The sequence below is a fragment of the Equus przewalskii genome, chromosome 15 (genome assembly GCF_037783145.1).
Source record: "Equus przewalskii isolate Varuska chromosome 15, EquPr2, whole genome shotgun sequence".
NCBI lineage: Eukaryota > Metazoa > Chordata > Mammalia > Perissodactyla > Equidae > Equus > Equus przewalskii.
The window spans coordinates 43,532,293-43,820,650 of NC_091845.1; the positions used below are offsets into that span (position 1 = coordinate 43,532,293).

The window sequence follows — 288,358 nt, forward strand, 5'->3', positions numbered from 1 at the left end:
AATCTTGCTAAAATTTTTCTTTTATTTTGAATTTGATGCCTTTTCTTATTGTCTCATAACTAGTTACAAGGGCTAGTAGGTATATATACTTTCCTTTTTTTTTTTTTTTTTTTTACTAGATTACTGGTTTATTATAAAAGGATATAACCCAGGAACAGCCAGATGGAAGAGATGCTCAGAGCGAGGTGTGGGGAAGGGTGAGGAGCTTCCGGGCTCTGTGCACGCGCACCGCTCTCCCCACACCTCCCCACGTTCACCAACCCGGAAGCGCCACAATATAAAGAAACATAGTTTAATAACGTTCCTTTCTTTGTCTTGTTTAGACAATTTTGGCTTTATCTGAACTAAATATTCCCAGAATATATGGATAACAATGCATTTTTTGATGAGTAGATCTTTCAAGTTTGCAAGAGAATCATTTTTCTCTGTAGGGAAAGAGGAGAAAGTTTCCATGCACACACACTAAAGAGAAAGCCATATATCTGGTTTTCACATACTTTGGGTCCTGGACAATTCTATCAAGCCATAAGATTTTTAAAGCCAGCACTGATTAATTCCTGATTTATGGAAAAGAAGGAAGTGATGGCTCCCGCATGAAAAAACAATGATCTCTTGAGATTTGTTTCATTTTTTGGTATCTAAAGTCTGAAAATATATGGCCAAATGTGACGGTTATGCAATGGTGTCAGCCAACATTTTTGTTTACCTGACATATCTATGATTTCTGACTTTGAGCCATTAACAAACTGTGGAGTGAGCTTTGGAACTGTCAACATCGGAAGCTAACCTAAACACTGTCTAAATGTGCCGATGAGGGAGAAGATCCTCATATCTTACGTTAGTTTTAGCTAGAGAATATTTTAGGGAGGGAATTTTTGAGTTTAAATTGAGTTTAAAATGCCTCTCATACCAATTAAAGAAAGCAGACAATTGGACAGTAAGAATTTTCCTTTGTTTTTGTTTTTCCTTTGAAGACACTTCTCAAATGAATAATTTTGTCCATATCAAAATTCCTCAAAAGCAGCCAGTATGATTCCTAATTATTCTTGGCGAAATTGAGCCAGGTAGAAAGACACGCACAGGCACTAGCGTTATAGTGCGAGGACATACAGCGAGCAGGTGTTTGGTGTGAAAGAGGCAGCGTTTAGATGGATAAGACCCCAGAAAGCTGAATGTGTCCGTACATTGGTGCTCAAGTAACTTTTCGTCTCAGAGCTTGTTAAAGGCCAGTCATCACCAATCAGAGTTTTCAGATGCCTGGAAGACAAAGCTCTCAGAGCACATTTTTCAAGAGCTGGATGCCGTGGTGGGAACGAGTGAAATCTTAAGCCTGATAACATTCCCAGCAAGCTGAGTTTCCAAGATCGGGTGGAAGAAGGCGATAGCATGAGTTCACATTTCCAGGGAATCTGCCCTCGTGTGGACAGAGATGGAGGTGCTGGGGAAAAAAGGGGGAGGCTCACTTGGGCCTGGGCAAGCAGCAGGAGGGGACGAACAGAGCAGGGAGAGAGGGACAGAGGGCTTTTCCCTCACCTCAGCAATGGCCTCGTGCCAGGGCCAGGCCCACAGCAGGCCCTGGGAAGATTCAAGGCCACAAATGCCAATGGAGGAGAGTTACCAGTGGCAGGCTGCAGGGTGGAGAACACCTAGGGGCGCAGAGGAGATTAGTTTATCACTTAGATTTGGCAGTGCTTATGGACTGCCCCACATCAGAGGGCAGTGGAGAAGAGGAGAAAAGCCCAGTTGGGTGACCTGGGGCCAGTCTAAGAGAATGGCCACTCCATCTCCTCTCAGCACGATGGGCCAGCGCCCTGTGACCCATGACAGCTGCTGAGTCCACAGAGTAGGGCAACCCCAGGTCAGGGGTGACCCCAGGTCAGAGGCAGCTGGGTGAGGGTTCAAGGTGGGCCTGGGTTGGGGTGGAATCTCAGCAGATAGTAACAAGGGGAACAGGTCTAATTCTCAGGGACATGAGGCCCTGAAGAGGGTGTGAGGCCTAGGGTGAGCCAAACTCAGCCTAGCAGGGAGTGGATCTGTGAGAAATTCCTAACCCAAGAGCCCCTGGCGTCCACTATGCTGAAAATGAACCACCCCTGCCAGAGGAAGACATGCCCCTTGTCTATAAGTTTATGTTCTAGAAAAAACAGGTGCTGCTTGTGGAGCTAAATGACGGGACTGGCAGAAGTTAGGAGCTACAGGAAGGGGGAAGGCAGAGGCGAGGGACCTCTGGGTTGTGGGTATCAGGCACAATGACAGAAGGGGCTGGAGGAGGGGCGAGGGGTGTGTGCAGCAGCGCTGGTGAGTCCGAGAGCACCAGGCGGAATCTGGGCTGGGATAGGGCGGGAAACCCTTTACACAATAAAGATCAGGTTGCTAGGAGCCCCCAGCCTTCTAATGCTCCTTCTCTTGGAAGCTCTCTCCACCCCAGCACCTTCTGACAGGTGAGCTTCCCACCCTTCACACCTTTCCACTCCCCCAGCTCCTGGCCAGCCCTACCTGTTCCACCCACCATGCCCTGCGGCCAGCCACCCTGATTCTGGGAATCCCTGCAGGGTGTGCTGACCTCCCCATGGCCTGTGCACCACCAGGGGATAGTGGGGAAACCCTTTCTGCCTGAGGGCAAATTGGAGCTTCACAGAGGATGCAGGTGTCAAGACCTTGAAAGTGGGTTGCCTTTCTAGGTGGTGCACGTTGACATTTCCCAGGGGTGACAGTCACTGTCCATTCTAAAGAGGTGGAGTAATTATCCGGCTTGACAGAAAGAAGGTAGGAAGAGTTCCCCCAGTCTGGCTAAGAGGCCCGCACCAAAGGTCAGGCCTCTTTAGAGGAGCTCCAGCTTTGCAGCCTCTCTCTTGCACCGGTTCTGAGAAGGCGTTCACATGGTGTATGAGTTTCCTGTTGCCGCCATAACAAATGACCACAAAGTTAGCGGCTTAGAACAAGAGCCATTTATGATCTCACAGAGCTGTACATCCTGAGGCTGGCAAGTGGGGCTTGCTGAGGGTCTCACAAGACCAGCCTCGAGGTTTTGTTCACCCTGAGCTCTTATCCAAAGGCTCTGGGGAAAATCCACTTCTAGGCTCAGTCCTTTTGTTGACAGAACTTATTTCCTTCTCACCGTTTCCACTTGGCCCCTGCCATCATCAAGCCAGCAATGGCAGGCGAGTCCTCTTCATGCTTTCAATCTCTCTCACTCTCCTGCTGCTGCATCTCTGACCCCAGCCAGAGAAAGCTCAAGTGATTAGATTGGGGCACCCAGATAACACAGGATAACATCCCTAGTTTAAGGTCTGTAATTTTAACTACATCTGCAAAGTCCCTTTTGCCATTTAACAAAACACATTCACACATTGTGAGGATTAGGGCACAGCCATCTTTGGGGGACCATTCTGCTGACCACACACGGTCATGTTTTTGTAAAATTTGCAAGAATGATTTTTTGTCTTCTTTCGTAGAAGATCCAGCATTCTCCATTCTCCTCTTAATCTAAGACAGTGTTTTTTAAGCCATGGTTCATTAATCATGGTTACTTCCTTTATAAAAAGAGTTTAAGGAGTGGCAGCCAGCATTTTCTTGAGGAACATAGTAGAATGGAATTGCATAGAAAACATCAGAGACTGTTGCCCATAATCATTTCCATCCTATGAAATTGTCAGTATCCGTACATACACACACGCACAGGCATTCACACGCATGGGCACAAATATGTCTGAACTAGGTCGAGATGTCAAGTAGACTTCTTAGTATACTTGGTTAAGATGAAAGAATTTGAAGAGAAAATTAAGAAAAAAAAGACCCTAGAATTCATCTGGAGCCTCTAGTTAGGCCTGCTCCTGGTCCTGGGACGATTCCTGGAGCGTCCAGGACGGCGTCTCCTTGACAGAGGGCCGGCACCGGCTGTGGACAGAAGGCAGGGCCTGGTGGCTCCGTTGACCCTGGTTGTGTAGGTGGACCACGGACGACTGAGAATGTACCTGTGTTGTCTCAATTTTCTCCCTTGTAGCTATGTCTAAGAGTCAGCCTGCACAGGGGAAGAAACCTCTAGATACGTTTTTCTGGGTAAACGAGATAACTGGCGAAATCACTTACCCCTCACCGAAGGCAGATGCTCCCGCAGCTTCCCCGGCTTCCCTTGAGAAGCCCGGGGCCAGGCCCGGATCTCAGCGCGGGAGCGTGCCGGGGGCTCCTCCCAGCGCCCGGGACCCGGCCAGCACGCCTGCGCAGACGTCCGCCCCTCCGCCCCCTCCTCAGGCTTCTCTGAAAGACATCGGCTCAAGAAACTGCCTCCCGTCTGCACGGACCCACGGCCTGGCCAAAGCTGGAGCAAGGAGCCCCGCGCCCTTCCTGGCGATCCCCGTCGCCGTCTCCCCACCAGAAGGCGCTCTGCCATCATTCGGCGCCCTTGGACCAGCCCCTCCGCCGCCAGCCTCCACCTTCCCTCCCAGCCCTCCTGCCCCCTGGGCCTTCACCTCCGAGCTGAAAAATGTCCTCACTGGGAATGAATAATCGTTTCTCCTTCGAAACTTGAGAGCGTTTGCCTGCACCTTTCTGGGTCATCCGTGGCCAGAGCGGCCTGCCACCTCCACGCCACCGTGCTCCGCGAGGACCGTCTGCCTCCCCTGGAAGCACACAGGACTCACCCGGAGTTCCTACAGGAACTTGCCGAATGCTTTCAGAACCAATATAAATTTAACTTAGATTTTGACACATAATGTTTTCCAGAACTTCCTTTACCTCCCAAGCCATCTTGGTCTTTTAACTCTTTGGGGTTCAATAATTCAGTTCTGATGTTGGTGTCAGAGCGATATGTTAGTTACCAGCCAGAGCCAGAAGGAGGCCTCCTTGGTTGGGATAGGAGCAAGCCAGGATGGGTGGGACCTGAAGGCCCAGTGTCCCTGGGCTCAGCCAGGGGCCACCTGGGCTTGGGGGCAGCGCTCAGGGCCTCCTTGGGCCCTGAGCAGAAGGGGCTGGGGCCTGCCTGGAGCTCTCTTAGAGGAGGCCTGCGGCTGAGGGAGCCCGGGCAGAGGGCTTGCCTCCAGCTGTGTCCTTCCCTGGTCGGAGGGGCTCTGGACGATGCTTTGATGGCACAGTGGCAGCCTCTGGGCTTTCCAGAAAGGGAGTGGCTTGTCCCTCCTGATCCAGTCATGCTGGGGCAGGAGGCAGTAAGTGAGGCTCTGAAACACTCTCACCCAGCCTGAGGACTCCAGGAAACGCCAGTCCTCTGGGCTGGGGAGGGAAGGCCTGGCGTCCAGCCTTGATTCTGTGGCCACTGTGCCCTGTGACACATGGCCTCCCCCTCTCTTGGCCTCAGCTTTCCTCCCTGCACAACGTAGGGATGAGCAGGCCTGTCAGACAGCCTGCTCAACTTCACCGTGTGACTGCCTTCCCAGGAACCAGGGCTCGCCGAGGCCAGGGGATGTAAGGTGGCCTGGAGGTCAGGCCTGGGGTGGGGTCAGCTGATCCCAAGGGCATGGCCGCTTCTGAGGGTGGCAGAGGGCAGGGCCTATTAGCTCCACGGGGCGGGTGGGAGGACCAGTGTGCACTCTCTCCAGGCTCCCTGCAGGATGGCCTTGACAAAGTCCTTGTGGTCACTGCTGGCTGGCAGCCAGGACATTTTTGTGTCATTGTTTGGTGTCTTTGTTCCAGGATGCCCCCCTCCTTCGTGGTCACTCAGCCAGCAAATGATGATGATAAGCAGATCAGGCTGAAGTCAGAGGAAGGGTCTGGGCCTTGAAGGTCATCCGGATCTCTGGGTCCTTGGTGGGAGAGGCTGCCAGGGCAGGGGCGCTGGCCTCTCAGACAGAGTTGTGGGACCTCACATGGCCTTTTAGCCTCACTCTCATCCAGCCCCCAAGAGTCCCCACGAGTGTCTCAGAGGTGCTCAGAGAGATAGAAGCTCAGGCTGCAGCAGGGATCTGGGTTCAGCCTGGGGCAGGGACCAGGGCTCAGTCCACACCAGCAGAGTCCCCAGGGTAACAGTGATTGTTATAAATTCCCTGGACAGAGCACCCAGAGCCCTTTTGGGACAGCAGGCTTGGTCTTCTGCCTCGTGACCTGTCAGGGCCACTCTGACTGTGTCCTGTGAATTTCCTGTAAGGCTGGCCTGATTGTCATTCTAAGATAGCCGTCAGTCTGAGCTCACAGGGTCTCTGATCTGTAAGGTCCGTCAGCAGTGGGTGTAACCCCCACCCCTCGCCCAGCAGGCTGGGCATCCTAAGGAAGACACATCAAAGGCCTGCAGTTAGCAGAACCACAGACTCCACCCGAGGCCGGGGCTGTAGGCCAGCGTGCGTGTGTGCGTGTGTGTGTGTGCGCGCGCGTGTGTGTGTTGGGGGAGGCGGGGGGAGGGATAAATAGGGATCTGGGATGGTGCTCATCCTCTACCGCCTCGAAGATGAGGCACTGAGAGTCAGAGCAGAGTGACCTGACAATCACACAGCTGTGAAGGGAAGAGCTGTTTGCTGACTTACTGTGGGAATTCACTTTCTGTTTCCCTGATGGCTGGAGGAGTGGGAGGCGGGGGATCCTGGGAGCTGAATGTCCCTGGGGATCACAGACTGTAGAGACAAAACCTGTTGGCCCTGGGCAGCGAGGGTGCCCATTCGGCCGTCTCACTCCTGGGGTCTGTTCTGTGATCCACTCAGGTGAGCCTAACTGGCTGGACCGTGACTCCGCCAGCGTGGTGTTTTGGGCAAAGCCCATATCACAGATTTTCCCGTGTCCCGAGCAGAATGCTCTTCAGGGTGTGGGTAGCCTGTGAGGGTAGAGATGAGGCAGTGTGGGAGGGGCTGGCTCCAGGTTGTCTGAGAGTCATGCTCTAAGGAGGTGATTCTTAGAGAAGAGCTGAGGGTCCTGGCGGGGGAGACACAGGTGTGTGTCAGGCTGTCCCACTGGGCCCATGAAACCAGCGTAGGGCTCAGTGGGGAGAACCAGGGGCAATTTCAGTTCCGTCTGTGCAGAGCTTCTGCTTGTTCAGAGCTACAACCTACCTTGAGGGGCTACCTGGTAGGATAATGAGCTCTCCATCACTAGAGGTGTGCAAGCAGAATATGGGCAAACGCTGCCAGGGAGGCTGGAAGTGGTAAACCTAAAACCTCCCAGCCTACAGGTGCCCACGGGGCCCCACCTACCCACGCACTCCTGTTGGGACTGGGGGGCTCCTGGGCCAAGAGCCCTCCCATCCAGAGGCAGGGTGCCCCTGACATACCAGTGCTGCAGCCCTTCCCCAGCAGCTGGATGGATATCTTCACATGTGGCCAAAGGGCCGGGCGTTCAGTGATAGACCCCGGCCCTCTGTCCCCCACACCTCGCCTACTCCCACTGGGCTCTAGTGCCTTTCTACTCAAGGGCTGCTCCCAGGCCAGCTCTTCCTGCCTCCAGGCCTCTGCTCATGCCGTCACCCAGGTACAGTGCGACCTCCCACTCTCCCTTCAGGTTCAGGGCCTAGGACAAGTCCTTCAGGTCAGAGTTCCACGCAGGCTGCTCAGACTTTGTGTGCCCTGAGCTGGAACCCTGAGGCCCCGGGTGGGCTCACAGGGGGAGGGAGGAAGGGCATCCTGGCGGAAAGGGACAGCCTGAGCAAACCTGTGGAGGCGGGAAGCTGAAATGGGCTGTCGAGCAGGTCAGGGTGCTGGCCCACCTGGCCCAGCTGCGGTCTTTGCGGGGAAGAGGAGAGGCCGGCACTGGAAAGGCTTTGAGGACCCATCGAGGAGCCTCAACAGCCCCCTAGTTCCTGGGGAGCTGCAGAGTGTCTTTAAGCAGGGCATGCAGGAGGTGGAGGGCAGGGGAGTGCCCTGGCTCAGGTGGGGCCTGGGGGCTGGCCAGTCTAAGGCTGAGATGGTGCAGATATTCCTGGGTTCAGGTGGCGTGAGTAGGCAGAGGGAGAGGGGGAGGGAAGCCGGGGAGGGTGGGGCATGGAGGCCTGGAGCTAGAGGTGGGGAGTTGGATGAGGGGACAGTCATCCCACTCTGTCACCATGCTCTTCTCTGACAGGACTTCCAGCAGCTCTTTTGATGAACACCTGGGACTCTGCTCAAGGAAAATAATGGGGTGGTTGGAACTGGCCTGGTCCCTGTCCCCCAGACACCTGTGCCCCTGATGAGGCAGCAAGGACAATGGGCCTGTCCTATCTCCTGGTGGACCTTAGCCTGCAGGCCTCGGAGTGGCCTGTGCACGTGGGTGGGGGCTTTGCTGGGGCAGCAGGTGCTCAGGGACCTGGTGGTGGCCGTGGGAGGGGATGAGGACGGGGGGCCAGGAGCCCCGAAGGACTCCCACATAGCCTCAGCTTGGAACGGCATCTTGCTCCCAGAGGAATGCACCTGGCAGAGCAGGACATCTGATTTCTCTCGTGCTCACCTCCTTCCACGAAGCCAATCAGCCCACTCTGGGAACACCATGACCCATTTACCAGTGATTTTCCAGAGTCTGGGGCCTGGCCCACAGAAAGCACTGGAAACGCTCCACAAAGGATTTCATGACCCCTGTAAAGTGCTGCTCCCCCCATAGGTGGGCCCCTTGGCGTCCTGAGCCTGCCCATGCCAGGAAGCAAGCTGGAGGCTGCCTTGACTGACAGCCTGACACTGAGCCCTGAGCCCCCGGCCTGTACATTCCCGATGGTGACCTGCATGGATAGGGAAAGGGGCCCGTGGACCCAGGTGGCTTGGTTACTTGCCATATGGATGTGGGCGAGTGGCCCTGGTGAGGCTGTCCCAGCCCCTGGGCACACTGACTCTGTGCCCGTCACACGTGTTTACTGGCACTGACTGTGTGCAGGAAATGGATGGTCAGGGCTGTCCCTGTGCCCCTAGCTGGCGGGTGTCAAGGCTCTGAGGTGCTCTGTGGTGGCCTGTTTGTTTTCCAAGTGATGGAATTACCACATCCTGACTCTGGTGAGGCCTCTGACAGTCAGGAAGTTCCTCCTTCTCTCTAACCACTGTCTGCCCTGCTTTGACTTAAGCCAGTCCAAGGGCAGCTGGTTCACTGTCCGGGATGATAGGCCAGAGGATGAGGAATGTGCTAACCTCGGCTGTTTGGGGAAGATGGCCCCATGGACAGCCAAGTTCTCTGCGGCCCCCCTGCAGAGCTCACTTGCCCCCAAGGAAGTGGTTCTGGTCAGAGAAGAGGGGTCTGGCCACCCCAGATAATGACCCAGGGACATAGGGGGAGCCCCAGGCCTGGATGGCTGGCCCTGCAGCTTGGGCAGTGGGGAGGGTCCTGGGCTGGGACAAGCAGGATGGCCTCGGCTGGCTCCTCTGTACAGTGATCCCAGGGCCCTGGGTTTGAGGGACACAGGAAGCACAAACAAGCCGGCTCGGCCCAGTCCGCCACTGCACTTGCAGTGTCCGTGTTGCCGGTCTGGTATGCAGGGTCCTCTGTGTGGTTTCATGAACATGTGGTCGTGGACGTTCCAGAGCCAGCTTCGCCCTCTGTCCTGTGGTGACTAGCGCGGAACCTGGTGACCTTCCTGCTCCAGGCTGTGGCCGGGTATGCCCACCATAGGTGGACAGAGCACAGGGGGCTTGTGCTCTGGAGCCAGTGGGCCTGGGTTTGAGGCTTGGCCTCTCCACTTCTGGGCAAGTTAAGCCTCACCTAGGAGATGGGGTGGGCCCTGCCCTGCCCCCACTCGAAAGGCTGCAGCAAAGACCGTGGGATGTGAGCCCCAGCCCTGGCTGAGGAGGGAGATAAGGACCAAGGACTCTCTAAACAGCCACCTCTGCTGAGAGCACGCGCCCAGAGGGCCTGCCTCCTGCCCTCCTCTGCTCAGAGGACCCCTAGTGGCATCAGGCTGGCAAGAGGCCCCCTGGAGGCTCCTTTGAGGCCCACCCTCCAGTCCCTGCCTGTCTTGCTGGCCCAGAGCTGTTTGGGTGGAGTCGGGGGCCTGCCCTGACCCCCGTAGACTGGGCTCTACCCTGTGTGCTCCCCCCACCACATCACCCAGGGAGACCCTGCAGCTCCCGCCTTAGCCCTGGTGCCCTTGCTAGCTTCTGGTCCAGGCCCACCCGGGGGGGCCAGCACAGCTTCCTGGAGTCACTTGGACTTGGCTGGGTGGGACACAGCCCTGGGATGGGACATGGACGCTGCTCCCCGGTCCCACAGGGTGGGGGAAGTGAAGGCTGGCCAAATAGACTGCACCTTGAGCCACGTGGAGCCGGCCATGGCCCCCTGTGGGCCCAAGATGGGAGTGGGGAACACAACCAGAGCATGGCAGCCCAGGGTACTCCCAGGTCCTAAAACGGTGCGGGCCACAGCGCGCATGCCCGCTCGGCGCCTCCCTTGGCTGCACAGCGCCCTCCCCTATGTGGCTGGGGGCCACAGGCCCTGAGTGTTCCTCCCCTGCCAGTCTGTACCAAGGCCGGTCCACACTGCAAGGCCCCACCATGCAGACAAAGGACGGCTGCAGCTCTTCCCTCCAGAACACATCCGAGCTACCCTGCGGGGAGCACTGTCAGTCAGAAAGCCCAGGTGCTGCACTTGGAGGAAGAGGCGAGCTGCTCTGGCCTGGCTCGAGATGAGCAAGGCTGCTGTCTCAGCACCAAGGATGTAGTTAATGATTTTAGTTTTTTAAAAAATAAATGAGCAGTATGTTAGCGGGACTAAGAAGGCTGGAGCATCTGCCGGGCACAGGGGCCACTAGCTGGGGGCAGCCAGGAGGAGCCAAGCCTGGCCTCATGCTCTGACTGGAGGCATTGCTGAATCAGTGTATTGGTCTGCATCCATCAGAAAAGACATACCACCCTGTCATTTAAACAGGAGAAGTTTAATAGAAAAATCGGTAAACTTGAAGAAAAGAATACGATGTAATAAAACTCTGCATGGTACCCTAAGGCTGACGGACAGCCCTCAAGGAAGGAAAGGCCAGGAAGGGTGCCCCCTCTTCAGGAAGAGGTATGGTTGTGCCCACTGGATGGCAGAGGCGTCGGCTGGGTGGCCTGAGCCACAGCTCTCCAGGCAGCGGGTAAGTGGGGAGCAACCCTCGGGGGCATGAATGGGGTGCACGCAGGTCAGCTGACGGCCAGGCCTGTGGACAAGCAGAGGAAGTGGGGGCACCAGTGTGGGCAGGTGCTCACAGTGTGTCGAGAGGGACACCAGGCCCAGCCAGGGCCATGTGTCTGGGTCCATGGCTGGGGTGGGTGTCCACTGGATGCCATCACACCTTCTGACCCACCAATCACGCAGCCTCCAGAGTCAGGAGGGCCCGTTCCTCCTGCAGTGTCCCTCTGGCGCCCTCTACTGAGAAAGCTTGTCCTCCTGTCCGTTCTAAAGGAGAGAAGCTTGGAGGAATTCTGGTCATTATTGCAGAGCATGTATCGGGGTGGGTTGGGAGCTGAGCGGCAATAAATGGGCGACTGGCACGGAAGGCCTGCAACATGCTCACCCTGGGAACCAGCCGCCCAAGGAGCGAAGAGAAGCACTGTGCCCGGAAAATGTCACTGCAGGTGAATTAGAAGTGAGAGGCTGGAAGCAACCGAATGCTCAAAGTGGGCAGGTTAAGTGGAGGCTGGAATCACAGGAAACTCAAACTTTGGGGGTGTGAGGGGATGTGAAATAATGCTCAGGTAGGAAGAGAAATTGTGCACCCTGCCAGGGTCTCCGGTGGACATGGATGATGCCCCTGGGGAGGGGGGAGTCATTCAAGGGCAGACTAAAACAGAGCAGATTTGTAATGGTGATCCCATCACCAATGCAGGGAGTTGAATGGTGGCCCCAAAGGATACATTCATGTCCTGATCCCTGGAACCTGCGAATATGACCTTCTATTGCAAGGTATGTAAGTTATGATCTTGAGAGGAGGAGCTCATCCTGGATCCCGGGGGCCCTACATGCAGTCACATGCCTCCTTCTAAGAGAGAGGCAGGGAGAGCTTCGAGACAGACACACAGAGGACCTGGAGAAGAGGAGGCGGCCCGGTGACTGTAGAGGCAGCAACTGGAGTGATGCGGCCACAAGCCAAGGAACACTGGCAGCCGCCAGAACCTGGAAGAGGCAAAGAAAGGAATGTCGCCTGAAGCCTCTGGAGGGAGTGTGGACTCACTGACACCTTGATTTTGGACTTCAGGTCTCCAGAACTGAGAGGGAATACATTTCTGTTGTTTGAAGCCATCCAATTTGTAACTTATGTCAGCCACAGGAAACTAACACACCAAGGGAAAGCTACATGACAGGGACTGCAATGTCAGCTCCTCCAAGGTAGCACCTTTCCTGCTTGGCTCCTGCTGTGTCCCCAGTGCCTATGACAAGACTTGCACACAGTTAGGTGCCTCCTGTTTGTTGAGTGACTAATAAGAAAGGAAGAGGACTCTCTCAGGAAAGATTTTACTCCAAAGTTTAAAAATTCTGTTTTGGGTGTGGATAAAAGTGAAGCACCAGGGCTGGTGTCTCCATAGCCTGTATTGTCCCTGCCTCTCGATCACACTGCTTTTCCCAGGCCTCTCTGTTCGTCCTGCTGACCTGGGCATCTCTGGCTCACGTGTGCCGACACCAGCCCAGGTCTAATGCCAGTACCTGTGGTAGTGACAGAGAAAATGAAAATGAAACACTGACCACCTGCCACGGATTCTGAAGAGGGTTAAATCTGCCCGTGTCCTCCAGAGCCCACCACGCCCTGTGCTGAGCCAGCCTCTCCCAAACGAGCTGCCGTGATCGTCTTTGGGGCAGATGTGTGCAAACCTCCTTCCAAGAATGACGCTAGTAGGCACCTGTGGCGTCCCAACATTCCGGCCTGGCTGGAATGGGGAGGAGGGCAGCCTCAGCAGTTTCGCTGGAGGGGGTCAGGGTTGAGGCCACTGCCAGGCGTCGCTCAGGAGGAGAAGACCCCCCTCGCCGCCCCCCCCCAATCTGCATAACAGTCCTACAGGGGCAAAGTCGGACCCATTCGCACCACCATGGCCAGGACTGACATGCCTGACCACCCAAGGTTGCTGTCTGTCCCTTCCATGTCCCCTGCCCCCGTGGGGCAGTGCTGCTCCAAGGGCCCATGTGATCTTGACTCGTAGTCCCGCCTACTCCTGGCGCTGACCTGGCCGTGCGCTCGCCCAGAGCTGAGGGTGCTCTTGTGTCCTCAGACCCTTCACAGCCCCCGGGACACCTGGGTTCTAATGTCTGCAGCAGGCAGAAGGGCCTTCGGAAAGTCTCCTTCTTATTTTGGGCCTCAGTTTCCCCATGTGCAACATTTGTCAGTGTAGGGGAAAAAAATCCCTGAGATACTCCATAACCGGAAAGTCCCCAGGAGGGAAGGGTTTTGAGTGGTCAGGAGAACGAGGGTGCAGGAGCAGGGGTGTCGGGGGAAGAGAGGGTCCCCCAGCACTGACCCAGGTCTGAGCTGTCTGGCCGCTGGCTGCTCCACCTCCTCCTCCCCCAACTGCTAAGGAGCGAGGGGCGCCTGTGCTGGTGGCAGAGGACCATCCAAGGGAGGACCCTGGCTTCCGGGACAGACTCACTCAGGCTGGGAAGAACCTCCAGAACTGGCCCTGGTGCCTCCTTTTACAGTTGGGGAGACTGAGGCCAAGTGAGGAGTAGGCCTTGCCCAGGGCCACCCAGCACAGGGAGCAACTGGGAGTCTTAGCAAGGTCCCCTGGGGCTTGTGCCAATTCTTGCCCATAGGACAGGCACCTGTGGGGACCCTGCCATGTCAGAGGCCCCAAGGTCGGGGTCTGCGGCGAGTAGCACAGGTCGGAGGCCGTCTTGGAACAGGGACACACTTTGGTCAGCCAGCTGCCAGGCCTCACCCAATGCATCTGTGGCTCCTCCACCCTGGGTCTGGGTGCTGGCCTCCGGGGAGCTGGAGTTCCCAGCTGTGGAGCCTGTGGTGGAAGGCTGCCAGGACCAGGGGCCCCTGCAGAAGAGCCCAAAAGCCTTGAGGCCCAATAGTCTCCACAGGACTCATTTGATCTGATTGGCTCGCTCCAGGAAAGCATGGACAGATCCCTCCAGGGCAGCCGGAGAGGCTGAGTTAGTACAGGGGATGTGGGGACACCAGGATGCTGGGATAGTGGCCTGAGCTGGAAGGGTTCACTTCAGAGGCCTCTGTCTGGGATGTGCACACAGTCCTTGGAGGTTCCCAAGGTGAGCTGGCCCCTGAGGCGGCCCTGAGCTCCCGTGCTCCACCTGGCCACTCCTCCAGGCTCACCACCCTCTCATTAGCTCAGGGCGGCTGCCTGGAGGTGGAGGCCTTTGAGAAAAGAGGGAGTAGGGCCTGCCGAGACCTGTCCTGTGGACAGACGTGTCTTTAGACAGAGGCCTCCCTGACCCGACAGCCTGGGCAGAGACGCGTAGCCCCCCAGCGAGCTCAGGGCCTGGTTCTCCCTCGGGAGAGCTCTGCCTGGGTCTGGAGCTCAGGTCCCTTTGGAGGCCGTTTCTGACCAAAGCTTTGTAGTTAGAGGGGCCTGATCCTGTGCCAGTTCTCAGTGGGGGGACACAATTTTCCCTGTAATGCCAGATTGGGAGAGGAAGTCACAATGCCTACAGGTCACCAATTTCTTGTAGTTTCCTATTACGTTGCAATAGTTGTAAAACTACTGATAACTGAATAAGAAGAAAAACAATGATCTGATTAATGTATTATTTATTCTGTAACAATTAGTTCTGAGACAAAGTCTAATTCAAAATATATTACTGAGGATTCTATGTTAGTTCATTTTAGAAACGGCATAATCCAAACCTATTTTTCCAATACATTTTCTTACATAACCTTTAAGGAATTTTTCACACCCATCATTTGGCTGGAAAATCTTTATAGGCAACAACATTACATTAGAAAGAAAAATTTAGGTCCAGCTGTTAGGCATAAGTTAAAAGGGATGATATGCAGAAACCATAATAATTACAATCAATATTTCTTTTAAACACACACTTGAATTTAAAGAGTTTGAATAACCAATGTTTGAGATGAATTTACAACATGCTTCCAGAATGGTTTTCAACATCTCATTCCTTTCCAGTGCACTGTGGAAAAATCCTTCTCATTTCTTTAGCAGTAAGAGCCACAAAAATGGAGTCCCAAACTAGGATTCACCTCATCTTCTTGAGAAACAAGCCAAAGAGGCTGTGGGTCTGGTTAAAAATATTATCCTAAAGGAAATGTCTGTGAGACAGAAGCCCTGTGTCTACAGGGCGGGCACACCGTGCCCCTTGGGGCCGGGCTGGGCTGCGGCTTCAGGGAGACCCCACACTATGGACGAGGGCGGCTCAGAGGGGCTGTAACCAGGGTTGCAAACACTGGCAGGGACACGAAGACCTGGGTTGAGAGCGGTGACAAATCCTGAATTGTCTGAACCATTTTACACTTGACCCCACTCGCGGGAGTTCTTTGGGACACAAGCAAGGATTTTCCTGGATAGTGTTTGTCCACAAAACCAAATGAGTTACCTTGTTAAATGATTAAAAAACACTGCCCATTGGTTTCATGCTACCAGCCAGTCGCAGTATTTTAATGGGTAGCAAAACTTATGGGTTGATTTAAAGATAAACTCCCTGGCACTGAAGACGTTTTGACAAGCTGGTGTCAGACGGCTATGACGGCATCAGTGCTGCGTACTCATTCCATTGCTTTTTTGCCTCCTATTCTCTCTCTGAGGCGAAATTTGGTTATCTAATTTTTGCTTCCCATCAATCATCTGCTTTGGACATCACCTGTTCATACTGGCTGCAAAATCTGTGTATTGATACACGAGATGTCACCATAGAGCTGCCTGTCGCACGGCGAGTTCCGTCCTTCAGAGCCACACTGAGCGCGCCCGTGCACGCTGAGCAACGCTCGCTCACACAGAGTAGCTCACTCTGCAGAAGCCCTCACTCACACACCGCCACAAAACGTCCTTTCATTCTGACATCTTTCCACCTAGTCTTGCCCATCAGATGAGAAACACCGTAAGACTGGGAGATAAAACCTTTTTAAAATAAGTTTCCTAGCAGAAATTAATGTTTTACAAAATGTGTACTTTTAAAGCAGCAGTTAGAAACTTTGTTCTTGTAATATATAAATAATACTGTTATATCAAATTGTGAATTTAAATAAGTTTAATTTAACAGTTCCTTTCTTATCTCTTTAAAAAAATACAGATTTCTGTTACTTGACGGCTTCTCCATTCTTCCAATTCCAAGGAATACAAAGGTCCCCATCTTGCATAACGGAGTAAAAATGTGACACGCAGAGGTGCAGCCCTTGTAGATAAGGCAGTGATTGCTCTAGAAGTCTCTTACAACAATCCACCATCTGTATACTAGAAACACTGGGCTCCTTATAAAACTTTTCCAGAGAAAATTTCTTCGTTGAAGCCTGTATCAATTCATTTTCAATAACCTTTAACCTGTTATATTGAAAATAAAAATAACATTGCCATAAACCATAACCAAACAAAGGAACATAATAAAATGTAACTATAATTTTATATGTTGGGGCTATAACTTTCTACTCACAACGATGGAAACAGTACGCACAGAGGCCAAAGTACACGCTTGGAAGCCACGCCAGCGGTTACAGGGCAGTACCTGTTACTTCCCGTGTCTCTAACAGTATCTGTTAAACCTTCTCAGCAGTGATGGAGCACAAACAATTAATGCAAAGTTTAAGATGCTCCTAGCCCGCCTCGCCAGCAGCCGCTGCTGACTGAAGGAGGCAGAAAGCCAAGGGTGTGAAGCCCCAGCTCGAGGAGCCACTGTGGGTGTGACCCGGGGGCAGTGACTTCTGGAGATCGGCAGGAGGGCAGGCCCTGAGGAGGAGGGTCGTCTTCGAGCTCCTCCCCGACGCCCAGCTGCCTCCCCTCGCTGAGGCTCCACCGTCTCTCAGGCCCATCAGGGGCTCGAGTAGAGGCTACAAGTCAGCAGCTCAGCGCAGAATCAGCGTCTACACTACTTCCACCCTCAGGTGGCAACGTCGTGGCTCTGAGGTTTCAGTAAACAGACTCTATCCCCCAAATTGTGGGTGGGAGGGAGGACTCGGCCTCCTGTCCTCACAGGCCTCCGACCTCACGGGGAGGCCACGTGAGCAGGGAGTGAAGCCACCCGCACGGTGAGGGTCCTGGAGCTAGTCTAACTGAAGTACAGCACTGGTTAGAAACACCCAAATACCTTCTCTTTCCTACCCACTCAAGCTCCCCATAGAGGAAAAGAGTAAGTACCACAAAATAGCCATAAGCTAGAAAAATACTTAAAAACAGAACTGTTCACTGTGCCGGTCGGCAGTGAGCAGCAGTGGCCTGGAAGTCCTGAGTCCCCCTGCTCATATATATACATATGTAGTCCGTTTTGTCTGTAAGGTCACTTCCTCTAGACAGCGTTGCCTAGAGATTCAAGCAGGCGGACGGCAGTGAGGACTGACAGGCTCTCAGCACCCTCCAGGTGGGCCTGCGTCTACTCTCCCCAGGATTGGACAGGAACTGATAGCAGGGGTTGACAAACGCTTTCTGTAAAGGGCTTTTTTCAGTTGCTCAAAAAAACCAAAACAAGATATTACCAATCCAGCTTAGAAATGAAAAGCCTTGCTGCGTGCCGAGTTGTAGCACTGTTCTCCACTGACACACGTTACACGAATCTCTGGAAAGGGCCATGCATTCCCATTCCTGCTCAGAGAAGCCTCCAGTCTCATTCCTGGGTTCCCATGTTCCCCGGGCCCACAACCTTTGCAATCATGAGAGCACAGCAGTCTTCTGGGTGCAGTCTTGGGGGAGCCTCGAGTCCCGAGGAGGCAGCCTCTGCTAAGGCTCAATCCAGGGCTGTCCCATCCAAAAGAAAGACGGCGTGGAACAGCCTTTCCCTCCTTGGATGCCTCTGTAGTCCACAGCAGACTAACTTAAAACATGTTTTCAGGGGCCAGCATTGTGGCATAGTGGTTAAGTTCAGTGCTCTCTGCTTTGGTGGCCCAGGTTTGTGGGTTTGGATTCTGGGCACAGAGTTGCACCACTTGTCAGCCATGCTGTGGCAGGGACCCACATACAAAGTGGAGGAAGACTGGTATGGATGTTAGCTCAGGGCTAATCTTCCTCAGCAAAAAAAAAAAAAAAAAAAAAAAAAAAGTGAAAAAATTGTTTTTTGCCTTTCTTTATAATTTCTTTGCTTTTTTATATTCATACCTCAAAAAAAAAAAAAAAAAGAAGAAAAAGGGAGGCACAGTACAAACAAGATACCATGAGATGGTGGGTGTGGCTATGGGAAGTTCTGTTCCTTTCCTTCAACTGCTAAGAAATAGGCCAGACATTTCCTAGGGGGAAATGACCCTTCTCTCCTTTGACAAAAATTATGTCTATATTTTTTTAACACAAAGTTGAACACTGTGTCTTTGACATCCGAGCGTGAGCTCCACAAGGGACTCTGTTTGCACTGTATCCTGCTAGTGACTTTTACAGGTCCTGCAAGGCACCTAAGGATTCAGTCAAGATTAGTCGAACATTCCTTTTGCTGAGGAAGACTGGCCCTGAGCTAACATGCATGCTCATCTTCCTCTACTTTATACGTGGGATGCCTACCACAGCATGGCTTGCCAAGCGGTGCTATGTCTGTACCCGGGATCCCAACCTGGGCCGCTGAAGCACAACGTGTGCACTTAACTGCTGTGCCAGGGGGCAGGCCCCTCGAACATGCTTTTAAATGTTTGTTTCCACTGTACGTAAGTATTGAAATTATTTAACCGTTCTGCTATTATTCTGCATTTCTGTCGTTTCCAATTCTAAGCGATTCTGAAACGCACAGCGCGGCGCGGGTGGGAGGGAAGGGCTGGGGCGTTCGCACACGTGGCGGAGCGAGGACAGCCTGTTTGCCCCTAGGCCCGGGTTACCCAGGCCACTCGCGGCCTCCTGAGAGCTGAGAGCAGGCTCTTGCTGCCTCCAGAGGAGGGGGCTCTGCAGGGGGCACACTTTCTACTGGCAGCCAGGCCACGTCAAGAGGCGGGGGTACGAGTCACGGCCTCTGGAAGGGCACCCGGGGTCCGGAGGGAGCTCAGACGGCACAGTGGCCCCGTGGCGTGGGTGGCCTCTCATTGCCTTCCTCTTCGACAGCACCTGTGAGCTTTCACCTTTTTTATAAGTTGAGTTTCCACCTAAGAATCCACTTTATAAAGAGATACGCAGATAAAAAGTGACTGAAAGCCACTGTCAGAAGGTGCTTCATCTAAGGAAAGAAGGTCACGTGAGCCACCCCGTGATCAGAATGAAGGTGACCGTGGCAGGGTAGGGAGGCCAGGGCAGAGGGAGGGGGACAGTGGAGGGGAGGACACTCTGGCCACAGAGGGTGGCGGGGGGCAGCGGCGCCCACTACGGGAAGACAGCCCGCAGGGCCCAGCGGCGAATGTCCTCCTCTCCCTGGGGACGAGCACAGGGATGAGGGCTCCGGGGACACGTGCAAGTCAGGGAGTATGTACTGAGGCTCCTGTGTGCCAGGCACCGAGCCTGGCAGTGGAGGGAACAAACCAGACAAAACACGAAGCCTACATTCCGTCTGGGGGCAGCCAGTGGACAGGAGGGGGCCTGTCGGCCAGAGGGGAGAAGGCTGGCCGGGCAGCGGGCGAGGACGCCGCGGGGGCCGCTCTGACCCGGAGTGGGCTCTGGGGCACCCAGCAGAAGGTGCAACTGAGTGCCGAGGGAGGCTGTCCGGGAGACGCGCTCCGGGGTACAGGGGAAGAGTTCGCTGGAGGAAGGAACAGGCCACCGGCCGGAGCAGGACGGGCGAGGGGGGGTCCCAGGGGAGCAGCAGGACCAGCATGTGGGGCAGCGCTCCGACTGGGGTTCTGGCTGCTCTGAGGGGAATCAACTGGGGAGGGGGATCAGAGTGGGAACCTGGAGACCAGAGAGGTGATCCCCAAATGGCTGAGGCTTGGACCAGGGGCGGCAGTGAAGGAAAGGAGAAGCGGTGGGCTTCGGGGCAGACTGAGAAGGTGGAGCTGAGGTCTTGGTGCACTGGAGGTGGGGTGTGAGGAAGTCAGGAGAGGAAGAAAGACAGCTCAAGGTTATTTCTTTTTATTTTCCTTCCTCGAAATCTAGTGGCAATACTTCAAAGCATCAAGTGGCCCTACAGAAGACAGAGAAAGAAGCCGCTTGGTGTAGCAGACAAACCCATCAGCCCCAAAAATGAAAGGCTGCGGGGCTGACAATTTAGTAAAGGAACATCACAAACACAAAGGCTACCAACCAGCCAAAGGTGGGATATTCATGAGATAGGATCTGGTCAACAGAGTGGTCATCAATTCCACAAGCAAAACAAAGAGATGCAACCCCCTTCACCTACTGTGTACATAAAGTGATCCCATTATGTCGTTAAAGGACCACTCTCATGGCTGCTGCCCTTTCTCTCTCTCTATTCCTATCCTTGGCTATTTAAACAAGCAGTTGGTAGGGACCGACGAGTGCCCAGGCAGCGAGGCAGGAGACAGTAACGTGGTGCCTTCCAGCGCACTGCTGAACAATCTCGGCGATCGCCCACCTACCAGGCTCCAGTCCTTGTGCTCCTTCCTAGACACGTGCCCCCTCATTCTCCTTGGCCTCCTTCCTGCTCCTCGGCCACTGCCTTCCCTTCCATGCTCCTGTTCCTTCCCAGAGCGTTGGCTTTGGCTCTTCCCGTTCAACTCCACTCTGTGGTCCAGCTACCACTGACATATTTATAGCACTCACCTCTCCTGCTAGAAACACATTCCAGGAGGGCAGGGGGCAGGCCTTCAGCTCTCTATCAGTGGCACCTGTCATAGCTTCGGGCACACAACAGTCATAGCAAATGATGGCTAAATGAATGAACGAATGAATAAACCCTTGGTAACCAAACCTCCTTAGGCAATAGCTTTAGGAAAACAAACTCTTTTGAATGTAATACTCTCCCCTTTCTTCACAGTAGATACATAAAATATTATCAAGCAGCATGTTACTGCCTACAACCTAGGAAACTGTTGGCTATTGTGTGATTCCTTCAAAGATACAAACAGTATAGAGACAGCAGCACTTATCTACTAAAACAATTTTTTACTTTAAAATTTCTTCTCAATTTAATAAAAACGCAGATGGAGTTTGCTTTATAAGAGTAGTTTCCAAAATTTTAAACAATGAAGATTCCTGTTAATCAAGTGTAACTGATTTTCTCCTTGTTGCCACCCTTTTCCATCTGGAGAATTTCTTTCTGGTATTCTTATCTGTCATTCTGCTCCTGAGTTGACTTTTATATTAATCAGCCCTGCTCCTCAAATGGAAGTACATGGTGGTGATGTCATTTAGGTTATTCTGCCTAGACAACAGCCACATCCAATCCCTGGCAGAACAAGATGGGAAGTATATACCTATGGAATATCCACAAATCAGTTGGTTTCCTAAGTTTAATACAGTTTTAATGTCCCACATCTACGAGCTCTGAATACCTGAACTTTTAAAGGTTAGACTGACTGCTAAGACATTACAGAGGGCTAGCAGTACTCACTCTTCTTTTCTCTTCATGTTCTCTCTTGCCTGTTGGGCTTTGGTGAGAATAAACCACTGGAGGTTTGCTGGATCACAGAGGGTTGGGATGTTAAAATGCCCGAGTTCATGCAAGCTTGGAGCATATCTGTCACTGTAATGAAACACACATAAAAGGAAAAGTCACCGATCCTTTCATCCCCTGCTCCACCCCCCTAAAATATTTTATTAGTCTGATTAACAGAAAAGGAATTCATCAAGAAAATCCACCTTAAAAATATAGCACAATTGACTTAAAGTTTTGCTGTCCCCAAAGAGATACACTTAATCAGGATGACCCCACACTTCCCAGCTCTAAGAACTTCGTCTGTAAAATGGGGCTAGCGACCAACTTCATGGTGAGGTTGTGGAAGCAAAAGAGATAATGCGCTTAAGCCCCAAGCCCAGTGCCTGGAAAAGAGTAATGTGCTCCAAAAATGTTGGCTATTGGTTCAACATTAGTTTAATCCTATAATTGACTTTGCCGTGTAAGTGGCAATATATTTACAGAATTCTAGAGATTCAATCCTTCAATCCCCTCATGTTGGTTTTTCTAATGTGTAAAAGAGTGTTACTAACAGAAGTAGTGACGTATTTTTCTTTAATTCCTAAGAATCACAAACTGAAATACAAAACAACGTAATCCGCTTTCACAACCCATCCAACTGAATGAATTGAGATATTTTTATTTCAGATATTTACCTGTTAAGGATCATTTGTAAACCACGCAGACTTCGAGGGTGAAAAAGTATTCTATTTTTCAACAGTCTGTTATAGAAGACGTCAAGAAGAGAGTAGTACTCTTCAAGCGTCAACGCTGGCTGTAATTCTTCGAGATAAACCACTCGGATGCCCCCTAGAAGATGGCTTATTTGGTCTTCTAAGAGCACCAGCCTCCTCTGAAGGTCAAAATAACTCGGCAGTCTTTCAAAAAGCTACAGTATTAAAAAAAGGGAAAGAAATATTTAGTTTTATGTTACTTTAATAGCCCAATTTTAGGACTTCAATAAATGGTATTGAGAAGTTTTAACAAGAAAATTATTTTCCTAGAAGGAAAGTTCAAGTAAACAATAAGAAAAAGATAATGTAATGTTGGAAATATGAATATTCAAAACAAAGCACTGTAAATCTTAGGGATTTTTAGATAGGAATTGAAGAGATCACAGAAAAAAAGAATTATGTTCCAAATAAAAATAAGTCCTAAGTACTAATATTTACATATTCAGGTAACAATCTTAAATTAGTGTAGAATGATTAAATGGTATAATAAAAAAGAGTTTTAGAAATAAAGTATATGTATCTCAACTCCAAGTCTATTTCTTTAGAATTTACTTTAATGCAACTAAATTCAATTAAATGCAATAAACATTACTGAGTGCCTACCATGTACTTAAGGACTAAAGTGGACACTTGGAGTACACAGATTATAAGAGTTTGTCCCTGTTTGCCAGGAGCTCACAGTCAGGGTGCAAGGAAACAAGACAAAAACCAGATTTCAGGGTACTAGTGCCATGTCCTGGTGAACGGATACAGAGGGGAAGTTCAAACAAAGGTTTCTAAAGAGGTCTACTGTGATCTCTCTAAAAAGATAAACAGGATTCAGAAAAGGTTAGATGCACATGGGAATGTTCCAGGGGAAGACAACAGAACGTGTGCACACGCAGCAGCATGAACAGCGACAGCATGTTCAAAAGCAAGCAGTCTGGTGAGGCTGGCGTGTGTCTGCCCGTGGGGGAGCGGAGAGGGGAGGCTGCAGACGCAGGCGGGCCGAGGCCAGGGAAGGCCCTGTGAGCTCCACTGAGGACTCAGAGTTTTCACAGAGAGCTGCCGGCACACAGCTTTCAGAGGAGTCGAAAGGCAGCCACAACTCCACTATAATAAAAGCAATGGCGGTAGAAAAATTGTACAAATTATTTGTAATATACTTATAACACTTTGTGAAAAGTAATTTCACTACCTACTTTTTCAATTTTTCTCTCAATGGGTCATTCATGTATAAATGGTAACTACATTTTAAAAACTTTTTATTTTGAGGTAACTGTAGATTCATACATCTTTTACCCAGTTTCTCCAATGGTAACATCTTGCAAAACTACAGCATAATATCACAACCAGGAAATTGATACTGATACAACCCACTACCCTTATTCAGATTTCATCAGTTTTACACTCAATTGTGTCTATTAAATTGTATGCAATTTTATCACGTGTGTTAGATTCCCATGATGTGATCACCATCAAGATACAGATCAGTTCCATCACCAGGATCCCTCGTGCTAACCTTTTATAGCCACGGACACCTCTGCTCCCCCACTCCCCAACCCCTGGCAACCACCATCGGTTCCTTCTATAATTTCATCGTTTTAAGAATGTTATCTAAATGAAATCATACAGTATGTTATCCTTGCGGTCTGCCTATGCTGCCGCAGTATCAGTATCCATGCTTCTCACTGCTGAGTAGAATTCCATTGTATGGATGCGCCACAGTTCAACCATTCCCACACTGAAGGACATCAGGTTTTTCTCTAGATTTTGGGTATTACGAACATTTGTGTACAGTTTTTGTGTGAACATAAGTTTTCATTTCTCTAGTCTAAATGCTCAAGAGTGCAGCTTCTGGGCCGTACGGTAAGCACGTTTAGTTTGCACTGCCGTACTCTCTTCCAGAGTGCCTGCACTATCAGACATTCCCACCAGCAACGGACAAGTGATCCAGGTTTCTGCATCCTTGCCAGCATTTGGTGGTGTCATTATTTTTTATTTTTAGCCATTCTGATAGGTGTGTGGTGATATCTCACTGTGGTTTTAATTTGCATTTTCCTATGGCTAATCATGTTGAACATCTTTTTATGTGCTTATTTGTCATTTGTATATGCTCTTCTGTGACATGTCTGTCACGTCTTTTTGGATTGCCTGGTTTTTTTACTGTTGAATTTTGAGAGTTCCTTATATATTTAGATACAAAGACTTTGTCAGATATGTGGTTTGCAAATATTTTCTAGCAAGCATTTGATTTGAACAGATACTTCACCAAAGAAGATACATGGATGGCAAATAAGCACATGAAAAGATACTCACCATCATTCATCATTAGAGAAATGCAAATTAAACCCACAATCAGATAGTACCACACACCTATTGTAACAGCTAAAATGAAAATGATGACCATAGTAAGTGTTGGCAGTTTCTTAAAGAGTTTAAATACTTAACATATGATCCAACCATTCCACTTTTAGGTATTTACCCAAGAGAAAAGATAATAAATGTCCATACAAACATTTGTAGATAAAAGTTCATAGCAACTGTATTTCTAATAGCTAAAAAGTGACATAGTCCAATGACCATCAATAGGTGAATGGATAAACAAACTGTGGTCTATCCATATGATGGACTACTATGCGGCAATAAAAAGGAATAAATTCTTGATACATACAACAGCATGGATAAATCTCAAAACAATTATGCTAAGTGAAAGAAATCAGAACCCTCTCCAAAAGAAAAAAGGTACATACTCTGTGACTCCACTTATATAAAATTCAAGAAATATAAACTAGTCTATAGTGACAGAAAGCAGGCCAGTGGTTGCTTGGGGAGGGGGTGGTGGGATGGAAGAGAGGGTTTTCAAAGGATGTGACTTACTTTTGTGGGTGATGGATGTGTTCACTATCCTGACTTAATAATTTCATGGGTATTTACATATGTCAAATCTCATCAAATTACACATACTAAATATGTGCAGTTTATTGCATGCAATTATACCACAGGAAATCAGTAAAAAACAAAACAAGAGACTGCAGGCCTTTAGGCTATGCTTCAGAAAAGACTATAAAATTTCCAAATAAAAACTGACTTAAAAATCAGTCGTCAGGGGGCCAGCCCTGAAGCATAGTGCTTATGTTTGGTGTGCTCTGCTTTGGCAGCCCAGGTTTGCGGGTTTAGATCCTGAGCGTGGACCTAAATCACTCCTCAGCCCTGCTGTGGCGGTGCCCACATATAAAGTGGAGGAAGACTGGCACAGATGTTAGCTCAGGGACAGTTTTCCTCAAGGAAAAAAAAGAGGAAGATTGGCAACAGATGTTAGCTCAGAGCTAATCTTCCTCAGGATGAAATAAAAATCAATCCTCTAAGTATTTCAACTACATGATATTAAGCATCTGAGCTGAAAACAGCTAAAACTATGCTTAATTTTTTTTTAGTTCATTGACATAACAACGTAGTTTGAAACAAAGGGATGTGGAAGACAAAGCAGAGATTTTTTGCTTTAAGTCTCTCCTTACCTTCGCCCAGTGATGGTGCACATCCATGGTTCCCAGCATCACATGGCCCCCCGCACTCATCCCGGAACGGTCTGTAAACACCAGTGTACATCCTGATGATAAAACACAAACCCTTCGGTCACTATCCAGAGACGCTTCATTCTTTTAGCATTGTGCAAATAATTACTTAAAGTTAGTGTATAAGTTCAGGATTAAAATCAGTAGAAGCTTAAAGGCTAATTTTATGCGGCAGTTTTATTCAAAGAAACAGATTTAAAAATTCAGCTTGATAAAGTCACATCCGTAAAGACTTTTAACACTTAGTTTTCCTCTATAGATTACAGATGTGTATTGCAGCTAAGAGACATTTTAAAGAAAATGAAAAGTGTTTACCTTTTGCATTTTTAAGTGTTTCCAAGTTCTGCTGTGCTAAGCGGCCTAAACTATGCAGCTGGCTGCAGCGATGGGCAATGCCCCAGCTCCTCTGCCACCTAGTCCAACAGAGCACACAGGCGCGTTAACACCGGCATCCCTGAGGGAGGAGGCGTGCATTCACCCCCAACTGCTCAGTTCCTGCGAAAGCCAATGAGTTCTTTTCTCAAGGAGGCACACGACATGTTTCCAAACTAGCTTATTTTCCACGAAGCAAACAAACAGAAAACAAACTGTTCACCAGAGAGTACAAATGTGACCGTTGTGTTCGGGCTTCCAACATCTAAAACAAGCAAATGCACTATGTTGTTCCTATTTTAAAATAAGAGAATGAAATAGGAAAACTTTGAGAGGAATCTTTTTCTTTTCCACAGTGTTCAATGATAATGATTTTGTTTTAGATTTAAGTTCTTATTAGGAATTCCAGGTAGGTTTATCAGATCCTTTTTATCTTATTTTAGAGAAAATGTTTTTATGACATCATGTAATGTGCTCATTTTATAAATGCACATTAAATCTTAGTGACAAAATGGAGCCGATGTTCCTGTGACATCACAGAGGCAGTGCTGTGTAAATGTGAAGAGCACTGGTCAGAAGCGGTATCAGAAAACCCACGCTGAGCTCTAATTCTGTGATTTACTAGTTCTGTGACCTGGAACAAGTTGCTTCTAGCCTTCCTAAGCTTTCTCTTTCATACATGCAAAGTGGGGACATTTCCTACAGCTCAGGAGGTATAAACCAAAGGGGATAACATATGTGAAGGAGTGAGGCACTCAAACAGGCTCTCAAAAAACTGAGGTTTTTTTCTTCATCCTAACGCTGATTCTGATGAGTGTCATTTCTGATAAAATGAAATCAGTTTTTAAAATTTTTCCTTTAACCCACAATTGAAAAACTAAGACACAATTTCAAAGAATTAACATTGTGATAAAGCTACTAAATGCTCGTCTTATTAATAAATGGTCTTTCATATAGGCACTTAGAATTAGAAACAAGGTCATTAGTCACGATGTTTGCCTTTGCTGGAGATGTGGTTAATCTTCCAGTAGGTGGAGAAGCCGTCACGTCCATGGTCCTCAAACGCTTTGGTCTCCGAACCCCTGCGCACTCATAAAAATGGAGAACCCCAAAGAGCTTTTGTTTATGTGGGCTATATCTATTTATATTTATCATAGTAAAAATTAAAGGTGAGAAATTTCTCCACTATATGGTAAAATAATGCTTAATTCTTTTTATGTTTAAGAACTTCTTTCATTTTCCTAATTCCAGTCTCTTGGACAGAGTTTTAATAATTTATACAAAAAAAGTTATTTTTATGTACATGAATTTACTTATTTTATAAACTTTTGAAAAGGATCTTATTATTTGGTTTTTACTTAGAAAACTCTGTTACTAGACCATGGAATTGGAAGAAACCCTATAATGGAAGCTCGGCCTGAAAGTGTTGATGTCATGATGAAAGAGCAGCCATCAGCACGAGGCCGATTGTCCCACACGCTCCGAGTCTAAACACCTTCCTCTGAAATGTGAATTATCTTAGGAAACTATGATTTGAATACACAAGAATAGAACATATAAGCACTACCTGTACTCCGTGAGCACAGAAACAAGGTGCTAGTATGGGACGCAGACATTTGGTTCAATATAAGAAAATAGTCCTGACAGAGAGGGTTGAAAACAACACAACAGGCTATGGTGAACAGCCACAGAAATGCGCAAGCAGGAGAGCACGGGACAAGCTTTCAGGGTTCTTGTAACGGGGAGCCCCATGACTCAATCACACGACCCCTCCTTTTCCCTTCTTTACGGTTTTAACAGCTGCTAAATCTACTTTTATAATAAACTTCAGCATGTATCTTTATTTAACTGCGATTTCCAGGTTTATGAAAACTTATCTAAAGTCATGCTATGTGACAGAGTACTAAGAACACAACATCCATTTTCTCTCTTCCTTTTTCTTTTTAAACTCAAATACCAATCTGATCGGCATTTGAATTGGAATATTGTTTTTTATACATTATGTGTATATGGAAAAGGGCATTTTTCTTACAAATTCGTCATGTAAAAAAGTTCAACTATTATGCTAAAAATGTCAGTATCTAAACCTTACTTTGCTATTTTAAACAAGAAATTGATAAAAGTTTCCTTACATACATGAACATTTGATTACTTTCATAGAAAGTAACAGAAAGACAACTGAAAAATATGTAGTTATCAGAATAATTAAAGATACAAATATTTAACTGAAGGGAAGCTTTACCAGTAGATAGTACATATTCACTTTAATCTCTCAATTAGGTTCTGTCTTTATTACCTGATATCTGAGAGCTGCAACTGATGAGACAGTTCATCTTTTAAACGATCTAGTTCTTTTCTAAGCGGCAAACTATTCTTCAGCTTTTTAACAGCACTTTTTCCATTGTTATCTAACCAGGATCTGGAAAGAAAAAAAGAGATACACACTTTGTAATACTAACTACAATGCAAACATTCCTACTATTAACAGACAAATGCATTCTCTTAAAGCAGCCCCAATGTTAAACTGAGTTTCCAATCAAACTTTACCAAATTATAAGTACAAAACAAATGAGGGGAGAAGCGAGTGTAGACAGAAGTAGTTGAGATGAGACTTAAACTGGGCATTTGGTTAGCTGGAGAGGACGCAGTTGTAAACGAGCACCAAGGTAGCCAACAGAGCAGCCTGCAAGGAGGTGCTCTTGGAAACTTCGTGGTAAAGACTAGACTGCTAAGGTCTGACCAATAGAGGGACTTGGCTAGACAGACGAGGGAATAAGCATTGAGAGTTCAGGGTACTAACCACCAAGGTTAAAATAAAGAAAGAAATGGGAGTCTACCCAGCTAGAATCCACAAAGTAAACTTGAAAGTCCCTTCGTCAGGATGCATTGCCTTTTAAATGTCACCAGTACCACTGGCTGTGTCTTTGAGTTTGACTTTTTCACCTTAATAGCTGTACTCAGCATCATGTGCTCATTTGCTCGTACAGCGGTAGGGAGTAGTTCTACCCTCACACGTACGGGACTGGTGTAGGTGGAGATCTAGGAAAGCCTACTGAAAGTTGTAGCAAACACAGTGAAAGGTTTTAAAGTACCTTTAATTTTTTGGTGTAATTAAAATTGAACTTTTTTTATATACAAGAGGTTGTCATAGCTAGAATATGATTTAACAGGTGCTGGCATAACAGACATTTTAAAAATTATCAAGTTGATAATCTTGGAACCAATCAAATCATTATGCATTTACCAAATATTTATCTGGAATGCCTGATACTGTGTTGTATTGGGATATAAGGAAGATAAGTTTGCGATGTAAAGGAAGACACATTTAATAAGGAATATAGAGATAAGCAATTAGAATAGAATATATGAACTTCTATGAGAACAGAGGAAGAATGAATTAATTCTGCCTGGAAGGTTCTGTAAAACAGGTGACATGTAAGCTGAAACATGAGATGTGTCAGATTTTTCCAGGCAGATTAGTGAGAAGGAAGTGCATGTTAGTCATGCTAGGGTATAAGGACCTAGAAGATGAACCAATATGCCCAGATCCTATGATGCTAGAGGGAGGGGAGGCATGAGATGAGACTGGACAGGCGGGGTGGTGGAATGAGGAGGGGGTCAGACCATAAGGGGTTTTGCACATTGGGATAAGGAATTGGGACCTTATCCTCTAGGTAAAGGTGTTCAACATTTTTTAATTCACTAACTTTGCATAGTATTAATAATCCTTCCTACTCCACCTTTAAGAATATTGGTAAAAATTCTGTCATCTCTGCATAGTGTGATAAATAAGCAAATAAGTAAAAATACCTTACTTTACATCACTATTAGCTATTGCATTACAATTTTTCAACATTTTCCTCATTTACTAAGTAATACATGTTATTCAATTTACTTTAAACCATATAAGAGAAAGCATGATTCAGTGACAAATGACTCATTAAATGGCATACCATGTTTGGTTTGGGGACCAAATGTCTTAAAATGTAGATTAAGATATAATCTTACGATTATACATTTATGATCTAATTTTTGGAATTCTTACATTTAGTGTATAGAAATGACCCAGTCTAGTTTAACAATTTTTGTGTTTTGTTTCTAAATATTGAGATAAAAACGAAGGTTCTAAACATGGCTTTTAATATGCAGATAGACTGATATAAAGACAGCTGTTTCCTAGCTCTGGCCACTGAGGGGTTCAGCAGCTACTGAGCATATGTGGCACCCCAATCTTGCTTGCTAAAACCATTCCCTAATAGAAAGAACCAGAGCTTCTTGGCAAAAAGGCTGAATCAAGTGGTGGGGTAGGACAGTCCAGAGGAGCCTGAAACATCTTGATGAATCAGAAGGTAGGAGAGTTCTCAAAGAATGATGGGGACACAGAAGCCAGCTTGAGGGGATGATGAAATTAGAAAATTCAATCTGGCAACCATCACAGTAATATGTGATTCAGGCAAGAATCACCAGTGAATATTAGAGCCAGGGGGTAAAAATTTGGCGAGTAAAAGGATATTTACATAGCCCTAAATGTCTCCTCAAAAGAAACTAATTGAAGGGAAAAATAGTATTTTTACTATGGAAAAAAGTGGCAGACGTCAGCTTAATCAAATGGTCCAAGTTAATATCACTAGTAATGGGATAAATCAACATCATTTGCCTCCTATATAATCCTGAAAACAATACATCATCACTTCTGAGGTATTCCTGCTAAATATAATAACCTGACTCTAATTATGAAGAAATATCAGATATACTCAAATTGAGGGACAGTCTACAAAGTAACATCAAGGTAATGAAAGAAAAGGAAACACTGAGGAACCATTCTAGATGAAAGGAGAGTAAAGAGACATGCTAACTGAACACGACTCAGGACCTGCAATTTTCTTTCCTAGGAAAGGGCAGTGCTCAGAAAATGAGTGTTTGAATTCAAATAAGGTCTAGGGATTAGCTAACAGTATTGTTATCAAATGTTAATTTTCTGATTTTTACAATTATCCTATAGTTACACAAGAGAAGGTCCCTGTATTTCAGAAAATACAAACTAAGTACTCAGGGGTAAAGGGATATTGTGGCTGCAATTTACTCTAAAATGGTTAAAAAAAAATGTGTTCATACATAGAGAAGATGATAAAGCAAATGTGGTGAAAGGTTAACATTTGGGGGAATCTGTGTGAAGGGTACATAATTCTTTGTATTATTGCAAATTTTATGTAAGTCTGAAATAATGTCAAAATAGAAATCAAAGATAAAAAAGAAAGTATAAGTTTCAGACTAGTATTTTCAAGCACTTCTCTGGAGGGGTAAATAAGGATAGTGAATATCTTTATTCTTGAATATGTGAAAAACCAAACTGGAAAAAAAAAATCAACAAAAGAATTTTATAATTTTGGTGCTTGATGTTTCAGAATTTTGATCAAATCAATGCAACTAAGAGGTCAGGTGAAGGTCATCATGAGACAGACTTTCAGAATTATTTTTTGCCTTAACTTTTTCAGTATCAGCAGTCCATATAGTTCTTTTCTTTAAAACAATTTTAATAGGTACATGGATTCATTCTTCTCTGTAGAAGACTTCAGCACAAAAGCATCTACAGCAAAACGTGAGTCTCACTTCTCAGCTCACACTTATTAGGCCATTTTCTCAATTATGTTCTCCAATCTTCCTACAAACACCACGCGATAATTGCTATCTTTGTAATTTGTTTTCTCTTTATGTTAGATAGAGTTGGCTCCTTCGCTGGTAACCAAGAACCCTGAAATTCTCTTGGATTTTCTTGGTGACAATCATAAAGAACAAAAGTGTACCTCTGCCTTTGTGACATGACACATCCCCTTTCTTTTTCTTATTGCATTGGCTGGACCCTCAAGGACAAATAAGTTTCAGAGGTGATAGCAGGCATTCTGGCTGGCTTATTTCTCCTCTCACCTGCTATCTTTCAAAAATGCCTAAAAATTTGTGTATTACTGGCATTCCCTTGTTTTCCTTCACCAACCTCCATGAACTTTCATAAATTCCTGGGGATTTGCAGGCGACCATCTGGGAAAAGCTTCTCTGGATAATGCATGAGTTATTCAGGGGAATGACGTGATAAAATCCCTTTGTAAAATTGAGAATGTAGGTTGATGGAATATAACGTCTAGGTTGTAGGGAAGAGAAACCAGAAGTAAAAGATCCTTTAGGAAGTTATTCTAACAGCCTGGGAGAATGAGGCAAGGTGAATTCTCATTAAGCGTCTTTGAATAATCTTTCCCCCTGCTAAATAAAAACTACGAAAACAAACTGGAAGTAAGCTGAGAGCTATATTTACTTTAAAACCTTTTGGACATACTCTCTCCCTGACTTCTGTCCTGTGATTGGCCATAGTACTTTTTCAGTATCTCTTTTTGAGAGACACAATCACCGTATAACAATTATTTCTGTACATGTCTTATTTACCCCACTACCCTATTACCTGCATAAGGGAAAGATGAGTCTTTTATTATCTAACGTATTTTTAATATAAATGTCATTTCAGTGAGATCACTAGACAACATGAAATTTGACTATGCAGATTAAACTATAGGGCAAAGAGAAAAAAATACCTTCTTGTCCAATATGGAAGCACACAGTTATCCTGTCCATCCACACTCTAGGTCTAAGAGACAAAGTTCTAAATTATTCTCTAAATGAGAATACTCTATTGGATTTAAAAAGGATCAGTATTGCTTGAATTTGCCATAAAATTCATTTATATTCTTAGCTTAATTTTACAATCATAATCATTCATAAAATTTGAACCCTTTATTAATGGGGAGAAATCCATTCAACGACTATTGAGATAAAGTAAATAGAGTCATCTTATAATTATTCTACAGCAAAATATCAAGAAAATCAGCCTATTTTAACTTTTACTAGTCAACAAATCTCTTATGCTGAAATTTCTTATAAAAATCTATAAAAAATGAAATTATCTAAAGTAAACATTACTTAGTAATCACTGATACGTTTTTTAAAAAATAGTGATAGTTCTTTTTCTAAAAGCTTTATTAAAATGTAATACATATACATACAACTCATCAATTTTTAGTATGTTCACAGAATTATGCAGCCACCACCACAATCAATTTTAGGACACGTTTACCCTCCTCATAAGAAATCATGTACCCATTAGCAGTCACTACAATCCTCCCCTCCAGCCCTAAGCAACCACTTCTTGCTGTCTGTCTCTACAGAATTGCCTATTCTAGACATTTCACATAAACGGAACCATGCAGCACGGGGTCCACTGTGACTGACTTCCCTCGCTGAGCATGTTTCAGAGCTCACTGCCGCTGCAGCAGGGGGCAGCGCTTTGTTTTTACGGCCAAAACACTACTCCATCGTACGACTACACCACATTTTGTTTATCCACTCATCAGCTGATGGACATCTAGGTTATTTCCACTTTTTGGCTACTACGAATAATGCTGCTATGAACAAGTTTTTGTGTGGACATTTATTTTTCCCTACATCCCTGACAACACTTGGTACTCTCTTTTTGATTATAACCATCTTGGGGTATGAAGTGGTATCTCACGGTGGTTACTTTGCCTTGGTTCAAAAATGATTTTATTACCTTTATAATAATAAATATAATACACGTATTGTTATAAGATCCAGGCAAAGAGAAAAAAAGCTGACAACGAAAGGAAGCCAAAGGCAAGTGGTATATAAAAAAGAATCGCATGCATATCATGGTTGGACTGCAAATTGAAGACAATTATTTAGTTCTTAGTTCCAATGGTTTAGTTCCTAGGGCCATGATGTTTTTGAGATAAAAATATCTCAGTAACTCAGGAGAAGTTCTGTTTTTCATGGGTTTAAGAGAATGAAAAGAAGAGCCACGATCCAAATTGCAGTAAAGCTAAACTGGCACAACACTCAAATTCCTAGGCCTCAAACTGCATGGAACAAAGTACGGCATTTACACCAATAGCTTTTCAAACTTCTTTGATGGCAACCCATGGTAAGAAATATTTTAAATGGTGACCCAGTATACACATACACAAACACACACACGTCTATTTATATATAACTAAAACAAGTTGCTCAAAATACATTTTGGAGAAACAATACTTAAACTTATGACAATATATATTTAACAAATGTAAAAAAGGAACACAGTGAAGCAAAACAACTTTGCTAGTCCCAAATCACCAAATTGTGTGTTCTGACTTAGAACTTGAAAAACAGTGACTCAGCCTATAAACCAGGGAAGACTAAAGAAATGCATGGTATGAGTTGGATCGTGACTATAGAATTCCCAAACATCCTACAGAAGTAATTCCAATGCTACAGTTGTCCAGTGTGGCATTTGGTGGACACTAAGCTTGATTCAGAACTTAGACCCTGAAAGTGAAACATACCTACCTGAGCAAACTTCTAATAGAGAAAATGGGAAGTCTGACATTCACTGGTATCTTAGTAGCTAACACAACAGCATTTTAATGATCTTTCTATAGTTCAATGACATGTTTTTTTTAGTGGGACACACATTATATAGGGGCTTATTCTATTGAGTACAAATGGATCCAGTTGGTTCCTTCTGAACACAAACTCTATATACATTTTTATTATAATATTATATCCAAAATATGGAAATACTAAAATCTACAACACAGAGTAGCATTTCCTAACTTTTTTAGACTGGTAAATTCCTTTTATTACAGTATATAATTTTAAAAAACTCCTTAGGTATTAAACATTTTATTATTTTAGATGGTATATAGTAAAGTGATTTTAAATAAGATAAAGCACAATTTGCTGAGAAATTCAAAATTACATAGTGCCCTAACATGTAGATTGAAATGTAATTACCAGATGTAATATGAAAATAGATTAAAAGGAGCTTTTATGACCTGATAATTCTTCTACGTTGTGTTTTAAAAAACTCAACTGATTCATTTTCACAATTTCTGTGTTTTATTTCAAAATGGTGAGACAATTTCAGCCTGTACTTCTCAGGATGGCAAAAACAAAATTATTTAAAAATTAAAAGTGTGCACTAAATAATATTGTTATTTTCTCTTTTTAACATTATATTCTGAAATTTTAAGAAATACCTTAGCATGGTTTCAAGAATAAATTTTGATCAGATGAATGTAATTTATAAATCAGGTGAAGATCAGTCTGATGTAAACTTGCAGAATTATCATTTTTACGCTCCTTCTGAACTACATAATTCAGCATGTGCTCCTTACGACTCCTATTCTATAACCTACACCGATAATGAAGATGAATTAAACAATACAAGAATGAAAATAAAAACTTAAACCGTACATGGCTAGAATGACCATGGTAGGTAACAAATTCTGGCTGAGTGACAGGTGCCCTAAACCTCCTTACTAGGTGGCAGTCGCTCCATTCACACAATTTGAAAGATTTCAAATGGTTCAACAATTTTATACTTATTTGTAAAATCATTACAAATTTAAAAAAATGAGGGCTGGCCCAGTGGCACAGTGGTTAAGTGCACACATTCCACTTCTCGGGGGCCGGGGGTCACTGGTTCGGATCCTGAGTGCGGACATGGCACCGCTTGGCAGAAGCCATGCTGTGGCAGTCATCCCATGTATAAAGTAGAGGAAGATGGGCATGGATGTTAGCTGAGGGCCAGTCTTCCTCAGCAAAAAGAGGAGGATTAGCTCAGAGCTAATCTTCCTCAAAAAAAAAAAAAAAAAAAAGAATAATTCAAACAATAAATTAATACAGGTACCATTCTGGCTTTCATGATATGAGCTCCTGGAAAAAATCAATGTAAAACAAAACAACAAACAAACCCCGAGCAGAGGTTCCTTCAAATTGGGCAATACCCCCGTTTGGGAAAAGGTCAAGACCGGTTTGAAGGGGTTTGGGGCCTGTGAGAACACGCCTGAATAGGGAAACGGAGTTAAGTGAGGGAAATACGAGATACGAAAGCTTTCAAACTATCTTGTTGAACTGGCTTTTCATAGCTTCAGTCTGTCTTCAGTAGTCTGCCAGCTGGCTACCTCTGAGCTCTGGGTCCTCGGGACAAGCTTCTCACCGTGGTGCACACGCAGCTCCAGACTGAGACTGTGCCCTACAAAACACTCCACAGAAGCACAGACGAACTGCTCCTCGCAAGTCCCTGGATACATTATTCTTAAGCCTCTTAGCTTGAGGCGAGGCCCAACAACTCTCAGTGTTGCTTTTTTGCCTTGACTTACCCAATCCCACTTTTTTTCTGTATGCTTTAGGCCAGTCGTTCCCAACCTTTTGATCACCTGGACACACTGTGAGATATTTAGAGCAATAGCCTCCTTAAGGGTGCAAACAAAGTTTCACGGGCTGTATCCCAGTGGGTATAACGCTGAGACCTCTCTCATAGTTCATGCTCAAAGCAATTTTCTTAACTCCCGCTGCAGCCTCTGTGTGTAATTTACCTTCAATCATCTCTTCTGTTTCCCCAAACCAATTTTTAAATTCATCAAACTCTGTCCCACCATGACTGTTCTTCATTTTTTTACCCCTACTTCTTACTGTCTCATTACTTCTGGTCTAACATTAAATGATCATTCCCAAAGCCATGTTTTCCTCTCGGTTTTGTTTACAGAAGAGAATCTAAACAATTAAAATCGACACACTTGGGGAGGTGATTTATCTGTAAGTTACACATGCAGAAGGATCAGAGACAGACCGTCACCACAGACACATACACACAGCCATGCACACACGCCCGCAGACATATCCTCGTCTCCCTTTCTGTACTGGACTCTGCTACCTTCCTGCGTCTTCAGCCTCATTTGGGATCCAGCTGGATGACAAGGGGAGGAATCCCTGAGTTAGTGTAGATGATCCACAAAGCAAATGCTCTGCCAGTGGATACTGAAGGATAAGTTACCACCTGTCATGAGGGAGAACCGTCTGGTAAGCCATGGTCTCTTTTGATACAACTATAGGAACAGAATACGGCTGGTCTTCATAGAGTCCAAAATGACTTATTCAAAATATGTTAATGCTGATTTTACAAACAAGACTAATGATAGAGAAAAGAGAAATATTTTATAATGGCTTTTATAGTTAAAAATTATTCTTTTTCGGGGCTGGCCCCATAGCTGAGTGGTTAAGTTCGTGTGCTCCGCTGCAGGCGGCCCAGTGTTTCGTTGGTTCGAATCCTGGGCATGGACATGGCACTGCTCATCAAACCATGCTGAGGCAGCGTCCCACATGCCACAACTAGAAGGACCCACAACGAAGAATATACAACTATGTACCGGGGGGCTTTAGGGAGAAAAGGAAAAAAATAAAATCTTTGAAAAAACAAAAATTATTCTTTCTCAATCTGTTCCAGATGATATTTTTAAATGTTGTCTCCACATATTTTTATTATGTACGGATTATTACACTAAAGTACATTATTACTGAACTCTCTGAAGACATTGGAAATGTTTAACACATGAAGAAGCTTAAAATTTTTTTACTAGTCTTAGGTATATCCTTTCTCCATATACAAGGGGTAACTTGGGGAGCAGAATTTTAAAAACTTAAACAAAACAAAACCATCTCCTGTATGTGTTTGGCATCAAAAGACAAAAAAACCCAAATACAATTGAAGTATTCTGGCAACTTTAAGTAAAAAACATGAAATATCTTTTTTATAATGGTTATCAGATTAACTATATGGATAGCATTACCTTTCCAGGAAAACTAGACTTTAATTTTAAACACGAACTACAAATAAGTTTAGTAAATAAAAACTTTTACATACGTTAGGGTTGTTTCCATTCTTGAGACTTGTTCGAAGTCTTCATCAGGGTCCTTGAATCCAGTAAAGGAGTAATAAGACTTGTCCCATCTGATAGGCCTGTCAGGCATCCTTTTAGCCTCTTTGAGAGGCTGGGAATGCACAGTAGTATTCAAGCTTTGGATATGTTCAATAGATAAACTGCAGGAGTTGAGAATATATAACACTGTGCTTAGCAGATCTCTGGTGTGCAAAGTAAATTTGACTGCTCGAAATCCTAGAGAATATAATTTCCCCAAACAATTAATATAGATAATTATTTGCTTTACTTTTAAAAACAATTTTTCACACAACATTTATAGAATCAAAATCTTTTAAAACATTCCATCACCAATTAAAATTCATCCTGTTGGCAAATCATCTGTAAATGGAAAACTACTTTCCTTCTCCAAAACTATACCACAGTTTTTTTTTTTGGTGAGGAAGATTGGCCCTGAGCTAACATCTGTGTCCATCTTCCTCCATTTTGTATGTGGGACACTGCCACAGCAGGGCTTGATGAGTGGTGTAGGTCCACACCTGGGATCCGAACCTGTGAACCCCAGGCCGCTAAAGTGGAGCTTGCTGAACTTAACCATTACACCACTGGGCCAGCCTCAGTATACCACACTATCTTTACCTCCATGAATTCCTCCAATTGTCAGCTCCCTTTTCTAGTTTGGCACCAGTGACCAAACCCACCCCAGCCCAAGAAGGGGATTCAGAATATTTTCAGTGCTGCCCATAAATTTGGTCTCTACAATCTAAGAAAGGGAAAAGCTCTCCTATGAGCAAGCGTCCACCAAAGATAGCTTCTAGCACTAAGACGAAGGGTTGGTAGGTGGGAAGGCTGCCCTGTGACAGTAGTTCAGACGAGGAGAGGGACCAGACAATCTAGTCTCAGTGGTCACAGAAACCATCTGGAATTTTCTCTGAGACTGAAAGCGACTGTCCTCATATTTGCCCACCCAATTAGCTAGTAACTAGTATTTTCAGAAGTGATTTAAAATTCTCTAATTGTTTAAAAGTTAGCGCTTCACAAACTGATTTTGACACTGCATAGTCACTGGGCTAAGGTTAGTAATCTAACTTCTTAAGTCATCAATAGAAAATCCACTATTTTCCCCCTCCTTTATTGGGTGTTAGGTGTGGCTCTAATTGAATTTATATAACCTTTCAACCAACACTCCCACCAACAGTGACATTATTATCTCTCTTTTCAAATGTGAAGAAGCATAGGCTCAAGGGGGTTAAGAAAAATGGAGCAAAGGCTGATATCTGAGTTGACATCAAGCCAAGTATTTTCTCCATTACTACAACATGCTGACCCTTCTTTTTTTGAAAAAATATTTTAAATTGGTTTTGAAAATTATACAAGTATTATATAAGCATATCCTTATTGTAAAATTATACATACATACATACATATATATATTAAAAATAAAGGTCTCCTATGAACAGGTGCACAACCTCATGCCTTTACTAGACATAACCACTATTAACAATTAGGTACATATTAATATGGTAGCTGCTAGCCATATGTGGCTATTTAAAATAAAATAAAATAAAAAATTTAGTTCCTGGTCATACTAGCTACATTTCAAGTGCTCCATAGCTACACGGGGCTCGCGTTTGCTGTATTAGTCAGTACACATGGAGAACATTTGCATCACCGCAGAAAGTTCTCTTGGATAACACTGCTCTAGACCTTTTCTATGTGCTTGTGTGTGAGTAAATCATATATCTGCTATGTATATGTGTTTACAGAAAAACTCACTCACAGTTTGGATTATTTGTTTTTAATATATAAATGTCACCATTTTGGGTCTATTACTTTGAACTTGCTTTTGTTACTTAACCTTGGTGACCCTTCCATAACTGTATGTACACATTAACCTCATTCTTCTTAGTAGTCATATATTAGCCCATATAATGAATGTAGCATACTTTATTTAACTTTCCAAAACTGATGGACATAAGAGTTGTTTTCAAATCTTTCGCGATTCCCTACCTGGCTGAAATTTATTTTCTTGTCTTTGCCATTGATGACAGATAACAATCTAAATCATTCTCAGAGATACATATTATGCTTGCCACACAGATTTATAGAATCTAAAGCATGCAAACTAAGAAAGATTTTCTAGTTGAATCATTTGATGGTAAAGTGAGAAACAGTGCAGGAGAACTATTCCAGTCAGTGAAAGAGGAAAGGAAAATCCAAATTCTTGCATGTGAGGTTGAGAAGAAATAGTTTACCCTTAGGAGAGCTAAGTCAGAAAATAAATTTCAGTTTCTATCTTAATTTAGCAATTCTACTAATTATTTAATTCCCTGTAAGGACTGCTATATGGTGTGGAATGCCTGAATCAGACCATGTATATCCCTCACTGGGAAACAGTACCTAATTAATTGAGTTTGACTATTGAAGCTAAACATTTTTACATGCTTATTGGCTATTTGTATGTATTACTTGCTGAATTGTCTAGTCATTGTCTTTGCCTATTTTTATAACAGAGTTACTCTATTGTCTTAGAACTCTTTATATATTAACATTGTCTTTTTGTGATAATATGCTGTATGTTTTCTCCCATTTCTAATTTACTTTTTTTCTATAATCTATTTTATTTATGAATGGCTCCAAGTTAACCATTAACTGAAAGTAGAGGATTTTTCTCTTTCCTCAGCTAGGGCTGACTACAACTGTTTGCTTTAGCATTAACTCACAGAAAGCTCTCAGTAGATCTTTAATTGCTTTAAAATTTATTCTAATAATGAAGTTTATTTCCTCATGGACCACCAAAAAGATGTAGGGCTGAAGAAAGGATTTAGGTCTTTAATTTCAGTTATGAAAATCACTAGGAAATATTTTACCTACTATTATCTTAATTATTAATGAAAAGATGATTAATGATTTCTAGTATTCTAAAAATAAAAACTTAAAAAAACACAATCTTCATTTTATAATCAGATAAAATGATTAAAGAGATAAAAAAATTTTAAGTCTTTGCCAGAGTGCCAATCTTTGTCATAAAAGCAAAGGTAAAAATGATTATTAACAATAATTTTAAAGAAGAATTAATAGATAGTGTGGCATATAAATCAAAACACTGGACTAGGAATAAGGAGACATTAGTTTTAGTACCAGCTCAGTCCCTAATTTACTTGTGAAACTTTCTAAGTTTTCAAACTTGGTTTATTCTTTAATTCCACATATAGTCAATATTTAAGACAAATCCAGCTGATGGCAGTAGTGGAAGTGGTAGCTATAGCTGTAGAAATGAGCCTGACTCTCTCAAACAAATAAAAATAAAAACTGGTGATAATTTTTATTTAAAAAATTGTGAGGCCAGCCCTGGTGGCCTAATCGTTAAGTTTAGTGCACTCTGTTTCAGTGGCCCAGGTTCGGTTCCTGGGCGTGGACCAATATCACTCTGTTAGTGGTCATGTTGTGCTGGTGGCCTATATACTAAAAAATAGAGGAAGACTGGCACGGATGTTAGCTCAGGGGAAATCTTCCTCAGGAAAAAAAAAATGTAAAGGATGTAATTTGCTTTTATAAATTCCATCTGGCTTGGAGAAATCATGAAACCTTAGTAGACCACTATGTGTAAATATGATGTTTTTTCAATTCCTAACCTAATCCTGACCTTGGGTAATAGGAACATGTATCTACTAAAAAATATTTATGGGGCCAACCCAGTGGTGTAGTGAGCAGTTGGGTTCACGCGCTCCACTTGCATGGCCCGGGGTTCGCGGGTTCAGATCCTGGGTGCAGACCTACACACTGCTCATCAAGCCATGCTGAGGTGGTGTCCCATATACACGCTAGAGGAAGACTGGCATGGATGTTAGCTTGGGGACCATCTTCCTCAAGCAAAAAGAGGAAGATTGGCAACAGACGTTGGTTCAGGGGCAATCTTCCTTACCCCCCATCCCCCCCCTAAATTTATGACTACTTGGTCTTATACTAGCAAAGAATGTATCTCAGTTGTTCCAAGACTTTCACGGCTAAGAACAGCACATTGATAATGATTATTTACACTATTCAAAAAGAATAGTGTCATTTAGAGTGATAAACGTAATTATTATTATTGCTACTACTACTATTATTTACAGCCTTCTTCAGAAGAGCCGTTGCTTCACATCAGGCTATGAGTTGACTTTTTGTCTCTGAATAATGAAGAATAGGGTCTATTTTTAATAAAGCTCCAAATCAGAGGTAGATGGAGAAACAGCCAAGGAAAGGAGTTTGTGATTCCTGATCTCCCCTATTCAATCACGGGAGAATAAAAGACAGGAGAAAATATACTATCAAATGCTCATCCTTGGAGAGACTGGGTGGGAAGCTGTCTTCCACAGAAGACCCCCTGTGAGCCCTGGCTGGATCAGGCTCCTGCTCGCTCCCTCAGAGGGCCTGTGAGCCCTGCGAGCATCAGGTGTGAGTCAGGGGTCTTCAGTGTGAACGCCTCAGCAACACACAGCACTTTCATTTGAACAACGAAGAACCAGAAGTTAAATTAAGGTCACACAGCTAGTCACTGGCACAGTGAGAACCAGACTCTAGGTCTCAAAAGACCTATCAAATTTTGAGTCTTATGACAGCTTGTTTCAAAAAAATTACAGTATGTTTTCTACTTGTTTAAGCTTTAATGCAGAGAGCTCTCAGTAAATTTTTAAGTTGTTTTAAAGTTCATTCTAAAAATGAAGTTATTTCCTCAAGGATCACCAAAAGGTATACTTAGAGAAATGACAGACCCCTATTTGCCATTAATTTTAAGTATTACTGGATCACGGCTAAGGCAGCGACAAAGGACCATAAGGCTGTATATTAAGGTTGATTAGATTTTAGAAACAGCGTAAGGCTGGAGTGAAAAGTCCTGGGTTCAAGACCCATAGTCTATCTCCATAGTCCTGGGAAAGTCACTGGTCATTACTAAGTTACAACTGGGTGAATACCACCTAACCCCACAGGGTACTCTGAGGACTAAATGAGAGAACGGAAGCTGTATTTAAAAAAAACATAATTGTTATACACATGTTTAACACTTAAGACAGCACTGAAATAGGAAGGGACAAATAGGAACACTTCAGTTTTACAGGAAAAGTTTAAACACAAAAAATGGCTTGTCACACACATGCAGCCAGGAACAGAATCTAATTCTAGGAAAACACTTGATTAAATCACAATGTTTTTCTATGACCAAGGCTTTAATCCAAAGGTATTCAGGCAATGTCAGGCTGAAGGAACACACTTAAACACGGAGCTGGTTGCAAGGGACACACTAGAAATGAGAAAACGTACCGGCAGTACTAAAGGGCTCCTGGCCATCAGAGGAATTCTGGTCTCTTTCTCTTACATAAAATGTAAGCTGAGTTGGTTTCAAAGACTTGAAGCCTGGTTTCTGGAGGTTTTCTAAGTAGACACTTAATCTCTTAAGAGAATTTTCATTGACTTCCTGGAAAAAAATATTAAGGGGCATTTACACACAAAATAGAACACGGAAACAACTTATATCCTGACCGTTTAAACACAATATTGAGGGTATTAAATAATTTAGTATTAAAAAATGTTGGGGGGCCGGTCCCATGGCCAGGTGGTTAAGTTCGCATGCTCCGCTGCGGCGGCCCAGGGTTTCGCTGGTTGGGATGCTGGGTGCGGACATGGCACCGCTCATTAGGCCATGTTGAGGTGGCACCCCACATACCACAACTAGAAGGACCCACAACTAAAATATACAACTATGTACTTAGGGGATTTGGGGAGAAAAAGCAGAAAAAAAAAAGAAGATTGGCAACAGTTGTTAGTTCAGGTGCCAATCTTTAAAAAAAAACCCAAGAACATGTTGGGACTCGATAGCTCTTTGGGAACGGTTAAAACTGGATCCACATCTTACAACACAGAATGAACTCCACACAGCTGAGATATTAAAAAAAAACACGTAACCACATAAATACTTGAAGAAAACATGGTGGAATTCCTCTATAACTTCAGTGTGGAAAAAGCCTCATGATGACTATCTCAAAGTAAAAAATGACTGATAAATCCAACTACATAAAAAATTTAAAAAAACCATAAAAACCCACAAACATACACACAATATGCAGTCTACAGACAAATAAACAACTGGGATAAGAATATTTGCAAGTTATTTCATAGAAAAGGGATAATTTCTCTCTGTACAAAGGGCCCTTAAAATGCCCACCCAGAGGAGATTGGTTGAATTAGGGTATACTCATTCAATGGAGTACGATATGACCAAAAAGAAGAAAAAGAAAAAGAGAGCGCTGTAGAAGTTATCTGGGAACTGACATGGAGTGATTTCCAGGATTGTTAAGTGAAAAAAGAAAAGAAGGAACACTTTAGTGAAGGAATAGCTCTACAGAATGGCATAAATAATAACTTGCTTCTTATCACTCCAGGGCCCCTTCTAGACACACGGTGTGATCTGAAATTAGGAACTGTTCATTTTTGTTTGTTTAATTTATTACAATACTCTCTTCTTAGCCATGACAGTCCTGTGAGCAGCTGAGGTACCTTTCCTGCTAGTGTAGGACTAAACCTTCAGAATTATTTTTTGATACATGTTTCTATTTTCGCCAAAAGAAACAGGCAAAACAACCTGGAGCTAATAAAAATGGCTCTCTATAGGAAGTTAACAGGCACGGGGTAATGGAAATAGGGATGGGAGTAAGACTTCAGAGTAAACTTTGTATTTAGTTTTGGCTTTTGAATCTATAAATGTTTTACATATTTTAAAAATGAATTAAAATGAGGAGGATAAACAACATTTGTGCTTCACTCTGAGATCCTGGCCTGACGCCATGACTAGATGGGACTGTAAGTCTGTTTCCCTTAGAACAGGGGCAAGCGCGTCCTGTAAGAGTGGGAAGAAGACTGAACTGAACGTGTGGTGACAAGAACAGCGAACCGCCTTCATGGATCTCACATTTCAGTGAGGGGAGAAAAATAAATAATAAATGTAATAAGTAGGTAAATACGGTCCCTGGAAAGGGAAAAACAGGACAAGAGAAAAGTACTGCAGGAGAAGGGGTCAGGGGGGTACCAGGCAGGAAGGAAGCGGTGCCCCTTCTAAATAGGGCATTCTGGAAGAGCTGCCCCCAAAAGAGGCAGTGAAACAAGAAAGTAAAGGTCAAGCCATTCTACATGACTAACCCCCCAATAAGACCTTGAACACCAAAGCTTGGATGAGCTTCTGGGGGATGTCTGGGGGAAGGAAGATCCGAGCAGAGGGAGCAGCTAGTGCAAAGGCTTGGCACAGAGTAGGCACTCAAACACAAGCTGAAAGAGTAAATGAAAATATAAATTGACCACAACAATTACATCCAATGCATAGTGCATTGGGGGTCCCCAAGACTACTCTCAGGTTCAATGATTGGCTAGAAGGATTTACAAGAACTCAGAAAAGCTGGTATACTCACAGTTATGGTTTATTACAGCAAAAGGATGCAGACTAAAATCAGCAAAGGCAAAAGGCGCATAGGGTGGAGACCAGGAGAGACCAGGTACAAGGTTCCAGCTGTCCTCCCCAGTGGAGTTGTTCAGACAGGGCTTAATTCCAGCAATGATGTGCGACAACAGATGAGAAGTGCCGCCAACCCAAGGAAGCCCATCCAAGCCTTGGTGTCCAGGGTTTTACTGGGACTCAGTCATGTAGGTATGTAGCACCCATGTGACTGACCTTTGCTAGTGAGTCTCCAGCGCCCACAGAGGACTCCCACATGAGAAAACAGGTGTTCACCCTAAATCACATTGTTAGCAGAAACTATCTCACAGGTCCAAGGCCTCAGGCACACAACAACATCCTTGTCAGGCAGGATATTCTAAGGGCTCAGAGCTCATCTCCCAGGAGGAAGTCAAGGGCCAGGAGTGAAGCCAGGCATCTCTCTAGAACGCGCAGGGTTTAAGTAACCCAAGCCTGCTGAGTTCACCTTTTACAGCAAACAGAAGTTTTGATAAAAACAAGATACACTGGTAGAGGAGGGAAAACATTCACCTACTGCTAGGCTTAATCTTCTCATACATGTTGGGTTTAAAAACTTTAGGTTATTAATACATCCTCAAGGTAGTGGATATTTTTCTGTTGATTCAACTTACTAATTACTTAGAAAGGATCTGACTTTCAATAGCCAATATATATACCAAATATCAGAATCAGAATATTTTCTTAGAGCAAAGAAGGAAAATTGACTTTTTTTTCCCACTGCAAGTAGAAAAAAGGAGTATAATAATGTTCTAGTTTTCAAGAGTTTTTCATTCCTTTTAGTGTTAAACTAGGTATCAATGTTATGGAAGATAAAAAGAACCAATGAGATAATTCCAAAGTATTTGGCTTTGTAATATACTATCTAATGTTAAAAAATATTAGCCTTCCTAACTAAGTTTATCCTAAGCTATTTTTCCTAACGTGTGCATTCCCTGAGCACACACTGACTGGTGCTGTAGGGAAGTGGACCAGAGCATGCAACATAAAGGAAGACCATTAGGGCATCGAAAAACCTCCCGGTATCATCCTTATAAAAGGGATTTAGCACCGTAACAGAGGCCATAAATTTTCTTTCAAACCCCCAATTTTACTCTAAAAACTGGTACAGAAAACTGGAAAACTGTAATACTGGAAAGAGTTTATATGATAGCTTTATTGCCTGCATAAAAAATGACAGCTTTCATTTAAAGTAAAAACCCAATTCAGTCTGTCTCCTGTGTGTCTCCTTTACTATTCACACGGAACACTTCATTTCTGACACTTCTGGTCACCAAATGTGTGCAGGTTTTCCCCCACAACAAGCAGTTCTCTGTGATAGCTGGGTGTCCTACAGTTTAACCCAATTCTGACACTATATACTTGGAGGTAGCATCAGATCCCATAGGTTACGAGTTCAGTCCCACAAGACTGCCCCCACCCCCTGAAACACACACACACTTCAGAAGCCAGTCAGAAGCGTAGCATATCACCTGAGCTTCTGACCGAGTGCCTATAGATCGGAGGTTCCAATGACCTCTTCCTTGGCTTCTGTTAATTTGCCAGAGTAGCTCACAGATCTCAGGGAAACAGTTACCGTTACCAGTTTATTAAAGGATATGATAAAGACTTCGGATGAACAGCCAGAAGAAGAGATACACAGGGTATGTGAGAAGGTCCTGAACACAGAAGCTTCTGTCACCATGGAGCCAGGGGGCACCACCCTCCTGGTGTGTACGTGTTTACCAACCCGGAAGCTCCTTGAACCATGGACTATTGGGATTTTATGCAGGCTGCCTCAAGCAGGCGTGATCAATTATTATCTTCATTTCTGGTCCTCCTTTCTTCTCTGGAGGATGAGGTGTGGAGGTGAAAATTCCAAGCTCCTAATGATGGTTTGTTCTTTCCAGTGACCAGTGACCATCTAGGAGACATCCAGGAGCCCACCCAGAGTCACCTCATTAGAACAAAAGATGCTCCTAGTGCTCTTATCACTTAGGAATTTACAAGGGTTTTAGGAGCCCTGTGCCAGGGACGCGATCAAAGACAAATATCAGAACAACAGATGCTCCTAGAAAATTAGAAGGGTTTTAGGAGCTTTGTGTCAGGAACCAGGGGCAGAGACCAATACATATATATATTTTCTATTCTCTCACATTTCATAAAAAACAATAGTTATATTTTCAGTTTTTAGTATCTACATTTCAAATTAGTTCAAAACACTGATTATATCACGACGACAAAACAATCCAAATTTACAGAACTCTCTGTACTATATCGTAACAAAGGTAAATAAACTAAACAGAAATGTAGACTAAAGCTTAAAAAAAAAAAAAAAGTTTACCCTTTCTCTGGGGTGCTGTCCAAAGAAATCTGGATGTACTGCAAAATAGAATGGCCTCAAGGCATTGACTGCTTCAGCTCCTGATAAAGCTCTTGAGTAGAGAAACCAGCGTGGAAATATCTTCTCCAGACACAACCTGTTGAAGAGATGTGGATCTATTATTCATGAGGCACTCACACACACAAATCCCCAGTGCATAAAGCGACAGTAACATTAAAATATGGAAAAGACCATAGAAACAAGATAGAAACCAATAGTCAATACTTTGTGATCTTCTGAAATCTACATAAGTTTTAATAAGCAGTGAATACCACATAATTTCCAAAAATTCTAAAGCATTGTGAGAAAATAATATTAATAATAAAATTTCCCCTCAAAAATCCAACTTTGAATTGTTAACTGGCTTCACTGCAACTCATAGCAATTTTCACTATCTTCTTCAGCTAAAAAAACCCTCACTATCCAATAGTGTAATCTTTTCTTTATAGTGAAAAATATTTTGAGAATTATAATGCTTAAAAAGATACACAATGTCTCAGTATACTTCCTCATTATTAGCATGCTAAAATTATTCTAGTTGGATAACTTGACAATCTCATTCTTAAATTTTGGCATAACTCACCTGAGAGTGTTTCTTTAAGTACAGTTTTAAATCCAGTTATTCACAGTTTTTGGGAAGCACTTCCATGACGTCTGTGTTTGAATGTCGTAATTTACCTTTTCCATTCTATCATGGCCTATAAAGAAGTCTAAACATTGTACACACTTTTGTCTCATATATTAGGTGGACTGGGTCTTTGGGAAGGTTTTATATTTTTAAAATGGTAGAGAATACAGAATCATTTCTGAAGATGTTTTTTTTTTAACAATCTTGAGACCATCAACTATTTTCAGATTACTTTTTGTTTTGATTTTTGTGTATTATCTAAACCTTTTATAAACTCAACATACAGGCTGTGGATTAAGGATTATAACAGGAATTCGAACAATAAAGGAAACACTAATACAGGTATTGAAGTCTTCAATACGTGGCAATAAGTCAATGTTAGTGACAACTCCACTTATTCCCCATCTGAGCTTCAGTTCTCATTTCCAAACGTCTGGCAGACACTTAGCTGTCCTGGCAGCCTCTCAAATTTTACATGTCTAAAAAAAGGAGCAAAGGTCATTATTTTCCTTCTAAACTCAGCATGGATACAGAAGGCAAGGAAGCAGTTAGACAGTTCAACCCAGGATTATCTTCCTTATTTCTGTCATTGTGGCACCACTGTTCTCAATGCTGCCAAAGCACAAAACCTCAAATTTACTGCTGCCCAAACTGGCTCACCATCCCCAACTCATGTTCAGTGAGTCTTGAAGCCTCGTTGTTTCTTCTCACCTTAAATGTCCTTTGAAATCAATCCTTCTTTCCATGTTCTCTGCTACCAATTATCACCAGGAAATTGGACTGCAGAGCCTCATAATCAGTCTACTCTCCTGTCTCTTTTCCCTAACCATATTGTACACAGGTTAATTTTCCTAAAATCCCAGTATCACTGTATTCCTTACTAAAACACCTCTGATGGTGTTTCAGCTTCTGCAGAATAAAATCCCCTCCCTAGTCTGGTATTTCAAGTGCTCTATAGTTATTTCCAATCTATCTTTCCAGCTTCATCTCCAAGCACTCCTTATAGCAACGCTTGGTTCCAGCCCCCAATGATCCTTCCTCCTTCCCTTTCTTCTACATGACTTCTAAGCCCTAATACATGCCCCCTTTCCCCTACTTCCACCTATCCAAATTGTACTCACTCACTAAACAATTACTGTGGAGGCATGTACCCATTTCCCCCAGAACTTTTGCTTTTGTATCCTCATTATAGTCTCTCCCTCTTTTAAACTCTAAAAAAAGAAATGGTGTGTCTCACATATTTGGAACATAGTACCATAATGTATAAATATTTTCATCTGTTCTTTCCTTCCATCTACCCATCCTCCTCAACTATCACTGCATCCTTTAGAACGGTAAACATGTTTTACACGTATTTGTTGTTGTCGAGTGTGTTAGTTGGGTCTGTTGAAAAGCAGAGGCCAAGACAGGATTAGAGGGGCAAGAGAACTATTTCGAAGGGAGGAGAAGGTAGGGAGAGCTTTCAGACCACGACTCAGGCCTGATATCTGTAGAAGGAGAGAAGAAAGGGAGGAGTATTGGGTAGGAAGTCTTGAGCTGCAGCAGAGTTCCCAGAAGGGTTCAGTCATGCCAGTGGGGAGTCCTTGAGCCAGTCACCCACTGGAGGAGTCCTGTGTCTTGCTGGAACAAGCCTGACTTAGTATCCCTACTCTGCTCAGTCACTGACAGGCCAGGAAGTGTGGCCTCAGGGCAAATCCAGTGGCGGACCCACAGGGGCAGGAGAACTCAATCAGTATCTTATGGCGGCCACACCACAGGGTCTGGCACAGGTATTATTGATAATGTATGAAATGTTAAAATGAATGTATAGTGGGTATTGAACGAAAGGAAACTGAATCAAATCAAGGAACACGAAACCAAGGAAAATAAAATCAAAACCAACATTGTGTTATTTTAAATTGAGCAAATTCAGTACATGAAAATCTGGATTTATAAAAGGATTAGATTTTGGAAAAAGGAATTACTAGAACAGGGGACAGCAAAGTTATTCTGTAAAGAGTCACAGAGTAAATATTTTAGGTTTTGTGGGCCACATGGTCTGTGTCGTGACTATGCAACTTTGCTGTTGTAGCGGGAAAGCGGCCATGGGCAACAGGCAAACGAATAAGCATGGTTGTGCTCAGATACAACTTTATTTACATAAACTGGCCCTGGCCCTGGGACAATTTGGCTCAAGGACCACAGTCTGCTGATCCCTGCCCTAGAGAGTTTCTTTAAATCATAAATATCTCAAGTACATTTAAAATATATGTATAATTTACTTCTAATTTTTGTAGAACACAGACTATGTAATGTGAGAAATTTGTCAAATAATGTGGACTTTTTAAAAAATGAAGTTCTCCTACTGATAAGAGCAATACTGCCTTGAGTTAAATCAAATGTACAGCCATTAGAGGGGGCTGGCCCCGTGACCGAGTGGTTAACTTCGCGTGCTCCGCTGCAGGCGGCCCAGTGTTTCATTGGTTTGAATCCTGGGTGTGGACATGGCACTGCTCATCAAACCACGCTGAGGCAGCGTCCCACATACCACAACTAGAAGAATCCACAATGAAGAATATACAACTATGTACCGGGGGGTGTTGGGGAGAAAAAGGAAATAATAAAATCTTTAAAAAAAAAAAAATGTACAGCCATTAGAACAGTGCACGACCGACAGAAGTGAGAGAATGTTACTACTCGTATCTATTTTGTACTTAAAGCATATGACTTGATTTCTAATTAACGACAAAAGAATTTGCACTGCAATTACTCTAGAGCAGAGTTTCTCATGTTCCACAGTGTTGTGAAATCAACTTACTAGGCCATGACCAACACTGAAAAAAAAAAAGACACAGAAAACACCATTGCATAGTGTGTGTGGCAAGAGTACTACTGTTACGAAACTTTTACTTTAGGGTTATGATGAAAACATAGTTTTCTGAAGGCTGGGATCAAACAAGCTGGAAAGGGATGGCTCTTTTATGCAGTGACGACTATCCCCTGCCTGTCAGCGGCAGGGCGTGAGGAGGCAAGCATCGCTGAAGGAAACAGCCTACTGGAAGTCACGAAGCTCATTCTTCCAGGCTCCCATGGTCCCTCCTTGTATTAGAGCATGACAACACAGTACTTTACCCTAGTTTTCTGTGGTTGAACATTATTGAAAGATACCACAACATGAAGAAAGTCTCCAAGTCTGCAGAAGAACAACTTTTCGGGGCATTGTCCAGAATCTCAGTCTCTTTGTTTTTCAATCTTTCTCTTGTTCCTTTTTTTTAAACAATTGTGTCATAGATTCAATCAAAGAAAGTATCCCATTGTTTGATAATCCTTGTCATATACTGAGTTGGTGGAGTCTGTTTCCCCTAAAGAACTTCCTTTTAACAGTAACTATTTACTGAAATATCATGTACAGAATAGTTATTTAAAGGTACTAATTATTGCCAAATATGTTTTAATAACCTAAAACTTCACATATAATCTTTTTTTTTTGAGGAAGATTAGCCCTGAGCTAACATCTGTTGCCAATCCTCCTCTTTTCGCTGAGGAAGACGGGCCCTGAGCTAATATCCGTGCCCATCTTCCTCTATTTTATGTGGGACGCCTGCCACAGCATGGCTTGACAAGCGGTGCATAGGTCCACACTCGGGATCTGAACTGGTGAACCCTGGGCCGCCAAAGCAGAACCTGAGAACTTAACCGTTGCGCCACCAGGCTGGCCCACACACATCACTTTTACGTAACAAGTCAAAGTGTATTTTAGTTATATATTTTGAGCCAAACGAACACCTTATTTCCTTTCCCTTTTACTTGGCTACCATAGAAGCCAGGACTAAATCTGAAGCTTGAGTAATTGTTTAATCATTTCTGCTTTTTAACACAATGACTTCTTTTTCTATAGGACTTCTGATCTCTATTTCAGTTACTCTAGATATGCCTACTACAGTATGCCAATTAAATTTATATTGCTGAAGTCCTTAAATCCTTTCTTGAAGTTGATAGGATTTAGATTATAAATATATAAATAGCAAACAGGGTAGTCAAATGGCCTTACTATACAATTTAAATGTGAAGTGATTTTCCATATGACAGCAATAGACTTGAGGGCAACACGATAAAAACTGTTAAGGAGAAACTTTATCTTTCCTTAAACTTTTCACACTGAACTTTTTAAAAAAGCTGGTATTCTTTTTACTTTCTGCTCTGAATGGACTCTTGGAGGACCTGGATATTGATACAAATTGTTTTCTTTTTTTGTTCCTGCCCTCTATCATAATATAAAATAACTTTAGAATCTAAAAAATAACAATAAATTAAAATTAGCCAAATGCATAATAGATTTCCCCCCCAATACTAATTACAGATTGGAACACGAAGCTTACCTCCTCACAGGTCTCAGGTGGCAAAACATTTCTGAATATATATGTATGTCAACTTCCAGGCATCCATTAATTGCTTAAAAAGTTAAGCAGATACCAGTAATGAACAAGTGGAATTTGAAATTAAAAACTTTACCATTTACTTTAGCACCCCCCAAAATGATATACTTAGCTATAAAATCTAACAAAATATGTACAAGATCTATATGAGGAAAACTACAAAACTCAGATGAAAGAAATCAAAGAATTAAATAAATGGAGAGCGATTTTACGTTCATGGACAAGAAGACTCAATATTGTCAAGATGTCAGCTCTTTCCAACTTGATCTACAGATTCGATGCAATCCCAATAAAAATTCCAGGCAGTTATTTTATTTTGATAAACTCATTCTAAAGTTTATCTGGAGAGGCAAAAGGCTCAGAATAGCCAACTCGATATTGCAGAACAACACAGCTGGAGGACTGACACTACCTGACTTCAGGCTACAGCAATTAAGACAGTGTGGCACTGCTGAAAGAGCAGGCAAATAGCTCAGGGGAGCAGAACGGACAGCCCAGAAATAGACCCGCATAAACATGGTCAACTGATCTTCGACAAACGAGCAAAGGCAATACATTGGAGCAAAGAAAATCTGTTCAACAAATGGTGCTTGAACAGCTGGGCATCCATGTGCAAAAAAATTATTGTAGTCACAGACCTTACACCCTTCACAAAAATTAAATCAAAATGAATCATAGACCTAAATGTATATAAAGCTGTAAAACTCCTAGAAGATAACACGGGGAAAACTCCAGATGACTTTGGGTATGTTGATGATTTTTTAGATACAACACCAAAGGCATGATCCATGAAAGAAGGAATTAATAAACTGAGCTTCACTAAAATTAAAAATTTGTGCTCTGCAAAAGATAAAGTAGGGAGAATGAGAAGACAAGTCACGGACTGGGACAAAATATTCGCAAAAGATATATATATCTGAAACAGAACTGTTACCCAAACTATACAAAAAAATCTTTAAAATTCAACAATAAGAAAATGAACAATCTGATTAAAAAACAGGTCAAAGACCTGAATAGACCCCTCAGGAAAGAATATATACAGATGGCAAATAATCATATGAAAAGATGTTCAATATGATACATCATTAGGGAATTGCAAATTCAAACAACGAGATACCACTACACATCTATTAGAGTGACCAAAATCCAAAATACTCACAACATTAAATGCTGGTGAGGATGTGGACCAACAGGAACTTTCATTCACTACTGGTGGGAATCCAAAATGGTACAGCCACTTTGGAAGACAGTTTGGCATTTCTTACAAAACTAAACATACTCTTATTACACAATCCACCAATCAAACTCCTTGGTATTTACCCAAATGCAGTGAAAACTTATGTCTACAAAGAAACCTGCCCACGGATGTTTATAGAAGCTTTATTCATAATTGCCAAAACTTGGGAGCAACCAAGATGTCCTTCAGTAGGTGAATGGATCAATAAATTGCAGTACATCCAGACCATGCAACACTATTCAGCACTAAAAAGAGAGACATCAAGCCACAGAAAGATATGGAGGAAACTTCCAAAGCGACAGTAATTAAAACAGTATAGTACTGGCGTGAAAACAGACACCAATGGGACAAAACAGCCCAGAAATAACCCATGCACATATGGTCAATTAATTTAGAAGAAAGGAGCCAAGACTATACAATGAGGGAAGGACGGTCTCTTCAATAAATGGCGTTGGGAAAATTGGACAGCCACATGCAAAAGAATGAAACTGGACCATTATTTTACACCATACACAAAAGTTAACTCAAAATGGATTAAAGATTTGAACATAAGACCTGAAACCATCAAACTCCTGGAACACATAGATGGTAGGCTCCTTAACATGGGTCTTGGTGACGACTTTCGAATATGATATCAAAAGCAAAGGCAACAAAAGCAAAAAGAAACAAGTGGGACTAGGGCGAACTGAAAAGCCTCCGCACAGCAAAAGAAACCACCAACAAAATGAAAGGCAACCTACTAAATAGGAGAAGATAATTGCAAGTTATATATCTAATAAGGGGCTAATATCCAAAATATAAAAGGAACTCATGCAACTCTATAGCAACAAAACAAGCAACCTGATTAAAAAATAGGCAGAAGATCTAAACAGACATTTTTCCAAAGGAGACATACAGATGGCCAACAGGTACATGAAAAGATGCTCAACACCACTAATCATCAGGGAAAAGCAAATCAAAACCACAATGAGATATCACCTCACATCTGTGAGAATGGCTATTATCAAAAAGATAAGACATAAGTGGTGTCAAGGATGTGGAGAGAAGGAAAACCTTGTACACTACTGGTGGGAATTTAAATTGGTGCAACCACTATGGAAAACAGTATGGAGGATCCTCAAAAAATTAAAAATAGAACTACCACATGATCCAGCAATTCTACTTCTGCACATTTACTTGAAGAAAATGAAAACACGAATTTGAAAAAATATATGCCACCTTATGTTCATTGCAGCACTTACAATAGCCACGATATGGAGACAACCTGAGTCCATCAATTGATGATGAGTGAATAAAGAAATTGTAAAAAAGAATGAAATCTTGCCATTTGCAACAACATGGATGGACCCTGAGGGCATTATGCTAAGTGAAATAAGTCAGAAAGAGAAAGACAAATATTGTATGATCTCTCTCATAGGTGGGATATACAACAAAACAAAACACACCCAAGCTCATAGATACAGCGAACAGACTGGTGGTTGCAAAAGGCAGGGGGTGAGAAGTAGCAGAAATGAGTGAACTGTTTGGGTTTTTTTTTTTAGTTTAAATAAATTAAATAAAACATTTTTTTTAAAAGCCATCAAGCCATGAAAGAACATGAAGGAAATTTAAATGCATATAACTAAGTGAAAGAAGCCAATCTGAAAAGATTATGATTCCAACTATGTGACATTCTGGAAAAGGCAAAACTATGGAGACAGTAAAAGGATCAGTGGTTGTCAGACGTTAGCGGGGAGGGAGGGAGGGATGAATGGGCGGAGCACAGAGGACGTTTAGGGGCAGTGAAACTACTCTGTATGATGCTATAATGTGGGTATATGGCATTACACATTTGTCCAAACTCATGGAATGTACACCACCAAGAGTGACCCCTAATGTAAACTATGGACTTTGGGTGATAATGGTGTGTCAACATCAGTTCACTGACTGTAACAAATGTGCCACTCAGGTGTGGAAGGCTGTGTGTGTAGGGGGGCAGGAGCTACACAGGAACTCTCTGTACTTTGATCAATTTTGCTGTGAACCTAAAATCTCTCTAAAAAATAAAGTTTATTTTTTAAAAAAGTTAAGCAAATAAAAGGGGGGGAAGATTTGAATCACATGAACTTTTCCAATAATTTAGATTTTAGCAAGACATTCAATTACATTATGGTCTCCATGTCAACTGAGATAGTGATTTAAAAAATCCTACGAGCAGTCCTTTATTGTCTTGAAACACCACATTATTCACACAATAATCACCAGGTAAAAAATTCTTTTTCCCTTTACTTAGCAAGCTCTGAGCTTTCTCCTCTCCATTATTCCATTCTTACAGAGAACTGCTGAGCAGCATATTCTCTCAAAACAAACCACTTCAGGGCTAAGGTCCTATTCTGTCAAATCTTAAGCAATGAAAATGCCTAAAAAAAATTTTTCATGATGCAGTTAATATATGTAATGAAGCATAAATGCCATTAATAGAATGATGGAAACGTATTTTAAAGAAAGATTAGGAATTACGTTTTAAAGAAAGTGCATTTTCAAACAACAATGCATTCCTCACTTTATTTTCTCATTGAATCGTGTGGCAAAAGTCTCTGGGATACAGACTGTGTTTATAGGTATTCATTTAAATGTTTAAAAAAGTGATTTTATTTGACCTTTTATTTACCTTGATATTTTGTTGAGACAAATACACGTATCTAGGAAATATTCCTACTAATTTGAATATTTCTGGGACCAAATGGAGATATAGTGAGAAAAAAAAGAACCATTTGGACTATTTAAAGGTTCAATGCTACCTGTGATGGACTGAATTCTCACTAAACTTCCTCATGAAGTAACAGGAATAATCTAGACTTACTTAAGAGAGCACAGATACAAGGCTGAATGCTTGCAAAGACTAGAAGGAGATACATATGCAATCTTTAACTGGCTATCTCTAAGTGGTAGAATATTAAGTGCTTTAATTCTTTACTTATTTCCTAGTTAATTTACAATGAACATGTGACATATATTCTTAAAAATTAAAAAAAATGCTTTTAACATACAAATTAAACTGCTTCAGAGGAGAATAGGGTGCTCTCATTTGCTAGTGAGAAACAGTGTGAAAGCCTGCGGCACCCAGGTCAACTGGAGGGTTCCTGTCTTCAGACAAATTCTTACACGAGTGGTTCTTGTACATATTGAAGGTAGCTCCCTCCCCTCCCATTGAGAAAAGGCCTCTGGTTATGCGACAAGATAACTAAAAAGGTTATACTGTCTTATCAGACTCAGGAGGCATTCCAGGTTCTTGATTCACCCAGTTCATCAACAGGTATTTATCAAGCACTTAAGTGCCAAGCTCTATGCAAAATATTGGGAATAGAAAAACATTAAGACAATTCATTTCTCCAAAAACTTACAGTCTAGGAGAGAAGGAGGGAGTGGAAAACCAGACACAGGTAGATAACTACCAAACAATGCAGTAAAGGAAATAATACAGCCATGGAGAGTATTATGGGAAACTCCCAGGTGCTACAGTTAGAATAGGGGGCTCTGGAAGGTCTTTTCCAAGGAGATGGTGTCCTCTTTGGATGGAGGGTGGAAGATACGAAAGGACACAATTCATTTACAAACCATTGTAAGTGGGTGCTGTAATCCATTTAATAGTGATGTTAGCTTCTATTTCATAAAATGAAAATTTCCGATTTTAACCTAAATTATGTGCTAAGTGAGGCATTAAGTCTTCCGTGAAGTTTCAAATCAAATTTGATAGAGATATCTAAATTGGTGGAAAAACCAAATTATGGGTTATTTAAGAAAAACTGTTTCGTTTAAATTACTTTTGATAGATACAGAAACAGTATTTGCCAAATAGAGGTCCTAGGATTGATCTTTGGCCATTTGGCACAATTTCTATTTGGAAGTAACTTATTTTAACAAGGTTAATATCCTCAGGCTACTCTGATTTAAAATGTGACTTCTCTTAGTAACTATCTTGTAAGGATTTAAAAAGCAGTTTGTTCCATCAGGGAGGGATAAAAGCAGGCAATTTTTCATTTCTTTTCAGTTGAATACTTCTTAGGGAAAGGAAAAAGGCAAAGAAAAAGCAAAAGCAGGAAGTCCTATTAGATAAATTAAATTACAGCTAGAGCGAAACAGCTAGATTCTTTAGCTTCCTTTTCTAAATCTTTTGCTATGAGATTTGAATCATAACAATTGTCTATGATAAGTCAGACTTCGGGGAGCTATTATAGTCGGAAACAACACAACCTAAACCGTCTTCGGTTTCTCCTCTCAAGTTAGAACAGATGCGAAGCGGATCCTCCCGGCCCCTGGCAGCGCTTCAGTTCAAAAGTTAGCACGTCGCGCTAAGGTGACTCCGCGCGCTGCCCGCCCCGACTCCTCTTTCCGCCCCGACCGGCCTGAAGGCACAACGGGAGCCCCTCCCCACCTGCTTCTTACAGTTCTGGCAAGGGTCCGCCTCGAGGGCTTCTTCCGACTTGTTCCACCTCCCACCCAGGACAGGGAGGGAGGACCGCCACTCCTCCCGCAGGGCTGTGCGGGGGCGCGCTCGGCTGTGCGGGGGCGCATGCGCACCGGGGCGCCGGCCCAGCAGACGAGCGCGCGCCACAGGGCCCGGCGGTCCCGCCCGCGCTCGACCCGCTAGCGGACAGGCTCCTACCCGCAGTGCTCTCTGAGCCCCCAGCCCTGAAATCTCAGCCCGGCGGGCACTGCTCCATTCGTCCATCCGGCGCCTCCCGCGGCGGGTCGCTCTAGGCGGGTACGGGCACCGGGACCGGCTCATTGGCTGAAGCGTGCCAGGCCTTCCTCCCTGGAGCGCCTGCGCGCGGCAGAGCCGCGGGTTAAAAGCCTTGGCGGGACTCTGCCCGCGCTGACGTCAGCGCCCAGGTGACCGCCCCGCCTTCCCTGCAGCTTTGAAGCCCCGGCCCCTCTGCCTCCTTACCGCCCGGCCGGAGGGGCTCCGCGCTCTCCGCTGAGAGCTTTAGGAGGCGCGAATGAGCACTCCAAGATAGAAAGGAGTAGGCCGGAGGTAGTCGGAAAAGGACTGGGCCGCAGGTGGCGGGGCCTGGCCCGCGGGTCAGGAGGGAGGGCGGGGAACGAAGGGCGACTGAGCACGCGCTGGATCCTGGAGCTGGAGGACGAGGAGCGAGGGCGGCTGGAGGACGCGCGCATGCGCCCGGCCGCCCCACGCCTCCCCCTCTCCGCGGTCTGGGACCCCCCAACCCCCTGGGAGGGGGCGAGGCTGGCTCAGCGGATCCGCCCGCAGAGCTCAGGCCTCAGCAAGACTCTCCGTTGAGAACTACAGATTTTAAAGGTTTTATTGAAGTATGTCCTTTGGTTTTCCTTACATAAATATAGCTGATTTTTAGAAATTTCTCTTATCCAGTTTGCTTTTTTTTTTCGACTTTGGCCCCTTCAATATCTGGCTATTTTCAAACCTTAAATATTCTCCACTATCAGCTTGAGTTTTTTACTATTAGCTTTATTTCGTTCCTGTAACATTGATTACTCGTAGAAACTGCTACAGATGAAATTAGGCAAATAAGTAACTGCTCTTTTCCCTTTTCTAACTTTTGGCATCGTTGACTGAGGCAAAAAAATTACCTCCATTTGTTCCAGTCCTAAAGGCTCTTCTCATTAGAAACAATCTGGTCACTTATGATCCATTCCTTCCAATCCCATTTTTCCTAAAAGTTTATCATAAATTCTCGCATCTTCATCCTTTCAAATGCATTCTTGCCACGAGCATCTAAAGAGTCTCCTCTAATTCCTTTCTTCGGGTTTCAGGTACCACTTATAGAACAGGCTAATTGATAACTGCCTACTGACCATTCTCCACTTGTCCTCAAAGGCACTTCAAACTGATGGTAGTAATCTCCAAACCTAACTGAGTTCCTAGGTGCCGCATTTAAGTGATGGCAGTTACAGTCATCCAGTTTGCTCATACCAGAGAACTGGGCATCTTTCTTGACGTCTCCCGCCTCGCTTCCTTTATCCCATTCCTGATAGTATTCAGTCCGCATTTTATCATAGTAAGGCAGTTTGCTAAGTGCTAGGATTTACCTTTTTTAGTCTTGTGAGGTTATAGACTTATTCCAGTGATGCTGCCATTACCATATTTTGGGGATTCCTTTAAGAAATACTTTCAGTCCCTCTTGTCACGACTCAATCTTTTATTACTCACTTTTTTCAGACTTTTTTCTCTAAACGATTTTAAATTATAGTTTAAAGTATCAAATTAAGGAATGAGGACAACCACCTTGGAGAATGACTGTGCTACAGATTCTGAAGATGACCTCAGAAAAAGACTTTGAACTTCCTAAGGTTGTTTGAAAGGAACATCTTTGGATATTTAAGTTCTGGTAAATTTGTTTAAAATAGTGTTTTCTTTAGTTACACCTGATATAATATACATAAGTTACAAATTTTCAAAATACATACTGTATTCTAAAATACACTAAAGGAAAACTATTCAGAGGGTAATTTAAATTTTTTTGGTATAACTCAGAAGGTACTCTGCAACTTTAGTGTTTGAGTCATTTTTCAATATTATTTTACTATTCCAGATTACAGATGTAGAATAGAGACTGGACTGAGTATACACTAAACCTATTTCATACCACTAAAGGTTTTTCTGAAAACTCCAGTTACCTGCTTGCTTATTTTCCCTTTTATGTCTTCCTCTTAAATGCTGCACAATATTTGGTTTGTCATTTTTCATTGTTTGGATTTCAGAATACATAGGGATTTACTAATACTTAGGGTTACCTAAATTAAAGAGAAGTAAAAAGTAATTTGAAAAATGACTTTTCAGTGTGAGTAAAACCAGTATAAATTGTATACATCAATCAAAATTTTCTTGAAAGAGTGTTTGAAAACTATTTACCATAAATCAGTAAAGGACAAAAGCTGAGTATAGTGAAAACTGTCTTTATTTTTATTGCCTTTTATTTTCAACAATGATTACTTGAACTTAAAAAAAATCCTTTATTAATGAACTAATGGTTACTGAAAAGCCAAACCTTTCCAGCCCACTTCATATTCTCTTTCAACCATTTCAGGGCAGAACACTGTTCCAAACTGTAAACCTGTTCCTTATTAACATTGACGGTCATATGCTTAATGAAAAGCTTTGGATCTGATATACGAGCAGCCATAATTAATCTTTCTACTGCAGCTTGATAATCATCCTTGCTCCGAGATTTGTTTTCTTCACATCTACAAAGTGAACACCTCACAAAGTCAGAAACTGAAAAGAAGCTATATAGTTTCTTCAAAAGACAGTCATTTACATTTATTGGTCCTAAGCGTCAAAGTCTTTTTACTATATTCTTCTAACAGTGGCTTGCAAACTTTTTTGACCATGACACACAGACATTTCATATTGTGACCCAGTATACACTCTCAAATAAAAACTGAAATAAAAGTTTCACAAAACAAGACTAACCCTTATGAAATGTACTCTATTTTCTGTCTTTCATTTTTTAATAATGTGATTGTAACCCCTAAACTGATTTCACCACACAAATGGACTATGAATCACAGTCTGAAAAACACTGATCTAGAACACAGTTAATAACCTCTATCTTTGTATTTTCAAAGTTAATAACTGTGTAATTATTCATTATAATGCATTAAAGAATACTGAATTTAGTGAAGTTTGGAGTTACTAACATTCACGTTTTACTTTGATATTGGATATTTTTAATTATAAGCATATATTTAACATGTAGCTAATATCTGGTAATGGAAATTGTAGCTATATGCCTTTATTAAATTTCCAGTTATTTTCTTCAGTCCTGATATAAGGTACTTCACTAAGTGCTACAGTTTACTTTTCTAACAATTTTTGTACTAGTTTCCAATGTACAAAATTCATACCTCATGGCCGTTTTTCCTATGGGATAGGGAGTGGGAAGTATTTAAAATAGAAATGTGGCTGTTCTATTAAGCATCACTTTTCATTTGTGTTCACTGCGTCCTACTCTTGGCACCTGTATGGTCCAGCAGCAGGGCCCAAGAATGAGCCTACCTGCATTAACACTACTGTTGGGTCCACAGAGTGGTGGGAGTGAGGACTTCCACTTGGAACAGGAACCAGTGGTCACAGAGAGGAAAGATTGGTCAGGCACCTTCTAGTACATTCTGGCTTAGGGAATTGGTGCCTGGAATCTGGTAGACTGGACATATGTTAACTATGTGCAGTTTTTGAAACTCTAAAGATGAGTAGAATTCTCTCTCATAGAGGTTAATGTAACAAGGCAGGGCTCAGTATGATGATAATAGAGAAAATAATATTGGCTTGGACAAAATCAAAGATCTAGGCACGTCACCAGTTATGCACTGGGGTCACAAATACCCCCCAAATTCAACAATGAATAAAGAGGCTGCTTACGTGTGGAGCATGGAAAACTGAGAAAACCAGACCCTCATTAGGATGATGGGGAGCCCAAATGCCTCATGCCACTGTAGTGCACAGTGGTAAATAAGGAAGCCCTCAGAAAAGAACTGAGCTATAACAAAAAAGGGTAATTTTAGTGGGTTTAAAAAACAAGGTGGACCTAAGATTATTTCCTAATTCTCCTTGCCTTAAGTATGGGCTAGATTAAATGACTCATTTATCACAAATAGAATAAAGCAGAAATGACAGTGTGTGACTTTGGACACTAGGTTGTTAGATGATAGTTCTCCATGGGTCTCTTGCATTTCTGGAAGTTTTGAGAGCTGAGACACTGAACCCCTTGTTCTGGATTTCAAGGATGTTTATATAGTGAACAACGTGGAACACAAAGATAGTTTCTCCTTCTGGAGTAAAGGGGTTTGCTTACAGCCTTACAAGATGGAGATAGTGTTTCCCGTAGCAAAGGGGCAGGCGTGCTTATTAGCCATTATCAGAGATTTGGGTGGGGTCGGCCCGGTGGTCAGCGGTTAAGTGTGCACATTCCGCTTCTCGGTGGCCCGGGGTTCGCCAGTTTGGATCCCGGGTGTGGACATGGCACCACTTGGCACGCCATGCTGTGGTAGGTGTCCCATGTATAAAGTAAGAGGAAGATGGGCACGGATGTTAGCTCAGGGCCAGTCTTCCTCGGCAAAAAGGATTGGCAGTGGTTAGCTCAGGGCTAATCTTCCTCAAAAAGAAAAAAAGATTTGGATTCAGGATTCCTCTTGTAACAGAACCCACTGCATGTGCAGGTGTCCATCTGGGCCCATCTGTGGGACTTGGAAGCAAGAGGAAGAGATACAAATATGCAGATAGTCATGCTGCTTGGCGTACCATAAGTAATTAAGTCATCTGTCTCCCACCCAGGAGTCTTACTAGGATCCATGAGACTGTGGCAGGCTGACTTGTAGTCTGCAAATAGGGTAAAATCTCAGCTTTCACAGTTCTTGATAAAGGTCATAAAAGGCACTGTAGCGTCCTCCTTGCTTTTTCTCTCTTGGATCACTCACTCCGAGAAGTTACCTGTCATGTCATGAAGACACTCAAGGAACCTATGGAAAGGCCCATATGGTGAGGAACTGAGGCTTCCTGCCAACAGGCATGTGAGTGAGCCACCTAGGAAATGGATCCTCCAGTCCCCATCAGGTAGGTGAATCCAGCTCCTGACCACATTCTGACTCCAACAAAGTGAGAGACCTGAGCCAGAACCATCCTGCTAAGATACCCCCAAATTCCTGACCCACAGAAACTAAAATAATGTTTGCTGTTTTAAGCCACTAAGTTTTGGGATAATTTATACACAGTAATAGATAACTGACAGAATATTCAGTCTGAGGATCTGGTTTGTAACACCAGTAAACTGAAGCAAAGTTTTTGTCAAGAAACTTTAAAATGGGAGTCCCATGGGATTCTTATATTACAAGTTTCCGGGATAAGGCTGACAAGAAATTGGAGTGGTATAAGCCTACATTCTGGGATTTTGAACAAAATTATCTGAAGGGATGCCACTCTGGTCTAACAGCTACACTATAATATTTATGCATTTATAACATTTTAAAATATAGAAACTAGGCTGATGGCTTTATTTTCAATAGGATTCTTGACTGAATCTAATAAACTATCACATATTTCTCTTTTAGACCTGGTTCTTAGATCTTTTGTGTTGACCAAAAAGATAAATAACTTTTAGGTACCTATCTAAAAACTATCAGTACACAAAACAGATTGATACCTAAAGAGGATCCATCTCCTTGAACATCCAACAGCATCTTTGAAGTTATTAAAGTTTTTACTGAATGCTACTAACTTGTTTGGTTTTAAGTCTCCAACAGGTTAAATCCTTTCTCAATTTAAATGTTACCAAAGATTTTAAATACACACATACATGAGATATAAATATAAATGCATAAGAACATATATATAAACACAGATATAAAAATATAAAATAGTTATGTCCTATGGCAGGTGTAGGGTGCCATGATCTGCTTTCAGGATGCAGTTAGAAGTTGTATCAACCTACCTTTTCAAAACTATCTGCAGCATCTGTGTAGAAGTTCCAGGACCCTGAATACTACTAGCATTAGATACCAGGAAGATTTCAATAGCTAAAAGCATTTCAATCTCAGAGAAATAAGAAGGAATCAGTAGAAGTTTTCGGTATAAATTTCCCTCCAATGGTCGGTAGCAACCCAATGAAAGAGCACCTGAAAATCAAATAAGAGGTCAAACTTTACTAAAACTGCAATAGGTGAAAACCTAGATGTCCAAAATATCCACAGGTGATAATTACTTATATTACAGAAGAATTCTTCACATTAGAAGACTTATTATGCAAATTAAATGGTAGTGAGGTTATCCTAGTACAGTTGAAATTATTCTTTGTAAAATGCTTTTGAAACATTAACTATAAAGTGAGAAATATATTTTACAAACTCTGAAAAATGACTTCTAAGGCATTATCTTGGCAACTGCCCATTTAGTTCAAGCCATAGTCAACATACTGTAATTTCAGAATAACTAAAAAACAGAATAGCTACTTGGGTTTTGTTTTAATGGGATCTTGTCTAAAAGCAACTACATATATTTATAATTATTGCCTATGCTGAATTATGAATCCAAAACATAGAAAAGAAAATAGAAATTATAATTTGAGGATTTTACTTTGTATCACATAGTTGTTATAGTATATTTGAGTGCATTTATTTGTAGTTTGTGCAATAAACATTTACAGTTCCTACTATATGTCTGGCAATTCAGCTAAGCACTAGATATAAAAATGAATAACAAACATTTCCATTGTGTAGGTGCTCAGTGTGTTGAAGCTATACTCACCAATTCATGTTCTAAGATTTTTACTTTTCAAAAGAAAAGATTTAACTTTTAAACTGTTTAGGTGTTCATTACAAGTGATAAATAGGGAAATCCCCTTAAGTCCTAGGACATCCAAATTGTACACAGGCAATATTATATTGCTATATTTTACTGAAATCAATTTAAATCTGTATGTAAAATGTGTTTAAAATGTTTTGTTAGGTTTCTTCAAGAAATCTTTCTAATGTGGATGACGATGGCTAATCTTTGAGGATCTACTACGAGCCAGGTACCTGTGCTTGGGACCTGAAATTTACTACCTTTGAAATTAGGTACAGTGACTCCCACATTACAGATGAGGGGCTTTGGGTAAGCACCCTGGACCTCTCACTCCAGATTTCAGATTCTTAACCACTAAGTAGTCCCACCTCCCTAGGTCACTTCCAGGACTAACCAACTATCCTTATTCACTTTCCTAGCTATTGGTAGGTACAATTTACATGCATTCTTGTTTTACTTTTCTGACCAGAAGAGGAAAACAAAAAATAAGAAATTGAATAGAAATTTACTAACATTACTTTTTCCTCCTAAAATTAAACCTGAAAATAAAAATACTCCCATTTGGTTTTATGGGTGGAAAGTAATGAAAAGACACACTAATAACAAGGAAATAACATTTCCCTTCCTGACTTTTCAGCTCTGAGAGAAAAGCTGTATTTTTAGGACTAGAGAGAGAAAATCACGAGCATCAGGAAGGCCACTTTACTGTCCCTGGACAATTTCCTTCTCATTAATTTGGGAACAAAAGGAAAGCAAAACCATCAAGAAAGTGAGCAACAACTCACAGAATGGGAAAAAAATATTTGAAATCATATATCTGACACGGGACTTGTATCCAGAGTGTATATGTATGTATATGTATATTATGTGTATATGTACATATGAGTGTATATATATATGCACATACACACTCTTACAAGTCACAAATTAAAAAAACCAGTTAAAAATATGCAAAGAAAAAAAACGGCTAAAGGATTTTTTCCACTGAGGATATACAATGATGAATAAGCATATGAAAAGATGCTCAACATCATTAGGAGCAGGCAAATCAAAACCACAATGAGGTATCACTTTACATGTAATAGGAAGGCTAAAATAAAAAAACATAGTAACAAGTGTTGGTGAGGATGGGAAGAAATTAGAGATCCCATACATGGCTGGTAGGAATATAAATATAAAATGGTGCAGCTTCTTTGGAAGACAGACTGGCAGTTCCTCAAAATGGTAAATACAGATTTACCATATGAGCCAGCAATTCTGCTCCCAAGAGAAAAGAAAATACATGTTCACACAAAAACTTGTATGTGAATATTTTCAGCAGTGATACTCATAATAGCCAGAAAGTGGAAACAACTCAAATGTCCATCAGCTGATGGATGGATAAACAAATTCCATATAACGGAATATTATTCAGCAATAAAAAGGAATAAAGTACTGTTACATGCTACAACTGGATGAACCCTGAAAACATTATGCTAAGTGTAAGAGGCCAGTCACAAAAAATTACATATTGAATGATTCCATTTATGTGAAATGCCCAGGACAGGCAAATCCATAGAAACAGAGAGTAGATTAGTTGTTGCTGGAGCTGGGTCAGGCAAGACATCCAGGGAGTAGGGAATGAATGCTAATATGTTTAGGGTATCTCTTTCTGGAAGTGCTGAAGATGTTCCATAATTTAAATTGTGGTGATGGCTGTGCGACTCTGTGAATATAATGAAAACTAATGCACTGTACACTTTAAATGGGTGAATTTTATGGTATGTGAAATTATCTCAATGAAACTGTAAAAAATATCTTTTACAAAAGCAAAACAAAGGCATTGGCAGCACAGCCTTAACCAGTGCCTTGATGAAAAATTAGCTGCAAGCCCAGAATCAAGTACTACTAGAGGTGATTATAAGGCATTAAAACGCTTTTCTAGCAAGTGTTAATTTTGTGTGAAGATAAATCTAAAGAGAGTTCCAATGATATTTTAAATGTCAACATTGTCAGAAAATGAGATGTTTTGAAGACTGATCAGTGACTATAAATAACTCATTTCATTTGATAATTCAGGTACATTTAAAAAAACCCAAAAATACTCTTTACCATAACACTTCACTTGCCTAAGTCCCAGAAGTTTCACTGCGTATGAAATTAGGCATAGATGTGTTTAGATAAGAGGGAAAGTGCTAATAAGAAAGGTACTGAATTGTACCTAGGCATTAATTACTTTAACACACTGCTAAAAAAATCTTTAAAAAGAAATTATTATGAGGGCTGGAAGAACGTGGGGGGATGGGGAGTGACTGCTACTAGGTATGGGGTTTCTTTTTGGTATGATGAAAATGTTCTAAATTGATTGTGGTGATGGTTGCACAACTTTGTAAATATACTGAAACCACTGAATTGTACATGTTAAATGGATGAACTGTGTGGTATTTGAATTATGTATCAATACAGGTGTTAATAATTTTTAAAATAAATGATTAAGTTTAGTTGCTTTAATATAAAATTTTATTTCCAACTAAAAAGTAGAAAGATTCATAGAAATCTAATTTAAATGTTTCCAAGTTTGTACTTTGTTCCTGTGGCGTACAAACACCTTCTGATGGCATTTTCCTCAAACTGCACAGTTCTTTGAAAAACAACTCCAGTAACATTGATTCTATACACTAAAATCAAGAAGTTATAGCAAATAGTACATATATACTTTGTGTATGGATTTCTAGCAGGGAAATAGTATAAGGAGTTGAAACATAACCACAAAATTGAAATGAGGTGTTATGAACAAATAATTCTACCTTTCCTCTAAATTTCTGATCATCCTTTTTAAAAAAAATTCTTTCAAAACTTCTTTTAATTGTAACCTACAATAAGAAATAATTTTACGTAATGACCCAGTACACATATATGTATATGTAATTGAAATAATTTTATCAAATAATACTTAACTATTTGTAATGCACGTTAATATTTTCTTTCCCATTTCATTGGGGTAAAAAAAGTTCCCACCTGCTAAACTGATCACAGCTGGTAATGTGAAAAACACTTCCATGTTTAGAGAGTTTTTTGTGTTGGTTGGGGTAGCTGGGATGTTTGACTCATCTGGCTCAGTGGTGACAGACAGTAGGCATTCAAATATTTGTTACATATATGATAGTGGTAGAAATAGAAATTTAAGACAAATTACTGCAGGAAGACAGAAAAGAATTGTTTTCTAGCTCTGGATTCTATACAGAATTACTTTCTAATTAAAAAAACTGCGAGGTGGTTGGGGCAAAAGAAAGCATTAATTTTCCAGACTCACTGGTTAGAGAGAAACACCTGTAAACAGATTACAAAGGTCTATTACCAGGAGCCATGTGAAAACAGTTATGTATCATGTTCACTGTGACGGCAGCCTCTGTACTTCCTCTGTAGCCTGCTACAAAATATTCTAAGTTATAAAGATCAGGCATATAGCAGGGATAAATAAAATATGTAAATAGTCCTTAAACGTCATTATACCCAATTGTTGTACTCTTAGATATTTATAAGATATGCCAAACTGGTTCAAATTCTGTTTTTATATCCTTTGTGCACCCTCCAGTAGACATGCTTATGTACCAAGAAATAAAGATATAGTAATTAGAAACAAGAGAAATAAGGTTTCAAAAGAGCACAAAACTGTTTATACCACTATCTTTGAATGTATATCAACTGCTCTTTTTAGATAGTTAAACACCTGGTCGTAAATATTATATAACAATTTAGGGTTAGAAAATCAAAGTCAAATGTAAAATATCAAATTTAAAATTTTAAAATGTAACTTACTTTTGTAGTGGGCTCTGGCTTTGAGCCATAAACAACTCCTTCCTAAAGACGTAATCAATCTTCTAAGAAAGGAAAAGTCAATGGGGATGCTCTTTGAAATCATGAATTCTGCTACAGAGGATGACATACCAAGACTGTTGCTCTCTATACAGGCATCTAGAAGTTTATTAAAAAGAAGGCTATACTGTGAGACCTCCACAGTTTCTGAAAAGAAAAAATAATTTAGATAATGAAATTGATCTTAGTCTCTCAAACTTCTCTTACTACTTTCCTTTTCCCTCCGCTCCCCTTGGCACTTTCCTACCCTCTACAGGAGTCACAGTCACTAAAATGCAATTATCTTACATATTCTCTAAGTAACAAACAAAAAGGCATTCAGCAAAAGCAAAACAGTTGATTTACTTTGTAATGAAGAGTATGAAAGGAAGCTTGATAATGATTTCAGAGGTTGCATTAACACCTCTATGATTCCCCACAGGTGACTACATCTCAGTGTCTCAGAGGAATGACTGCACAGTTGTTTGCATTCTAGCTACAGTTAAAACCTCAGACTTGTATGTCCCATGACCAATTATAAATCATCCCCTCATAAATATTCGCTCTCAAAGTTAAAGAAAAAAATCCTTTACTGGGTATTTCTATTCTTCACTTAGAAGAAAGTGAAGTCAGCTTGGACATTCCCAAGTCTTTTATTTCCTATATTCAGTCAGTTTGATCTAGGATTTAGACTCTAGGTTTTTATCACATTAGTGATATTTTATCACTTTAAATATTTTAGTGGTCCAGGCCTTACCAGGAAATTAATCTCTTTTCCTTTAGTCTCTTCCACAAACATTACCTCCAGAGAAACTTTCCTAAAACACCATGATTGATAAAGCACTGAGGGGAGGCCCTTAGGTTAACGTTATCATTAAATGTTGACCCATCACTCTGAACCCACTACTCAGCTCATTTCTGACCTAAAGCCTTTGTTCATGTTTCCTTAACACAGATTCCCTCTTCCTGTCCATATACGACTTGAGCTTTAGCATTCAGAGCACTCCCTACCATTGCCCACATTAGAATGCTCTTTCTTTGAACTTGTCATCTGCTTAATTTCCTCCATTTATTCCATGTTTATTGTATGCTCCAAGGTAATGGAAACTAAGTTATATACTTAATTGATAAAAGAAAAAGTATTCTTCATTGTTCCAATGCAATGACTTCCCTTAAGATATGAAGCTTGCTGGGGCACTTATATTATTTGCTGATGACAGAGGTAGGGAAAGGGAAATGATGAAAATGCTTCTGTTAGGAACTGCTGACGAACAACCTAAAAGATAAGCATCTCTGGATTTTTTTAAACCATCAGGGAAGCAAATTCAATTTGCAGAGACACCTTTTACAGAAAATAACTTCATTACAAAAACACGCTGAATATAACGCTCAACTTAAACAGGTGGCGAACTGTGTCTTATTAACAGTTAAATACCAGATGGGCAACACAGATAATTAAGCTAGACTTTTAAAAAACATACCTTGAGAATTTTGAAAACCTGGTAGATTTTGCAAAACTTCAAATGTCTGTCTGTAAAGGCTCTTGGCTAAGATTTCATGTGCAATTGTACAGAGCAGATTATGTCGATTGAGTACATCCAGTCTATCACAAGGCCACAGTGGTGTATTGATTATCCATTCTGACTCTTCCAAAAAGAAAAAAGTACTAATACTTTATTTACACTATGAAAATTACACTTAAGAGTATAATTACAACTAACGTTTTTAAATATGTTTTGGAAAGTGGCAAAACTTAGATATGTGTACTCAGAAAAGATAACCATGGCTCAAATTTATTAGAAACTTATATAGTAACGATCATCATCCTAAGAAGATGCAAACTAATGACCACTTTATTACACCTATTTTTTAAATTAATTCATTTTTCTAAGTGTATTAACCAGTCACTTAATTCTGAAGTTAATGTTCCTCTTTATATGACAAGAATGTTCAATTATAATGTATATTTGTTATAATGTAAAATATTTGTGTGGACAAGTTCAATTTTATAATAAAGAATACATAATTTAATTTGTTTTGGTATTCTTGCAAAGCAGCTTTTCCTCCCAATTTCTACCTATTTTAAAAACATTTTTTATTATAAAATATTTGATATGTACATAAGAATATACAACATATGTAAGTTATAAAAGCATAAAATAAAATGAACTCTATGTACCCAACACACGGCTTAAAAAAGGGAGAATATTACGTATAATGCTGAAGTTCCTTAATTTTTTGCCCTGATTTTCACACTGAGAAAAACAATAGGAGACTGTAGTACAGAACACTGAGGTGCTAAAATGTGACAAATGTCAACGTTTTATCATTTACCTTCTTCCCTTAATCATCATACACAATGAGACACATAATGAAACACTGCTATATAAAACACTCAAATCATTTCCGTGTTCTTTTTCAACTGGACTAAGTGCAGGAGTCATGTCATTTTTTCCTTTTGTGGCCTTCTCAGCACAGTGAATACAAAAAGCATTAAAGAAAATATTTGATAATTCAAGTACACACAGTGCCAAAATAAAGCCTTAACTATCCAGTACATAACTTTAAAACAGGAGCTTGTTTTTACATTACTAGAGCCTGATTGATTGATTGACTGAATTGATTTATACTAGGTGCTAAGCAATATTTTACAAATATTAGTACTTTACGAATATTAACTCATTTAGACAGATTATATTCATTAATTTACTCCTAAATTGCTTAAATTTTGCTATATAGAGAAATTGAAATGAACTTAATATCTTGAAAGACTACATAAATCATCTGTTAAACATAATTTCCACAAAAAGTAAAACTTCTCAATCACCATTCCTTATAAAGTGAATTTTACTTTGATCAAATAAGTTCTATTATTTTTTGTTAATCATCTATCTGGTGGATATACCACACTTATAAAGTGAATTTTACTTTGATCAAATAAGTTCTATTATTTTTTGTTAATCATCTATCTGGTGGATATACCACACTTATAAAAAAGTAGACTATGCAGCCCTTTCTCATAAAACTTGCATTGTTCTTTAGTATTCATTCCTTACTGTTAAAGTAGAACAACGGTTGTATGTTTTGAAAGAAAATATGCTATTTTAGGAGATTCATTCTGAAATCTTACCAAACTGTGTAGCTACATTAAAAAATTTAAGCTGGTTATTTTATGTACCAAAGCTAACTGAAACTGAAATTGGGAAGTCATTTGAGATTAATAGCTTTTAACTAATCCAATCAGTTCACAATTCTATCAACATAAATACTTTCATGAAAATTTTATACGAACTCTCATGAGAATTAAATTCTTAGGAATAAAAACCAGTTTACTAGTGTACTTAATACTAGTTTTATGGCAATAAAAGTTCTTATTGTATTAATCCTCATATTTTTCCCTGTTCACAGTTGGGGAATATTTTCCATTTGCCTAAAAATCTGAGTCAAAAGGCAAGCACATTTTCTGTAATAGCCATTCTTTATACACTTACCTTCCAACATATGCATATTCAGTCATTACTCAGGCAAGATTTTGAATGTAGGCACTGAGAATATAAAGACTATTAAGACAGTGTGCAATGAATCTCCAGGCTAGTCAGTGACACCATCAAATAACTATCCATTACCACAGTGAATAGCGTGAGGGAGGAATTTCTAAAGATATCTGTTCTCCCTGTAATGTGTACAATATAATCTCAATCAAATTTCTTACAGAACTGCATTAAAACCTGACTCAATAATTCTAAAATTTATCCAAAAGAATAAACACTTGAGAACAGCAAAAATAGTCTGGAAAGGAAGAGTGACGGTGGTCTTGCCTAAAGGGATACATATTATCACATATTCTAAAGTTACATTAACTAAAATGGTATGGTGCTAGGACAGAATCAGAGATCCCTGGGAGAGAAGACAAGTACAGAAGCAGACCCAAGCAGATACAAGGTTCTAACATATGATAAAAGTGGCATTTCAAATAAGTGAGTAAAGGATGAGTTGGGACAACATTTTGGGGAAATAAATAAAATCAGGCTGCCACCTCACATCAAAATTTAAAAAGAACAATGAATCTGAAAACTTGAACAAATGGGTGATTATGTAATTTTGAGATAGCTAAGAACTACCTATAGCATGATAAAAACAAAAATTACTAAAGATTTACAAAAGAGTTTATGTTAAATAGAAAGAAATGTCAGTTGGGCAAAAGAAGAAAATAAAAATGGGAAAAAATCCTAAGTTAAAGGAAAATGAAAAACTGAGAAAAAATATGCAAATACCCAACAGATCAAGGACTAATATCTGTAATATGTAAAACTGTTATAAAGGGGCATAATTTACAGTGCAATATTTCCTAAGTGTGATATATACATCATTGATGGTACCTGAACTCATTTTAGATGTTACATCATAAGTTTAATAATTTGTGTATTATAAAAATATAAAAATATAAAGATCACATTAAATATAAAAACCACATCAAACCTGTGATTTCACAGATATTATTGCTTAGGATAAGGCTAAATTGTTGATTTACTTTTAAAATAATTTTTTTCTAAAAAACATAAATGATCACTATTAAAAATGCAATCTAAACAGAAAAGTACAGAGAATAAATTAACAAAAATCCAATATCTCATCAGTGAAAAAGACCAGTGCTCATATTTGCTGAAAATTATTTGGAAAAGAGATATTAATGACCTAAAGAGTGGCCATGCCTAGATAAGTAAATATAAGTGAAACTGGTATTAAAACAGGCTGAAGATGACCTAGCCTAACACAACACTGTGCTAAGGAGAGCCATCCACTGATTGAAAATGAAGATAATACAGTTTTTCTTAAATATTAAAATTGTTTATATGCTTATATTAGTACTGTAGTGTCAGTCACTGGTCCAGATATTCGAGCTAACTTCACGTTAAATTTCCTACTACAAAAAAGTTAACACTTTTCTAAAAAAGGAAACAGAACAAAACACATCCACACATGCATGCTTTCAAATACTCCAGCCTGTGACAACATGGATGGACCCTGTGAGCATTATACTAAGTGAAATAAGTCAGACAGAGAAAGACAAATACTGTATGATCTCACTTCTATGTGGAATTAAAAAAAAAAACAACCAAACTCATAGAAAAAGAGATCAGATTTGTGGTTAGCAGAGGTGAGATCTGAGGGTGGGGGAATTGGATGGTGGTGGTCAAAAGGTACAAACTGCCAGTTGTAAGATAAATAAGTACTGGGGATGCAATGTACAGCATGGTGACTATAGTTAACACTGCTGGATGGCACATCTGAAAGTTGTTAAGAGAGTGGATCCTAGAATTCTCATCACAAGGGAAAAAACATTTTTCTTTTTTTTGTATTTTATACAAGATGATGGATGTTAACTAAACTTACTGTCGCACTAATTTTACAATATATATGTGAAGTCATTATGCTGTGTATTTTAAACTTATACAATGCTGTATGTTAATTATATCTTAAAACTAGAAAAAAAATTTTAAAAAAACCCCTCCAGCCATTTTCTTCCTTGGAAGGTGCCAAGACAGTTAAATGAAGAAAATCCATAAATAATCCATAATAAAAACGGTAATGCTTATAGCAGTGGTTAACAAACTAGGGGAGTGACTTGAGGAAGTGTGGCTTAGGGACATAGGTGAGGTGTGAGAAGTCATTGCCGTGGGGCAGTGGTCTTCAAAGTGAGGGCCCCAGACCAGCAACATAATTAGCAACATCTGAGAACTTGTGAGAAATGCCGATTCTCAGGACCCATCTCAGACTTAATGAATCAGAAAATCTAGGGGTAGGCCAACCAATGAGTGTTTTAACAAGCCTTCCAGAGTATGCTGATGGTCAAGTTTGAGAACCACGGTCTTAGATTTAGGAAAAGAAGGTCAGAATCACCATTTTGCTCAGGTGGCAGATCAGCTTAGACCCAGATCTGTTTGTGTGGTTTGTGGTTCGGCTTTAGTTGCAATTTTATAAAGTCCATTTAGGGAAAGACTAGAGAAGTAATAGTACTGGTGTAGGGCTTACAAATATGGACTTTGTAATCAGACAGACCTGGAATGAAATTTTCATCCCATACTTATTTGCTTTGTGATCTTCTCTGAACCTCAGTGTCCTCATCTTGGGATATCATCACCTACCTCATAGGGTTGGTGTTGATTAAATGAGATGAGACAAGTAACACACTTAGCACAATGCTTGGTATACGCGAATACTCATATTACTGTTAAACAATAATGAACAGAAATGTTAAAATTTGAAAACAGACAAAGAATGTGAACTGGTAATTCACAAAAGATTAAGTACAAATGGAAAATAAAGTAGTTAAATTTTCTAATAAGCAATTAAATGCAATGTAAAGCAGTGAATATCACTTTTGCCCTATCAAACTAGCAAAGAGATAAGAAAAATAATAATATTTCATGTTGGCAAGGGTGTTTCATAACAGGCATCTTCACACACTGGTAAGAAGACCAAGATTAGTACAACCTTTCTGAAGGTGTAGAGTACTTTTGTATTCTACTTACAGAGATAAGACCTGGAATGGAATGTACTGGCTAGCCAGATGAGCGTTTGCATAAAGTGGAACATAACAGTCTATCTGATAACTAAAAACCATGATACTGTTGACTAACACCTGGACAGTTAGATGCACCTGTGATCCTTAAAAGGACAATGTCTGCATAGAAGATACACCTATGTGATAGTTCTCTAGGATTTTCTCACAAAAATTATTATAGACATTTGAAAACAAGCTACTTGAAGAAAAGTAGGTTCGTGGCTATATCTATGTATCTATGTTTATAGGTATATATTTATATTTATTTATTCATAAGACGGAAAACCATGCAGCCCATTAAGTGATGTTATAGAAAAATATTCCTTTTCACAGAGAGATGTCTATGGAAAGACTGTTCGCTGAAAAAAACACAAGGCACAAAAAAGAGTCTGTGTGGTAATACTGAAGTGGATAATAGTCATTTCTGGGTGACTAAATAAGGAATTTTTATCATCAGTTTTGCTTATCCACATTTTCCTATTTCTCTATAATGAATATGCATCCCTTATATAAAGGCAATAAAAGCTATTTTAAGGTTCAAGGGCAGTTTCTCAATAAATAGCATAACTTTTTACAAAATTTATATTCTACAGAGTTAAGACACTTATTTTTCAGCCTCCAAACCACGATTATGGTTTATGGCTTTTTTTAATGCTAGTAAGGGGAGAAGGCAGGGCAGGAATTTGTTGCTCATTTGCCAGGATACAAGTTACTAGTTCTGATAAAGAGTTTTAAATGTCAAAGTGAAAAGCCAAAACAATCGATTTCTTCTCACTATAAAGTCTGCCACCCACTAAACCGAAAATGTGTAAAATATTCTGCATTTCTCAAACATGAATAATGTATGCAACCCATTCTTTAAAAAGTTTAGCAGTTAATAAACACACATTTTTCTAAAAGGGAAAAAGTATAGAAAAAACATATGTAAAAAGTTAATCTGCCTCTCATCTCTATACTCCAAGAACTCAAGTCCTTTTCCTAGAAGCAACCATTATTACTAGTTTCTTCTGCATCCTTTGACAAATATTTTGAGTATATAAGCAAATATGTATATTTCCATTTTATTGTTTTTTATACAAATGGTAGCATACCGCATACACTGTTCTACACATTCCTTTTTTTACTTGGCAATAGATCCTGGAGATCATTCCAAATGACTATCTGTAGATCTGCCTCATGTTACTCCATCATGGCTATGACACAGTTTAATTAATTGGTACTCCATTAATGGACATTTAAGTTCTCTGGAATGCTTTGTTATTGTTGTTGATGATAAAAAAAAAAAAAGGTTCCAGATAACTTATAGCACATACTCTTGTATATAAATATAAATGCATTTGTAGGAGAAATTCCTAGAAATGGAGTTAATATGAAAGGAAATATGCATTATTAAATTTTGACAGATATTTTGCCAAAAAGCCCCTGAAGACAAGGTATAGGAATGCCTGTTTCTCTCATGCAAAGCATATTATACCTATTACAGGTGAGACTGAGCCATTTGTGTTTCCTTTCTTGAGAATGGCTGTTCACTGCAGAACTCGCTAGGGAACAAAAACGTCTGGGGAGAACTTAGCATACTTCTGTGAGCCCTTCTTTTGAAGAAATAAAATTTTACTTATACAAATGAATCACAACTGAAATAGCCACTGCAAAAGAGAATCCTGTATTTATAACTTAAAGAATTTTTAAAGATAATCTCAAAATTGAAACATCAAAATGGCAAAAATTTTAAATCTCCAGAGACCACTCCACGCCCCTCCAACAAACTCTCCCCAAGTCTCTAGTTTGAGAAAGACCAGTTTTGCCAGAAACTTTAGGCAGAAGTCTCCTATCCTAAGATGACTCAAGCCCATTTTTATCAACTATTTTAACCTCTGCATTTCTTGCTAACAGAGCTGTGAGCTCTGGCTTGCATTTCATTAATTTCTATTTTTGTTCTTGGTTATTCTTCCCCACTTAGCAAACCTCATTGGCTATGTTTGTTAAGTTGACGAAAACCTTTTCCACTCACCACTTCCGTATTCCATAAACTCTCCGCATTGCAAAAATACAAGGTATATAATATCTATATGAATATGTACGTGTGCCAGTATGTGTTTGTGTGTTAGTGTAAAGGTTATGTACTTGCTTCACTTGTGCATATATTCCATCTTGCCACCAAAACTCTGCGATTCTTGAGGTTTCTTCATTCTTCTCCCATTTTATCAAATAAAATCTGCCTGATGGCCCAAGTAGCCAGAGCTACTGTTAGATACTGTGCTGTGCTACTACTGTGCTCTCTAAACTTTTATTTCCCTCATGTCAAACTTAGTTGCTTCTGCTGGCTTAATTTCATTGTAATTTCTGCTAGATGGACTGGCTTACTGGGGAAAGTAAGCTTCACTTGTCTTGGTTTGAAGTCATATTTGCCTGTACATGCAAAGATCAAGGTTATGCAGAGTGCAGTCAGGATTCCCCCGTCTCAGATAGCAGCAGCTCAGATAGAGCTCCCTCAGCTCTGCTGGACCGTCTGGGTTTAAATCTGGCTTCTACTCTGTACTAGTTATGTCATTTGGGCAAGTTGCTTAATGTCTCTGACAACAGTTTTTATCTATGAAATGAAGACTGTAATAATTCCAAACTCATAGGGTTTCTATGAAAATTAATTGAGATAATCCAGGTAAAGCATTTAGGATGGTGCCTAGGCCAAAGTAAGAACTAGCTTTTCAACAAAGGTTCATACAATTTCTTCTTTAAAGCTACATTAACTTTCTCCTTTCATTTTACACAACCACCACCTTTCCCTACCCACATGATCACCAGGGCTTAGACCAAATTATCACCCATAATTCAATATCAACTTAAGGTAAGTAATTACATAGACAAGAATTGGTAACAACAAAATTATTTTATATTTGCTTATATTAGAACTTACCCCTTAATACCCAAATGGCACCATCTAGGCTTCCACTTTTTAGAAAAATTTCTGCTGCAATATTCACAATTTGACACCTTGGTGCTAACTTCTCAGGCCCTGTAAGTCCTTTTAAACTTGTAAAATGTATTTTCAGTTCATACAGTTTATCTAAGACCTTCCTTCCCTAGAGTAAAAATGAAGAACATCAATTGAGAATCAATCACTTAGGATACTACAAAGTCACAGATAATTACATAGAAGCCAGTAATCCAGTCTGAATCATTCTAGACTGACGGTTCTCAAACTGCTCCAAGACACTCTCCTAAGCCCCTTCCTGCTCAACTACCAAGACAGAAGGGAAGTGGAGCAAGCAGGGCTTTGCCTCATATAACCACCCCCACTGCCAGGTCCCCTTTCAGCAATTCTCCTTTTATACGCTGTGCTTCTCCTAAAGATTGCATGTGGCCAAAGGATTTCACGCCTTAGCGTGGGAAACTACTGATTACAAATTTTTGCACTTCTTCTGTTGGTCAACCTGAGATCCAGGAGGGAGAGACAGTGAAAATGAAGACAAGTTGTTACCAAATTTAGATAAAGAATGATAGTGGAAAAAAAAGAAGATAAATTGTTGGTTGAAAATTGTTTCCTTGATTCAATAGACTAATTATTTCACATAATCTACATAAAGATTATCTCTAGTCTGGACATCAGAAATTGGACATATATTATTATTTTATATGAGGGTTCAGCAAACTTTTCCTACAAACAGCCACTACTGTAAATCCTTTAGTCTTTGCAGGTCACATTTGGTCAGTTGCACATTCTTTTTGGTGGTTATCTTTTAATTTCTAACTCTTAAAAATGTAAAAAACATTCTTAGCTCTCGAGATGTACAAAAACAGGCTATGGCCAGATCTGGCCCTCAGTTTGCAGATCCTTGTTTTATATTATATTCCGTACTATTTTGGTTCTGATACATATTACGATGTCAAGGTACTTTCAATTGGACTACATAAGTGAGCGCATTTTCATGGGATAGCTTTAGTTTAATTTCAGTGGTTTTACTTTTGTGTTTCAAAAGGCAAGAGGTTTCATTAAAAAAATTCATACTAAGTCAGATAATAAATAAAATGTTGGTTCTAAATAAGATAGTGAAAATTTTAAATTAAAATACAGGCACAAATTCATCAACTTCTTGAGAAATAATAATAACCCAACAAAATTTAAAAAGACTCAAACTTCAGCAAAATCAGTTTGAGTTTTCAAAAAGGGTCATCTTGCTATGTAGTCCTCAATCTCTCAAGCATAAATATCCAAGAAATTAAGCTATGACCAATCTTCAGCTAGCTAGTGACACCAGGGACAAGGTACATTTTGCCCATCCCAGGCCTACCACACAATATTTGCTAAATCTCTCGGAGACCTTGGAGACAGGAGACCTTCTGTACAATAGTTCTGTTGCTGTTGTTATTGTTTTAATTTTTTAAAAAATCATGACTTTTATATGTTTATGGGTGGCTATGTACTTAAATATTATCTAACACATTCAATTATGAAATAACCTCTTTATAAAAAAGGAAGTCACAAAAGAGACATTTTACTAGTTGGTTCAATAGTGACCTTACTCTCAACTGTTCCACTCTCTGTGTTATTCCATCCCTCAGCACTTCCTCTCTATTTTGGATTTTCTTGTCCTCTATTTTACTTAACTTTATTGAATCTATAACTCCACCTGCCACCTCAGGGAAATCGAAAGAATGGCAGTACAATATGTTCTAGAATCACTAGACCACTTCTATGTTGAGCTAAACCTCAAAGGCAGACATCAAGATATATGGTATACAATGTTCCAGAGCATTCTAGGAGGTGATTTTTAAGGAGTTTTGATAATTGTGACTATCTTGGGTTCATCTTAAATAAGATGTCTTGGGGCCAGCCCTGTGGCCAACTGGTTAAAGTTCCACATGCTCTGCTTCAGTGGCCCAGGTTCGCAGGTTTGGATCCCCGGCGTGGACCTAGTGCACTCATCAGCCATGCTGTGGAGGCATCCCACATACAAAGTAGAGGAAGACTGGCACAGTTGCTAGCTCAGGGCTAATCTTCCTCAAGGAAAAAAAACAGTACTGGCAATAGATGTTAGCTCAAGGCAAATCCTCCTCACACACACACACACACACACACACACACACAAAAGGTGTCAAACTCTTGCAAAATTACAATGCTACCAATACTCAGGAACTGGCAAAATAAATTCTGAATTGACTGTTGCTTCAAATAAATATGACATTTAGCACAGCCTCCTAAGTGTTCCCTATACTGAGATTCTTCATAGTACTCAGTCGCATGCCACCTCCCTTCCATGTTTGCCTAATACACCACCTAATAATTCACTTACTACTCTGGGACTCATTGGGTCTCTGTAACGATTATTAGAAAATTCCCAATTTGCAAGGTTAACCTATATTCTGTTCAAAATTTTAAAACTAACACTCTCTATCCCAAACCAAAACATAAATTTAATGAAGTACCTTGGACCACTGCAACAGCTTGTGATAGAAGTACATAGCACTGATTCCGATTCTTCCCAGCAAAGTTTTATCTACTTCACTATTTTGTGGATCTTTGCTAACTGGAACACAAAGTAGGCACATAGAAGAAAGTGAAACAGTTACTTAAAATGATGGGAAAGGCAAATTAACATGGAATTATTGATACTACCACAAAGAACAGGTGTCAGCAAACTACAGCCTACAGGCCAAGTCTGGCCTATGGCCTGTTTTTGTATAGTCTGTGAGTTTTTCTATTTTTAAAGCACTGTTTGAAAAGAAGAGAAAACTATGTGACACAGATCATATGTGATGTGTGCAAAACCTAAAATATTTACTATCTAGTCCTTTAAAGAAAAAGTTTGCTGCCTCCTGATAAAGAATGTGATAGTGATAGTGAAGAGCTCATGTTAAAAAAAAGTCTCAACAATATATGAATTTTGTTGACTTGTAATAGTGAAGATAGTAACAATAATGATTCAAAAATTCAGGTGCTCAAGTATAATTTGCTAGCAATAGTTTTACCAATCTGAATGAAAAGAAGAATAAGTATGTGAAATATCTGATGTTAAAACACCGATTCTTGATCTTTTATCATTATAATGTAACTTAACAACAAACAGATGGAAAAATTTAAAAAGAGAAGGAAAAGTATCTGAAATCTGCAATACTATTGACTTATTCCCAACATGGAAAACACTAACAGCTTTACATTCCTGTTAAGAACATTGCACCACCATAACACACAAAACTCAGACCAAAACACTGAAATTTTACCTGTTTCAGCAAATTCACAAAATGGAACACCTGGTCTCTCTTCTTTATAGTCTTTTGTTACTGTTTCAGCAATATAAGCACAAAATCTCTGGAAATCTGAAAGTTTTTCACAGCCCATTTTTACATTAATGTATAAATTTCCCAATTTTGTCCAGTCACCTTTTTCTTTACAATGCTATCAGAATTATTAAAAACAAAACAAAACAAAGAAGAAAGAAAGCTGTAATTTATGCAAACATATTATGGGGTAAGCACATATAGTTATTAGATATAGGGAAATTAATAACAATCCCTGCAAATCTCATAAACCTACTGACAAGGGTTACAACATCAATAACATGCTATTGTACAATTTCCTTTTCCGACTATAGCAAAGCCTCTATAAGTTCCAGATGGCAATGTGCATTTGTTGTAATTATCTAGCTCCTAAAGTACTTAATGATGTCACCCTCAAACCTGAACTAGACAGTGGAGATAGATTTTATGGAAAACAGATGATTAGCGGTGTGATTTGAGCTATCACCACAGAAGTACACTATTTTATTACTTTTAGAGATTGCATTTTACTATTATTTGGCCATTTATGATTTGGTGCCCGCATATCCTTTTGAGTATTACATTTCTTCTACAAAAGGGGCTACAAAGCACATTTCAGTAAACTTACTATCGCCCTATGATTTTCTATTATGAACTAAGAAATAGTTTTCCACACCAAAAAAAACTGTTTCAAGATTATAAACATTAATTAAGACTAGACCAACAATTACTAGATGAGTACAAAAATGATCTTAAATTAAAAAGTAAAATTGGCAGCTGACCCCATTGCTTGAGTGGTTAAAGTTCTGTGCCCTTGGCTTCTGTGGCCTGGGTTTGTGGGTTTGGATCCCAGGCGTGAACCTACTTCACTCATCAGCCATGCTGTGGAGGTGTCCCACATACAAAATAGAGGAAGACTGGCACAGATGTTAGCTCAGGGCTAATCTTTCTCTAGCAAAAAAAAAAAAAAAAAAAAAAAAAGAGGAAGACTGGCAAAGAATGTTAGCTCAGGGTGAATCTTTCTCACCAAGTCCTCTATTTCTTATACTCTAACTGCTTGGAAAGTACATGCTGACCTTGACTTTCCCATGTCATTTCACATACTGCAGTCAGCCATGGATCATGACAAGAAAGCCAACTTTCTTGTGCACTGAGTCTGCCCAGTGACAAGAACTAAAGGCTTAGCTTTAGAGTATTAAACATAAGTTAATTTTTTATTAAACATAAGTTAACCTAAGTTAATTTTGAAACTGAACAATTATTTCTCACTATTTCTAGAATAGTCCACACCTCTAGAAATTAGGTCTGCATTTCAAAATATTAAAAAAAATTAACTTCTTTTTCTTGAGCATTTTCTTTGTCTAACAGCCACATTTCTAAAACTTTTCCTAAAATGGGGTTACTATTCAAAGTTTCTTTGTTGTAACTGTTTTTCAGAGATCCCAGCAATTAATTTAAAAAAATAAGTGTCATACCTCTATTTCGTTCAAGGCTGAATCTACATCACACTTCCAGTTCTTTTTAAATCGCTTCATCTGTAACCTTTAACAACAGAAAAGGGTTAATGTGTTCACCTCCAAAAAGTCACCACTGCTCCTAACTCATTTGTTCTATAGTTTATAGCTGAGAGATTGGAGAAAAAGGAATGTGGTAATATTCGTTAGAGCTGATGAAAATGGCAGCTGCACAGATACCTATCTCACACTATTTCTAACCCAAACCGTAGGCAACAAGAAGGAAAAAGCAAATTCCATATGAAACCATAACTTCAGCCTAATTTGAAGACAGAGAATGCCAAAGCTTCAAATAATTGCGAATAAAAAGAGAAAAAACATTAAATCCTAGCACTTGATGGCTACTGCTCCCACTCCACTCTCACTGCTCCACAAAGATCTGTGACAAGAAAAGACAGACAAAAGAAAAACAAAACAAAAAATCGTGTGGGGGGAGAACTGAAAAGGGAAATTACCAGAGAGACCTAAGATTGATTTAAAAAGTACCATCACAAAGACTAAGTCCACACTAAGTTTGAAAATACTAAAAAAAAGCGTCTAGGTAGATCAGAAGACAAACCACACAGAAGGAACTTAAAAGTTTGTGTGATTTAAGGAAAGCAATCTGTGAAATGCATAGCCTCTGGGAAGAAAAACAGACAAAAATGAAAGAAAGACCCTTTAGCAATTGGAAAGAAGGAAAGGAGAGAAAGGGGAGAGAAGAGGGTGCCATTAACTAGGAATACTGTATAATAGCCAACTCTGGAGTCAATTTTGGTGACTAGTCCCAATTGTCTACAAATTATTCCAGAGCATTAAAAAGGAAGGACATTTCCTAATTCCTTTTATGAAGTTAAGTATAACATTAATACCTAAACCAGATAAAGACAGGACAAAGAAAGAAAATCACAGAACAATATCACTCATAATGGTAATGCAAAAAACTGGATAAAATACTAACAAACATCTGTTTTACAAGATGAAAAGAGTTATGGGGATGGATGGAGTGACAGTTGCACAACAATGTGAATGTATTTAATACCACTGAATTGTACACTTAAAATGGATTCAGATGGTACATTTTACATTATACATACTTTACCACAAAAAGAAATTTAAAAATTATATTGACAAGTAGAATCCAAGACCACCTTAAAAAAATGATATATCATGGGGCTGGCCCCGTGGCCGAGTGGTTAAGTTCGCGCGCTCCGCTGCAGGCGGCCCAGTGTTTCGTTAGTTCGAATCCTGGGCGTGGACATGGCACTGCTCATCAGACCACGCTGAGGCAGCGTCCCACATGCCACAACTACAAGAACCCACAACGAAGAATACACAACTATGTACCGGGGGGCTTTGGGGAGAAAAAGGAAAAAATAAAATCTTTAAAAAAAAAAAAAAAAAAAAAATGATATATCATGATAAAGTGGTATTTATTTCAAGAATGCAAGGTAAGTTCAATATTAGAAAATGCATCAATATCATACATCATATTACCAGATCTAAAGAAAAAAAATCATGATCATTTCCATAGATACTAAAAAAGCCTTTGATAAAATTCAACATGAATTCATTTAAGAATATAAGAACTGAGGCCAGCCCCATGGCCGAGTGGTTGAGATCACACGCTCTGCTTTGGTGTCCCAGGGTTTGGCCAGTTCGGATCCTGGGCGTGGACCTAGCACCACTCATCAAGCCATGCTGAGGCAGCATCCCACATAGCAGAGCCAGAAGGACCTACAACTAGAATGTACAACTATGTACTGGGGGGCTTTGGGGAGAAGAAACAAAAAAGATTGGTAACAGATGTTAGCTCAGGTGCCAATCTTTAAAAAACAAAAAGGAATACAGGAACTGACGGATACTTTCTTAAAGTGGTTAAATATATAAACCTTAGTCCTAAAGTCACCATTGTATCTAATGAGAAAATTCTAGAGATATTTCCACTAAGATGAGGAACAATGGAAGGATGTCCACTATATCCAGTATTATTCAACACTGTACCAGAGGTATGAGCCAATGCCATTAGAAAAGACAGATCACTCAGAGGCATAATAAAGATAAAGAAGAAGTAAAATTCTATCTGCAGATGATATGATAGTATATCTGGAAAACCCCTCAGATTCAGGATGAAACTAACTCAAATAATAAAGACTTCAGAGTAAAGTAACAGAACATATCACTTATAAACAAACGTCTATATCCTTTATATATAGAAAAAATAAAGAAATAGAGTACCTAGTGGTACAGAAAACTTCACTTACAATAGCAACAAAAATTAAATACTTATATGAGGAAAATTCTAAAACACTCCTGAAAGACACAAAAGTAAATTTAAATAAACAGAAAGACATTCCCTGAATAGGACAACTCAAGAGCATAAAGATGTCAGTTCTTTTTTTTTTCCCTCCCCAAAGCCCCTCAGTACATAGTTGTATGTCCTAGTTGCAGGTGCTTCTAGTTTGTCTATGTGGGACGCTGCCTCAGCATGGCTTGATGAGTGATGCCAGGTCCGCGCCCAGGATCCGAACTGGCGAACACTGGGCCACTGAAGTGGAGCGCGTGAACTCAACTGCTCAGCCATGGGGCTGGCCCTAAAGATGTCAGTTCTTGCTAAGTTAATTCATAAATTTAATGCAATTCCAAGAACAATACCAACAAGCTACTATATGGAGTTAGGAAGCTGATACTAAAGTTCATATGGTAAAGCATACATGCAAGAATAGCCAGAAAAACACTGAAAAGAAAAACTTCGTGGGGGATTATCCCTACTAAATATTAAAACACACTACTAGAGCCTCTATAATTAAAATAGTGTGGTACTGGTGCAGGGATGCACAAATAGTTCAGGGGAATAGAACACAAAGTGTAGAAACAGACCCAAGTAGATACGAAATTTAGTATGGCATACCTCGTTTATTGTGCTTTGCTTTATTGTGCTTCAGATAGTGCATTTTTTACAAGACCCTCCACCAGCAAAAAAGATTATGACTTGCTGAAGGCTCAGATGATGGTTAGCATTTTCTAGCAATAAAGTATTTTTAAATTAAGGTATGTACATTTTTTTTCAGAGATAATCTTATTGCATACTTAACACACCACAGTATAAACTTTTATATGCGCTGGGAAACCAAAAAATTCATGTGACTCGCTTTATTGTGATACTCCCTTTATCGCAGTGGTTTGGAACTGAACCTGCAATATCTCCGAGGTATGTCTATATACGATAAAGGTGGCATCTCAAATCACTGGAGGTAAAGATGGACTTTTTAATAAATGGTGCTGGGAAAATTAAACAACCATTGCAAAAAAGATAAAATTAGATCCATATCTCACACCAGACACAAGAATAAACTCCAAATAGATTAGGAACCTAACTGAAAAATGAAACAGAAGAAAACATGGGTAAATTTCTCTAAAACCTTGGTGTAGGGAAATTATGACTTAAAATCCAGATGCGATAAAAAACAATGATGACTCAAAACTGAGGCAATAAAAAAGATTGATACATTAGGTTACATAAAAAGAAGTTTTTGCATGGCAAAAAACACCATAAACAAATTCAAAAGATAACTGACAAACTAGAAAAACATTTGCAATATCTACTACAGACAAAGGCCTAATACTCATAATATATTAAGAACTCTTAAAACTTAAGGAACAAAGAACTAAAAACAATAGAAAAATGGGAAAAAGACATAAACAGACAATTCACAACAAAAGTTGTAAAAATGGTTCTCAAATATATGAAAAGAAAATGTTCAAATTCATTTATAATGAAGGAAATGCAAATTAAAGCAACACAAAAACACCATTTATTCCCTAATAGATTAGAAAAAATTAAAAAGTATGAGAACACATTATGTTGGCAAAGCTGTGCTGAAACGGGTAGTCTCATATATTTCTGGTGGAAATACAAACTGGTGCAGCCCTTCTGGAGGGAAATTTGGCAATATCTAACACATGTACTTTTATTATAGACTCACAGGAAATTGCAAAAATATTACACACTCCTGTGTACCCTTCATCCAGCTTCTTCCAATGATGACATCTTATATAATTATAGTACATCAAAACCAGGAAACTGATATTGGTACAATACTGTTAACTAGACTACAGATATTATTCAGTTTCCATCACCTTTTACATGCATTCATTTGTGTACGCGTATGTAGTTCTATGCAATTTTATCCCACGTATATATTTATATACATACATATATATTTATCCCATATATATAATTTATATAACCTTTGTATAACCATCACCACAATAAAGATACAGAACTGTTCCATCACCACAAAGGGACTTCCTCATGCTATCCCTTATACACATCCCCCAACCCGTCCCCTCCCCTGTCAACCACCAATCAGTTCTCCACATCTACAGTTTTGTCATTTTGAGAATGTTATATAAATGGAACTGTGCAGCATGCGGCCTTTGAGACTAGATTTTTAAATCCAGCACAATTCCTGTTAGATCATTCAACCTGTTTCATGTTTCAATAGTCTTTGGATTTTTATTGCTGAGTAGTATTCCTTGGTATGGACGTACCACAGTTTACTCATTCACCCATTGAAGACCATCTGGGTTTTTTTTTCCAGTTTTTGGTTATTACAATTAAAGCTGCTATGAACATTCGTGCACAAGTTTTTTTGTAAGCCAAAGTTTTCATTTCTCTAGGACAAATGCCCCGTAGTTCAACAGCTGCATTTAGTATTTGCATATTTGGTTTTTAAAGAAACAACAAACTGCTCTCCAGAGTGGCTGTAACATTTTATATTCCCACCAACAATGTATGATCTACTCTCCACATCCTTGCCAGCTCTGGTGATGACACTTTTTTTTTTTAATTAATGTTATGATAGATTACAACCTTGTGAGATTTCAGTTGTACATTATTGTTAGTCATGTTGTGGGTACACCTCTTCCCCCTTTGTGCCCTCCCCCCACCCCCCCTTTTCCCTGGTAACCACCGATCAGATCTCCTTGTCAATATGTTAACTTCCACCTATGAGTGGAGTCATATAGAGTTCGTCTTTCTCTGACTGGCTTATTTCACTTAACATAATACCCTCGAGGTCCATCCACGTTGCTGCAAATGGGCCAATTTTGTCTTTTTTTATGGCTGAGTAGTATTCCATTGTGTATATATACCATATCTTCTTTATCCAATCATCAGTTTCTGGGCATGTAGGTTGGTTCCATGTCTTCGCTATTGTAAATAATGCTGCGATGAACATAGAGGTGCAAGGGACTCTTGGGATTTCTGATTTCAGTTTCTTAGGATAGATACCCAGTAATGAGATGGCTGGGTCATAGGGTCTTTCTATTTTTAACTTTTTGAGAAATCTCCATACTGTTTTCCATAGTGGCTGTAGCAGTTTGCATTCCCACCAACAGTGTATGAGGGTTCCTTTTTCTCCACAACCTCTCCAACATTTGTCACTCTTGGTTTTGGATGTTTTTGCCAATCTAACGGGTGCAAGGTGATATCTTAGTGTAGTTTTGATTTGCATTTCCCTGATGATTAGCGATGATGAACATCTTTTCATGTGTCTATTGGCCATATTTATATCTTCTTTTGAGAAATGTCTGTTCATGTCCTCTGCCCATTTTTTGATTGGGTTGTTTGTTTTTTTGTTGTTATGCCGTGTGAGTTCTTTGTATATTATGGAGATTAACCCTCTGTCAGATAAGTGGCTTGTAAATATTTTTTCCCAATTAGTGAGCTGTTTTTTTGTTTCAATCCTGTTTTCCCTTGCCTTGAAGAAGCTCTTTAGTCTGATGAAGTCCCATTTGTTTATTCTTTCTGTTGTTTCCCTTAACTGAGGAGTTATAGTGTCCGAAAAGATTCTTTTGAAACTGATGTCAAAGAGTGTACTGCCTATATTCTCTTCTAGAAGACTTATTGTTTCCAGCCTAATCTTTAGGTCTGTGATCCATTTTGAGTTTATTTTGGTGTGTGGTGAAAAAGAATGGTCAATTTTCAATCTTTTGCATGTGGCTGTCCAGTTTTCCCAGCACCATTTGTTGAAGAGACTTTCTTTTCTCCATCGTAGGCCCTCTGCTCCTTTGTCGAAGATTAGCTGTCCATAGATGTGTGGTTTTATCTCTGGGCTTTCAATTCTGTTCCATTGATCTGTGGACCTGTTTTTGTACCAGTACCATGCTATTTTGATCACTGTAGCTTTGTAGTATGTTTTGAAATCGGGGATTGTGATTCCGCCGGCTTTGTTTGCCTTGCTCAGGATTGCTTTAGCAATTTGGGGTCTTTTCTTGCCCCATATGAATTTTAGGATTCTTTGTTCAATTTCTGTGAAGATGTTCTTGGGATTCTGCTTGGGATAGCATTGAATCTGTAGATTGCTTTAGGTAGCATGGACATTTTAACTATGTTTATTCTTCCAATCCATGTGCATGGAACGTCTTTCCATCTCTTTATGTCATCGTCAATTTTTTTCAAGAAAGTCTTGTAGTTTTCATTGTATAGATCCTTCACTTCCTTGGTTAAGTTTACCCCAAGGTATTTTATTCTTTTCGTTGCGATTGTGAATGGGATTGAGTTCTTGAGTTCTTTTTCTGTTAGTTCATTGTTAGTGTATAGAAATGCTACTGATTTATGTATGTTGATTTTATACCCTGCTACTTTGCTGTAGTTGTTGATTATTTCTAATAGTTTTTCTATGGATTCTTTGGGGTTTTCTATATATAAGATCATGTCGTCTGCAAACAGTGAGAGTTTTACTTCTTCATTACCTATTTGGATTCCTTTTATTTCTTTTTCCTGCTGAATTGCTCTGGCCAACACCTCCAGTACTATGTTGAATAGGAGTGGTGAAAGTGGGCACCCTTGTCTTGTTCCTGTCCTCAGAGGGATGGCTTTCAGTTTGTGTCCATTGAGTATGATGTTGGCTGTGGGTTTGTCATATATGGCCTTTATAATGTTGAGGTACTTTCCTTCTATACCCATTTTATTGAGGGTTTTTTATCATAAATGGGTGTAGGATCTTGTCGAATGCTTTCTCTGCATCTATTGAGATGATCACGTGGTTTTTGTTTTTCATTTTGTTGATGTAGTGTATCACGTTGATTGACTTGTGGATGTTGAACCATCCCTGTGTCCCTGGTATAAATCCCACTTGATCATGGTGTATAATCTTTTTGATGTATTGCTGTATTCGGTTTGCCAGAATTTTGTTGAGGATTTTTGCATCTATGTTCATCAGTGATATCGGCCTGTAGTTCTCCTTCTTTGTGTTGTCCTTGTCAGGTTTGGGGATCAGAGTGATGTTGGCTTCATAGAATGTGTTAGGGAGTACTCCATCTTCCTCAATTTTCTGGAATAGTTTGAGAAGAATAGGTATTAAGTCTTCTTTGAATGTTTGGTAGAATTCTCCAGAGAAGCCGTCTGGTCCTGGACTCTTATTTTTGGGGAGGTTTTTGATTACTGTTTCTATTTCCTTACTTGTGATTGGCATATTCAGATTCTCCATTTCTTCCTGATTCAGTTTGGGGAGGTTGTAGGAGTCTAGGAAGTTGTCCATTTCTTCCAAGTTGTTCAATTTGTTGGCATATAGTTTTTCATAGTATTCTCTTATGATCCCTTGTATTTCATTGGTATCTGTTGTGATTTCTCCTCTCTCATTCCTAATTTTATTTATTTGAGATTTCTCTCTTCTTTTCTTGGTGAGTCTGGCTAAAAGTTTGTCGATTTTGTTAATTTTTTCGAAGAACCAACTCTTTGTTTCATTGATCCTTTCTACTGTCTTTTTTGTTTCAATATCGTTTATTTCTGCTCTTATTTTTATTATTTCCCTCCTTCTACTGACTCTGGGCTTTGTTTGTTCTTCTTTTTCTAGTTCTGTTAGGTGTCATTTGAGGTTGCTTATGTGAGCTTTTTCTTGTTTAGTGAGGTGAGGCTGTATTGCGATGAATTTCCCTCTTAGGACTGCTTTTGCTGCATCCCAAATGATTTGGTGATGACACTTTTTTTCCCCAGCTATATTGGGGTATGACTGACAAAGAAATATTGTATATATTTAAGATATATAACATGCTTTAATATATGTATACATTGTGAAATAATCACCACAATCAAACTAATTAGTATATCTATCACCTCACCTAGTTACCCTTTATTTTGTGGTGAGAAAGATCTTAAGTAGAGATCTACTCTCAGGAAATTTCGAGTACACAATATGTTATTATTAACTATCGTCATCATGCTGTAAAATAGGTCTTCAAAACTCACTCATCTTATAGCTGCAAGTTTGCACCCTTTGACCAATATATCCCCATTTGCCCCACTGCTCAGCCCCTGGTAACCACCATTCTAATCTGTTACTGAATTAGATGTTTTTAGACTGCATATGAGTGAGCTCTTGCAGATTTGTCTTTCTGTGTCTGCCTTATTTCACTTAGCATAATGTCCTCCAGGTTAATCTGTGTTGTTGCAAATGGCAAGATTTCCTTATTTTTAAAGGCTGAATAATACTCCATTGTACATATACACCACATCCAGCTTTGTTCTTCTTGCTCAAGATAGCTTTAGCTGACATTCAGTGTATTTTGTAGTTCCATATGAATTTTAATATTGTTTTTTCTATTTCTGTGAAAAATGTTATTAGAATTTTGATAGGGATTGAATTGAACCTATAGATTGTTTTGGGTAGCAAGGACATTTTAGTGATATTAATTCTTCCAATCCCATCAACAGAGGATATCTTTCCATTTATTTGTGTTTTCTTCAATTTCTTTTTATCAATGTTTTATGGTTTTTAGTGTGCTGATCTATCATCTCCTTAGTCAAATTTATTCCTAAGTATTTTATCTCTTTGATGCTATTTTAAATGAGTTTCTTTCTTTCTTTTTTGAATACTTCATTGTTAGTGCATAGAAATGCAACTGATTTTTGCGTTAATATTGTATCCTGCAACTGTACCTAATGCATTTATCAGCTCTAACACTTTTTGGTGGAGTCTTTAGGGTTTTCTATATATATGATTACGTCATCTGCAAACAGAGACAATGTTACTTCTTCCTTTCTGATTTGGATGTGTTTTCTTTCTTTTCCTTCCCTAACTGCTCTGGCTAGGACTTCCAGCACTGTGTTGAACAGAAGTGGTGAGTGTAGGGATGCTTTCCTTGTTCTTGATCTTCAAGGAAAAACTTTCAGCTTTTTACTGTTAAGTATGATGTCACTGTTGGCTTGCATTCCTTCTATACCTAATATGTTGAGAATCTTTATCACAAAAGGATGCTGAGTTTTGTCAAACACTTTATCTGCATCTATTGAGAGGATCATATGATATTTAGCCTTCATTCTGTTAAAGGGGTATACCATATTTACTGATTTGTATATGTTGAACCATTCTTGCACGCCAGGGATAAATCCCACTTGATCCTGGCATATGATCTACTGTTGAATTCAGTTTGCTAATATTTTGTTCAGGATTTTTGCATCTATGTTCATCAGGAATATTGGCCTGTAATTTTCATTTCTTGCAGTGTCCTTGTTTGATTTTGGTATCAGCGTAATGCTGGACTTGTAAAATGGGTTTGGAAGTGTCCCCTCCGCTTCAATTTTTTGGAAGAGTTTGAGAAGGATTGGTATTAATTCTTTTTAAACTGTCTGGTAGAATTCAGCAGTGAAGCCATCTGGTCTTGGGCTTTTCTTTGTTGGGAGTTTTTGTGTTTTTTTTTTGTGAGGAAGACTTACCCTGAGCTAACATCTGTGCCAAACTTCCTCTATTTCCTATGTGAGACGCCTCTGCAGCATGGCTGATGAGTAGAGTAGGTCTGCGCCCAGGATCTGAACCTGCAAATCCAGGCCACCAAAGTGGAGCGTGTGCAACTTTAACCACTGTACCACGAGGCTGGCCACCTTGTTGGGAGATTTCTGACTACTGACTCAATCTCCTTACTCATATGCGGTCTGTTCAAATGTTCTATTTCTTCATTATTAAGACTTGGTAAGTTATATGTTTCCAGGAATTTATCCAATTCTTCTAGACTGTCCAAACGGTTGGCATATAATTGTTCATAGTAGTCTCTTACAATCCTTTTTATTTCTATGCTATCAGTTGTAATGTCTCCTCTTTCATTTCTGATTTTATTTCAGCCTTCTTTCTTTTCTTCTTAGTCTACCTAAAAGTTTGTCAATTTTGTTTATCTTTTCAAAACCAACTCTTGGTTTCATTCATCTCTTCTATTGTTTTTCTAGCCTCTATTTATTTCTGTTCTGATCTTTGTTATTTCCTTCTTTCTGTTAATACTGAGCTTAGTTTCTTCTTCTTTTTCTAGTTCCTTGAGATGTATGTACAGTTAGGTTGTTTTACGTATGAGAAGTACATACAGTTAGATCTTTATCTTTTCTTAACATAGGTATTTATCACTAGTAGCATCCCTCTTAAAACTGCTTTCGCCATATCCCATAAATTCTGTGTACACTGTGTTTTCATTTTTGTTTGTTCATGATATTTTTTGATTTCTCTTTTGATTTCTTCTTTGACCCATTGGTTGTTCAGGACTACATTGCTTAATTTCCCCATATTTGTGGATTTTCCACAGCTTTCCTCCCTGTTACTGATTTCTAGTTTCATATCATTATGATCAAAAAAGATACTTGAGGGGCTGGCTCGGTGGCCGAGTGGTTAAGTTCACGCGCTCCACTGTGGCGACCCAGGGTTCGGATCCTGGGCGCGGACATGGCACGGCTCGTCAGGCCACATTGAGGCGGCATCCCACATCCCACAACTAGAAGGACCTGCAACTAAGATATACAACTATGTACAGGGGGGGTTTGGGGAGATAAAGCAGAGAAAAGAAAAAAGATACTTGATATGATTTCAATCTTTTAAATTTAACTTGTTTTGTGACCTAACATATGATCTATTCTGAAAATGTTCCAAGTGTGCCTGACAAGAATGTGTATTCTGCTGCTGTTGGATGGAGCTGTTTTGTGTATGTCTGTTAGGTCCATTTAGTCTAAAGTGTAATTCAAGTCCAATGGTTCCTTATTGATTTTCTGTCTAGATGATATATCCAGTGCTGAAAGTGGGATATTGAAGTCCCCTACTTTTATTATATTGCTGTCTATTTCTCCCATCAGATCTGTTAATATTTGCTGTATATATCTACCTGTTCTGATATTGGGTGCAAATATACTTATAATTGTTATATCCTCTTGATGAATTGCCTAATCATTATATAATGATCTTCTTTGTCTCTTATTTCTCTAGTTTTCCTGATAGCGTTATAGCTTGCCCTCTTTTGGTTTCCATTTGCAGGGAATACCTTTTTCTATCCTCTCACTTTCAGGCTATGTGTGTCCTTACAGCAGAAGTGAATCTCTTGTAGGCAGCATACAGCTGGGTCTTATTTTTTTATCCATTCAGTCACTCTATGTCTTTTGATTGGAGAATTTAATCTATTTACATTTAAAGTAATACCTGATAGGCAAGGATTTACTAGTGCCATCTTGTTAATTGGGTTTTGGCTATTTTATAGTTCCTTTGTTCCCTTCTTCCTCTCTTGCTATCTTCCTCTGTGATTTGATTTTATAGAGTCCTCAACTATAGTTATCAATTTGTCTATTTTATCCTTTCAGTTCTACCAGTTTTGCTTCACATATTTTGAAGCTCTGCTCTATGGTACAAACACATTTAGGATTGCGAAGTCTTCTTGGTGTATTGACCATTTTATCATTATGCAATGTTTCTCTTTGTCCTTGGTAATTTTCTTTGCTCTGCAGTGTACTTTACCTGATAGTAATATACTCACCCATGATCTTTTAAAATTAACATTTGCATGGTATATTGTTTTCCATCCTTTGACTTTCAACCTACCTACAACTTTATATTAGATGTGAATTTCTTGTAGAGATTATATAGTTAGATCATGCTTTTAGAGCCACTCTGCCAATTACTGTCCTCTAATTATTGTAATTAGAACATTTATATTTAAAGTAATTATTGATATGTTAGGGATTAAATCTGCCATTTTATTATCTGTTTTCTGTTTATTTCTTCTCTTTCACCTTCTTTATCTTCCTTTGGGGTAACTTGAACGTTTTTAGAATTCCATTTTGATTACCTATAGTATCTTGAGTATCACTCTTTGTATAATTTTTTTAATTTTAATTTTTGGTGAGGAAGATTATCCCTCAGGTAGCAAGTGTGCCAATCTTCCTCTATTTTGTATGTGGGATGCTGCCACAGCATGGCATGATGAGTGGTGTGTGGTTCTGTGCCTGGGATCCTAACCTGTGAACCCTGGGCTGCTGAAGCAGAGTGCACGAACTTAACCACTATGCCATTGGGCCAGCCCCTGTATAGTTTTTTTTAGTGTTTGCTCTAGTGTCCTTACCTTTTGACCTAGCAATCCCATTCTAGAAATGAACCGTGAAAATATGCCTCCAACAATACAAAAATACATATACCCAAGGTTATTCATTGTGGCATTGTTTTTATTGCAAAATATTAGGGACAACTTAAATAATCATGCATTGGTTGAAAAACCTATAGTACATCCACACACTGGAGTACTTTGCAGTTATAAAAATGAATGATGATTTCTCTATGAACTGATTTAGACTGACTTCCAGGATATACTGTTTGAATGAATAAAGCAAAGTTGAAAAGAGTACTTATTGTAAGTTACATTTATGTAAGAAAGAAGTAAATATAAGAAAAATTATATATCTGCTCATAAGAAGCAGAAACCAGAAACTAAAAGACTGGTTACTTCCAGTGTGTAGGTGGAAAAGGGGTAGAAAGAAGGAGGGAATGGAAATAGGGGAGTAGGGATAAGGAGGAGTAACGATTTTCATTGCAAATCTTTTAGTACAGCTTTCACTCTTAGAACAAACAATAATGTTTCATATACCTCCCTAAATAAATAATTAAAACCAACTAGGACATGGGGAACTAAAAATATAATACAAACAGTAACAAATAAACCTAAATGTTTGGGGCCAGCCTCGTGGTTGAGCGGTTAAGTTCATGTACTCTGCTTTGGCGGCCCAGGATTTCACCAGTTGGGATCCTGGGTGTGGACATGGCACTGCTCATCAGGCCATGTTGAGGTGGCATCCCACATGCCACAACTAGAAGGACCCACAACTAAAAATATATACAACTATGTACTGGGGGTATTTGGGGAGAAAAAAGCAAAAAAAAAAAAAAATAAGATGGGCAAAAGTTGTTAGCTCAGGTGCCAATCTCCAAAAAAAACAAAAACAAAAACCTAAATGTTCTATAAATAAATAACTACACTGAATGGGAGTGGGAGAAAAAAAAGGAAATAAACTAAGTAACTTAGAAAACAGTATTTTGCCTGGATACTGTAAAGCTAAAGAAAAAAATAACTTTATACTATTACTGTACTTGATTAATTTTTTCCATAGGGGTATGGGTTAGCAGTTCTGAAACGACTTTATATGGGTAGTAGGATTGAATAAATGAGTATACATATTGTAGATAATGAGAGTCAGGTTTCTCACTGTTAGAGAAAGAACTTATAAATAAGAAAAAGACAAGGCTAAAATGAACCTGTGGTCTTGGATTAGAATCAAGCTATCACTACGAACTCAGGCACTTTTAATATACATACAAATAGAGAAATAAATATATTTTTGTGTGTGTATTTGCATTTTGTATACATAAATTTCCTATACATATATATTTTATTTATCTATTTTCATACACATATATAATATACATATTTCCTAGCCCTGTCCACTGAGAAGCCCTGGCTGTAACGACACTCCAGCAGCAATGAGCATATTCAGATCTTGATTTTTAGATACCATTCTCCAATAAAAGAAGCCAGAGCTCCTTGGAGAAGTGGCTGTTGCTCGTGTTGCAGCAGGGAAAACAGAAGATGAGACTTAAACAACTTTGTGCCTCCAAAAAATAAGACAGTGGTAGAAAAATGAAGAGAACATGATGAAAGGATGTAAGAACCAACCTGAAGGAATTCTGAAAGGTCAGATCTGGAACAATCTGACTAACAAAATTAATAATGGTAGTATTAGGTTATGTATAAGCCATAGAATAAAATAAACACCCATGAGTTCATATTGACATAAATAATTAAGTAAACGGAGGAGAAGGACAGCTCTTCTTTACTGAAGAATTGCAATTAATAAATGTAGAAAATACAAACTCACTGCTGGGCAAATACCACAGTCGTAGCTTGCAGGACAGAGTTACTGATGAATACTATAACTAACGTGAAGGTTTGAGGAGAAACAGGGGAATGCATAATGCTAAAGTCTCTAGATATATTCTAAAGATATTTATTAATTACAAAGAGAGAAACAGTAACTTTACATTGTAGAAACCTGGCAGATAACATTTTTAACTAAGTGATCAAGATTAATTTAACCAGTAATAAGATATACTAACACCATGTACCCCCTACTATGATGCACTGAGATCTGTAGTTAGTTAATAGATTCGTATCAAAGCTAATTTCCTGGTTTTGATAACTGCATTATTATTACGTAGGATGTTAACACAAAAGAAAGCTAGATGAAGGGTACATGGGAATTCTCTATACTAATTTTTGCAACATTTCTGTAAATTTAAAATTTCAAAATAAAAAATTTCTTGTCATTAAATGTATGTTAACAAATTTCCTAGATTACAGATACACCTAAATTCTCACTGATGTCCTGAATTGAATATAACTCTTAGAATTATTTGTTGCAGCTTTATCTACTGAGAGTGAAAGCCTTTCAAACGAACTAAAAACTACCTGATTAAAAACTGTAATCAAAATCAAAGTATGAGTTGGGGCTGGCCCCGTGGCCGAGTGGTTACGTTCGCGCGCTCCGCTGCAGGCGGCCCAGTGTTTCGTTAGTTCGAATCCTGGGCGCGGACATGGCACTGCTCATCAGACCACGCTGAGGCAGCATCCCACATGCCACAACTAGAAGAACCCACAACGAAGAATACACAACTATGTACTGGGGGGCTTTGGGGAGAAAAAGGAAAAAATAAAATCTTTAAAAAAAAAAAAAAATCAAAGTATGAGTTGTCCATTAAAACTCATTTCCTTAGTCCAGAAAAGGGTCATTATTTCAAAGAGTATCAGGAAAACTCAAATATAAAATAATAAATACTAAATTTCTTTTCCTTCTGCCTTGAGGCCAGGTCCATATCCCCAACCATAATCCACACCCCTTAGTTACCCACACTTTCTTATTCTCTCCTTCGTCAAATAGGTCACCAATGTTAATACTTCTTAAAAAATACTAGGTAATTATTTTGAAGCAGGAGCACAGGAAGGTGCAGAATGTATAAAGATACAATTTTCAAAATCAGGGGCTACAAAATGAACTGTAAAAATATTTGCGTGATTGTGTCACTTTGAAAATTTGAAAACCAAGGCTGGTTTGTTCCAGAGTCTTCCTATGCCAAGAGATCCTTTTCCCAGTCATTGCATGAAGGGTGGAGTTGTGCAGCTGTCCTGGGCACAAGGGCACTGTTGCTCCTCTTGAACCTGGATGCATACACTTTCCTGTGCCAGCTGCTACTGAATACGGCAAGACTAACACCTGCTGCCCATTTGAGCACTCTGCCATAGCTGCCACTGCCCAAAATGTGAAGTTTTTAGCATATGGCTCAAGAGAAAAATGACAATGTTTGGAAGAAAATATCAACACACCCTGCTTATATATGGATCATATCCCAGAACTCTATGCTAGACAAACTGCATTTTTCTCACAAAAACTTATTTCCTAGGTAGTCCCAACAATCTATTTAATCTAAATAGTGTCATAATTTTCATAGACAACATAAATATTAATTATCGGTAATTAAAGAAATGAAAAAAATCATAGAACTCTAAGAACTCAAATGTACCTTCAATGCTGGTGCTTGGAGGGAAGTAGTATTACTTAGTAGAACTACTGCAATTCCCTAAGTGTGCCATGCATCCAGGGCACTCGAGCAAACTCACAGGGCCCCAAGCCTGTTTTAAATTGTCAAGCAGCTCCTGTCAGACTGTCAAATTACTACTATTAACCTGTTTGGACCTAACTAGTTAATAAATGGGACTGTTAATGTATTTCTTTTGGTCCATGGAGACTGCAAACCAAGAAAGTTCGGAAACCTCTGTATTAGAGGAAAATGAAAAATGAAATAACAGCTATGGAAGCTCTCTGATGGAGCTTTCTAGGCATTTGCAAGGGCTTTGGTGGTTGATACCACTTGTACTTTATCAAATATGATTTCATTAAAAAGTTATGGTTCATTTAAATACTTATAATTTGTATACTTTTCTCTATGTATTTAATAGTTTAATAAAATTTTTGTAAAACTCATGCCTTTTCCTTTTCTCAACATAGGTATATTATGGTACTACTCTTAAAATTATCATAGGTTTTTGAAAAGAGACCTTTGGAGGCCCAGAAGCTGAACAGAGGAAGTGAACAAGTGAGAGAAAGAATGAAGGAGAGATATTAAATATTTCATTTAGCTAGCATGACAAGAAGTGAGTGAAAGAGAAAAAAGATTTAGGTAATTTATACACACATAAGAGAGTATATTTAGTGAAACTAAGTAAGTTGTGAAACAGAGGATACGAGAGATTTCTTTTACAGTTGATGTGCCGGGGACTAAGGCGAAATCAGGTACCAAGAGATTTGGTGAGGCCGTCCAGGAGGGCTGGCTAGAGGCAGCCTGACGAATGACAATGTAACTAGGACACAGCCAGAGATGGGAGAAGAGCTTCTGGTGAGCAACTGTCTACATGTCTGGACATGTGAACAGGGATAAGTGCTTTGCCTCATCCTTTATAAGTCCTCACCAAATATATACAGAGCCTTAATTATACTGATTTTTCTTACCTGGATTTCATTTCCAGAACTGCAGTTATTTCTTGTTTGGAAGCTTGTACTTGGTTTAAGAGCTTAACAATATAGTTAAAATGTTCTGGGTCAAGCACCATCCCAGCTTCAACAAGCTGTAGGAAAAAAAAAAGGAGTCACTCTTAAAAAAACATGAAACAGCTGAAAACCAGTGTGTGTGAAACTAAGAGACTGATGAAGAAGTGAAATGTGAAGACAAGCAGAATTAAAATTCATTAAAAAAAATTTGAAGCATATTTTTTTCAAATATTTGAGAAGCACAGTAAGACATCCTACTTAAAGAATTCACAGTTAAAATAAAGAGAACAACTTTGAATTCAAAATGTGAATATCCTTCCTGTTCTCCAAAATATCCCAACTACTTTATCACTTGTACTCTCATTTGGTACTCCTTCTGTCTTTCAGCATAGCACTGGTGCTTATACCTTATCCCTCATTATAAAGTTCCTGAGAAGTATCAAACTGACGTTTTCTACAACTACTATGGGGGATCAGCAATTTCTGATTCAAAACATTTCCAGGCAAGTAATTCTGTCAAGTTTTGTAATGTGGAACTAGAGGTATTCACTGAAATATTTGTTCACCTGCTAGAGTGGTTCCAGTGCTGCTTCCTAAACAAAGCGGTTTTTGTTTTACCCCTGCTATTAGGCCTATTCTGAAATGGATGGCTGGGTAGTACCAAATACTAGGAAGTTTTCAACAAAAGTAAAAATTTTAATATATTTTTTAGAGAGCTATAAAAATTACTTTTTCTTTTTATTTAGTGCCAAATATAAAATTAATTCCTAGCCACTCTGTTTCTTTCTATCTACTTTCTTTGTTTTGGCCATGATTTTCTATTTATATATTTATTTGTGTAATTATTTTTGTTATAAATGACCCCAAATCTTTTTGAAAAAAAGAATTTTCTTTAATCATCCTTATGGTGTAGAGATGAGAATAGTTCATGAATCAGAAAGAAGACACCTGGAGTGCTTGGAATTATTTATTTAAGGGGAAGGTCTGTCAGTCACTGCAGACTGTTTAAACCCCTGTTTCAGGAGAAAAAGAACACTTCTGAAAATAGAATTTTCTGGCATCAAGAATGTGAACAAAAGACAGTTTAAGAGTGCAAGTGGAAATAATTATTTTCTCGGTTATTCACTATCAGAGAATAAAAGAGAGAAAATCTTACCTTGCAAAACATATCAATTAAAGCAGGTACAGCATTCCTTAATTTCATAGCTGCGACATGCTCAAATATTTTTAGCAATATTTTCAGAGCAGGCTGGATAAAACAAAAAAATTACACTCATTTTCACGTCTTCTTTTAGTACACCTTAAGTTTCTCAAAATCATTTATGCTGAAAAACACAAGTGTTCTCAAGGAGTATGCAACAAACACAGACATTTAACTGCTAATTATACAAATAAGAAAGATAACAGAGAAATTAACTTAAAATATTCAAAAATATATATTTTCAGGTTACTTACCAGCATTTTAACCATTATGCTGAGGTTCACTACCTGAAATACTTCTTTCAATAAACAATGTTTGAGTAAAGAAGTTAAAAGGTCATTTAGCACTTGTAAATCAAAGTGTATACCCGGAGGAAACTTTCTGTAGTACTCCATAAACATGTTTACTGAAAACGAAAAAATATATATTAAAGTCATTTGCTGCTTTTAAGATATTCATCTTTGCTGAATTAGACCATTTTTCCATATTCAAAGACTGAGTAACAAATAAATGTTTTTGAAAGGTATATTTTCAGTTCAGAAATATTTGATGAAAATAAATTAAAGCAAAAGTTAATGGCAATAACATTCGAAGTCAACCAGGCATGCTAGGCACTAGATTGGGTGCGACTTACATGCTATCCACAAAAAATAGGTCCAAATTGCCTCATACACATGGTCTCAATATGAACTCCTAAAGGAGTCTTCAGGCAGTGGTCTGGTCACGTGGGAGAAACTGTATAATTTGGGGATGGATGCACACTATTTTGACAGATACTCCTTCTTCTTATTTTAACCCCACCAACAGGCTATGTTGACATTTTTTATTTTTTATTTCAGTTTATGATTATGAACATTCTACTAAAAATTACAACACTGATTAATTTCCTTTGAGAGAGTAGTTTCTTGCTATCGATTCAATTCCTTAGTCTATTTTCTATGCAACAATTAAATCATTTCCAATTCTTCTCCATTAATTTCACTAAAATTATTTTAATTGGGATCACTTCGCTGATGATTTTTTTCCCCATTCTAAAATTTCCCAGGTCAAAATCAATATACCTTAGCAGAAACTACCTTAGTAAAACCTACTTTGGGTTTTATTTTTGTGTTAACTATTTCTGAGAAAAACACATTACTATCTGGATTACTTGGTGTTGCTTGGCAAAGTCAGTAGCTACTGATAACATTCAATAGCATAATAGAAAAATTAATATTGAAGTTATAATAACTGTTAACAACTTTAACAATACAGTATAATAATACTCAACTTAATCAAAAGCTTCTTCATATACTACAATTGTTTTTCTTGGGCACAAAGAGATAAATTCTTCCTGCTATTCACTTTGCATTATCTACATAGTTGCCTATATAAGAAGCAGATCTACCGACAACACAGGAAATTCAGTGGCTGCTACTACAACTTATTAATAAAACTGGAACTGCAGATGTTTTAAAAAGGCATAGTTGGAAAGAATTTATGTTAGCTAGCGTTTAAGTAGTCCACTAATTGATATGCAACCCTCCTTCTTTTTGTCATTGATTACTTTTAAAATTTAAATTATTAAAATAATATAATTTCTCTTGTTAAAATGATCTCCTCTGGTTAAACTGTTGGGTGAAAAAGGTTAGAATATTTTATAGGATTTTTTTTTTTTGAGGAAGATTAGCCCTGAGCTAACATCTACCACCAATTCTCCTTTTTGCTGAGGAAGACTGGCCCTGAACTAACATCCGTGCCCATCTTCCTCTACTTTATATGTTGGACGCCTGCCACAGCATGGCTTGACAAGCAGTGCATAGCTCTGCACCCAGGATCTGGACCAGTGAACCCTGGGCAGCCGAAGCAGAACGTGCAAACTAAAGCGCTGTGACACTGGGCCAGCCGCAGTTTGATTTTTTTTTTTAAGACTGGCACCTGAGCTAACAACTGTTGCCAATCTTTTTTTTTATCCCTTCCTCTTCTCCCCAAAGCTCCCCAGTACATAGCTGTATATTGTAGTTGTGAGTGCCTCTGGTGGCACCATGTGGGATGCCGCCTCAGCATGGCCTGAGCAGTGGTGCCATGTCTGCACCCAGGATCCAACCCAGCAAAACCCTGGGCTGCTGAAGCGGAGAGCACAAACTTAACCACTCGGCCACAGGGCTGGCCCCTGCATGGTTGTATATCCTAGTTGTAAGTAGTTTTAGTGTGTCTACGTGAGCCATCGCCACAGCATGGCAAACAACAGACCGGTGGTGTGGTTCCATGACCAGGAAACAAACCTGGGCCACTGAAGCAGGAAGTGCTGAACATTAACCACTGGGCCTATCAGGGCTGGCTCTTTTTTTTTTCAAATTTTTTATTGTGATTGAATACACATAACATAACATAACCATCTTAATTATTTTTAAGTGTAGAGTTCAGTGGTATTAAATATATTCATAATGTCCATCCATCACCATAACTGTTTTCATCTTGTAAAACTGAAACTCTACATCCATTTCCCAAACTGCCCTTCCATGATCCCCCAACAACCACCATTCTGCTTTCTCTCTATTATTTTGACTGGTGTAAGTAACCTCTTATGGGTGGAATCATACAGTATGTGTCTTCCTGTAATTGGGTTTTTTACTTAGCATAATGTCCTCAAGGTTCATCCATGTTTTAGCCTATGTCAGAATTCTTTTCTTTTTTAAGGCTGAATAATATTCTATTGTATGTACATACCACATTTTCCTTACCCATTCATCTGTTGGACACTTGAGTTTCTTCACATTTTTGCTATTGTGAATAATGCTGCTATGAACATAGGTGTACAAATGTCTTTCGAGACTCTGCTGTCAAGTCTTTTGAATTTACACCCAGAAGGATTGCTGGATCATACAGTAAGTCTGTTTCTAATTTTTTGAGGAACTGCCATACTGTTTTCCAGTGTCTGTATCATTTCACATTCTCACCAATACTACACAAGGATTCCAGTTTCTCCACATCCCTAATAACACTTGTTTTCTTTTCTTCAATACTAGCCATCCTAATGGGTGTGAGGTGGTATCTCAATATAGTTTTGATTTGCATTTCCATAAAGACTAGTGACGTTGAGCATCTTTTTACATGCTTATTAGCCATTTATATATTTTCTTTGGAAAAATGTCCATTCAAGTCCTTTGCCTATTTTTGAATCAGGTTGTTTTTTTGTTGTGTATTAGGAGTTCTCTATGTATTCTGGATTTTACTTCTTTATCAGATATATGATTTGCAAATATTTTCTCCCATTCTGTGGGTTGCTTTTTCACTTTTTTGATAATTGTCTTTCGATGCACATACTTTTAAAATTTTCATTAAGTCCAATTTGTCTATTTATCCTTTTGTTGTCTGTCTTTGGTGTCAAATCCAAGAAATCATTGCCAAACCAATGTTGTGACACTTTTGTCCTTATGTTTTCTTCTAAGAATTTTATTGTTGTAGGTCTTACATTGAGGTCTTTGATGCATTTTGAATTAATTTTTGTAAACAGTGTTAGGTAAGGGTCCATTTTTATTCTTTTGTATGTGGCTATCCAGTTTTCCCAGCACCATTTGTTGAAAAAACTATCCTTTCCCCATTGAATGGTCTTGGTACCCTTGTCAAAAATAATTTCTGGGTTTTCCATTCTATTACATTGGTTTATATGTCTGTCTTTGTGCCAGTACTACACTCGTTTTGATTACTGTAGCTTTGTAGTAAGTTTTCAAGTCAGGAAGTATGAGTTCTTCAGTTTTGTTCTTCTTTTTCAAGACTGTTTTGGGATCCCTTATGAATTTTAGGATGGGTTTTTCTATTTCTGAAAAAGATGTCATTGGGATTTGATAGAAATTGCATTGAATCTGTAGATAGCTCTGAGTAGTACTGACATTTTAATAACATTAAGTCTTCCAATCCATGAAGGTGGAATGTTTCCAGTAATTTACACTTTCTTTAATTTCTTTCAGCAATGTTTTCTAGATTTCATTGTACAAGCCTTTTGCCTCCTTGGTTAAATTAATTCCTAAGTATTTTATTTTTTTTGATCGTATTGTAAATGGAATTGTTTTTGTGATTTCTCTTTCAGACTGTTCATTGTCAGGGTATAGAAATGCATCTGAGTTTTGGATGTTGAATTGTATCCTGCTAGTTTGCTGAATTTATTTATTCTAACAGTTTTTTTGTTAGAGTTTTCTATATATAAGATCATATTATCTGAAAACAGAGATAATTTCACCCCTTCCTTTTTAAAAGGGATGTTTTATTTCCATGCCTAGCCTAACTGCTCTGGCTAGAACTTCCAGTTCTATATTGAACAGGAGCAGTGAAAGCAGGCATCCTTGCCTTGTTCCTGATTTTAGAGGAAAAACTCAGTCTTTCACTATTGAGTACGATGTTTGCCATGGGTTTATTATCTATGGTTTTTATTATGCTGAGGTAGTTTCCTTTTATTCCTAGTTTTTTAAGTGTTTTTGTAAGAGGGTGTTGAATTTTGTCAAATGCTTTTTCTGCATCAATTGAGCCAATCATGGTTTCTCTCCTTCATTCTGTTAATGTGGTGTACTACTTTGATTTTTGTATGTTGAACCATCCTTGCATTCCAAGAATAAATCCCATTTGGTCATGGTGTATAATCCTTTAACCATGCTGCTGAATTTGGTTTGCTAGTATTTTGTTGAGAATTTTCCTAAGGGATATTTATCTGTTGTTTTCTTTTCTTGTAGTGTCTTTGTGTGGCTTTGGTATCAGAGTAATGGTAGCCTCAATCTCATAGAACTAATTAGCAAGTTTTTCCTCCTCTTCAACTTTTTGGAAAAATTTGAGGAGGACTGGTATTAGTTTTTCTTTAAACGTTTGTAGAACTCACCAGTGAAGCCATTGGGTGCAGTGCTTCTGTCAGGAGATTTTTGATAACTGATTCAATCTCCTTACTAGTTATAGGTCTATTCAGATTTTCTCTTTCTTCGACATTTAGTCCTGGTAGGTTTTGTGTTTCTAGGAATTTGTCTATTTCATGTAGGTTACACAATTTGTTTGGTGTACAATTACTCATAGTTACTCTCTTATAATCATTTTTATTTCTGGAGAATCATATTAACATTCTCACTTTCATTTTCCATTTTAGTAATTTGAATCTTCTTTTTTTCTTAGTCCAACTAGCTAAAGGTTTGTTAATTTTTTTGGTCTTTTTGAAGAAACTTTTGATTTTATTGATTTTCTCATTGTTTTTCTATTGTCTATTTCATTTATCTCTGCTCTAATCTTTATCATTTCCTTCTTTCTACTAGTCATGGGTTTAGTTTGTTTTTCTTTCTCTAGTTTCTTAAGTGGTAAAGTTAGTTTGTTGATTTGAGAGCTTTCTTGTCTTTTAATGTAAACCTTTCTAGTTATAAATTTCCCTCTTAGCACTGCTTTCACTGCATCCCATAAGTTTTGGTATGTTGTGCTTCATTTTCATTTTTCTCTAACTTCCCTTGTGATTTCTTCTTTGATCCATTAGTTCTTTACAAGCATGTTGTTCAATTTCCACAATTTTATAAATTTTCCAGTTTTCCTTCTGATATTGATTTCTAATTTTATCTTATTGTGGTCAGAGAAAATATTTTGTATGATATCCATCTTCTAAAATCTATTGAGACTTAATTTGTGGCCTAACATTTGATCTATCCTGGAAAATGTCCCACGTGCTCTTGAGAAGAATGTATATGCTGTTGCTGTTGGGTAGAGGGTTCTGTAAGTGTCTGTTATATCTACTTGGTATATTGTATTAGGTCCTCTATTTCTTTACATATCTTCCATCTGGTGGTTCTACCCATTACTGTGAGGAGAATATTGAAGTCTCCAGCTATTATTGTAGAACTATCTATTTTCTTTTCACTTATGTTTTTGCTTTATATATTTTGATCGTCTGTCATTAGGTGTGTAAATGTTTATAACTGTTATAACTTTTTGCTGTATTGAACCTTTTATTACTCTATAATGACCTTCCTTGTTTCATGCAACCATTTTTGATTTAAAGTCTATTTTGTCTGATACTGGTATAGCCACCCTGTTCTCTTTTGGTTACTATTTGTACAGAATATATTTTCCCATTCTTTCACTTCAATCTATTTGTTTCTTTGGATCTAAAGTGAATATCTGTACACAACATATAACTGGATCATGTGTTTTTATCCATTCTGCCAATCTCTGTTTTTTGGAGAGTTTAATCCATTTACTTTAAAAGTAATTACTGATAAGGAAGGACTTACTTCTGTCATTTGCTATTTGTTTTCTCTATGCTTTATAGCTTTTCTGTCCCTTATTTCCTGCATGTCTTCTTGTGTGTTTAGTTGATTTTTTGTAGTGAAAGTTTAAATTCTTTTTTCATTTCCTTTTGTGTATCTTCTATAGCTATTTTCTTTGAGGTTACTATGTGGATTACATTTAACATCCTAAAGTCATAACACACTAATTTGAATTTATGTCAGCTTAACTTCAAAAAGATACAAAAACTCTGCTCCTTTACAGCTCCATCCCCACCCCCTTCAGCTGATGTCACAAAATTACATTTTTGTATACTGTATGCCCCAAAGCATTAACTAATAATTCTTTTAAAGGCATTTAGTCTCTTAAATTATATAGAAAAGAGTGTTTGGAGTTACCAACCAAATTTACAATACTAGTTTTTACAGTAATAATAATTTTTTCTTTAAATGTATTAGTCTCTTAAATCATGTAGAAAACAAAAAGGGCAGTTACAAACCACTGTTATGATAATACTAACTTTTATAACTCCCTATGTATTTACCTTTATTGAGATTATTATTTCTCCAGATTACCGTGAGTTACTGTCTAATGTCATTTCATTTCACCATGCAGGCCTTCCTTGACCATTTCTTGCAGGGCAGGTCTAGTGGAAATGAACTCTCTTGGCTTTTGTTTATCTGGACTGTCTTAATTTCTCCCTCATTTGTAAAGGACAGTTTTGCTGGATATGTGGTTCTTGGTTGACAGATATTTCTAGCACTTTGAGTATATTGGCCCACTACCTTCTGGCATCCAACATTTCTGATGAGAAATCTGCTTATAATCTTATTGAGGATCACTTCTATGTGTTCATTTGCTTCTCTCTTGCTGCTTTCAAGATTCTGTCTTTATCGTTTGGACGTTTCATTATAATGTGTCTTGGTGTGGGTCTCTGTGAGTTCATTTTACTTGAACTTTGTTACGCTTCTTGGATATTTATATTTATCACTTTCATCAAATTTGGGAAGTTTTCAGCCAACAGCTGTTCAGATATTCTCTGCTCCTTTTTCTTCTCCTTCTGGGAGTCCCAAAATGTATATATTGGTCCATTTAATGGTGTTCCACAAGTCCCTTAGGCTGTGCTCACTTTTCTTTAATGTTTCTTCTTTCTGTTCCTCAGATGTAATAATTTCCATTTTTCTATCTTCAAGTTTGCTGATTCTTTGGCCTGCTCAAATCTGCCTCTGAATCTCTCTAGTGAATTTTTCATTCCAATTATTGTAAGTTCCAGAATTTTTTTGGTTTCTTTTTAGGTTTTCTCTCCCTTTTTGATAATTCTATTTTGTTCATATATTATTTTCTTGACTTTCTCCACATCTTCCTTAGTTCTTCAAGCACTGTTAAGACAGTTGTTTTAAAGTCATTGTCTAATATATCTGCCTGAGGTCTTTTACAGGGACAATTGCTATTGATTTATTTTTTCCTTTGAATGGGCCACACTCTTCCTGTTTCTTTGTATACTTTGTGACTTTTTGTTGAAAGTGAGCATTTGAATCTAATAATGTGGTAACTATGGAGCTCAGATTCTCTCCTTTCCTCAAGGTTTGCTGTTTTTTGTTATTGTTTTTGTTTACTGCTTTTGTTTTTTTGATTGTTGTAGTCTATTTCTGGAGGGAGGATCAGCCTGAAGCGTAAACTTAAGGTCTTCTCAGGTCTGTTCTGAACCTTTCCCTGGGCACGTGCAGTCACTTTTTAATTGTCCCTGTAATTGCAGTTGTTTTGAAGGTCCTAGTCTTTAATGTCTGGCACCCAAAAAGGGAAAAACAGAAAAATGAAGAGGAGGGAAAAAAAGGGCACTAGCCCTTTAAATCCTCTGGAAGTCACTTTAGCAGGAGGAGGGGGCGGCTTACAACAGTAGGAGGAAGTATAACAACAATGGCTTCCCACCTCTTTGCACTTCTGCCAGCAATCAGCAATGAGAGCACAGATCCCTGATATTTGGAGGACAGGATCCTTTTTGATCACCTTGACTCAAACAAGCTGTGTGCCAGCTGCTCAGGAAGTCTGCACAGCTGCTTGCCACATGGCTGGGGAGGGGGTAGTCCCTACTGTGCTAAGAGCTGTAATTGCCTGAAATTAACCACAATTTATGTTTCAATTCTTCCCCTGGAAGTTGCAAGGCCTTCAGTAGACTCCAGAGTTCCAAAACAGTTTTATCAGACAGATTCTGCCAGTGCAAATGTCTAGGTGGGGAGACAGATTCCTGGTGCTTCCTACTCTGCCATCTTCCTACACTGCTTTTTGAATGGGCTTTGTCAATTCATGATGCCACTTCAATAACTTACCAGATTGGGTACTTTCACTCCTTTAGTTGATTAGAAGCACACACTTCTGGTGAACCAGTAATGCTGGATTTTCCTTTCCAGATCTGTTTCTAATTCTCACAAGAAGAAATAATACTCATGCCTTTGGAAATAGCTGATTGAACTCTTGGTATTCTTAAAAATTGGAATATTTTGTGTATATTACCAATGGTAAATCTAAAATATTTGAAGCTAATAGCTTTATTCAGTTTAAATTTATATGACCGTATATCTTTTGTGCTTCCTTTGATTACTTTAAACCACAGAAATCATCACATTTCAAAAAAATCTGATAGAAAAAAATTCTTTCTACTGAATTGCTAACATACAATATAATTCATTTTGGCATATGCTAAGCAGTAGTAGTTTCCAAATATTTTTAGTCAGAACTTCTGGAAAGAGAATTTTTATGTGGAAATTCAAATAAAAAGCAGATAAAAAAAGGACCTATGGTTCTACTCATAGGTATATACCCCAAATAATTGAAAGTAGGGACTCAGATACTTGTACACCAATATTCATAGCAGTATTAGTCACAATTGCCAAAAGGTGGGAACAACCCAAGTGTCCATCAATAGATGAATGGATAAACAATTTGGTAAATACATAAAATGAAATATTATTCAGCCATAAAAAGGAATGAAATTCTGATACATGCTACAACATGAATGAACCTTGCAAACATTATGCTAAGTGAAATAAGCAAGACATAAAAGGCCAAATGACTGTATGATTCCACTTATATGATGTACCTAGAATAGGCAAATTCATAGAGACAGAAAATGGAGTAGTGGTTATCAGAGGCTGGAGGAAGGGGTAAATTATTATTTAATGGATACAGCATTTCTGTTTGGGACGATGACAAAGCTCTGGAAACAGATAATGGGAATGGCTACAAAACACTGTGAATGCACTTTAATGCCACTGAATTGTACACTTAAAAATGGTTAAAATGATAAATTTTTTGTGAGGTATATTTTACCTCTCACACACACATACACACAAGTCAAGGAAAGACTATGGAAATATTCCACATTAAAGGAGGGTAAAGAGACATGACAACTAAATATAATACCTGCTCCTGAACTGGAGGGAAAAATGATATAAAGGACCTCATTGGGTTAACTGATAAAATTTGAACAGAAATGTAGATTAGACAAAAGTACTGTACCCATGTTAAATGTATTGATGATGATAAATGTACCATGGTTATATAAGAGGATATCAGATTTTTAGGAAATACACATTGATACATTTCAGAGTAGAAGGTCATGATGTATATAACTTACCTTTGAATGGCTCAGGAAAAAAATGTGTATGTGTGTAAATGCATGCCACACACACACATATATGGAGAGAGGCAGACAGGGAGAGAGAATGAGTGCAAATGATAAAGTAAGAATATGTGGGTATTCTTTGTATTATTTTTATTTTTGTAACTTTTTGTAAATTTGAAATTATTTCTAAATAAAATTTTTTTAAAAGCTTCTGGAAAGAGAATTTTATGTGTAAATTCAAATATAAAACAAATAAAAGAGGACCTATGGATAAACTGGGGGATGGGGAGCCCCACCCAGTACTTCCCCTTGTGCACCAGGGTGGTCCCTGAGGCCTCTCTGTAGAGCTGAGCAGTTAGATCTACATCTTACACCAGTGGTATTCACAGTTTCTCTTTCTGAGTTGCTGTGCACTTATCATAATGTCATTCATTAAACAAGTCGTCCTTTCCCAAACCCTGTGGACTTTCTAAACAGTAAACCTTTTTATACATAATACTGAGTCTTTTCTGAGCTATCTATTCTGTTCCACTGATCTAAATTTCTATTTTCACACAAAACATAATTTCTACAGGTTCTTGCCAACTTCCTACATTTATTCTTCATTATAGAGCTTTATTTTTATTTTCTGTATTTGTTGTTTTAAAACTAAATTCAGATGTTTCTCCTGTTAACACACTGGATGTTTACACGGAGTTGCATTTTTGGGAGTTTTGCATTTTCTCCACATCATCTCCTTTTCTTCCACATCTCACGTTATGGAATTATTTCTGGAATATAAATGTTCACCTACAACTACCTATACGTCGCTTCTCCTCTTTGGCTATCACAACCCTTCAGGTGACAGTTGTATTCCCTATATAGGCTCTTATTACTTCTACCTTAATTACTTCCTCCTTGTCATAGTTAGATTAAATCCAAACTAGCAGCTCCCTCAGATGCTTTCTCTAATCCTTTGGGAGATGACATCACCAGCAAAACTAATAATAAACATTGGAGATCTCATTTTTAGCTAAAGGAGATTTCAAGCAGATGAATATGAAGCTAAAGTGCTCTATTACCATCATACTATGGGGCTTTGGTAACTGTGTCAGAGTGACAAATATAAAGCTTCGTCCCTTCCTCTTGGGGCTCATGATGTAGTAGGGAGAAATGGGGGCAGAGAATGCAATGAGGCTGTGGAGTCAGATAAGGGCCTAATAGAGGATGTAATCCTATTTCCTATGACTAAGACTTCAAAGATGAATAGATCTTTGCTATGGGGGAAAGAGGATGGAAGACAGGCATCCCCACGAGACAGAGAGCAGTGGCAGCAGTGGCACTGGTATTATAACGCAGCCTGGCCTGTTTAGGAAACAGTACAGAACTCAGTATGGATGGTGCATGGGCTACAAGGGCTAAATGTAAAAAGAGAAGAATGAAGAAGCAGGGAAGAGCCAATTTCTGAAAGATCCCTTCAGAAAGATTTTAAGCCAATTGACAACATTCTTTTTTCTGTCTTATACCTATACATAAAACTTCTACATCATGAAAATGTTACTATGTAAGGGAATTATAGTGTTAGGTGGATGATAATTTTTTTATTAACCAAAATGCCACACATTTTTAATCCTTTCTAAGACCAACAACGTCACTCTAAGGCATTCAGTTTTCATAGTTAAAGTACTGAATTTACTTTCAGACTATGAGACACAGCACAGTGTTTGAAACACTCACATTAATGATTTATAGTAATCATTCCCTTGTCTCATACCTGCACGTTGTAGCAAACACAGTTCATTGATACTTATATATTTCTTAAGCACATCCATGCAAACCTGCAAAAGTCATGAAAAATGTAAAATTACTCTTTAATATTTCATAAAAACCACAAAAATTTCAGTCCTTTTTGCTTATTCCAATTTTTTTTTAAGTGAACTTAAAAAGCTTAAAAACTTAACAACTTATGAGCCAGCTGTGTGGCCAAGTGGTTAAGTTTGCGCGCTCCGCTTTGGCAGCCCAGGGTTTCGCCGGTTCGGATCCTGGTGCGGATCTAGTACCGCTCATCAAGCCACACTGAAGCGGTGTCCCACACAGCAGAACTAGAAGGACCTACAACTATGTACTGGGGGGCTTTGGGGAGAAGAAACAAAAAAAACAACTTAAAACTTAAAGTTGATGTTAGGTCAACTCACAGATTTGAAATGCAAGCTCTGTCAAAGAAATAATCAAGGAAACAGAGCCAAGATTAGAAGCAATTGGGGAAGGGAGGAGATCCTTGAATATTATAATTAAAAAAACCTTAACTAAGGTCATTTTAAAAACAGCCATTTACTGGTGCAGGGATAAACACATTGACCAATGGATTAGAAGAGAGAGCCTAGCAACAGACCCACTCATACACAATCAGCTGATTTATGGTGACACTGCAGTGCTGTGGGGAAAGGATGGTCTTTTTAGTAAATGGTGTTGGGTCACCTGGGGATCCACATGGGAAAAAAATACTATCTTGACCTTCTTCTCACATCATAAACACAAATCGACTCTAGATGGCTTAAAGTACTAAATGCAAAAGATAACACAATAAAACTTTTAAAGGAAAAACACAAGAGAACATCTTCATGATTTTAGCAAAGATATCTTCAACAGGATGCAAAAGTTAACACCATAAAAGAAAAAATTTGACAAAACTGGACCATATAAAAATTAAGAAACTTTGTTCATCAAAAGACACCTTTAAGAGAGTGAAAAGGTAACCTGTAAAGTTGTAAAAGGTATTTGCAATATGCATATCCAACAAAGAACTTGTATCCAGAATAAAGAAATCTTAAGCTAGATAAGAAAAAGACAATCTGACAGAATATAGCCAAAACATTTAGCTATTTCCAAAAAGGGGATATCTAAATGTCCAGTAACGATTTTGCAAAATGCTCAGTTTTATCAATCATCAGGGAAGGCATCACTCCCCACACACTGGAATGGCTAAAATTAAAAGGCTGATAATACCAAGAGCTGGTAAGGACATGAAGAAACCAGAACTCTCTGATGTTTCTGGTAAGAGTGTAATTTGGTAAACCACTTTGGAAATCTGGCAGTAGCTACTAAAGCTGAACATCTGCAGATCCCATGACCAAGTAACTCCAGTTTTAAGTATAACCCATCAGAACGTGTACACATATTCACCAAAAGACATGCAGAACAGTGATAGCATCGCTATTATAATTACCAAACTTAGAACCACCCAAATGCCCATCAAAAGTAATATTTGTCAACAGAATAAATTTTTATATACTCACACAATGGAATACTAAATACTATACAGCAATGAGAAAGAAACGTCTACAATTAAGTAAAAAAAATAGGTGAATCTCAAAAATATTGAGAAAAGAAGCCAGAAACAAAAGAATACAGATTGTATGATTTCATTTATGTAAAGCACAAAACCAGGCAAAGCTCATCTATGCTATTAGGAGTCAATGAAAATCTAAATTAAAATGTATTACTGAGATGGTTATTAAAACAATCTCTACTTCAAAGACTTTACATATTTTACCTTTTCATTCCCTTGCTCAGGCACATGAGCAAACTTGCATTGTGATCGTTCACAGCCTCGTAATGTATTAAAATGAAATTTGCAATATTTATGGGGTATCATCAACCCTAGGGGCTTCTGGAACACCTAGAAAATTAGACAAATTCCCTTTCTGTGTTAATTGTAAAACACTATCATCAAGTAAGAAAGCATTTGAAGCAACCAAAAAAATTATACACCCTCAACAGTATAAAGATAAATTGCTTGCTGACTTGATAAAAAAAACTCCAGGGGTCCGGCCCCGTGGCCGAGCGATTAAGTTCGCCCACTCTACTTCGGTGGCCCAGGGTTTCATGGGTTTGGATCCTGGGCACGGACATGGCACTCCTCGTCAGGCCATGCTGAGGTGGCATCCCACATAGCACAACCAGAGGCGCTCACAACTAGAATATACAACTACATACTGGGGGGTTTTGGGGAGAAGAAGAAGAAAAAAAAAAAAGAAAAAGATTGGCAACAGATGTTAGCTCAGGTGCCAACCTTTAAAAAAATTTAAAATAAATAAATACATACATACATACGATTTAAAGAAACTCCAAACAATTTATATTTTTAAAAATAATGGAAACAATTTAAAATGATTTGTCTGAATTTCTGCAATTTCCTTTAGTGTAAAATATTCCATCAAAGTTACCACAGTTTTCCTTTACATGTTTTTAAAAGCTTGTACAATCCCTCCTCCTCCTCATGGACCTGCTTCTTTTGCTTATGCAAAAAGTTAATTCCATTATAATATGCATCATATTTCAGATGCATTTATTAGAACCAAAATTTTGCTTAGCTTTTCTGATTAACAGAAAAAGGCAAATGACGGAGTCAAAGCTTTTTACAAGAAACTTTTCCTACAAACTGCTTTCTATCACTAGCTTTCTCTTTCACCACAGGCAACTATTCATCCTGTATTTTCTGTTTTGGATATCTCCCCGTCTTCTGCTTTCAAACTACGTTATTTGTGAATATCCTCTGAATCACTACTCATTTCCTGCCTCTGATCACCAACCCTCATTCAAAATCTGCATAATGTCTAGAACTGCTTAAAAAATGACAGTCAGGGAAATACAACAAGAAAGGTCCAAAGTATGTGCTTTACGAGATTATTATTATTTTTTAAATGGTGGACTTACCCCTACATTTTTTTCCCTCTTAAATATTTCACAAGTTTCAGGATTCTGCAGCTTTAGGAGAGAATGTTTTCCTGGAAATCTGAAATCTAGAAATGATTATGACATTACACCAATATGTTACAACTTATTCCCTTCAAAACAATGAAACAGATAATCACTACTATCTGCTTTAAAGTTTCACTTTGGACTATTCATACTCAATTCACAGACTGTGCTGCCATGGTGTGTTCCTGTGAAATATAGAATGATTTACATCTTAGGAGCTCGTTAAGTATTTTTAGAGCGGAATTTAAAATTTCAAATTCATTATAAGCTGAAGATACTGTCTTAAAAGCCTTACATAGCAGCATTGAGCACTGCACTCAAATGAGTTAAGTTAAACAGACAACTATTACACACAATAAAGCTTTCTAAGGGAAGAAACCTACTGACAAACCCAGGAACTACGGACTGAACTGTCTTCCCCTAAATTCATAGTTGAAGCCCTAAGCCACAATGTGACTTTATTTGGAGACAGGGCTTTTTATGGAAGTAATTAAGGTTAAATGGGTTTATAAGGGTGAGGCCCTTATAAGTGTCCTTATAAGAAGAAAGACCAGCAAGCTTGCTTGCTCTCTCCATGCAAATACACCAAGGAAAGGCACTGTGAGGACTTAGCAAGAAGGCAGCCGTCTATAAGCCAAGAAAAGAGCCAGAAACTGAACCCTGAACCTTGCTCTTGGACTTCTAGCCTCCAGAACCATGTGAAATCAATTTCTGTTGTTTAAACCACCCCATCGTTGGTAATTTATTTTGGCAGCCCAAGCTGAATAATACACCAGGCACCATATCCCTTAATGCTGGTTTTTAAAAATGGGAATTAGGACATTTAAAAATATTTTTCTCTAAAAGATAAAACAATAAAAATGTTTTTTTTATTTTAAATAATTTCATTTTTTACTTTGGCAGCATCCAGATATAATCTAGAACAAGTTGAAGTTTTTGCCGCACAGCTTTGTAGTAATTTTCATTATGAAACCTGTAAGGCTTTCTAACATAAAATGTGTGACCGTGACGGGCTTGCTGCTATAATAAACACCACCAGGTGGCATGAAGTCAGTAATGGGAAGGTACAGAAGAGTTAGGTGTGTGCTACACAAAGGGATTTTGTTTCTAAATTCATTCTTCAATCTATCTTATTTTGTTCAAAGAATTACAAATTATCAAAAAAACTGACACAAATTCTAAAATACATTCCAAAATACTCAACTAAAATATGAATATTTTAGGTATAACCTTTAGTTTACCCGTACTACCATTATCACATAAATACAGATATTTCAGAAATTGTTCCATCAAAAGTACCAAGTAAAGGTACATAAGCCTTCTCATTTTAACATTCTATGCTTGTTTCAATTTTTTCTTTTCACCTTTTTTGTTCTTGGTGGAAAAAACTCCTATATAGTCTCTATACTATCACAAGCCAACAGAATTTTATTAAGAAAATAGTACCATTCATGCAGGGCTTCAGTAGTGTGTCTTCTTGATGAGCACTTAGATTCAAAGGCAGCACTGATAGGTACAGAGGTTTTGGGCCCAGTGCTGCTAACTGACATTCACCAACCATAATCTCTGCATTTTTAGAATCTTTGCTGTGTGAGCAGAAAAACCAAAATCAGAATTTAAATTTATTGTAAAACATTAAAGTAATGAGAATCAAATAAATAGAAACACACCTAATGCTATGTACATACTACATGCTATGCTGTATACTATTATCACACTATGATTCTTCAGTATTTTCAATAGGTGGTTCCTGCCTTCTTAACTAGAAACCAGCGTATGTTAAACGGCTGGGGGAGGGGCAGGAGTGAGGTGGTGGGGTTAAAACTAGAACAAAATATTTTTGATCATGCCAGACAAAAAGTCTGAGGAGGAACTGTTCTAATCCAGAAAAGACTATCTAATTATTCTATTGATAGTGCAAACAAATAAATGAATTATAAATTATTCTTCAGGACAAGTATATAGAATAAATTTACACATGTACTTGAAAGCTTCCTTTGGGAAGAAGGATAAATGAAATGTATTCTTCTAGGTTGCTGATTTAAACAGCTTTGATTACATTCTAATATGTGAGATCCTATATAATCAATTTTAGAAAAACTTAATCTGGAGGTCACTTATCTGGAAAAATAAAAAACTTAAGCAAGGGGGAGGGTAGGAAGTAACTCAGAACTGACTAATAGATATAAATGAATTTACTTTTTAGCAGAAAGATCCCTGAAATACTGTAAGATTTTACCTTAAAAACAATTCTATTAAGCTTTTTCAGCTGAGGTTCCCTGGGTCAGAGAAGAGTAAAAATAGTAAGTAAGAAGAGGGGCCCACACTTAGAACAGTGGAAATTTAGTAGCACAGATGAAGTTTAAAAATTACACACAAAATAAAGATACTCCTCTTTCCAACCTGGGACATCACTGATATGTGCAATCAACATAACCCATCTCCAAAAAAAAAAACAAAACAAAAGCAGCAACATAAAGCAAACAAACAGCAATTATGGAAGAGATTATCTAGTAAAATTCTTTTATTTTTAACTGGATGACTGAAGCCCAGGGTAATACAGCGACTTGTCCAATGTTAAACTCCTGGGCATTATGGTAGAGCCAAGGTGATGATATAACTCTGCAGGCTGCAATGACACTATTTAGTTTGTAAGCAAAATGCTTGCAACAGAAAAAAAAAGTCAACCTCGTCACTTTTTCTTTAAGATCTCCAAATGGTCATGAATCATACTGGGCTTCTGTGACAATCTAAATCTGACCCAGGCTTTTCCTTAATACAATAGTTCTCAAACTTGAGCATCTATCAGGGTCAGCTGGTGGCCTTGGTGAAACACAGATTGATGGGCCACATCTCCAGAGTTTCTGATTCAGTAGGTTGAAAGTGGGACTCAATAATTTGCATTTCTGACAAGTTGCCAAATGATGCTGCTGTGCGAAGGATCACACGTTGAGACAACTGCTCTAACATAAAAGGACTTGAACATATTTGTCACCTGATCTGAGTGTGCCTTGCCTCAACGGCAAAATGGGGGTGGAGGATGGATCAGATGATCTCCAACGTGTCCTCCAACTCTAAGTTTGGTATTTGTATATATTCTAGTGAGTGTACTGTAATTCTCAGTACTAATCACTTCAGCCACGGAGGATACCTGCAAACTAATATGGTCATCTGATTTCAGCCATTCTTACCTTCATAAAAGTCATGTACACATTCCTTTTCTTTTATTTTACTACTGTTCTTTACTCCTTCCTCAAAAAATATTTTAATGGCTTAAAAAACTTAGTTACAATTTTAAGGTAACTTATGATATCCCTGACATCTGTGTATATCCGACACATTAATTAAATAATACCCAAGCATGGCTTACGGCATAGTAGCTCAGGCACATACAGCAGAAAGTGAAAAACGCACTCAAGATACATATTACATGAATGATTATTTTAAAGTTACAAAATTAAAAATTGTTACAGACCTTTTGCAAACTTCATAAATATTTTCTTTTTCTTCTGTAACAGTCACTTTGTCTGAAAATCTCCACTGCGAAGAGAATATGGTTAAGAAGTACAAGTGAGTATCTCTGTAACTCATATTAAGCTATGAGGTATACCAGATTTATTAGAATGTATACGATGTTAATTAAGCAAGTAGCTTATGGCTAACCTGGAAAACAATTCTATGCTACATTATTTAAAATATTGAAAATTGACTTAAAATTTTCTACTGTTGCTTAAGAGAAAAACTAATATAAATCAATACGTTTTCTCAGTTTTTGATATCACCTTTAATTATACAAGCCAACGTTTCAAATTATTATGGACAATTAAAGTTATGCTTCTTTTCATTCAGAAAAAAGCTCTGAGTGATTTTTATTTTTAGGTGGTATTTATGAACAGAAATTTATTTTTCATTAGAAACATTTCTATGTATGTATTTAAAATGCTGCTATACTTAAAACACTTCACAATTAGTGTTTTGAGAGTTGTGATTTTTCCAATTATAAAAAAGCGATACATGCTGAAATATTAAACTTTTGAAACAACAGGCACCAAGAAAAAAAACCTCAAATGACCCATCACTTTAGCAGTCAGAAATTACCACTTAATATTTTACTTTGTATTCTTCTAGTCTTTTTTATTTTATTATTTAAAAATTGTTTTCCAGTTTTACCGAGAAATAATTGATGTCCATCACTGTACAAGTTTAGGGCATACAGCATGATGGATTAATTTACATATATTGTTAAGTGATGACCATAAAAGGTTCAGGTAACATCCATCATCTCTTATAGATACAATAAAAAAAAAAAGAAAAAAATTTCTCCTTGTGATGAGAACTCTTAGGATTATCAACTAGTCTTTTCTAAAGTACATAACCATATTTTACAATAATGGTACACACTCTATATACTATTAGAACCCTTAGGAAGAAAACCATAAAAATCAACTGAGCAACATGTAACATTAACAAGTAGAAAGATACACCCTGTTTCTGGATGAGAATGTTAAAGATGCTAATTCCCACCAAATTAATTTATACATTTTAAAAACCACAATCAGAGTTTAGAGCAGTCTTAGAAGAATGTAAGAACACTTAAAAAGATTTTAGGGGCTGGCCCGGTGGCGTAGCAGTTAAGCTTGCACATTCCACTTCGGGGCCTGGGGTTTGCCGGTTCGGATCCCAGGTGTGGACATGGCACCGCTTGGCAAGCCATGCTGTGGTAGGCGTCCCACATATAAAGTAGAGGAAGGTGGGCACGGATGTTAGCTCAGGGCCAGTCTTCCTCAGCAAAAAGAGGAGGATTGGCAGCAGTTAGCTCAGGGCTAATCTTCCTCAAAAAAAAAAATAAAGTAAAATAAAGATTTTAGGTTTATAATACATCTTAGTAACTTTTAAAGCAAGCCTTCCTTACTATTTTTATTTTTCAAATAATTAACAGTGTGGTATCAGTACAGGACCTGAGCATCGGTGAAACAAAAGAGGAGTAAAGGAATAGGTCCATATATAAAAATTTGAAAATATTAAAGATGGCATTTAAAATCTGTGAGGAAATGATTCAATAAATGGTAGTAGAATAACAGGTTAGTCAACTGGATTGAAAATAAGCTTTGTACCAACTCATCATATGCCAAAACACTTTTTAGGTCCACTAAAGATGTAAATTAAAAAATAAATACCGAAAGTAGCAAAAATAAAATAAAGGTGAATATTTATACAATTCGGAGGGTGGAGAAAACCTAAATATGGCAGAAACTATGAATTATAGTATCAACAAGTTTGAATACAAACATTTTAAATGTTTTCATACGCTAAGAGAATAATACAAAGTACACAAAAGCCATCTATCAAAATAAAAAAAGAAAGGTGACATTATTTCTACATTCTTTCTGCCAAGGTAAATTTTAGATTTAGGTTGATAAAAAAGTTTAAACATAAAAACACTAGAAGAAAATATGGGAGAAAATTTTTAGTCTTGAAATGGGGGAGAGTTTGTCTAAATGCAAACATCATAAAAGAAAACTGATAGATTTGACTAAGTAAAAATAAAAAGCTCCTTAAAGATAAAAAGTTCCTAAACTAAGTCAAAACACAAATGAAAAACAGGAAAAAGTATGGCAACATATGACAAAGAACAAATATGTCTATATACAAAAACTTCCCACAAATAAAAAAAGATCAAAATCCCAGAAGAAAAACAGGCAAAGGACATGAAAAGGAAGTTCACAGAAAAAAATATAAATGGCTTTTAACATACTAAAAGATGTTTAACTAAACTCATAACAGAAAAGCAAAGTAAAACTAAAAGTCATTTGTAAAAATAGATGGACAAAAATTTAAAAATTCTAATACTGAGTTGGTGAGTGTACAGGGAGAAACTGGCATTTTCATCCAGTGTTGCTGGAAGAATAATCAAAGCATTCTCTACGTAGCCCAATCTGACAGTTCTACTTCTAAGGATTAATCCAAAAATACTTCACATACGCAAAATGCCTTATGCTCAAGGATGCATAATGTAGCAATATTTAAATAGCAAAAACGAGAACAAACCAAGTGTCCATCAATAGTGGTACTTATTGAATGAGTCTATACATACAGTGGATAATTATACAATTATAAAAACAAGGCATCATTATAAACATTGAAAAGAAACAATCTCCATTATATACGAAGTCAAAAAAAGCAAGATAAAGAATGGTATGCTACCATTTGTATAAAATTAAGAAGGATACACAATAACTCCACTTTGACAGATGGGAGAGTATCTCTTATTGGGCTAATCTTTCTGCAGGTAACAACTATAAACCCTAGATAAAATATAAAAAGTCTCTGTCTGAAAACACTGGAAAGATATGAAAAGCAGGCAGAATCTGGAGGGAAGTCTATACTTGGAAGGAGGGAATGACACTGGGTAACTGTCCTGTTTTTATGGCTTTATTTATGAAGGCAGGCCCTAGTTGGAACCACTTGGGAAGGCCAAAAATTTGCCCTACTGACACAAAGAACCAGAAGACAGAGTTTTCTCTTAGGGCCAAGTCAGAAACTGGTTAGTATGGCTGAGAATCCTAGAAAGGAGAGAGTCTATGAAAGGAAGCCCCAAAATCTGCTTATAAACTTGGTCTAAGTCTCTAGCTGACCCCTGAACTATACCTATGTAAGGCAGACTGCAAACAGCCCAGCTAAGACTAAAAGAACTGAACAAAGATTTCAACTGCTTGCTACCATAGGGGAGTAATGTGGAGGCTGAGTTCACCCAAGCTAAAACCTAAGCATGCAATTTCAACATAGCCCAGGACCTGAAGACTAGGGCATTTATCCCAGAGAAATTAAAAATTAGGTTTGTGCAAAAACCTGTACATGAATGTTTATAGCAGTTTTATTTGTAATAGCTCCAAATTAGAAACAACCCTGATGTCCTTCAATGAATGAATAGCTAAATAAACTGTGGTAACCCATACTATGGAGTATTGGTAAGCAATAAAAATGAATGAACTAGTGATACATGCAACAGACTTGATGAATATCCAGAGGATTATGCTGAGTGAAAAAAAACAATCTGAAGAGGTTACATACTATATGATTCCATTTATGTAACATTCTTGAAATGACAAAATTATAGAAATGGAGAACAGATTAGTGGTTGTCAAAGATTAAGGAGGAGTAAGGGATAGGAGGGAAAAAAGTAGGCATGGCTATAAAAGGGTAACATGAGGGATCCTTGTAGTGATGGAAGTGTTCTGTATCTCTTCTGTATTAATACCAACATTCTGACTGTGATATTGTATAATAGTTTTGCAACGTTACCATTGGGGGAAAGTGGGTAAAGGGTACATGAGACCTCTCTATATTATTTCGTATAACTGCATATGAATCTACAATGATCACAAAATTAAAAGAAATGTGGGATGCCACTAAAGCAGTATTTATAGACAAATTTATAGGATTAAATACCTCTTTTAGAAAAATAAGGGAAGCTTCCAATCAGTGACCTCAGCTACAACCTTAAGAAACTACAATTAAAAGCCAATTAAAAGCAAAGTAAGCAGAAGAAAGGAGAAAATAATGATCAGAACAGAAATCAGCGATATAGAAAACAGCAAAGCAAGAGAGAAAAAAATCAATAAAATCCAAAGCTGGTTCTCTTGGAATAGTAATAATATTAATAATCTTCTAGCCAACCTCCAGTGAATCTACATTTATTTCAAAATACCAAAATTACAGAGATGAAGAACAGACTAATGATTGTAAGGTTAGGGATGTTAGGGGCAGGGAGGGAGGTGTGACTAAGGGGTAGCCTAGGGAGATCTTTGTAGTGATGGAATAATTATCTTGATTGCAGTAGCAGCTACAAAAATCTGCACACTTGATAAAAAACACAGAGCTACATACACTCACTGTACTAATATCAAATTCCTGCTTCTGATATTTCACTTTAAGATGTAACCATAGGGGGAAACTGGGTGAAGAATACCCAGGTCCTCTCTGTACTACTTTTGCAACTTACTGTGAATCTACAATTATTTCAAAATAAAAAGTTAAAAAAAAGTACGCTAGCATTTAAACTATCTGGGGCTCAAAACTAGAATCATTAAGCAATTACTACCATGGTAAACTGGTAAACCTAAAAATTGTTACATATGGATTCTAGGTATAACTAATACACAGAAGAAAGAAAAAATAAAAATAAGGTCTCTGGAAAGACAGAAAAAATATATACATACACACACACATACACATACATATAAGATCAGTAAGAAAGCATTTCCAAAAATTCACAGGAAACCATATACCAAAGCAGAAAACTTATTCCTAAAATGTAAGGTGGGAGAGAAACGGATAAAGTTCATTAAGTCCCAAATTTGGGGCCAGATATCCTAAGACAAGTATTATTGACTGGGTCACGTATTTTCTAAGGAGCTGGTCCTTTGAAGCTTACCATGGTATAAGAATAAATGTATCACCCCACTTCCCTTAAACAAATCCAAGAAATCTTACCATGTGAGGGAACAGCCAAACAATTCTGCGGATTATTTTTAAAAGAGTTAACATTGAAAACAAGTTGACATCTTTAAAATTTTTATAGTGTTAAGAACTCAGTGAATTCTGACAAACACGTCCTAAAATCTTTCCTTCCAGGAATGGATGGATTAAATCTTTTCCTCAACTTTAAGTAGAACAGAGTACAAATCGTTTCTTTTATTTTTTAAAAATACTTCAGAGTAAGGGTTGGCATGCTAAGGCCTGCAGGCTGCCTGTTTTTGTAAATATTTATTTGAACATAGCAATCACTATTTATTTACACACTGTGTATGGCTTCTTTCTTGCTACGATGGCAGAGATGAACGGTTGCAACAGCAACCATATGGTCCACAAAGCCATACAGGTGTTTATTATCTAGTCCTTTAAAGAAAAGGTTTGCTTGGGGCCGGCTCCGTGGCCAAGTGGTTAAGTTTGCACGTTCCGCTGTGGTGGCCCAGGGTTCAGATCCTGACATGGCACCGCCCGTCAGGCCACCTTGAGGCGGCGTTCCACATCCCACAACTAGAAGGACCTGCAACTAAGATATACAACTATGTACGGGGGGGTGGGGAGATAAAGCAGGAAAAAAAAAAAAAAAAGAAAAGGTTTGCTGATTCTTGCAAGGGACTCTGCTGTGTGACCTTGGACAAGATACTGACTCTAAGTCTCAGTTTCTTTATCTGTAAAAGAAAATAACAGTACACACCTTATGTGCAGTAAAAGAGGAACTCAGCAAGTCCAGGTTGTCTACACACCGTACATTAAAGGTTTCACTTGCTCCTGGGAGGTAACTTCTAAGCTCTTGGACTACACTGCCTGATAAGTGTGTCTTTGTTTACCTGGGGCCTGGGACCAGACAGCTAATGATGTGTAGTTTATGGTAGGGGGTGGTGGGCCACTCCAGATGGTCTATACTAACAACACCATTTATGGTGGGGGCCTGGGGCCATGTGGTAAAAGCCTGACCTCTGGAGGGTCTGGAGATTCAGTGATTAAGGTCAGCCACACAGGTGGTCAGCCATGCCTATGTGACTAACCCCAATAAAAAGCCTGACCAGGGTTTGGGTAAGCTCCTCTGGCTGGCAATATTCTGTGTGTTACCATGCATCACTGCTGAGTGAAGCAAGTAGTGTCCACACGACTCTACTGGGAGAGGACAACTGGAAGCTTGTGCCTGGTTTCTCCTGGACTCTACCCTATGTGACTCTTCTGTTTGCTGATTTTAATCTGTTCTTTCACTGTAATAAACTGTAACCTCCAGTATAACAGCTTTGTTAACCTCTGTGAATTCTTCTAGCAAATCACTGAACCTGAGGATGGTCTTGGGGACTCCTGAACAGCACTCATTACATTATAGGGATAAATGTGATAACCAGTGCTAGGTGTTTAGCAGTGGCTGGCTGGCATTTAATAAAGGCTTAATATATACTGGCCGTTATCATTATCAAACCATTAAGAAAGCACTTTGTGAGATTTTTATTCATGTTTACTCGGACACTTCTAGCACTTAAAGAATATTTTCAAATGATGTTCACATTCAATATTCGTTGAACAATTATTTGTGTTATTACTCTGTATCAGCCACTGCTCTAGGGGCTGGAGATTCAGTAGTAAGCAAAATGGACAAAAATCCTTGCCTTCATGGAGTTTCATTCTAGCAGGAAGATACAAAGATAAATAAGTAAATGGATAGGATGTTTGATCATGATAAGTACAAGAAAGGGGGATATGAAATGTTGGGAGAAGGGAGAACCCTGAAAATTTAGGTTGGATGGCCAGGGAAGGTCTCTCTGAGAACACAAAATTTGAGTAAAGATGTGAAGCAAATAAGAGAGCCAGCTATAACGTCTTTTAGAAGAACATTCCAGGTAGATAAAATGGCAAAGACAAAGGCCTTGAGGTGGGACATACCAAAGTCTGGTATGTTCCAAGAACAGCAAGGAGGCTAGTGCAGTTAGAGTGAAATGGATAAGGAGAGGAGCAGAAGAGATCAGAGAGGTAACAAGGTGGAAAGGGGTACAGGGAACAGATACAGGGTCTTGTAGGTTATGGTGAGGACTTTGGCTTTGAATCTGAATGACATTAGAAGCCATTGGAGAGTTGGAAGCAGAATAATGACATGATCTAACTTATGCTGTGTTGAGAATAAACTATAAGAGGACAAGATTAGAAGCAGGATATCTGTCAGGAGGCTACTGCAATAATTCAGGCAAGACCTGATACCAGCCTGGGCCTGTGTAGTGCTGGTGTGGGTGATGAAAACTAAACAGTTTCTAGACATCATCTGAAGGTAAAGCCAGCAGGATTTCCTTACAGTCTGGATACAGAGAAAAAGTAAGAAAATCCAAAGTTTTGAGCCTGAGTAATTATAAAGGATGGAGCTGCCATTAAGACAGAAGGAGAAGATGACAGGAAGAGCTGGTCTGTAGTAGGGGAAGGGACATATAAAAGGAGTTCAGTTTTGAACATGTTATATTTGAGACAGCAATTTGGATATCCAAGTGGAAAAATCAGTAGGCCACTAGACAGAAAGGTCTGCAGCCCAGAGACGAAGTTCAAGCTGGAGATACAAATTTGAGAATCTTAGCCCCCAGATGGTATTTAATGCAATGAGGTTAGCTGAGACCATCTAAGGAGCAAATCTAGATAGGAAAAAAGAACAGATTCATGGTCTAGGCTCTGGGTCACTCTAATATGTAGAGGTCAGGGAGATCAGGAGAGATCAGCAAAATCAACTGGGAAGCTGCAGAGAGAAAGGCAGAAAGTAAAGCAGGCAAGTATGTTTATGGAAGTCAAGTGAAAAAAGTGTTTCAAGGAAAGAGTGATCAATTGTGTCAAATATGTTTGATAGGTTAAGTAAGATTAAGACTGAGATGCGTCCCTTAGATTCAGCAACAAGGAGGTAACTGGAGAGTTTCAGAAGGGTAGTTTTGGTGGAGGTGAAGGCGGATATCTCTGGAAAGGGTTCAAGAGAACTAGGGGAAGGAAACTGGAGATAGCGGGTAGAGACAAGCCTTTTGAGAAGTAGGATGACAGCTGAAAAGGAAAAGGGGACCTGAAAGGTTTTCTTTGTTTCGTTTGAAGATGGGAGAAAAGCATGTCTATATGTTGAAGAGAAACATCCAGTAATGATAGAAGAATTACTGGAATAATATTTTAAGAGAGAAGAGATGGCCTCTAGCACAGTGCAGGGAATAGCCTTGGCTAGTTCATACACTGTAACAGAAAAGAAGCTAGAGTTTTGGGACCAGATGCAGGTAGGTGGGCTAATATATTGGTGGGAACTTAGGAAGTTCTTTTCCAATTACTCCAATTTTCTTGGTGAAGTAGGAAACTAGGTCCTTAGCTGTGAGGAGGAATAAGGAGAAAGAAGAAAATATGAAATAGTTGCCTAGGGGTCAAATTATGCAAAAGGTTAAGACAACCATACACATTATCTGGCAGAAAACAGAACAAACTTGATACCCCAAATTTCCCCCATATCATATACCAGTGGTATGTTCCACCCTCTAGGTAGGTTTAGCTCCAATTCCTATGCCTTCTACACCTGTGGTTGAATAACTGATGCTTACATTCATAGCCCTAAGGTATTACGATAATCTAAAATTTCAAAGATCAAATGATATTCAACACTTTGTGTTTAACAAGGAAGGAAAATATGTAACAATTCAGAAAGACTTACACAGGTTTGAGGTTTTTTTAGTTTTTCAGGATACCAAAAAAAGCTAAATATATAATTAAAGAGTACACCTTATTTTCCCAGACAAGCGAAACTCTATTAATACTGTGCTTATGCAAACCATCAAGCAACGTATCCCAAGGCTAGAACGATGTGATTCTTTTACTCAATAAAAAGGAGTTAACACTTGTCACCTGACAGCACTGTTAAGATGAATTTCTGTATTACCACTATAGACCAAGAAATAAGAAAATGCAGAAGATTCCTTAGTACCTTTTCATCCAAATCTGAACTATTCATGTGTTCGCTGAAGTCTCCCAGTTTTTCATTTTCAGAGATCTCATTAGTAACTTCTCCTAAGAAAATGTTTGCACCTTTGGAATCACGTTTTATCTCATTTGCTGAAAAGAAATAACATTCACCTGTAGAAACTTTAAACAGCAAAATAACCAAGTCATTCAAAGATTGTTCTAAAAATGAGTTAGAATTCAGAGACTCTTTTAAAGTCCAATGTGACAAATATGAAGTAGAGTTTTCAGCAAATCACACAATTATTCCTCCCTCTCTATCAAAATAACTCCTGTATGCAGTATAAAAAGAACTGGCAAGGCAAAATTATGACATATCAAGATAAATTTAAGAATGTTTCTTGATCATGTCCAGCTATTTTCAATATTTTTAAAACTTGAAAGTTAAAGTAAAACTAACTTTCAGATTAAGTTATTTCCTGTGAAGTAAAAATCCATATATTTAAACTTATTGCTAGCTATTAATTATAAAAAATTTTAAAAAGGACTCATTTAACATGCGCTAAAGCTTAAATATATATTTCAAGTCAAAATAAGGCTACAAAAATTGCTAAGGTCAATTATCTATCTTTTGTAGATAAAGCCTAACAAAGTTGTTTACTAAATAGTCAAATGGAAAATTTCTCAAAATCTGATCTGCCAACCAGGCAATTAAAGCCGAGAAAAACTGACAAACTGTAAAACATATGGTTAACAGACTCTAAAACGAAAAGCTTCCTATTTTAATGAATTCATTTTGACTAGGCTTGAATGGAGATATAAAAAGATACTTCTTTTTATATTGCATATTCTGAAAATGTCGAATTTTACCTGCTGACAAGGAAGCACAGATCTCTGACTTCATCAAACCAGGATCCAGTACAGGAAGTTCTCTATTATAAAGCAAACAGAGCTTAAACATTACAACATATTCTATGCAAAACTATCCACTTCTCCAAACGTACAATACCAGCTGTAGCAGCTGGTAAACATCAGCTCAAGTTCTCCACAAACTGAGTACTATACTGGGACTCAGAACTCACTACACCCAAGCAGATTCCTCATTTGGTTCTTTAATTACATATGCCACAATTGTTAGGGAGTGGTGCCATTCAAACTCTGTTTTCAGAGAGAACCAGGTGACATATACCAAGCATTTAAAAAAATTTTAAAGTATTACACCAATATAAGACAATGTTTAACTTCTACTCTCAAGCATGTGTATGTATGTCTTACTGCCAATGTAAAAAGAAGAAAAGTTTGAGAGCAGTGTGAGAGCTTTTTTTGTAGTCTCTGAAGACAACATATGGTCTAAAAGTCAAGGTTATGGAGATCAGAGTTAGACCAACCTGGGTTCAAATATTGTTCTGCCACTTACTGTGTCAACATTATTTAACTTTTTTGAGTCTATCTGTAAAATGAGAATACCACCTACCCACAAGGTTATTGTGAGGATTAAATGAGATAAAATGTCCTTAAAACAAATAGCATAGGCTCAACAAATGAAAACTACATCTATAGGAGCCACTCAAAAACAAATGGCCTAACGCTATTCCAATTTTAGAAACTTAGACAAAACTACATAAAAGTACACAGAATAAAATATAATAAACACCCATAATCCCACCATTTATTCATTTAATAAATCGGTTTTATTAAACCTATCCTACAGCTCTATAACTGCTCATTAGTTAAGGATTACTTCCTAGCCAAGAAAGAGGAAAACAAAACATAACATTTTATATATATCATTCTTTGAAGTCTTTGGAAAACATGAGGTATTTCCCCCCTGACACAGACCCTAGAAACAACCAGAAGTATACAACTTACATGGGAAAATAATAAAACAGAAGACATATATGTAGGCAAATCTCCTCCCCCAATTCCAATGTCTTCAGACTTCTATCTGTCTACTAGAATATCTCCATTTCAGTATTTCAAAGGTCTCCTCAACTCAACATGTCTAAATTTGACCTCATGACCAGCACCTATCCGTGATCCTGACCCTCCATGTAGGAGAACTGTAACACCCCTCTTTGAAATAAGAGTTTCATCCTTAACTCCTATCTCTGCCCTTGCCCTCATCTGATTAATCAATTTTCACTTCCTAAACCTCTCTCAGATTTACTCCCATTTCTGTTTGAAATCATCATGTCCTTTTGGTCTAATTATTAAAATAGTTCCCTGCCAATTTATTCTCCACACCAGAGCTATGATAATTTTAAAAATGTAAATCTGATCAAATTCTCTCTCTACTTAAAAGTCTTTCAGTGAATCCACATGCTCTTAGGATAAAGTTCAAACTCACCGTGAATTCTAGTTTATCTAGGATGGTCTGTTTATGCCTGTAATCCCGGCATATTAATTATTAATAGCTCCCCATTTCTCTCTTAAAAATTTTCCAATTCAGAAGATAAATGCTAGGTCATCCTACTTGTAAAGTCCTTCATAACTGAGCTTTCTGCACATTCTGTAGCTTCATTTCTTGCCACTTGAACCCTAAGTCATGGGACATTGTTTCTGCTGTTCAGTTGTGACATGCTCTTCCCTGTGGGCCTTCATTTAGGCTATTACTTCAATCTACGACAAAATTCTACTCACCTTTGTTCACCTATTGGCTAATTCTTATTCATCCTTCAGTGTTCATCTTAATGTTACTTTGATCAGGAAGCCTTTAACATCTTGCATATCTCCCATCATATTTTATTGTATTTGCTTAATTATTTGCCTCCTTTGATAGACTAAAAGCTCTGTGAGGACAAGGCCCATGTATGTCTAGTTGCTGTCCATATACTCAGCACCTAACATTCTCCTGGCCAGACACTAGGGAGACCCAAATGAAGATGCTTCTCTCCTGTCTTGGAACTCCCGGTATAGGGGGAGGCTCACATCCAAGCAGACATAATACACTGAGATATGCGCCAAGAAAACTATTGGAGAAAATCCCTAGAATAACATCTTAGATGTGATTTGAAGGATAACTGAATGAAAAGAAAGGGACTTTCAGATAAAGAAACATATGCAAAAGGATTCAAGTACATGACATATTATGGAAACAGTGAGCTGCCTGCTGCGCTTATCTTTTATCAGCCTTTCACGTCACTTTCTGTCCCCACCCAACACTCTGGTTGTCAAAAAGAGAATGGATGCAGAGCCACAAAAGAGCCTTAAAAAGCAATGGCAAACAATTTAGACTCTATCCTCAGGTGGCTGAAAGTGACCAAAGCACTGTAAGAAGTCACTAGCAGATCACTTTCTACTTCAGAATATTACCATGGGGAAGGGTATACTAAGAGAGTTCAGGAAGATTAACCAGGAGCTCATTACAATAGGCTAGGAGAAAGATGAAAAGATAGTAGCAGTGAGAATGCAGAGGAAGGAAAAACTGAGATACTAAGGCAATAGCATGAATAGAATTAAGTGACTCAATAAATACAGAAGAATCGAGGGATGTTTTTGTGGTTTCATTTATAAATAGGTATAGCTCCAGACACACAAAAGGTTATTCCTGAAAAAACAAAACAAAACAAAAAACACGAATGGGTATAGCAAGTGTACTGCTTTAATTTCAAAGTATTAAGATAATATTTCTGGTTTAGTTTATAAGTGTGAGGAACTTTTTACAATGAATAACTAACTTACAAGGAAGATAAAATTGTACATGCCATTCTTGTTAGAAGTAATTTAGTTTTTTTGAGACAACAGAGAGGTTAAATTCATGTAAATTAAAAAATAATAACATAAGAAAAATTGTAATCCACATAAATATTTTTCACTGGAGTTTTACATTGGAGTGGAATGTTATAGTTCTGCCTTGCTGGAGTGAAAAGTGAAAAAAAAAAATAAAGTGTAGAGGAAGAAAGGAGAGAAACAGAGACAGATTTGGTGGGGCTAAAGAAGTACAGAGATGCGAAGAGAAGATCTGAGCAAAAAGGAGGGGGGAACAAGAGAGGCTTCTGAGAACTACACAGACTACACCAAGTTTATCCTCTACCATAGCATTTTTCAAGGGGGTGATGAAATTTAATGGGTTTCAACCAGGACTTTTTTTAATAAAACAGAATAAAATACAAAAGATGATATTACATCACTTGTGGTAGGAAAATATTGTTTTTGTAAATCTACTGTTTCACATATTCATAGGCATGTACCGAATTGTAATGTAAAATGTATCTGTACTACAGGGAATTGACAAAAAGGTTTGAAGATGACTGCTCTAGAATAATTACTAGAATAACAAGTCTGAAAACTATTGCCCAAGAAAAATTCAGAATGTTATTGCTTCCTTTTGAGATGCTAACTAGCTGACTGTGGTCAATGTTCATTTATCTATACATTCACATACTCTGTTTCTGAAAAGGACTGCCACATATTTCTAGACTAGGGCAATTATTCTGCAGATAGCAGTGGGCAAAAGCAGCGAAATATTACAGTATCCAATTCACTCGGCCAGAGTTTCCCTAGCCTGATGATAGGTGCTATGTCTCCTGATATTACAAATGATTACTCCATCAAGTACAATACCACATATTCCACCAAAGACAAGAAACAATTGTTTATGTGGCTTGAAAGAGAAAAAAGTAAAAATCAGAAGGACACTTCTTCATACTGTCCCACCTGCTCCTTTAAAGAGGAGGAAGACATGAGAGAGGAAAGGGATCAAAAGCAAAATGTTTTGTGGCAGTCTGTAGAGTAATCAAATTAAAGCCACAGAAAGAAGCAAAATACCACTCTTCCAGTATGCTGTTTTGGGGAGGAGACAGACTTTGCAGCAGGTTGCCCTGGGTTCAGATCCCAGCTCTGATACCTCCTAGCTGCTTGTCCTTTGGAAATTTAATTACTTTGGCTCAGTTTTAAACAGGGCCAGTTTCAACCTCAGAATTGTTCCACTAAATGCAATAATATAAATAGTTTATCTAGCATACGGTAGACACCAAATATTAGTTCTTACAATTAAGTGTAAAATTTTGCACTACAGTTAGTGCCTCAGATATTCAGTGAAAAGGGAGAATGGACCAAGGTAAGCTTCTTAAAAGACAGGCCAAGGAGTCTAAATATATGAGTGAGAGAAAGAGAATGAGCTTTACTTTTGCTGGAAACTGGACTTTTTGTCATTTGGTATGGTAAAACTGGTGATTACTACTCTAGAAGGCCAATCTCTTGGGAAACAAACTGAGCTTAAATCAGATCCTGAGAAAGTAAATGGGGTTGATTACTCGAGATGACATAATCTGTCCGGGATAGACCCATGCTAGACATGGATCTAATGGGATTCACATATCTGGGCAAAAGTGGTAAGCTTGTATTTTCTGTGCATTGGTGCCAGGAATTTTCCCCCATAGAAGTTTGTGTTTGTTATTTACCAGCTCTAGAATATACAATGGTTCTTTACGGATTTAAGTCCAAGTTGCAAAGGTGGTATAACAGCTCCTCACTGATCACCAGCATCAATTCTGTACTGAGCTCAAATTTTGCTGCCTAACTTTCCAACCTTCTTAATTGGGCATCACCCTACTTATCAAATCTTATTTCCCATTATTTTTCATCATCTATTTGCTTTAGAAAGAAAGGACTCACTGTCACCGTTTACACATATATTCCAATCTAGATGCCTGAGAAATAGCCTACAATATAGTAGGGATTGAAACCTTAATTCTCTCCCCTGACTCAATGCATGAGGGACTGGGCTTACAAAGGTAAATGAGACACGCACATTTCCTACTCTCAAGAAGTCCAACAATTTAAGAGAAATGTAAATTATATTATCATGAAATCAGTGCCATAAGTGAGGTAGCAAAAGGTGCTAGGGGAACAGAGAAGGGCTCCTAACTCTGCCTGAAGGAGTCAGGAAATGCTTCATATCTACCCTACACAACCGTATTCAACTTACCTTTACCTTTTGCTTATATTCTCATTATTTTTATTCCCCCACCAAATTTTTTTCCTTCTTCCCCTTTGTTAACCTAAATCAATCCACACTTCAAGGATCAGTACAAATTTTGTCTTTTCCAAGATTCCCTTTCATCGCTCTTTTATATATACTAGTATTCTTAGTACCTTAGCTTATATATTTTTGTTTCAAACATATTAGTTTCCCCCTCAGCTATATAGTAATTCTCTTGAATATCTGGCAGATTCTTAAAAATCTAAATAATCCACTGTATAGTATCACTCAACTGATATTTTAGCATATAATAAAATCATGATTGAAGGTAATCCTATGTCCTAGTACAGTTTAACTGTCCAGCAGCAACTGTCATAGACATTCTCAGATCTCCAACTATACTTACAGGCTAATTCAAAAGTTTTACTAATTCCACCCATTATATATTTCCAAGATCATCAGTATAAGTCTTAGTGAACTAGTTCTAATATGCTTCTAATGCTTTGGATTTTAACAGAGATTTTCCCCACTGCAGAGATTGACCATGAACAAGCATTCTAACGTAACTTAATCACCTCACAAATTCTCCCTAACCAGATCTGAGTATCCTTCCCCCAACAATGAAATCAACTCAGGTTTGCCTTCCTGTTTTTGCAATAAGAGGCAGTCCAGAACTTTAGGCACTATCTAATCTTCCCATCTTTAATTTCCATTCCTATAAAATAGAAATTGCACCATGCTCCAACCTGTTAGTGTTTTAGAGTGAAGAAAAAGGAGTATATGAACTAGCAACTGATTAGTAAAAAGGACAGAGGTGAAATCTGAAATTATATTTTAAGCTTCATTTAGTTCTAGAACGATTAACAACTTTCTGTGTAACTATTAGGCCCTCTGGTTATTGTGCGTCCATTTTTCTCTGTTAAGGTTTATCCTTGCACTGTGGATGATTGTAAAACTGCTATTTCCAGTGCAGGAAAAAAAATATTAAAATAAGTACTTAGAAAAATTCCAAGTTCAGTTAAAAACCAAAATTTCAAATGTAGATATGAAAGAAAAAGAAGAGCCAATAAAAGTATAATTGGTGCTTTTGAAGTGAAGGGAAATGAAGTTCAAAGACAGTAACAGAAAAATTATCTGAAGTAAATATGATACTGAAAACCAAAATGGTTCACCTTGTCCAGGAAAAACTGACACATAATTCCCAGCCCCAAGAAAGAAAGTAGGAAGGACAAAGAAAAAAAAGAAGGCAGTTTAGAGAGAGGCAGTAGAGAATTAGTTTGGCCTCAGACTTTTCCACTTTACAACACTCAAAGCCAGAAAGTAGGGAGGAATGACTACACAGTTGTGAGGAGGAAAAACGTAAACTTAGAATTTTATACCCAATTTCCTCTTAGACAACAGTCATCTATGCACACAAGACCTTAGGGAACACAGCAATCACAAACCCTTCTTGAAAAAAACATTGCCCTGAAATCTAGCCAACTAAGAAATTAATCAACTAGTCAAGATTAAAGTAAAAAAGATTGGTGGCAAGGACTGGATCAGTTTAAATACAGAACTAAGAGTTAAGAGTCTTTGGGACTTCAGATTATTGAAGAGAATATAAATAGCACAAGGCTCAACAATATAAAACATTTTTAACAAAAATGTGGGGGGCAAGATTGGGAGAAAAACTGAACGTATACTGATATGTTCATCTTTCATGTCAGGAAAGCAAATGCTACTGTCAGAAGTTAGAACATGATTTTTAAAAGTCATGATGATAAAACTCAAAGTTTTAAATAATCTTTCTTATTAACCTGACAGAGCCCTTTAGGAACTAATTTCTTGTAGTAGAGAAGTATACTGATTCAGTAATTTCTTTAGTTTCATTTTCATTCCCCCACACCCCAATTAAGTGTAAATAAAATGAAATATTTTTAGTAAAAAAGACAGCATGATCCAATTTTTCTAAAATTATATCCATGTATATACCTCGATAGACATCTGGAATGATGCATACAGATTGTTAGCAATTAATTTGCTGTTTTGGGTGGCGGAAGTCTCCCCCTTTTACACTTTTAATATAATGAACACGTATCATTTTTACAAAATCAGTCATTATTCTAAGGAGAAAACAAAGAATGAAAACCGAAATTCCTGTCCAAGTCACATTTCTCTCTTTCTACCTTTGGCTGTAACTCATTATCAACATCTTGTTAGCTAAGAGAGATGTTTGCTCTTGAACCCAAGATTTGCTCTAATTTCCCTTTGTGTTCCTCAAAGGAAGCATGGTATAACACGAATTAAAATCACTTTAAATAACTACCTTTTATTGAGTCCTTACTACTCTCCCAGTGCCATGCCAAAACCTTTCCCATCCATTCTTTTTTTTTTTGAGGAAGCTTAGCCCTGAGCTAACATCTGCTGCCAATCCTCCTCTTTTTGCTGAGGAAGACTGGCCCTGAGCTAACATCCTCTATTTTATATGTGGGACACCTACCACACCATGGCTTACCAAGTAGTGCCATGTCCACACCCAGGATCTGAACTGGTAAACCCCAGGCTGCCGAAGGAACGTGAGAACTTAACCACTGTGCCACTGGGCTGACCCCTCCCTTCCATTCTTTGATTTAATCCTCACAACCCTGAGGCAAGTACCTTCCCTTTTTACAGACAGGGTAAAATAATTTGCCTAAAAGGTCACACAGTTATTAGGTGGCAAGGAGAAGATTCAAAAACCTGGGTCACATTATACAGGTCAAGCTCTTAACCACTAATTTTGAAGTAGGACAGGACTGAGTTCAAATCCAGATTCTATTATTAGTAGTGTGAACTTGGATAAGCAATAAGTTGTCATCTTCATTTTTTCCATCTTCAAAATGGGTAGGTTACTATCCTACCACATTATACTGTCAAAAATAAATAACAGATAAAGCTCTTGGTCTTCCGTTTGGTACAAAGAAACAATAAGAACATCAAGAACAATATGATCTCACAAAAGTAACTAAAATTTATAAATACCAAAGAAATTTAAGTCATGTACCACTGAATCTTAGTAGAAAGTTTTTCCATGTTTCCTTTTGAGTCTGTTCACAAAACATTCCCATATTCGTATTGTAACATATAAGTATAAATTAGAGCTTGAAGAATTATAAGATTTTAGTAAAATATGACATAATATTAAATAAAATTTGGGCCAACCACAATAGATCAAGCTCCTGAGCATGAAGGTTACTACTTGGCTCCATTTAAAGTTGCCTCAGGCAAACTCGCCCTCTTTTGCAGCTAAATCATCCCTTAAAACCATCAACTTAAAAGCAAAAGCAGGAAAGAAACTTCATGCTGTTTGCCTTGAAAATTAGTTTTACTTTTGATTCTACACTCAAGTCCTAATTACTTTAAATAAACTGTTCCAAGGCTTCTCTGTTCCCTGAAAAATAAATTTTTTATCTAACAAGGAAGCCACCGAAACTGGGTTAAAATATATAGCATTGTTCTTAATAAGTAACTTGGCTGAAATAAAAATATATCTGCATATTTATAATAATTAAAGGACATATAAAAATAAATTTGACTTCTGAAAGAAGCAATCTCAGTAATTTAAAAAGCCACTTTATAAACCACCATATTAAATTGTGAACAGCTAATCTCCTCCATAATAATTTCCAAGATACATATGCTCTATTTCAACTCAAGTTTTAGCATAATGACATTTCCGGGTCTCAGGAATAATATGCTATACTACATTTAATAACTGGGTTAAAAAAAATAAGAGCTTCAACAATCACTCCATAAATTTAGTGACACCTAACAGCAGCAAGTGGTTTTGAGACCCCCAACAATAATCTGCACCAAAAGGCATACTTGAACATGCATACCTCAAGTCATCACTTGGTTCTTTTTTTTCTGGAAGTTCCACCTGCTTGAAGTCTGCTGACTGGTGCTGTTCAACAACATTGAGCTCCTGGCTTATCATGGGAACCTCTGAAGTACATGAGAGCTCCCCGTCATTGGAGACTCCAAAGAGGTCTGGGTCATCTTGAATTACATCAATTAAGAGGACATCATCTTCATAGGCTTTAAGAATATCTGGAAACCCCACTTTAATTTCTGAAAAGTTCTTAGTCATTTTTCTACCACTAACTTCAGAGGAAACTCGTCCGAATGTTTCTTGTTCCTTAGAGCAGAAGGCAGGATTTTTCTCTACACACCCAGGATCACAAGAAAAAGTACTATTTTCAATTCTGAGAGAAACAGCTTCCTTATTAGCAACAATATTGCCTGGTTCAGAGATGTGGTTAGATGGTTTATTATTATTACCTTGCTTTAAAAAGCTTGGAGAAATATTCCAGGAATTCTTACGGCAGTAGAAGTCAGAACTAGCTTGCGCTGGAGTTACACTATTTTGTATGCTCAAAGATTGAGATCCTGACGTTGCTGTGGACACATTTTCTTTACTCCTATTCTGCCTTACCTCTGCTCCAGATAAACTGCCCAGAAGCTCTAGGGGACTATATGCTTCTCTCTCTGATGATTTGGCATTTATTTCTTTTCTTTTCTCTGTTTTATTCTTAAGTAATGGAATTTTAAAATTAGTGAGCCGTCCTGTGTTCAATATTTTAACCAAGTCTGGAACCACACGTGTTTGCTTAGCAACACACGCTTTTCGATGAATAGTTTTGCCTGTAGAGTTATTTGTTTCCTGGCCGTCCTGGGAAGCCATTGTCAAATTAAGTTTTGCTAAATTCCCTTTATCTTTTTTTTTACTTCCTGTTAAATTTTGAGTCACATTAGTTAACTGAGTATCTTCAGTAGTATTAGAAACTACCTCTGACCCACTCCTGCTCGGTTCCTCCGACTTCATCTTTTTATCATCACTGATTATAGGTTCCTTTATAAGCATTAAAGTAGGTTCTACTGCAGAGACTGAAGACAAACAATTTAAATTAGAATCCAATTTTTCTTCACTCGAAAATTCACTGTTTGTTTCTGTTATAGAACCTTCTAACAATAATTTGGAGTTAGTAAAATGAGTTTGATTTGTTTGGTGTTTAAGAAAATCATCTTGCCTCAAGCCTTCCTGAGACCCAGGAAGAAAGTAATTTGATTCTGGCAGGGAAGCCTTTTTCCAACACTGGGCAGATATTCTAGCACATGAATAACATGGCCAAGTTCTTTTACCAGTCATTGGTATTGTTCTGTGACAGCCTAACTCCGATTCTTCAGCTTCATTTCTCAAGTCTTCTTGTGAAGATTCCTTTTCAGTCGAATGGCAATCACTAGGTGATTTCACTACTGAGCTTTTCACGGACTTAAAATCCTCTTCTGGCTCCACGCTTTTACATCCTAGGGGCTCTGAAGCATTCTTTGTTTCTTCTTTCAGAAGTGGCTGGAGGGTTTTCTGAAACATAGCATTTACATGATGTTCAGGACTTGTTTTCTTTGCTACTGTTTCTGGAAAATGTGACGAATGATCCATTGGAGAGAGGGTATTAGGGTTTACTTTTCTCAAAACTTTCAAAGGATTTTTTTTAGCCTCCAAAGTCTCTGCTTCCTTACCCTCAGCACTCATTTGGTTTTCTTGTAACACCAACTCAGACTTGTTATACACATTACAGAAGTTCATCTCAATAATCACTTCATCTGATTTTTCAGACACCTTTATCCTTTTTCTGGGTTTTCTCCCAACATCGCTCTCCTCTACTGAGTATTTATTTTCTTCACTTTGAAGGCAGGAAAGCAAGCCATTATTTTTACTTTGGTATAAATCCGTTTCTTCAAGCAATAACTGATTTACTCCCATTAAATTTTCTTCAGTTTGTAAAAGCTGAGGAATACTATCTGTGTCACTCTTATCTGCAAGACTCCTAAGGTTTTCGTTCTTTAACTTCGAGGACTTTTCTGGTACGCACATACATCCACCATCAGGTTTATACTTGAGGTTATTTTCATCATTACAACCCTTGGAATGGGGGAAACAATTGCAATCATGTAATTTTAAAACGGAATTATTTTCTACTCCAGGTGACAAGCTGTTACAAGAATATTTCGAAGTATTCTTGTACAGTTCATCTTGGAATTCAACCTTAATATTTTGTGTAGCCTTATTTTCCGTTATTTCGGAAGGTGGGCTTTCTAAGCTTTTAATTCGAATTCTTCTTTTAATACCTTCTCCTAAACCTTCCTTACCCAAAGACTGCAAGAAAGCCATACTTTGAAATTCACTGCACTCCACTGTTTGGAAAGATTCCGAACTGGTTAATGATTCCTTTCTTACCAGGTCAATCCCTGGCTGTGGATCTTCACTTGAGGCTTCAGTAACTTTTCTTTTTTCCTTGGCTGATCAAAACAACAAAACATACCAGAAAAGATTTTATATTGAGGAAGAAAAAGCAGTATCACTTAAAATAAAAAATTGTGAAGCCATCCATTTTTATTTCCCTGAATAGCTGTATGGAAATATACATTTGTTTTAAAATGAAAGACCTCACTTCTATTAGGGAACTACATACAAACCTGTAAATTCTAAGGCAGCTGAACAACCTCTAGCAGCATCATCTCACACCAGCCAGAATGGACGACCAGGAGGAATTCCTTTTATAGTAATTCTAACCAAGGGCTCCTCACGGGGCAAACACCTTTTATGAGAATTCCTGTTTTTGCCCCTCTCCTGGTCAACCGCGTACAGAGTAAAGCCCACACAGCCAGATTTAGGTTGAACACTAGCGGTCAACACGGGTGGAGCAGGCTGAGGCGCAAGGGCTGGGAAGGGAGCCCGCCCCCCACCCGGGCGCTCTCTTACTGTGTCTTCCGGTCTGCAAGGGGAGCTTCGCCTCCTTCGCGGCTTCTAAGCCCGGCCCGTCGGACGAGAGCGAAGGGCCCATCCGGCCCCCCGGCCCCTCCACACGGCGCCTCACCGCGGCCCTCCCAGCCCCGGACGCCTCACCCGACGGGTCACTTTCCACTTCTTCTGGCCCGGACGCCCGGGCCACCATTCTCCTCTTTTGCCTGCTCTCCTCGCGCTCCCTGGCTTCAGGGCCGCAGCCTCCCGCCTCGCCAGGCCCTGGCCGCTGGCCTCGCTTCCTCAGGCCTCGCGCGTCGCCCTCACGCCCCGGGGCCGTCGCGGGGCCAGAGGGCGGGGACCGCTGCATCCGCCCCGAGCCCACCGCCCTGCCCGCCGGGGCCGCCACACCCGCTCGCAAGAGCCTAGTGGCCGCACGAAGGCTGCTCCCGCCGCCGGGAGCCCACCGCCCTCAGCCCCGCCCGGCGCCGCCCACCACCCAGGCCCGGGGCCGGAAGCGGAAGTGGGGCCCGCGCCGTCTAGCCCTGGAAGGCGCGGCAGGGCCCAACGGGCGGAAGGACCGCGAGCCTCTGCGGCTGGCGCCCTCTGGGGAGTCGCTGCGCCGGACTGGGCTGTGGTGGGAGCTCCCTGCGGGCCTCCGTCGTGTCTTTGCATACGCAGGAATCTCCCGGAACCCTTGAGGGCTGTCATGCCCACCTGCTGCCGCTCGTTCCTGGCTGCTGGCAAAGACCGCTGTAGGTCAGTGCCTTCTAACTCCACCCCAAAGCTCCTGGGACCCCTTTCCAAGTGCCTTCCGCATATGTTCACCTGGATATTGCATGCTCGCCTCAAACTCTGGATGTGCTGAACTGAGCTGCTCTCTCCTCACAGGCTTGCTTTTCTTGTCTTGGTGGTTGCGCCACCGTCTACCCAATTGTTTAAGCCAGAAACCTAGAAACCATCAGAGACACGCATCTTTCCACTTCATCTGCCGCAACCGCTGTCGTTAGGTTTGCTTCATTCTACTTTGTGTTTGTCAGCCACTCTCCCCTTTGCCATTACCTTGGCTCTGGCTCTCAGATTTTGACTGTCCTACTGCATCAGCCTCCTAAATCTTAGTCATGCTTTCATCCCCGCTTCCACCTGCTGCCAGGCCATGCCCCTCCAGTGAAAAGGGATCTTGGCACTTCCCACCTTGACTCTTCAGGAACTCCTTTGCTCAAAGATTAAAACCAACAGAAAGTCCAAACTGTTTGGTGTGGTGTTTGTAGCTCTTTTCTGATGTGGCCCCTGAACATTTAGTTTTGTCTCTTGCTGTCGCTGTAGGGGAAAAGTTGTGCTTCAATGGAAAACTATGTATAGGAGTCACGCTTCTGCATTATCTGGTTCTGATTCTATGGGAGCTGTTTTACAACAAATAAGTTGCAAATAAGTGGTAGCAGTGCAAAATAATGGTTTGTAGACACGCAAACTCTGTCCTATAGAAGTTCAGTTGACTTCTCGCTCCCGCTGTAGAAGCAGCCAGTTTTGCCTCCATTTGCACATTCATTTCAATATTCCTGATGTATAAATGTGCCTGTTCAAAGAACTGGTGGTTATAAAATCTGCCTGAAGACAGACATAAAATCTTTAACACATGTTCATTTTTACCTCTATGAGAGTCAAGATTTTATCTTTTTTTTTTTTTTAACTGTCTTTTAATACCGCACCTACCCTGCACTAAAACCACATTGGACTGCTACTAGAGTTCTCTAGATTTCATATGCTCTGTCATGCCTGTGCCTCTCTACATGCTAATCATGGAAATTCTTCCTTTGCTTGTCTGCTTGGTGAACTACATATTTCCCTTCAAGAATCAGTGCAAGGATCACCAGCTTCCCTGCTGCCTTTCTCCTTACACTTGGATGGGTCAGGTGTTCCTGTGTGTCTGCTCACACATTTCTTTCAGTTGTTTACTTGTGTGTCTCCCTAGGGAGACACAGATATCTTCTGTTAATCTTTGTGTGTTTAAAGAGGAACTTGGTGATTTTGAACACAATTTGTGTTATGCATTAAAGGATGGTAGGTGTGATGCATTGAGAGTGAATACTGTGGCAGTTTGGGTGAGCAGTTTAAGTGAAGCATCCTTAGGAGCATCTATAAAATAGAACTTAGGTAAAGGAGGTGTAAAGAATCTAGGAATGTTTCTTGTCTCTTTTTGCTTGTAAATACTCCCAGTAAAAGGGAAACCAGTTTAAGAATAGCAGAATTTAGAAAAAGTTATTTTAGGGATTTCAGACTCATTCCAAGTTTACTTTGTGCCTCAGTTTCCTCATCTGTAAAATAGAACAATAGTATCTCCAGAAGGAAACCAGAATATGTCATCCCAAAATATGCCTTTTGACATAAAAATTATTTTGAGCTGAAGGCAATTAAGAAGCAGCAAATGTGGGAAAAACTCTCACTACCTTCTCCCCCTTTTCTGCCTAGAGTCAGGAGATAAATTCTCCTTTATTGGAGAAGACTCTAGATTCTTGCCAGCCTAGAGATGGCACTAGAGGAATCTGCAAATAAACCGTACTCCGTTAGTTTACTCCCATATATTTTTCTTCCCACAGATCATCATGCTTGGAAGGCTAAAACTGCTTTCTTCCGTCCTGTCATTTCTACACAAATTTATTGTCCTTTGTTGAAGATGCCATGTAGGCCAGGGTTCTAAGCCATCATTTTGAGTTACTCTTCGCTGAGGTTTCTCTTGTGTGATGTGCACTGTGTGCATTAATAAACTGTTTTTCTCTTGTTAATCCATCTTTTTGTTAAAGATGCCCATCTGAGAACTTAAGATGGGTAGAGATAAAGTTTTGCTGCCCCTACATCCTCATAGCATTCTCATGAGAATTAAATGTGCTAATAGTTGTAAAGTACTTAAAACAATGCCTAGAAGATTGTAAATCCTAAGTAGATTTGTTAAATAAAACCCCAATATATATTGAAAGATAGACTCTATATAATTCTGATGTTTACTACCTTCAAAGTAAACATTGCTACTAAGATCTTAGTAAAATAAAGATAAAAATTCAGTCCAACTTCTTTGGTCTGAATCAAAACAGATGGTCTTCAAGTCGGCTACAGGCCCAGGAATTTAAAGACTTTTATGCCCCAAACAGTTAAACAATGCATAAAAGAGGACTGAGAAGAGCTTAGTAGCATAGGAAATTGCAAAATCAAGCACAATGAGTGTTCTGAATAAGAAAGTTATAATCTTTATTACAGATTTTAAATTCCTCATACCAAACTGCTTTCACAGAAAACTTAAGGAGATTACGTATGTTTATACAAGATTTTATTGATCTTCTGTTCTCTTCTGTGAAATGATTATCATAATCCTACTATTGTGCTTGGCAGTGTCTGGAAAGGGCAAGCACAGTTGTTTACCAGAAAAGACTCAATCCTCCCAGTGGCAGATCTCACACACTTGGGAGTCTAGAAGATGGAGCAGAATATTTATTTACCTGTACCTATTGGGTTGCATCTCGGTCCACACAGAGTTGGCCCTATGTGGGTGCCTGGGAGTTCCCTTCTCTACTAGTCTCCACACTTTTTCTTTTCTACCCCTTTCCTTTGCCCCTGGATCCTGGCTAACAATACTGCCCAGCCCTTGAAGTCAGCTTCAGGGTCACCCCTTCTCCAATGGCCCTTGTACATGGCAGGTTCTAGTTCTGTCCTGGAAAGATGACAACAGAGCCACATTCTCTACCTTCCACAACTACAAGTTGTAGATTATTGATGCACAGGATCAGCTACGTAATTTGTAGGGCTCAGTGCAAGATGAAAATGCAGGGCCCTTTTTTAAAAAATTAAGGATTTCAAGACAGAGACAGCAGAACATTAAACCAAGTACAAAGCCCTGTACAACTACACAGGTTGTTGCCCATGAAGCTGGCCCTACAGATCCGTGGTGTACTTCTGTAAGACTAACAAACCTCTTATTGTTAATATTTATCAGCTCTGATATCAAAACCTCTCTTCTTTTTTGTGCCAGTCCTTGGCCAGTTTGCATGCAGAGCAATTCCACACCCTTCCTCTGCCCTGCTCTGTATCACAGGGGTCAGCTCCTGCAGTCTGCATTTGCCATGCTCTTGGGTCATTTGACTTTGGGTGAGATTTGGCTAGTAGACGACACTGGTAGGAGAATGGAGAAGGGAGACTTTTCCAGATTTCTCTCTGCTCCAGGCTGCCTATTAGACAGCAGCTGATTCTTCTCTGGGACTCCATCTTTTGCTGGCCAGGCTCACTGTAGTGCAGTTTCAGCCAGATGCATTGAGGTGCCATTGTCCTTCCAGCCTAGGGGTAGCAGTGGCCTTCTGCTGTTAATAACCCCTGGGCACCTCACCAAACCCTGTTTTTTCAGTTCTTCCATCCCATCTCCTGGATGACACTCCTCTGTTTAAAATACTTAAAGTAATTTCTTTTTTCCTGGTCAAAGACCTCCCGTGTAATTAAGGGTGCAGGTGGAAGGAACTAAGGGAATGAAAGGACAGACTTCTGTTCTACCACATTGTCAAGAAATATTCTTTCACCATCTTGGAAGGGATACCTAAATAAAGCAAGAGTAAATCTGATGTTCTCCCAAGACATGGTGACTTTTCTTTCTTCCAAGGATTTCCAATATTTTCTCCAGGGTCAGCTTCTCATTCAATTTTAGATTGTAAATCTTCTGCCCAGGAATATCATTGAATCTGACGTTCAGCAAAGAATAACATATTGATACCCTTTAAATGTTAAAAATCAATGATCCTATTTTACCTCTGGAAAGAAAAATCAAAAGGTACCAAAATCGATCGCTGGCCCCAAATACTTGAGTGCAGATATTCAAGTCCAGGCTTGAGACTCTTAATTAACTTTCTCTCCACTAGAGGGCCCCAAATCCAGAGCAGCCAAGGATGATGCACCACTCTTTCCTCTGGCTCCAGGAACTCCATGCTCTTAAATCATAAGAGCCTTTGATTGTGTCACTGAGTCAGAAGAACTCAATTACTCAGTGTAATAAGTCCAAAATGGAACACAATAGGAATTTTTGAGCAGAAGAGGAACTTAGAAATCATCTACTCTAATTTCTTCGTTTTACTGAGAGGCATGAGAAGCTAAGGAATTTAAAAGTGCTGTGAATCAATCATTGCCTGTGTTTCCTCTGTTTGCTGCCTAATCGCCTGCATTTCCAAGTGACCATTTTGAGAGAGAGATTGAAACAACACAAATTTATTCTGCTTCTTCTTCACGCAGCAGCACGTCTAAGAATGCCTGTGGTGCATATGTCCACCCTTTAGCATCTCTGTAAGGGGTCTTGTATTTATGCCTCTCAAATTTTCCAGTTGAATTAGGGCTGTCATTGCAGTCTATCATTTTGTTTGTTTGTGGAAGAGGGAATCTCTGTTTTGCTATCCAATATGGGATAACCTCAGAGAGGAGGGGGCTGTGCCAGTGGCTGCTATGTTAAAATCTAGCTTATCAATGGATAGAGTGGATGGTTGCCTAAATGGTTTGATTTGAAGTGTAACAGGAAAAATTTCCTTCTATTTAGTCTCTTTCCCACTCAAGAGAACATTCTATTAAGTTTTTATATACACAGATGACTTCCAAATTTATATCTCCAGCCCCATGTCCTGCTCTGTATCCACTTGTCCATACCTCTGATCCAAGTGACCAGGATAAATGTTCCTTGCAGGCTTTGACTCCCTTAGCAGAGAGCATTCACCGAGAGTTTTCCCTTTCTGCTCCAGGGATTGCCCCAATGACCCAGAGCAGCTATCTGGCTTCGTTCAGGGCATGGGCAACTAGGAAGTGCAGTGGCGTTAGCATGCCTGGAGAAACCTCAACCAGCAGGGATGGGGAGCTAGTGGATAAGTGCTCCTGCCCCCTGCCCTTTAGACAGACAATCCTGGAGGCATTTTGTATATTTTATCAGGTATCTCTGAAGATTGCACATGGCAGCAACCTTGATAACATACCTTTTTATTGGCCTTTCCTCCTACCTGGTTTCACTTTCCGTATTCTTACTGCTGGCCCCTGTACCTCCTAAATAAACTACTTACATGTACGTCCTGGCCTTGAGCTCTGTCCAGGCTAAGACAATATCTATTTGACATTTTAGATTTACATGCCCAAAATGTAGTTCTTGATTCCTCCACTTCTTCCATAGGTTCCCCAGCTCAGTAAATGGCAACTACATAATTCCAGATACTTAGGTCAAAAACCTTAGACTCAACCTGGAATCTTCTCTCTCACTGGCCCACTCCTCCACCCCCATCCAATCCATCAGCAAACTCTGTCTGCTCTACCTTAAAAGCATATCCCGAATCTCACCATTTCTCATCATCTCCACCACTTCTGTCCCCTAGTCAGGCCACTTTCCTTTCTTGTCTGGAGTACTATAAAAAAACCTCTTAACTGATTTCCCTATTTATAATCTTACCCCACTATTTTCTACGTAATAGTCAAGCTGATTCATTAAACTGCAAGTTCCCTGGTTACCTATCCCATTTAAAATAAAATCCAAAGTCCTTCTGATGGGCCACAGGCCCTGCATAATCATGTACCTGTAATCCCTCCACCCTAATATTCTATCATTCTCCTTCTCCTTATGGTGCTCCAACCCACTGGCCTTCTCATGTCACTTGAACAGGCTGAGCATGCTCTCTCTTTGAGTCTTTGTGTGTGTGTGTGTGTGTGAGGAAGATTGGCCCTGAGCTAACATCTGTTGCCAATCTTCCTCTTGTTGCTTGAGGTAGACTGTACTGAGCTAACGTCTGCGCCAATCTTCCTCTATTTTATATGGGATGCCCTGCCACAGCATGGCTTGACGAGAAGTGCTAGGTCCATGCTCAGAATCCAAACCTGCAAACCCTGGGGCCCCAGGGCAGACTGCACAAACTTAACCACTACGCCACCGTGTCGGCCCCTTCTTGAGTCTTTTCCGTTTGCTCTTTCCCTGCCTGGAAGGTTTCTTCCCGCCAGAATCCATATGCTCCACTCCCCGACCTCCTTCAGGACTCTGCTCAAATGTTACTATAGAGAGAGACCCTCCTTGACCATTGTCAAAAACCAAATCTGGACTTAGTAAGGAGAGACTTCTGTTTAGAAGGATTATTGCAAGCTGGGGAAAGAGACTATTGCAATAGGGAGAATGCTGTGACCATAAGATCTGCAAGCGCCTCCAGAGTTAGGCAAAGAGTGTTTTTATTTTATAGAGAGGAGAAAATAAAGCTAGAAAGAATCAGGTGTGGCATAGTGAGAGGACAGGGTGATGCAAGCAGATAGTAGTAGATGTTTGAGCCTGAGGCCAGCCTCTTCGCAGGGGTGGTTACATGCCGACTCAGGGTGAGGCTAAAGTTCAGGAACCTGGAGGAAGGAGAGAAACTTAACCAAAGTTTGGTTAACAAGCGTTTTGTTCCAATTGATCAGTGGGTTAAGCAGTTCAGCTAATTATTTATGAGGCAAAGAAAGAGAATTTTGAGAGTTTGTGTCTAGCCTTGTCGTGGGTAAATAAGAGAGGTGCTTGTGAATCTTATCTCAATATATGGGAAAAGGTGGTTTCTTTGCAGTAAGCTGTTTTCTGGGACACAGAGGGTGGGGGTATTTCTTAACCTTCCCTATTTTCCAGGATCACAGGGCTCAGTTAAAATACAACACTGTCACCACTCAAAGATAGAAAAATCTTCCCATGCGCTTTCCCGGTTTAATTTTCCTCATGGCACTTTCAACATGTGCCATACAGTGTATTTATTCACTATCAGTCTTCCCCAAACCCTAGCTAGAGCAGGGCCTTTCTCCATGCTCTGCTATATCTCTAACATTGAAAATAGTGCCTGGCACAGAACAAGCCCTGAGTACACATTTGTTGGATGCACAGGGAACGAAATTCCCTTTTTTGAGGGGTTGTGGAATAGTGGGACTGTCAGAATTGAGACTCAGGAAGGCTGATTTAGAAAGGCTGTGCAGGACTGCAGGAAGGAAGAAACCAACTAGAGGGCCCTTTCCACAGTCCCCGTGTTAAAGTGAAACCCTGGAAAAGCAAGCGACAGATTCAAGAGACCTCGAGGAAAATAAATTCCTCTTGGAGAGCCAAGAGCGTGTCTTATTGCTCTCTCTTCTCCCAGGCCCTGGTGTGACACCTGGTCACTGGTCAATCCTCAGAAACAAGAGTCAGTTAACATTTATGGTGGCTCCATGGATATTCAAGGGAGAGTTGGAAGAGTTTGTGTGTATTCTTATGTTGAAGAACACCCAGTTAAATTGAAATTTTAGATAACTAACAATTTTATTTTAGTAAAAGTATGTTACATACAAATACTTGGAACATACTTTTACTAAAAATATTTGCTATTCATCTGAAATTCGGGTTTGCTGTATTTTATCTGGTAACCCTACCTCTACTGCCTGAGCAGGTGGAGCCCCCCAATTGCTGGACCCACGTTTCTGAAGTTGTATCTTTTCCTAGATCTTGGCCTCAGTAATCCATCACTAGGTTGGTAGATCTTTGATGCTTCTAGGAAGTTAATTGTTATATTTAACATGGCTTTTCTAGTTATCTTCAGTGGGAAGGTTATGCTGAACCATCTGGTCCACTATTACTCAATGTGTAAGTCACCCATCTCCAGTCTTTTCCCTTCCTGCCCACTCTCATACCACAATTTCTAATATCCACTGATAAGACAAATGTGATAGACATCAAAGGCAGCTTCTCACATTATTTAATAGAATAATTTTGATTGTATTCCTGTTGGATACTTATTCTCAAGAAGCAATTTCTTCCAGGAGCAGAAACACCATGGGAAAATTTAAACCACATAAAAGGAGAAATAATTCTGTATTTGTGGCTAAAATACCTTAGGTATAAAGATAGTTACACAACATTGAAATAATTAAATGCAAACTATAGTTCAGGGACTCATTTAGGCCCTGGGTTTATAGCAGGAAAAAAATCTCTGCTTTCATGGAAACTGCATTCTTGTGGGCAAGAATGACAATAAGCAAAATAGGCAGTGTATCAAATGGTTATAAAAGGGATGGGGTAGATGATAAGCTGATGGGTAGGGAGTAAGAGAAGTGTGCCAGGGAATGCTATTGGAGATGTTGCAGTTGTGGAAATTAAAAGGAATCTTAATTAGACTGGAGTCAGGAAGGCCTGTAGGAGGAGCTCTCATGCCCTGTCACACATGGTCAATTATACCAAACAGGAAGAAACTGACAGTTGCATCTAAGACAGGAAGTAAAACTACTTTACTACTGAAGGAAGATTTCTCTCCCCACCCAACAACAGCCCAGCCAATGAGAAGTGCCACAGCTCAGCCAATGAGAAACACCACAGCTCAACCAATGAGAAGCCATTGACACCCTGAACTGAATCCCCCAATGGATTTTAATTTACAACAGCCCCTCCCTACTCTCCCTTTTTCTCTATAAAGGCAGCTCCCCTCTTCTGTTTTCTGAATTTGCTTATGGTTTGCCACAGCATGCACATCTGGAATTGCAATTGTTTTGGCCATTCCTGAATAAACTCGTTTTGAGTTTTTTTTTTAAGTTAACACAGTTTTAAATAGGGTAGTCAGAGAACATCTCTGAAAGAAGTAACTTGAAAGAAGATGAACAAGTCTTGCAAGTACTGGGGAAGAATGTTCTGGACAGCAAGTACTTGAGGCAAGAGTATGCCTGCCGTATTCAAAGGGGCAGCAGGCGGCCAGTGTGACTGGAGGAGTGAGGAGGAGAGCAATAGGAAATTAGTTCAGAATATTAAAGGATGAGTTAACATCATAACACATCAGTGCATTCTTCAGCACCTTCTCTGAAACCTCGAATACAAACCAATGTAACAACAAAACCAACAGAATGTATTGTACACTATTAAAAAATTATTTGCCAATATTGAAACAGGTGAAACAATTCCATAAAATTCTGTATTTCTAGTTTCTCTTAAAAATTGAGGATCTGGCAACATTGTTGCCTTAAGAAACACAGGCCAAATCAGTGGGAGTTGAGTAGCTGCTGCCTGCTTCAGGCAGAGCAGTGTTCTCCAGTTTGCCACAGTCCCCACTACTCCTTGTTGTCCTCAGTCCCCTTTGCTTGCTTATGCTTCCTACCTGGCCCCTGTCAGCCTCCAAGTTTAACTCCCACTCTAAATTTATATATTTCAGTTTACAGGAGATTTGCAACCCCATCATCTGTGCAGCTCAGAAACCATCCCACTGTATCTCTCTCATGTTATTAATTCCCTACGCCATTTTTCTCATGATCTCCTCAGAACCTTCTCTATTTTCTCAGTCCTCCAGCTCCATACTCTTGGCTCTACAAGCGAAACTATCTCCTTTTCTGGGGAGTATTCTTGGTCATTTTGAGATTGTTGTTTTCTCTGTACCACTAAGTCTTTGTCTTTATCTTTCCCTTCTACTCAGGGAAATAAAGACCAACCAAATGAGAAAAGCAAAGTCTATTTATTCAGAGCTTGCTATAGCAAGGGTGTCAACCACCATCACTTGTGTTTTGGCAGAGACTCAAAGACAGGCAGAGCAGTGGAAAAGCTTGTTAGTGAAAAAGAGGGAAAGCTCCAGGTGCGTCCTGATTGGACGCTGTGGGCATGGGGAAACTAGGAGTGAGCTACCTGTGTGATTGACTAGGGCTACATATTTGGCTTTCTGTGATTGGTCCTCACTTGGAAGCAGGGAGAAAAATGAGGGGAGCTGTCAGTTATTAATCAAGTCCTGGCCATTTTGGGCCAACTGTTACAGAAGTTACTGTTTAACTTCTTGGATTGTTACTAGAGATAGCATCTGACTTCTTACAAGTCTGACTTATAGCAGGCTGCCTTCCTGGGCCATTTACTGTAGATAAGGGGGTGAGTTTCCTGAGCAGGTTGCTACAGATTGTGGGACAGAATTCTATTTTTATATATCATCTGGCCATCTCTATTTAGTCTCTCATTCCTTTTCTCCTGCCTCAGAGAAAGAGCCTTCTTCTATTTTTCCATGGCTAACTCTTTCACTGATGATCCCAACATCATACAGCCCTGCTTGCCAAACTCTCCCATACCTTTCTTCTTTTTACCTGTCAGATGCCTCTGAGTCCACCTCCTTATACCCCTCCTCCTTTGTTCCTCGAAAACTGGTTTCCTTCCCAGATAGTCAAATGAAATTTCAATCTCAAATGAGATTACAGGTGTAAAAAGCTGACAACACAAACATCACAAAATCTTTAGAAGTAAATATCATTATTATATTTATAATTTTTATATTTTATATTATTATGTATTGTATATATATCAATAATATAGTGTTATAACTTTTAACTTCTTGGCTATATACTCCTCGATCACCTCTTTACCTGACAATAGTTTCATAGTATTTTTCTACGGAAAGAGTAAAGAATCTGGTCTTTCCTCCAGCATGGTCAATTGAAATTTGTTCCTAACTAGTAGTTTGGAAGTATAAACATGTGTCTTTATATTGACATACTTGCTGGTTATAGTGTTTCTGTAGGTTTGTGCCCAGCAAATATGGGAATCCTGATAAATTCTACTTCATGTGATGCAGCATCTGAGAGGATGAAGAGACACACAATGGCCAGATGATATATGAAAATAGAACTCTGACTCACAACCTGCAGCAGCAACCAGCCCAGGAAACCAAAACATTACCTACAGTGATTAGCCCAGGAAGCTAGCGTACTGTCTGTAAGCCAGACTTGTAGGAAGTCAGACCCCTCTCTCAAGCAACTGATCAGGAAACCAAACAATACCCCTGTAACAATCAGCCCCAAATGGCCAGAACTTGATTAAAATCTGGCAGCTTCCCTAATTTTTGTTTCCAACTTAGAACCAACCAGAGAAAGCCAAATATGTACCCCTAACCAATCACGTAGATGCCCTGCTTCTAGTCAGCTCACCTCTGGCCCTCCACACCTACAGTCTCCAGAGCAAGAGCAAGCAGTCGCTTAACTATACATTGAGATACAGAGATCTTCATAATTATAGCCCATGAAACCCAAACTAACTATATCCCTAACCCAAATTCTTCTTTGCCAGACCTCAGGAAGCTACAGGGGAAGTAGTGTCCTCCAATAGGGGGCAGGTTCCTGTTAGAGCAGGAAGGTAAAGGGAATGTTCAGGATGATATGGAGGATCTTCTTGATAGGCCATGTGTTCTAGAGGGCACTACAGAAGGGGATTGGGAATGGGGCCAGAGTTGGGACATGCAGAGTCTAGGGGATGACTGGGGAATCTTAATCTTTCTTTGGTGATTTTCAAGTCGGGATAGAGTCCAGGTAAAGGGACCAGTCTTCTTGCTCCCATATCATTCTGTAAATGCATTATATTTATATACAAAGCACTCTTATATACAAAGCATTATTATATACAAAGCACTCTTCGAAATAATATTATTATTAGCCTGTTTTACAGATGAGGAAACTAAGGCACATGGAGATTAACTTTTCTCAAGTCCCACAGGCAGTAAGTAAGCAACGTACCTCCAAAGTCCATGTGTTTATGTGCCCCTGGCACTGTTGTCCTGTCGAATTTACTGGTTTTGTTTTTATTCTCCGTTTGTATTAGTTTCCTATTGCTGCTGTAGCAAATTTCCACAAACTTAGTGGCTTAAAACAACACGAATTTATCTTAGAGTTGTGGAGGTCAGAAGTCTGAAACGGGTCTCACTGGGCGAAAATCAAGGTGTCAGCAGGACTGTTCCCTTCTCAAGGCTGTAGGGGAGAACCCATTTTATTTCCTTTTCCAGTTTCTATAGGCTGCCTGCATTCCTTGCTCGTGGCCCTCTCCCTTCTTCAAAGTCAGCGATGGCTGGTCAAGTCTTTCTCACATCCATCACTCTGACACTCTTCTGCCTCCCTCTTCCGCATTTAGGGACCCTTGTGATCTTTTTTCTTACTGTGTAAATTCTCTCACCTCTGGCCTGTGGGAGCCTCATCAAGTCCTTAGAAACACCTAACTTCTTTCACCTTATCTCTGTTACGTCCTTTCTTCCATATAGAGAATCCTGGTTCTCAAGGATACAGGATGATAGATTAGACTACCTCATTTGCTCTCCCCCATCACACACTATTCTCAGAGCTACAAAACCAGTGCTGCCACCACCACCAAAAGGATTACTGAAGACAGCTAACTTTTTCATGTGCTCTCCTCCTTCTGTCTGCTTTTAATGGTTCGCATATCTATATTGTCAGAGTGCATAGCTGTTATACATTATATTCTCTCCCTTATAGTCCTGATTCCCCATAAGCTAAAGCTTACCCAGGGTTGCTTAGGCTAAAACTGACACTTGAGCACCTCCTGTGTACAAGAACTTTGCAGTGCATCTTTACCTATTTAAAAGAAAATTTGAAATTAAAGAAAAGGGAAGTACACTTGACCAAGGTCACATATTATATACATATATTTTCATCTTTGTGAACATGTACACTCTTTCCTCCCTTTAAGTGACATCTTGGGTTATGCAGTTAATTCTAATAATCTCACTAGATGGTCTGTTAACATAAAGAATGAGAAAGTAAGGTAACAATCATGGCTGTTTCCAGGTTCTTAAGCAAAGAAATAAAAGATATACAGAAAGCTTCTAGAGTTTGGAGGATTACAAAAGGAAGGGCAATTCTTGGAGGAAGTGCACAGAGTTGTTTTCAAAACCTTGTTTTCAAAGTTTATATCTGTGTCTTTTTTGGAAAAAATACATGCCTTTTGTTAAACATTCCATCAGTCTAGAAATATATTTTTTAAAAAATCAATCAAACTCACATCATCCAGAGGGACTCCTAAAGTTGGAATTCCATATTGTCAATTAAGACTTCAGTTCTGATTATGTTACTTTTTATCATAACTTCCAACATTCTCAAAGTCATTTCAGATAAAGAATAAACAAACAAGCCAAACTTGGAACCATGAAAATGCAACTCAGATGTCTTGATAAATATAGTGGTGCATTCCATGAGTGGAAGCTGTCAGGATAGTACTGGAGTATTATAAGTTGTACAACGTGGTCATCAAATACAAACTACCAGTAGAGAAGCAAAGCAGTGATTTCCCCACAATGATGCACTCAGTTATGCAGGTGTAAGTGGCAGGAAAACAGGTAATTAGGTTCAGGAAATGAGATCAATTAATCATGCCAAAACCCCTTATTTACCTAAGATGTGTTTGGCTATGCAGTACTGACATGCATCCTTTACTCGTCTCATTATCACATCAGTTAGACAAAGCAAACATCAGCTCAGTGGTTCATATTCTTAAACAGTCTACAGTCTCTGGTACTTGCTTTGACTTTTCCAGATAACCATTTACCAAAAGGTCAGCAATTCCAATTGGAGGTTAATGGAAAACTTCTGACTTCAGGCAAAGACAACCACAACTTTCATCAGATGTATTCACAATGGGAGGGGGGTACACAGTTTACCTCAGAGAGTTAGGTCTTTGTTAAAACTAAAGTCTTCTACCTATTATGGAATCAGTGGCTTCAGGCGATGTAATGGACTTTGCAGACGCTAAAATTTAGGAAGAAATCTGTATTGGCTTGCAGCCCTACCCAAGCCACTACTTAAACTAATGCCTTTTCCTATGCACAGTATTTCTGCCAGTGAGAGGCATCTAGAAACATCCCTTACCAACAACATCATCCTTACCTGGGAAATTCCTAGAAATGCAAATTCTTAGACCCTACCCCGGACCTGCTGAGTCAGAAACTCTGGGGTGGGGCCCTGCAATCTGTGTTTTAATAAACCCTAAAGGGTATTCTGATGCAGGCTCAAGTCTGAGAACCATGGTCTAAGATCTGAGTGATAAATCACTTCCTGTATGCCTTGGGAGATGAAATGAGGTAGGATTCTGTAGGATGCTTGGCATACATATGCTCCAGAAGCATTTGTTCACCTCTCTGAGTAGAATCCAGAAAGTTTTTTATCCACTGCACTATCACTGTGATAAGCTACATTCACACTTTGTGAGTCTGTGGTTTTTTGTCCAAGATTTGTTTGGACCCTAGTCACCGCTGCCTACCTGTCCTATGATTCACCTTGAGCCATGACTACAGGAAAGTACAAAACAACCCTAAATCATCTAGCAGTCGCTCCTCTTTGCATGGCTTACCCGCACAGGTAGGAGACCTCTCCTAAGCAGTGCGACCTTTCCCCCACAGCCACTGCAACCACAGCCACATCACTTAATGACTCTCTGCCACCGCTGCTCTTGCCCCCAAAGCCCCCACCAGCCCCAGCATAACATGTCTAAGCCTCCGGTTTCAAATAGTGAGGCAATGAACCTTTTAAGTTTGGGGGGACACGGAGCCTGCTCAATTACTGCCACAGAGGCCAGGGCAATGGGAAACCAACAGAGGGGCAGCTGACCTTATTGCTCTTCAAACCCTATTCAATGAGCTACATTAGGTACTGTCTCTAAGCTCACCAGCTGTGCCTTCTCCCCAGCCAGTCTTTCTTCTGGGTCGCTTCAAGTGGGAAGCAGATCCAGCAGGAAAGCAACTCCAAAGGATGTCATAAGATGTGTACTTTTCTTCTGATTTCTTGTAACTCCCAAGTGGTTATCCTGAAGTTACTTTTATTGCCGTCTTTATCCTAGCCATGAAAGAATGGTAGAAATTTTGGGAGGGGTAGAGACACAGGCAGCTGGCAAGTTGTGACATGAACACATCAAGCTTTAAGCACATGCTCCTGTAAGTAAACGTCAGCTTCTACGTCTCAGCCGTCCAGCCTATCACTTGTTCTCGGTCCTTTCTTCAGATATCTGCCTTTTCCTTGTCATCTTGTTTTTCCTTAGCACCTCCAAAGGAGTGAGGAGATGGGATTCAAACTGGAATAACTTTGAGGTGCTCACTTGTTTATATGTCCCTTTCTTCATCTTCTTAGAAAGCCTGAGAAGTAGTGTCTTTCTTGCCAGATTTTGCCCCCAGAACTCTGGGCTTGACTATGGTTCATGGGGGAACAGCTGGCTTCTTAAGGGAATTAGTCTTGGTTCACTGCCCCCACCTGTCAATCTGCCTCCCCTGCCCCGTAGGTCCTGACCTGCTAAATCTCTTAGTTAACCTCCAATTCAGCATAGCTGGGGAGTTGGACATTTCAGGCAGCCTTTTCCTTCCTTCTTCATGGAAATTCCCAAACTAAGACAGACATCGCCCCCTGAAGGATAGCCTCTTCCCTCTCAGAAAAAGGAAGGGAAGAATCCTGGCCTTTGGTTCCTTTGTGAAGACTTTGTGAAGGAAAACTTTTTAGGAAGAAATATAGTTTGAATATTGGATACTATGATTTTTACAAGCGTGGCAAGTCTTGCTTCCAAAAATCCAAAGAGGCTCCAAAATCTCCACAGCTCCTTCCAGCACATCCTGATAATGATCCCTCCTCTATTGAACTGAGCATTTACACAAAGGCAGTAAGCACAGAGGGCATAAATGGGCCATTGTAGTTATCCATCTACACCCATCACTGTCTAGGTGCCCCTGTGGGAGAAGTGGGAGATCCTTAAGTCCAAAGGAAGAATCTGTGCATAGAGCAAGAACGCACCATCAATGGGAGAAGATTCAGACAGAAGGTAGACTAGAGAAGTGGTTTCCCCTTAGTGCAGAGAACGTTAGAGATGTTTAAAAGGCAAGTCCTCGCACTAGTATGTCTGTATTCAGGACAACTTGGCATAGAGATAGCAAGTTCTTAAGCACAGTATGTTGTCAATACCCGGATCAAAATTGGGTTTTATTTATTTGTTTTTGGTCACAAATTTTTGACCACTTCCTAGGCTTTTTGATAGACATCCTCTTGGTTACTGACCACACTTTGAGGAGTAAGAGAAGTCTCACAACACCTCAAAAAGAGCAAAGTCAATTAAAGAAAAAAGACTATTTATACCATAGTATTCCAACCAAGAAAGCAGCTGGACATTGCGAGCTTTGATTGAAGTGACTAAGAATTAAGGGGGAGGCAGGCTCTGTACACAATCCTGAGCTCATCTTTCTTCCCCATTCTCCTTCCTTCTGTATTGATACCCATAAAATTGAATTGTGTTCCATAGTTTAATATTGAAGATCGCATAAAGGCAGAAGGACTGATTTCCACTTGTTCTAAACTATTTCATGTGAACATCTAAAAATAAATCTTATCAAATAGTTTAAAAAACAAAGGAGAACCATGTTTTTAAAAAACATGTTAAAATTATGCTTTTAATTGTGAAATACAGCATTCCTAGATAAAATGAATATTTTATTCTACAGTTGTAAAGCTAACACCTGTGTGACCACGGCGGGGGGCCAACAAAGGAAACACTGCCTGATTATGAGAAGCTTTCCCCACTCCCATCCTTTCTTTCCTCTTGTGATAACTATTTCTTGTTTCCTCCGTAGTTTTACTCCCTATGCATCAATTCTTTTTTCTTGTTAAAAAGATTGGCACCTGAGCTAACAACTGTGGCTAATCTTTTTTTTTTTTTTTTTTCCTGCTTTATCTCCCCCAAATCCCCCCTGGTACATAGTTGTATATCTTAGTTGCAGGTCCTTCTAGTTGTGGCATATGGGACGCCACCTCAACGTGGCCTGACTAGCGGTGCCATGTCTGCGCCCTGGATCCAAACCCTGGACCACCACAGCTGAGCCCGCGAAGTTAACCACTCCGCCACGGGGCTGACCCCTCAATTCTTAAATGACCTAGTAAAGTTTTGGCTCTTTTTGAACTTTATTTAAATGGGTCACACTGTATGAATTTTTTGGTCTTTCCCTCATTTTATGTTGCCAATATTCATCCATTCTCTTGCTCCAGTTTGGTCATTTTCATTGCTGCATAATATTTCTTTGCATTAATGTACCCCAATTTTATCAATTTTTATCATTGCTGAACATTTGGTTTGCATCCAGGGTTTGACTATTGTAAATAATATTGCCATGAACATTCTTTTATGTGGCTCCTGGTGCATATGTCTGTAAATTTCTCTAGGATCCAAGAGTGGAATTGCTGGGTCATAGGGTATATGTATCTTCTACATTACTAGATAAAGCTGGACTTTCAATAGCTGTGAACATACAAAGTGATTGTGCCAATTTTCACTCACACGTGGAGAACACGTGCATTTCCATCAATAACACATGCTCAACAACATTTAAAAGGGTAAGACCTTCCACTTTTTGCCAATCTGGTGGGTCTATGGTAGTGTCTTACTGTGGTTTTAATTTATATTTCCCTTATTACTAATGATTTTAGGCACTTTTTTTTGTTTTTATTGGCTATTTGGATATCCCCTTTTCTGTTGTGCTTATTAAATATTTTGGCCATTTTTTAAAAAAACATTCTCTTGGCTCATAAAAATTTTTTTTAAATAGATTTTATTTTTTACAGCAGATTTAGGTTCACAGCAGAATTGAACAGAAGGTACAGAGATTTCCCATATGTTCCCTGCCCCCACACATGTATAGCCTCCTCTGTTACCAACACCCCCCACTAGAGTGGTACATTTGTTACAGGTGATGAACCTACATTGCACATCGTCATTACCCAAAGTCCTTAGTTTACATTAGGGTTCACTTTTGGTATTGTACGTTCTACGGGTTTGGACGAATTTAGAGTGACATGTAACCATCTTAATCTTACTGATTTGTAGGAGTTCTTTATATATTCTGAATTTGAATTTTATGGCTGGCTTGCTTTTTCACTCTCTTTATGTTGTCTTTTGATAAACAGATGTTGTTAAATTTAATGTAATGAATTTATTAAGCTTTTCCTTAAAAGTTACTGTACTTAGTATTGTTTAAGAAATATTTCCCTGCCCAAAAGTCAGGACAGTGTTCTACATTGTCTTCTGAAAGCTTAGGTTTGCCTTTCACATTTAGGTTCATGATATACGGATTCTAACACCATTTTTTTCCATATGGGTACTCAGTTGTTTTAGCATCATTTATTGCAAAAATCATCCTTCCTTCAATACTCTGCAATGCACCTTCATTATAAATAGTGTCCTCATATCTGAGACTATTTCTGGGCTTTCTATTTTCTTCCATTGGTCCATTTGTCTAGTCTTGTATCAATATCACTTTCTTCATTACTATAGTTTTATAAAAAGAATTGATGTCTGGTACAGCAAGTCCTCCCATCATATGCTTCTGCTTCAAGCCTGTTTTGGATCTTCTTGGCTTTTACATTTTCATATATTTTACAAGATCATTAATCAAATGCTTTCTCTATATCTATTGCAATGATCACATCATTTTCTCTTTTAATCTATTAATGTAATGAGTTAATTGATTTTCAAATATTAAAACACACTTGCATTCCTGGGATAAACTTAACTCGGTCATGGTGTAGTATCATTCTCATATATTCCTTAATTTCTGTTGCTTGTATTTTATTTGAGAATTTTATATCTGTGATCATGAGGTTGGCTTATAATTTTTCTTTTTTACATATTCCTTGCCATGTTTTGATGTCAAGATTATGTTTGCCTCATAAAATGATTTAGGCACTTTCTTGTTTTTTCTGTACTTAGGATAATTAGGGCAAGATTATAATTATATCCTCCATAGTGGGGGGAACTTTTTTTTTTTACCACTGAGTCCATTTCTTTAGTGGTCATAGAACTATTAAGGTTTTCTATTTATTCTTGAGTAGGTATAGGTAAATTATATTTTTCCAGCAATTTGTCCATTTAATCCAGATGATAGAAACCTGGGCTGCATATCCATGTGATGGCTGGTTCATTCTTACCCTGAGGATATAACCCACTTTGTCATTGTTTAGAAGAAAGTTTGGGATACAAATCCTTGCACACACGTGAGGATGATTTGTTGGTGGCTGTAGATTCTAGTTTGGAAACACTGAGCCATCTTCTACTTGCCAGTCTCACACCTAGTAACCTGGCTATGATGTTCACACCAGCCTCGATAGTCATAGACATCCTCATGACCTTTCTTACTTCTGTGATTTCACTTTTTTTTTTTTTACTCTGGCAGAGAGTTCTTCCTCCTTCTTCTGTCTATATTATTTCAGCTCAGTATCACAAGTTTTGCTCAAATGCCAGCCCTTTTTGAGGACATCTCCCGCTGGGAAGCCTTTGATCATCCAAATCTCTCTCGTACCTACTTCACTCTGTCTTGTATTCAATTGGCTGCTTGGATATTGGTCTCTCTCCCTAGACTACAGTTTATTTGTAGGTGTCTTTTATTCATTTTAGTAACTACTACAAGTTCTAGCACTGTGGTTGGCTTTAGTAGAACTCAGTAAATACTGGTTGAATAAATGAAGTAAGTCATGAATGAAGCTAGAGATTTTCAAATTCTCTTTATTTTAATGAAGATGTAAATTATAATATAAAATTATATTCTTAGTGTTATTGTTAATATTTTAATTTTTTACCTTGTGATGGACAAAAATGGCATATTCTATTTCAAATATACTTCATTGAATATTATTGAGGCTTAACATATTTTCATGAATTTTTAGTTATTGTTTCTTCTGTGAATTTGTATGCACATTCTTTACCAATTTGGGGGTTTTATTTTTTTCTGCCTATATTATGGATATTACTACTTTCCTTGTTGTGTATATTACTGGCATTTTCTCCCATTGGTAACTTGTCTTTTAATTCTATGATATCTTTTGTTAAGCAAAAGATTTGGATTTTTATGTGTTCAATCTGTCAGTGTTTTTCTTTCCACACTTGGTTTTAATAAGAACCTCTGTCCTATAAGAAGAGAGATCTTGAGGAAGAAGACCACCTTTCTGAGAGATAGCTATTTTATGGCTGATAAAGAGACCCTTCAGTAGGATAGTGATGAATCTTCCCATATATTTTAATTTGGGCATCCAAATTCTCATATGCATACTATAGACACATAACATCATGTCAAGATTAATGTTTTTTATGTTTATATACATTTCCTTCATCATTGGCTGGCATTAGCATTCATCACTTGATTTTATGATCCACTGAATTTTTTAGATGGTTAAGTAATTTCTGTGTGAATCAATAAGAAATTCTTCAGAGGTAACACTTTGAGGGTGCATATTCTGTCAAATTCCCTCTGATCCTTCGACTTCTAATCTAACCAAACTAATCAATATTTACAAGAGAATACTGCCTATTTTTAGAATTTGGAGTCCAGGATTCACGACCATTCTCCAGTAGGACTGGAGTCCTACAGTGGCTTGGGCTTACTGTTGTTATTTGTTTTTTATAGTAAGAAGTCATTATTCCTAGGGCCTGTCAGCATAGTACCATGAAGATTTTTAAAACATAGCCCGCCTTCAAGTGTACTCTTTCAGCTCCCTCCCTAGTGGTGCTGCAGGTCAGGACAGCCCACAGTGCTTGAGCTCACAGCTCTGCACTTTCTGGCTCTGCAGCTAACGCATGTTCATCCTAACCACAGTGTGCACAGCTCTTTGGAAAACACAAATGGGGAAAATGGCAGTCACTGAGCAGTTCTAAAAGTGTTCTGTCACCAACTGTAGCCCTCCCTACACTTTCCAAACAAACTTATTGCCCTACTGTGGAGGGCATAAATTGTGTTTCTGTCCTTCTAATGCTTGGGTCATTTATCCGTTCCTGAAATCTGAATTTGCATGAAAAAATAACCATGTTGAATGGTTCCTATTAGTCTTTTTCTTTTGTTCTTAACTTGTTTAAATGTTTAACCTGATGTAAATTGTGGGCTTTAAACTCAGGGTGGATGATACCCTGGGATTCTTCTCCAGTAGTGAGCGCTGCCTTAACAAGAAAGGGTGGCCCTAGTTTGTACCTGATTATTGCTGGAGATCTTTAGAAAAGACATTTTTTTTTTTTTACTTTAGCAGCAACCCTAAAGAGTAAGGAATTCCGATCATATAACCAGCAATAACATTTTCACGTTTTAATCTAACAATAATAATAGCAAATGCAGTACTTACTATGTACCAGACTCTGCTCTAAGTCTTTACATGTAATGACTCACTTAATCCTCACAACAATTCTATAAGCTTGGTACTATGATTGTCCTCATTGAACAGATGTTGAAACTGAGGCATAGAAAAATGACAGAAGCAGGTTTAAAATCCAGATGACCAGCTCCAGAATCAGATTCGTAACCATGAAATTATGCTTTTTAACTATTATTTATTTAGAAGAATTAGAATATAGCTTTCATCAGGATAAGAGGAAACCCATAAGCTGGTGGCCAACACATTGGAGTGGATCCCTCCAAAATTCATTCAAAGAAAAATCTGGAACGTACAAAATTGTTAATAATAAACACTATAATAATAGCAAAGTATGAACTAGGTACTTTTCTAAAGTTCTTAATGTATATTAATTTATTTAATCTTAACAACTTTATGAAAAGGGTACTGCTGTTATGCCCACTTTAAAAATGGGTAAACTGGGACCCAGAGAGGTAAAATAATTACCCCAAGGACTTGGTTTAAAGTGTTTTACTACTGTCTTCCTTATTCTTTCTGGCTGTAAACCATTTGTTCTCTAAAAACATTCAAGGTTTTTTCACATTTTGTCTCATTTTATTCTCAAGATAATAGTGTACCAAACTGTCAGTAAGTCAGGGTTCAATTTTCTTTAGCAGTTAAGGAATAGTTAGGGAATATTAAGAGTTCTTTAGCACTCAAGGTAAAACGCCACATATTTTTGTTGAAATGGAATCATGGCACTCAATTGTTAGCAGGAGTCACAATCCAGGGTTGCAGGACCCTGGAGGAGACAGATGGAATCCCCAGATGGTCAGTACCATCTCAGGAAGCAAATAGAAATGCCTCAAATCCAACCAGCAAGAAGGCTGGGGTTTGACATCCATTCTGTTCTTGGCTCTGGCCTTCTTCCGTGTTCCATGCATTTCAAGGGAATTGTTTTGGGAATTTAGGTGAGCTAGGCCGTTTGAAATGGGGGAGAATGAGTGGAAATGAAGAATAACCACTGTTTCATTATTGACACAAAGAAGGGTCAGGAGCACAGGTCAGCTCTACTCTGCCAGGCTAGTAAAGCACATGGTGTGAGATGCTGTTCCCCCTGAGCGAGGCTGCTGCATATTGTTAAGTATGCTGTTGAGGGTGCAACCTAGCCAGCCACACAGAGTGGCCTGGCTTGGATGAGATGCACTTGGAAGAATTTCCTATTGAATAGATCTAATTGTAAACAAATCCCCCAAAACCATTTTCAAAATATAGAACAATTTGATTCCCTTGGAACTTTTATTGTCAGTTTTATTGCAATGGCTTTTTTTAAAAAATAAAAGAACAGCTTTATTGAGATATTATTCACATATCATACAATTAACCCATTTAAAGTGTACAATTCAAAGGTTTTTAATATATTCAGAGTTGTGCAACCATTACCACAATCAATTTTAGAACATTTCATCATGCCCCAAAGAAACCCCATACTCATTAGCAGTCACTCCTGACTTCCTCCCCACCACCCCAGCCCTGGGCAACTACCAATTTCTCTTTGTATCAATTTGCCTATTTTGGACATTTCATTTCATATTAATGGAATCACACAATATGTGATCTTTTGTGTCTGGCTTGTATCTCTTATCGTGTTTTCAAGATTCATCCATGTTGTAACATGTATTAGTACTTTATTTCTTTTTATTGCCAAATAATATTTCATTTCATGGATATACCACATTTTGTTTACTCATTCATTAGTTGACAGACATTTGGGTTGTGTCCACTTTTTGGCTATTGTGAATAATGCTGTTTTGAACATTTGTGCACAAGGTTTTGTGTGGACATGTGGTTTCATCTTTCTCGTGTATATACCTAGGAGTGGGATTGATAGGTTATGTGGTAGCTCTACATTGAACTTTTTGAGGAAGTGCCAGACTGTTTTACAAAGCAGCTGTACCATTTTGCCTCCCCACCAGCAGTGTATAAGGGTTCCAGTTTCTCCACATCCTCGCCAACACTTGTTATCTGTCTTTTGATTCTAGCCATCCTAGTGGGTGTGAAGTGATACCTCGTGATTTTGATTTCGTTTCCCTGATGACTAATTATGTTGAACATCTTTTCATGTGCTTATTGACCATTTGCATATCTTCTTAGGAGAAATGTCTATTCAGATACTTTACCCATTTTAAAAATGGGGTTATTTATCATTTTACTATTGAAGTGTAGGAATTTTTTACATATTCTAGATACAAGTCTCTTATCAGATATATGATTTACACAAATTTTCTCCCATTCTGTGAATTGTCCTTTCACTTCCTGATAGTGTCCTTTGAGGCACAAAAGCTTTAATTTTGATGAAGTCTGATTTTTCTATTTTTTTTTTGTTGTTGCTTGTGCTTTTGGTGGTATATCTAATCTCAGGCCATGAAGATTTATGCTTATGTTTTCTTCTGAGTTTTGCGTTTGTAGCTCTTGGACTTAGGTCTTTGATGGCTGCAGTGTGAATAAGAGCTTCTTCAATGTGGTATCTCTTTGCAGTGCACACCCTGTGCAACCCTCTGTGGCAGTTCTGACTTAGGAAAGCCTAGTATTAAATCAGATCTATAAATAATTGTGGTGTGCCTTTCAATGTGCAAGGCCCTGTGCTTGTCTATAGGCATTCAGGGGAGGTTTAGTGGACTTGCCTGTGCAGCAGTTAATTTTAACCACAAGTTATTGAGCACCTACTGCATGGACTGCTCTTCTGAGACACTAAGACGGGTGACACACAGTCCTTGTCCTCAATGAGCTTAGAATCCAGAGTGAGGTGGACAAATCGACTCTTATAACTACCATGTAATTCAGCCATCTTTGTGGGCTATTGCCATTTCAACAAGAAAGTCAGGCTCCTTTGCCAAACAGCATTGACACCTTACCAAGCTGCCCCAAATAGGCACACTATGTGAGGCCAAGCAGTGTTCCCCAGTCCCCACATCGAGCACCCCAATCCCTGCCCTATGGAGAGGTTCTGGAGCCACCACTGTTCATAGCACAGACACAGGCTTGAAGTTAGAGTGTACAGTGGTATCCCAGACAAATCACGGAGTGGACAACCTGTGTTATGGAGTCAGAGAAAGTACTGCTGGAAGTGTAAGGTCCCGCTGGGCTGTGCAGGACCTTGGCCTGGCCTGAAGGTTTGCATGTTGCTACTTCAGGGATGTGGACCATGGAACAATTACATTGTTATTAGCTGGGTGCTTGGTACAAATGCAGAGTCACAAGCCACTGACTCAGAATCTCTTGAGGTGGGATCCAGGAACCTTAATAAGCTCCACACTTGTGACCCATGGAACAATAAGGTCTGAGAACCACCTACTTAACCCAAGCTTCCAACTGCTGTTTGGGCAGTAGTTTCTCTCCATGGCACATTAGATTCTGGGGAATGACCTTGCACTTCGTAAAATATACAGCCACTCCAACCAAGTTTTAAGAACCCACCCAACATATTGTTTGTAGTCATAAGCAGTGTTGATTGCTGGTGAGAAACAGTGCCCTGTTACTCAGAAGAAGCCTCCCTCGGGTGAGGCAGCTGAGTGGAATTATGGAATCCCTCCCTCTCAGTTTTCCTGAGCTGGAAATCCAGCCACAGGCTATGAAAGCTCCCTCTGGGCCAGCAGCCTCTACCTACACAGGTGGTGGGGGAATCCAGCCTATGCCTAGAATACTTTTTGAAACCCACTCTTTGGGTAGCTGTGACAAGAGCTTTATAACCTCTGGAAGGTAAGCCGGGATAAACAAATAGGTTTGTAGAAAAAGCTGAGTCCCCAGGAGTGGAGGAGAACCAAGGTCAGTTGTGTGTCTCCCTTTCTCCATAGAGATCAATTTCTCTGTACATTTAATCTGCTCTCTGGAGAATACGACCTCCAGCCACTTCCCCATCCATCCAGACTTTGCTTTGAAGAACCATGGTTTTCTATGCAGGTACAATGGGGGAAGAGCAGAGTCCTAAGCCAACTGTTGTTTTTGTGGGGTGTCTGAGAACCCCCACCTTAGGGACCGGTAATTTGCAATTGCCTCACTGAAGCAACTTTTGGTTCCAAGCCATTCGTTTTTATTTTAGCTTTATGGCTTTTCTAAAATTATTGAGAGGTTGAAATTTAGCTTTGTTGTCAAGTCCTAAGTAGGGGGAAATCCCACATATAACATTAGGATCATCCCTAGAAGACTGTAGGGCCTAGGGTTATTTAAGCAATACAGCCAACCAGGATAATAGCACTTGAAAGGAGGTTGGGCTATTGATATATTTCATGGGTCCTTGAGGCTTTGGTTAGAAACAGAAGTTTGAAATTGAATTGTAACGATCAGAAAAAAGAGGTAAAGTATAGGACCATGTGGGGCTAACAGGGACCTTGTTGCCCTACCCAGGGGACAGCCCAGTCTGCAATGGTAACAATTGAATCACTATGGCAACACCACCCAGTCGTTTTAATTTTGGTCATGGCTATGAAGAGGCCAGATGGATGCTATTTTAGTTAACAGTAAACTCCTGGGTTTCTGTTTTCAACTCAGTTCAGGTGTTGAGTCTTGATTCTATTTCATGGCTATAACGTATCTAGAGACAAGCCAGGATTGAGCCCTGTCAAATGTAAGCATTACTAAATGAAAGATAGTGCTTCCTTGGGTACCTGCTCTGATTTGTTAATCCTTGCTTCCACTCACCTCTCATTAGCCTGGAACACCTTTCTCCTTGGCCACCCAGCCTGGGTCATCAGTGCAGCCTGCCAAAGCACCCAAACCAAAATGACCCTGTGCCTTGTCTAAGTCAGTCCTGCCTTGTAGCTCCACGTACACATAAGACCTCACTGGCTGTTTCTTGTTCCGTTCCATAGCAGGCCACTACTGCTTTGAAGAAAATGTGCAGTGAAAACCCCATTGACTTTGAACCTGGAGATGTCCTTGTCCTTTTTTCCCAGTATTGGGTTGGCTTATGAGGCTGTACCCCATCCAGGAAAGTGTGGGTGGGAATGAAGCAGCCAAAGAACTTAGCTTTTTCCCTGTTTGCTTGGGATATGGATCCAAAGTCTTAATATTGAGTTCGATTTTTAATAAAGGGAATTTTTTCCCTAGTTTTTAAGCTATAGTTAACTCCTTTACTGTGACTCCTAACCCTTCAGATAGCCAAACACATTGATAGAAAGGAACAGATCATACAGTCCCATGACTCGCACTGAGTTAACTCAGTGCCCCATGTGAAATAGTTACTAAAAGTTAAATGCCAGTTCTCTGGCATTTGAAAGTCTTCAGAAAATTCCAGGTATGCTTGTGAGAGGACCTTAATCTATGATGAGTACTACAGCAAATATGTAGACTGTGCATGGTCCCGATTGAAAAGAAACTAAAATATGCCTAAGGTGCCGGGTGAACAAGACCCTGGAGAGATTGAGCTGAAAGTGGCTTAGTGTAATTTAGTCTAATCTACTGCTCTTATTCTTTCACAAATGACAAGAATACTCTTTTCCTTTACAGACTCTACCATGGAAATGCAGATGTTAGACTTTCCCATAACTAGTTAATGGGGGGAGATTAGGGGTCTGGCCTGATACTGATCACGTTACCAGATCCATCTCATCCATTTCCTAAGGCAGAGACAGCTGTGGTGAGTTCAGGGAACTGTTCAGCTTATCTCCTTCATTCCTTCCTTCAGAGGGTTGCCAGCAACCCTGACTGTGGAACAGTCCTCTTTAGATTTTATTTTCAATTCTTAGTGTGTATACTTTTATGCTGTTTGACAGTCAGATGCTTCATGCACAGATATAGCTGGTAAGGGCCCACCTGGCTGTTTTTTTCTCTACATAGTCTGTCCTCTTTCAGAGGTAGTCGTTTATTCTGGCTACTCTCCAACTGTGGCTCCATCTATCTCCCTTGTGTCCACCCGGCACAGGTTCAGAAAACCCTAAAAGTCTCCGTCGTGACCCGAAAGGCTGCGTTGGTGGAGGGGCCCAGCTTTGTCTGCCCTTCCATGTTGATTGTATTATCACTGCTTTTGGCAGAAAGCATTTGACCACATTCTTGGCGTTGGTCCCTATGACTATTGCCAAAGTGCTTTGAGTGGCACCTCTATGGGGAGCTTCAATCTACCTCCATCACCTTTTAATTATAACCTTATGAATTATGCATCCATGAAGATGCTAACCCTATATGTAAGATGTACAATTTTTTTCTATCTCATTTTCTGTAACATAGAACTGCTAATGACAGTGTCCCCACCCTTCCTTTTACTATTGGATTGATTCCTTGGTATTTTTTTTTTCTGGATATCTATAGGCCATTCTGAACAGCATGAGTAAGAAGACTGAGGCAGGTTGTGGAAGGGAACTCCTTGTTTAGTACCTACTCTCTGCCAGGACCGTGCTAGACTAGACATATTTTCTTTAATCCTTAAAACCCTGTCTGAAGTGTCTTCTCAATTAAGGCTCATAGAGGTTGAATCATCAAGAGTCATATTCTTTTCATGGCATCCCTCTGGGAACAGTGTAATATGATATATATAGTTTTTGTCTACATGCAGTTATTGCATTTCTAAAACTGATTATGGGAAAATGTTGGATTATTACCAGACCACATAAAATAGAAACCAAATTTTCCACTTATCTCCTTTCTCTTTACTCAGAAGTACACTGTTAGAGTTGCTGGTTTTAAAGTTGAATTTACCAGAGATGTGTCCACTAAGAGCTGGACTTAAAATCCTTGGCTGTGGCTGTGTTCATCCTGAAATGGAGATTCAGGGGTCCTAAGTCCTGTTAAGGTCAAGACTGTAAGTTGAGTGAACTTTAAGCCTTGTCAACTGGTCAAAACTAGAATCATCCATCTAGGGAGTAGGAGACACTAGAATTTATAGCAAACTGTTGAGTTACTGATTCAATTCATTGTGCACTGGTTAACTCCTTTATTCAAGTATATACTGGGCATATATTTTGTGGCAGAGTCTGGAGCTATGAAATTCAGACTATCTTGTTCCTAAGACTCTCATACCCTGATGGAAGATGGATTTGTAACCAAACACATACCAGAAGTAGGTTGCAGATTCACCTCTTCCCTTCTTTTGTTCTTCTCCCTTCCCTCTTTTTCCTCTTCTGCCAGTGGCACCTGTACCACTTTCTTTTGGTAAACCTCCAGCATAAAGAAATTTGCTATGTGGAAGTACTAACATAGTGGCAGTTACTGCATCCTGGAGGAAACCTCAGTAAGATCTGGCAGCTGCTGCCAGACAGTAGGAAGTCACATTCCTTCTTCCTGTCTAGTGGGCAGGCTGTTGAGAGTCAGCCAGCCAGCAATCCAGTCACCTTATCTGTTTGTCTATGATTTCCTTAAATCTTATCAGATGTTTTAAAAAATGAGATTAAATTTTTGGAGAATCCAAAAGGTATTTGGGAATCTATCAATGACTGAAATTTTATGTCAATAACATTAGGTTGTTCTAGGATTTTTGGATCCTCTCAACGTTCTTAAGTCAAAATATGAATCACCTCTTCATCAAATAGAAGGTGTGCAGGTATTTATTTTCTGCACTCTGCTGACCACCTAGGCCCTCAATTTCTCCCATATGAGGAGACTAATCTAGAGAGATACAGATTAGAATAAGCACCCTTGTATCTGATCTTCTTTCTCTGTTCTTCCATTCTAAAATCCTAGGAGAACAACCCTGGGGTCATAGTGGGATGGCAAAGGTCTTATTTTTCTAGATAAAAATAATATTTTCACTACCTTTAGGAAACAATGGTGCTTGTTTTCCAAATTCTCGCTGAGGACTTTTATTCAGGATTTTGTTTAGTCATCCAGAGCAAAGTCTATAGGAGCTAAGCAGGTGTGGGAAGGAGGCTTGCCTTAAGAATAAGTAGGTGATTCCTGTTAAATCCACATGGACAATGTGGGCTGTTGGTCTCTCAAGAAAAATCAACCCTAGAGAAGCAAGAAGGAAGAGTAGAATCTGGGAACTTAAAAAACAACTGAGAAACCCCTGGGGAGAGGCAGTCCCCGCTGGCAAATGTGAGGTAGCTGGGAGTGGTTGTGAGAAGAAAGCTTTTTGGTTCTGTTCATACTTTCCCTCTACATTGCCTGGGGACTGTCACTGCCTGTCCTTTCCCTGTTGGAAATGAGAGCAGCAACCCAGCCCCCAGTGAAGGCTAGATACTATCAGGGCAGCGAACAGACAGAAATCCCTGCTGGTGTGAGGAGTTGAGGAAATAAGGAGAGGACTGACCAGCCACCCATGGGCAGTCCTGTGTCTACTCTCTGCCTCTAAACCCAGGGGTGGGGGCTCTGTAGATCCTCCCAAGACCATGTTTCTCTAAGAGTTGGAGGGTGACAATTGCCTGGTAGAGATATCAAAGATGGTCCTGTGGTGCCTGGGCTTCTCCGGTGCTCATCCTTTAGGCTCAACAGAAAGTCAACAGAGGAGAACCTGACTCTCAGCCCTTCCCAGGTCCTATTACCAGGCAGGGTAGCAGATACTCCCAAGGAAAAATCCCACAGTCTCCATACCTGGACACTTGAAGAGTGCCATTGCATAAAAGACCTCAAACCAAAAACACAAACCCTCTGAAACAGAACTATTGGAACATTGGTCAAGGACTTAAAATAGAGATGATCAATAAACTTGAGATATGGAATGGTGTTAACAGCATGAAGCAAGAGCAAGAAATCAAAGAACTAAGTAGAAATGTGAAAAAAATACAGATAAAGAGCTTAAATATAGGATAAACAATAGTCGATATAGCCGAAGAATGAATTGATGAGATGAAAGAGCAGATGAAAGGAACAGAAAAGTATAAAGAAAGCATGAAAGAAAATGTAAGATGTGAAAGATGGCTCCGATGCCTGGGAGACAAAAGGGAAAAGCAGGACTATGGCTGATCAGAGAGGTGGCTAGGCTTAGTGTGGCACGATTGTCCACAAAGGCGTTGTTTGGCTTGCATATAATTTAGGAAAACTGAGACCAAAATTATAAAGTGGAATTGTTGCTTCTGTTGGGGGAAAAGGAAAATCAAAAGACCGCCACTAAAACCGAATTTCTTCTTCCTACTCCATCCTACAGCCCACTTGGGTATGTGATATACTTGACCTGGGAAGGACAGAAGGTTTGACTGTGCAGATCCCTCATCCAGACCAGGTAATGTCTCTCTAAAGTTATTGAACTAGGTAAAACGATATTAAATGACATCCCCCAAATCACAGTGAACAATGCACAACTTTTGAGTTTGGAGAAGGTATCCTGTAATCCAACAAACAGCTGCCATGATCCAAGAATGATTGATGATAGGGGTGGGGAGAGCCCTGTGGTTTCCAGTGGGCAACAGCTCTGGTCACCCCTACTTAGGCACTTCTTTAGTGGAAGGTGTGGCTTTCAGAATATATGGGTAGCCAGGCTTTTTATTTTACCGTTTAAAATCCTAAATTACCTGACGGATGGCTGAGGTCTTAATGTCTGTATATTTCATGGGCCTTTCATCCTCTGCTGATAGCTGTCCGAGGGCAGCCCCCAAGTGCCTTTTCCTGGTTTGGAGGAAGGAGTGAGTAAAGCTTGAGACAACACCTAAATGGCTACTTCAGCCTTAAAGGGGAAAAAGAAAAATCAAAGTCAGCTTTTTCTCAGTGAGTGAGTGGCAGGGCAGAGATGAGAACACATATAGGAGCAGGCCCTGTATTTACCAATAACTCTTCCCCCAGTGCTGGAAGCAAGAGGCTTAAAGAAGGGCTGGAGGAAAAGTCCCTCCTCTCCTGTTTCCAATGACCCGGCAGTCTCTAAATGAGGCAGTGTTAACCCTGGGGTCCATGGGAATAAGCTCTAGGGGGTCAGTGAACTGCCCAAAATCAAAGGTAAGATTTTGTGTGCATTTTTCTGGTGACCCCAAGTTTTACCAGATTCCCAGAGGTATTTGTGAAACCAAAAATGGTTAAAACTGTAATTCTTTTTGGAGGTCATGAGAAGAGTAGTGGTCCTAAAAATAGGAGAAAGAATGGAAGCTTTTTCTTCATCTACTTTTTATCCTTGCTTAATGGAAGTGCTGTTGCCTCTCCACTGCTTTCGGCCACCTACGCTTGTGGATGGTCTTGTAGGGCAACCTGACAAGCCTAGATGGTTGGTTTAGCTGTAAGCAGTGGTGAGTTGAGTTCTTAAATAAAGGAATGTCATTGGATCTAAGAAATTTGAGTGCTTACTCTGCACCAGGCATACTTGTGAGCACTGCATGTGTGAATCATTTTTATCTTCACAGCAAACTAGGAATAGATACTACGATCCTCACTTGAGATGATGAAAGGCAGCAGGGTTCATTCAGATGAGGGCAGTCTGCCCTGCCATTATTGAGGTCCAGTGGGAGTTTCCCTCTTTAGAGAGGGCCTAGAATGCAAAGAGGTTCCTATGCTACATAAACTGCTTCTTCCTCTGCTCCAATGACTTTAAGGAAAATAAATAAATGCAGCTTCTCGAGTTCTTCTGGGATGCCACTAGATGGTGGTGTGCCAAAGGCTATTTCCTACTAGGGCGCTAACCATCAAGGAATGCATATAAATTTTGCTCTGGAGTGTAAAAATTTGCCTAATAGTTTGAAAGAAGAGCTCTAGGAGTGAGCTGGGACCCTCCTCTAAACTCTTCTCCCCACTCCCACTTTGCTCCAGAACAGTTCAAACTGAATGTTTCACATTTTGACTAAATAATGCATCTCTTAAATAATGTATCTTGCCTGCCTCTGTTGCCTGGCCTAATTCTGGGTTTTCATCTGCAGAGCATCTGCACCAGGTGTGATGACAGCATCCTCTGCAAGTTGTAAAAGTTGCACAGTGATGGTAAGGAATTTTGTCTTGACATCTTGAGGATTCCGTTACAAAGTTCTTAGGTTCTAATGCATTGAAGTGTTGAGATGCACAGTAGCACAGAGCCCACAAGCATACGTTGAAACATTTTATTGCTGAAATCAGTAATAAGAAGAACATTGTGACCCTTTACACATCCCTCTATCGTCTACTTTGTCCTCTTAAATGAAATCCTGCTGTTATCAGTAGACCTCCTTGCCCCCGCCCCCCCATCAAATGTAGGTACACAATCAAAATGTATTTTGTATCACTGGGAGCTGGCCCTTTTCAAGGTATATGTGAGTACCACAGTGAGACCAGAGCAATCTCATTCAATTATGAATTTTTTTTTAAGTAGTAGTACAACTTTAATGGCTGTTGCTATTTCTATGGGGCCTTAAATGTATTTTTATTGCACTCTTTCCAGCAGTTAGACACTGAAATGAGTCTCTAGTCTACAGAGCCTCATCTAAAATCATATATAATTCACGTGCTAAATGGCTAAACTGGAACTGTGCCTCTTCTCTTACATGGGAATTTAAAACAATAAGGTTATTAAGTGGTCAGATCCTCTTGCTTCTCATACAGACCTGACGAAACTGACCCACTGTCTTGAGCTGTTTGTTTCTAGAAGAGAACTAAAGGCCAAGTATGAATCATTGTGTGTGGTGTGTGCTCAGGGCTCTTTGCAATTCCTTTCAGAGCCATAGCAGAGTTTTTGATTAAATGGAAGACAGTCTCAATTTTAGCATTCCTGTTTTGAGGCTTCCATTAATAGAACCTGGGTTATCAGATGACTCAGTTTCCAAGAACCTTGCCTTTGAAACACAGATGAGCACTATTATGACATAAAACTTTTACATCTACCAGAAAATATCCACCATTCCATCTTGCAAATGTGACGATGAATATCAAAGCTTTCCTTAGCTAAGTATACTTTTATTTGCTGTTTTTGTGGAGCAAACTGTGCCACTGGACTTCCTATTAAATAATATCTAGAATCCTTAATGTTGTCTTTGTGTGCTGCTCATACATATCCTCCTAAGAGCGTCTACTTTCAGATTCCTCATCTTCCAACCTGTTGTCCCTTGTGCTGTTGCAGTTGCTGAGTTGAGTATCATTTCATGGCCACATGTTTTTTTCCCCTTGTCCCTAAAATCCTCTCCCATTCCACCCTAGCCTTTCTACTGCATTTAATAATATGTCCTTATATACGTATGACTCCTTCAATATACAGTGGAATGTATTCCAATTTACATAAGTGGTTCCATATTATGGATCTCTGTCTTTCTACTCAGTGTTTTTTTACGATGTATGCACAGCTATGTGGATATATTCATGGCATTTAATGGCAGCATGGTGTTCTAGAATATTCACCCACCACATTTTCCCTATCTGATCCCCTAGTGATGGTCACTCTATCAGTTAGGGTAATATTAGCCAACAGATCAAACATTATAAATTTATTATTAGAAGTATCAAAACAGTTATTCCCAATAGCAGACATCTCTCTTCTAAAGCAGAGCTTCAGGGAACCAGGCACCTATCTTGTGGCTCTGTCATCTTCAAACCAAGGTTTCCGGTAATTATAGGGAAGGAAAGAGAGGACTAAGGATTTGCACCTGGGAGGATTCTCTGGGCCATGCTTGGAGGGAGGCAGATCACCTCTATCATATTCCATTGACCAGAGCTTGGTCACAGGCCACTCAATACCAGAGGGGCTGGAAAGTAAGTATAAATGGTATTGCTTTTTAAATTTCAGTTTTTCAATCATATATAGGCATACAATTAATTTTTCAATGTTGACCTTGTATCTTATGACCTTACTAAATTTGCTTGTTAGTTCTATTAATTGATTTATAGATTCTTTAAAATTTTCTTCATAAGCAGTCATGCTATCTGTGAATACAGAAAGTTTGACTTCTACCTTTCTGATTGTTATGGCTTTTCTTTTTCTTACTTTGTTGCAGTGGCTACAATTTCTAGTACAGTGTTAAAATAGAGATGGTGAGAATGGATACCCTTGCTTGTCACTAACTGTAGGGGGAAAGCATGCAGCATTTCAGCATCAGGTATGATGTTAGCTGCAGGTGTTTTGTTGATGCCTTTTATCAGATTAAGGAAATTCCCTTCTATTCCTAGTATGCTGAGTTTTATCATGAATAAATGTTGAATTTTGTCAAATGCTTTTTCTGCTTCTATTAAAACAATCATGTAATTTTCCTTTATTCTGTTAATATGGAGGATTTTGTTGGCCAGTTCTCAAATCTCAAACCATCTTTGCATTCTGGGCATAAACCCTATTTGTTCACAATGTATGGATTTATTAATATTTTGCTAAGGAGTTTTCATGTATATTCATGAGACGTATTAGTCTGCAGTGTTCTTCTCTTTATCTTCTCTTTATCTAGTGTTGGTATTAGGGAAATGCTGACTTCATGAAATACATTGAGAAGTGTTTCCAACTCTATTTTTTGAAAGAGTTTGTGTAAGACTGGTGTTATTTTTTCTTAAATGTTTGATAGATTGTGGTAATGAAACCATCTGGGCCTGGAGTGTTGTTTGTGAGAAGAACTTTGATAATAGTCAATTTCTTTAATAGACAGAGGCATTCGAATTTCTTATTTCTTCTTGCATCAGCTTTAATAAGTTGTATTTTTCATGGAATTGTTAATTTCATCTAAATTGTTTAATTTATTATCATAAAGTTGTTTATAATATTTGCTTATCCTTTAAATATCTCTCATTCCTGATATTGGTAATTTGTGTTCTCTCTTTTTATTTTCTTAACTAAGATAGCTAGAGGTTTATCAATTTTGTTCATCTTTTATTAGAAAGAACTTTTGATCTTCCTTTCTCTATTTTTCTATTTTTCTCTCTTGTATCTTGTCTATTAATTTTCTCTATTTCACTAATTTATTCTCTTATTTATATTCTACTTGCTTTGGGTTTACTTTGCTCTTTTTTTCTAGCTAACATTGAACTTTAGATTATTGATCTAAGATCTTTCTTCCTTTCTAAAATAAACATTTGTAGCTATAATTTTCTTCTGAGCCTCTAAGCCCTGTTTTAGCTGCATCCCACACATTTTAGTGTTTTATTTTAATTATCAATTAGTTCAAAATATTTTATAATATTCTTCAATTTCTTTGACTTGTTAGAAGTGCGCTTAATTTTCAGATATTTGTCTCTTTTTCTATCTATCTTGTTGATTCCTAATTCTGTTGTGGATAAAGAACATATATTGTGTTATTTTGATATTTTGAATTTATTGAGACTCAGATCATGTGCTGGACCATAAATTATCTGATAAATGTACCATGTATTCTGTGTTGATTGGTGGAGTATTCTATGAATGTCATTTAGGTCGAGTTGGTCCATAGTACTTTTAAAATCTCTATCCTTACTGATTTTTGGGTTTTGGTTAGTTTTTTCTGCCAATAACTGAAAGAAGAGTGTTAAGTCCATAGACGCAGTTGGGGATTTTGTCGTTCTCCCTTTTAGTCCAATCATTTTTGCTTCATGTACTTGCAAGTTCTGGTATTTGGCTTCTACATATTTATGATTGTTTTCTCTTCCTGAAGAATTGACCATTCTATAATTTGTTATGTTCCTCTTTATTGACGGCAATTCTTTGTGTTAGAGTATCTTATCCAATCTCAAATGTGGCTGCTCTAGTTTTCTAGTTTCCTTTTTGCATGGTATATGTGCTTCCATAGGCTTAATGTAAACCTAATCTATATCTTTATATTTAAAGTAGGTCTCTTGTAGATAGCATGTAAGTATGTCTTGTTTTCTTAACCAGTCTGACAATCTCTGCCTTTTAACTGGAATGTTTAATCCACTTACACTTAATGTAATTATTGATATGGTTAGATTTATGTCTGCCATTTTGCAAATTGTGTTGTTTGTCTTTTTGCGTGTGTGAGGAAGATTGGCCATGAGCTAAAATCTGTTGCCAATCTTCCTCTTTTTGCTTGAGGAAGATTGTCACTGAGCTAACATCTGTGGCAATCTTCCTCTATTTTTCTTTTTGTATATGGGACACTGCCACAGCATGGCATAGGGCCACGCCTGGGACCCAAACCCACGAACCCTGGGCCACTGAAGCAGAGATTGTGAATGTAACCACTATGCAACTGGGCCAGCCCCTATTTTGCCCTCATTCTTGAAGGGTATTTTGGCTGGATATAGAATTCTAGGCTGACAATTTTCTTTCAACTTTTTTTGTTTGTTTTTTTGCTGAGGAAGATTGGCCCTGAGCTAACATCTGTGGAAATCTTCCTCTTTTCTTTCTTTTTGCTTGAGGAATATTATCCCTGACTTAACATCTGTGTCAGTCTTCCTTTATTTTGTATGTGGGTTGCTGCCACAGCATGGCTGATGAGTGATGTAGGTCTGCACCCAACACATGAACCCAGGCTACTGAAACAGAGCATGCCAAACTTAACCACTTGGCCACAGGGCCAGCCCCTCAGCACTTTTAAAGATATTATTACACTGACTTTTTTGCCTCCATTGTTTTCTGATGAGAAGTCAACCATAATTCCTAATTTTGCTCCGCTGTATGTAAAGTATCCTTTTCCTCTGGTTCTTTCAAATTTTCTCTTTATCTTTGGTTTTCAGCAGTTGACTATGATGTGCCTAGGTATAGTTTGTTTGTGTTTAACCTGCTTAGGAGTCACTAAACTTCTTCATCTATAAATTCACATTTCCCACCAAGTTTGGAAATTCGTTCTATTATTTTGTCAAATATTTTGTACCCTGTCTCTGTCTTTCGTCTTTTTGGGACTGCAATCACACCAATGTTAGACTTTGATATTTTCCCCAAAGGTCACCTTTTTTTCTGTCATCTCAAGTCTCCTGTTAAGACCACCCAGTGAAATTCTGAACCCTTCCATCAGCCAAATCACCCTAAAACACTACTCTCACTGTGTAAGTCTTTTGTCTAAGAATCTAAAGTATGCATTTTATTATATGTAAATTACACTTCTAGAAAATCTATAGTGGCTCCATGTTGCCTACTAAATACAGACCAAGTGCCTTATCTTAGCACTCAAAACTTTCCAAAATAGTCATGCATATTGTTTATATATGCAAAATTTGCTGTATGGATATTGATTTCCTCTAGAGATAGGAACTGAATGGTTGTGAAACAGGCATGGGAAGGAAACTTTTCAACATTTATTTTGCAAATTTGAATCAATTTAGAATGTATTTATTCTAACAACAATCCCAAAGTATACAGCTCATCCCCATTTCTGATTAATCATCTCTCCCATTCCTGAACAGCACATTTGCTCTGTCAGTCTGATCACTGTACCTCCCTCTGCCCTCCAGCTTCCCTCCATGCTCCTTTTCCTTAACATGAATCCAAGGCCTAACCTGCCTTCAAGACCCAACTTGCATCTCCATTTATGAAACATTCTGTATTAGGACTTGGTCGGTGGCAAGTTCCAGCCTTTGCCCAAGAAGAGGGGCAGGTGGAGCTGATCTCAGGGATAACTAGACTAAGGGACTTGGATGTCACTGGTACTCCTCAGCTTTTATACCTACCCCTCTTTGCAAGCTCATCTTGTTATCCCAGGCTCCCTGCAAAGGAAGCAGGAACTGAAGCATCACCTAGCTCCAGACTTACATATTTTATAGCCATATGAGCAGAGAATAAAAAGAGCATTTCCTTGATGACTTCAGTAAGAAGAAAACCCCAGGAGGGACTCAGATTGGCCTAAACTTGGTTGGGGACAAGGACATATGACAAATCACTGATCAGCTTAGCCTGTGATTGGCAGGCTGACCAGAACTGTATGGCTGGAGTGGGTAGGGGAGCAATCTTCCATGAGGAGAGTAGAGAAGTGACTACTTGTGATGGAATGTCAATACATACACATTGTTTCTTTCCTGGCAACTGCCATGCTCACTGACCTGTCTGTGTTTCCCATAGTGCCCTTTTACATCATATGTTTGGGCTGTAATGCAGAATATGCCTTTGTCCTTTGAAGTCTGACACGGGGTAATCTCATTTCCCCTAACTAAATTTTAATCTCTGAGAAAACAAGGCTATGGTTGAAAACACCAACAGATTCTGGCACAGATGTGAATGTGCGGGTTTGCTACCACTTACATCGAAGCTAAAGTTGGATGCAAGATGCTTTGATGTGTTGTAGTACGGCTGCCTAAAGAGCTCTCTCTGGGCAAAAGAACAACTGGAAGCAAAGAGACCACATGGGCTGAAGGTGAGCTGAGAGGTGGTTTCTGACTCTCACACTCGATTAGGCTGCTTCTTCCTTGAGTTAGAACCACTATATGCCAACGACAGTTTGGCCTGTCCTGAGACCACCTTAAAACTTTTGCATATGGAATGGACCTATGACACAGATATTACACTTTAATAGCTGCCATCTTTAATGTCTTCAGACCCACTAATGCTGTTTGAATCACTATCCTTGTAGAAAAAAAGTACTGTAACAGCTCACCTTCACTTAATGGACTTGAGAAAGAAATCGATTAACTGAGTAAGGTTTGTTTCAGACTTTCAGAGAAACTCTGTGCTGAGAAAAACTGTTTAGTGACTGTAAGAGTCAGTTTACAGTATCGCTAGGAATGAAGAACTATGTTAATATAAACTCAAGTTTATAAGAAAAGAAACGAATGAACCACAATCTCTTTACCTCATTCATAACTTCCTTCCGCACTGGGTCAATAATATATTCAGAGATGTTGTTACATAAGTGTGGCCAGAACCACCCCCCCGCCCCCAGGCTTTATTTGCTATTGCTTTACATGCTGGAAATTTTGATAAAGGGCATTCCCCAGGAGAGGATGAGGAGATAGGTTTCAAGTCTATTTGGAAATAACTTAAGGTAAATGGTTCTGGTAACTGGAAAAAACCAAAACTTAAAGAAGGGCTTTAGGTTATCAGTGGAATAAATGCATGATTCATGCCTTTGTCTAGGTAAATGTCATGGGTGAAGGCAGGTGCTTTGCTGCCATCAAAGTGGCAAGGAACCCTGCATCTTGCCTTGGCTCAGTCACACCTTTCCTGAGAGGCCCTCACGGGAGCTCTGCACAGGAACAGTAGGACATGGGAGAGGGGCACACCACTTTAGCTGAGTCTGTGATGCCCACTCCCCAGCCCCCAGTGCAGAGTCTGAAAAAGCTGAGCTGGAGCGTGAGACTCATGCTTGAGGCCTAAATAGGGTCTGTTCCTTAAGCCTGATCTCAAATCTTGGGAGCCTGTTCCCTCTGCCCAGCCTCATGGTAACAAATCCAAAGTAATAATGCATAGGCTAAGCAGTACGTGCAAATAAGAGAGGCCAAGACCTGGAGGGATCCATATTTTTGCTTGTGTTAGTGATGTGGGGTGTGTTTCAGAAATAGCATTGAAAGTGACCAGACTTGGGCAACAATCATTTTAAATAGGCATGCAACATGGTACTAACCTTCTGAAAAGCATGAAGTGCTGTTCTGTGAGAAGGTAGCACTGGGAGGGTTGGACACCTTGTACACCGCCTCACATCCCTTTGGCCTAGCCTCTGATTCCAGGCATGGCTAGAGTACCCTGCTCCCAGGTGTCAGCACCTTCTGCTGGCAGGACCACGCCTGCCCTGGGGCTGCTCTTCCATCCCGGGGATGGGGGGTGGTGGGGGTGGCAGGAAGGGCCTGTGGGAGCCCACCTCACGTGGCTCAGTCTGGATGTGTGGGGGTGAGGGCACACAGGACAACCCTCAGCCAGTGGACAACAGGAGCTTACTGTTAGTGCTTCTTCTGTCCCTGAGGTGAACAATTCTGGGGTGCACTTTACCTGGCCTTCTCAGAAGGCTGACTCCCAGTGGCCCACAGTGGTAACCAACTCACAGATGACAAGGCATCTGGTGATAGCTTTCTCTCCTCTCTGTCTCTTGTTCCCCTTTCCCTGCCTGCTGCTCCCTGGGAGGACTTGTCAAGCCAACTGCCTGCAAGTAAGTTTTGCCTCAGGCTCTGCTTTTAGGGAACAGCACCAAGGCAGGGGGCCACTTGAGGTACTTAATGCAGAAGGCCGTTTGTGTGCAGGGAAAGAGGCATTTTGTACCATTCTTTAGGTTATATTAGCAATAGAGGGGGCTCACCCTCTCTCTGCCTTTCAGTTGACCCCTCGGGACCATGGCTCTTCTGTCTTTGCTAGAGCATCTCCTCCAGGCCTGTGCCTCATCCTCACGGCTCAAATGAAAAGAACAACACACCAAACTTGGACCCTAAGCCACTTCCCATTTCAATGGAGGGTACCCAATGGGGGAAAGAGTGCATCAAGCAGAGCAGATGCAAAATTCTGTTTGGGGAGACATTTGAATCTTTTTCTACTGAAATAACTTCTCTTCCTTTGTCTTTCTCTTGCTAGAGGTTGTTGAAAGTCAGGTTTCTAGCTAACTTAAGCAGAAAAGAAAGTAATTTGCAGGAAAGATGAAAAGCCAGCTACCCGAATGGAGGCTCCATACCCAGACACAATACAAGTGATTTCACAGAACTGGTCCCCTGAAGGACACACAAGTGGCAGTATGTCCAACAGCACTGCACCAGACCCTGAATTTTGCAGCCACTTAAACCACTGCCACACTGCCATCACTGGCATCAGAATAGATTCTGCTGGCATTTCCCCATGGAGCTTTAGATGGCCCCAGCAGCACTGCTGACCCTAGCAGTGCCGTAGAGCCCCCTACAATTGGCTGCCGTTCCCCAAAAACAAAACACACATCAGAGTGGGCAGCAAAATAAGGGGGACCCATTTGGCCACATTTGAAGATACCATTTGATATTGCCACTTGGTTTCTAACCAGGTTTGGTGGGTCTTCAGATGCCGTGTCCCCTTACTTAATCAAAAGTTCTACTTTCACCTCTTCTGTACATTGGAATTCCATCTTTGGAATAAGTTTAGAAATGACTGCCCTTTGGAAATAGCATCTTCAAGTGTCAAGAGGCTGGAATGGATGTTCCCAGGAGGCTCCTGAAAACTTCTTTCCAGGTGTGTGTGGACCATGGAGGGAAGAGGCCCCTCTGGAACACCCCCTGATGTGTTATTACCAAAGTAAGACTTGAGACAGCTCATGACCTCTGTTGACAGCATTCCTAAGCCTCATGCTAAGCAAGTGCCACCCCCCAGTCTTCAAAGTGCCCATGGTAACTTTAAACAAACAGTGTCAGTCACCACCTCAGGGGACTGAAGGAAAGGGACCAGCTGTTCTAGAGAATCAAACTTCCAAAGCCTCACGACCCTACACTTACTCTAGTGCTGTGAAAACTTTCTATTTGTCTTCACACACAAGACAGAAATTCATTTTTCTCAGATCTCTTGCAATGATTCTAATTCTGTGTGGAACAAAGTTCTGACAAGGCCAGTGTGTACAAATCACAGATTGGATTCTATGAGAGGCAGATGGAGTTGGGAATGCAGACGGTTTCAGGAATTCCCCTTCCTTGAGGGACCAGAGCTGTGCTCAGTTCTGCTGAAAATGACCTTCTCCAACAGCTGTGTCCCACTCTGTGCCCTGTGCCCTGAATCAGCTCTGTGTCCAGAGTGTCATCACACATCTCATGAACTACTCTCATTGGCCCTTATGCCCCTACCCACAGGTGTTCAAATCCATCCAAGGCGCCAGGAGAAGATCTGTCTCCATGCCACCACCAGCCCCTGCTGTGGTCGGCTTTCTCTTGATTCTTCCTTTGCCCACCCAAACCTCTTCTTCCTACGGTTAGGAAGCAAAAGCCCCTGTATGTCAGTAGATGCAAAGAGAGACAGAAGGTCACAAAGAGACTTTGCTCTGGCCACTAGCCCAGTTCAGCCCATCCACACACCCAGTAATAAAGGCCGCTCGTCATTCTCTTTGACCCTTTCTTAACACTTGACAGAGGCCACTCATCACAAATTGCCCTTCTCCTGATACTACAAGCTCACATTCAGTACTTCTCTACTTTCCAGCTTCCAGATAAGAGAGTTTAAAATTAAACTCAGTCCTTTGTGGATGGATGCCTTATCACAAAATTAAAATGAAGTATTGTCAGAGTGAAAGTAATGTGAATACACCTTCTTGAGAGAAATCCCTGCTCTAATTTAGAGGAGTCCTTTTAAGTCTCAAGATCCAAAGTGAATTTGTTTAGAATTGCAAACTTTTCTTATGGAAATAGCAGTGGTGGAGCTGCCTGCAGCCCATGGTTTAGGGAAGTCACTGACAGCATCTGGAAGCATTCTCCCAAGACAGAAGGGAACGTGGGCAAAGACTTAGGTACTGGAAGAAAGACCATGGGAAGTCTCTCTAGAGACTGTTGGATTCCAGGCTTCCTCACCCCGTTTCTCTCCTGGCTTCTAGGGTCTAGACCCACTAGCTTCATAGACCGCAAAGAACAAATGTCAGGCACATCAGGAGACAGTGTTGGGTTAACCCTTCAATGCTTCAGTTTGTAACCACTTCTGGCTCGTCATCAGAGTGAGGGCAGAGCTCAGTGATTAATGGCTACTTTGCAAATCAGCAAGTGCCATAATATTCAATTCCCAAATGACAAGGGGGCAGATGCTAAGGCTCTAGGCACTAAAAAAACAGCAAATGTTCCCCTTCTGTGTAAAAAAATGAGTGGGAGGAAAGAAGTGATTTGCAAAGATTTGCTACTCTTGAAAATCAGTCTTTACCTTAAATCACCCAATGCAAATTCCTGTGCTGCCCACCCTGGGGCACTTGGGCTTGAAGCTGCCAGGACACCTGGGAACTTGTGGTTTCTCAATTGGTGTAAGCCATGATGACAAACTCCCCTCTGCTGACATAGGATTTTGGTACAAGATTTGTTCTGTAACACTCAAAAGTGCCTAGTACAGAGAACAGCTCAGCATCTGCACCTGACAGTCTCCTTAACTCCTCTCTCTTCAATGAGCTCAAGGTCATGATCCATCTCTGACTATCTACCTAGGCAGAGGGTTGGTGGCACCATCTGGGAAGAAAAAGGACAAAACTTCTGTACTTTGCTGTTGGCCAATCATCTAATTCCTAATACACTCAGTTCAGCATCTACTTGATCTATTGAGGTGGGGGTATATTAGTTATCTATGGCTGTGTAACAAATTACCCCGAAACTTCACAGGTTAAAACACCAAACATTTATTATCTCACAGAGTTTTTGAGGGCCAGTAATCTGGGAGTGGCTGAGCTAGGGGGTTCTTGTTCAGAGTCTCTTAGGAGGTTGTAGTCACCTCAAGGCTTGACTGAGGATGGAGACTCTGTTTCCAAGCTCACTCACGTGGTCATTGGCAGGCCTCAGTTACTTCAGTCTGTTGTATTGAAGCCTTCAGGTCCTTACTAGCTATCATCCAGAGGCTTCAGTTCTTTACAACTTGGGCCTTTCCTAGAGCTGTTCATAACACGGCAACTTCTTCTCCCAGAGAGATTAATCTGTGGGCAAGGGGTGGGAGAGAGTAAGCCCAAGACAGAAGCTGCAGTCTATTTATAACCTAGTCCTGGAAGTGACATGCCATCACTTCTGCTGTATGCTACTGGTCGCACACAGACAAATCCTAGTACATGTGGAAGGGGACTAGGCAAGGGTGTGAGTACCAGGGAGTGGGGATCGTTCGGGGCCATTTTGGAGACTGCCTACCACATTGGCCATTGGCAGAGGATCTTAGACTCAAGTTCAGACCCTATCTGCCTTCACCTTTAGCTCCTCTTTAAGGGAGCCAGCTTGAATCTCAGTCCAGAAAGGCAGGTATGTGAAAAATAACTTACATTTTGCACCTCCAGTTTACTGGGTCTTAGGAAATTCTAATTTCACTCTTTCTCAGGGGAGTCAAGGTGTTGGGAGAGATTTCCCTGGTTATGAAGCATTTGTCAACACCTCTTCCTACCGTGATATCCATTTTCCTGGAGGCTCTCTGCTGCTTCCAGACTGTAGCTGGGAATCTATCTGGGCAGCTACATAGAATCTCACCTGCCTAGATGTACTACATCCATTTCCTTTCTGGATTCCAGGTGGTTCTTCCTGGGAAATGGGGAATAAGCTGCCATGTTATGAACAGCATCTGCCATGGGACCCCCAGGCTTCTCTGCTTGTCTTCCCTTCTACAGCCTAGGGAACATTCTTTCTAGAATATTGTCTTCATTTTATGACCAAAATACCTTTCCTGAGAATTCTACCCTAGACCCAAGGGGTTCAGATTTGGAAACAAGTCCTGTGGAGTCCCAGGTTGCTTGTGACTTCTGCCCTGAGGCAACGAGCACAGGGCTGCCTATATTTTTGAAAGGTGAAAACAGAGGAAGAAAAAGGGAAGATTAAATAACCTGGCACACCAGCGTGCTGCCTGTACTTCAGTTGGCTGGACTCCACATTGTCCATCCCACCTCCATGTCTTTGCCAGATGTCCCAAAGTTCAGTAGGCTTATTATTCACACCTGCCTGCAACTCTCAGTTCTCATGTTCTTTAGCCTCCATCTTAAGACTTGTCTCCTTTCTGACTCCTTTCCTGACCTCAAGCTTAGGGGTCATCGCTCTTCACTCTGCATTTTCTAGAGCTTTCTTGGTCTTACTCCTTATTTGCTGTAACCTTCTCTGTGTCAATTCAGAGACCACAAATTGGCAGTCTGTTTGCTGAATCTGTCCCAAAGATGTAGTTTGACCCATGCCTCTTTTTGCTTTTAATTCGAATGAGTTGCCAACATACAAAAACAGAGGGATTTCACATAAACTTGGGTTCTGGCTTGCACTGAAAAATCGTATCTGGCAGCACCAGACTCCCATTCCCATAGAATGACAATTGGCCAGCGCCGAGCAGCAGCTGTCCTTTTCCGTGGTCCTGCTCTCTCTAGGCAGCACCTGCCCGCTTCACCCGCCCTCATCACTTGCCAGACATGTGTTTGTGACTCCTGTTCTGGTTTCTTGGGTAGTTACCTCACCTCTCACAGGCTGATTGTCCTGGATGCTCTTCTTTTCCATTTAGTGATATCCCAGCACGTTGGGCTGAACTGTATACAAGCAGAAGAAAGTTAAAATCATGTTATCTACATATTAAAGATGAGGAAGGGCCTTACTAAACAATAGTGCCATCAGCTATTTTCACCCAGAATCCGAGGGCTGAGTCACCAAGGTCTTCTGAGTGGTAAACATCTCCCAGTTTATAATTGGTTTATAGCTAATAATCCCAAGCTTCAATTTCCTTGGTTAGTCTGTCTTGATATAAACATTTTGTAATTCATTTTCAGTAGAGACTGAAGAGATCCTCATTCAATGGGAATGATTCTTTTCTTTACTAGAAGTTCAGTTTACTCTCCAGTATGGATCTGATTTAGGGAAGTGAATGCAAAGGCCCTGGGGCAAGAGTGTGTGTGTTGGGGGCAAAGGAAGTGAGGAGTAAATTAGCAGGAGATGAGGCCAGAGATGAGGCCTCAGAGATGAGGCTGTGGTTGTGACGGCAGGTGATAGAAGTGGTCAGATGCCGGATTTGCTAAGGGATTAGAGTTTTCATTGGCTCAATCTAAATGAGGTTCCCAGTCCATTCTGCATGATAGGGCTGAACAGGGCTCAAAGCTCATCTTTGAGAATACTCCCAGGAGAAGACGTAAACACACCTCGATTTCCTGTGCTTTCCTGTCACCCTCTTGCAGAGCCTGCGATCTGAGGCCTCAGGAAGCTCAGCAACTTGCCCAAGGTCAGAGTCAGCAGTGCCCTGCTCTGCTCTCATGCCTTTAGCATCCAAAATCCAGAAATTCTGTACTCTCTTGGGATGACCCTTGCCCCAGAGGCTGCCCAGCATTGTTAGAGAAATGCATTACCTCTATGAATGGAGGGGGATCCCTCCCTGTCCTTGCTGGCTATTCAAAGCAAGCTGGCAGTTGCACAATAACCTATTTTCTTGATTCATAGCCCTAAATTTCCTTCTGCCCACTTCTTTCTGTGCCTTCTGGCTTCTGCTCGTGACATCCCTCTGCCCGGAATGGCTCCGGTACAGAGCCAGTTTGACTTTGGAGGCTGTTTTGCAAAATTAAGAGCCTGCTTTGACATGGCTTCAAGGAACACCCCGCGAGCTTCAGCAGCAGCACTTGCTTCATTCAATCCTGGATACAACAAATGCTCCAAATAGGGCCACGCACGCCTAGCACAGCACAGCCACCCAGCAAGCGGCCATTTAATCTCAATTGCTCCCCACAGCGTGGGCCAATTAAAGAGGAAGCCAGCAGGGCAAGGATCACTGGCAAATCTTTTGAGGGAAGGAGACCCCAGGGCTGCCTTGCCAAAGGCTCTCCCCCTCCATTCACACACTGTGCAAGAATGCAAACTGTGGGGCTGCCAGTTGGATGGAGGGCTGCCCCAGAAACGGGAGCTGAGATTCGGTACAGATGGCAGCGAGAGTGGCAGCAACGCAGAATAGTATCCCCAGGGCTTGAAACTTCCAAAATGAGATTTATAGTTCTGGCCCGCCCTCTTTTGGGAGGAAACACCTGCTCCAGCAGCTTTGGGAGCGGCCTCTTATTATCAACTTCTGTGTAGAGATCACATTTTTGCAGCTAACTAGTGCCTGGTGTGAAAGAAAAGCTATTTTGAGGTGGGAGGAGTTCTCAACCTTTTCGTCTTTGCATTTTGTGTCCTGATTAGTTTCTCTTTAATCCTTTATTTCTAAGTCTCGTTTCTTCCACCATCCTCCTTTTCTAGCTTCCATTTACTCTCCTTAGAACCTGTGCTTTGGAGACCAAGCCAGGGCTTCCCAGTGGTTCCCAGGCTCTACCTGCCCATGAGAATCACCAGGGTCCCCCAAATGGTTATGCCTGGGCCACTTTCCAGACCGCTTAAGTCAGATCCTGGGGGAGGTGGGGAGCCTGGCAGAGAAGTGTAAGTTCCTCAGCTGATTCTAATGTGTAGCCAAGGTTCAGAACCGCTGGCTACAGAAATGATGCTAAGAAACAAGATAGATTTGACTGTCCTGATTCACTGGGGTTAGCTTAACGGCCACACATGAGTTTCTAGAAGCAGGATTTAGTCCCAAAGATATCTGTGAGGAATCAGATTATTTTTTCATGGCTCTTCCCCTGTTATACAAGTGATACGTGTTCACTGAAGATTTAGAGAATAGAGACAAAAAAACCCTATAATCTAGCCCCTCAGAGCCACTATTAATATTTTATGTATTGTAGTGTATATTTCTTTTACTCTTATTTTTATGCATATGTACAGAGAATTTCTTGAATAAAAGTGAGATTGTACTATAGGTAGCCTTATAACTCTTGTCTCTTAATATCATGAACTTCTTTCCATGTGAGCAAATACGTTGTAGAACACAATTTTAATTGATGGAATAGTATTGTTTAATCAGTTTCCTATTAATGGGTTTTGGGCTACTGTTTTATCCTCTTAGAATAAACACCTTCCTGTCCACTTTTGTAGCTAAATCTTTGCCCACATCTGTGCTATTGGTCTAATTTTTTTCTCTATACTCATTCACTGGGTCATTTTGTCTAGTCCCATGCCTTTAGTTCTACCCCAAACACTAACAATCCAAAATTTCCGTGCATTTCATGTCACTTTTGTTCAAAAGGAGCTCTTATGATGCCCCTCTGGTTGCTCGAACCTCATTTCCTATCTTCCTACCTCTCATATGTTTGTTTTTTCTTCAAGCCAAAAACTGAGACATCATCCTTAATTCTTTCTTTGCCCCCAGGACAGAGCCTCTCCCCACCAATCCATATGCAAGACGTGTTGGTTCGAGCTCCATATTGTCTTGAATCTATCTACATCTTTCTCCCTATCACCTCCTAATCAAGCCAACTTCATCTCTTGTTTGGACTAAACTATTTCACTCTCAACCTTCTATCTTTTCTCCACGTTGCAGCCAGAATAATCTCCTTTAGGCGTAAATAAGATCATGGTATTTTCTACTTTGAAGAGTTACATGGCTACCTATCTTCAAGAATAAAACTCAGGACTTCTTACCATGATCTGCAACCCTGCAAATCTGGCTCCTGCTTACCTTGCTAATCTCTTCATTCCACTTCTCCCCTTGATGACCAGACTCCAGGCACTTTATTCTTTCTGTTCTTAAACATACCAACGCCTTTTCCACCTTGGGACTTTGAAACCCACTGTGCAGCATCCACCCAGTGCCAGGGGAACCATCCAAACTTTCAGCTTATGCTTCTTGTTCCATGAGTAATAAAGTCCTTTGATCCAAGAGTCTCATATCTTCCACCACAAAACTGTAGCAGGCTATTTTCTTAGCTTGGAAGAAGGGTGAAATCTCAGACCCTTCACATTGACACACCATTCCAGTGTGCTTGGGAAGAAAACCTACCTCACGGCAGATCAAATGTGTTTGACCATTTATTGGATATACTGCCATTGGACAGACCTGGCAATGCACACTGTATAGTATAGTGTCCCCCGCCCCCCCAGATCCATACCCACTTTAAACTGAATATTAAACGGTACTGCATCATGGAAAGGCATTAAGAAATTTCAGCTTTAATAAAACAAGTAGAAGAGGCAGGAGTGATAGTCTCTCCACTCGTAATAGTCCTATTTGGCCTATGAGTAAAGCAGGTGGCTTCTGGAAACTAAATGTTAGCTATCATGGCTTTTCCCCAAGGTAGACACAGTGAAAACTGTTTAAGAAGTCCAACAGGCTAAAATTTGACAGATTTGACTAATGCTTGCTTTTTTATCTGAATTTGGAAGGAAGCCAGGCACAATTCATTTTCTTACAGAAGGAAGGCTCCGTGCATTCACTGTCTTCCCGCAAGGGTACCGAAAGTCTCCAGGATATGCTCCCAACCTGATGAGAAGACACTTGGATTTGATTGCCAATAAAGTTGTTATTTTTCACATTGATGATATTATGATGGTCTCCTTTCCAGAAGAAGCAGCCAGGGAGGATTGGAGAATTCCAATAGCACATATGACCAGCTAAAGATGATTAATTCACCTGGCTAAAATGCAGAGCCAAATCAGGTCAACTCTGGGGAATAACTTGGGCCAAGAGTATAGAGACAACCAGCTTTGCTGCTCAGGATACTATTTCAGTTCCTTGGAATTTGACTGTGCTTTTTCCCAAAGGCAACAAGTGCTGGATGCTGACTTCACCCCACGTATCTAAACTAGGACTGACTCTCAGTGCTGTCCAGCTGCCTGCTGGTTTAGTTTTCTCATCCTTTGCTTCTCTAATCCTCCTCCTCCTTCTTCCTGGGAATGGACAGAAGGGGAAGTTATGGGAAGGCTAACCCTGCTATCTGCCCTGTGGGTGGGCAATATGGCTGAATCCAGAGATTCAGGTTCATTATCTGGTTTGAGACAGATAATGAATGGACAAAGGGGGAAATTGTGGCAGATGAAAATGGAGCACACAAATGGATAATGATGCTGGGAAAGGATAGGGTCATATTTTCCCAAGATTGCATCTTGGAGCAAGAGAATAATACTCTTAGATGTTTGTGGTGCCAAACCATGGCAGATGCTGGGAGAAACCTCTGGATTTGCTTTCCCTTGAGAAGAAGATTTGGACTGAAGCTGGAATACAAGTTATACTTTAAATTCTACTTGGTTGACTTAGAGAAATGACATCACTCAGTACCCTCTGATGACCTACTGAATAACAGCAGGCTGGATTTGGGTGATTTTTGTTTAGTTTTGTTGGTTTGTTTTGGTTATGTTTGTAATATTGATTCTTTTCTAGCCCTGAGAGAAAGCCTATTTTTGAACTGAGATGGACACATTGTCTTACTGTGCCTGGTAGCTGATACCTTGTATCGTTGTGAGCCAGCAGGGCATCATGTTAAGGTTATAAAAGGAGTTGCATCTTGCTGCTTACACAGTATCTCAGAATCTGCTTTTCCTTTTGACTACACCAGATGCGAATGTGGATGAAAGCATTCACGGAAGCAGGATAGTGTCCAAGAGAGTGAACATCTGTGTGATGCAGTTGCCATGTCCCATTGATTCCCCTGGAATTTGGAAAATGTGTGCAGGGCTGCACAGTGAAACCTGGAAGCCTGGGCTAGTGAAAACTTGTTTCCTGGTGGATGGGATGTGGTCACGCCCCATACCAGATGGAACTCAGTTTTCTGAGTAGAGGCCTCTAGTGACCACCTTGCTTAAGGGAAATAAGTGGTAATATGAGAAAAAGGGTGTTTTTCTTGAAAAGTTGGAAAAATGACACCATAATATTAACCAATGTATGATGTGTTGAGCATTACTTTAATGTCTGCCATGGTTACTGAGTATAATACAAGATTTTTGACTCCACGTATAGAGCTAAATGAAAATCAAACCAATGTAGAAGATGATCTCCAGGATGAAAGGATGTTTTGAGTTGATTTAAGACCCCTAATTGATGTAATTCACATGGGAACTTGCCAGAGGACACTATGGAGTTGAATGCTCCTACCAACGTCTTAAAAAGGGGCAAACCATGGAAGGGAGAGGGGAGAACAGAGGAGGGAGGAAAGCAGCAATTGGTAAAGGAATATATATCAGAAACTTGTGAATGGGCAGAGTCTTGTTAACTTGTTTTGTGGAGAGAATTCTAACTCCTCACTGGAGGTTACAAGTCTTGGTGGTTGTTTGTATTTTAGTATGTTTATTTTTTTGTGTGCAACAAATATTGTAGAAATTGCTGTACTAAGAATAAGAAAATGCCTCAAATATGTATCGAGGAGATTTTAATGGAGTGCAAGAGGTGAATTGGAAGGAAGGGGGTTAACAGCTGGTTCTGTGGCCTTTCCTCTAGCCTCAGGGATATCTGAGGCTTTGACTCTTGGTCTTTTCTCTTTATAGCATTAACTCAAAGAATTATTGGGATGATATACTACTGATTAAATAGAATCCAGCTGGGGATTATGTACAAGAGCTTAGTCTGTATGTGCATGTAATCAAAATTGGTCATTGAGTAATGAGTTATTGACATGGATGAGATGCAGCTGTCCTGAAGAATGAGGTGGGTGGGTAGTCACATGTCTGAGGGGCTACAAGGCCAGCCGGCATAAAGCTGAAGGGGGCTCAGAGCTGATGGCTTCCCTCAGCTGAGGTCATCTGTACTCAGTCTTCTCTCTTGTGAGCACACATGTCCTAAGTTCAGAATGACTATGTTTGGGAGTCGTGGGACTTCTGCAGTGCCATTGCTGTGCATGCCAGGATATTGCATGTCCTCTGTCCTTTAGTAAACTTGGTGCTGGGTGTGGCCTATTGTGTCTTATGAATTTGATTGTCCATCTGACCCCAAGTGCACTGTGGCTAGTAGAACATGGTGGACGTTGCAATTGCCTTAAACTTTATATATTTTAACTTGTTTTATTCTTAACCATAGTGTTTAATTCACAGCTGTGATGGACACTGATGGAAGATAGGAAAAATGAGGAACCTTGACGTTGAAATATATGTTTAACAAGATAAATGATAATTCCTCAAATTTGCATCAAGATTTTCTTCCCAGATCTGTGAGTTGCATTTATCTGATCGAGATCTTTATATAGCAGATCTACATGTCTCTCTTACTTAAGCAACCAGTGCTAAAGAGAAAATATGGTGAAAATTACTCCAATTTGGCTTTCTGCTTATTGGGAATAAATACTATCCACATCTGTAATGTGTTATTTGTAGAGCAATGCTTGCAAATAGCAGCCTAAAACTTTCTCTCTAAATTTGTCATTTAAAAAAATTTATGAAGATTATAAAAAGAAGCCAGTTGTTTTTTTATCTCAATATACAAGAAGTCTAAACATCTAGTATATTGACTTCTATTTGGTACTAATCAAGATTATCCAAAAGCACTTGAAGGATTGAATGTAAGTCATGAAACATTTTGAGACACCAAAGGCAATTTCATTCAAGTTCCAGCTCCATTGCCACCTCCTCAGGGGCCAGCCTGAATTACTCTACCTAATGTCTTCCCTTAGTTCCTTCCTTTTGGGTACCCTCCACCCTACAAATCAGGGGTCTCCATCTTATTACTCTCTTTTATTTTGCACCCCATGTTACCCTATAGAATGTAAGCTCATATGGGCAGAATCTGTCTTGTTTTACCGCTGTGTCCCCACAGTGCCTAAGAACATTGCCTGGAACATGATAGCCATTCCATTTGAACATATCAAATATATTTTTATTTTCCCTCAGGTATAAAAAGTAGTTATTTTGTGACAATTGACAAAACTGGAGTATGGTACGCATTTTTCCTGTAACATAGTATTTTGACAAATGCGCGATGCCAAGTATTTATATAGTCAGAGAGTATATACTCTGCTTTGCAGTTAGAGACCACCAGTGGTTCTGTTCCAGTGATTTAAATATATATTGAATTTTAAAACCAAAGGTGGTGACTGTGGAAACGCGCTGCTCAGATCTCCTGCTGAGGGGAACACAGTTGACTGGCAGCTCCAGCTGCTGCTCCTCCGGATTCACCACCGTGTTTGCACTGAAATCATGCTTCCCCTGGGCTGTTCCCAGCCAAAAACCAGGCATGGTGGGCATCCTAGTGGAATGTGGGACTTCTCTAACAGACAGCTTTTGCTTGAGGACTCCCCATGTGCTGGAACTTTCTGGGAACTACACCGTAGCCTTAGGCTCTTCCTCCCCAATCTTCCTTCCTTCCTTCTTTCCTTCTGGAAGTTCTAGCCAATGGAAGGCATTGGCAGAAGATTAGAGAATGGGAGGAAGGGGAAGTCCAAGGACCTTCTTCTCTTCTCTCTGCTTCCTGTGGCACCTCCAGCAGCATCTGTGTCTCCTCCATGTCTCCCTCTCCCTCCATGTAATGTATCCTCTCTCTCTGTGGCCCAGTCCCCTCCAGGCTGCCCTAGCCGATCCTTTAGGCACATCCAGTGGCCACTGTAATAAAATAATTTCTAGTGGCTTAGGGATTGACAAATACGGAAGTTCTCTCTCTGTTCCAGGAGAAAATTCATAAAGAGATCCTAATTTCTATAAAAATTTAATATTTTGAAGAGTTAATAGATTTATTTAATAGATTACATAAACAATGGTGCTCATACTGGAGAAAGTATGTGGACTTATTATTTTACTCCACATAAAAAAGTTAAATCCAGGGGCCAGCCTGGTGGCATAGAGGTTAAGTTTGCACACTCTGCTTCGGCAGCCCAGGGTTCTCCTGTTTGGATTCAGGGCGCAGACCTACACACCGCTCATCAAGCCATACTGTGGTAGCATCCCACATAGAAGACGTAGGAGGACTTACAACTAGGATTTACAACTAGGTACTGGGGCTTTGGGGAGAAGAAAAAGAGGAAGATTAGTAACAGCTGTTAGCTCAGGGCCAATCTTCCTCACCAAAAAGCATACCTTTAAAATAAAATTTAAAAATTTTTTTAAAAAGAAGGAGGATCTACAATTCCTTGTAGAATGATAAAGGCATCACTTAGTGTCAAGGCTGTGTTTTCAAATGAGACTAGAATTCTAAAAATAATTAAATTCAATAGATGCAAAACAAAATGTATTTTTTTTAAAAGTTAAAACTTTGCTAGAAAATGTAGGAGAGTACAGGGATAATCTGGGATGATGGGAACGGTTTGTAACTGTGTTACCTACCTATTGCCGTGTAACCAATTAATTCAACACTTAGCAGCTTAAAACACCTAACATCTATTATCTCACACTTTCTAGGGATCAGGAACCTTGGAGAGGCTTAGCTGGGTGGTTCTGGTTCAGGGTCTTTCGTGAGGCTGTAGCCATCTGAGGGTTCAAATGGGCTGGAGAGTCTGCTTCTAAGGTCACACATGTGGCTCTTGGCAGGTTTCAGTTCCTCACTGGTTATTGGCAGGAGGTCTCCATTTCTCACTGTGTGGACCTCTCCACGGGGCTGCTCATATCACAGCAGCTTGCTTCCCCCAGAGTAAGAGATCCAAGGGAGAGAGAGAATGAGAATAAATGCATCCAAGATGGAAGCCTCAGTCTTTTTCTTACCTAATTTTCTTTTCCTTTTTTTGGTAAGGAAGATTGGCCCCGAGCTAACAACCATTGCCAAGCTTCCTCTTTTTGCTTGAGGAAGATCATCCCTGAGCTAACATCTGTGCCAATCTTCTTCTATTTTGTATGTGGGACGCCACTGCAGCATGGTTTGATGAGCATCTAACCTAATTTTAGAAGTGACATCTTATAATTTCTGTCATATTCCATGCATTAGAAACAAATCACTAAGTTCAGCCTACACTCAAGGGGAAGGAAATTAAACTAGACCTCTTGATGGGGAGAGTATCACAGAACTTGTGGGCACATCTTTAATACCACAACAGTAATCAAGAGGAGAGTCTCAGGAGCTATGAAAGAAAAAAAATCTGATTATCCGAAAACATAAAACATTTGCATGGGAAAATACTGTAACAGTTAATAGACAAGAGACAACTTGAGAAAATTCTTGTATTGCAGATAAGGTAAATCTCTATAATATATAAATATATAAAGTGCGCATAAAATTGGACAAGAAATAGACAATCTGCTAGACAACTAGGCAGAGGATATTCAATCAGTCAGGGCTTTTGTTTGACTGCTGGTGACAGAGACCCACCTGTAGTGGCTTAAAGACTTGAGGGTTTGTTTTTGTTTGCTTTTGTCATAGGTCCCGAGGGAGGAGGCTCCTGGCTCTGGTTCAGGGCTGAAGTGTCTTCATTTGCTTGACCTTTGTCTTATGGTTACAAATGGCGACTAGAACTTCAGGCAAGAGCTACACATTCTCGGCCTCAAGAAGGAGATGGCAGGAAAAGGACAAAAAGGGTTTTGTCATTGGTTTTAGCCAATGACTTCTTTTTATATCCTATCCAAAAAGCTACTAGAAACAAACAAGATTGCCTACAGTATAAGATAGGATGCATCTGGGTCCAAACAACAGAAGACTCAGTTGAAAGAAAATTTTAAAAAATGAGGAAAATTCGGGGCTGGCCCTGTGGCCGAGTGGTTAAGTTCGCGCGCTCCGCTGCAGGCGGCCCAGTGTTTCGTTAGTTGGAATCCTGGGCGCGGACATGGCACTGCTCGTCAGACCACGCTGAGGCAGCGTCCCACATACCACAACTAGAAGAACCCACAACGAAGAATACACAACTATGTACCGGGGGGCTTTGGGGAGAAAAAGGAAAAAATAAAAATCTTTAAAAAAAAAAATGAGGAAAATTCTTTACATACAAGTCCTGAAGCAGGAAAGTTCAGGTACCAATTCAGTGGCTCAATTTTATCAGATATCCAGATTATTTCCATGTTTGGGCCTTGCCTCCCATAGAGAGTATTCACTTTTTGTCACTAGACTGTTTGTTACCCCATGGTTACAAGATGGTACAGCTACACGCAACCCTTATCTACACAACAATGACCAAATGCGAGAAAAGGCAACTCTGTCTTCCATACCAAAAGCAATCCTGACGAGGGGAATAGGGTTACATGACTGTATGACTGGCTTGGACCAGAAAGTCTTAGCTAGTGGGCTGGTGCCCAAGGTGGGTGACACTTCTGAGATGTTGATCCTCTCAGTCCTTCGGGCAGCCTGCGTGGGACCTGGGGTGCCTAGAACCTCCCAGGCTAGTCACCTCCCAGGATCAATGGAAGCACTTAAAAGGTGCCATATAAAAAGCATATCATGTGTGCGCCTTGATATGGAAAAGGCTGGGAAGCAATGGCTAAGGTAATTTACCTTCACCCCCTGGGGTCAGATAAAAGACCAAGGCAGGCTGGCCATCAGAAACCTGAGCAACACTCTGGTTCTGTCAGCAAAGGAAAGGGGGAGGCAACTGAATGTTTGCCACACTATCAAAGAGCTAGAATGAGATGGAATTAAAATTCTAGTCAGTATCTCTAGAAACAAGACAATAGGACCACAGCTTGAAAGTGGTGAAGGGAAAGAACTTTGAGCTAGAGCTTTATGCCTAATAAAACTGCTCCAGGTTGGGCTCCGGGAAGTGGATGCTGAGATGGAGCTTAGCATAGGGGAGTTTTATTAGGGCTCAGCACCAGGGGGTGTGGGGGAGGGAAGGAAGCAGGATTAGGCAAAGAGAAAAGTTGGGCTGCCATGAAGCTCTGGCAAAGGCTTCAGCTGACTCTGAGGGGAGCTCTGAGGTGGGATGGCCTTCAGAGTGGTCCCACTAGCGTGGGGTCTTTCTACCCTCATGTGGACCAGTCATCAGATGCAGGAAGCCCCTAGGAATGGGGTACAACCTTGGCTGAGGCAGCTCTTTCTAGCCGAGGACCATTTCTGGAGAAGGCTGGAGACTGAGATATATCTGCTGGCAGCACCCTTAGTCTTGAGGGAGGGATCTGGGGGTCATGTCCCAGCCTCCAGCGCAGAGATGAACATTTATTCAGCAAATATTTATTCAGCACCTACTATGTGCCAGGCCATTCTAGGCACTTGCTGCATATCAGTAAGCAAAAGAAATGAATATCTCTGCCCTCATGGAGCTAATGGACAAATTAAAAATGTAATAAATAAGTTATATAGTTGGATGTCAACTAGCATTCAGCCAAGAAAATCAAAACCATTCTAGAATTTTCATATGGAAACGAGTTTTATACAGGGGATTAATGCAAGTACTGAGGGGCCACCCTTGTGGCCGAATGGTTAAGTTTGCATGCTCCACTTCAGTGGCCTGGGATTTGCTGGTTCAGATCCTGGGTGTAGACCTACTCACTGCTCATCAAGCCATGCTGAGGCGGCATCTCACATAGAAGAACTAGAATGACCTACAACTAGGATATACAACTATGTACTGGGGCTTTGGGGAATTTAAAAAAAAAAGAGGATTGGCAACAGATGTTAGCTCAGGGCTAATCTTCCAAAAGGAAGAAAAAAAGAAAGGAAGAAAGGAAAGAAGGATAGGAAGGAAGGAAGAGAAGGAAGGGAAGGAACGAAAGAAAGGAAGGAAGGAAAAAAAAAAGAAAGAAAAGAAAGAAAGAAAATACAAGTACTGAAAGAGTTGGGAGGCCAAACGACACCTAAGATACCCAGAGTTAGCAACAGTAGGAAGCTACTACCACTTCTAGGGCCAGAGGGTCAAAAGGAAGGGGCAGTTTTACCAGAACCTAGAAGTTGAGGCTATTGGTGGGGGCTAGAGTCTCAGTGGGGACAGCCTGGAAGGCAGAGGACCCCAGACAGAGAGGGTATAAGGAGGAAGATGGAGTCATGGAGAGGACGTGGATGCTGTTGGAGGTGCCAGGAAGCCAAGAGAGGAAAAGTACCCCATCTTTCCCTTCTTCCCATCCTTCAACTTTCTGTTGGTGCCTCCCATTGGCTGCAACTCCCAGAAGCCAGAGGGCAAGTGAGCCTGGGAAACATCGTTCCCTGTGATACAGAGCAGGGCGAGAACAATGGGGACTGATCTGAGAGCAAACCACCACTGAACAACAGTATGTTTAGAAGGTGGTAAGTTTAAGGGTTTTTTTCTTATAGAAAAAAGAAATTGTAGAGTAAAATAAAGAGAAGTGGGGGTTCTAGAGTGGAAGGAGGTAGTAAGGACGGGGGAGACCACAGAGAAGGTGACATCTGAGCAAAGAATTGAGGCGAGGGAGTGGTTGGCTAAAGGATTGTCTGGGGGAAGAATTCAGTATTCCGGAGAGAAAGAGCTAGAACAAAGGTACAAGATGAGATGGCGCCTGCCTGCCTGCTCCTGTTAGAGGCACAGCAAGGAGGTGGCTAGAACACAGCAAACGAGGTGCGGGTGGCCAGTGATGTGGCCTGAGAGGAGTGGGAGCCAGGTTGTGCACCATTGAAGAAGTGTGACTTTTACTTTGAGTAACACCGGGAGCCATTGCATGGTTTTAATCAGAGGAGGAACATTCGAATACTGCGTTTAAATGTAGGCTTTTCCAAACGTGTGGATTTAAATCATACCACCCACAGACTATCTCTGAAAAAACTGCTCGAGGCTGTAATTCAGCAAGAAGAAAAATTAGTTCGGGAGGAAGTAGAGGGATGCAATGGTGAGTAAAATCCAGAGCTGTCTACATAAGTACTAATTGAGGAAAGGTTTTAAAAGAATGATCTGGAATTAGAATTCCAGATGACTTCAATATGGAGGTAGGGCAGCAGGTGGTGGCAGGAGGAGAGAGAGAGAAGAGAACATTATGCTTCTTGCCCTGTCTTGTGGGGAAGACAGAGAGAGGGACCTTATTAGAAAAATGTATGTGGATTAAACATTTAAAGCGTAAAATGAAAGGTTAGAAGTTTAAGAGTAAATCACTAAAGCCAGCCCTGGTGGTCTGGTGGTTAAGATTCAGTGCTCTCGCCACCGTGGCCAGGGTTAGCTTGCCGGTCAGGGAACCCCACCGCCCGTCCGTATGTTGTCATACTGTAGCAGCTGCTTGTTTTGATAGCACTAACAACAACAAATCACTAAAAGAATAAATACAGAATATATAAGTTTCTAACTAGTAGAAGGAAAAAACTGGAACCAAGGAGACTTAATTCAACAAAAAGCAAGAAAAAGGTGTGTGGGTGGTAGTACTGGTATAAGACACTAAGAGCCTGGAAAAGAAAAAACAAAATTAGATAGCAGGAATATGTTAAACATAGAATTACCATTTGACCCAGCAACTCTCCTCCTGGGTATCTACCCAGGAGAGCTGAAAACATATGTCCACACAAAGCTGTACGTAAAGGTTCAGAGCAGCATTACTCATAACAGCCAAAAGATGGAGACAACCCAAAAGTCTATTGACAGATGAATGGATAAACAATATGTATACCCATACACTAGACTATTATTCAGTCATAGAAAGGAATAAAGTACTCATACATGCTATAGCATGGATGAACCTTGAAAGCATTACATTATGCTAAGTGAAAAGCAGTTATGAAAGACCACATATTATATAATTCCATTTATATGGAATGTTCAGAATCGGCAAATCTATAGATACAAAGTCGATTAGAGGTTGTTTGTGAGGGGGCAGAAGGGGATGAAATGGGGGTGATAGCTAAAAGGTAGAACTACAGAAAGAAACGAACAGCTACACGATAGTGACAGAATGATTAATTTCTCTGTGAGCTCTTGTTGGGTGTGGTGAGTTCCTCTGTATCTTTCCTAGATTCTAGCCTGGTGCAGTGTGGGGCATTTTGCTAGTTCATTCGTCAAATGTTGATGGGCGCTGGTGACACAGCAGTGAATGCAGCAGACACAGGCCTGGCCTCACAAAGCACTGCACGGCCATGGTCACTTGGGAAGTGTTCACTGACTGAGAACCCTGGGGAAACATGTTAAATCAGAAGGGACTTCCCATGAAGAGGGGGTGAGGAATGACCTTGAGCAGAGAGAAAACCAGGCTTCCATTTTAATTATGCATCCAATGCTGGTGAAATGGAGTTAATTATCTTTATTATCTTTGGAAATGCTGCAGTGCACTTCCTATCTTTTGTTTCACATTCCTTGAGATAAAGGCATTCTCATAATTACTTGCAAAATGTTTAAAAACAAGGGCTGCATGTAGTCAGTGGAGAGCCAAAGCCGATAAAGATTTTCTGAGTTTGATTAGAACTGTATTTGGCCAACATTTGGTATATATAAGTACTTTTCTTTTTTTACTGCATTGCTTTTTATTTATTTTTTCCAGCTTTATTGAGATATTCTTGATATATAGCGTATGTAAGTTTAAGGTGTACAATGTGATGATTTGATACACACATATATTGTGAACTAATTATAGGTTTGGTTTATTTTGGTTTCTGCTTTGAAATATAAATTCAGGTGTCTGTAGGCTCAGTCCTGACTGTGTCTCTGATTTAATTTCTGTGACTTTGCAAAGGAGACTTAAATCACTCGTGGGTGCTGAGGGCTGTATCAGCTTCCAAAACATTGCACATCGTCAGCATCCCTTCAAAAAGAGAAAATGTAAAAAAGCACTTTACATTAAAACAAGTTCATAGATTATTTTTCACTACCCCTAGCCGTGAGTTTTTGACCTGACTATGAAAATGAACTCCAGCCAATCTACTCTAGCCCAAGTCTACTCTTTCTTTAGGGAGCCTGCTGAGTATTTATATAGAGATTTGCGTTTACGTTGGGTTTTGAGTCTTTCCACCCCTCCTCCTGTTGATGAGAAGATTCCTCACACAGCCTGCTGAGGGGCAAGTGGGCATTTGCCATGTCTGTTCCATCTGACCTCATCTCTTTGGCCACGGCCATCTGGACATTGAGTCTGACCCAAGGTTAAGTCAACTATACACTAGTCAGTGACCCAAGTGGTCTGGTTTGAAAGCATCAGTAGAGCCAATCCGATTCCCCTTTTGGGAATGTGGAATTAGCCAACAGAGACTGAGGCGGACAGTAGAAGCAGGGCAGAGGTGAGAAGACGCTGTCAAGCTGAACAGGGGCCATGACAAGCACCCGCAAGGCAGATTAGGAGGGGGGAGAAAAGGAGGAGTTCAAGGAGAGCGAGCCAGTGTCAATCACTAACCTCAGCCAGTCTGGTTGGTTGGTGAAGGTCAGGGGTGTGTGAGAGTGTGTGTGTGTGTCTGTGTGCACATGTATGGGACAATGTCACAGTTGGCAGCCTCACTGCTTCCTAAGTCTCAGACCAAATTTGACCAAGTGTACTGGCTGTGCCAACAGACGTCTCCCAGCCTGTCTGGAGTGGGAAGAAGTCACTTTCTGTCTCTCTCCCTCTCCTCTGTCTGGTCTACCAGGACTTGCATGAAAGGAACCCTCCCAAGCAGAAGGGATGTCTTAAGATTGGGAGGTGGCAGTATCCTTCTTAAGCCAGAGAAACCTCAGAGGAAAGGCTTCTGTACACTGAGATGGTGCTGGTGACACAGGCTGCTGTGCTTTCTGGTTTTTGTGTGTGTGTGCGTGAGGAAGATTGGTCCTGAGCTAACATCAGCTGCCAATCTTCCTCTTTTTGCTTGAGGAAGATTGTTGCTGAACTAACATCTATGCCAATCTCCCTCTGTCTTGTATGTGGGATGCCACCACAGCATGGCTTGATGAGCAGTGTACACACTGCTCTGTGTACTGGATCCAGTCTGTGCCTGGATGCAAACCCCGGGCCCCTGAAGCAGAGCATGCAAACTTAACTACTATGCCACCAGGCCAACCCTGGCTTTCTGGTTTTTAATACCATTTTCATGGAAGGTGGAAGGTTCTTTTAGATTCCTCCTAATCCATCCCATTTTAAGCATCACTAATGCCACCAATCAAAACCACTTCCTTTTTTCTTTCTTTTTTGCTGGGGAAGATTTGCCATGAGCTAATATCTGTGCCAATCTTCCTCTATTTTTTAGTATGTGGGTCACCAGCACAGCATGGCTGCTAGCAGAGTGGTGTAGGTCCACACCTGGGAACCGAACCTAGGCTATCGAAGTGGAGCATGCTGAACTTAACTACTCAGCCACGAGGGCTGACCCCAAAACTACTTCTAATGCTAATAAACCAAGCCTAAAATGTTGATACAGATGAGGATGAATTTGGCTACACACACATCACAATCATTGCACTGAGGCACTGCAAAGTCAGTCCCACAAAGCACAATAACCCTGTTACCATGTGTTATATATGTTTGTGGTCAGGAGGAAGCTGAGAAACTGCTTCTTGATTTTTGGTTGACTCCCTCAGTATCTCTCTGAGTTGGGTGTTAGGAAGATGGTGTATACATTTGCACAGGGACAAATATCTCTTGGGGGCAGGGAGAGCAAGACCCTTCTCCCTTCCCTGTGGGATTCCATTTTTCTGTGTGCACGTGCTCACTCTCACACCCGCATGCAATAGTGTTGGAGCTTGCTCAGATTGTGCAGTTTACTGCAGGTACGTTCCATCTGTGTTCGATGGCCATCTATTGGGCTGTATGCAGCTTTGGCTTGTTGAGGACCCACTTGAGACCAGACACTGTGCTGTAGAGATGAATCTAAGGCATTTACAGGCTAGAGAAGATGCAATTAATTATTTTATTCCTGGTGTGCATCTCCCCATTTCTAAAACAAGGAGTGCAGAAGTGCCTGCTCTTCCCCAGTTAAAAATCATGGTGTAAATAGATAATATTTCCTCAGCATCCAAAATGACAAAAATATTATCCAACATATTTTGCCTGCACTGGGCTGGAAGTCTCTACAGTGGAATTCGCCATTGCTAAGACCTCTGTGTAACCAGACGTCTAACCACAGGACACTAGAGCTGCATATTAGTTTGCTCTGCCCCTCCACCCAGCCTTGTCACTGCAGAGGAGAATCAGAGTTTAGAGGATGTGTTCCGTAAAGGGTGGGAGACAAGTTCCTTTATGATGTGTTGACTGTCGTCGTGGGAGCCAGGGGCTACTGCTCTCGGGATCTAGAATTCATTTATCCATCAAATATGAGTGCCTCCCAGGTGCCGGGTACAGTTCTAGGGCTCTGTGTACAGCAGTGAACAAGACGGACAAGGATTACACTTCATGGAGCTTTTCTACAGGAAGGCAGCAGACATACCCAAACTCTGAGTGTGATGTGGGGCACAAAGTGTATCTCAGCTGCTGAGAACAAGAGCGTTGGTATCCCCAGCCCTTCACTCTGAGGGACTGATACCCACTGCGGGGGCTCCTGAGAGAGGTCAGTCCAGCAGGCCTTGTCTCTGGCTAGTGTTGTCTTCTGGAGAGAGCAGGGCTGGTGAGTCTCCCGAACTTTGGACTTGGACTCTTCTATCAGCCAGGCTTTGTCTGGGTTATTTCCCAGGGGAGACATTTCCCACCTGTCCGAGCCTGGACCAAGGTAGGCAGATCTCCAGGGAGCGGATGGTTATACCAAAGGTGTGGTCTCTGAGTCAGGGGCTCCTTCTCTCCCAGGCAATACAGCTCTGCAAAGGTATACCAAGGGGTATACGTTGTGACCATCCAGCCTGGGTGTGAACCATTGAAAAATACAAATTTGTATTCGTACTGCAGCTATGGGAATCGTAGGTTTTTCCATAAGCGTTTCTCCATTGCAGCCTTGTGTGGTCTTGCCTCCTTTACCTCTCCCACCTGTGGTCAGGTCCTCATCATTTCTTCCCTAGACTCGGGTAAGAGCTTCCCAGCTGGCTCCTCCTCCAATCATGTTCCCCTCCACACCATCCTCTGCAAAGTGGGGAGTGTTGCTCACTCTTAGGAGTTTCCAGAACACACTAAGTTCTTTCCTGCTTCAGGGTCTCTACAGGGTTGTTTCCTTTGGTTGTATGCTTTCACCCCACTTTCACATCCCTCTTCTACCTGCTGCACTGGGGATACCTTCATCCTTCAAGATGCGCCTCCATCCCATCTTCTCTGTGAAGCTTCCCTGACCCACAGGCAAAGCCATTGACTCTTTCATCAGGGCTGGTTCTTAATCATGGCATGTTGCCACCCAGATCATGATGGTTCAGTCACAGCTGTCTCCTTTATGCCACTGAGTTCCTTGGAGCAGGAGTCACATTTCATCTTCCAAGAGCATCCTGGGCCAAGCACAAAGAGTAGTGTTTTGGTTTAGATTCTCCCTGGAACAGTCCCCAAGATAAAGAATTGGTTTCAAATGGTTTATCTGGGAGGTAAGCCCAGGAAGCACCAGGTGGGAAGCTGGGGAAGTACGAGGAAAGGAGGAAGTTGGTGTGTGAGTGACCACTGTGGGTACCAAAGCTTAACTCTGCCAGGGAACTCGGAGGACAATGCAGAACACTGTGATGGCTGACTTTATGTGTCAACTTGGCTAGGCCACAGTATACAGACATTTGATCCAACATTATTCTGGATGTTTCTGTCAAGGTATTTTTCAGATGAGATTAACATTTAGATCAGCTGACTTTAGGTAGAGCAGATTCCCCTCCATCACGTTGAAGGCCTGAATAGAAAGACACCTCCCCCAAGCAAGAAGGAATTCTGCTAGCAGTCTGCCTTTGGACTCAAGCTATGACATCAACTCTTGTCTGGGTCTTCAGCCTGCCAGCCTACCCTGTAGATTTTGGATTTGCCAGCCTCCACAATTGTGTGAGTTAATTCCTTAAAAACTCCTTCAATCTATCCGTCGATTGATCCATCCATTCATCCATCTATCCATCCATCCATCCATCCATCTATGCAAGCACACACACATATATACATCCCATTAGTTCTGTTTGTTTGGCGAACCCTGACTATAACAACATACTCTTCAGAATTACCTTGTTCAGTCATAGGGTGTTAATTTCCCAGCACTTCCAGCCTACTGCACACACGGACAGAGGGGCTTTGGTGGCCAAAGAAGCCCTTAGGCAAAGATTTTCAGGTGTTGGCAGTGAGAAGTGTTGCCTTTGTGCTTGGAAAGCTGCCTACCAAGTCTGGTTGGGGCACTGACAGCCCCTGCTACAAGCCTGTTCGTTGAGTGGAGAGCTGTTAACAAGGTGCTCCTCTGTTGCCGTATAGGAAGCCATGATATAATTCTACAGTCTCTCTCTTGAACATTGAGCTGGCCACCCAACCTCTCTTCCCCATACCTTTCCCACCTCTAGAATAGAACAATAGGTCACAGGACTGTTGGAGAAAGCAATGAAATAATACATGCAAAATTTATGCATTGTATTTAGTATGTGGAGCATACTCCATAAACGATAGCTACTGTTATCAGCTATTGGAGCTTCTAAACTCTCAGGGTGTGGTCTCCAAAGCAGTTGCTGGAACACTGGGTACTCACTGCTCTCCATTCCTTGTCATTCCTCCCTGTGGACATAGAGAAGCAGACACAAGGCAAGATAGGAAGTACCACTAACATGACCACTGAGAAGCCCTACCCTTAAATTTGGGCAGTTCTTCTGTTAATGAAAGGGCTTCCCATCACTTTCAATCCTTTCAGACTGCCTTCAGCCTTGCCGTTTCTATGACCAATAAACAAATGAAAGGTCACGTACTCTTTGTTGAAAATAGATCAGTGAAAAGAAACAGACTTAGGAAATGAAAATAAATCGGAGAGAGGGGTGTGACCAGCATTTGCATCAGAATTACATGAGCTGGAAGCTGAAAGCTGCTGTGCCTGCATCTGCGTGAGACTGCCAGGCAGGAGGGCACATGGTGACCTCCTCAAGCATAGGAAGGGATACCCACGTTTGCCTTCTGGAGAGTGTAGAAATCTCTGCATCCACAACACAGTAAGTGATTGGAGTAGGGCACCAGCATAGGTGAATTGCAGGACTTAAAGATGTTTTGAAAGTGCCTTTTGAAAAAGGGAAAATGGTATTCATTATTCCAGGAAATTGGGGGCCATCATTTCATTCATCCCCCAGTTCTCAGCTCTGTGTGGGTTATTTCGTAGCTGTACTACGTGTGCCTTCCTATGGAACCGACCTGGTTTGTCCTCAGCTGCAAGTGTGTGAGATCCACGGAATGAAGGGCGAGGCCAACAGAGCAGTAACACACTTGGCTCTGGATGGACGTTTGCTGACAGCTGTGGGGCAGGCAGGTTGACTTGAGGGGATTCCACTTTCTTTCCCTGAGACAACTTAGGGTTTGTGCAAATAGAGGGCAGATAAAACCCTCAGTGCTACTCACAATGCAAATCATTAGACCCCCACAGGCCGGTGGGATGGTTGATATCAAACAACTGTAAAAAAATAAAAAATCAAGTACAAAACCCTATTTGAAAAACTCCTGAAAAGACAGTGCTTTCTTTTTTCTTTTTTTAGGTTTGAAGGAGAGATATATTCTAAGTTATTATGAATTTTGGAAATTCCCATTTGGGACTTCAATGTAGATAAAGACAAGTTGGCTGAAAATTAATGCCCTTGGAATATTGATGGAAACATTTCTTCTCATCCTACATCTTTTAGATAATGTAGTTTACAGCATGCTCTGTGTTTGGTATGCAGTAATTTAAGTAGCCATAACATAAATTATCCACCCCATTGACAACGTTCAGTCTTGACAGTGCTCAGTATTACTGTTCACACCAATTTGCATTTCACAGATGCCTCCAAATGTACTGGAAAACGTTGTGACTTCTCATCTACAGGAAAATCAAAATGCCAGGCAAGCATTTCATGGCTTCTCTGAATTAGCTTGTCTTCTGACCCCAGCCACGTGTGCAATGAAGCCCCACTCTCTAGGGTATAATTACTAAATCCAATCAACTTGTTCTGTGTTATTCTGGTCCAGTCCAAAGAGAATTTAAGCCAAGTGTCAAAAATTACAAAGAGAAAGATCAGCCTGTATATTGGTTGCCACTTCTATGGTCTGATAATTCCCTATGCAGAACGTCTCTAGGAAAATGGAGAGAAAAAAGATTGGTAGTCATTTATCAGACCAACAGTCCTCTGGGTGGGTAGTGGTATTTCCATTTTCTGATGAGAAAGTAGTTTCTGAGAAGTTAAATATCTTGCCTAAAATTACTCAGCAATTAACTAACAAATGCAGGATTCAAATCCAGATCTTTCTGACAAAAAACCATGATTTTTCCACTCCATACCTGCGCTGCCTCACTGTCGTCCAGCCCAACAGTATAAGCACTTCTCTTCAAAGCGAAGATGTAGGTTTTGATTTCCAGGGAGATGTTCCTGTGGTTTAATTATAACCAAATGACTTGGCATTCCATAGCTTATCCCAGTTAAACTAACTGAAGCAGGAAAAGCAGGTTAGCTAGACATCATGGGATAGAGATGAAAGTCCTCCATATTGTAAATCTTGTTTCCAAGTGTGTTTTGAAGGAATTGTATGGATCTCTGGGAAGGCCTCATGCCTTGAGGCAAGGCTGGTCCGAAGAGAACCTGCATGTTGCTTTCTCCAGTTTGGAACAAGAAAGCCTATTGGCTGGTAGGGAGGAGGCAGTAGCTATAGTAGATGCTGTTGGCTGCCAGCCAGGCATCCACCCTCATCGCCTCCCCCATGCTCTTCCTACGTTCCCAGGTACCTCCTAATGTTCATACATCCTGGGTTTTGGAGGAGGCTGACCCACTCTGTCCCCAGGGGTAGGTTTGATTTGTGTAATCAGAGAACTCCTGTTCTCTTGCAGGTAGTTGTATTAGACAAGGGTAGGTGACACAATGAATGTGAAGGGTCTTAAAAGATATATGCTCATCCTATAGTTGCCTCATTCTTTAGAACCCCTTCTGCCTCTGGCCATTTGCCTGCATGTGGTGCCTGGAATGGCCATAGCAACTGCCGGATGAAAATTAGAGTTAGATTGAATAAGTTGGAGTGACAGAAGAGATAAACCATGACCTGTATATTTGAGCCTGTCTAGGAGCTGCCTTGCTCATTTTGGATTCTTTTGTGTGAAATAACTTCCTTGTTGTAGAAGCCAGTTGCTTTGGTTTTCTGTTACCTACAGCTTTAGGTATTCTACCTGGGAGGGTTGGTAATGGTGAATCCCCAGCATCGTGGAAAGGCCTTGGGGCAACCTCAAAGCTTTAAAATGCAGAGGACCCAAGAAATCCTCCAGGACAAAATCAGCGCATTCCTGTGGCTGCTGGCTCTTCCTTCATCCCAGAGCTGATTTCTAGGAGGCCACCGGACCTCTCAGGCCAGTTCAGTGGTGCTGTCTTCGATGGTCCTAAAAGTGCCTTCAATTCTGAGAGAACATTGTCTTCCAGTCACTCTCTGTGTATTGGTGGTTTGTGTTTTCTGATCGAAAAGTTTTACATGTTAATGGTAGAGAATAAGAAAAAGGATGCAAAAACTTGCAATTACTTGCAATCCAGCATTCAACTATTTTGGCATATATGCTGGTTTGTGTGTGTGTTTCTAATTCACTTTTTCCATTTCAAAAATGTGCTCATCTAGGGGCTGGCCCCGTGGTGGAGTGGTTAAGTTCACGCGCTCCGCTGCAGGCAGCCCAGTGTTTCGTTGGTTCGAATCCTGGGCGAGGACATGGCACTGCTCATCAAACCACGCTGGGGCAGCGTCCCACATACCACAACTAGAAGGACTCACAACGAAGAATATACAACTATGTACCGGGGGGCTTTGGGGAGAAAAAGGAAAAAAATAAAATCTTTAAAAAAAAAAAAGTGCTCATCTATTGTATATATAGTTTTATATCCCATTATTTGAACTCAATACTGTAACATTAGGTTATTTTCCATATATCCTTAAATATATTTTTAAAATTTGCTTTTAATGATTGCACGTTAATTCATTGCATGAATGTGTAATAAATTATAAACTGGTTATATTTTACATGAAAGATGCATTCATGACAATCTTTCATAATCCAAGCTTTGCATAATTTAGGATTCTTTTTTCATAAACAGAAATACTTGTCATTTCTCTTTGTATTCATAACAAACACCACTGACACTCAGTCCACCAGCTTTGGACCATGATTCTTGAAGAACTTAAAATTTGTACGTGATTTGCATTATCTCAAAATTTGCTAACAATGTTGGAGCCCCTGTTATTTGATGGCCACACGTCTAGGCTTTTGGGAATCACTGAAGAGGGATTAACATTCTAGTTGGAGACAAACAATAAACATTATTGGATTTACCTATTTATCATGTTTGTTAGATTAAAAGATGATAAGAGATATGGGGAAAAAAGAAAAAAAATTGAGGTGGGGCAGGGGAGACGGGAAGTGCCAGCCTCTGAGCTGTGGTGTGGAGGCGGGAGGGCTGGACTTGCAGAGCATTCAGAGAAGCTAATTAGCCTTTCAGATCAGCCAAACACTTTGCTTTATGACTGATGAAGCCATTGACTTGAGGGGATTAATTTATCAAAACGGTCAAAGAGCCTGGCAAGAGAGATGCTCAATAGATGTCTCCTTAATCAGGATAGATGCTGTCTGTCCAAGAAATCATATCCTTACCACTCTCAAAGTGCCAAGTCTCACAAAATGCACAAAATGAATGAATGAAGGAACGGCTCCTTTGTCTGACTCTCTTCCATCTAGCAATTTTGCTGATTGGAGCCCCCAGATTGAATAACATTACTGCTGAAGGGCTCTAAGAGGTATAATCTCCCATTTTTTTCAGGTGAGTAAACAAGTTGTAAAGAAATGGAGTGATTTGAATGAAGCCATTGGATGCCCTTCCCAGTCCTCTGCAGGCTCACCCTCCTGCACCCAAGCTCTAAAGGCCTGCGGTCCTCAGGGCTCAGTCCTGGGTCCTCTTCTGGCCTCTACCTGCTCTCTTCCCTGGATTTCAATACTATCTAATTGCTGACTGTTCCCAAATTTTCTCTCCACCTTTGACTTCTCCCCTGAAGCTTTGTCCTCAAATCTCTACCCGTCCACTCAATATTTCCACTTAGATGTCAACAGTCAGAACTCTTGAGTTTTCACTCCTCAACCTTCTCTTTGGTCTTTCAAATCACAATAGCTTCACTCTCCACCTGCTTCCTATATATCCAGAAATCAATTGTCCTTCGACAATCCATTTGTTAAGAAGCAGAGAAACCTTTTGAAGATTTAAAAGGATACAGATTGGAAATGAAGAAATAAAACTGTCTTTATTTACAGGTGACATGTTTTTCAACATAAAAAATCCCAAGGTATCTATAAAACTTGCAGAACTAATAAGTGATATCAGCAAGGCCGTGGGGTACGAGAGAAACAAAGAATCAATTGCATTTCTGTATACTAACAACAAACATGTGGAAACTAAAATAAAAAACAATACTGTTTACAATAACTCTGAAGCAAATGAAATGCTGAGGTATTAAACAGACAAAAGATGTGCAGGATCTGTATGCTGAAAATTACAAAGTACTGATGTAAGAAGTCAGAGATCTAAGCAAATGGAGAGATATACTGTGTTCATGGATTGGAGGACTCAACATAGTAAAGATATCAGTTCTGCCCAAACTGATCTGTAGGTTCAATACAACTTCTATCAAAATCCCAACAAGGTTTGGTTTTATTTTGTTGAAGTCATACACAAGCTTACTCTAAAAATTTACATAGAAAGACAAAGGAAGTAAAACAACTAGGACAAAGAAGAATAAAGTGGAAGGCATCAGTCTACCTGACTTTAAGACTTATTATATAGCTACAGTAGCCAAGATAGTGTGGTTTGCAGAGGGATAGACACATAGGTCAATGGAACAGCATATTGAACTCAGAAAGAGACCCACAAAAATATGCCTGAGTGGCTTTTGACAAAGATGGAAAAGCTATTTAGTGGAGGGATGGAGGGAGCACCAACAGATGGTACTATAACAAATGGACCTCTGTAGGAAAAAAACGAAACTCCCAAACCAACCTAAATCTCTCACCTTACACAAAAAATAACTCAAAGTGGATCACAAACTTAAATGTAAAACAAAGCTATAAAAATTTTAGAAGAGGGGCCGGCCCCATGGCTGAGTGGTTAAGTTCACGCACTCCGCTTCAGCGACCTAGGGTTTTGCCAGTTCAAATCCTGGGCTCATCAAGCCATGCTGAGGCAGCATCCCACATGCCACAACTAGTAGGACCCACAACTAAAAAATACACAGCTATGTACTGGAGGGCTTTGAGAGAAAAAGGAAAAACAATAAAATCTTTAAAAAATAGTTTAGAAGAAAAAATAGAAAATCTTCAGGACCTTGGACTAAAGAGTTGACTTGAGACTAAAAGCCCAGCTTAAAAAAGGAAAGACTGATAAATCAGACCTCATCAAAATTAAAAACTTTTACTCTGTGAAAGACCTCGTTAACAAGGTGAAAATGCAAGCTACAAACTAGAAGAAAATATTTTCAAATCACGTATCTGACAAAGGATTTGCATATAGAATATATAAAGCACTCTCAAAAGTCAACAGAAAGAAAACAATCCAGTTAGAAAATGGGCAAAAGACATGAACAGATATTTCACCAAGAGGATCAAGAGATGGCAAATAAGCTCATGAAAAGATGTTCAACATCATTAGTCATCAGAGAAAGGAAAATTAAATCCACAATGAGATATCACTACACACCTATCAGAATAGTTAAAATAAAAATAATGATAACACCAAATTCTGGTGAAGATGTAGAGAAACTAGATGCCTCACACATAGATGGGAATGTAAAAAGGTATAGCTGCTCTGGGAAGCAGTTTGGCAGTTTCTTATAAAACTAAACATGCAAGTACCATACAGCTCAGCAATTGCACTCTTGAGCATTTATCCCAGAGAAATGAAGATTTATGTTCACACAAAAACCTGTACGTGAATGTTCATAACTTTATTTGTGAGAGCCAAAGACTAGAAATGACCTGAATGTCATTCAACAGGTGAATGGTTAATCAAATTGTGATACATATATACCATGGAATACTATGGCTACTGCCATAAATAAAACATACTATTGCTACCAGCAGCAACTTGGATGGATCTCAAGGACATTATGCTGAGTGAAAAAAGGCAACCTCAAAAAGTTGCATACTGTATGTTTCCATTTACATAACATTCTTGAAATAATATTATAGAGATGGAAAGGAGATTATAGGTTGCCAAATGTTAGGTAAGAAACGGGAAGGGGTGGCCTAGTGGTGCAGTGGTTAAGTTCGCACATTCAGCTTCAGCAGCTCAGGGTTCGCCAGTTCGGATCCCAGGTGCAGACATGGCACCACTTGGCAAGTCCCACAATGGAGGAAGATGGGCACGGATGTTAGCTCAGGGCCAATCTTCCTCAGCAAAAAGAGGAGGATTGGCAGTAGATGTTAGCTCAGGGCTAATCTTCCTCAAAAAAAAAAAAAAAAAGAAAGAAAGGGAATGCATGTTATAAAGGGGTAGTATAAGGGAGCCCTGTGGTGATGGAATAGTTTCATATCATGATTGTGGTGGTGATTACGTGAATTTACACATGCATCAAAATTGCATAGAACTATGCACACACAATATACACCCACAGAAAAAGTACATGGAAAACTGGGGAAACTTGGTAAGTTCTGCAGGTCGTACCAATGTCAATATCCTGGTTTTGATATTGTGCTGTAGTTATACCAGATGTTTTCATTGGGGTGAAACTGGGTGAAGGCTACATGAGACTTCCTATATAAATTTTTTGCAACTTTCAGGGAATCTATAATTATTTCAAAATAAAAAGTTAAAAAACAGTATGAATTATAGATAGATCATGTCATTTTTCTTTTAATAACCCCTTCAGTGTTTTCCCATTGCTCTCAAGAAGAATTTCTGACAATGGCATACAAGGCCTACCATTCTCCTGTCCCACTAGCCATTTGTCAAACTCTAGACTGTGTCAACAACTTTTTCCAGCCACAGGATCTTGCACTTCCTGTCCCCTTTGCATACATCCTTTGTGTGGTTTTCCCTCTTTCTTATTGAATTTCAACTTAAATATCTCCTCAGAGAGGCCTTCCTTGACCATTGTATTTCTTATGGCACCATGATTATAATGTCATTCACTGTGCTTATTACCATTTGGTAATGTTTTCACTGACTTTTTATCTGTTGTTCAACTAAATTCCAAGTTCCTCAGGAGCTGGGAACTTCCTTGTCTTGTTCTCTGTTGTACTCCAGTGTCTGGCACTCCACTCAGAACAGGATTCTAGCTGAATGAATGAGTAAACCCACAAATTAATGGCAGAGTCGAAAGGAACACCCTGGTCTGCTATCTCTTACTGCAACACACCTTCCACAGTCCGCTCTGCCTCACTCACTACGTAAAAATATCAGCAGCAACTCTCAGTTCCCACAAACTTAGTGGCTTACAACAACACACATTTATCATCTTACAGTTGTGGAGGTCAGCAATCTGAAATGGATATAACCGGGCTAAAATCAAGGTGTCAGCAGGACTGTGTTCCTTTCTCAAGGCTCTAGGGGAAAACCCATTTTATTTCCTTTTCCAGCGTTTAGAGGCTGCCTGCATTCCTTGCTCATGGCCCTCTCCCTTCTTCAAAGTCTGCAAGGCTGGTCAAGTCTTTCTCACATCCATCACTCTGACACTCATCCTTCTGCCTCCCTTTCACACTTAGGGACCTTCCAGGATAATCTCCCCATTTTAAGGTCAGTCTTAATTGAATCTGCTACCTTAATTCCCCTTTGCCACATAACATAACATACTTACAGGTTCTGTGGATCAGGATGTAGACACATTGAGAGGCCATTATTCTGCCTATCACACCATGAGACTCTAACTTCCATAAAGAAAGTGACTCCTCTACTCATAGTTGGATCCCCAGAGTCCAGCATCTAGTGTCAATAAATTGTTGAGACAAACTTAACTAAAATAACCCATGGACAGCATCAGTATCTAGCACATGGTGGAAACCCTTACCTTTACCCGCTAAAGCCTCTTCTTCCCAGCCCAGCTCCACCCCACAAAGTCAGTATGTTCTTCAAGCCTTTGCTTAAAGCCACTTCTTACGTTAAGCCTCCACGAAGTGTGAACCAAAGTCTTCCTCCTCACTTCTAAGGGCACACTTACTGGTTCCCTTCAACATTAGCCTGTTTGCTTTACTAGGTTCTGGTCTGCCTGGATAGTGACAGTCTCATTCATTTCTGAGCTCTTCACAGTTAGTAGCATTTAACTAATTAGGAGAAAAAGGAGTAACACAAGGGAAAGATCAGAGCAAGACAGTGGTTGGGGAGTGCGCAAGGCAAGGAGAAACCTCTCTCAGGGTCTTCCATTTGCTCTCACTGAAGAAGAATCTCCACTGTAACGTGGCTAGAGTGCTGGTGTTTGTGAACACCTTTGTAGCAAGATGATAGAATCGGATTCTTCCTCCCTCATTCCCTTGTGGGAACATTCAGTTCTCCTGAAGTCCATCCATCCCAGAACCTGCCGCCCATCTGACTTCTCTCTCTTTGCTGACAGTGGAAGCAACCCTTTTTAGTTTGGATCCCATGTTTATGGCTCTGCCTCCTAATCTGGCCATTTATTTTGTGATCTCTCCAATGTTTTGGGGCATCTGTCATTCTCCTTGCTGCCCTGTTGCCTTCATCAGCTACTAGGTGTATGGAGTGCTGCCTCTTGCCTGTTTTGAAGGCTATGCCTGAAAGCCTACACCTTGGCTGAATAGCTTTTCCTTTCCAGAAAGTGCAGAAGGTGACTTCCATACAGTTTAAAAAATGGGTGTGCTTTTCTTTTTCTTTTTTCTTCAAAGACACTTTAAACTCTTTGGTCAACATTTTTTCATCAGTTTCCTTTGAGATGCCTAAGGTCAAGTACTATTTTTAGCCATTGTTCTCCCCAATGGGGTTCTCCTCGGAGCATCCTGGCTACTGGGGCTGTACTTTTATAAGCTTCTTCAAGGGATAATACACAGGTAGCCATATCTCATTTCTCCCTCTTTTAAGTAGGTTAAATCTTGCACAGATCATTTGCTTGTTGCATGTCTAGTTATTCTTTAATAAGAATAACTTGGATAAGAATAACTGATTGGAGGGATAGGAAGAGAAATACGTAACTATGGTTTCTTGAAGAGATTGTATTATTTACCAAATGTTCTCTTGGGGAGAGCACCGGAGTGCTTGAAAGGAATACTTTGTTAAGCCATTGGGAAGCAAATGAGATCCTGAGGGGCCTTGGTGAGAACAGAATAGTCTGCAAAAGAAAAAGAAGGGATTTGTGGGTTTATTTGGGTTTGGGAGAAGGAGGAAGTGGAGATGGATGGAACAGAGAGAGAAAGAGGGAATAGCCAACAAGGTGGCTGAAGGCCATGTGTTCCAAGATGTGATCCTTTCACATGGTCCCTCAAATTCTTGGTGAAGGGTAGCTAAATCACAAAATACTTGACATAAGTCGATGCTTGTGTGAACTGGTGAAGCCAGGTTGGTGCAATACAAACTTGGGGCAACTTATGCCACCATGTTGAAAGCTGTGAGAAATACGCAGATGTAAACCACAGTAACTCTCAGCATCTGTGGAGAGGGCAAAGTTCCAATCAGAGGCAGAACTTCCCCAGTTGGCTCCAAGTCCATGAGAGAGAAATATCGTTTGAGGATGGTTTGTTACACCCCAGTTGTGCAGCAACAGCTGACTGTACAACCCCCCTGCTGAGATCATATTTCAAGACCCAGCTCTACCCCTACTATACAAAAAGCCTTCTCTCTTACAACTCATGTTCTCAATGGTGTCCCTCTCCTCTAAAATTCTACTGCCTTTATCACCTTTGGTACATAATTTAGTGCTTAAAGTTAATGTCTTGTATAAGTACAAAGAAATTCAAAAACACGAAGCCTTCAGTGGCCTTGAGGGAGTGTTACAGAGAAGAGACACTACGAATGGGTCAGAGGGACACAAACAAGTGGGAACAGCAGAGAACTGTCCTTGGTGATAGTGGCAGAGGCAGAAAGATCAATTTTGGAGGACAGCAATGGCAATAGCATGGTTAGTGGTGATCAGGGTCCAGTGCAATTCACAATGTCTAAAGCTAGACAATGGTGCTGTGAGGTAGTCATCTAGTGGCTTGAATTTGAGCATTGTTCCAGGCTTCATGACTTCTTTGGCTAGTTTCTCATCTTCCTGGGCATTCTTTAAGTCACTCAATATCTCTTTAAAAATGTACTTTCTGGATAAATCAACCAGATTTAAGTTAAAACAACCAGATTTTGGTGCTTGCAAAGAATAACAGACTATCTAACTATTGTAAACTGCTGTGATGAAAATCCTTGAATAAATGTTCTTGGCACACATCTTTGATTATTTCCCAAGTATAAATTCCTAAATCTGTTTTTCAGGTTCTGAGTAAGATAGAGCAAGCATACTACCCATCACTCCCACTGAATGTGGCTATAAAATCTGGATAGAGTGCATGGAGTAGCTATTTGAGGACTTTGAAAAGTAAACAGTAGCAAGCCGATTGGGGAAGAACAGCAGCAAGCAAAGTACCTCCAACCTGGCAGGGAGTTTACTTTTTTTTTTCCTGTGGTATCTGCCAGTCAAACTCACTTCAGCCAGAAACTCAGAAGTGAGCACTGTGGCATGGCGAACTCCAGGAGAATCCCTTGGTGCTTCAGGCTGGAGGAGTTGGAAGTTAACTCCTAACATACGCACATACACACAGAAAGCAGAAATCTTCCTGGATTTAATCTTCTCTTTTCTCTGTTCTCTCACACCCTAGCCCCCAGGCAATCCTGTAGAGTAGGGGCAGTGGTTTGATCTTTGATATCAGGAAGACAGGGCCAACCCCTGTTGAGTTTTTGTCTCTATCTTCCCACCACTTGGCCTGAGTGCAGACCCCATCATGGAAGTGTGTGGCCAAATGGGATAACTATAGTCCCAAGTTTCCAGCCAGAAGACTGTAAAGTGGAAATCTAAGAAATCAGAAAGTACCAGGGAGACTAGAGAAGGAGGAGCTTACGAAGCTGACTATTAATGAACAGAGTTCTTATGAACAATTGTTTGTGGTTTCCAGGGCTCACCCCTGAGCCATGATATCATAAGTAGCATACCAAAGTCTTTGAGAGCTAAAGTAATGGATAGATTGCCCCCACAACCCCAGGTTCCAGATTGCGTGGTACACGTCAATGACAGACATGAAGAGCATTGCAAAGGTTCTGACAACTGAGCTGACATTGGAAACACAGCCTCTAGGCTGAAACTTTCAGCCTGAACCCAACCAGGTCCATTTCCTGCTAAAACAAAAATATCAACATTCTCCACAGGATTTAAACAAGATCTGGAGTATCATAACATAAATGTCAACATAAAATGTCAAGGTACAATCCAACATTATTTAGCATATGAAAACTACAAAAATTTCAATTTACATAGGAAAGGACAATCAACAGATGCCAAGGCAGAGATGTCATGGATGACAGAATTATCTGACAAAGTCTTTGTCAGCCATTATGGAAATGTTCAGGGGCTGGCCTGATGGCATAGTGGTTAAGTTCGTGTGCTCTGCTTTGGTGGCCCAGGGTTTGTGACTTCGGATCCCAAGCGCAGGCGTACACACTGTTCATCAAGCCATGCTGTGGCAGCATCCCACATACAAAAAAATAGATGAAGATTGGCACAGATGTTAACTCAGTGACAATCTTCCTCATAAAAAAACATTCAAATAAACAACCATGAACTCTTTTGAAACGAATACTGAAAGTAGGAAGTCTCAGCAAAGAAATAGAGAACATAAAGAAGAATTAAACGTAAATTTTAGAACTGAAAATTATAACAACCGAAATAAAAACTCACTGGATAGGCTTAATAGCAGACAGAAGAAAGGGTCAATGATCTTTGACATAAAATAGAATTTATCTAATCGGGAAAACAGAAAAAGGTTGAAAAAAATAAGCAGAGCTTTAGGAACCTCTGAGATGATAACAGAAGTTCAACAGAAAGATTAGAAATTAATGAAATTGGAACAGAAAAACAATAGATAAAATCAATAAAACTCTAGGGGAGGAAGAACATTTCCTCTACCCACTGGGTTCTTCTGGCTGGGCTGCAAATTAAATTGACGTGAGATAGAATAACAGGAGAAAATCAAACAAAGCTTTATAACATGTATACATGAGAGAGACTCAGGAAAACTGAGTAACTCACCAAAATTGTGGAGGCTCTCATCTTAAATACCATCTTTAAAGACAAAAGAGGATGTTGGGGGTGGTGGTTTGGGGCTTCAAAGGGGAGAAAGGCAATTCACATAGAGACGGAAAAGCAAATGTTTGATAAATAGAACTTTGATAAGAGTGGGCTTAGCAAGGATCCTCCCAGTTTACCATGCCCAGAGTTCTCTGTGGTGATGGCCTGTCCTGAGGACAGGCCTTCATTTACATTTCTTTTAGGCAGTTAGGGGAAAGTTCAAAGTTTCTTTCAGAGACTTTTACTGTTAAAAATAATCAAGACAAGGCAAAGAGACACATTTTGGGGTGGCCAATTCTGACCCCCACAAAACCAAAGGCTGATATTTTGAAAAGATCAATAAAATTAATAAGACTCTAGGAGGACTGAGAAAGCAAAGAAGAGACAAGACAAAAATTACCAATATCAAGAATGAGCAAATAAAGAGATATCACTACAGACTTCACAGGCTTTAAAAGGAATACTACAAACTACTTCACACACATGGAGAACTTAGATGAAATGGACCAGTTCCTCAAAACCCACAAACAATCAAATTAAGATAAAATACAGAGCCTGTATTGTCCTATAACTATTAAAGAAGTTGAATTTGTAGCTAAAGTCCCTCCAAAAAATAAATCTTTAGGTCCAGATGATTTCATGGGCAAATTCCACCAAATGTCAATTCTGAATCCTCTCTTCCAGAAAATAAAAGAGAAGGAAATATTTCCCCACTCATTTTGAAGCCAGCATTATCCTGATACCAAAACCAGACAAAGAGCAAAAACAAAAAGTACATACCAATATTGTTCATGAATGTGGATGCAAAAGTACTCAAGAAAATACTAGCAAATTATAAAAAGCAATATATAAAAAAGGCTAAGACCCTGTAACCAAGTGGGGTTTAGCTTGGGAAGGCAAGCTGAATTCAATGTTCAGAAATCAATCCATGTAACTCACTAAATTAACAGTCCCACATGATCATATCAACAGATGCAGAAAAAGCATTTCACGAATTCCAACATTCGTACCTGATAAAAATTCTCAACAAGCTAAGAATAGAAGGTGTGATATTGTGATTTATAACAAATATACATTTGTTCTTTGTCCCTGTTCCTGGCACAGATCTCCTAAAACCCTTGGAATTTCCTGTGATGAGAGTTATAAAGGTGTCTTTTGTTATGTTAATGAAGTGACTTTTGGAAAGCACCTGAGGACAGTTGCCAGGGAGAACCAACCACGTGATTAGAGGAACTTTCAGTCCCTTCCCCAGACCTCTGGGGAGGGGAGAGGGACTGGAGATTGAGTTCAATTGTCAATGGCCAGTAATTTAACCAATCGTGCCTACGTAGTAAAGCCTCCATAAAAACCAAAACAGGAGAGGGTTCAGAGCTTCTGGCTTGGTGAATATGTGCAGATCCAGGGAGGGTGGCACACCGCTTCCCACATAACTTGCGCTATGCGTCTCTTCCATTTGGCTGTTCCTGAGTCATGTCATTTTATAATAAACTGGTAATCTAGTAAGTAAAATGTTTCTCTGAGTTCTGTTAGCCACTCTTGCAAGTTAATCAAACCCAAGAATACCTGTGTGTCAGAACTGATTTGAACTGTAGAACACCCAGCTGGAGCTGGAGAATTGTTGGGTGGTGGTGTAGAAAATACACACACATCGGAATTGGATGCAGCATCACAGAAGGGAATCTCCTCAACTTGATATAGGGCACCTACAAAAAACCTACAGGTAAGGTCACTTTTACTGGTAAAAGACTGATTGCCCCCTAATATCAGGAACAAGACTAAGATGTCCACTCTCACCACCGCTATTCAACATCACACTGGAAGTCTTAGCTAGTTCAATCGGGAAAAAAGGAACAAACAAAAAATAAAGACAAACCAAAACGCTATACAGATTGCAAAGAAAGAAAATGATCTCTTTTCACAGACAACATGATTTTCTATGTAGAAAATCCCAAGGAATCACCAAAAAAATCTCTTAGAACTAATAAGTGAGGTAAGCAAGTTTGCAGGATACAAAGTCAACATACAAAAATCAGTCATATTTCTGTACAGTGACAATGTACAATTGGAAGGCAGAATTTTTAAAAATACAATTTTTCATAGCTTCTCTCAAAATAAAATACTTATGTGTAAATCTGCCAAAATATGTACAGAGTCTATGTGCTGAAAACTATAAAAAGCTGGTGAAAGAAATCAAAGACCTAACGAATGGAGAGATACACTATATTCATGGATTGGAAGATTAAACAAAGTAAAGATGTCAATTTGCTCAAATTGACCTGTAGGTTTAATGCAATATCAATCAAAATCCCGACAGGGTTTTTAGTAGATGTAGACAATACTATTCTAAATTTTATGGAAAACAAATAAATTGGAATAGTTACAATAATTTTGAAAAAGAATATAGTTGGAGGAACTATACTACTTGACTTTAGGACTTATAGTAATCAAGAGAGTATGGTATTGGTGAAAAGATAGACACATAAATCAATGAGGCATTGATTAGAGAGTACAGAAATATACCGCACAATAGATCCGCACAAATATACCCAACTGATTTTTGACAAGATCCCAAAGTAATTCAATGGAGGAGAGGATAGTTTTTTCAACAAATGGTGTTGAAATGATTGGACATCCATAGGCAGAAAAATAAATTTCAACCCAAACCTATCTTATACAAAAGTTAACTGAAAATAATAGATCTAAATCTAAAACATTGTTATAAAACCTTTAGAATAAAACATGAGAAAATCTTTATGACTTGAGGTTAGGTGAAGAGTTCTTAGATATGACACCAGAAGCACAATCCATAAAAGAAAATATTGATAGTGTAGGGGAGGAAGACATTTCCTCTACCTTCTCTGGGTTCTTCTGGCCGGAGAATGAATTAAATTCACATGAGACAGAATAACAGGAGAAAATTAAACAAAGCTTTGTACCATGTATACATGGGAGAGGATCAGGCAAGCTGAGCAACTTGCCAAAATCGCTGAAGCCCCCACCTTAAATATCATCTTCAGCTAACTGACAAAGGAGGATGTTGGCAGTGAGGGGAGTCAGTTACAGGAGGTTACCAGACAAGCACAATAAACAGGAATAAGTATTATGCAGATTTAAGTCCTTGCCTTTTGCATTGATAAGAGTTTCTAGAGATAAGGTCATCCCCCCTTCTTCCTGGTACAGAGAGGGAGACACCTTTACAGAAGGAGATTTCCTTTGCAATGTAAATGTCTCTTACAAAGGGTAAGTAAATTCTACTTTTCAGTTGCTTTCCTGTCTGCAGTTTATTAAAAGTAACCCGCCCCAAATAATCCTCATGCCAAAGAGACATATCTTGGGGTGGCCAATTCCAGTCCCCCACAATAGATTGGACTTCAAAAATTTAAAACTCTTGGTCTGTAAATAACACTGTTGAAAGAATGAAAACACAAGCTACAGAGTGGTAGAAAATATTCACAAATCATGTATCTGACAAAGGAATTATATCTAAAATATATAAAGAACTCTTAAACTCAACAGTGAAAAAAAACAATTAAAAAATGAGCAAAAGACGTAAAGGGACCTTTCATTGACAATGATATGTAGATGGCAAATAAGCTCCTGAGAAGATGTTCAGCACGATTAACCATTAGATAAATGCAAATTAAAACCATGGTGAGACATCACTATACACTTATCAGAAAGAAAAAATGAGTAGTATAATTCTGAGTGTTGATGACCTGGAGTACCTGGGATTATTTACATTGCTGGTGGGAATGCAAATCTTGAAAATGGTTTGGCTGTTTGTAACAATACAGTTTCATATAAAGTTAAATATGTACATACTGTATGACCCGGCAATCCCACTCCTGGATATCTACCCTAGAGAAATGAAGACTTACATTAATGCAAAACCTGTACACAAATGTTTCCAGCAGTTCTGTTCATAATCGCCCAAAACTGTAAACAACCCAAATGTCATTCAATTAGTAAATGGATAAAACAAACTGTGGTATGTCTATACAATGGAATACTCAGCAATAAAAAGAAATTATCAAATTATTGATAAGTGCAACAATTTGGATGAATCTCAAACACGTTATGCTGAGTGAAAGAAGGTTACATACTGTGTAATTCCATTTATATGACATTCTTATAAACTATAGAGAGTGAAGAACAAATCAGTGGTTGCCAGGGGTTGTGGGATGAGGGTAACCACAGAGGAATAGCACAAGAGAATTATTTTATTTTTTTAAGGAAGATTAGCCCTGAGCTAACTTCTACTGCCAATACTCTTTTTGCTGAGGAAGCTTGGCCCTAAGCTAACATCTGTGCCCATCTTCTTCTATTTTATATGTGGGATGCCACCATAGCATGGCTTGATAAGCAGTGCATAGGTCCATGCCTGGGATCTGAACTGGTGAACCCTGGGCTGCCAAAGCAGAGTGTGCAAACTTAACTGTTATGCCACCAGGCTGGCCCCACAAGAGAAGTTTTTTTTTTTTTAAGATTTTATTTTTCCTTTTTCTCCCCAAAGTCCCCCAGTACATAGCTGTATATATATGTTTTTTAGTTATGGGTCTTTCTAGTTGTGGCATGTGGGATGTCACCTCAGCATGGCCTGATGAGCGGTGCCATGTCCACGCCCAGGATTGGAAAGGCAAAACCGTGGGCCACTGAAACGGAGCTTGTGAACTTAACCACTTGGCCATGGGGCCGGCCCGTGAGAGTTTTTTGATGTATCCTTATTGCATTGATGGTTACATGAATCTATATGTGTATTAAAATTAATTGAACTATACACCCTCAAAATTTCCTAAACATGGATTTCTTTTGGAGGGTCAAAGTATATGCATATATTTAAGTCTTTTGAAATATATTCCCATATTGACTTCCAGAAAGCTTGTAGTAATTTACATTCCAGTCAGCAGCAGCTAAGAGTGCCTATGTTCGTCATCATTGAGATTTATTCTTCTTTGTCATCTTTTCCAGTTTGATGAGTATAAATGTCAGGTGAGCTTTTTAAAAGTGTGTGTGTGTGTGCACGCATGCGTGTGTGTGTGTGTCTGTGTCTGTGTAGCAATCAATCTTCAGCCCTACTTTGTTTTGAGTTGCATGTATCCTCCTCAGTCCATACTGTCAAGTGCCTTTTTATGTTACGAAATGCCTGTGCTTGTTCCTAAGTAGGAACGGAATCAATCTGGCCAGTGTCATTCCAGATTCAGGAATAAAGTGGGTGATTTCTGCTGCTGGATTTTTTGAGCTGTGAGTGGGGAATAAAGGGTCCTATCAGGAACTCCTGTAAATTTATTATTCTTTCTCTTAGAACGTGCAGAGATGTGTAAAATATAACCTTGTTTATCATTCTGGCTGCCACAAGAATGCCATTTGAGGCCCTTGAAAACAAGATATAACCAACAGAAATGTCCAGGTGAAATTGAGAGTTGTTTCCTATGCAAAGGACCACATGAATAAGTGCCACACGTAATCATTTGGGACCTCCAGGCAAACATTTTAGAAAGGGCCTCTGTAACCAGGCCTTGGCAGCACTCCACTCATGTTGCCTTGGATTCAGGTACCATTTTTGTGCACATGGCCCCCCAGTGTGCTTTCACTTCCAAAGGCCAGCACCTGGACGTCTGTGTTGGAGGGCTACCCACAGGCTACTGGACCTGCTCTGCTTGTGCTTGTGGATAGCCAGAAGGGTCAAGGAATTTATGCCCTTCTGGGGGCATCTCTTGACTGGTCAGTGCAGGAAGTATAAATTCTCCAGCTCCCTTGCCTGTAATGGGGACCTATACTGTCGACAGTCCTCCCCTGAAGAACTGAGCCCTGGTTACCCTCCACAGAGCTTTATATGATACTGCACCTTTGTTTTCCCTCTTCTCATCTTATCCCCACTTCCCCAATCCATTACCAGTTTTTCCTGGGAGTGGTTTCTAGTAGATCATAAATCACTTTGATATGGATCTTTATCTCAGGGTCTTTTGTAGGAAATCCAACCTAAGACAGATTGTTTTCTCTTTATCCATGACACAGTTTGAAATTTATAATCCTACTGCATTCTAAGGAATTGTGTCATTTAGATGTTGGTTTGACTGATCTAACAGGAGCCCAAAATGACTTGGCTTACACAGATAGATGTGTCTTTCTATTCATGAAGCCATATGGGCAACTCCATGTTGTTGAGGATATGGATCCTTCTATATTGTTTTTCCTCCATTCCTCAGGTGTGGCCTTCATCTACATGGTCTATGATGGCTTCCTACCATGTCCACACAGGGCAATGGGGAAGGGGAGGCACGCCTCAGAAGTTGTGCTGATCACTTATGTTTATACCCCATTGGCTGGAATTTAGCTACATGGCCACATCTAACAGGAATGGAGGCTGGCTGGGTAGACGTGTCTGGTTTATAACTGGGGCTCCATGGTTGTAAGAGTGAAGGGAGAACAGACCTTGGGGTAGTTATTAGCCTCTGCCATGGGTCCACTTGTATGTTATCCATAGCTCTGGAGAGAGGAAAGATGGGCACCTGACTGGGTCATGTTCTCTGCTCTGATTCTAGCTTATTCTCTTTTGCCCCATTGCCATTAAGGCCCAGGTGGCAAATGATGAGCTCACCTGTGGAATAATCAATCTTTAAGTGAGTAGGTCCTTTCCAGAAGTGCAGAGGATTTACTTGAGGTTCATTATTCACCTCAAAGTATAACATTTACCTTCTATGCTGAGATCTCAGAACCTTGGGTATTATGGGTTTAGGTGAGATAACCCAGAAGCAGTGATTTTTTGAAAAGGATATGCTCCCAGGAGAAATCAGTAAGGGAGTGGGGGAAATAGTTGACAAAGGAGAAGAAGCTCAGAAAGGGGCAGTTTCAGGCAAAGTCACGGCTTTGATCTGATTCCACCGAGGAGTTCTGGAGCCTCAATTATGCCTGGACTGGAGGCAGCGGAGCCGAGCTTCCACACTCTAGCTTTGTTAGTCAGGCACTGGCTCTGGGTTGCCTCAGGGGACAAACTCCCAGTGCCTGCAGGCAAAGCTGCACCAGTAGCCCAGTATGATCCTTCCAAGATAGGTATGGGTACAGGTATAGTTCAGGGAAGAGCACACAGAACCAGAGAAAGGAATCTGAGGGATCTGGGAAGAGCTCCCACAGTGTCTGCTTCAGGTGAGGTTTACCAATGAGCCCAACAGCTGCTTTTACGAGACTGCCTTCTTGGAAGAGGTGGCCTTCTGGCTCCATGCGGATGGGACTCAAGCTTTATGGCACCTCCTAGACAGTCTTTTTGGCCTCAGATGAGGGTCTTCCTTCTGGGCCCCTCTTGACGACTTGGGAGGCAGGAGTAAATCAGGATGGATTCAGGGAAAGCAGAGCCCTGAAAATTACAGGGAATGGCTGACTTCATTCTCTACCCGCAGGGACGAAGCAAATGTCATGACACTGGGGCTCCCAACCCAGGCATATCCCATCAAAGGAAGCGGGTGGTTGATGCAGCTTAAGTGATTCTCCCATGTGGCTGTTTCTAGGTACATCTTTTAAAATTAGTTGTGCTTAAATTAGCAGCGCTTTACTTTTAATATTCCTCTCTCGAAGCAGCTAGCACAGTTTCAATCAGGAGCCTGATTAATATGCAAAAAATGATTTGTTTTGATTTCAGTCTAGTGGGTTTTTTTTCCTCGCCAGGCAACTTCTTATCAAATTCCTCTGCTTTTAAGGGATGAGAAGAAATGTTATCTCCTTAAAGTCAGAGGGCACAGTTTCCTTGAAGTTGGAGATGGAAGCCCTCTCTGGGAACTGATCTGAAATCTTAACAGCACAACTTTGCCAATGGCAAAACCTCTTTTCGCAATTTTCAGTCTACCTTCAGGTATCATCAGCTCCCTGACTATGCCATGCAAAGTCTCGTCCACTGGAAGTCGCAATGAACATAGTTGTTCTATCAAAGTCTATAATATTATGATGCTTACTGTGTGACCTCAGGCAAGTTTCTTAACATCTCTAAATGTGTTTTATTATCCTTAAAATGAAGATAACACCTACCCCTTGGGATTTCATGCGATATAAGTCTGTCATCCCTCATCTAAAAATCTTGCTGAATTTTTTGATTTTTAGAAAGGTAATTCAGCAAATATATTATTTAACACCCCCATCAGAGCCTGGGGAAGCCCCCTGTAATCAAACACATTAATATTTCTGCAGCCAAACCTATGAATAGCCACAGTGAGAAGCATAAAGACTATAAATAGCCTCTCATCAGTCCAGGGCAAGGTTTGTAACTAACTGATTTACAAAGAAATCTTTCTGTTTTCAGAGCCCTTTGGATTTGGGAAGTGGGAACCAGAGGCTGTGGTCTTGTGATGGGACAATCTCTGTGCCCATCCATCCATTTCCCAGCTGGTTCCAGAAAGGGCTGCAGGTGGTGAGGGGATGCATGTAGAAAGGCTGTCTCCTGGGATGGTTCTGTTTCCCTCCTGACTTGTGATACGATTGGGCTTTTGTGAATTTTCTTTCTTCTTTGACATTTTTAATCCTGATTTGCTTCTCCCAGGGGTCTGATTTCAGGCATAACTCTACTATTTTGACATGAATAGAAGAGGACACACTTAAAAAAAATGTTCTAGAAGGATAAAAACAATAAAGTAAACATTTAATTGGTAGGCTCATTTAGCAATAAATCAAATTGTCCAAAAATTGGTAGGAGGTTCTAAGAAGTTCTCCAGGTGGCAAGTTTCAGGAAGTTCAGAACTAAAATATACAAAGGGGTGAAAGCCTGTGACAAACCCTCAAAACTACCATGGTACCCTCTCTACTCTCCATACCCTCAGCAATCCCTGCTTAACGGTGCTGTGATCATGTTTAATTTTTACTAATTATGTTAAAAAATATAGTACTTATGATAATAAACCCAACAAGATAACTCTTCTACAAAATTTATTGTTACCATATCTGCTCCTGGAATTTTCTTTTGAAAGTTTCAGTTGGAGTAAAATTTTGCCAAAATGATATTAAATTAGTGGCCTTGATCACTTTTGGGAGTGTTTTCTCCTTTCACTGCATTTGTATTTACTTAGTAGAAAATAATAATAGTTTACATTTATCCAGCAGTTGCTATTTGTTATCAGTACTTTTCCTACATTTACAGCTCACAATCCCTTATCCAAGTCCCTTGGGGCCAGATGCATTTTTGGGTTTTGGAAAGGCAATGCGTGGTGGATGCTGATTGTATTGTTATACCTCCATGGGGTGCAGGGTGTGTGATCATGGCACCATCCCCCAAATCACACACAGGAATATTTCTGCAGGAAAATGTATGAAAATTCCCACTAATGGGGATAAAAATTTATAGGCAACTTCATGTAAGTTTTCCCACTAAATTACTCATGAGAAAATTCCAGTTTTCAGAGCACTTGGGATTTTGGAATTGCACACATGGGATGGGAGACTTGTGTTATCTCATGTAATCCTCACAATGACCTCATGAAAGAGGAACAATGATTGTCCCCTGTGTAGTGAAAAACTAACTTTGCCCAAAGAGTGGTCTGGCCTTTGCCTTGACTCCTGGAAGCTGATCTCCAGGCCCCTGGAATGTCCTGTCTGATACGGTGTCTTTGTTTGTGTGGGTCTTTGGTCACCAGATAGTCTAACAATGTGATTGATGATGGGGGCTTTGGGCCATGCATTATCAGTTCTGACTTCTAGAGGAACCGGAGACTAAAGTATTAGCCCGACCTTTGGGCAGAGCTGGGCAGTAAAGGTCAGCAACCCAGGCAGTACGTGATCAAGCCTCAGTAAATACTCTGGACACCAAAGGCTTCGGTGACCTTTGCTGGCTGGCAATACTCTCTGCATATTGTCATATATTGTGGCTAAGAAGAGCTTAATGCCATACAGGACTCCCTGGGGAGAGGACAACTGGAGTTTTGCATTTGAACCCCTCCCATACTCTTCCCTATGTGTCTTTTCCTTTGGCTAATTTTAACCTGTATCTTCTCCCTGTAATAAACTGAAAGTGTAACAGCATTCAATGAGTTCTGTGAGTCCTTGAATCTGAGAGTGGTTTGGGGAACTCCCCCAACTTACACTTGGTATCTGAAGTGAGGGAAATCTTGTGTGGCGGATTGTGCCCTCAAACTGTACAGCTAGCTAGTCTCACTGCATCTCCATTTTCCAGTTGAGCAAACTGAGGCAAAGAAGATAAATAACTTACTTCAGCCCAGAAGGTCCGTAAGTGGAGGATCTGATTCAAACCCAGGTCATCTGGCTCCAGAGTCAACCACTGTGTGACACTTGTACAAAGAAAGTGGCCAAGGTTTACAGTAGAAGGTGATGCTGGACCCAGCAACTCAGGAGTGTTGCGTGAACTGAGTCCAGAACAAATGATGGGTAAGGATTGTAAATTCTATCAAAAGTGGGTTATAAACTAGAGAGATTTTTAACATGTGGTAGGGAGTTAAGTTCACTCATGCAAAAGTAATTCTCACTCTAAAACAGAAGAGCAATTCTTATATCATAATTTGTATTTTTTAAAAATATTTTTGCATTTATAGTTTCATGTCTCCCTCATATGACTCTAAAATGGGCAGGCAGCAGAGTCAAAAAAACATAGATATTGGAGCCTGGTGGATAGCGAGCCATTTGCTGGCTGAGTAATGTGATGTGTTGTTCAGCCTCTCTGAGTGTCAGCTGCTTCAGCTATACAATAGGGATACTCATGGTACTTCTCTTGGAGAGATGGGTGTGGAATAGAGATGTATGCAAACCAACTCACACATCGCAGGTACACTCATGCATCACTTAACAATGGGGATATGTTCTCAGAAACGCATCGTTAGGTGAGTTCATCATTGTGCGAACATCATAGAATGTACTTACACAAACCTAGATGGTATAGCCTACAACACACCCAGGCTATATGGTACTAATCTTATGGGGCCAAAGTTGTATATCCAGTCCATCATTGACTGAAGCATCATTATTGCAGCACATGACAGTATTTATTTAGTGATGACTTCATTATTTTACAGATGAGAAGAGTGAGTCAGAGATGTTAGGTGGCTTCCCAAGGTCACACACTTATATGAGGCAGGACCCAGATTTTGATAAGTCCCATAGACTTATGAACGATAAGGATAGAAAGGGCCTTAAAGATCGTGTGGGTGTAAGATTTTCAAACTTTGAAACTTTAAACAAAACCTGGAAAGCCCTAAAGTAGGAATCAGATAAAGGTGGGGTTCCTCTAATTCAGGTGGACCTGGCCTTCTCTCTCCTCCCAAACAATTCAATAACCCCTGAAGGGGCTGTGTTACCATAGGGTTCCTTGGAGCACTGCTTGAAAATTTATGGTCTAGTCCCACCTCTGCTTTACAAATGAGATTGCTGAGGCTCAGAGAGGTCATATTATTTGCTGAAGGTCACACAGTTCGTCTCTGGTAGGGGTAGGACTTAAGCCTTGTTGACAGAATCCAAGCTTAGTGCTCTTCCCTCTCTACTTCACCATCTCTGTGGGGCAAAGACACCTGACCCCACACAAGACAGTGGCATCTGATGACAGATGCCCTCCATCCTAGAAATCATCTGTGTGGCTCCTCAGCCTCATTGACATTCTCCAGCACTCTTTGCAGTCTGCACTATGAAGGCTGAATATGTGGAGCTGCATTTCTAGTTAATATTGCCAATTGGGTTCCTGTCATGTAAGGCTGATGTAAAGCATTTGCAGGAGACTGGAAAGAAGGAGGGGTAGAAGCTACCCTGCTTCTGGTTCTGGAGCTGTGAATGACTGAGGGTGACTTTGCAGATTTCAGCAGCATCTGTGTTTCTAAGAGCAGCACCTATGGAAGCTACTCTTTGTGTGGTGTTGTGGCAATCTCCTCATTTTTCCCCCATGGCATTTGAAGAAGCCCAAGGGGATAAGCTGCACCATTTGGTGGTTACCCAATCAGGGAGAGAGAACACAGATATATTTTGTTAGTGCATCCTATCTCCTTGGGTGATTTCAGCACCACAGTGGTGGACAGCTCCAAACCAATTGATGGTGTCCTGCAAGCTTTGTGTCCTTTCAGGTACTCCCAGAGGCAGATGCTAAAGCAGGGTTAGATGACCGAGGTTTATAAGGGGAAACTCCTATGAGGAAGCAAAAATAGGCAGGGAGAGCCTCAGACCACAGTGTAGTTCTGAGACAGTCTTGGCCAGGCCTATGGGGAGTCCCTGAACAGAGATGGCCCTTTAGAATAGTCCTGCACTGGGCATGAATGGCCTGATTCCAGTGCCCCTGTCATGCTCGTGTTGGCTGGGCGCACCCAGGAAAAGTGTGGCCTTGAGGTGAGTGTTGTGGCAGATCCGAGAGAGCAGCAGCAGGAGATGCCTGGCAGCAGATTCTGCTGAAGGAGATCTAAGCAGCCAGCCTCCATGGCTGCTATGAGTGGGTCCCATAGCTTCTCTGCTTTTCTGCCTTTGAGCTTTCTCCAAAGCTCATGAGGCCCATTGGACTTTCATGCACACTCAGCCCAGAAGTGTAAGGAAGTTCATGCCCCTGAGAGACAGAGACTTATGGAGAGTGCACAACTTCTCCTCTGAGGCAGATTCTATATGCTTCCTCAGAAGGTCCCCAGCAGGACTGAGACCAGTCACCAACAGTAGCAACCTGTTCATTAATGTACCCTTTATTGTAATTTCCTCCATTTCCCACTACTTTACTCCTGCTTCATGAGATCACTTCACAGATAAGCTACCCTCACACAGACCTTATCTCAGAATTGCTTTTGCGGGAGCTCAGAAGAACACACCTGAGAAGCTGAGCACTCTTGGGCTTCAGTGGCAGTGCTCAGAGTGAGAGCACCCTAAAAGGGGGTGACACTCCAGGGTACAGGGCTAAGGTTCTCTCCAGGGTGGAACTCAGATGGTGCCAGACTTGTTTCATAAGGGATACTGGGTTGCACAACACATTCTATTTTAAAGTGTCTTTTTTTTTTTTAAATCACAGGGTGACTCTCATCCACTTCCCCAAGTTTCTGGTCTTGCTTACACTGACAGTGTTTCCCAACCTTTTAAAACCCGTTCTGCTCCTTGGTAACCACCAAACTTCTCAAGATCTGCCACCTGTCCCAAGGGTCTATTACATTGGCTCACCAGCTTGGAGATCGCTGCTCTGTTTTCTGTGTATGGCTAACAGTGAAATTTCCCTGAACTTTTCTTTGTATGCTTGCATTCTAAAAGAGCAGTACACTCAAGTCCCATGTGAAATTGTATTATAATATTTTCATACCAATTTTCTTTCCCTAGAGATCACTCTTCCCTTTCCTTCCTCTTGAGAATTGCTACATTAGAAATATGGTGATGAGAGTTGATTTTCTCCCCTTCCTTCCTTCCCTTAGTCTCACTACTGATAGGAAGTGGCCTTTGATAAGACTGTAAAGAGGCAGAGAATTCTACTAGCCTAAGAATTTGTAGCTCCCTCCGCTGGTGCCCACATCCCCATACCTTTACCACCTTGCCATCAGCCTACTAGGTGCCTGCCTCTGTATCTTGTCATCTGAGGACTTGTTCTGGCAAAAGACATTTTTCCTAACCACAGGCAGGCCTGAAGTTCCGGGGAATTAACAGCCCCTGAGAATAGGCTTCAACTAACGAATACCCCAGTTCTTTGAGGTACTTGTTCTCTACTAGCTCCCAGAGTGTCCCTGGGAGTAGTGGTAAGCTTCAGTGGCCTCCAGTGGTAACTAACTTGGTAAGGAACCCTTCTCTGTTCCAATTTTCTATACCCCTAACAAAGTTTCCTAGGGTCACTTCTTAAGTAAGATTTCTTTTCTTTTTTTTTTTTTTTTAAGGATTTTATTTTTCCTTTGTCTCCCCAAAGCCCCCCGGTACATAGTTGTGTATTTTTAGTTGTGGGTCCTTCTAGTTGTGGTGTGTGGGATGCCGCTTCAGCTTGGCCTGATAAGCGGTGCCACATCTGTGCCCAGGATTCCAACCAGCGAAACCCTGGGCTGCCGAAGAAGAGCGCACGAACTTAACCACTCGGCCATGGGGCCGGCCCCCCTAAGTAAGATTTCTTGCATTCAAATCCTTATCTTGGGATCTACTTCAGACAGAACCCAGAATAAGATATAACTCATTAAAACTCTGCTCCGAGGGAGCTGAGTAATCCAAAAGGAAAGTTTTTTGAATGCATTCCTCCAGCAAGGCCATGCTGCATCTCTAGGTAGAGCCAGGACCCTGAGGAGGAAGAAAGAGACAAAGCTATGGAGCTTGGGAAGTCAAAGGAAGGAGGAAGGGAGCTGGTAGAAACATGGTGATGTGGTGCTCCTGGTTACCCATCTGAAGGGGACTGATGGAGGCCTGGTGGAAAAGTAAAGTGACATGCTCAAATTCTCTAAGAATGACCCCTTCCTGGAAATGGGCTGGACTGTCTATCCCTCCTTTGGGGCCAAACAGGCTTAATGAGGGATTGTCCTCCATGTCTGTGTGTGGGTCTATGACTCCCTCCATATCTGCTGCAGAATTGGTTGACGAGGATGGGAGCATATTGGATGTCTCTCTTTAACTGGAGTTTCAGGGCTTCCTGACACCAGGCCCTTCCCTTCCTGTTGGTAAATCTGCAATACAGGCTAAAACAAGCATCCAGAACAGGAGGCTCCTGTCTCCTAAAGTCTCTCCTGTGATCCACTGTGAAGGAACAAACTCTTGCTTAGGTGCCTACTGGGAGCTGACAGAGCAGTGTTTCTGGGCTGGATCTTGCTGAAAGGCGGTCAGCACATCACTCTATGTCTGTCTGTCTAATGAAACTTCTTGAAAAATTTCTTTTATCTTTAGCTATTTTGATGCTGATATTTTTAATTTCCCTACACCTTGATCCCAATGGAGATGATTCTGTCAAACAAGAAGACTGGAGAGTGTGCAGGTGGAATATTTCTGAGGAGAATTAACCTAGAATATTGGATAGGTGTGGATATGTTCCCCTTCCGATGTCAGGAGACATCCAAGGACTTCTAACTGCAGAACATACGCCTGCTACATCTATGCCAAGGGGCAGTCGGTGCGTTTCTTCTGTTACTATTTGATGTAATAAATTTTCTCCTTAGAGGATGTGCATTATAGCAAGCTCATAGACCTGGAATATCTATAAATAATCATGGACTTGAAAAAAATTATATTCATGCAATAGAATAGAATAGAAATGAACAAACTGGTCATTTGTGGGCTTTTAATCCTTGGGGTACACGATTCTCTGTGAAGCATTAGATTTTCAAGCTGTTAGTTTGCCTTTGACAGGCAAAGCAGCAGCATTCTCTGATCTGCTCAAATACCTCTGGGAGCTTAGGGCAGAGGTGGGCATAGGGGTGTTCTCGGGACACCTCTCTTTGAGAAACACTGATTTAAAGGAACAAAGTGAGAAACCAAAGATGACCTTTATTGGAATGACCAGCATCCCTGCTTGAAAAAGGATTTCAAAGCCTACCCCATGCCCACGAAATCAGCCTCCTTGAGTGGGACTGGGGAGCTGCATTTAACAAAGCTCCTCCCCTGCCCACGACTCTCATCTCTGCTAAAGTTGGAGGCTCTCTGCTCTAAATAGGAGAGGGTGCTGTGGGTGGAGGAGGCAAACCTCTCTTTTAATTTTCTGATTCAAATATTCTGTCACCTGTATTTTGATTCCTTTTTTTCTTTTCTGAAAACACACAAAGCAGCCTGTGGACTTAGAGGACACAAAAGACAACAGCTTAAACAAAATCAAGGGGGTTCGTATAGAGGTCAAGGAGCGTGACTCAGATTCAACCTATTGGCAGGTTTGTGGCCCCAATTCTATTTTTCTAAGATATGGAGACATTATGGAGTAGAATTCAGAAAGCATACAAAAGTTTCAGCTGAAATAAAATATTCAAAAGAAATTTTAAGCCTGGTGGAAGTGTGAGGGGAAGGAACGACCTCTCTAGCTCTAGCTTCTAGCTCTCCCAACAGTCGAGGAGCACGCTCACTCTGCTCCTCAATTTGAGGTCCTGACTGTGCTGGGGAAATATCAGTCACACGTTAGTATTAATTTGTTCACAGTGTAGTTTTATTTTTGGTAGCTGAGGTAAGTTAGGTTTAGGGAGCGCCGGGTCTCTCCTGTATGGGAGGAGAGTCTCTCTTCGGTCAGCAGGAAGGCACCATGAATCTGAAGGGTGACGGGAAGAGGGCTCTGGCTGCATAATTTTGTCTTAAGGACTTACCTGCTCCACACAACTTCTCTTTTGGGCTATGTGGGAATTTTATTAGATAAACTGATAGAGAACATAGACTCTCAATGATCCATATGAAGATCAAGAATTTGGTGGATGATCATCCACAGCCAAATTTAACCCCAAATTAGAGGTCTTCAAGCTCAGGGAATGTAAAGTCCTAAAATGTACAAAGTAAACTCATAGCCAAACTCCACTCCATCCCAAGTGTGTATTATATAAAACAAGACATATTAGATGTTAGCAGCAAGTGTTCACTGTGCTGAGAGCTTGATGGGCCTCCTCCTTCAATCTTCCCTGAATCATGAAGTGGTGTCTTAGGTTGGGTTCTCTGCAATGCAGACCTTGAGACAAAGACCCGGGTGGTTTGTCTGGGAGGTGATCCAGGAAGCATGGCGACGAAGTGAGACAGAGAAGGGAGGAAAACCAATATGGGGTACATGAGTGTACAGGTTACACAGCGGGCACCCAGGGCTCCAGCCTGATGAGGATCCTTTGAAAGAACTTGTGGAGCACACCTCAGAATTATGTCACCCAGGGTCAAGGAATCTGGGGTATCTCTCCAACAACTCCTGTCCTCATTGGTTGAGGCTGCTTTTGGAGCACTAGTTCTTGGGCACTTGTGTCCTATCCACACGTGCAGCTGAGCTCACTGCTGTGGCCAGAGGACACTCTCAGGGCGGAAGCTATGGGCTTCCAGAAACTGTCCCTAGCAACCTCCTGCAGAAGCCGAGTGGCTATGAGTGACAGCATCTGCTATAGGTACACATCACTTCCATTTGCAAGATGAAAAAACAGAGACTTTAAGGAACTCCCAAATTCAAACAGCTCGGATCTGCTGGACTAAGGCCCTGCTTTCATGTCTTTTCTGTTGGGACATGCTCCAAGGGGAGGTGATAGTGAGGCTCAGGGCCCATGGAACCTTTACCTCTACCTTCAAGGTGATGCCAATGGCCTCCAGAGGAAGGAAGAGCAGACTGCAGCTCTGACACAACCCTGCTGCAGTCCTGAAACATCCTCTCTCTCACTTCTGTGGCACTTCTGGTGACAGCACTCACAGGCAGGAGCTGTCCCACAAGAGCTCTTATCTGTCCCATGGAGCCTGGAGCCTAGCCAGGTACTCACTCCAGGGGAACCCACACTTCTGACCCAGGACAAATGTCTCAGCTGCCTCAAGATGCAGCAGCACCTTCTCTACTGTACCTCCTGGGCCATCCCTCCCTCCTGCAGGTCTTGCAACAAAATGGTAGACACTGATAGTCTAGAGCGGCTGATACGGCTACCAAACTAGGCCTGGGGGGTGAAGAGACAGTATCAAGAGCGGGCAAAGATCTAACACTTATTAATAGAGAAGTAGTCAGCTTTGAACACCCTCCAGTCCTATCGTCACCCACGAAGCCGGAGCTGGCCCTTCCCTGCTTCCAAGCACACCTCCATCTATTTTTTTGCCACTTCCTGGGCAAGGCAGCCCCAGGTGATCCCTTTTATAGTGTGATGTCTAAAAGCACACATGCAGGAGTCAGACAGATGTGGGTTCAAGTCCCAACTTGCCATGGCATGCCAGCTTCTTGGGTAGGTTGCCTAACCTCAGCCGTGGGGAAACTAGAGTCTCTCATCTGTAGACTGTGTGTGACAATGGCCCCTTGCAGGGTCACTGTGAAGAGCAAATGAGTCAGGCACTCCCATGTAGCAAGTGTTCAATCAATGTGAGCTGTTGTTATTATTGTAATTATTATTATTGAATTATCTGGGGGAGGGGAGAGCCATTTGTCCAGTTGGTGCTCCTTGAGGATGGTCCACGCCCACTCCCACATAAATAATGTTAACAATTCCGAATTAATTGCTAATGATAATTACTACTAATGCTGAACCACCATAGCCCATGACCTTTGTCCAAGCTCCCTCAGGTCTTGTGGGGACACTCAGGGGTTCTCTGAGGGTCTCTGATGTTAACATTACCAGCCTCGGGCTTTATGCTAATGGGAAAGTAAAGAAGTCATTAAAGGTGTGCAGAAACTGAGCTCTGGCCTAGGGAAGGGGAGGGCGAGCATGGTGGATGCTGCTATAAAATGGGATCTCCCTCTGGTCCTTAAAAGCTAACTCCTTTTCCATGTTTTCTTTTGCTCCTTGGGGGTGCTCTCCAGGTGGCTTGGACTGGTCTAGCCTTCCCTGAGCCCTGGTTCCTCTGATGCAGGCCATGGGAATGGGGCTTATGGCAGGCCCCCCCGTAAACTCCCTGTGTCCCGGGAATGCTGTGGAAAGCTGAGTGGGCTGGAAGCGGGTCCTCCTGCCGGCTTCACCACCCTGTGCCAGGGGCCAAGCTCTCAGCACCGGTCTTGACCTGGGGAGTAGGTCACTCCAGAGGAAACTTCTGGCCCCTCCAGGAGGAGCCACGGCTGGCCACCTGGGCAGATTGCAGCACTCCTCACACGTCTTTAAGCCTTTTCACTGGTCGCCCAGTGAAACCCCTGGAAGACTTGGGCAGGAGCTCTGACATGCTGCTGGCTGGTGTGGCCTTCTCTCTTCCAGGAGCTGCCGCGTGCGCTTTGATTCCCAGGGCTGCACTGTGCTCTCATGGGGCTGCTCTCTCTCCCTTCCCAAGGGTATTTTGTATGTGACTTAGAATAAGTATTGGGTCATGTGGATGTTACCATGGCAACTGGTGTTTTAAATAAAAATAGTCCTACACCCCCGGTAGCCTGTCAGTGTGAAATGCGCCTATAGGCAGTGAAAGGCTGTTGGCATCTGCAGCCCTTCAGTTCCCAGCAGCAGCCTCCTGGCATCCCCCAGGCCTGGAGGGCAGAACCTGCAGCTCGGTACACAGGGATGGGGCTCCTGGGTGCCTTAGGGGAGAAGGCGGGGAGCTTGCATCGGAGGATTCCCCAGCCAGCTAGGGGGCTCTGCCTGGCGCTCCTTTCCCAGACCTCTGCCAGTAGCAGAGGGGTGCTGCTGTTCTTGAAGTCTTCCTGGCGAGAAACTTTGATTCAGGATGGGCTTTGTCTTGAGGTCTACTTCTGGGGGAACACAAACTGAGACACAGATTTATGTGCAAGTAATTTATTTGGGAGGTGATCCAAGGAAACACCAGTCCACTGGGGAAGTGAGGCAGGGAAGGGAGAGCAGCTGGTAAAGGTGTGTTTTCAAAAGTCAATGCTGTGGACGAGGGGAGCTCAGTCCCCTGAGGAACTTCAGGAGATCACGTTGTCCCCCCAGGGGCAAGGGAGCTGGTGGATTTATCTAGCAAATCCCCCTCTGTCTTTGGGTGAGGGCTCCACCCAGGGGCATTTAACTCCACTTTCCTTGACCTGTGAGCAATCAGAACAAAAACCAACCAACCAACCCCACAAAAGTCCTTAGGCAGAGAGTGGGAGGTGTTGGCAGGCAGCAGCCTGCAGCATTTGAAGGTGAATGTCTACGTAGAGGATGTGGGCAGGGTACCACATCACCTGCTGTGGGCCTGCTGGCCAAGCTGTCAGCCTTCTGTATGTCAATGAATTTCCCAACTATCAAAAGTGCCTTAGGGTTGGGTTAAGGAGCTTAATCAGAAAAGTTAAAAGAATGTGAAATAGCTTTAAAGATGTTAATAAGCCCTGAGGCCTTTGAAATGTTGCCAAAATTCCAGAGGGCCTGGTGATGAAATGGGTACATCAAGGCCAATTGTCCTTCATCACAGTGAAGAGTGGAGGGAGGGTTTCGGTGGGGGAGGGGTCGTTCCTTTTTGGAGTAAAGAGAGGCAGTTTACCAGCTCCGAAGCAAGTGTTTTTGAAAGAGTTTATGTCCTTCTTGACTCCATATCTGATACTTTGGGAGAATGAAAAACATTGAGATTCTGCACAATGATATAGAACCTAAGAAACTCAAATTAAACACTTAGGAGAGGAAGGGATGGTTGTTTAGGATGGAGTAAGCAGGTGGAAATCTATCGGAGAAACCTTGCTTTGAGCTCTTGGCACGAATCAGGACAGGGTGGGCATTTTTCCTTCTGTTAGATCCTGCTTTGGATGCAGAGTCAGTGGGTCTGTCCATCAGTGGAAGAAGAGGTCCCTCCCAAAGTGCCTCCTGGGCCAGTTGGACACTTTCTTGCTGGAATATGAACCCTGAGTATGATGTTACAAGGATTAAATTTGATTGGAGTTTATTTGTCAACAGTGGTGTCCTGGAAAAATAGAGCTCACTAATTCCAGGAGATTGTGAGCTGTCAGGCCCCTATCCTTTTGGAGCCTGGTTCTCTAGCTTTTCCTTAAATTCTCTGAGTATTCCATAGCGTTCCAATAAATTCTTGTTCTTTTCCCTATTAAGTTAACTAGGATCTGTTTTTACTGTGTGCAATGGAAGAGTCCTGATAGATGCTCATTCCTTTGGAGGGATTCCATTGGGGTTACAAGCCTAGAGACCCCCAAACAAAGCCCTGTGAAACCTCTCTCTGTTGCTGCTATTTCATGCAGTAGGTCTATTCAGAAAGAAGAGAGGAAGGGGAAGATGTCTTAGCATCATGTTTCCAGAGGACTCAACTGAGAGAGAAGGAGGAGTGAGAGAGGTTCGTTTTGGGGCCAGGGGATAGAGAGTGGAGAGGGGAGATGCCTGTGAAGGGTAAAAAGGGGAGGACACAGGACTGGGCAGGAGAACCTCAGACTGCCATGTAGGTCTGACGAAGTCTCAGCCTGTCCAGTGGGGAGCTCCAGAGTAAAGATTTCCCTTTCGAGAAGTTCCATTTGGGAAAGGAATGGCCAGGCCTCAGTACTTGGCTGTGCTCAGGCATTGGCTGGGGGCAGCCCAGAAAGAGCATGGCCTCTGCTCAAAAGCTGAAGGCACATCTAAAGGCACTCCCCGGACTCCTTGCAGCTGAACAGCGAGTTCTTTCTTGAAGGGAGATCTGAGCAGCACAACTGCCTCAGAGAGAAAGGACAGCTGCCTTCTGCTGAGCACACAACGTGTGCCAGGCACATTCTCCATTTTATTTTCTCAGGCCTCTCATCCATCCTGGGAGGTCAGTGTTGTTTTCACTCCCACAGTTGATGATGCAATGGAGACCCAGCAAGTTATCTACCCTCTGAGATTGCCCTACTAGTTAGTGGCAGAGCTGGGATTTGAACCCAGGTCTGTCTTGCTTGAACACTCCTGCTTCGATGTGCTGTGACAGTGGCCATTCTTCAGCTGCTGTCATCCTTGTGATCAGGACTTGGGCTCTGCAGCTTCAGTGGCTGCTTATTGCCCCCAAAGCATATGTTCTATCTGGGGAATGTGTCTGTATGTGCACCTGGGTCTGTTTTGGGTTCAAATTGCAGCTCTTTCCCCTGTGTCTTGTTTGGCTCTCCTCAAAGGCAGATGCTGAGACAAGTAGTTTATTTGAGAGGAGATCCTAGGAAGCAGGAGCTGAAGGGAGGAGTATGAGCCAATAAAGGGGCATCAGTGAGCCAGTCAGCATAGGCAAGTGGGGCTCAAACTAGCTGGGGACCGTCATAGGAGCCGTGCAGAATGTTGGGAGAGTTCTGACTTCCATTCCTCATTGGTGGAAGGCAGCCCCGGGAACACTGTCTACCCTGCACCTTCTGGCAGATGTGGCCTGCAAGGAGGCTGAGCAGGCTCCGGCAGCACCAGAAAGAGCCTCAGGTATGCAGCTTGAGAGTGGATGCAGGCAGCATACAGGGAACTGTTCATCACAGCCGCGGGGAATCAGAGGCAGCTTGGATAATGGGTGGGTATCCACAGCATCTGCCACACCAAGAATTCGAGGCTTGTGGAAAGACCCTACCTCCAGATTCAGGGTATCTGATACTTGGGGCTCAGGATACAGGAGCAGCAGCAACAATGCCCATACCTGTTGGGGCATCATATTAGTCAGCTCAGGCTGCCATAACAAAATACCACAGACTGAATGCCTTAAACAACAGAAACTTATTTTCTTATAGTTCTGGGGGCTGGAAGCCCAAGAGCAAGGTGATGGCAGGTTTGGTTTCTTCTTGGGCCTCTTTCCTTGGCTTGCTCACCTAGTCTTTCCTCTGTGTGTGTGCCTTCCTGGTGTCTCTTCCTCTTCCTATAAGGACACTAGTCCTATTAGTTTAGGGCCCCACCCTTACCACCTCATTTAACCTTAATTACCTCCTTGAAGGTCCTGTCTCCAAAGACAGTCACATTCTAAGGCACTGGAGGTTAGGGCTTCGACATATGAATTTTAGGGGTCAGAATTCAGTTCATAACAGGCATGAGTGGCTGGCAAGAGGACCTGGATCTGAGCCATATTTCCTCATTTTACTGGTCCCAGAGACAGGAAAGTGAGCAGCTTAGGGTCCCACAGCTTGAGAGGCAATGCAGTGCTGAATCAGAACCAAATTGTCTGCCCAGGGTGACTCCCGGACCAGGGACTGCCCACACCTATGGCCTACTGGGCCTCATGCCCCCAATATTTCCTGGGTGTGGCCCTCTCTTCTTGAGAACCCTGGCACCTACTCCTGCCTTCCGAGGCCCCTGGACTCTCCTGCATCCTGGTGCTTCCCTCTCCCCTGTTGGTGCTCCAGGAGGTGGCACAATGCAGTACCAAGAGGCCTGGCCTGCAGTCCCAAGGCCCGGGTCCCAGGGCTGGCTGACCTGTGTGGCTCTGTGCAAGTGCTTCCCTCTGTCCTCTCACTGGGAAAGGAGACGGCTGGGTTAGGCTACCATTCCTGTCCCCTAGTCTTTTTCTCAGTGTTGGTGAAAATTTTGGAGCAAAATAGGCCCTTGTCTCTGCTGGAGGGGTCGCACACTGGAACAATCCATCTGGGGAGGCGATTTGGTAGGATATTTCAAAAGCTCTAAGGAACGTGCATATCCAAGATTATTCCTTCATGATGCATTCCGAGAAGGGGAACTGCTGGGTCAAAGATGTAGCTATGAGGAGGGTCACTACTGTTGATTTCTCACACTGTACTCTTATAAACATCAAAACACCCAATGCCAAGGAACCAATAAACAAGTCATGGCACCTTATTCGATGGAACACGCAGACACAAAACATGATTTTGTAAAGAACATTTAATGATTTGGAAAGATTTTTTCACCATATCAAGTGAGAAGGCTAATTACGGAGCAACCCATTGAGTGGCTTCATTCATGAAAAAAAAAATACAAAGATCTGGAAGGATCATAAACCAGGAATAAACAGTGGTTACTTCTGTGTGATGGGACTGTAGAGATTTTTAAGTCTTTATTTTCTAAAGTAACAATGTATATTCATTGCTTTCGTAATAAGAAAACTCACCAAGACAATTACATTAAAAAATAACTTACATAGTTTTGGCAGATACTGTAGGCTAATTCTGCAGCTATTACTGACCCACTCCTCCTTGGCTGCTTCCTCTTTCCCACTTGGTGAATCCTCACCTTTCTGGCATCCCTAACTGCCAGAGTGGCCAAGTGATGGAGTTCTAGCCAGTGAAGTTTAAGTAGAAGTCTGCTGGGTGGAGGGGGAGTTTTCTGGGAAAGCCGTCTCCCCATAAAAGGAGAGGATATTATTGCCCCTCTGCCTTGCCTTTCTTCTTCTTGGAATGTGGAAGTGATGCCTTGAACAGCAGTAGCCCTTTTGAGACCATGAGGTGAGAAGGGTGGTGGAGCAAAGGTAAAGCCTGGGTTTTTGATGGCATCCTTGAATCACTGCATCACCCCTGGACTCCCCACCTCCAGGCTTCCTGTAATGGGTGATAACTCTGATATAATAGTTCTGATTAGTTATAAATGCTTTTGGCTGCAAGTCACAGAGTTTAGGTCTCTCCTCTAGGTCCTACATCACTCCTACCACTCCACACTGACTCCATGGAGAGAAATAGGGGCATCTTCAGCAAGATGCTCTCTAATGCCATCTATTTGGCATTAGTCTCTGAATTTGTTTGGCAGCTCTGGAAGGAGAGGGCCACTGAAGGTCTTTTGTAGAATGGGGAACATAATCATCCCTGTGTGCCAGAACAGAGCAGGGCACTGCATGAGACAGTGAGTCAGCTGTCCCTCAAAACACCTACTATGTGCCAGAGATTGTGCCAGGCATGGGGAGGCCAAAGAGCAAAAGAGACCCTGACCTGTGCTTCTGAAGCTTGCTGTTGGGTGGAGAAGAAGGAAATTGTAAAGTCAGAGTTAAGTCTTCGCTTACTTATAAGTGTGCAGGGTTTTGAAGTACAAGGCGCCATGCGAGCAATGGGGGAGCCCCCTGCCCTAGTCTGGGGCTCAGGGAAAGCAGTCCGGAAGCTCGTTCCTGTGTCTTTAAGCTCAGCAAGATGTGTCCAAAATTCCTGCACGTCTGTCACAGCCTCTGGTCACTATGTCCCCTAGAAGGCATTCTTGCCTTTGGCAAGAGCCCTTGATGGGTTTTATCGTCCATATCAGTAAAATGACACCATGAACTTGCAGCTTCCCCGAGCTTAAAAGACATGTGAATGCATCCGAGAGGAAGCCACCTGTGGCAACAGCACAGACGCAGGCTGCCGCAGCCGAGCTGGGTGCTGTTAGGAGAGGGGCTGTTTACTCCCCAGCCTCGGCAAAGGTGGGGCCCACATGTGCCCACTCAGCAAACAGGTACTGAACACCAACTGTGCGCCAAGCACTGTTCTGGGTGCTGAGGATGTATCAATGAGCAAAGCAGACAATAATCTCTGCCCAGGGGGGTTCTGGTCTAGTGGGAGGAGACCAGATCACAAGGAAATGGTGTGGGAGTCTGAAGGTGACAGGCTGTGGAGACAAGGCCCAACAGGTAGGGAGATGGGCGGGAGAGGTCGTGCTGTGGACGGTGGCACACAGTCAGTGGCAAGGTCAGGGTGGCTGTCTCTGAGAGGAGCGAGGGATTCAAGCTGACACCTAGGGGAAGAGAAGCCAGGGGACAGAGTGTGCAAAGGCCTTGGGGGCAGGCAGTGTGAGGGCCAGCAGGAAGGTGGGGCGAGGTTGGGGGACAGGACGGGATCTGGGTGGCTGTGGGCATTGGAGGTCAGAGCCCTAAGATGCGACTTTTGTTTCAAAGGGATTGCAGGTCAGCCCTTGCCAATTCGATTTACTCTGAGTCAAAAACCAAGGGGCGGATGGCAAGGAGCCCTGGTAACCACACAGCCAGCAGCATCGGTGGATGGGGGCTCAGACCCTGTGCCTGACAAGGAAGACGGAGCAACAAAGCATCTATTTACTTTCAATTCATTTTGACATATCTTTAAATGTGTGTGGCTTTTGTAATCATAAAAAATATTCGAATCGTTATAAAAACAATTATCTCTGGGGATAGGATTATAAAGGATTTCATATTCTATACATCTGAAAACCTTTGTTTTTGAATGATTTGGTCCCTGAACAGTGTATTTTTTTTTGCTGTTGTTTTGTGCCCCTAAACATTGAGTGGTATTCCTCTAGGCGGTGCACAGGAACAAACAGTGCAGGAAAGATGAAAGAGAAATAACTGAGTTTCACAGTTATAAAGTCAATTACACACACAAACACACACACACTACCTCTTCCACTTGAGTCAGGTGTCAAGAGAATGACCTTGGAGGTTCACTACAGGAGGGCACGGCTTTTTTTTTTTCTTCTTCCAATGCTTTCTCTCCTCGAGCTCCAGGGTTTCAAGCCAAAGGCAGGTAGAACATTTAGAGGCAGTCAGTCACCCCAGTGCCGGGGGGGGGGGGGGGTAGGAAGCCTCACAGGGTTAGAAGCAGACCTCTCTGGAGCCAGAGAGTCCACTTGCCAGCTTGAGACCTGAAGCAAGTTTCTTGACCTTTCTGAACCTGTTCCTCACCTGAAAAATGGGAATGATAACAGTGCTTCCTTTCCCAGGGCTGCTCTGTGGTTAAATGAGAAGAAACACGCCCAGTGCCTGGTACACAAATACCAGCAGGGTAGTGAGGTCACTGTCTTCGTTCTGGAGCATAAAGACCTGAGGCTCTGGAAAGAGAGGACCAGGCTCTTCCTGAACCTCTGCTTCGTCAACTGTAAAACAGAGTTGCAAGGGGACAAGGCCAGGGAGAGGAGGCCCAGAGCAGGCCGCAGGTATCCCGCACAGTTGTGGCAGCAGCTCCTGCGTTTCCCAGTGGCCCCCTCTTCATTCCATTCACCTGAGACTGTGACTGGTGGACAGCCGGCCAGCACCCCGCCCTGGGCTCCGCTGTGCCCCAATCTGCTCTGCCAAGACGGCAGAGCTTCCAAGACCTGAGGCCACCTTTCACCTTCCTTTGGGCCTCAGCCTTAGGTCTCCCTGCTTCTGGCCCGTGTGTCACCCCCAGCAAAGAGGAACAGTGGCCCAGGTCTTCAAAACTCAACCAGTATGCCAGACAGCTGGAAGCTATGTCAGAATTAGATTTCACTGCTTATTTATTTTGATCCATTTTTCTACCAAAACTCTCTTTTCTGCTATGCCTTTTAAAATAGCAATTTCAAACTCTTTGGTCTGTATGAGGTTCTTTATGCGTCTTTTTATTTTTCCTTTTCCTCCCCAAAGCCCCCTGATAAATAGTTGTGTATTTTTAGTTGTGGGTCCTTCTAGTTGTGGCATGTGGGACGCTGTCTCAGCATGGCCTGATGAGCGGTGACATGTCCGCGCCCAGGTTTCGAACCGGCGAAACCCTGGGCCACCGAAGCGGAGCACTCGAACTTAACCACTCGGCCACGGGGCCAGCCCCTTTACGTGTCTTTTTAAGGGACAGAGGGAATGGTGGAACAGATTTTTGTTGCTCCTTCCCCTTTAAAAATCTATCAAAAATCAACACTATGGTGAAAACCTTCTGCTTCAACTCTGTCTGGGAGGCCCAGGAACTCTTCTTGAAATTTCAGCAAAGTGTGGGTGCACAGCATTCCCAAGTCTCACTACAGTAGGAAAGAGGTAGTTTTCAGGAACTCTTGCCTTGCAGCACAATGAATAGAAACCCTCAAATTACCATATTGTCTTTAAAAAGTGGAGCCACTTCCCTGGGACCAGTACCTACCACGACACAGACACGTAGGGCTGAAAATGTCCTTGGCTATGGCTTTCACAAAGAATAAAGAATATATGAAAGACCATTCATGGAAAATCTACTCTTCTCTCTACCATCAAAAAACAAACCCACCTCAATGTAACAGAATAACAAAATTCTTCAAGTTCAAAAGAAATAATTGCCCAGTGTGTTTCATCTTTATGGCATCACATTTTAGCGTCGGAGTTTCCCCCAGTTAGCCGCCAAGCACAAAGGGCTTTTAATTGCTCATAGGGTGCTCTGAGCTGGCACAGCTGATTTTCCTGGTCCCCAATGGTTCCTTTGGAGCTAGCCAATCAAAAGCAGCTCCTAGCCTGGGTCTGGGGACACATGGGACTCAACTTCTGCTCCAGCGCATAGATACCTCTCACTCCTGGGGCAGGTTACTTCTCTTTGCCCTAGTTCTTAAATGGGGTTGTGAGCTCAAAGAAATGTGAAGCTGTTAAAATGTGCCATGTACTGTGTTAAGAATTTAATCAATAGGGAATCAAGATCTAAGCCTTTAAATTGGTGGAAAATAACTTTTATCTTCCAATGTCCCTGTTGTGAGGGATAAAAGGATGTTCTGGGCATGTTTATTCAGGTGAAAAAGGGAAGGGTCAGGTGTCCACAGCTCAGAACACCTGGGGATTTACTTTTAAAATTCAGAAAAGTGAGTTAAAAAAATTATTATTCAACATTCAGTAAATGCCCTAAACTTTTCACGCTGCTGCTGATGGCAGGCATAGGCACTCCGCTGCCATGCCCTTTATCATTTAGTGCTGAAGATGATTTTGTCATCAAACTGCCCCCGCCCCCAACTTTTACCTTGTTTTAGTGGTTCTCAAACTGGAGGCACTTGAGAATCCCCTGGAGGACGCGTTAGCACACAGACTCCTGATCTTCGCCCCGAGTTTCTGATTCAGCAGGGCTGGGGTGGGGGTGACCTGGAGGATTTGCACGTCTAACAAGTTCCCAGGTGGTGCTGATGCTGCTGGTCCAGGGACCCCACTATGAGAAGGACTGCTCTATTTGATATTAAACATTTACTCAGGAAACTTCCTTTCTAAACCAAGCTTTTCCCGGAAGTGCTGACCGGGGTCAGCAGGTGGTGACCAGGTTGAGAGGACAAGCTGGTGGATGTAAAAGTGTGTGTCTGACGAGCTCCCTGCAGCACCAAGGCCTTTGGCTGTCTGCGATGGAGCCTCTTGAGAGGATCTCCTAATTTGGAAGGTGGCTAGCTGCAAATGTAGGACCCCAACGTGGTGATAAAGATTCTGAACATAGAGCTTGAGATGGTATAGATCGCTAAGTCAGGATTTCAGAAAAGGGGGGTGGGATGGACACTTTAGTCTCTTTCTGGCCAGGTGGCATCAAGTCTACCTAAGTGGAGGGTCTGGAATGTTCTGGGGGAGGGCAGGCTGTTCTTGGTGAGGCAGGATGCATTTTGGAAAAGAAGCCACACTGTGGGCAGAGGTGGGTGGACCAGGCATGGGGCTGGGGCTAAGAACTGGGAAGGCCCAGGGTTGTGCTCTCCTAGGCTGGCTCTGGGAAGCACTCAGTTCTGAGGGGGTACACACTTGCCTTTGCAGCCCCAGACCTCTGAAGGTAACTGTGCAAACAGCAAATGAATTCACCAGCGTAACAGCAAAATTAAGAAGAGCTTCCTCCAGTTCTTAAACTGTTCTCTCCTCATTCTCTCTCTGGACTTGACCCCATTTTTAATTTTATTAGGTTTTTAATCAGGTTCCATTATGAAGTGCTTTAAACAGGGTTAGAATCTAACCTTTCAGAAAGGCACAAACAGGGAGAATGCTGCCTGGTCTACCCGGTTTAAGAAATCAGAGTGGAAGCCTCTGAGAATGGAGAGGGTTTTGCTCAGTCCTTTGGAGAAAGCCTTGGGGAGAGGGTTTTGCTCAGTCCTTTGGAGAAAGCCTTGGGGACTTCCATCTTCAGCTTTGTCCCTTTCCTCTGGCTCCTCAGCAGCATGGAGCAGTGGCTCAGGGCACACACTCTGGGGCCTGACTGCCTGGGTTTGAATAGTGGTGCCACCAATGACGAACAGTATGGACGGTGTGGTCTTGGTACTTACCCGACGGGGGGGTACGTGAACTGCCCATTATGAGGAAATGGAGGTACCAAGCAAATGGCTACACAAAGTGCTCAGAGCAGCGCCTGCCACACTGTTTCTACTCTCTAAGTGCTTGCTGACCATTATGATGCCACTGAAAGGAAACAAAGACCAGGGCTCCAATGAGCAAGAGAGAGTGAGCTTGACTCTGAAGGCCACTCACTGCTCAGGAGGGGCTCATCCAGTCATTGGACAAACATATTGAACTATTTTATGCCAGACACTGAGCTAGGTTGAGGTGCAGTAGTGAATGAGTGTCCGTGCCCTCAAGGAGCATATGGCCAGTGGGGAAGACACACATTTAGCACAGATTCCCACTAATGAATGCATAATGGCAAAATGAGATGAACGCTCTGAAGGTGCAGAACTCAGCTTGCTCAGTGCACCTAACATTACCTGATGTGACTTTCTAGGTCAGGGGAGTTGGCTGGCAGGAAGCTGTGCTCTGTCTGAAACCTAGAGGACAGGTAGGTAGCAATCACAGGGAGGATGGTGGGGCTGGGAGCATTCCAGACAGGGCTGAGCCGCACAAGGGCCCCAGGGCAAAAGGGAGCTTGGTAAGAGTGCCAGAGGGAGGAAGGGAGTACAGTGAGAGGGAGCTGGCGAGTGCTCGCCACTCATGGGGTCACATTACCGCCACTCATGGGGTCACGTTACCGTTAGGGTGAGGCTGACTCTAAGGAGTTTTAGGGAAGGGGGTAGAGGGAGTCACTTGATGTAGGCACGCATTTTGAAAATATCCTTCTGGCTGGAATAGGCAGAAGAGATGGGGTCAGAAGGGAAGCTGAAGAGGATATGGGGAGAAGAAAAAGCGGGTGGTCCGTAAACACACAGTCCCTGAGCCCTGGTCCCCGTCCCATCCCCTAAGATTTTGATGCAGCAGGTGTGCAGTGGGGCATAGGATTCCATCTTCCCAACATGCTGATGCTGCCACCAGGGACCACACCGTGGGTGGTACTAGCTTGGACTCTGTTGGTGGTAGAGGAGTGGCAAGTGGATGAATTCTCAGACATGCAGTTTATATGTTTTAAGGAGGCAGGAAAACCTTCCTGACAAACTAGGACTCTCTCATCTCTAAACATACTTGTCCCCAAGCACAACTTAGAACAAATTTCAGAGAGGTCTTAGTGATTTGGGGATGGGGTGAGAAGCAGAACTTCACAGAAGAAGTAGACTCACCTCACAGAGCTCCAAGGTGACAGAGACCCAGGGCTGCTTTGTCTATGCAACCTCGTTCTGTGCAATCTTTACACCAGGCTTGTTTTTGTCTATCCCTCTGGCTTCCTACAGGGCAGAGCACAGCACCGAGGTGACAAAGACAGAGCCTGGGTTAATCACAGTGGCCCTGGGTCTCTCTCTGTCTCATGGAAAGCCGGAGAGATGGCTCCCCTTCTTTCTTAGTGCTATAGAAAGGATGCTAGCCAACCCAGCCACTCCATCTTTAAACTCCTTCCTTGGCTGTGAAATATGGCGGTGTCACACATAAGATTTAAGTTGGGCATAAAGATACTCGAGGAGCTGGCCCCATGGCCAAGTGGTTAAGTTCGCACACTCTGCTTTAGTGGCCCAGGGTTTCACCGGTTCGGATCCTGGGTGTGGATATGGCACCGCTCATCAGGGTATGCTGAGGCTGCGTCCCACATGCCACAACTAGAAGGACCAACAACTGGTGTATACAACTAGGTACTGGAAGTGGGGGGGCTTTGGGAGAAGAAGAAGGAAAAAAAAAAAGGTTGGTAACACATGTTAGCTCAGGTGCCAATCTTTAAAAAATGAAAACAAAAACTCAAACTCTAGAGACCCCCAGTTAGTCTTCCAACTCCTTCAGGTCCCGGCTGTGAGGGGATGGGAAAAGGCAGCCCATCTGTCAGCACAGGTGACAGGTCACATAACCCAGGACAGGAGTATCCGACAGATCGACACCCAGGGAAGTGTCTCCTTGTGCTTGGCTCTCATCCAGCGGGGGGGAACACACGCCTGATGGGGAGCTATGGAACTCTCACACTCAAAGAGAGGCATTTACTCTCCAGGGAACTTGGGACCTCTAGGAAACAGAGGAGTTCCCATCTATGTGGCTACAAAGGCCTTCCTCTCTCCAGGCATGTCCCCCAGGGCCACCATCTTGTAATTAGGGCCTCCCTTCCCTCCACTTTGCCCTATTCAAAGCTACCACTCCCACGTATCAAAACAAGGGGCCCAGTTCACAGCCGAATATTCCTAGAGCCTCGGAGGAAATGTTCAGTTTAGTGGCACTTAGCCTTCTGAGGGCCCATAGCTCCATTTTCACAGTGGAAAGCCTGGTAGTACCATTAGGACGCTAACACTGTCAGGAGTGGCTTTTCCTTTAAAAGTGGAGCTGTTTGTGTTGGGCAAGAAATAGCCTCAGGGTGCCTGTGTTTGCAGTGGAGTCAGAATAGCCCGCGGGAGGAACGCGGAGGCCCCCGGCTGGGGTTCTCAAGGGCTCAGAGGTGTGATGAGCTGCTTGGAGGCTTGGCTGCGCTGGTGCCTGGAGCGCTGCTTGTGGTTGGGTGTGACCCTGGTGTTGTGAAGTAGCCGTTCTCTGATTGGCAACGGCCTGATTCACAACACCAGCTGCCCCACCGCACCATGCCAGGGAGGTCTCTGGGACGGCTGATGGTGGTGGGGTCCGTCCCCTCCTCGGTGCTGCTTCTGGAGTGTGGTGAAGGGATAGAAAACAGCCATGGGTTAGAACTGGAATGCAAGCAGATTCAACATTTCATCTCCCTCTCTATGCCCATCCTATCAACGTTTCTTTTTTGTTGCAGCCTTTGCCAGTCTTCATGTCCCCTGGGGTCACGGTTGGATATAGTGGCTCCAAAGAGCCTTGGACCTTGGACACAAGCTTATCTGTGCGTTGGTGCTTCTCTGGGAAGGAGGTCTATTGCCTTCAACAAAATCCTCAAAGGGAAACACAACCTTCCACAGCTTGTGGATCTCTGCCCTGGGAGATGTCATGGTAACCAAATATTTTTAAGGTAAAGTTTGGAGTAGTTTTTTCCTCACTGATACGGACAGGGGAAGAATGCAATTGCTAAACATACAAACCAGAGACCATTCGCACCTTGTGTTCTGAGTAGTAACTCTGCCAAGACCCCCTCCCTCTCAATCTGTCTGCCTGCCCAGGTCCCTGGACCTCAAAGGCCACGTGGAGTAGCTCCTGCGCCTACTAAGGATGACCACGGTCAGAATGGGATCCTCCAAGGATGGAGAGTAGCTCCCTGACTCAGTCCTCAAAGGGTGGACACACACTCCAAACCCAAAATAAGGGCGATCTCTGAGGACTTGGGGCAGGCATGCAAGCCAACAAAAGCGAGACTGGCTGAAAAGAAATCAGGTGGTCAACATGGAAACAATTAGCTATCCCTGTGCCCTGCCTTTCCAGCAGCAGGTGACCTGCCGGGGTTTGTCCCCTCCAAGATGCAGCTGGGAGGTACTGAGTGTCTCTAGAGAAACTCAGCAGTAAAATGACTCTGGAACTCTCACTTTGGTATTTGCCTGGATTTTATCACCATTATGAAATTATGTAACATAACCTGACATGAAAATAGCATCTGAAGTTTAATCCCAATTTCCAGGTGTTGACAAACACTTTCAAATGAAGAACTCTTTGGCCCCAAAGGGCTCCTGCTGCATTGGTCTTAGATACCCAGTCAAGAAGAATCACATTTTCTACTTTCTGTTATCTATCTTGGAACCTGCTTTATTTTTAAGGATGCAAAGTTGGCAAGTTCCTAGTACTGGATGTGGCACAGAAGTTCTGCCAAAGTTCTTGCCGGAGTCAGGGGAGGAAGAAACTTTAAGTCATTCATCAATCATAGCCATGCCATATAAATCACCGTGGCCTTGGAGCTCGGAAATGTCTGGATTTTCACGTCTACAATCAATGAATGCCTGCTGGGACACTAGACCATAATGTCTCCACTGGGGCCTCTGCGGTTCACAGCATTGCCAAGCTGAGGATTTCTACCACATGTGGGTTGCTCGTGCCAGACTCCAAATATGCCGTACTCCTTCCCAGCACAGGGCCTTTCTACAAGTTGCTTCCTCCACCTGGAACGTCTCCCTCCCCGTTCACATAGTTTAATACCAACTCCTCTTGCAGACTTCAACTCCAAAGTCACTTCCTGGACTCCCATCCCCCAGACCAGATCTGAACATGCTGTCCAGGCATCTGTACTTTCCCTTCAAGGCACTTACCAGACAGAGAGTGAAGTCTCCTCCACTGGCCTCTAACCTCACCATTGGGTCCCCAGCATTGGCCACAAGGGGGCTGCTTGATAAATACTGGTTGGGTGAACGTATGATTTAAACTAAGACTCTTATGGCCCAACTACTCTTTTCACTTAGATTCATTCCTGGATGAATCACTCAGAAGCACGAAAGCGGCAGCAAGTATCTTACGAACATACACAGTGCTATTTTGTAATGAATAAGTTAACATCAACAGACTGACTGCCAGACCTCCTAACTCATCGCCCTGCCTCTAGGCTAACTCCACCCTGATGCACAGGGAATCAGAGTGGTTTGTCCAGAGGGTCAGTTGGATGTGGCTTAACCTCTCCATGGTTCCCCATTTTGCCCATCTTATGACCCCTCACTTCCCCATCTGTGCCCCGCCCCCTGCCTTACGTAGCAGGAGTGCCCCCAGTACATCATGTGTGCGTGCAAATGCAAACGCCCCTGCACTCTTCTGCCCAGCAAGCTCCTCTCTTCCCTGCACTCAGGCTCCAGAGTCAGCTGTCAGGACGGTCCTCCTGGGCCCCTGCTCAGCTTGAACTCTTGGCCCGGCTCTATGACTCTTGTACCTTTTGTGTCCTCCATTGTTCCACTCTTCGGTCTGCCTTAGCAGATGGTGATCCCAAGGACAGACGTCATCGTGGAGTTACCTGGAACACAAGGACCTTCAGCTTGGATGTACTCTCAATCAGCAAGGAAGTCCTGTAAAGTTGGGGGTGTGTGGACACCATGACAGTAAAAACTTGTCCTTGCTGTCCCCTATGAATCATCAGAATGTCTGGAAAGTCCCAGCACTTTGCCATCGAAGACATGTGTTCATCCCCACGGCCACCCTACACCCTAGCCCAGACCCCCCCACCCCACCTCTCACCTGGACAATGCGACACGCATCAAACTTGTCTCTCTGTGATTCATTCTTCACACTGTGGCCTGTGTGATCCTTTTAAAACACGAATCAGAGCATGTCACTCTCCTACTTCAAACCTTCATTCTCTTCCCACCATGCCCGGAATAAAATCCAAATTCCCTAAAAATTCCGCAGGTCCCAGTGGTCCAGCCCTGCCCACCTGTCCACTGTCACCTTCCCCTCCTCGTGGACTTGCCACTCTGTCCTTCTTTCAGATTTTGAAACATAGAGCTAGACCATATGGCGCCTTGTGCAATGTAAAAAATCAGGCCTTTCCTGTGAATGGAGCCTTTTGTGAGTTCAAGAAGGTGCCCCTTTCCCTGGGCAGATGTAGCCTTACAACAGGGTGTGTGACCTGGCGAGTGGCCTTGGGCTGGACCGCAGCCCCCACTCACCCCAGGGCAGGGGGCTCTTGCGCCATTCAGCCACACTAGTGGCCCTGCTGGAACATACCTTGTTTCCTCCCACCACAGGGCCTTTTCACCTGCTGTTGCCTCCCTAAGGACTCAGCTAACCCAGGGGCATTTTAGAAGAATGAAAGATTTCTGGTGTTCCAAAATTCTGCACCAATTTTAACTAAAGTCTTTCATCTCTTTATTTTCCACTTTGGCCTCCTATGTTAGTCCTCCTTCATTACTGGCTTGGTAGGGTCAAGCCAGCTAATTCTTTTTTTTTTTTTTAACGTCACATAATGATCACTGGGTGTAGGCAATACCAAGGACACGACGTTTATTGAGGCTTTATAATGTCAGAGGTCTCAAATCAACAGACCGTTTTTCTGCCTATTACTTCTGGAAAAAGATGATGACTATGAGACTCAGGAAGCGTTTCCTCCTCCACCACCTCCAGGTGGACCGCGGGTCAAGGCAGATTCTGGTCAACGTGTGACACCCTCCCCAGGCTGGCTGGCTCATGGTGTTGGGGTGGGGGTTCAGGGCTCTACCCCCACTCCAAGATCCTGCATCAGTCACTTTGGGAGTGAAGCCCAGGAATCCAGCCCCCACCCCAGGGATTCTGATAGACCACATTTGGGGACCACTGCTCTAAATCTAGGGTTCTGTTAAAAACTGACATTCCTAATGAGCCTCACACGGTGGGAGTCTGATATGGCTTCAACATCTTCAGAGGAAAATTAAATCTCACCACGTGGCAGGTGCTGTTGGTGCCCAGCACCACTGTTCCTGCATACAGGATGCCCCCACTCGGGCGCTTCCTTGGGTCAGGAAGAGGAGCAGGAGTGTGGCCAGTCTGCACGTGGGAGTTAACATCCTCGCACAGCCCTCATCAGTGACACAAAGAGTTGGTGGACAAATACCCCACTCTCTTGCCCCACACACGCTTGCAGAGGTCCCCACTGGCCCACAGCGGTTACCTGATGGACGACACAATTTTTATCGGTTCCCTCCCTTCTCACCTCCCCAGTATGTCACAGTGCTTCCTGGCCCCACCTCCCAATATACAGCTGTGCACTAGTGTCTGCGTTGTGTGTTTAAGTGCACCCATGTTTTGAATGGGTATATCTCACATTGTCCTCAGCAGGGCAGGACCAGGGTGAGGGGAGTGAGGCACCACCCCCAGATGCTGACTCCGCTCTGGCACGAACAGGACCGTGGGCACCTCCTGAAGTTTTGCATCCTGGGCTGTCTCACTCGCTCACCCTGGTACTGTCCTGACTTTCAGGGATCAAAATACACAAATCAGGTAAAACACCCTGTTCCAAGCAGGTATTTTCTAGTGTGTGTTGTACTTGTGTTTCCTCATTGCTTTTTCATAGACAATGACCTTCTAAATGGAGGACCCTTTGGCACCAAAACTCTGAGGTATTAGGATCATTCTGCACAGTCAGTAGTCATAACATGCTGTTCCAGGCATTTAAGATAGCAGTTCTACTCCAGGACAATGGCAAAAGGAAACCCGAAGGCAACCTGGGAAGCCTGCTTCTTTTGGCCCATCTTGGCTGATGCCTTCCAGGTAGGCTTTAAAATAAAAACTCCTGGTTCAAAGCAACTGCCTGGCTGCCGAGCCCGGCCTGGAGTTTATTAGCACAGTTAATATCGCATGCAAATAGATTTCCCTGCTTCGGTCATGCCAGTCCATTAATTCAGCCCCTTGTCTGCTACATCTTTATCCTTGGCAGGTTAATCCTGCCAAATGCCTTTGCTGTAGCACATGTCATGCTGTGCCTATGTCCAACAATGCAATTTTGCTAATCCTGTTGTATCAGCTTTGTGGCCCTGTCTGGTCAATCCAATGGTGGAAAAAGTGCATATAAGGTTTTTTGCCAAGATCTTTCTCCTACTCTGGCACCCACCCCTTCCTTTTTTAAAATATAGTTTCAATTAAATGGTTTGAAAGTCAACCACAGTACTTGGACAGCTGCCAATGCCAATGTCTTTCAGACAAGAATGTCAAGGCTCTCAGCGGGCCTCCAAACTCTTTCCAGCAGCCTCACCCAGCCATCAGCTGAATATGCTAAATGAGAAGGGTTAAAACAGGAAAACCCACTAAACATCTCTTTTTTCTAGGCTTTCCATGTGTTAAGGGCTTGAAGATGACCGAATGCAGGGCATACGTAACACCCATTATCTTTGGTGCCAATCTCTCCACAGTTCAGTGGAATCACGACCGTGAATTATCAGAAGAGGTACACCCCCTCCTGCAATCACCTTTGCCAGGGATCCACCTGACACAGGGAGCAGAAGGGTTTCCAGGCCCCCAAGCAGACTGCTCCTGTAGTCCGTGGCCCAGTGGGGTTAAGGGCATAAGCCTTGTAGCCAGATTTGCCTAGGTTCAAATCCCAGCCGGACTGCTTCCTACCTCTTCCACCTCAGGCCATTTGCTTTCCCTCTTTGGCCTCGCTTTCCTCGTCTGTAAAATGGGCATAACCGCAGCACGTGCCGCATAGGATTGCTGTGAGGATTCAGTGAGTTAAGACAGGCTAACCACTCAGAATAGTGCTGGCACACACACAGCAGGCGCTGGGTAAATGGAAGCTAATATTAGCATAGATTGTGACATTTGTCAAAACTCACTGTCATTTGAGGCTTACTGTAGTACACATGCAAAGAGCCTGGGAAGATTTCACACGGGCATGTCCTCTGGGGTCTCTGGATGTAAACTCCTCTCTCCTGCCTGCTAACTGCAGACATGAGGCTATGGGGAGCCCTTTCTAGTCTCCCTGCCACTGGTCTCTGCCTTACCCCTGGCGGCTTTGGTGGGCGTGAAGAGGCGTTCAGGGTGGATAAACAGGTGGGTCTGTGATTAGATTCCCAGGGACTGAGTCCCCGGCCTGCTGCTGTGTGACTCTGGGCAAGATGCTCAACCTTTGAGACTACAATCCCAACATTAGAAATGTGGGGATGTAGTTCTACATGGCGGGGTTATTGTGAGGATTAAGCGGAAAAGCACATATGAGGTGCTTGGCACGCTGCTGAGAACACAGTAATTGGCCCATAAATAATGGCTATTATTGCCTTGCAGTCTCCTGCAAGGTACCAGGGCTCCCCTCGCCAATGCTCCATCCATCTGCCTCCTGATCTCCCCACAGCCTCACGGAGATGTTGTGAGAGTTACGTGGGATCATGTAGGGAGAGCCGCCGGCACGTGGCCTGGCTTCCCACACAGGCTCAGGAGATGAAGCCGTGCTCACTGCTGTTTAAGCATAGTTCATCGTGGCTCCTTTCTTACTCCAAACATCCTCAGCTCCATACAGGCCCTTCTGCATTAGTTTGAGCATTAGCCTCTAGTCTGAGCCCTGCTAAGACTTGTGGATGGTTTTTAAAAGACAGCATGCATGTACGGATTTGAAACTCCCCTGCATTTGAACAGAGCTGAATATGCATTCTGATGTGAGCACCGGACACTTTTATGATCACCTCGAGGGCAGAGGGTTAAACCTGTTTGATATTGGCCATGGCAGGACAGGATTTTGCCCTTGATGTGAGGACAGTATTTTGCTACTGGGAAGAGCTGTGTGCTTCCCTTGGCAACCCAGCCACCGAACACCACCTACATCTCTTGGATCCTGCTAGATCTTCTAATAAATAAAGTCCCACCATTAGCTGAAAACTTACTACGTCCTTGTTATCTGGCTTGACACTTCACATCTGTTATCTTGTTGAATTCTAATTGAGATGAGATGCAACTGTTTTGCCAATTTCCTACTTTAAGGAAATAGAGAAATACGGGCCGGCCCAGTGGCACAGGAGTTAAGTTCTCATGTTCTTTTTCTGCGGCTCAGGGTTCACCAGTTCGGATCCCGGGTGTGGACATGGCACCACTTGTCAAGCCACGCTGTGGCAAGCTTGAAACATATAAAGTAGAGGAAGATGGGCATGGATGTTAGCTCAGGGTCAGCCTTCCTCAGCAAAAAGAGGAAGATTGGTGGCAGATGTTGGCTCAGGGCTAATCTTCCTCAAAAAAAAAAAAAAAAGGAAAAGAGAGAAATAAAAGTACTAAAGTCCAAAAAAAAAAAGAAAAAGAGAATGGAGGTTTGGAAACAACTAACTTAGCCAAAGCTGCAGCTAGAGAGTGGCTGCGGTGCTGTGGTCTGAGCCCAGAAGCCCAGAGCTGCTGGTTCTCCAGGCCACTAGGCTACATGAGACGTCCTTGGTGCGATGCCATGTCTTCCACTGGCATCTGAGTCAAGGGTGGACCTCCCGAATTACCAACTCCCTTCAGCATTTATTTGTTCCAAGTTACAGGTATGCCAAACGCAATATTTTCCTTTTCATTTTAGGTTTTATTTCGTGGGGAGGGATATGGCAAAAAACAAAAACCCAAGACTCTTTTTCTGTAAAAATTAGGAAATTCCAGCATCTCGCATGCTCCACTGATTAGAAAAACCCTAAATATCCCAAGTCTACTACACAGGTCTTAGTCCAGTTTTCATTTGGCAGTCTCTTGAATACAATGGGTTTACGATACTTCATAGTAATTAAAATACGATGGAATCAAGCTATTTGCCAAAGGAGCCGTTCTGACCCTCTAGCCTCTGTGGCTCAGGCAGTCCACTGAGGCACACCTGTGTGTTGCCTTGGCGAGAATTCCTGCTGAGAGGGCAGTCCGTCTAGCCTGGGTGTCGAGAAAGCCATGCTTACCTAGCAGAATGCAAACATCTCTGAACTTTGCTTCCTGGATAAAAGGCAGCATTAGCTTCCCACTGCATTTCCTCCGGCAGGATCAATCACGCATCCCAGCCAGACGCGTGGTCCCGGCTCGTGATTAATCTCGCAGAGGCGAAGCTCCTCCTTGCGATGGATTGCTGTATCTGAGTGCAGCCTTCTTGGGGGAGGGGAGGGGGGAAAATAAAGGCTGGGAGCAGAATAATAAGCACCCAACGTTTGAGAAGGCTGCTCCCTGCCATGTGCTGCAGGAAGCGTTTTTTGGTGGTTGATTCACTGTCAGAAAATTCGCTTTTGCCATGAATGCTCCTTAGCATCATGGACGGAGAGTATGATTTCTTATCTACAGTGTGAATTTCGTGTCTTAGTTGGTTGTGTTTTTGTTGTTGTTCTTTTTTAGCCGAATCAAAGGTGGCTAAATTCTGTCTCTTTGGCTGTTCTAGGAACGTGCTCAGCACTCACATCCCGTCAGAGGGGTAGGAAGTGCTTGGGTTTCTCAAAAGGATTGAGCTGACAATTTCATACAATTGAAAGACAATTGAAAGAGACCTGCTTTTGACCTCACTCTCAGAACTCTGGTTTGCTAATTCTTCACTGAATTTGAAAATGCTTGAAGGCTGTTGAGTTTTCTGTCTTTTTTTTCTTGTGGTCATCTCAGTGACCAGGCGTGTCGAGGGGGTGTACGTGGAAGGGGGTCACAACAGGGAAGTGAAAACCCCACCTTCGTTCAGCAGGGGCGGCTAAGACTTGAGGTGCTAAGAGCTTCCAGAAGGGTTGTCAGCTCCTTGCCTTTCCTGAATAATACTGTTTGTTACTATTTTAGGAACCACACAAAATGAAGGAAAACCTTGCTTTAAAGGGACCCAATACCTGAAAGCCTCTATTTATACAAAAACCACCTAAGGAGTGACTTCTTCAAGCGATCTAGGATTCTATCAAAAGAGCGAGTTTCCTTGATACCCTGACTGTCACGTGTGAGACAAGCTTGGCTTTAGGGACAGGCCCGTTGCAGGAAGTGAGGCGCATCTGCCTTTATCTCTGAAAAGGGATTTCTTTTGAAAAGGCCTCTCCTTCCCCCGCAAGCCCCGGAAGACATATTGACAACAGGAGGATTGAGACATATTGACAATGGGTGGATTATTTCCTAACCTCTGCTGTGTGACAAACGCCTATTAATAAATGAACAAGACAGTCCTGTCTCCACTTTCGCTCAAACACAAAGCCCCATCCGCCCACTGACTGGAGCTGAGGCGTCCACGGGGTTGCTGACCTCGCCTGTCCTGCCGCCTGCCTGAGACCCTGGGAGAGACCTTCCGGCGCAGCCTGAGACTCCCAGGCCCAGACAGAGGTGGCCGTGGAGGGGCCCGGGGCTCCAACACCGGTCAGGTGAGCTGCTCTCCCCTCCTCCTGGCACAGCTCTCTTGTCTTGGCTCTTAGCATTCTGTCCCCTGGCAATGGAAATGCCTTCTTGTCAGACAAAATGTACAGTGGGGAAGCTTGACCAAGCAGCTTTTCTCAGGGAAGAAAAGAAGCTGTTGTTTGAAAATCTTGACTGGCCTTGAGACCTCAGAGGCCTAGCTGGGCAGTTCTGATTCTCAGCACAGACCTACTTTTTCTTTTTGAAAGTCCTGCTCCCTCCCACAATCCCTGGCCCTGGAGTTCTGGGGGATTTCCCCTGCAAGGTTCTAAGGCCTCTGTCACAACAGGTTTGCATTCTCCTCTCTTCAGTATTTCTCCCAAGAAATTATCTTTTAAAAAATGCAGCAATTCATGCAGTCTTGGAGGAAGAAAACCTTTTAATAAAATGTGGTTTCACGTAATAGCAAGGGGAGGTTCTGCTTCTGAACAGAATGAGTTATCTCTACGACACCACAAAATAGGAAAAGATAAGGGAGAACGAGACTTCTGAGAATGGATGAGTTACCCCTCCCCTTACACATGCAGGCCTGAGTTGGGGGGGATACTGGCACACACACACTCACACCTGTGCTTGCACACCCACAACGATGCACTGTAGTCTCACATTCACGGTCTGTTAGGAGATCGCCAACCATTATTCAGAGAGATCACTAGCAAAATAGAGGGACAAATCACAAGTCTGAATCTTTCTGCGGTTATTAACCAGATTCCGGGGGCTGGGAGCAGTTGCCTCGTGAAGGGTCTACTCCCTAGACTCTAGACCTAGGCACATCGCTGACTTGACTCCTGCAGAATGTCATTATTGGAGCCACTCAAGCAGCCACCTCTGTTAGCCCCTAAAGGAGACCTATGTCAGCTGGAGCTAGTGAATTCCTCTGGAACTCTGGCCCTATGTACGACACCTCGAAAGTGCTTCCAGTCCTGGGGGCAGGGGCAGCTCTCCTGCAAATGGAGGGGCTCAAATCCCTGGGGTAGGGGACTATTCAGACAAATAGGAAGGTGGGACGGACCAAGGCAGAGGGTAGAATTCAGGAGTCCATGCAGCTTCCTTGCAAACACTATTTAAAAAAATTCTTTGTGTAACTATTTATTGATGAAATTGAATGAGGAATACTTAAGACCAATATCCCTGAGACTGTTCTCGCACTTTTGAAACTCTGGTTATTTTAATTTATGCATTTAAAGACAGTGCTGTGAGAAGGGGTCCACGACATAGAAAAGATCAAGGACCCCTTCCCCATGTGGACGTGGATGCTGTGAGAGGGGATCAGCAAGGACGTAAAGACGCAGCCCCACCCCCAGAGCTGTCGCCCCATCTGACCTTGCTGCATTCTACAGCCTTGTAACGCTGTCTACATGCTCCCGCTCACCCTGTGCCTCAGTTTCCTTATTGCTAAAATGGGAATAACAAATTTTGAATAGTAAAATTTTGAGCCTCAAAATCAGACATTTTGTACCTTACACACAGCCATAGCTACAGCCAACTCAGAGCCCCGTCATAAGGCACAGATCAAAACCCACTGACCTGTTGGTACTGCTGAGACTCTGCATCTTTGTTCTGGAGACAAAAAGAGATGTCCTGCCTCCTTCTTCATTCTGCAAGAAATTTCCAGAAAACGGTCACCATAATAGTCATTCTGGCAACGTTGGGACTCAGCTGAATTTCAGGGGAGCCATTCTGGCCCAAAGAAGCTCTACCTTATCACTGACTTGCTGTCTTAACTCTGAAAGTCTATGGGTGGGGTGGGTGGGCATGCTGAGCAGGGAATTCTGCCAGCCTGGGCACTCAGTGCTGGATCCTCTCCTGCACTTGTGTATTTTTTAAGACAAAGTGACGGGGCACACTAACATTATCACAGCACCCTTAAGTACCTCTTAGTTCTTCTCGGACGCAAAGCTTGTAGCAACAAGCTTTTATAGGTCTTTTAAGCATAGGTGGTGAGAGGACGAAGCATTTTAGGGCTGGAGTGCTCTTGTCCTCCCCTCCCCACCTCACCCCCATTCCACATCCTTAGAAAGAAAAATAAAAAATCCTGGCAGGACGATGATGCAATCTTCTTTAGATAAAGTGCCCAGCCCACATCCTAGCTGATGTTATTCCTTTGTCCCCTCACTCCCAGAAGGAACAGCTGCAGGCCTGGGGGCTCAGGAGAAGGGGGGACTTTCAAGGGAATCTGAAAAAACAAAGGGGTGAAATGAGAACTCTGCAAAAGTTGTCTTCTCGGCTGAAGATACACCTGACCTCCATTCCCCTCGTCCTCTAGAGGCACTAAAATGGGACAAGAGGAAGTGGGGAATGGGCCACGGTTCTGTCCCCATTTTGCAGATGGGGAAAACTGAGGCCGTGGGGCTTAAAGCACATTTTTCTGGGGTAGCCTATTACCCTTTATGAAAATCACAGGTTGGTAGGGGCCAATCATACTGCAAATGTCTTTACCGGAATCGGTGGGAAGTTCGGGTGAGAAGGTTGCACTCCAGAAGGACCTAGAGGGAAGGTTCACCCCAGTCATACCCAGGGCGCCAACAGACATTTCCAAACACCGCTTCTATTGCCTTTTTCAGTTTGAATTACCTGTGAATAGGACCATGGGCAGTTTATGGAAGTATACGAGATTATGACCTTGCTTTTTCAGGGGGAGCCCTGGAGTCAGAAGTTGAGATTACTATCACTTACCCCCGTATGACCCTGGGCCACTCACTCCTCTACCCCAAGTGTCTGCAGCGTCCCGTAGAACAGGGTGCTGGGTTATTGTAATTGAACAAGACAGTATGTCCACGGGAGGCTTTGCCATTTGCAAAATGCTTCCCCCACCCCTGGCCAAGTACCTTTAACTATACAACACTGCCTGCCTTTTGTGGCTAGTTCTGCGTGTCTGACCACCTAATACTCCTCAAGTAGAGGGTAGTACGGCTAGAGGTCTGAGGGGACTACCTACCCTGGGTACCTGGGTGGAAGGGTAAAGGTCAGAGAGACAGCCTGCCGATGATTGGCTGACAGTTTCCTCATCTGTAAAATAGAGACAGTAACAACACTTCTCCCCCTTGGCCCTTAGAGGGAATCAAAGAGATAATCCTGGGGCTCAATGAAATATTCACAGCCATGATCATTGTCATCGTCATTGCTGTTGTTGGTGGCTCACCAGTCGGTGTCCTAACACCACAGAAATAAGCCCAAATACTGCAGTGGGGCGTTCCTATGGCTAGCTCTGTCTTGGGGAGCCCTGGAGGAGGGCTTCACTTGGAACATTCCTCCTAATAATGCCTCTGGGCTCCAACTTCATTCCACTCAAGGATGACATGTTGGTAGGACCCATTATGTTCTTGGAAGTGATTTTCTCCAATATTAAAGATTAGGAAGAAAAATAAAAGACGATCAAAGTAGAAGCATCCAGTTGATTCATGGCCAAGATGCGCCACACAGTGTTTAGGTGTTTATAGTAAAAGCAAACAAAAATAACGGGAGAAAGGAAACATTACACAATTAATGTTGCTAGGACAGCTGCATAGCAATACTGAGAAAACATTTTGATGCCCACTAGGTAACTGTGCCCACCTTGTCCCTAGAGGCTAAGTGCTGTCCCTGGCCTGGGCCACACAGTGACTCCATCATTCCCACTGGAATCGGAGAGCCCACCTCAGTGGCAGCACGCCCACCAGCACGCCCAGCCTACGGAGTTCAGCCACGTCAGAGCTCTTCAAGGCAGCTGAGGCCGCCTCACTAACATATTCCTCAGGGCCTTAGCAGAGAGTGTCCTATGAGGCTCCTCTGGGGACAGGGTGAGGAAGCAGGTGTGCAGGGCGCACATGATAAATTTATTCCAACACCCCAGCATTCCTAAGCCTTCGAGTCCTTCCTTCTACTTTATACCAGAAAGGTTTCAGGACCTCCCTGAATGCAGAGCCACTGAATCCACCTTTCAGTCAACAAAGCAATCTCTTAGAGCCACTTGCAGCTGCTTGAGCTAACATATTAAATTCAGAATTCCTCCTTAGTCTAATAGCCCGAGAATCCATTCCTGCACACATGCCTCAGGTTTTCATCAATATAATTCAGCAGAACCTTACGATCCTTTTGGAGGAATGCCCCTCCTGGCTTCTCTCCACTCCTGTGCCCTGGGGACCAGATGCCACCCTGTCTGCACCATGGGGGAGGGGTCTAGGCTGAGACAGGGCTCCTGGCCCCCAAGTCTTTCTTCTCCTCTAGCTACCACTAGTGTTTCCGCTTGTGGAGACAGTTCTCTGGGAAGCAAAATTTGCTGACAGAGATGCTCAGTTCTATTTTGGTGTTTTGCCAGAGATTTTACTTTGATTTTGAAATTGAGGCATCCTTCTCATCATGAAAGGGTCCCAGAGGAATGAGCCTGAGGGGATGCCCAGGAGTTCTCTGACCTGACAGTGCTGCTTTTTGGAATTGTCCCTCAAACTGTCTTTGTAGGTTAGGGCTCAATACTGAGCTCCCCAGCATAGTAAATTCCCACCTTTATACTCCCTCCAAATGCCAGAAGATCTTGAATTGTTATCAAAGACAGACTGTGATTTCAGGTCCGCTGAGGAGGGAGAGAGATGTCTGGAGAAGCTGGCAGCTTCTGGAATGCCCCTGTGGCAGTAAACACCTTTCACGAGGCCTGACTCTGCAGGTGGTCCAGGTCCCCACATGCCTTCTCTCTAAGCCTTGCAGTGACCCAGGGTGGGAGGAGTCATTGCCCCCACTTTAGGGGTGAGGAAATGGACACTGGGCCCAGGGGTGCTTCCCCCACATCCATACGAGCTCCCAGCGATAGGGAGGTTTGTTTTGCATTCCCCAGATGATGAGAAAACAAAGCATGCCTCTGGATGGTAGAGGGAAGTGAGGTGAGGAGGGAGAGAGGGCTTCTGGGTCAGTGACAGGGGATAACCTGGACTCTGGCCACAGTCCTCTGGCCCCAGGCGTCGTCAGGAAGCATCACCCTCCCTTGTCTCACGGGGTGCTGGCAGGCTGCCTACCCTCTATTGCTTTTCCATAGTCCCTGTATGCAGAAGGGAGACCAACTCAAGCCATGTCATTTTATTCCTGCTTCAGAAGCACCTCCTTAAACTTTAGTTTCAAAAAGCCTGGAATTGGCAGCAACATAGACCTTTCAGATTATCTAAGAATTTAAAAACTTATGCTGCTTCTGAAACGTACACGAGGATGTGAATGATTCCTACATGCAAAGCAATCCTCTTTGCTCTGAGGATTAGACTCAAATAGTCTAACAGACTCTATCATAGAGACCCAACTCTCAGAAATCATATTGGATGCTTTGAGACTAATTATTGACCCAAAGTGAGAAAAGTTAAAAATTTTAAAACAATTCAACACCACTATACGAGTATAAGGAGAACTATTCCTTTTCCCAACCATTTTTTAGCAAGTAAGCTCAATTCTGAGTTACAGTTGGAAGTTTTCTAAAAGATAAGGCTTTGGTGAGAAAGCTGGGACTTCAGGTCAAACAGACCTAGAAGCTTGATTCCTCACTGTGTGGGGTCTTGAGAAAGCCATGTGAGCTCAGTCTCCTCGCGGTAAAATGGGGACGGTACCCCCCTTGGAGGGTTGTTGTGGGATCAAACCAGACGAGCACAGGATACAAACGCTATTAACCAACAGTGAGAACAGTCGAGCCTGAAACACCTCAGGTTTCATTCTCTTTGCCCTTGGAACTCTCGTTCTGGTCACAGGAAGAGAATTTTCCCGCACATCCCAAGTATTCCTGCAAGAGCTTCTTTCTGATTCAACGTCTAAGAAAGTTGAGTGGGATACTACAAAATTTGGTCACCAGTGATTCAAAAAACAAAAAACATGTAAGCACCAAAGTCGAGTTAACAGGCTGTTCCTTGGTGCCTTGAAGGGAAGACCAATTCAACCTACTAGACTTTGAACACGGAGACTTCCTTCACGATGATTGCTGGACAGAGTGTTAATTGGTACCTACACAACCGTAAAATTAGCCAACAACTTCCAGGTAAAGCTCCTATTCCAAACAATAAGAGAATAAGTGAACTCTGAATCCCCCCAATCAAGCTTAAGAATAGGATGAGAGAAATAAGTACATCGCACATGCCAGTCATGAGAAGGTGAGGATTTAAATCCTTGGGTGACAGATTTCTGCTGGCGCTTCAGTTTTTATCCTCCTCTTCAAAATTACCCCTCACTGGGAGTTTAGAATGCAAAATTGCAAAGGCAGTGATGTGCGGGGAAATGAGATAATGTGGCCCAGGCTGTGGGTTTTGCCCTGTCTGGTCTCTGTCAGGATGGAAGCCAGTGGGAAGGGAATAGGCTCTGCAACTGTTGAGAGTCTTGCTGCAAACATCCCAGCTGAACCCGAGGCTGAGACCCCAGCAATGCAGCTGCCCTCTTTCCTTCCACGGAAATAGAATCTGTCTGACAAAGCATCCTAAATGCAAAGAAATCCTCCTCCAAGTGGACTCAGCTCTTGGAAATCATGCTTTATGCTTTGAGCCTAATTAACAACAAAGGGTCATCTTATCTTGGCATCCTGATTTTGTTTTTGGTTCACTTTCAATTTGGATTATCATGAACTGAATCAGTCAGTAAGGGCTTATGGAACAATCTTCCCCGTCCCTCCTCTCCACACTCAGATAGCCCCCCGCGCTTTCCCCCTATTCCTTAGTCTTTGCTGCTAGGACTAAATCTACAGGCGTGCAAGTGCCATTAACTGACATTCATCAAAACACTCTCCATTGTTCGCAGACGTGAGCGGCCAAGAGGTGGAAATTACTTGGCATTTCATTTTAATCTGTATTGAAGACTTGCCTGACAAAACATATTAAGTGTAAGAATTGCCGGCTTGGGAATGAAGCTATGTTTATGGCTTGCCCCATATTTTTCTTTCCTAAAGGAAAGGAAATGACACTTCCTCTATCCTTCCCAACCTTCTGCAGCTTCCCAGCCCCCACCACCCCCCATAATCATCCATGAAACCTTAATATTTAATTTTCCTTCGTGAGTGAAGCTTTTGTCAGCAGTGTCCATAAAATTATAACAACATTCTATGCCTCTGCACCAGCATCTGAGATTTTAAAAGACAACAACAACAAAAACCCAACAAGCTCTGCCTTTAATATGGTGTTATCAGCGGCATCTCCCTTGGGGAGGTACCTCGTGGCCATCTAACTGCAGGCCACATGAGCTGTGTGCTTCTCTGGAGAGAGACTGTCACCAAATGCTTCTGACAAAGAATGGATGCCATGCTAATGGATGCGCATAATTACCAAGGGACAATGATTCTCCCTGCTGAATTTTGACAGTCGCTGAGTGCAAGAGTGTACGCACAGTGCTTGCCACTACAGTTCATTTTCTTTGGATCCTCAAGTTTACACTTTTATCTTTCAGGATACTTTCACATGTATCAAAAATTAAAAGTAATTAAAGGCTCTCACAGATGGAAGATGATTTTTCCTCCTTTTTTCAGTCTGTCTCTCTCTGGATTAGGAGGCTGCTCTGGGGGTAAGGCACAACGTGAGTGGCCCACACTTTCTATGCTGTAGCTAGCCAAGTTTGGGAACAGGGATCCAGGAGAAGGAGAAATGGTGGTGGACCTATGGGCTGGGGGCGGAGGGTGAGGGAGGAGCTATGACAGGTCAGCAGGGGACTACAGGGACACTCAGGCTTTGCCAGTTTTATGATTTCTCTGCTTAGGAACCTTCTGATGTTACAAAGTTGTGTTGTCTGAGTGTGGACAGGGGAGAGAAATCCCATCATGTCTTACACTGTGTTTCACCGTGATAAAATCTGTACGCTGAGCCATTCAAGAGTTCTGCTTCTTGATGAATTTTCTATTTCCAACTTTGAAGCACCACAAGCCCCTGAAGGCAGGAAGTTTGGCCTCTGGCCTTGCTTTGTTGACCTTGGTGAGGGTTATATAGGCCACAGTCTCTCAAAGGAGGCCTCTGTTGTCCCCCACCTTGGCTGGAAATACAACAGAGGTGTTTATTTAAGCCCTTCCTTTGGGCCTGTGCCATTTCCAGGATTTTTGGAATTGGGATCAGAGCAGAGGAAAGGAAAGAAGAGAGGTGCTTTGTGTCTTCTCCTAGGTAAGGTACAGGCATCAAAGTCCTCTGGCCAGCGCTTCCCTGGAGGGGTCTGTCCCATCCCTTCAAACTGTGGGCCCTGAGGGGTTCTGCCCAGGGCTGCCCACCCAGCCCACAGATCTCCTGACTGGGTCAAGGCCACAGGAATCTGGAAGTTCACTGTGGGGAGGGAATAGGGGAACCCATTTCAGAGTGATGGAGAAGACTTCCACCTCAGGGAGAGCCCGTGGGCTGGTGGCCTGACCGGAGGCAGTGGTCTGTCCCACCACATGCATCAGACCCACCTAGCTTTCTCACCACCAGTGAGTGCCTTAGGTCAAGTTTTGGTGAAAGCATACATTTCAGAGGGGGTGTATTTGCTTTTCTGTAATACATGATATAACCCTACTCACATCTAAATTCATAATGCAGCTATCTCAGGCTGACACCAGAGGAGAAGAGTCCATTATAAGGGCTCGGAGGTTTGTTACCAATCGAACTCTGAACAGATACAGTTCTTTCTTCCTCTCACGCCCATCAGGCCACCTTGATACGCTCTAAAAATTCACACTTTAGTAGCCCCAAGACATGACTTTTTGAGGAGATGTGAAAAAAATAACAGCTACCCTGTTTCAAGTCATAATTTCAGTCTGTTACCTTTTGATTAGAAAGATAAATACTATAGGAGAGACTTGCATATGGCCCAATTTTAGGGGCAGATGTGAATGGGATGGTAATTACTTGCCAAGAGTTGCAGAAAATCGTTTGAATTAACTACACAGTATAGTCACATCTGCTGGTGTAGTGGTTAAGATTCAGCACTCTCCCTGCAGCCTGGGTTCATTTTCCGACCAGGGAACCCCACCACCCATCTGTCGGTTGTCATACTGTGGCGGCTGCGTGTTGCTGTGATGCTGAAAGTTATGCCATCAGTTTTTCAAACACCAGCAGGGTCACCCACGGTGGACAGGTTTCAGTGGAGCTTCCAGACTAAGACAGGCTAGGAAGAAGGACCTGGTCACCCACTTCTGAAAAGGGTCACTAGAAGTCAGAATCGACTCAACAGCACTAGCAACAAAAATAGTCCTATCACGTCTAGAAAGCATGAGCAAGATAAGATCTATCCTAAATTTGTTTTACATACTTGTGATTCTTTTTCATATAAAATTAGGTTAAACAAAAAATAATGCCCTATTAGCTTCCCCTTGAATAAAATTAAGTCTTCAGGAAGTAATTTCTCAGATTATCAAATGAACTCTTTTTCAGCCCCTTGACTGCAGGTTCTGCCTGTATGATGTATTTAACCCTGTTTTGTCTACAAGAAATCCCAAGTGACCCAGTGTCTCCTATACATCATCAATAAGGAGCTCGTGGGGTCCTGCTAGCATCTCCCCACATAGTCATCCTGGATCCAGCCCAATGGAAGAGATGGAACAGGCAGGCAGTCTGGGAAGAGAAGCACCAGGGCAAAACGCACATTCAGAGAGGCCAACCAGCTGAGAGGACAGACTGGGTGGGCCAGGGGGAGTGCCCAACCATTTCCTGATGTCTTTCACATTAGCCTGTTTGATTCTCTTCATAGTGCTTATCGCCATCAGGAACTAGGTTCTTACTGGCTTTCTTTACTAGTGTATCACATGGTTCTCTGTTGGAGCATAAGCTTTGTGCGGGTGGGAATCTGGTCTGACCTGTTCACCTCTGTATCTCTAGCTTCAAGAACAGTGCTTGCATATAGTAGATACTCAAGACATGGTTGTTGAATGAGTGAATGAACGAGAAACAACATCTTTGTTCCACAGAGCTGCCCACTCTCTCCCTGATCTTTGCAATGCCCCTGGCTTTGCACAGAGCAGGAGTGAGGGAGCAGTTTAGCAGACTCTCATGGAAGCCAAAGGAGAGGAGGGGAGAACCTAAGCTCAGAATTACGGCTAAGAGAAGAGCTATAAATTAGGAGGAGGCACTAAAGATGGGGTTAAAAGCCCCAAGACCCCGGCATCACACCCAGAGACAATTGCTTTGACGTTTCCCGTCTGCATTCTTAATACTGGAAATAACAGCAGAAAAACAGGAAGGGGAGCAGGAGAAGGAAAGAGTTGTAGAATGAAGTTGGGCACTAAGCAAGGAGCGCACATAACGAAACAGAGAAGAACTGTGTGTGATGTTCCGAATTTACAATGTGCATATGGTCTGTGGGTGTGGGTGAAAGCACCCCATTCCAGTGGAAAACCTGAGGCCTGGAAGACTTAGATGGGAACCTCTTCAGTTCCAAGGGCAAGAAACAGTTCTTTGAATATTTCTTCTTCCAGATCCAACCATGTGTAAACATAAACTCTGACACACACATGCACACATTTCTCACAAAAACTTTTCTTCACCTAACCCATCACTGAAAACCTGGGTGAGGGCTAAGACTCGACTTGAAGATGGGTAGGCGATACATTTAATTCACCAGCCTGAATGGGAACTTCCCTTTTAAGGCTTGTTTACTAATTTCTTTGAATTGCTAATGATGTTTACTCATAATTCTCAGCACTTCAATTTATCAGCCAACCTTCTTTAGTTAAGCAGCTAAAGTTGGTATCAGCTTAAAAACTTAATCTGCTACCGATTAGTAATAGAAGAACATTTAGACAGCCTAAATATTTTTGCTAATGTATGTGGTCTTTTTTTTCATGAGCTTTTACATCTCTCAAGCATCTCTTATAAAGTGGAGGGGAAAAAATAGATTTCAGACTGAAATGGTTGCTTTCCTATTTTGGAACGAGTCCTTGGATACTTTGTTAGAAAATGCCCACTGTGTGCTGAGTGGTGACACACCAGAGAGCTGAGGCCAGAGCCCTTGGCACATGGTACCTGGGCTGGCAGCACTGCCAGCCACTCCCAACCTAGAGCCATGCCTGACCCAGCCACGCTTTGGAGTGACAGGGCTCTGAGGTCTGCTAGCCATCTTCCACTGGTGATCCTCTTAAATACTGAGATTATTCAGAAGAATATTGAAATTAATGATAGAAAAATGTGTCTTGTGCTAATCAAGAGGAAACAGCAGAAAAGCCCAAAATGAGGGACATTCTCTGTTCTCTTAAAAAATGTCAATGTCATGAAAGACAAGAAAGACTGAGGAACTGTTTCAGATTACAGAAGATCAGAGACACAAGAACCAAATGCAAAGAGCACTACTGGATTGCATTCTGGATCAAGGGAAAAAGAAATTACTTTAAAGGATATTATTGAGACAAATGGCAAAATCTGAATACAGATTGTGATCTTGTATCAACACAATACTAACATAATTATATCAATACAGTAATATTATATCAATGTTAAATCTCCTGAATTGCATAATTGCATTTGGCTATGTCTTCAGGAAATACAAGCTGAAATATTTAAAGATAAACTAACTCTCAAATGGTTTAGGAAAAAGTGTGTGTATATGTATACATGCATCTATGTATGTGTGCATATACATATATGTAGGTATGTGCTATGAGAGAGACGGAGAGAAGTGATAAAGAAATTAATCGGGATCCAGAGTATGTGGAATTCCTTATACTATTCTTACCACTCTGAAGTTTTAAATTATTTTATTTTGGAGGAAATAATTTTTCATTCGCTTTTTTACTTTTGATTTTGAAATGTCATCTGTAATACAAGCAACTGTGTGGTTTTCTTTCTCATTTTTTTAAGGAAGCAGAAAAAAGTAATATTTGAAGTAACTGACATCACATTTAATGTCAATTTAGTTATCCTGGTATTTCTTTAAACTCCAATATTACATGATCCCAGTAATTACTTCAAGTACTACATAATCTTAAACTGTTTCTTAATTTTCTGTGTCTTGTTGAAAAGTGGCTTTGGGAAGAAAAATGATATTTTTATTTTATGTGGAAATGGATGAAACAGATGGCTTCTACTTTTCTTCCAATAGTATAATGTGGTTTAAATCACATAATGCCCTTTGGCTTTTTAATTAAGTCAGAAAAATAAATTCCTAATAGTTCATTGGAGCTTCTTCCTGTTCCTGCCCCTACCTGGCAATTTGGGGGGCAGGTGTGGCTAGAGGTCCTTGGGAAGCCTGTCTAGCTCTCATGTATGTTTACTCATCAAGGGGTATTCACTTTTAGCAAGCAAGGTCAACACCAATGTTGCCTACTTGACACAAATATTCTTTCTTCCATTCAAATGGCAGATGATCAAAAGGATACAAGCAAGAATATTTTGCTTGGCACGTGGCCTAAAAGTTCTAAATTTATGTATTCTATTTTTGCTTCTTTCTCAGATTGGATTAGTTACTAGGCAACTGAAGTATTTAATTTCATTTGCTAATAGTTACATTTTAATAAAGGCAGCTAGTGCACATGACCAATGCTGCCAACGCAAACGCAGCCCCGACACGCAGCCTCTGTTGGGCAGTAGTGCAGGCTACTTCATCCTAGTTCCAGATGAACACCACTCACACTCTTACATTTTATTTATTTGATTTTCACGTACAGGAAAAGAGATGTCTCTTTTCAAATTATTTATAGAAAAAATATTTTAGTGATTTGTTTTCCTCACTCAAAAACTACCTGTTTGTGGCATCCTAAACCTTCTTTTAGACTTCCGGTTCAAGATGACAGATGAAGCACATCTGTTTGCCTCCCCTGCTAAGAAGGAAAATAAATCCTTAATAGCATTGAAAAGGTGCCATCGGTGCTCCAGATATATTGATAGGTGGGGTAGGTTGATAGAAAAACTAGAACAGTGGAAATTGCTACCCCAAACAAGCCCCAGCAGTAGGCTCGGCAGAGTCTTCCCAATGGTGTGCGGGGAAACGCCAAATGTGAGAGAGAGCGCGGACCCTCGGGGCACTGACGAGGGAAATAGTTACAAGGTGCTCGCCACACACCTGGGCCAACCTCTCTCGCCCTTTCCCCCATTATGTAGAAGGCTGGATGCGGTGTGTTATGGAAGGAGCTCTTGGAGAAGGCGGGGAATTGGTCGAGGATGGGGAAGCGGCTGTCCTCCTGGATGCTGAGTCTAGAACGTTATTCAGACAATACAAGGTAACTCAGCAGACAGCGTGGAGGGTAAGGAGAGGAAAAGAGAAACACAACTCTTCCCAGAAGTGAGCTGTGGGAAACTGCCTCACCTCAGGGCAAAGCTTCCCTATGGGGCCCATGAGGGTCCCCCGCTGGACTGGCTGCTCTCTTCCAGGGACTCTGAAGGGAAATCTGCTGTCACGCCACCCGTTAACTGATTTGTGGTTCTGAGCCATCTCTCCCACTCAGAAGAGAGGTCTGCCTGGAGACTGAGGCATATGGCTGCTGAGGAAACACATGAGTTATTAATACCAATCCACACATTTCTGCATTTTAATACACAAATGGACGAGCAAGAACTATGAGACATTTGAGGAAATCATTTGCACAATAGAGAAAGATAAAAATAACCTGAACTGGGGGGCTGGCCCGGTGGCACAGCGGTTAAATTCACAAGTTCTGCTTCAGTGGCCTGGGGTTCGCTGGTTTGGATCCCAGGTGCAGACCTAGCACCACGTGGTGAGCCATGCTGTGGCAGGCATCCCACATATAAAATAGAGGAAGATGGGCACAGATGTTAGCTCAGGGCCAGTCTTCCTCAGCAAAAAGAGGAGGATTGGTGGCAGATGTTGGCTCAGGGTCGATCTTCCTCAAGAGGAAAAAAAAAAAAACCTGAACTGGACTCCAAAGCAGAGAATAGAACTTACACACAGACAGACAAAAACGCACACACACTATTGCTGTTATCAGAGAGATAGTGGATTGATCAAACAACAATAGGCTATTGTGAAAATGGAGCAATCAGCAAGAAAGAGTCCTTGGAAGTTAAAAACATGTAAAAATGTGCTCAAGATTTTGTCTTGTGGGGAGGGTAGGTTACAAATTATGATTAAAATTATATTTTCCCATTAATGATGAGAATTAAATGCTCTGCCTTAAACAACTAAAGAAGAATAGGATGTAGAACTTTCAAAGCACCAAAGAAACAAAAGAAAAAGAAAATACTATGAGAATAGCAATAAAGAACAGGGAGGCAGGGAGAGAAACAAGGAGAAGCACGTTAAGTAGAAAATGAAAATAAATGACAAGGATAAGTCCAAACGTATCAATATTTATAATAAATACAAATAGTTTAATTTTCCTATTAAAAGACAGACTTTCAGATGGGACATATGTAAGAAAATGAAAATAAATGACAAGGATAAGTCCAAACGTATCAATATTTATAATAAATACAAATAGTTTAATTTTCCTATTAAAAGACAGACTTTCAGATGGGACATATGTAAGACTGAACTGCATGTTATTTACAAAAGACTTAAATGGCATAAAATAGAATGTTTGGAGATAAATTTAGTAAGGTTTATCAAAAAGAAAGCAAAAAATGCAGTATTAACATTAGACAAAAATAAAAGTCAAAGCCAAAAGCAAGGGAATATTTTATATGGATTAAATTTACAATCCAGAAGATAATAATAGTCACAAATCTTTTTAACTGAACAACACAACGTGGAACTATGTAACAAGTGTTAGAAATACAAGCAGAAACTATTAAATCCATGATCATAGTGGGAAATGTTAGCACACCTTTCTCAGAAATTGACAGATCGAGTAGACAAAAAACAAAAAAGGTAAGAATATAGATGATTGCATACACGATCACCAAGCTAGATGAATTCCATATTTAAACTCAGATGAACTTCATATTTAAAGTCAGTTTGAACTAACAGAAAACATATGTTTAAATTTTCATGGAACACTTCAAAAATCTGACCAAGTATTTGGCCACAAATAAAATCTCAATAAAACTCTCAAAAGATAAATACAACAGGCCTCTGGGAATTCTAAAACAAGAGTATTTTATAAAAGAAAATCAAAGCTGAAATTGGAGACAGGATAGCAATGAATGGCAATGAGAGCACTCAACTCAAAATCTACAGGATGCATCAAAGAGGGCCTCCAGGTTTAAAATGCATTCGGAAAACAAGAAAGATTGAAAATGCACTAAACAATCATCTTCAGAAATTTCTTTAAAAGGAGCTAAACAAAGTAGAATAAAGGGAATCAATAAAGATAAAAACAGAAACTGATGAAATAGAAAACACACAAATCAGTTTCATCATTAAAACCAAAAGATGTTTAAAGACCAATAAAAAAGACCAGTCTGATTAAAAAAGGTAAGCAAAACAAAATTAGAAATAATAAAGATGATATAACTAAAGACACGGATTTGATTTAAAAATTATTAGGGAAGATACATGCGAATTCTAATAGATTTTAAAAAATAAATTTGAAAATAGAAATAATTTCCCAGGAATATACAAATTACTAAAATGACTCACTAAAAGGCAGAAAACCTGAAAAGACCAGTAACTATAAAAAAATTGAAAAAGTAGTCAAAGATTCCCCCCTCCTCTACCTCCAACCCCAACTAGCCAGGTCCCAGGCCCAGATGGTTTTACTATTCACTACTTTTATTTTTTTTTCACTTTTAACAACCTTTAAAGTACATATTAACTCCTGTGCTAGACTGCTATAGGACATAGAAAATATGCAAAGATTCTCAATTTATTCTACAAAGCTAGTATAACCTAGATACCAAAAATGGATAGGATGGCACTAAAATAGCAAAGTACAGACCAAAACTCAAAATGCCCACAAAAGCCAGGCAAGACATTTAATAGAAAGATATTTAATAAGAAATTTAGTATTAATTTAATAGAGTGATCATAGGCAGTGATCCAAGGCAGCATAGAGAACACATGCCCCATTTGAAAAAGGTCTTCAGTTTGGGGTACAGCAGGGGTTAGAAGCACAATCTTATTGATGCATACATAAGCAAAAATCCTAAATACAATAACAAAGCAAAATCAGTAGTGTCTTAAAAGAGTAACACATCACGACCTAGGAGGGCTTGTCCCATGAATGCAAGGCAGACTCAACATTAGAAAAATCACTATAATGCAACTTATTAATATATCAGAGGAGAAAAACCACATGATCATCTTGATAAGTTCAGGAAAGCCATTTACTAAAACTGCACAGTCATTCCTAATAAAAATTCTTAATAAGCTAAGTTCAGAGAAAACATTGACAAAGGACATAAACAGAAACCTACAAAACAGTTTACTTAATGTTGAAAGATTAGAGCAGGAGAGGAGCAGATGCCCGTCACCATCACCGCTATTCCACATTACACCAGTAGTCTTGGGCAAGGCAGGGACCAGAAAAGAAAGTGAGGTATAAATATTGGAAAGGAAGAGAAAACATAATTCTTTCAAAGTACGTGATTGTCATCCTCCAAAATCCAAGATCATCATCTTGAAAATGGTTGGAACTACTAAAACTGTTCAGTAATACAGAGAGAAGAAAGAAGAGTGGCTAGGGAACTTGGTGCCCAAAGAATGACATGGGGGTGAATTTCCTGGGTTTTCTTTTTGCCTCATATATCCCAGACTTGGAGGCGAAGAAGCCAACAACCTGAAAATGCCAACAGGCACAGATAAAAAGACCCGACAAAAGGCTGCTCTTTATAGCCAAAGGACCAGAAAAGGGGCATCACAGCAAGACAGAAAACTTTTAGACAACAGTCTACTCCAGTCAAACACCACAGAAGAAATTGTACCCTACCTCCACCCCCACCAGCAAAGACCAAGTGGGAAACCTAGATTCTCACCCTTGCCAGGCTGTAGCAGGTGGCCCCAAACCTCCACCCTCACCCCGGACAGAATGGTGTCGGAGGAGGCTCAGTGGGGAGCCTGAACTTCCATCACCACCCAGCAATAATGAAGTACCCCTCTCCTTCCACGCTGGTGTGGTATCAGGGGAGGCCTAGTGGAGAGTCAGGACTTTCAATAGCAGTGATAAGGCAGGCCACACCCCTAAACTGAGGGGTCAGTGCAGGCCACAAGGAGAGCAGCCACAAGGCACTCATATCCTTCCCAGCCAGGGTGATGTCAGGCTTCAGGGAGGCTGAAACTCCCATCCCTGCTCAGCAACAATGAGGAGCTCCCCTGTCCCCTGGGTGTCAACAGAGGCTGAACAGAGGACTGGGCCTTCTACACCCACCTGGGCGTAACAAGGCAGTGCCACCCTTTCCCCTTCTGGAGCAGTGTTAGAGGAAGGCCCTAAAACAGAAAAAACTTTAAATAAGATTCACAGTCTCATAATGCCCAAAACGTCCAGGTTTCAATCTAAAGTCACTCATACCAAGAAGCAGGAAAATCTCAACTTGAATAAAGAAAGAAAACCAACAGATGCCAACACTGAGATGACACAGATGTTAGAATTATCTGACAAGGATTTTAAAGCAGCCATTACAAAAATGCTTCAATGAGCAATTAGGAACATTCTTGAAACAAATGAAAAAACAAAGTCTCAGCAAAGAAATAGAGATATAAAGAAAAACCAAATGGAAATTTTATAATTGCATAATACATAATTGAAATAGAAAACTCAGTGGATGGGCTCAACAGCAAGAATGGATGGGATAGAGGAAAGAATGAATGTACCGCAAGCTAGAACAATAGAAATTATCGAATCTGAATGACAGAGAGAAAACAAACTGAAAAATAAAAATGAACAGAGACCTGTGCGATTATAGCAAAAGATTTAGCAGTCATGTCTTCAGAGTCCTGGAAGGAAAAGAGAAAGAGGGCAGGGCTGAAAAAGTACTTGAAGAAATAATAGCTGACAACTCCTCAAATTTGGCAGAAGACATAAATTTATAGATTTAAGAGACATAGTGAATTCCAAACGGGATACATTGAAAGAAATCCATACCATGACACAGCACAAACTTCTGAAAACTAGATTTATAAATCTTGAAAGAATCAAGATAGAAATGACACTTCGCTTATAAGGGAAAACAATTAGAAGGACAGCAAATTTGTCATCTGAAACCACGGAAGCCAAGAAAAAAGTGGCACAACATTTTCAAATGCTCTTCAAAGAACTGTCAACCTCAACTTCTATACCCAGTGAAAATCTTCTTCAGGAATGAAGGGCAAATTAAAACATTCTCAGATGAAGGAAAACTAAGCGAATCTGTTATCAGAAGACGAGTCCTATAAAAACGGATAAAAGAAGTTCTCTAAACACAAAAGAAATGAAAAAAGAAGAAATCTTGAAACATCAAAAGGAAGAAAAACTGAAAGGTAAGAATATGGGTAAATACAATATATTGATCCTCTCTTCTTGAATTTTCTACATTATTTTGATGTGTGAAACAAAATTATAAAACTACCTGATATGGTTCTAAATGTAGGTAGAAGAAATATTTAAGACAACCATATTATAAACAGGGGAGGGTAAAAGGATGTAAAGGGAAGTAAGGTTTTTATATTTCACTCAAACTGGTAAAATGTTAATATCACTAGACTGTGATAAGTTACACACACACACATATATATATTCACGTACACATGCACACACATATACATACATAATACATACTTATAATGTAATACCTAGACAAAGCACTAAAAAAACTATACAAAGAGACACACTCCAAACACTACAGATAAATCAAAATGGAATTCTAAGAAATGTTCAGGTAATCCACGGGAAGATAGGAAAAAGGAAACAGAGAAATAAAAAAAAGAGAGAAAGTACAAACAGAAAAGAAAAATAAAATTACCAAGTTACGTACTAACATATCATTAATTACATTAAATGTACATGATCTAAATACACCAATTAAAAGTCAGAGATTGGCTGAATGGATTAAGAAACATGACCCAACTATCTGCTGTCTACAAGAAACTCGCTTCAAATATGATGACAAAGATAGATTAAAAGTAAAAGGACAGAAAAAGACATATCATGCAATTGTTAATCAAAAGCCAGCAGGAGCGGTTATATTGATCTCAGATAAAGCAGGCTTCATAGCAAAGAAAATCACCAGAGACAGAGATAGATATTACATAATGATAGAAGGGTCAATGTGTCAAGAAAACACAGCAAATCCTAAATGTGTATACAACAAACAACAGAGCTACAAACACGAGAACCAAAACCCGATAGAACTGAAAGAAGAAACAGAGAAATCCACAATTATAGTTGGAGCCTTCAACATCTCTATTTCAACAGTTGATAGAAAAATTAGACAGAAAATCAGCAAGGATATAGAGGACCCCAGCAACATCACTGACTAAAAGGATCTAATCAACATTTACAGAACACTCCACCCAATAGCAGAATACACATTCTTTTCAAATGCCCACAGAACACATACAAAGAAAAAACATCTAGAGCCAAACCTCAAGAAACTCAAAAAAATTGAAACCGTACATAGTATGTCTCTGACCACAATGGAATCAAACTAGAAATAAATAACAGAAAGATAACTGAAAATTCTCCAAACACTTGGAAACTTAAAAAAGGATGTCTAAGTGATCCATGGTTGAAAGAGGAAGTCTCAAGGGAAATAACATAAAATACATAGAACTGAATTAAAATAAAAATACAACATAGCAGAATTTGTGTGACACAGTTAAAGCAGTGTTAAGAAGAAATTTTATCACACTAAATGCTTCTTTTAGAAAAGAGGGAAAGTCCCAAATAATAATAATCTAAGCTCCTACCTCAAGAATCTTGAAAAAGAAGAGCAAAATAATCCCAGAGCAAGCAGAAGAAAGGATATAATAAAGAGCATACACCAGTGAAATTGAAAATAGAACAAAGAAAATGAGAAACAAAAGTCTGGTTCTTTGAAAAAGATCAAGAATATTGACAATTCTCTAGCAAGACTGACAAAGCAAAAATAAAGAATACACAAATCTCCAGTATCATGAATTAAAACAGAGGATATCACTACACACTCTAAAGACATAAAAAGGATAATAAGAGATTACCGTGAACTCTACACACATAAATTTGAAAACATCTAGATGAAATGGACCAATTCCTCAAAAAACACAAACTACCACAAATTTACCCGATATGAAATAGATAATTTCAATAGCCTTATAAGTATTAAGGGAATTGAATTTGTAATTTAAAATCTCCCAAAAATGAAATCTCCTGGCTACCATGGTTTCCTGGGAGAATTCTATTAAAGAAGAATTAATACCAATTGTATACATTCTCTTCCAGTAAATAGAAGAGGAGGAAACTCTTCTCATCTTATGAAGCCAATGTTATTCCAATACCAAAACCAGACAGGGACAGCGTAAAAAAGAAATCAATATCTTGATCAGTATCTTTCATAAAAATAGATGCAAAACTCCTTAACGAAACATTGGCAAATAGAATTCAGCAATAATAAGAGGAATTATTCACCATGACCAAGTGGGCTTTATCCTAGGGACGCAAGCTGGTTCAATAATCAAATATCGATCAATGTAACCCACCATATTAACAGGCCAAAGAAGAAAATGACATGATCATGTCAACTAAGGCATAAAAAGCATTCAACAAAATTCAATACCTATTCATGATAAAAACACTCAGAAAAATAGGAAGAGAGGGAAACTTCCTGAACTTGATAAAAAGCATCTACAAACTGTTGTAGAGTTAATATTATACTTCATGGTGAAAGACTGAATAATTTCCCCATAAAATGAGACAAGGCAAGGATGTCTGCTTTCACCACTCCTGTTCCTCATTGTACTGGAAGTTTTAGCCAGTGCAATAAGGCAAGAAAAAGAAATAAAAGGCATAAAGAACAAAAAGGAAGAAATAAAACTGTTTATATTCTAGATAACATGAGATTACAGAGAAAATCCCAATGAATCTAAACAAAACAAAACAAGTCCTAGAACTCGTAAGGAGGTTCAGCAAGGTCACAGAATACTAGATAAATACAATAAACACACAAAAATTGACTGCATTTTTATATCCTAGTAATAAACACATGAAGGCCAAATTTAAAAATACAATATAATTTACAATTGCTCAAAAAACAAAAAGAGAAATACATGTAAATCTAACAAAACTTGTACAGAACTTGAATGCTGAAAACTACAAAATGCTAAGGAAAGAAATCAAAGATCTAAAGAAATGGAGAGATATACTATGTTCAAGGATTTGAAAACTCAACATAGTAAAGATATCAATTCTGCCCAAGTTGATACAGGTATAATGCAATTCTTAACAAAATCCCTCTATTTTGTATATATAGACAAGATTATTCTACATTTTTTATGTAAAGGCAAAGGTACTAGAATAGCTAAAATAATTTTGAGAAAGAATAAAGTAAGAGGAATCAATCTGCCCAATTTCAAGTTATTATAGAGCTTTAATAACCACGACTGTGTGGTATTGACAAAGTGAGAGACACACAGATCAATGGAAAGAAGAGAGAAATCAGAAATAATTCCACATTATTGCCTAACTGATTTTTGATGAAAGTAATTCAGTGGAGGAAGGATAGCCTTTTGGACAAATGGTGCTAGAACAACTGGACACCTATAGACAAAGAAAATGGATTTCAAGTTAATTCTCACGTCTTATACAAAAATTAACTCAAAATGAACGATAGACTTAAATGTAAAATGCAAAACTATAAAACTTCGAAAAAAACATAGGAGACTATCTTTGGGATTTGGGGCTAGGCAAAGGGTCCTTAGATGACATGACACCACAAAAGAAAAAAAAGTTGATAATTGGACTTTAACAAAATAAAAATCTTCTGCTATACAGAATAGGAGAAAATATTTGGAAGCCACATATCCCACACAGCATTACTCTAGAACATACAAGGAATTCTCTAAACTCAATATTAAAATAACAAACAATCCAATTAGAAAATGGGCAAAAGACATGAACAGACAGACATTTCACTGAAGAGGATATATGGATAGCAAATGAGCACACGAAAAAATGTTCAACACAACTATCCACTAGGGAAATGCAAATTGAGACCATGATGAGATATCACTCCGCACCTATCAGATAAAATGAAAAATAGTGACAGCACAAAATGCCGGAGAGGATGTGAAGAAATCACTCATACATCGCCTATGGGCATGTAAAATGGTACAGCCACTCTGGAAAACTGTTTGGCAGTTTCTTCAAAAAATAAACATACATTCACTATATTACTCAGCAGTCGCACTCCTGGGCATTTGTCCCAGAAAAATTAAAACTTATGTTCACACAGAAACCTGTACACAATTGTTTATAGCAGCTTTACTTGTAATAGCCCCAAATTCGAAACAACCAAAATGTCCCTCCATGCGTAAATGGTTAGACAAACTGTGGCCCATCCATAACATGGAATACTACTCAGCAATAAAAAGCAAAAAACTATTGATACAACAACTTGGATGGATTTCAGGGGCATTATGCTGAGTAAAAAAAGCCAATTAGAAAAGGTCACATATTGTATGATTCCATTTACATACCATTCTCAGAATGACAACGTTATAGTGGTGGAGAATGGGATAGCAGTTGCCAGGGGTAGAGATGGTGAGAGAAGCGGGGTATGTGCGACTATAAAGGAGTAGCATGAAGGAGATCTTTGTGGTGACGAATAGCTGTGTGTCTCGATTACGGCAACAGTCATACAGATGTACGTATGTGATTCTGTATGGTTGCTTTTGATAAAGTACTATAGTTACGTAAGATGTAACTGTGAGGGAAACTGGATACAGAGGCACAGGACTTCTCTGTACTATCTCTGCAACTCGCTGTGAATCTATAATTACTCTAAAAAAGGTTTTTGAAAAGTTACAAAAGGTTAGAATACAAAGTCTCTGAGATCAGGGATCTTACTGATTCTCTGGTGCTGTATCCTTAACATCTTAACAGTGCCTCATCCCATAGTAGGTGCTCAACCAACAGCTGGGCACTGGATGAATACTTGCACTAATAGAGTCCCATTTTTGTTTTTTCTTCTTAAAGGCGCATGATTATAAACGGTGAACATCTGGAAATATAAACACTACATGGTGAATGGTGGTTACTTCCAGAGATGGGACAGAGCTGGAGAGAGATGAAGTTGGAAAGAAGTGAGGAATGGGAGATCTTATAAACGATGCAGAAATACACAAAGTAAAAGACTACGTGTTTTACTTATTTCTACTTCTATTGTTCCAAAAGAGGATCTTCCTTATCTTTGTGATTTCTAAAAACTGTAATACAATATTACTTATCCTAAAAAAAGCAAATACATACATATATAAAGGAATACCCTCATGTCTACATTCTAGTCTCCTGAAAGACAGGAAGTGGAGGAGTCTTATGTCACAAACACAGAGCGGTGAGCAAGTTACCGCAGCACCCAGCCCCCCCGGGGGCGTCGCACTTTCCAGCTGTAAGATCTCTCTGCTTCCCAGGTTGTCTCTGAATAGACGCTGGTCAACTTCAGGTTGGAAAACGCATGTTACACGTGAAACAAGTCCAGGTAGCTTTAAAAAGTCTTCAATTCTTAAAATAGCTTGTAAAAATCATATTACGTGAATAATATCTACATATTTGTGAATCCTTCTCTCTCCCCACCTCCCCTTCCCTTCTGTCACGAAGCGGAGGGCAAGGCATTTTTACAGCAACGTCTTGAATGATAGTGGTCTTTCAACCAATTAATTGCCCTCTGTGGGTGGTGATGTAAATTCCCCTTGCCATCAGGAAAAGGCACAGAAAAGTTATCTGTTATATTATTAACATCCCTTTTACCTTCTATTCCTCTGCTGCATCACAGCCCGGCTGTGCCTATTTTACAGCAGCCTAGTACCCACGTCCAAAGTCCACACCGGACAGTGAAACCTTAATTAATAACATTTTAATTTTACATTATATCAACTAGTGCTTTAGGCTTTTCAGGGTGCCCTCACCTACTTTTCTTTGAAATCACATAATAGCCCTGTGGACTAGGCAGTACAAAAACAATTTCAAGAAATGAAATATTATACCTAACATTTCACGTTTAGACAGTGGATGAGTCAGAAACTGAACCAGAGATTTCTGCCTCCCATTACGTGTTCTAGAAGGCACTCTGGTAGGGAAATAAACACACTATTTGTTACAGTCTTCTAAAAAGGTATGCCTAATTGCCGCTGATGGCTGTTCCACTTTGTTCTTCCTGCTTCACATAATACCTCCAACTGTATACCTGCTCTGCTTAATGTAAATTTAAAAAGTGGCAGATATTTATTAAAGACCCGCTGTAATAATTTAGAGACCCAACATTCTAGTTGTGGAAGGGCTTAACTCTCTTTCTAAAGAAATACTGCTGGGAGAATTCTAGAATAAAGGAATCTTCTGGCCCCCAAAGCATCCTTGATTTTTAAAAAAATTATAATCTTTCAAAAAACAAAGTCAAAACACATCGTTGCTTTTAGAAAGAAGTCTGGCGAAGGACAAAAAAATAACTACAATGGAATTGTGAAGTCTTTGTTATCATTGTTAAAAGCCAACAGATTTACTAAGTTGGACAAAGACCGTAAGGTCACATAACAGCTTAAAGCTTTAAACTGTCTTCTTGGGGAAAAACACAACTATTAGAGGTTGTGCTGACCATGGAGGGGAAACGGAGCTGCAAAATGAAATGGGTCAAAAAAAGTCAATGGGAAAAGTATGGCGAACCTGGAGATTCTACTAAATAAGTGGGGACTAGGATGCGGGCAGGTATTATTCTGAATGAAGCCTTTCCTAAAGCTGTGTCCGGAGGTGCTCTGAGATCAGCGGTTCTCAAACTTGGCTGCACAGCAGATTCACCTGGGCTGTTTCAAACAGCGCTGGTGCCTGGGTCCCTCCCACACAGGCAATTTAATCGGTGTGGGGCCAGTCTGGGTTTCTGAAGCCCCTCCCCGCAAGGTATTCTACTTTGAGCTCCCTGAGCTCTAGATACTACACATCAGGGGATGTTCTCCACACCCCACCACCCTGAGCCTGGCCCTGACGTTCCTGAAACCTGGGGCACCTGGAGAGTTCAGAACATGGGAGCTGGAGGGCCACCTTCCCAGGACGGGGAAACGTGTTGTGAAGCGTCTTGGCGAGTCCTGCACACTCACAGCTCCCTGAGGTCCAGTGTATCTTCTGTACCCCTGGGTTATAACTGAGTGACCCTTAGGCAAAGTGGAAAACGGGAGGTGTCCCCTGTACCTTGAGGGGGCCACCTGCAGGGTGGGAAATGAGCCGAAAGCGGGAGCCTGATGGTCCTTTTCTAATGTTCAGAGATGCCCTTTCATTTTCTTTTTCAAGAAACAAAATGGTAGTTGACAAGGGTTAGCAATTCATCACTACTCAATCTGGATTTGGGAAAATCAGCCTTATAGTTAATCGGCCAAGAATCACATTTTCCCACGCTGACCTGGTGAGGACATTTCCAACACCACAGCTTAAATACCTTTCTTTTAAAAACCAAGTGAGTTGGGATTAAGGGAGGAAACCATTCCTTTCTCTTGCTACCACTGTGGGTGAATTCTGACAGTTTTGGTCAAAGACGCAAAAAATCACACACCCCGAAAACGACACGGGGTACAGTTTGCTGGACAGAGTGGGAGAGAAGGGAAAGACACGTGGAGGAAGGCAGTAAAACCATGGCAGCATTCCACCACAGGTGTTGAGAAAGGCTGCCTCTGGAGGCGGTAAACTTCAAACTTTTTAGGCCTGGCCCAAGGGGAGCAGGAGTTGAAGGCCAGGGACAGCCTGAAGCAAGAGCTCAGAGAATCGCCTGAGATCAGCATCATCTGACTTAATTACCTAAGAGGGAGAAATGCAGCTTCTGATTAGGACCTTCAAATACAAAGGCAGAAGTCACCAAAGCTTTCATCTCCCTCGTGCTTTCCCCTCCCCTCCTCTCTGGCAGTCATTGAGAAACAGACACTTAGAGAAATGGCCCGCGGCAGCAGCCTCTGCCCCTGATTGGCACCGATCCGGCTGGTGACCTGGGAGCTGCCCTCACTTCCGATTGGTTTAAGACCCAAGGAACCCTCTAGAACTTGCCTTGCATCTAGAAGGTGATGTAGGCACTTCGCCACAGTTGATTTGTCTTCCAATTAAGTATCACTGTTCTAGTTCTTTCCCTGATGCATTATTCATTGAGCATTAATCCCCTTAAAATTGGTCTTTGCAGAGAAACTTTGCTTTTTAAAAATCAGTATGAGTTTAATAAAGGGAGCTGGTCCTGGCTTTGCAGATGGGCAAGCAGCTTCATAAAGGCAAAGCCGTGGGCCTCCCGGCTTCCCTTCGCTTGCGCTGCCTGCCCCCGTCCCTGCCAGTCGGTGAAATGCATTTTCTGCTTCTCTCGGCTAATAGACTCTCTTCAAAAATGGAAGTTAATCCTCGGGCAACGCAACGTGAAACCACCCGGGGAAGAATTAAATATTTCAGAAGAGAACATGGCAAAAAATGGCAACTGCTATTTTAGATTCTTTGAAAATTTAAGTAGAAGAGCAAAAAATAGAAAGCAGCTTGTACTTGGTACAATGGATCTAAGTTCACTTTTGTGAGATTCTTAATAATGTGCAGGGCTGGACCATGAACACAGCAACACGCCGGAACACAAGGCATCCGGCCACTCTGGTCAGAGGGACCGTGTGTCTGAAATTCAGGGGACCGAGAGACTGCTCCAATCCCTTAGGTGCAAAAAGAATTTGAAAAATGAAAATTGACCTATTTCCGTTCCCCTCACAGTGATGTGGCAAACAGCAAAACTTTCACTCCTGGGAGGAGTGGGCTCCGGAGTCCGATGCCTGGAGTGGGGGTCCCGGCTCCCACAGTTACCAGCCCGCTGGCCTGGACGCTGCCTGGCCCTCAGTGCCTCAGCCGACTCTGCACAGCAGAGGCGTGGGCGAGCCGGCGGGTGGGGTCCGTGGGAGGGTGAAGAGCGCCTGGGCCCCGGGTCTCGGGGAGTGGCAAGCAATCAATACAGGCTGGATTATGATGATATCATAATGAAACGGACTTAACCTGGATACGTTTTTACTGCAGAAGTACAAAGAGAAAGCACTCTTGCCTCTGTGGACCAGAGAAAGCCAGGTAATTGTAAAAACGCTGCAATCATTTTTCTATCCTGTGCTTCTACAATCCAATTTATTGCTCTCCTCCTCACAGCTGCTTTCCAGAGCCCATAGACTGCGGTTAAAACATATTAGCTGCAGTCAGAATAGCAGGTTCGAGTACTTATGTATTTACGGCTTGCCTCTGAGAGGTACAAGTGATGTGACTTCAATTGTTTTAATTTGCTACACCTTGTCTCCCTTTGCCTCGGGGCCCTGGAGGGACAGGAGCTCCCTGGCGCGGTGCTCGTGGCTAGCCGGGAGAGAACGGGCCGCTGGGAGAGGCCACCGCGTGGCTGTTCTACCCTCGAGGCTTGTGCCACCCAGGCAGGGGCCCGCGTGGGTCCTGAAAGCACCTCCATCTCCAACACCACGCGGGGTGTGCGTTCAGAGCCCCATCTGGCCTGAAGATGTCTCTATTCATGCATGGTGAGGGGCAGCTCTCACTGCCTCTGACCTCTGCGGTTTTGTGACCAGTCTTGTTCCCCGTGACAGGGGTCAACCACGGTGGGGCAGAAAGCCCAGGTAAGGAGCATGGCCTCTCGAGAGTGCCTGCTGGGGTTTCACTCCTCACTTTGCCCTGCTCAAGTCCCTTAGCCTCCCTGGGCCTCAATCTCTCCATCTGTGAAATGGAGATAAGAGAACCCACCTCTGAGGGCAAGGCGAGGAAGTAAACGAGGATGCCTCCAGTGTGCTCCGGGGTTTAAGACTCCAGATGTCAGCTCTGTTATCAGTGGACTTAGATGTCCACTGCTCCCCAAGCCCACGTGGCCACACAGCTTGAGGCCCTCAAATGCCAGCCTGACTGACATGCTTCGCAGTCCTACGGAGGCCTCCCTGCTTCCACCTGCAATACCCCACCCCCGAAGCCCGCCCATCTGAGTCCTACTGCCTCATTCCAGTCTTGTCTCAAATGCCACCTCCTTCAACCAGGCGTCTCCAGTTCCCTGCCAGCCAGTCCTCTTTTTCCTTCCCTGGCACATGGCCTATGTTATAAAGCCACAGTGGCGTGCATTATAGATTGACGTGTCGCCCCTGCCAGTGCCCTTGAGGCCCTAGACACAGGGGTTGTGTCTTATTTATCCTTCTGTCTAGC

At 41.3% G+C, this 288,358-nt stretch overlaps 3 protein-coding genes and 3 long non-coding RNA genes across 18 annotated transcripts; 4 read left to right on the top strand and 2 right to left on the bottom strand.

Moving 5' to 3' along the window:
• The first annotated feature begins 2,368 nt into the window (after positions 1–2,368).
• On the top strand, positions 2,369–4,709 carry LOC139075957 (uncharacterized protein C3orf86-like). 2 transcript variants are annotated; one of them, XM_070575685.1, is made up of 3 exons: positions 2,369–2,441; positions 2,682–2,766; positions 4,004–4,709. In XM_070575685.1, the coding sequence occupies exon 3, from the start codon at positions 4,006–4,008 to the stop codon at positions 4,504–4,506; it is 501 nt and encodes a 166-aa protein (XP_070431786.1). In that variant the 5' UTR covers positions 2,369–2,441; positions 2,682–2,766; positions 4,004–4,005; the 3' UTR covers positions 4,507–4,709. The 2 variants fall into 2 exon arrangements, with proteins under 2 accessions (XP_070431786.1, XP_070431787.1); XM_070575686.1 differs by lacking the exon at positions 2,682–2,766 and having other exon boundaries at positions 2,377–2,441.
• Positions 4,710–14,543: 9,834 nt separating this feature from the next.
• On the bottom strand, positions 14,544–59,165 carry TCAIM (T cell activation inhibitor, mitochondrial). Of its 9 annotated transcripts, XR_011527482.1 has the most exons (12): positions 58,438–58,826; positions 52,719–52,791; positions 47,694–47,829; positions 43,171–43,324; positions 37,854–38,106; positions 28,404–28,526; positions 26,051–26,148; positions 25,679–25,770; positions 22,104–22,336; positions 21,385–21,516; positions 20,595–20,701; positions 14,544–16,304 (listed from the first exon to the last, which is right to left on the bottom strand). XR_011527482.1 is itself a non-coding variant. In XM_008527982.2 (11 exons), the coding sequence occupies exons 2-11, from the start codon at positions 52,745–52,747 to the stop codon at positions 16,064–16,066; spliced, it is 1,491 nt and encodes a 496-aa protein (XP_008526204.2). In that variant the 5' UTR covers positions 52,748–52,791; positions 58,940–59,165; the 3' UTR covers positions 14,544–16,063. The 9 variants fall into 9 exon arrangements, 8 of the variants coding, with proteins under 8 accessions (XP_008526204.2, XP_008526201.2, XP_008526202.2 ...); XM_008527982.2 differs by lacking the exons at positions 20,595–20,701; positions 58,438–58,826 and adding an exon at positions 58,940–59,165; XM_008527979.2 differs by lacking the exon at positions 20,595–20,701 and having other exon boundaries at positions 58,658–59,095.
• A 1,746-nt stretch (positions 59,166–60,911) lies between these two features.
• On the bottom strand, positions 60,912–141,780 carry TOPAZ1 (testis and ovary specific TOPAZ 1). Of its 2 annotated transcripts, XM_070575687.1 has the most exons (21): positions 141,439–141,780; positions 140,770–140,831; positions 138,371–140,454; positions 129,458–129,519; positions 128,613–128,740; positions 119,619–119,683; positions 117,590–117,729; positions 116,099–116,184; positions 114,936–115,061; positions 113,157–113,220; positions 101,808–101,959; positions 101,509–101,601; positions 100,314–100,429; positions 83,438–83,504; positions 81,927–82,101; positions 81,132–81,232; positions 78,622–78,787; positions 70,624–70,788; positions 69,107–69,310; positions 64,458–64,641; positions 60,912–61,215 (listed from the first exon to the last, which is right to left on the bottom strand). In XM_070575687.1, exons 1-21 carry the CDS (start codon positions 141,641–141,643, stop codon positions 60,996–60,998), a joined length of 4,665 nt encoding a protein of 1,554 aa, XP_070431788.1. In that variant the 5' UTR covers positions 141,644–141,780; the 3' UTR covers positions 60,912–60,995. The 2 variants fall into 2 exon arrangements, with proteins under 2 accessions (XP_070431788.1, XP_008526209.2); XM_008527987.2 differs by having other exon boundaries at positions 138,371–140,831; positions 141,439–141,766.
• Positions 141,781–141,842: 62 nt separating this feature from the next.
• On the top strand, positions 141,843–196,764 carry LOC103556075 (uncharacterized). Of its 2 annotated transcripts, none has more exons than XR_546119.2 (4): positions 141,843–142,032; positions 172,229–172,303; positions 173,919–173,979; positions 196,544–196,764. It is a non-coding gene; the product is annotated as an uncharacterized lncRNA (long non-coding RNA). The 2 variants fall into 2 exon arrangements; XR_011527027.1 differs by lacking the exon at positions 196,544–196,764 and adding an exon at positions 190,692–190,811 and having other exon boundaries at positions 141,847–142,032.
• A 44,190-nt stretch (positions 196,765–240,954) lies between these two features.
• On the top strand, positions 240,955–244,752 carry LOC139075962 (uncharacterized). Of its 2 annotated transcripts, none has more exons than XR_011527030.1 (2): positions 240,955–241,094; positions 244,462–244,752. It is a non-coding gene; the product is annotated as an uncharacterized lncRNA (long non-coding RNA). The 2 variants fall into 2 exon arrangements; XR_011527031.1 differs by lacking the exon at positions 240,955–241,094 and adding an exon at positions 243,858–244,022.
• A 3,938-nt stretch (positions 244,753–248,690) lies between these two features.
• LOC139075961 (uncharacterized) lies at positions 248,691–253,837 on the top strand. Its single transcript, XR_011527029.1, has 2 exons — positions 248,691–249,013; positions 251,333–253,837. It is a non-coding gene; the product is annotated as an uncharacterized lncRNA (long non-coding RNA).
• The last annotated feature ends 34,521 nt before the right edge of the window (positions 253,838–288,358 follow it).

Coding starts and splice junctions, on each gene's coding strand:
- TOPAZ1 (XM_008527987.2), bottom strand. CDS start 141,643: ATGCAGCGGTCCCCGCCCTCTGGCCCCGCGACGGCCCCGGGGCGTGAG. Junction 140,832..141,438: donor AGTGGAAAGTGACCCGTCGG/GTGAGGCGTCCG, acceptor TGTTTTGATCAG/CCAAGGAAAAAAGAAAAGTT. Junction 61,216..64,457: donor CTGCAGATAGTTTTGAAAAG/GTAGGTTGATAC, acceptor TTCACTTTGTAG/ATGTGAAGAAAACAAATCTC.
- TCAIM (XM_008527980.2), bottom strand. CDS start 58,780: ATGAGCCGGTCCCGGTGCCCGTACCCGCCTAGAGCGACCCGCCGCGGG. Junction 47,830..52,718: donor CACCTGAGACCTGTGAGGAG/GTAAGCTTCGTG, acceptor TCTCTTCAACAG/GTTGTGTCTGGAGAAGATAT. Junction 38,107..43,170: donor GGAGCCCTTTAGTACTGCCG/GTACGTTTTCTC, acceptor TATATTCTCTAG/GATTTCGAGCAGTCAAATTT.
- LOC139075957 (XM_070575685.1), top strand. CDS start 4,006: ATGTCTAAGAGTCAGCCTGCACAGGGGAAGAAACCTCTAGATACGTTT.